At 39.9% G+C, this 288,358-nt stretch overlaps 1 protein-coding gene across 2 annotated transcripts; it reads right to left on the reverse strand.

Moving 5' to 3' along the window:
- Positions 1-733: 733 nt before the first annotated feature.
- Positions 734-239,687, reverse strand: LOC135704618 (uncharacterized). 2 transcript variants are annotated; one of them, XM_065226082.1, is made up of 8 exons: positions 237,963-239,687; positions 101,375-101,427; positions 88,360-89,536; positions 76,905-78,068; positions 27,150-27,312; positions 2,204-2,421; positions 1,934-2,140; positions 734-1,872 (listed from the first exon to the last, which is right to left on the reverse strand). In XM_065226082.1, the coding sequence occupies exons 3-8, from the start codon at positions 89,395-89,397 to the stop codon at positions 1,606-1,608; spliced, it is 3,057 nt and encodes a 1,018-aa protein (XP_065082154.1). In that variant the 5' UTR covers positions 89,398-89,536; positions 101,375-101,427; positions 237,963-239,687; the 3' UTR covers positions 734-1,605. The 2 variants fall into 2 exon arrangements, with proteins under 2 accessions (XP_065082154.1, XP_065082155.1); XM_065226083.1 differs by lacking the exon at positions 237,963-239,687 and adding an exon at positions 127,774-127,978.
- Between the last annotated feature and the right edge of the window lie 48,671 nt (positions 239,688-288,358).

Raw genomic sequence — 288,358 nt, forward strand, 5'->3', positions numbered from 1 at the left:
TAACTGACAGTTTCAGTGGTTTGCTGTCGGTACTGACACAAGTTATTCCGATCTTCATCTATTCGCAAGGTCTGGAGAAGGCTGGTCTGTTTTCAGGCTGTTTTGACAATGTTTTATGAATTTGAGGACCACGCTCACTTCTCTCTTCTCCACCAGATGCTCAGTCGTTGATTGTACCCGTTCCGCCGGACGTGCTAGTTCTGAAATCGACCTCCCTTCGGTCGTTAGCATCGCTTGAATTTTTCTTCCAACTTCGTTTATCCTTCGATATATCCTTGTCATAAATTTGGTTTTTATTCACTGTGAGGATCCATCCTTAAAATTCAATTTGTAAACAGAGGAGATTTTATGATACACTTATAAAAGCCTAAAAGGCAACAATATATGCCATTTGCTCTCATTTAAAACTTAATGGTTTTATGATTGCTTTTATAATGATGGAACAGGTTTATAGAGTATTTTATCAAGACATTAATAAAAAATTGCTAATAAAGTTTATGATTGATTTATAGAACAGTTTTATAGTGGGATTGAGAACAACTTTAAATTTAATTTTAAAACAAGACAGTTTTTGACTTCTCGACAGACTGTAAAAGGTTTTTAAAACAGCGAAAAGGTGAACTACTAAGCAGGAACGTGTTACACTGCGAAATGCTGTATTTAAACTAAATGGATTATTCATTGCCATTATAAAACCTCCATAAATCAGAGTGGATACCAAATGATTGCAGAATTGTTACTTGGGATTTAACGTCAATGAGAAAAATAACCGCAAGTCAGTCACAATTCCATGACGATGCATTAGTTTAGCACAGTATTGAACAGTAGAAAGATGCCATGGTCCCATAGAGCGTTATTGAATGTTTCTGAATTTGTTTCGCTGGTTCCAGAGCAATGACCGGAACATATTCCGGTGAGTATGGGTCTTCATCAGACCAGAGCTTTTCATAAACGTGCCAAACCCACCATGCGATAAATCAATTCACATGAGAATTCAAAAATAAGATCAATAAGAGTCATGATGAGTGACCAGCACCATGTTGGCCACACCCGGACATGTTCCAGATACCCTAGGGGAAGTGGACAAAATCTATCTTGAGACAAATCTCATGATGCGATGTGTCGTCTAACATTTCTAACATATTTTTTTTTAATGGGACTGACTTGCGGAACACAGAAAGATTAACTGAATAATGATGCTAACTCAAAATTTATAAAAATGCAGATGGGACTGACTTGCGATTACTCTCAGTATTTTTCAACCCAAAACATTTTTTTGTATGTAAAAACGGTTCGAACAAAAACGTGAATATGGGTGATTGATTTAAGTTTGATTTGAACCAAATGTTGATCAGTAATTGAAAAATTAAACAAAACACAATGGTGTCATCTCCTTGACGCAGCCTCATTTCAGTCGGACATTCATTTTTCGATTGAATAACTTACAAATACGTCATTTTTTTCAGTCCTATCAAACCAATTTTCCTCCTCCTAATTCTACATTTTCAGTACCTACAATCAAAGTCTCCAGAACAAGTTAAAACACACACAAAAATAAAACATCCTAATCCGGAAACCGTTAACCACCACTCAACGTGTCAGTGTTTATCGCTGACTCTGCAGTGCCACCGCCGCATCGTCGTAGTCCACCTCGGTTTCCTCGAGCTTGGCCGCACCGCTGCAGATTCGGCACTTGCAGCACACGATGCAGGGCGCCGCCAGGAGCAGCAGCGGAGAAGCCACCAACAGCAGTATTCCGAACCCGGCAAAGATGCCAATCACCTGCGCCCGGTGCCACACGACGGATGCCCGCGAGTGGCCCAGTTTGTTCTTGCAGGGACCCTTGTCGTAGTGCCGCAGCAGAAAGTCGTCCTGAAGATGAAACGTATGAAAATCAGTTATCTCAACATGACAATTGCACCGCGGCACTCACATCTAAACTAGCCAAACAGTACCAGCAGAAGACGTGCTTGCACCGCTTGCACATCATCTGCGCACAGCCTTCGTCCTTCTCGATGGGCACGGCGCACATCGGACAGCATTTGATGAGATCATTGTCGAAGGGAATGCCGAGGGCATCCGTTTGGCCGTCGGCCGCCAACCGACGGGTGTTCTCCTCGCAGGACATCGTTGGGTGCCACTGAAAAAAAAAAAAACGAAACGTTATGAAAACTTGCCCAATGGTTGGAACGGTTGAACTTACAGGCTTCTTGCAGCCGGAGCAGAAATCCTCCAGGCAGGTCGGACAGTGCACGGCACATGGCGACGGGAGACTCGATGAGGGCGCCGGCAGCTGAACTATTCTATCGGAAGACGAATTACTGTTCGGTTGGGACTGGGTCGGCTGGTTCTGGCCGACCAGGCAGATCGTTTCGCAGCCCGCCCTCGGGCACCAGGTGCGGAACTTGTCCAGTTCTACTTCTGCAAGGTGGGGGAAGAGACAGAAAAAGGGGTTTAGTGAATTTAGTGAAGTTTGCATGTTGGTATATCATGAATCTCTAGGGTTCGTTTTGCCCCTTGTAGCACCTAGCAAGGGAAACAAACTATTTTATTAAAGAGATTGTCAGCCGTAGGCTGGTTCATCTTTGTAGCAAATAGCAAGGTGAGCAAGGTATCATGACAAAAATAAATTTAATTCCATAAACCTACACAAACCAGTTGCTGAAATCCCATACCTTCCGATTCAACTCTTCAAGCTATGCCGTGCGGCTATTCTAAATTGCAAAGCTGTGTATCGTTTATAAAACCCATTTGGAAGAATAACAAAATAACCGGCGAGCATCTCATCCTCCTTTCAAACACCCAGATTTAATGATATTCCAACATCAGCTCGACAGCTTCCATGCCTTCCTTTTTCCTCTCATTCAGCAACCAACCACGGTATTCTCGCATATACCTACTCTCACATGAATATAAAATGAGTTTGGGACGTTTGCTTATGTTTACAAAAGTTTACACGCGAAACCGAAACACCGACGGCAGATTGAAATGCCGAAGGGTAAAATTTCACGAAATGAGTTCACGTCAACGTGCTGCTGCCTACCTTACAGGGGCACAAGGCCACGCTGCTGTGTTGGGTATTGTATGAATTATTATTAGAGGAATCGTGTCGTATGTCAAGGTCAGATTGCCACTAATGTAGTCATATCGTTTTTTTTACATGTGCTCAAACTAGGCCAATGACCTCTTTAAAAAGGGCACTATAGGGCATTTTCATACAACCAGGCGGTCAAAAATATTTCTACCATTTTTTCACAATTTCTGCTATTATTCTTGCTTTGTTTCATCAATATAAGGTGTGCGTTATCACTTTTCAACATTTTCACGATCAACTTTTGAAAAGGGCCCAACTTTTGATTAATTAAAATTTAATTTTTACGATTTTATAACGGTTACAGTTTCAAGCTTGTTTTCAGAGAATAAAATCAATTGAACAAAGACAACCTACCATGGTTTTATTGGGGGGAACACCGTAAAAAATAAAAATAAAAAACCTTTTTTTTGGAAATATGTTTATTTTTTTTCAACAAATCTTCTGTAAAAAAATACAAAAAGCCATGATACAATAATCAAAATCAAATATGTTTCAACGAATTTCTTTTTATTCCTCTGTTACAATATCATCATGAACAAATTCTTCTTCAATTTCATCGACTGCTTTCATAAGTTCCTCCAAGGCATTGAAGTTATTAGTATCGAATACTGAATCACTTACAGAATTTTCAAATATCATGAAACTTTTCACGATGTCGGGATAATCCAGGGATACTTTTTTCTGTCGTCTTTTTGCCATCCAAATGGAACTGATCAGTGGGTCCGATTCATTAATGGCACGAATAAAGACATCATGTAAATTTTCTACTCTTGATCGTTTTCTTGCATGATGGGTTCGATATTTTTTCAATTGTTTATGTTGACTTTCTGCTGCCTCTTCCGCTAATGAACCAAGTGGTGCTGGTGAATGTATGATTATTTCTCCGGCATGAGCGAGAACTTTATGCACGATTGCAGGAATTTTGTACCAATCATACAATTTAAGATAGAGCCTATATGTTTCCTTGCAATATGCATCAAATTTTTCCGGGTTTATTGGCTCTTGGCAGTTAATAGCAATTAATATATTCCGGAATCTGAAAATTAACTCTTCATCAATGTTCAGCACGGAGCTTAAAAGCTTGGGATTTCCAAATGCTCTTCGACAAACGTTTCCTGTAGTACTGGTACCTGCTCCACCCGATCGTGGTTGATCTACTCTTACTCCAAATGTTTCGTAAAGCTGTGTCGTCACATGTTTTTTTCTTTGTTCATATAGTTCTTTGAACGGTTTCGTTACCTTCCATATTTTGATATCCATTCTGTATGCAATGTGCAAAAGGCATTCGAAAAATCTTATCCAAGCATGAAGTGGAGATATGCCATAATGCAAGGCTTCTTCGTTTGATATAAATCCTTCCTCGAATTTCTCTGCATCATTCATTACATTTGGTGTTGCCCATATATTGGACAATTCTGCATCGACGAATTTCCACTGATATAAGTTAAGACTTTTCCGTCTATCATACTGAGGACAAAATCAAAATCAACAAGTATAAACTTGTCGTTTGAGAGCTCAATTTTCACTGGCGTTAGTTCACTCATTTCTTTTTCTACATCCTGTTTTGTAGCCAGAATAACTTCTTTACTCTCTTTAATGAATTCAAGGATGAATGGCCTACAAAATCGAATACTTTGAGGCATGGGATTAAATCACATAATTTCCCTTCCATTAATGTACATGAACAACTGAATTGGTGTTAAAGTGGACGAAAATACATCTAAATCGTCCTGACATCCTTCTGGTAGCACTTGATGATATTGCGAATATCCAGTTGATCCGTCCATACCCCAGCTACATAGAAGAACCAGTTCCGTAGAAACTAGATCATTGCTATCTATATACTCGTTGAGCTCTGCATCAATTATTTGGACGATTCGTTTCACTGTATTTTCCATCAGCGCCTGGAGTTTCACTCTTATTTTCAATGCACTTTCTTCGATGAATTCACTAGAAGGGGCGCATATTTTTTTCACTGCTCCGATCACATAGTAAGGTGGAAATCTTGTAGGTGATTCACTATGTATTACTTCGTATTGAAATCTACTCAATCCAGCCTCGATAAGTACACTAAAAGCCTCTTCTGGTGACATCATTCCTCGTTGATCAGTTAGTTGAGCCAGCATGGTTTTAGAGCTTTTTTGGTTTTTAAAATATGCCCAATAACTTTAACTAAATTAAAATCCTTTCGATTATAACAAATAACAAAGCTTTCTCGATGGTATCGAATTTTGGATCAACTGCTTCTTTATCGATGACGCGACGTTTTCCTCTTTCACTCAAATCCAAGAAAGGTTTTGAAGGTCGTCCACGTTTTGTTCCCGAGGCCGAGGTTGAGGCAACACATTGCTCCTGTTCGATGAATTCCTCGATGCCAAATTCTCCATCAAGCCAATTCCGAAAATACGACTCAAATCGCTCTTTCCGATTAGCTTCATGCCATTTGTTGATGTATTTAGTAACGATTTTATGGATCTTATCATCGAGACGTTTACGTTTTTCCACCGAGATGTTATAATTTTCACAAATTAATTCAATGGCTCTGTGAAAATTGTCACTATGGCTTAATTTTGCGTCTAATAGATTAATAATGGTTCTATTATCCATGCTCACACTTGGTCTCAACCAGGGATGGAAAATCATTTACATTCATTTCGTGCATTCATTTACATTCATTTGTCTCTAACTTTTTTCATCAACAGAATACTGTTAAATGATGTATGAAACTTTTGTAGCTTTTGATATTAACTACAACTTTTGTTCATAATTTAAATCTTAATCTCTTATGCATGATGAAATAGAGCTGACAGAACATGTTATTGTTTTTCAGTGAATGCAATTTACATTCACTGAAAAACAATGGTGAGATCATATCGCTCTGATTCATAATGCATAAGAGATACAGATTTGAGTTGTTTTCAAAATATGTAGCTTATATCAAAGCCTACAACATCTTCAAACACTATTTTACGGAATTTTGTTGATGAAAAAAGTTAGAGGCAAATGAATGTAAATGAATGAAGAAATGAATGTAAATGATTTTCCAGCCCTGGTCTCAACCGTAAATTTGAATTACACTGTAGTAGTTTAAATAAAAGCTACACAAAATACACTATGGCTTCAAATTGACACTACAGTAGGTTAAGTACAGACTTAGGTATAAATTAAACTCATCCACGCATATGCGTAGGTACATACTTACGCATATGCTTCTATAATCGTCATAACCCATAACTTACTTTAGAATAAAGCATAAACGAATGTAGTTTTACGTTCATCCAACAGTGAACTTTATGATAATGATGACTTCTTTTTGTACAAAAGCTTAAGCCCTTTTTAAAAGTTGGTCATGAAATATTAGAAAATGTTCTTTAACAATATATTTCGACTATACCAACCGAATATAACTCCAAAAGTTGCAAAATAATTGTTGAAAAAGTTTGTTTCCAAGCCGGCTCTTGTACAATTTGAAATCTCCCATAATAACCGAAAATTTTCAAATCGCTTATATTTCCAATGGGGCAGGCAAACTCTTCAGTACTTGTTATAGTACACTCAAAACTTCATCCAGAGCTGAGAATTAGCCTGGGAATGTGCGAGGCTCGAAAGTTTGTGATCAGAAAAGTTAAATTTTCATTAATTTTCAATTATTTTTTTTTCTATTTTTATTTTTATTTTATTTTTGTCTCCATCAAATTTCCTAATTGATTTTATTTTCGGAACGCTTATTAAATTACCTTTCCAACGATGTATAATGATGTGGTAGTTATATGATAAATAGTGGTTGAAATTTTATTTGAGTAGTAGTGTATTTTTGCGGCAAAATTTGTACTTTTCTTACTCTTTTTTGACTTCGACATCCGATATCTCAGAAACTAAAACAGCTAGAAGCTTGAAACTTTCAGATTCTCTTAGTTGGAATGTTTACTATCGACCAAAAATAACGAAATAAGGATTAGTGAAAGTCGATTTTTTGATTTTTGACCGCCTGATATCTGATAGTGTAGGGGAGCTGGCGGAAAATGCCTAAGGAAGCTCCCCGTTCAATTCACAAAATGGATCATTATTAAAGTGTAAAAGTTGCATCACGGTACTGACAGCCTTTAGATTGACAAAAAAAGATTCCCACGGTTAATAATCAAAACAACTGAGAACCCTCTCTCCGTAAAACTTCTCACCAGTATGATACAACAACCGTGAGATATCGTTTTTTGCTTTTCTCACTCATTCGCAATATCACTAACATCTATCATGTGGTACCATCATATCACCGAGGAAAAATAAAAAGACATATCAGGCATAACATTTGATAACGGCACAAAAGCATTTGTAAACAAACTTTCAAAGGCCCTTTACACGCGAACCAAAGTACGCCCACGCAAACTTTTTGCTTTTGTGCCGTTATCAAATGTTATGCCTGATATAAATTGACCGTTACCTCATTTCGAGCATAAATACGGTTATGACGGTCATTCCTCTTCCAAAATCACGAATAAGGCGATAGTTGGGATGCATCAAGGAAAAAGTCTTACCAGAAATTATTACTGTGAGAATTCATATCTGCATGAACACTTACTACCTGCAGCCAAGAATGCTTATGCATGGATAGAGATTTTGCAGCTATTTATTTTTCCGGATACCGTGACGCTTGAGCTCGAATAATAAAGATGCTGACCGCATATCGTATCCACATAACCGAAGCCCAAGTATCAAGGGATCCGTAAAAAAATCCTTACGTAAATAGGAATTCCCCTCTAAATATGAATTGTAGCTAGAGGTGTTATTGCTGAGTAATCAAACGTTGAACTGTTGAACAAGACATTGTATATCTTTAGGTTAATAACAATACAGCAGTTTTTCGGAATTTTTCAACTCGCCATCTCTCAATGTAAGACTTTGTAAAATCAAACGAATTGCTCCTCCACTCTTATTAATATCCTTCAGCATTCTGCATTTGATTTCTTCATCCTTACATAAGATATATCCCTCTCTAGTAAAGATATGGTTAGAAAAGTAAGAGGTTGTATCCAAGACTCGACCGTAGATTTGACGTAGGATTACGTTAATTTTGATAACTATTTCAACAGTTGGACATTTGTGTAATTTTCAATAGTGACCTATTGAAAATTGATGAAGTATTCAATTTAGCAGCTTTGAACAAAAATTACCAATCGATTGGCTTGTTTAGAATATGTTGCCGAGAGACGTAATCCTATGTCAAAATGTAAACTTTGCGGGAGACGATGTCATAACACTCGAAAGCAATTTTGTGAAATATGAAGTGAAACAAATCCTAGTTCTGCATGATGATTTTGTTTGATTGTATTTATTTGTAAAGTCGCCGGGAAACACCAGCTGGCAAATTGTTTTTTTTTTATGATAACTCCTTACGTGAAAACAGGCAAAAACTCACAAACAGGCTGCTTTTTCACGGTATATAGAGTGCTAATTCAATAATCAATTAATTACCTCAACATTATGCCCTTAATTTTGGATCATACATAAATTCAGCAATCGACTAAATTTTCGAAAGCAACCAAAAATATTTATTAGAACCGTCCCAATGACGCGTTTATGTGGATAAAATTGATAAATAGCAGATTTTTTGCGATGGGCCCAATATTAGATCCATAGGCCAACATAAGAGCCAATTCCCCTACAAAAAATTCTATAACCCATATTAAATTTCCTATGTAAGCGCCGATCGAAACAAACATGTTGACGTCACTACAAGGGTGATTGAGTAAAAAACGAATCATGTGAAGCGGAATGAAAGCCGAGGGAAAATCGGATTAATCATTTTGTCAAGCTTCTGCTTTCATGTTCCATCAGATGTCACTGCTGTTGTTGGCGGTGGCATCGATCGGAAACTACACATAATTTGTTTTCCAATAATTCTTCACAGAGGACAGTGCAGTGCAAAACATGTCTGGTACCTCTATATATGCATTTAGATTAACAACCGAAGTCCCTCCTTCTTTACACATTCTGCACTCAAAATAGCTCACCCCTCACAGGATTTCCTTCCGAATTGTATGAATGGGGCGGGGCAGAAAGTATCGTTTGAGCAGAATATGTAAAAAAGGAGGGACTTAGAATGTTAATCTAAATGCGGTACCAGACATGTTTTGTAGTGTCAGATAGGGTTAACTACCCCATTTCCGGCTTACCGTAAGATTTGATATAGAGAAACAAATTGTTTAGATATTGTTAAAAGTCTAACACTGCTTCTTGATGCCAAACTCGGCCTACGGATTCTAAACTCGGCCTTACGCATTGATACGCAATTGAAACGCCAATGAATTCACTTCGGCCTATCGGATAAAGAACAAAATTGATTCGGTCGGAGAAATTCTTTTGTATGTGGGATTTATGGGTGCAAACCTTCATATCACGCGTTCTCATTGACTTTATTCGGTAGCTATTAACTAAAACTGTACCAAACGCCTAATTGACTTGTTAACTCTGGAATCATGGATTTATTTGAAGTTTTCTGCTCGATAGGCCCAAAATCAGCGATTAGACCGAAGAAGTTCTCTACCCTACCCTACTCTATTTTGTAATCAATGAAAGGAAATCACAAATTGGGTGTCATAAAAAACATGGCAATTGAGAGATTGAGTCGTAAGAGCTAATTTTCTCACAAATTTGATTTTCTTTTGCTTTCTGGGGATTGGTAGTAAAGCAGGTAAAACTGTATGAAGAAAAATGTATTTCCGGTAAACAGTATTTTCTAATACTAATTAATTTACTAATTAACTTAACTTGACTAATTAATTTAACTTGTCGTTCACTTTTTTACCTGAATATGCACCTAAAGCAAATTATTCCAACTTCTTTCAAATTATATGCGTGGATTTTTATCACTTCCTACCAGCGGAACAGCGCCGTCTTTGGAAAATGGCCGGACGATATGATTAATCTCACCAATACAATCAGGCCTACAATTCCACACCTTCTATAGACAGGTTGATAGCTTGATAGCTAGCTGGTTGCGGGAACTGATGACCTTGACAAATGTCCAAATAATACTCTTTAACAAATTTGTGGAGGTCCGGACCGTTTAGTCGTGATGGTTCAGCAATGCTGAGCTATTAGGGTGTTCAACACGGATGAGGCTGGCGATCTGTTAATTGTTTGGAGCAAGGTTGACGCGCTAGGCATTGATGACCCACAGCTACTCACGAGGAAGCTGATTTCGATCGCGGTGCGGCTTCTTCTTCCTTCTATGGATGCTCGGTGCTTTCCGGACGCCTTTCGTGGTGTATTGGATAACGATGTTCAACGCCACACGCCGAAAGCACTGCTGCTACTGATGCTGCTGCTGCGGACACCGTCGACTGGACACCACCACACACGGTGATTAAATGAGCACCGTTTAGTGAGACAGGATCGAATTCGATTTTTAAATCTGTGTTAGGGAATGCGCTGTTTGCAGGTAATCGGTGATAATTTTCATCACCATTGCAACAGTTGGACATTGTGTATTTTGCAATAGTGACTTAATGAAAATAATTAAAGTGTTCATTTTAGCAATTTTCCAGATAAATTTCCAATCGTTTGTCTTGTTTTGAATTAAAATCCATCTGCTTTTGACAGAGTTATATGTATGTGATCAACACCTGACCTCTTTTCGTAACGCGGCCGAATTTGATTTTCTGATATTGCACCCCCAATATGTTGCCGAAAGACGTAATCCTACGTAAAAAAATACTCTTTCAACACGGATAAGGCTGGCGAGCTGTATGTTATATGGAACTCACAAACAGGCTGCTTTTTCATGGTATACACAGTGTGATATTCAATAATCTATTTACTATCTCAACATTTAGTGGCAGACCATTCATAAATTTTGGTCTAGTCTAGTCTACACATACACAGCCAGTAAAGGGTGATACGGTCAAAATTTGGTCAAGGGAAAACGCGTGTAAATCGGTGAAATCGTTTATTTAAAAAATCAAATTAAATTTCTTTTTCAAGTTCAATTAGTATAAAATTCAGGAAAAATATTCAGTTAGGCTTCCGCTTTTCCAAATCCGAATTGCCGGGCCTTACGCTTGACCCCTGCCATCAGATTTTGTACAGCCACCTTGTCCACCTTCTTCGCCGCAGAAAGCCAGTTTGCCTTGAACTGCTGCTCGCCCTTAGCAGTTTTTTTGGTCTTCTTTAGGTTCCGCTTGACAATAGCCCAGTATTTCTCAATTGGGCGGAGCTCTGGCGTGTTGGGAGGGTTGTTGTCCTTGGGAACCACCTGCACGTTGTTGGTGGCGTACCACTCCATGGCCTTTTTACCGTAATGGCAAGATGCCAAATCCGGCCAAAACAGTACGGAACAACCGTGTTTCTTCAGGAAAGGCAGCAGACGTTTATTCAAACACTCTTTCACGTAAATTTCTTGGTTGACAGTCCCGGAAGCTATGAAAATGCTGCTTTTCAAGCCACAGGTACAGATGGCTTGCCAAACCAGATATTTATTGGCGAACTTTGACAGTTTCATGTGCTTGAAAACATCTGCTACCTTTCCCCTTCCTTTTGCCGTATAAAACTCCTGTCCAGGAAGCTGCTTGTAGTCGGCTTTGACGTAGGTTTCGTCGTCCATTACCTTTGACTGCGTCAGCATCGTCGTGTACAGCCTCCGGGATCGCGCTTTGGCCGTCGTATTTTGTTTATCATCGCGATTTGGAGTCACTACCTTCTTGTAAGTCGATAGTCCGGCTCGTTTTTTGGCTCGATGCACGGTTGTAGACGATACACCCAGCTTATTTGCGGCATCTCGGAGAGAGAGGTTATGGTTTCGCTTGAAACTACCGGCAACTCTCTTTGTCGTCTCAGCGGCTTCCGGTTTTCGATTTCCCCCCGATCCAGACTTCCTGGCTGTCGACAAACGTTCCCCAAACACTTTAATTACATTTGTAACGGTTGATTTGGCAACTTTTAGCGATTTTGCCAACTTTGCGTGCGAGTAGCTCGGATTTTCGCGATGCGCGAGCAAAATTTTGATACGCTGCTCTTCTTGCTTGGACGGCATTTTGACAACTGAAGAGTGAATTCCAAAATCAAAATAAGAGCAACATTCTACACACACACACCTTCAAAATGAGGGGTGTTCAGGTTTTTTAAATGCAAAATTGAAAGAAATACGTCAAGTTGATATTGACCAAATTTTGACCGTATCACCCTTTACTTGAAAGAATCCTGGAAATGATAGGAATACATCTATCATTTTCTTGTCATTATTAATGCCTGCTGCACATCAAGGATGTGAAACAAACAATAAAGCGGCCAGGCCTACTGTATAGCGTTGCAGACCATTCATAAATTTTGGTAACATACACACATTCTATCATTTATATTAATTTCCTATGCCGATCGAAACAAACATTATGACGTCACTACAAGGGTGACTGAGTAAACGAATCGTGCGAATCGAAATGAAAACCGAGTGAAAAACGAATTGCACCAATACATTCAGGCCTACAATTCAACACCTTCTATAGACCAGGTTGAGCTTTGATATTTAGCTGCTTGCGGGAACTGACATCCGATTGATAACCTTTACAATATCCAAAACATACTCTTTAACAAATTTGTGGTGGTCCTGAAAAGGACCGTTTAGTCGTGATGGTTGAGTAATGCTGAGCTATTGGGGTGAGGCTGGCGAGCTGTTCATTGTTTGAAGCAAGGTTGACACGCTTGGCATAGATGACCCACAGCTACCACGAGGAAACTGATTTCGATCCAGCGGCTTCTTCCTCCTTCTATGGGTGCTCATGTGGGCTCTGCAGCTCACTGTTTGCAGGCTGCCTTTCGTGGGGTACTGGAGAACAATGTTAACCCCACACGCTAAGCACTGCTGCTGCTGATGCTGCTGCTGCTGCTGCTGATACTGCTGCTGATGCTGCTGCTGCTGACGTTGACGACCGGACACCACCACACACGGTGATTGAATGAGCACCGTTCAGTGAGACAGGATCGAATTTGATTTTTTAATCTGTGTTAGGGAATGCGCTGTTTGCAGGTAATCGGTGATAATTTTGATCACCATAGCAACAGTTGGACATTTGTGTATTTTTCAATAGTGACCTATTGAAAATTAATAAAGTGTTCAATTGAGCAGATTGGTAGATAAATATCCAATTCTTTGGCTTGTTTAGAATTAAAATTCATCTGCTATTGACAGAGGTATATGTGGTCAAAACCTGACCTACTTTCGTCCCGCGGTCGATTTTGGTTTTTTTGAAATTGCACCCCCAATATGTTGCCGAAAGACGTAATCCTACGTCAAAATTGCAAGCACCCCATCCCTCTTTAATGCTTACACAATTCAAGACCAACAGTTGAAAAAGCCTCAACTCCATTTTGTAAACAAACCTTGTAAGGCCATCTTCTCGCGAAACGAAACCTACATTCAGAAACCTAAATCACAATCGGGAAGAGGAGAATTTTCCCTACCTGTTAATTTAGTTCGTTTGCGTTGGCGGACTTCGGTTCGCGACAAAATGGCTTTGCAAGGTTTGTTTACAAAATGAGGTTGAGGCCTTTGCAATTGTTGGTCTTGAATTATTGCACGGTGCATTATAAATACACATTTTCTTCACTTGAGGTTTCAACAATCAAAGCAACCATTGGTATCCATCAACAATGAAATCTTCAAATCGTTACTTTGAATTCCGTAAGGAAACGCAGTGTATTTCAATAAATCATCGCTAAAATTAATAGTGAATTCGTTTATTATTCAGTTCCAACCTGGATCGGGTATCAAGATTGGATCTGATTATTTTCTGACAAACGTCAGTTTGTTCGTTTGCTTTTAAAACCCAGCTCAGGTTGAGGTTCGCACTCACAAAAAGTTCGGTTTCGCACTGATTTTGTCCAGTTGTTGGTTCCATGATGGTCCTTGCAATTTTTCGGAGCAATTAAAAAATCTAAGATTTTTTGCTTCACTTTTCGCACGAAACGTAACCATGTTGAAAAGTTTTTGTTTTGACATTATTTAATTCTCTTGAGCTTGTCAATTGTGAGTTGTGTCAGTTTTGAGATTTATTAAGCATCGTACGCAATGAGTGCTATCCCAGATCATCTTCCGTCGTCTATCACCTAAAATGACGGAGTTCGTGGGAAGTTATCAAGCCGGCTTCATTGACGGCCGATCGACAACGGACCAGATCTTCACCGTACGGCAAATCCTCCAGAAATGCCGTGAATACCAGGTCCCAACGCATCATTTGTTCATCGACTTTAAGACGACATACGACAGTATCGACCGCATAGAGCTATGGAAAATTATGGACGAGAACGGCTTTCCTGGGAAGCTGATCAGACTGATCAAAGCAACGATGGACGGTGTGCAAAACTGCGTAAAGGTTTCGGGTGAACTGACCAGTTCATTCGAATCTCGCCGGGGACTGCGACAAGGTAACGGACTCTCATGCCTACTCTTCAACATTTCTCTAGAATGCAACGAGCCGGGCTCAACAGCCGGGGTACGATTTTCACGAAATCCGGTCAATTTGTGTGCTTTGCGGACGTTATCGCAAGAACATTTGGAACGGTGGCAGAACTATAAACCCGCCTGAAACACGAAGCAGCAAAGGTCGGACTGGTGGTGAGTGCGTCAAAAACAAAGTACATGCTAGTAGGCGGAACCGAACATGACAGGATTCGTCTAGGAAGTAATGTCACGATAGACGGGGATACTTTCGAGGTAGTGGAGGAATTCGTTTACCTTGGATCCTTATTGACGGCTGACAACAATGTGAGTCGTGAAATACGAAGGCACATCATCAGTGGAGGTCGTGCCTACTACGGGCTCCAGAAGAAACTACGGTCAAAAAAGATTCACCCCCGCACCAAATGTACCATGTACAGAGTACAGAACGCTAATAAGACCGGTGGTCCTCTATGGGCACGAGACATGGACTATGCTCGAGGAGGACCTGCAAGCACTCGGAGTTTTCGAGCGACGTGTGCTAAGGACGATCTTCGGCGGTGTGCAGGAGAATGGTGAGTGGCGGCGAAGAATGAACCACGAGCTCGCTGCACTCTACGGCGAACCCAGCATCCAGAAGGTAGCCAAAGCCGGAAGGATGCGGTGGGCAGGGCATGTTGCAAGAATGCCGGACAACAACCCTGCAAAGTTGGTGTTCGCTACTGATCCGGTTGGCACAAGAAGGCGTGGAGCGCAGAGAGCACGATGGGCGGACCAGGTAGAGCGTGATCTAGCGAGCATTGGGCATGACCGATGATGGAGAGCGGCAGCCGCAAACCGAGTATTGTGGCGTACTATTGTTGATTATGTCTTATCTTAAATGTGATGTTGTACAAATAAATGTATGTATGTACGCAATGACGCGTACGTAAGAGATAATTGATATTGCCGATGGAACATAAAGTGATAGTGGCAAGTTAAGAAAAGGCTTTTTTTTGAAGATAAACGGATATTTTTCTACATTGTAACGTAACCCACATATTTAATTGTTACAAGGAAAATGAAAATCCAACGTTTTCTTCAACGAACTTAACAACTTTTAGCAAGAACAGGAAAATGAGGGAGCATAATTCTCACTTCCAACTTATAAATGTTCAACAGAGATGATCAGTGAGTGAATGATTTTGCTACTCTCTCCTTGTCATTTAATCTAACTGTCATGGATGGCTTCGATGAAGACGGTCTAGTGAGGTAAAGGTGTTTCCAAGTGATATGCTAGTTGACCGTCATTTTTGATATGTGATGGTTATATGAGGATGACACCGTCAAGGTACAATAACCGTTATGATAATGCACAGCACTGAGTGTAATACCATCGATTTGCTGGATTAGGGTATTGACAAAAATTCTATCAATTCTTAACCATTACGTTAAATTTACATACATTATCTCATGCGTAATATGGACGAAACATTGTAATACTTGAAAAAGTTAAGATAAAGTATAATAGTCAAAAATGCATGACATCAATTTTGCGTAGTTCTACGTCATACTGCGGTCGTGTCCTACCGTATGCGTGATAATGTTTGCACCATCGTACAAATAAGATTCCCGTTTCACCTGTGCATACAATGCCTTGGTTTTCTTTGCATGCACGTAACCTATAGCTCATACCGTAGTAGGCTGTGTATAAAAGAACATGATTTACTTAGTTTGACAGTTGCACCATGACGAAGTGGCAGCATATTCGTGATTTGTCCTACGCGCAAATGTCGCAAAAAGACATTTCAATCGCCGTGGGAGTGTCCCGGTGGACCGTCAAAAGGGGTTTAAACCGAGAAAAGAAAGGACAACTATCCGCGAAGGTGGCCACAGGTCATCCGAGGTCAGCTCGGGTTCCAACCCGAATAGAAATTTACATTAGCCCAACGTTTGATTTTGATGTCTACATCAGCATCGAAATCAAATGTATGCCTGATGTCAAACATTAGAAAACATTATGATTTAGTTGTATTTAAGCAACGTAACATGGTGTATACATCAGAAATTTTGGAACAAAATTTTGCCATTCTAATGTCGGTCTGACGTCAAAAATTTCAATCTATTGACATTAGAACCAAACGTTTTAAGGATGTTTTCAGATGTACAAAACGTTAGAACTAAGCGTTGTTCGGATGTTTTTAAATGTAAACGTTTTCTGATGTTTTCTAATGTAGATGTTTCCTGATGTTAAAACCAAACGTTTTTGGATGTTTTCAGATGTAAAAAACGTTAGAACTAAACGTTGTTCGGATGTTTTTATATGTAAATGTTTTCAGATGTTTTTTAATGTAGATGTTTCCTGATGTTAGAATCAAACGTTTTTCGGTTGTTTTCGGATGTAAAAAACGTTAGAACTAAACGTTGTTGGTATGTTTTTATATGTAAATGTATTCTGATGTTTTCTAACGTAGATGTTTCCTGATGCTAGAACCAAACGTTTTTTGGATGTTTTCGGATGTACACAACGTTAGAACTAAACGTGGTTCTGATGTTTTCAATTGTACTTCGTGTTTGTTGTTCTCTGATGTTTTCAGATGTACAAAACGTTTGAAGTAAACGTTGTTTGAATGTTTTCAAATGTATAAACATCTACATTTGAAAACATTCAAACAACGTTTCCTTTAAACGTTTTGTACATCTGAAAACATCAGAAAACATGTTTTTAGATATACAGAACACTAGAATCTTACTTTTCAAATGCTTTCAATTATATTTACAACACATTAGAATTAGAAACATGATCGTGTAAACACTACACACCATTATTGTTAGATAACATCATAAAAATGCGTACATAATAGTCAATGCTGAAGCTCCCGTTTCCCACCAGTCAGTTAACTGACCTTAGCTAACCTAATATCATTGCGGCAACTCTCTATGCGGCAGGGGAACTATGCCATTAGCGCGCTAAGAGTTATTAGACCACTGACATAGGCGCCAATTTGTAGGTGACGAGGCACTTGGTGACATTACAGCGAGCTTGACGATTGTTGCAGCATTTTTTTTTAGCAAACTAACAGTTAAGGTTTGTAGTGTTTACAAGATCTTGTTCCGTAACGTTTGAGGCTAATGTATTTTTATGTACTTGGACGTCACACTGAAGTCTGAATACATTAAGGGTACAGCAATACACGTTAAAATTTAATGTATTGAAGATGTCTGCTGATGTTTCCTACATTACAATTTCTATTCGGGAAGGGTTATCACTGCTATCAAAAGGAAGATTCGGGTGAATCCAGTGCGTTCAATAAGGAAAATGGCAAAGGAACACGGTATGACTTTAAGGCACGGAAAATCGTAAAGGAAAACTGCGGGGCGTTGTCGAGCGCACGGAAAAAACTCACATGATTACCAACCGCATCCGGGAGCTACGAGTCGAACGTTGCAAGAAAATCTTGAACTTCCTTAAGCGAAAAAATCCGGTAATCCTGTTCACCGACGAGAGCATGTTTACCGTAGATCCCGTATCAAATTCCAGAACCGACCGGTATATTAGTTCTCTTCCGGCAAAAGACGTGGCCGACGAGCACAAGAACGTGTATCTGACCAAGCATCCTGCTAGCGTTACGGTGTTTGGATTGGTGGCTTCCGATGGCAAAAAATGGACCCGGTGTTCATTCCAGAAGGCGACAAGGTCAACACGGAGTTCTAGATCGGGATTTTAAGTAAGTATGTTTTTCCGTTGTATTTCAACAAGATGGGGCTCCGTGCCACACCTCGAACCGCACTCAGAAGTGGTTGCAGGAACATCTTCCGTTCTGGGCGAAGGATATGTGGCCGCCATCCAGCCCCGATCTTAATCCGCTGGATTACACAATATGGCGCGTCATGAAGGCCAAGGCCTCTTCTAAACGCCACCCGAGTACAGCAAGCCTCAGAAAAACATTGACCCGTACCTGGAGAGAAATCGATCCAGACTACATTATAAGAACCTGCCGTGCATTCCGGAAGCGTGTGGAGGCCGTAATTGCAGCAAGTGGAAACTCGATCGATGATTAACATAGTTTAAGACTCTGAGAAACATCCCCCCTTTGAATAAATAAAAAAACTCAAAAACAAAATTTTTGAGAATTTTTTTAATTTTGATTTTTTCGCAAAACATTATCAAATGAAAAGAAATATTCATGAAAATCAATATAATTAGCGAATGTACTCCAAAGATTTTTTTGCGGAAATTTTATATAGTTTTGGATAAATTTTATGTTAAGCTTAGGGTGACCACCTTACCACGTCGTCCCCTACGCATCCATTATTCTCCCCATCATTCGCCAATTAAGAGCTTTTCCATCGATATACGAAGTGTTTGTTCTTTGTCTTTGATCTGGCATTTACCACACACACGCACAAAAACCACACAATATCACTACACACCCGTCATTACCATCATTATCGACGTCATTGTGAACGGGTTTTCTTCATTATTATTGCTCCTCGATCTCTGCAGAGCTTCCCCGGCTCAGAACCATTATGCTGTGCGCGAAAGGATGTGACAGTAATAATCACCGTCCTGCCAGGCAACCATTATCGTCGTCAGCATCACCATCGTCGTTGTGCGGGCCCGACAGACAATAGGTTGAAATGGAACTACGGAGGAGGCATCGCTTTAATTGAATTTTTATGCAACGGTTCCCTTTTTAAAAGTTAACCACCATCGTTGGGCGAGGAGTGGCATCACGTCGTTCTTGGAGGTTTTATAGAGGTGTCAAAAGCGGTTATAATTGAATTTGATCACGCTGGATGGCTGGTTGAGTAATGTGCTAGATCAATGAAGGCGTTGAGTTTGATTTATCCACGTAGTAGTGCGGTTCAAACTGGCATTGCTCTAAACAGATTTATTGGTGTGAAAATGGGTGTTGTAGGGACGTTGCGATACTACTGATATCAGTAAAGTATCGATACTTTTATTTCGATACCAAGTAATTAAGTATCGATACTTTACAATCGATACTTCTCCAATATCGATACTTTTATCGTGGTATCGCGGTATCGGTATCGAATCGGATGGGAAAACAAGTAACTTGATTTCGGTATATGCGTAAGTTGTGATAAGCGTGTAGACGCATATTTTTTACACTGGGGTTTGCGCAAATGCGATCGACAAAATCCGGGAAGCTTTATCAAATGGTATCCACGATGAAGCAGATGTTGGTGATTTTAACGTGATCGAGGAACAAACTGATAAGTACGACTTCTGGGGACACCACAGGACACTCGCTTACGTCAAACCAAACAAAAAAGTACATACTGATCCTGGCGATGAGTTGGCATTGTACCTGGCGAGACCGGTTTGCTCACTAAATGTGAACCCGTTGGAACAATGGGAGACCATGAAGTCAGTTTTTCCAGCGCTGTATCAGCAGGCTAGGATGCATATGGTCAGCATGGCAACTTCTGTTCCATGCGAGCGACTCTTTTCAAAGGCTGGATTTATAATTACTGAGACCAGAAACCGATTGTCAGCAAAATATTTTGTCATTTTGAATATAATTTCCCAGTCGATTAACTAAAGATTATCATTCTGCATCAAACCGTTGTGCAGTACAGTCGGTTGTTTGATTCGCTCGCTCAGTGCCAGTGATATTAGTAGTGCTACGCGTTTGTTCACGTTTTCGGTCGTTTCTGTGCATCACGTGTGATGTCAAAGCGGAAGAAGAAGACAGGTTCGAACCAGGGTTCGAACCCTGCAACCCAGTCTAACGCTGCCGAGTACAAGCTTGGCGTCGCTGCCGAGTACGAGCTGTGCGGGATTGGCACGAAAATTATCCTCCACACCAAAGCGGACTACAACAAAGGTTTGGCTTCGCTGAAGAATTCCAAAGTGAAATTTTTCACACATGACATCCCGGGCGACAAGCCATTTAAGATGGTCATCCGAGGCTTTCCGAATTTCGAAACAAAGGTGATCGAAGCTGAAATTAAAGACCGGTACACGCTGGCCCCCATCGCCGTCTTTCGGATCAAGAGGAGGAACGAAAGCCAGAGGAAGTGCCAGGATTGCCTTTTCCTGGTACACTTCAAGAAGGGGACGGTGACGCTTAATGCGTTGCAAGCAATCCGCTCGCTCTTCAACGTCATCATCCGTTGGGAGTCGTACCGTGGTAGCCGCCGCGATGTAACGTAGTGTCAGCGCTGCCTCAGCTTCGGGCACGGCACCCGAAATTGTAATATCAACCCACGCTGCAGCTTCTGCACCAAGGACCATGCCTCCTCCGACTGCCCAGATGACAGTCCTGAGGTTATCAAGTGTGTCAACTGTGGCGGTGCTCATCAGGGCTCTGATAGGCAGTGCCCCAAACGCGAGGAGTTCAAGCGTATCCAAAAGGATGCATCAACCTCCAACCAACCAGGACGTAAGAAAAATAAGTCTCCGACTTTCGGGCCAGGCGATTTTCCGCCTCTTCGAACCAACCAGCAACCGCGAGTGCAACCCGCTCCCCCCCAACCAACACTCGGTGAACAAATTCCACTCCCCCTGGATCCTGGAGAACACCGCCAACGCTAGAAGGTATGTACTCGGTGGACGAGTGTTGGAACATGTTCGTCCATGTTACAAGCGATTTCCGCAAGTGCACCAACAAGAACGAACAGTTCGAAACAATCGTGAAACTGGCGTCTAAACCACTATCACATGGAACGCTTGCTCCTTAAGAGCAAAAACCATCGAGCTTGCGGACTTCCTCCGCATTGACGTGGGCCTTCTCACCGAGACCCACCTCAAGTCCGGCGACAGTTGCTGGTTACCGGACCACAACATCATTCGGATTGATCGTACCAGCTCCAGGGGGGTGGTGTTGCGATCATCGTCAGAAAAGGGATAAAATACCGCAGTCTGTCCAATATCCGCACCTCTATCATCGAGGCCCTTGGTGTGGAGGTGGAGTCGGCGACGGAATACGTCCAGTTCATCGCCGTCTACTGCCCTCGACAGTGTGCCGCCAGCAGCGGACTAGCGGCTGAATTCAAGAAAGACCTGTCCACCATCACCCGTACCGGTTCCCGCTTCGTTGTTGGAGAAGATCTGAATGCTCGCCATGAGGCCTGGCGGAACTACCAGCAGAACCAGAATGGTCGTCTGCTGTTCGACCACTCACAGCATGGGCTGTACTCCGTTTGGTTTTCGGATGAGCCAACATTTATCTCACCGGTGGGCAACCTATCGACGCTAGACCTGTTGCTGACAAATATCGGCTTGTCCAAGCCGGTAGTCTTGAACGAACTCAGCTCCGACCATCAACCGGTGGTGGCTGAACTAGGATACAACGTAGCTCCTGTTCCAAGCCAGCGCAAGGACTACCATCGCGTAAACTTGGCCCAGTTTGGACGCGTGGTAGACAGGCACATCATCGACAACCCGCCGCTTGACATCGACCGAGTGTTGGAGGGACTCAACCAAGCCATAACTGTGGCTGACGAGGCGTGCGTCCGACGAGTTCCTGTGAGGGGTAAGTTTATTGCCATTGATTCCCACACCAAACTATTGATTCGACTGAGAAATGTTCGTAGACGCCAGTTCCAAAGAACCGGAGATCTAGCGTGGAAACGTGAAATGGCCGATCTGAACAAGGAGATTGCTTCCAGAATGGTCTCACTCCGGAACGAAAGTTTCGGGCGGCTCATCCAGAATCTGGACGACCAAACCCATTCCTCCAGTCAAACATGAAAATGATGACGATCGGCTCATAATCACCCCTCAGGAGAAAGCAAATGCGATTGGTGAGCATATTGCCAAATCGCACTTGCTTGGCTTCAACATCCAAAGTCCGCTCGAAGTTCAGGTTGAGCAATGCGTACTCAACCTTGATTCCTTCCCTTGTGCCATCCCTCCGGAGGATAGAATCACAGTGGAACAGATTTGCTCAGCGCTGAAATGCACCAAAAACATGAAGGCCCCCGGGTTTGACGGAATATTCAACCTAGTGTTGAAAAATCTCAGCATGAAGGTTCACTCTCTGCTGGCTGCTGTCTTCAACATATGCTTGGAACTGCACTACTTTCCAAGTATCTGGAAGACAGCGAAAACCATACCTATCCGCAAACCCGGGAAGGACCCAACGCTAGCTTCAAGCTACAGATCAATCAGCCTCCTTTCAGCGCTGAGCAAATTGTTCGAGAAACTTATTCTCAATCGTTTGCTCAAGTTTGTCAAGGAGCAAACATTCTCCTACCGGAACAGTTCGGGTTCAGGAAGGGGCACTCCACAAATCATCAGCTAGTACGGGTGATGAATAACATCCGAAGTAACAAGGCTGTATCCAAGTCTACAGCCATGTCATTGTAAGACGTTGAAAAAGCGTTTGACAATGTCTGGCACAATGGGCTTGTATATAAGCTTTGTAACTTCCGTGTTCCGCAAGGAAGTCTGTTGGGCCCTTTGCTATACAGCATCTACACTTCCGACATTCCTCCCTTGGGTAACGGTTGCGTGTTATTTCTGTTCGCAGATGATACTGCTATAACCGTCAAGGGAAGGATGCCTCGTGAAATAACAAACAAGCTTCAACGATGCCTTGACGCTTTTGCTGATTATGCCACCATGTGGAAAATGAAAATCAATGCTTACCAAACCCAAACAATAATGTTCCTCCATCGGAAATCTCCCAAACTAAAACCAGCTCCCTCTTGTACTGTAATCATGGATGGCACAAGGGTTGAGTGGTCCGCCGAAGTAACCTATCTCGGGATGTTGTTTGACGAAAAGCTCCTATTCCGCTCGCATGTGGAGAAAACCGTAATCAAGATCCCGCCTCTCAAGGGTGAAAAAACTGGCTGTCTACAAACAAACCATAGCACCTGCGATCCTCTACGCAGCTCCGGTGTGGGAATCATGTGCTTAGACTCACAGGAACAAAATCCAGGTTGCCCTTTGACACAAGAATTTCAGACCTCCACCAAGAGGCGAAAATTCCAAAATTAGATTTCAAAATTGATGAGATTTAGACTAGGTTTATGCAGAAATGCAATATATCAGAACATGCTTTGATAAGCAATTTGTATATAGTAGGTTAGGTGTATATAGTAGTTACAGGTTAATTGTAGTTATAAGTAGTCTCCTTTTTCAAATTCAAAACAAACCAATCCCACCAAGGTGGTCATACTCTTATAACAGGCCTGATAGGACTAGGAACTGTAAATAATAAGTAAAATCTCAAATGTACTAAAGTTGAAAAGACGCATCTGTGTCACTTGATAATCCATTCATGTAAACCAAACAAATACAAGAAACAAAGATCATTTAAATGTAAAAAAAAAAAAACTAAATATTAAAGGTCTTTTGGACAGTCCATTAATTTCAGGGTAATTCAAGGACCATAATCAGGAGGATTTCGAGACCTACGGGAAAGTTCCGTGAACTTTGTGAAAGCTAAGAGATCCTAAGTCCCGTTTTCTTCACAAAAATTGTACGAACTTTAAAAAAGTTCCGAGGAATGAAAGAAAATGCCGAGAACTTCACGGAAGTTGTATAAAGGGTGTACCGTTTAAAATACACACTCAAATTGCTCTAACTTTTGATCCGTTGGGTAAAATTAATTGAAATTTGGCGTAGGCATAGTTTAATATGTATTATTTACACTCTGTGAGTTGATTTCATTAGGTGCGCAAAAGTTTTCAAAATGGCGACGAAAATACAGTGCGTGTGCGAGAAAGTTTTGCACGAGTACTTTAAGAATAAGGATCTGTCGCATCGTGTCATTGGAAAAAGGTTGGGAATCGCGAATTCCACGGTGCGAAGATCCGAAAAAAAGCCGTCGGGTAAACGAGAACAATCACAAACTCGTGGTTGGAGCCTTTAAATAGAAACCGAACGCTTTAGATTTTGTGACATGCAATGCATTAGGTATAGGAAAACGTGACGCAAGGGGGGCGGGGTGTCAATTTTTCCTAAATTTAGCGTGACATAATTGATGCATCGCTCCCTTAAGGGAAATTCCGAAAACTTTTGTAATGTTTTGGGAACTTCAGAGAAGCATCAAGATGTTTAAGACGGTTCCATTAGTTTCGGGAAAACTGCAGGATCTTTTTACGAACTTCAAAAAACTTCAAAATGGTGTATTCGAGGTTTTTCAACAAATCATAACTCGAAAACGCTCCTTTTATTCACAATGACGTCTGAGACGAAGTTGTAGGAAAAATAATATTGGTTTCCGGAAAATATACACACGGTAAAACATTTCAAGTTCTTTTCGGTAAAAAATCGAAAAAAAAACTGTTTATTTCCTATATAATAAATAGGGGATATGGCTCTAATGTTGGCCTATGGATCTAAGACTGGACTCATCGCTAAAAATCTGCTATTTATCAATTTAATCTAGATGAACGCGTCAATCAATCAAACGCGCCAAATTAGGGGCATTTAGGCCGACATTACATCCATTTCCCCTATTTGTCAGAAAGTTGTTATTCAAGCTTTTTGTAAATTTTAAGGTGCCCAACTTGAAGTTTTTACAGAAGGTTACATTTTCTTCAAGCATTTTAATGAAGAAATATTTAAAAATATTGAAGGTATTTTTTTGTTTTTTAAGTTTTAAACACTTTTTTTTATTTTTACCCAAATTTATTTGAATTTTTTTTACCGTGTATTTTTTTCCCTACAACGTTGTCTCAGACGTCATCTTGATGTTTACAAGTTATGATTTGTTGAAAAATCTCGAATACACCATTTTGAAGTTTTTTTCAAGCAAATCGGAGAAGGTCACATCTGATCGATTCGTCATTTCGCACTGCTCATCTATAAAATCATCTAATCTTTCAAGAGCTTTGAACTTAAGGTGATACGGCACGTCATGCAACAATGGCTGTCCCTACAATCATTAAATAAACGTGTTTTGGTATGCGTACAAAAGACATCTTCCTACAAAACAGTAAATTACTAATTACATGCCTTAAAAATGGACCTGAATTGTATGAATAAGATCTGGATACATATTTTAATACTTTCCACGAAAATATTGCCAATTCATTCACGCATTGGTAATATTTGCATTAAAAAGTACGATTAGCCGATTTTGTTCTGCTCAGGGCATGAAATTTCAATAACTATTTTCACTAGCTTTAACTTCTCAGAACCACACTAAAAACAATTACGACACGTGCTTCTACAAGCACTTTCAAGTTAATTCACTTTTAAAGACGACATTTACTTAAATAATATCATTTGCATCGTTAAAAACGCGAACCGCGAATAATTTTGCAAGCTGAAACTGTTTTGTTTATCTTTTTTCTACACACCACATTACGAAGGTGTGTGTACGAATCATCTATCATCATATCCAGTGTTGTCGATTTAATTGGAACAAAGTGTGTAAACACTTTGTGTGCTTTTATTGCTTTTTAAGGTGCTTAAAGTGTGTTAAATTGAAACCATCACTAATAAATGTTTAAAACAATTTCTTATTTTGTTTCTCAAGACTAAAAATGAAAGTAAATGAACCTAGACATCTTCTATAGAAAACATATGTGGCGCTCTGGTTGCACTGCTCGAAGCCATCAGTTGATATGCAAAAGGCGGCAAAAGGATGATTCGAAAACAAAAACATACACCATAATAAAAAATATCCAGCGGCCAGTTCATTTTTGCCTACTTTTGACTTTGAGTATAATCATATTCACCTACTTTTGGGTACAACTAACTATTTTCTGGGTAGAAGCGAATTGTCAATTCCACACTAATTGAACGCAATCAAATGAAAGCTCTTCGACCCACATTACCTACTTTTGGTAATGCAATATAGTGCCGAGATTTGTGAAAATGAGTCACTTTGTGATATTTTTTCTTACCGTGTACCTGGAGGTTTGAGCTCTGGAATCACTTTTGGACAGGTCGTATGTAACCAAAGTGTACAAATTGTGATGTTGAATCAATTAACTACTATGATGACATGACATGTTGGTCTTGGTGGCTAGGCGCATAATTATTTTCTGTATAGGAAGGGGTATCCTGGGAGGTGGTAGGTCGATAATATTGGTAACTTGAATAGAAATGTAGTGATAGTCTCAATATTGGATGATAAAGAGATATCTTTATCATTTTAAAAAGGACGAAGGTTGAAATTTACAGTAAGATGGGCATAAGTTATTCTTTACCTTTCTATTTTTTTTTCATCAACTGTTACACATTCGACCTAATAATAACGAACTCTAGCGGCTATGTTTACGGTAGTTGCGGTAGTGCATGATGGACACTCACACCACTACAGCATCAATGATAATCAATTCACTGACACATAGAAAGGAGAGAAAAAAAAAGCAAAAAAAGCGTGACGTATCGTATCACCTTAATCCACAAAGCCTCCAGAATTGACCCTAAATATGTCTGAAACAAATCCTTAAGACCGCTGAAGTTGAATCGAAATGCATCTAGTTGACTGATGGGGTTTCTAAAGTTACCTCATCAGCCTTTTAACTTTCAAAGTTCGGAATTAAGAGACTGAATTTAACTCATAGCTCTGGAGGTAACCCTAAGACCGCTAGATATGGTTGACCTCTAAAGCCACTAAACAATAAATCAAAATTAATTAAGAAATACAAAGCATCTCAAACACCCTTATCACCGACCAGCTACTTAACCTGATTAAACCCAGAACTCACCTCTATTCAGTCGATAACGGTGGTGTTTCTCCACCAGTGAGGCCGATGCCAGCGTCGTTATCTCGCCGATCGTGATGATACCCTGGGCGGGACACATCGCATCCGGGCACGACACCTCGTAGGCACCTTCCGAGATCTCGAACTCGATGTACGCCGTCATGCACTATGGATGGAAGATGGAGACAAAGAAAAAAAACCCGTTAATCGATTATTGCCAATTCGGTATCAGCTACTCATTAGCTCAGCATTCAAGTATCTCATAGCAAAGAAACGCCATTTATTTCAGACGCTGATTTCATACCCCATTAACCTCTTCTTGGGTGCGGCCTAAATACGTCTCAATGACCCTTGCCACCTCGATCGGATTTGCCTCTTCTTAGCGATTGGATTGGATCCCAGCAAAGTCATGCTAAATCATTCCAATCACAGAATTGAGCACAAGATGCTAAATTAAAAGTGCGAAGAGAATGTACAATGCGAACTCGAGGTGAATCGATCCCTTATTGCGTACCGACTGCGGTGGACTATACTGAGTATTTTCCACCTAATCGATGCGATTGATGTGCGAGGTACGATTCGTATGCAAATTTTACCTCACTTCGAAACGAGACGTCGTAGTAGGCAACAATAATGATGACTCTCCAATAGTGCGTACTCCAGTCAGCACGGTGTGTCAGAAGTTGGATGTGTCGATTAAATAGTGTTTGCATTCATCCTCAAATCCATCGACAATTCAAACCAAACCAAACCAAAAGCATTAAAATAGGATTCTTCAATTGTACACCCTACATCTGTATAGTGGAAATAAATTAAAACTGCAACGGCACCCGCCCACCACCGACGCCGCAAAACAGTATGTACTGTCTGGGACGTACCCATCAGTGCAGCAAAACTAAAAACCTGCCTGACACCGCTACGATACGGCGACCGACGACTGACGACAACGTGCTATAGTAGACTTGGACTTGGAACTTGGGTCGGTCGGTGGCAGCGAGGAGGCCGCAAACCGGTTTCTGGTTACACTCACTCACAGTAATAGGTATAACTGCACTTCTCCAACCGTCGACCAACCGACTGCGGGCGGGGTGACATAGGTTCAACTCACAGGTCTGCTACAGCCAAATACACTCACCGGCGATCGGATTGAGAAGCTGAGCGAAAAACTTTCGCAACCGGTTGCAAGTGCAAGTGCACTGCCACCGCGATATTCAGTATAGCTAGACAAGATTGCATCTCTCGGGCAAAACTGCGCATTTTCGCGCGAACTTTGGCGGAACGGAAATGGGACGTTCTCGTGGTGCAGCAGTTTGGCAGGAGCTATCGAGTTCTGCCATCTCTATGGCTCAGTTTTGGAAAGAACGCACACGCAAGGCAATTAGTGCATGGCATGCAGGCAAGTATTTATGAGGCAGCTGCACCAATCTCAAACGGTAATATGCTGCAGGGCGTGAATGGGTGAACAGAACTTTGACCTAAATTTTATCGGTTTGAGTTGCAGATCTGCAGCTTGGTTGATGGTTGTGGTACAAGATTGCGATTAGTAATGGTCGCCCGGTTATGGCGGCAAGTAATCTGTCCATGTTCGTTCGGTAATCTAATTAGCCCCCAGTGATTAACAGCTGCACAGTTGAAAATCGAATGGATTAACTCGAGCAGGGATTACGTGAAAACTTCCGATGAATCAGTTGTCAGAAGTTGGAAATTGTTATGACACGGGATTTATTGCTGAATGCGATGAGACAAGGAGGGATTTATATTTGGATTATCCTATTTTATAATACAGTAATGACACGGTTTTGTCAGCACCTCCACACATCTCCAAATCTACTCATCTTCAAGAACATTAGAAATAATGATCAAAAAGGGGCTGACCAAATCGGGTCATTACTGTACTCTCACTTGCCCCCCGATTAAAAGTAAAAATGACATATTCACAGAAATACAAAAAAAATGAACTTTTCAAGATCGCAATCTTGAAGTTTTTTAAACTCAGGAAAATGAAATTCTATGTCCCAGAAATTGGATAAAAAAATAAATTAATTACTCAAATAAGGGTATTATTCAAGTAGCAGCTGTCATCCACAACTGAAATTGTATATACCTGCTAATCTAGCACAATGTGTGTATCCCGTAGGAACGTATTTTTCACTTTTAGGACCACAATTATATCATGGACAGAAGTAAATATATGAGCTAGTTACGATTTCATATAATGAGAATCCTGCCCAGAACATGTGAAAAATAACATAAAAATATTATTGTGCCATCGGCCTGAAGGAATTCAAGAAAAAATAAGATATTCACCCCTATTCTGTATTTCGTTTCGAACGAAATTCTCATACAAAAAAATATTTTTTTGTATGAGAATTTCGTTCGAAACGAAATACAGAATAGGGGTGATTGTAAATAGTATTGATTTTCCACCAGAAAAGCTCAAAACTACCCTTGGAAACACGTCAAGTAGAAGAGTTTTCCAAAGTGTGGTGCAAGTTTGAGCCCAAAATATTAAGAAATAAAAAATCCCGCCCATAGTGAAAATAGGACATTTTTTGACAATTTGGATACCTGCCAGTAATCAGCCTGTTTACTGTAGTTACTATAACAAAAACAAAATGTGGGTACAACTATAAGAATCTACATTAAAAACGTTCTAAGATCACGAATAGCATATTTGGTGGAGGAGTAATCTCTTCTGAAAGTTGAAATTTTCAAAAATCTCGAAAATCCAAGGTTGCAACCAAGAGGGATCTAGGCATTTTAGAGTAAAATAAAAATAAAGCGTTTGTTCAGAATGCCAAAATAAGCGTTTTTGCAAAATGATCAGGGTAAAAAAAAAAATTTAGAATTTTGAAAATTAAAAATTCTGAGAAGAATTCGATGACAATTTCAAATGAGCTCTAACAAGAATCCTAAATAAATTCTAGAATTAAGTCCTGACGAACTCTTAGAAAAATTACAAAGGAGGTGTGGGGAGAACTTCAAGGAGAATTCCTCGGTGATTCTGAAGAGAATTGTATGCAGGTGAATTTTAAGTAGAATTGTAAAAGGAATATAAACAGAATTGAAAGGGTTTTCTGATAATATTTTCAAAGCAAAATTCAAGAAAAATGCCGAAGGAATCGTGTTTGGAGGTAAATAAAGAAAAATGCTGAAAAATTTAAATTGAATTCTTAAGAAATTTTCACGAAAATCAAGCATCAGCATAATTCCAATGTATTCTGATTAGAATTCCAAAGGATTTCTGAGGAGAGTTTTGCAAATGGTCAAATAATTTCAAAGGTTTAAGATAATTAAAACCATTTTTGAGCTGAAGAATTACATGTTTTCTTGATTAACCTCAAGCTGTTATTCAACTTTTAATTTTTGTTGGAATATGTTAAGGTTTATAGAATTTCCCGGTTCTATCTTCAAATTCCTGGCTTTTCCCGGCTTCTTCTCAAATTCCCGGTTTTTATGATTTTCCCGGTTCGCTGGCAAGCCTGAAAATTTAGGGATGAATTTCATGCTTTTTTTTGGATTGTTCTATTATAGATACACTTTTTAGGGACTCCCAGAGAGCCTTAAACTTATTTTAGAAGATCTCTATGAAGAACTTATTTTAGAAGATCTCTAGAATCTAGAAATGATTCCAAAGTAAATTATTGAGAATATTCTAATAAAATCCTGCAAAGTAGTTTTGAGTACATTTTCGAGGTAGTTAAGATAGGGTTTTCTTCAGAACGCTAAAAAAGCACACACAAAAATGGGGTGCATAATTTTGCACCTATTTTATGCGAAATTACGAAATTGATCACGAATATTTCGCGATCAGAACATTTTAACTTCGAATCCCTCAAATTTTTTTTACGTAGGACTACGTCTGTGATTTACACTTTTGGGGGTACGCTTTGTGAAAACCGAAAATGGAACATGTAACAAAATTATGGAAGATTTTGAACGTTCATAACTCAGCTGCCCCTGGACCAATTTAAATAAATCCTTTAAATTTGTCGAACCTCTTAACGGAATCCCTTTATGAAGAGCTTTGAGTGGGTTGGTTTATTTCCTTTAAATTCCGTTATAATTGCTGATCTTTTGACAGATACGCGTATTTCGTCTACTACTTGCAGACTTCATCAGTGCCAAGTACTCAACACCACTGAAGAATCCATCTTTTATCTACGAGTTATATACTAATCAATAGGTACTAAAAATCAGCAGGTATCCACTGCCATGTCAAAATTTACCTAACCAGGTAAACAAATTAGTCTCCAACAGGTAGGTGCATGCTACGATGTGTGGTTTTAGGTAGCATGCTAAAGAGTCTCGAGTATCCGTTTCCTTGATCTCTATTAAGCAATGTCAAATTGTGCCCCTTTGTAACGATATGTTCTGCAACCTTGGATTTAAATTCATAATGAAGTCCTTTATCCATCTCTTTGTTAGCCTTTTTTTACCTCTGCGATGTGTTCCTTAAATCTTGTTTTCAAAGTCCTTTTCGTCTGACCAATGTAGATTTTATTGCAATCTTGACAACAGATTGTGTAGACTCCGGTTTTCCCTAAGACATTTATTGAATCTTTTGTTGATCCTAACAGTGACTTCAGCTGATTTGTCCTGCTGCTGAATACTAAATCTAGGCCAAAACTTCTAAACTTTGAAATCAATGGTTTGGTAATGTTTTTGAGGAAATTCACCGCTACCCGTTTTAAACCCTCAGTTACTGGTGTAAGAGTTGTCGAAATACGCCTAAAATGATCCCTTGTTCTTTTATCGATTACTACTTGAATGGTTTTTTTTCTTGATACCCATTAAGTCTAGCGATTTCAAAAATGTAAGCTATTTCCTTTGATTTGCCTGTATCGCTAAGAGGAAGAGTTTGCATCCTGTGAACCATGTGGTGAAAAGCGGCCATTTTGTGTTGATGGGAATGGTTTGAAGTGCTTGTTACTCTCTTTGTGTGTGTTGGTTTCCTATAGATTTCGAAATTGAACGATGACGTTTCCCTGATGATGAGAAGATCTAAGACGGGGAGTTTGTCGTCTCTCTCTTCTTCGTGAGTAAATTTGATGTCCTTGTGAACGTTGCTTATGGCCTCCAAAGTTTTTGATAAATCTTCCCTTTTGACAATGCTAAAGATGTCATCCACGTACCATGCATTCGAAACAAGAAGAGCTACGCCAGCAAATCTTGGGCGCGATGATCGATAATCCTGGTCAGTCGCACAGATGGATCGGCAAAAGGCTTGGAATCCACCATTCCACCGTGGCCCGCGTTGTGAAGATGTTCCAGGAGACGAAGACCATCGAGCGGCGCACTGGGAGTGGCCGAAAATCGAAAACGGAATACTCAGAGAAGGCGCGGAAGATAAGGCAGTACTTTAAGAATAACCCGAACCTTTCTACCCGAGACGTGGCCAAAAAGTGACCTTCGTCGAAGTGGTTGGTCCTGCAGACCATAAAGCGGGCTGGGCTACGTGTTTTTAAAGTCAGGAAGGCGCCAAACCGGACTGACAAGCAAAAGACGGTGGCCGAATTGCGTACGCGGAAGCTGTACCGTGAGTGGCTGGTCAAGCCAGGCTGTCTCGTTATGGACGACGAGACATACATCAAGGCGGACACCAAACAAATCCCCGGTATCGAGTTTTTTGTCGGTACGACCCGCATGGAGGTTCCGGAAAAGTTCCGGATGATAAAGATGGACAAATTCGCGAAGAAGTACCTGTTGTGGCAGGCGATCTGCGAGTGCGGACGGTACAGCAAGCCGTTAGTAAAAACCGGCACCATAAACGGGCAGATTTATCGAGAGAAATGCTTGCAGAAGCGCTTGCTGCCCTTCCTCCGCTCTCACCGTGGTCCCACGCTGTTCTGGCCGGATCACGCTTCGTGCCATTACGCCAAGCCTGTAATGGATTGGTACGAAGCGAAGGGGGTTAATGTGGTCCCGAAGGAGGCGAACCCGCCAAATACACCAGAACTTCGTCCGATTGAAATGTTTTGGGCGGTAATAAAGAAGAAGTTGAAGAAAAGCGGAAAAACATTCAAAACCGATGAAGCTTTGAAGAAAAACTGGGAGAAATTGTGTAAGGAAGATAGGCAAAGCCTCGTCCAAGATCTCATAAGCAGTGTTAAGAGAAATGTACGAGCATTCAGCTTGGGGGAGGAAATTCAATAAATAAATTATGCCAAAACATAGCTAACATATAGTTATTTAATCCCTGAAAATTTGAGAAGTATCCGATTTAAAATGAATTTTTGGTGATCATTTTTGTGTGTGTCATTTTTTCCGAGTCCAGTCTTATACCAACATTTGGGCAACAAATTCCTATCCTCCAGAGTATTTTCTAGGTTAGCCATGAACAATTCACATAAAAATGGAGAAAGCGGATTGCCCATAGGAGCGCCTTTAGTTTGCTCATAAAAATTTCCTCTGAAAATGAAATAATTTTCCTCCATACAAAGATGAGTAAGCTTGAGATATGACCGAACTTTGCTTTTCCAAGTAGAATCCTCACGTTGCTTCAGAAGCCAGTCCTCTAAAAGGCTGATGACTTCCTTTACTGGTACACTCGGAAAAAGTGCTGTGACATCAAATGAAACCATAACTTCATCTTCCCGAATCTCTCCTGATGCCTGAAGCTGACTTGCGAATTCCTGTGTGCTTTTAACTGAGCGAGTAGAAAAGGGTTTAGGCATATTTTGAAATTCCTTTACTAGGCATTTGGCAAGCTTATGAGTGGGGGATCCTTCAGCCGAGATAATCTCCCTCATTTCGTTTCCTGGTTTGTGAATCTTTGGTAAACCTTTGATCCTAGATAGAATAGGGTTTGAAACTTTCAATTGATTCGTAGTGTTGCCAATAAACGCCTTGCACTCTTTCAACGTTTTATCCACATGTTTAACTATAGGTGGGAGGGGGTCAATCCTCAACTGTCTGTATGGGCCATTAGTATTTTTCCCGTCATCCGATTGTCATCGTCCTCTTTGTCCAAAATCACTACTGCATTACCTTTGTCCGCTTTTGTATAGAATACCGGCTTTGTTTTTAGTTCTTTGAGAATTCGAATTTCCTCTTTTTCGGTTTTACTAAGTGAATGTCCCTTTCCGTTTTGTATTGTCTCTGAAATAATATTCCTGGCAGTCTCGTGTAATTGAATAGGAAGTGTGTGAGTGATTGCAGTCTCCATGTCAACGATGGTCTCTTCCACGTCAGGTTTTGAGGATATCGCATATCCTAATCCCTTGGTGAGAAGTGTCAATTGTTCTTCTGAGAACTGCTGCGTCGAACGATTTACCACAAAACCTTCGACGGATTGAACCACAGCTGTGTTAACTGAACTGTGTGATTTCTGGTCTCTCTGTTGTGTTGTGTAATTCAAATAGTATTGTGGTGACCTCAGTTTGTTGTTATGTAACTTTCTTTTCTTTTTTCCTCGCAGTCCTCCAATACTTTTACTTTAGTCAAAAACAGTGGAAATTCGATTGTGAATTCTTTGGCCAATTTCAAATGCAGGGAATAACATTCCATCGACTTTGTTTCCAACTTAGAATTTAAAGGAAATAAACCAACCCACTCAAAGCTAATTTAAAAAAAATTATCACTATTCGATCAGAAATATTTCTACGCATCTGTTAGATTAAAGACTCAATATAATGATTTTCTTGAAATTTTGATATTATTGTTCGTTATTTTTAGAAAAATTTAAATTTTTCCTTGGCGTTAAGAAGAAATTTACCATTTAAAAAATATATATATATATTTTGAATTTCAAAACATAGGAACAAGCATCGAAAATAAAAAAAAAACAGCATTTAAAGAAAATTTAAATTTAAACATTAAAAAAATACATTTTTTAATATTTAAAGGGTTAGGCCAGTGTAGAAGCCGAAAAAGGGTCAATTTCGCATTTTTTTTTGGCAAACAGAAACACTTTAAAAGAATGTGGTTTTCAGCATTTTATTGAAAATATTTTAAATAACATTTTCCCTAATTTTGGTTTTTGAAATGTGCAGCGAGGTGGCGCTGCAGTCGTCTAAGTGATGGAATCCCCGGCGTGAAGCGGTTTGCGGGCAGAAATGATTTGCTGCCGGTGGTAGTCCTAGAACAAAATGCATAAAAGTTTCTTACACTAGAATTTTTAAACTAGTGAAGCACCTGGCCGAGTGTAAAAATATTTATTTATTGTAAACAGTGGTCTGATATTCAGGCAAATATATCAAATATAATCGTTCATTACAACAACAAAAAAAAACCTTTAAAGGTAAAACATAAACTTAGGTAATTCACTTTTTTTTTGTTCATTAATTTATTTGATAAGGGTTAACCGAATTAACATTACAGAGCCGAGAATTCTAGCCCACTATACAAAATATCATATAACTATAGTCAAAAGGTATAAGTCTCCTGGATAAGTCTCCTTCACCAGAACGCGAGAACCAGTGGTTTCATTGTATGACAGATTCGCCAACGGGGGTCAGAGCGCTTCCATTGCAGCAATGGACGCAAAACGTGGTCAGCACTCACACATTCATCACGAAACGGTTGCTTTCCAAAGTCGACGACGCATCGACTGAAAGAACTGCTGATGAAGAACAATGAGGAGGACCACACAATGGTTGCTGCCGAGTAAACAGACGATCGCGTGACACACATTGAGAGTGCTCTGCTTCTGTCGACAGCCGAGTGAACACTGTGGTAATTCACTTGAAAAAGGTTCACTTGAAACGCGATTAAAAATAAATTTCATGCCGCGATCGCGTAGGTAATCCCCTAGTCTCAGCCCCAAAATAATGCGAAAGAAAGTGTTTCTGTTTATACCAATTGTCCCGTATTCTTTAGACTCTACTATCATTTAAGACATTTTTTTTTTGGAACACGGTACAGTGGCCTAGCCCCTCAAGTCATCATGACAAAAAGTTGTCCTCAAAAAACCGCAAAAATCGACCTTTCGGGTTTGTTTAGAGAACTTTTTTTTTAATGATGAGACAGATCAAATAATTTGGACATAAATTTTCTCAGAAATCTAAGAAAACTTATTGTCTTGTATTTTTTTGATATCTTTTTCAATGTTTTTAGAAAAATCCAAAAAATATTTTTGAGTGGAAATAAACTGGCTCTATCTTGGAATTTGTCGAACATGAAGAGTATTAAAAGCTCAAACTAGAATAAAATCATGTACTTTTCAAGTGATTCAGAGATCCTCGGCCAGAAAATAATTCAAAATCTCGGTAAATTTGTATGTTCCTCTGATCAAATTTGGACCAACCGCACCAATAATTGTTTGACATATGACAAGCTTTCGCGTAGCTATTTAATGGTGAAATGAATACCAATACACAAACCACCATCTCTCATCCACCATAGAAATGGCTAAACCGAGCGAATGGCGGGGAAAATCTATCATGCGGAAACTGATGATGCTAAAAAGGCAAAGCAGCAGCAAACGACTCATATCTCAAGTGGTACTTGACTTTCAAAATAGGTGTATAACGTTGGAGCCGGTTTTGATCGATTCAAACCTGCTACAGTAAACATCCTATATATTTGAACACAGCACAGCAGCAGCAGCAGCGAGGATGTAGGTATTCAAAGAAGTGAAAGAAACGGGAAAAAGTCAATAGAAGGGGGTGAGGAGGAGTTGCGGAAAATCAACTTTGGAAGCAAATCCTCAGGTTGTGCTCTTTTCCGACCATTGGATCGGATCGGGTCGTTCGAATATCGTAAAACGAATGAGATACCAAAATGGGAAGATAGCCGATCCGGAAAGTGCCTGGTTAAGAGGGTTCATCGTTCACTTAGTAACTGGCGATATTCAAAGGTTTTCTTCTTCCTCTTCAAAGAAGTGGAAGTTTTGCTTGCTATCCAACATTTTTTGGGAAATGGCCCTCTCACTTGTGTGCACAGACAGGTGGTGGGTGTAAATCAACGAAATTGAAAAACTTGTCACACGGAAAGGAATCGCTTCCGCAGTGAAATGTGGGTTTTATGGAGATCTACGTTGGCAATTTTGGGGACGTTTAGTTGAGTCGTTCATTTTTCCGTTGGGCGTTGTAGATCGTATTGGGCAAACGAGAAACCAAGTTTGTGGCAGCTGCATGCGACCCATATTGATAAGCACACGAAGTGCACCCATAAACGGACTCCAAGCTGAAACATGGAAAAACTGCCATCAGCACGCACTTCAACTATGAACAGTGACGACGTAACACATGTTCTTTACACAACGTGCATCGCCGTCGCCGTGGTCGTGGTCGTCTCGTTACGGACGGTTGTTTGATGATGCACATCCGCGCGCCACTTCGCCTGGATGGCTAGGAATATGGTTATTAGGATGGTTCAAAATATCGATTTTTCTCCATCATTCTCCCAAAGTATTAGGTCATTTGGTTGCGAACTCATACTGCACTGGCCCTTTGATGTATATATGGGAATTACTTACTAACTGACTAATAATCAGAACCTGATTTGAAATTGATTTAGCTCGGTGGAGCAAAATCGATAATTTGAACCACCCTAATGGTTATGCCTGCAACCCGCATACTATCTAATATTGCCATGTATGGTTTGTTAGCCGTAAACTACCGTAGAAGCCAGGGATGTTGTTCAACTGCTGTTTGGAAGCTTCGTCGTCGTCGTCGTCGTCAGCAATATGCGGAACTGATTTTGCCGCGTGTCAAAAAGCCGGTTTCATGTTATGAGCGATGTATGAGTACCTACTTTTTATCGGTCTGTCTCTGCGCTGCTACTGCGGTATTGGCAGTTGTTGCACTGATGCACTAATTCAACGTACTACATACATAGTAGTAGGTAAATGCATGCTTGCCGGGGGTTCAACGCTATTCATTAGCTGTGATTATAATTAGTAGTGAATATATGGGCACAGGTGCACCACGTAAGCTGCTGTTATATTTAATTAAGTGCGCTTTCTTTGAAGCTGAACGGTTGATACAATGGCGCAATATGTACCCGATAAAATTAATTTCCCGATTAAATTTGGGTCTGCTCCAAGGGCACTACCGGGTTCCGCAACTATACTCAAAGTTCAAACGTGCACATCATTCAGATCTTGAGAAAGATATTCCTAACCCCTAACCTAAGAGCTGATGTGCTATTTTCTGTTGTTGGTCGCTCAATTGGTACCCGAGATTCTGTCCGCCAGACTGTAAATTTAGCGACTATAGTGGTTTCGTCAGAAGAGTGGATCAAGTTTGCTCACCGGATCAATGCATTGAATTGGGCAAGTCAGATCTGTATATCAATAGCCACAAACTGCAGAAACAGAGCAGTCTGACCGAGATGGTCCGGATGCGGCTGACGGTGGTGGTGCTGGGACTGGAAGTGGAGTGTCCGACAGTCCGAATTATTCAGCCTCAGGATCAATCTTGTGATTTGATGATGTCCACCAGACAGTTTCAGCTCCAGCACAATTTCAATTAAGCTAGAGCATTGTAAACGTATTTCACGAAGAAAGCTTCAGAGGGATCTTTAGGTACACTGACCTCACAATTATAGATGCTCACCTAAAAACAGTCATGGATCAGTTAGTCTAGCGTGTTAATCAAATGGAGGTGATCCACAATTGTGGGGCTAGTGTACATAGATTCAACATCAATAAAATTTTGAGAGAAGTTCAGAGAGATATTTTGAGTGGACTTCTTAGCAGTTCTAGATGAACTTCAGGAATGTTCCACGGAAAATTTAGGAAAGCTCCGGGAGGACTAGATATAAGCACTTTCTCTGACAGCTTTTGGAAAATTATAAGGGAACTTCACAGACATCTGAGAGGAATTGAGAGGTGTTGCGAGGAAACTTCAGCGAAGTTTCGAGGGAACTGCTGAAAAATTCCAACGATTTTTGAGAAATCTGCTGAAAGCTTGATAGCATTTCACGAGGCACTTCAAAGAAGTTTCCTTGGAACTGCCCACAAATTCCGTTTCCAACTTCCCAGAAGTTCACCTGAAACTTTCCTAATAATGTCTTAGGGTTCTCTAGAATAAAATTCCTCCCTTAGCTCAGTCGGTCAACGCGTATCTACAAAGCAAGACCATGCTGGAGGTGGCTGGGTTCAATTCCCGGTCCGGTCTAGGAATTTTTCGGGTTGGAAAATTTTTCGACTTCCCTAGGCATAGAGTATGATTGTACTTACCACACAATTATACTAATGCAGAAATGGGACATACATCGAAAGCTCTCAATTATAAACTGTAGAAGTGCATCTAGAACACTTAGTTGAGAGCACACAATAAGCTAATATGCGATATGCGATAAGCTTGAAATACGAAGAAGAAACTTTCATGCCCTTTTCGGATGTTCGTGAACTTCTCGTCAGATCAGTCAGATTCTTGAAAGTTCCGTTAGCTTCTCGAAAGTTTCGTGAACTTCACTGAAGCCCCTTGCAATTCTCTAAGGTTCTGTGAACTTCACTGAAAATACCCGAGCATCTCTGAAGTTCCGTACACTTCTCTGAACATACCTGAGCTTCACTGAAATTTCGTTAACATCTCCGAAGAACCGTGAGCTTCTTTGAAGATCCTTGAGCGCATTTAAAGTTGCTTGAGCTTCTTTCAATGTTTGTGAATTTCCCTGCAATTCCATGAACTGCTCTGAATTTTCGTAAATTTCAAAGTTGCGTGTCGGAAGTTCCGTAAACTTATAATGAGAGAGTCGAGTATTAGTACAAGACACTGAAAAGTCTGCACATTGTAGACGAAATACGCGTATCTGTCAAGGATATGCAAATAAGGTAGTGGAATTAAATGGAAATTACTAATCCTTCTCTCTCTCTCATTATACAGGTATTCCACTAAGATGCCCACATTCATCAGGATCCGTAAACTTGTCGGAATTTCCGAGAATTTGTCGGAAAATCAGTGAACTCGTTGGAAGTTCCGTGAGAGACAACTTCCAAGACTATTCAGAGAACTTCCGTCGGGAAGCTCCAAGAAATTCCGAGGACAATTTCAAAGAACTTATATTGACAAATTCAGGGAACTTCTGAGGAAAATTTCCAAAAGAAGTTCTGAGAACTTTCAACGTGATGTTCAAAAAAGTTCCGATGATAAGTTCTGAGAATTTCCCACGAAAAGTGTTCAGAGACCTACTGAATAAAAGTTCAGAGAACTTACGACGAGATGTTCAGAGAATATTCGACAAGAAGTTCAGAGAACTTCCGAGCTGAATTTCAGAGAAATTTCGATGAGAAGTTCAGAGAAATTCCAAGGAGAAGTTCAGAGAGCTTCTGGCGAGAAATTCTGATAACTTCAGATAATTTCCGACGAAAAGTTCAAATAATTTCCAAGGAGAGGTTCAGAGAACTTCCGACGAGAAGTTCATGAATCTTCCTAGGATAAGTTCAGAAAACTTGCAAATGGAAGTCGCGAGAGGAAGTTTAGAGAAGGTTTCTGAACATCTATTTGAAAGTTCTCTGAACCTCTCCTTGGGAATTCTTAGAAACTTTGCGTCGGAAGTTCTCTGAACTTCTCGTTAATAGTTCTTTGAGAGCGAAACATGTCGGAAGTTCCGTGAACTTGTCACAGCTCCGTGAACTTCTCGGAAGATTCCTGAAGTTCTCAGTACTGCCGAGGAAAAGTTCAGAGAACATCCCACTATAAATACATAGATCTTCCGACTAGAAATTCAGTGAACATCTGACAAGAACATCGAAGACCGACCGACTGAGGTTCAGAGATTTTCCGACTAGAAGTTTGAAGAATTTCTGACGAAAAGTTCAGAGATCTTCCGATGAGAAGTTCAGAGATTTTAGACAAAAACTACAAGGCACAGCCATATGGAGTTGCACGCAATGGTGACGTAGGACTACGTGGTCTTATATAATAAATGTTATTTGTTAACTGCAGCAGGAGCTTGTGTTCAGTGTAGGAATAGGAATTTGAGCGGTGTTCTCTCTGTTGATACTTTTTAGTAGGACTATGATTGCCCTGAGAAGAACCTTTTGATATGAATTTTAGTTAGGACATGTTCAGAAATTTAACTCTTTTGGGAAATCTTGGTGGCCCTGGAAAGGGCCGATGGTAGTACAGGCACAAAGCATATGCGTGTACGTAATTGGTAGATTTGTTAGTTATTTCGACGCTTTTGGAAATGCTTTACATTTACCACTTTTTCAATAGTTTCTTGTTGAAAATCAACTATCGATACGTAGAAACATTTATGATCCATTGGTGGTAAAATTGTTGAAATTGGTCCAGGGGCAGCTGAGTTATTAACGTTCAAAATCTTTCATAATTTCGTTACATGTTCCATTTTCGGCTTTCACAAAGTGTACCCCCATATAGAAATCACAGACGTAGTCCTACGTCAAAAACTCCAAAGAAAAGTTCAAAGAATTTCCGAGGAAAAGCTTCCGGCGAGATGTTCAGAGAACTTCGGTCGGCTCAGAGTATTTCCGAAGAGAAGTTTAGAGAACTATCAAAGAGAGGTGTTTTATTTTCTTTGAACATTGTATAGCAGCCGTCAGAACTGTTTTTCCAGTGATACGATGCAGAGTCTACACATTGTACTACCATATTCTAGAGAACAAATTTCGAACATTATTGCTACTTTGCGCTTGAAATTTACCATATTTACTACACTGCAGCAAACGTTGAGATGCATATTTCGTCATTGCATGTTTTCTGGTGGCTCGGCAAGATTCGAAGTGATAATGATATCCTTCAGAAAAAAGGCTTCCAGACGTTTCACCTTCACCAAAATCGAAGCGACTCTTTTCTGGCCCAATAATTCAAAAAGGGCCTATCACCCTTTGTAAAAGAAACGACGCTTAGAGAATGCAAATTTTCATTAAAGTGTAAAATGGTATCATCTAAATGTTTATCAGCAATGAATAACACAGTATCGTCTGCCTAAAGATTAATGTCGCAAAATCGTAAAACACATCGCAAGTCATCAATATATATAATAAATGAAAGGGGCCCTAATACACTTCCCTGGGGCACTCCATTGTTATTCCCTACGGGACTTCAGAAAACAGAATCATTAAAAACAGTTCATCGAGTTCTGTCACACAAATATCTTTTAAAACATATGCAGTATTCGCAATTCCAAAGCGCTTGATTGATCGTAACAATAAGGGCCTAGAAATTATTTCAAAACCACCTTTTAGATCCCAAAAGTAAAAATCGTTTCTTTACGGTCCAAGTTATCTTTCCACTTCGATAATACCAAATTTAACACGGTTTAACTAGAATGGCCTTCCCGATATTCCGATTGTTCTGGTATCAACAAACTAATACTATTTAAAAACTATAACAGCTGGCATTTCACAACAAGTTCTAATTTGTTTCTAATGTGGGCATTGATGGGATGAAATTCTTCGGCTTTATTCGTTCCAACAACTTTTTGAATTTGAACCACCAAGGATTCCTTCCAAATTTGTGACCCGCGTCCAATCTGCAATGATTTATTAATAAGGTCCTACAAAACATGAAAGCGATCTTGAATAACTATAGCATTAACATTATCTATTACACCGTCTTAATGACTGAAAAAAAAATAAAAAACCTACCGCGGAGCCCCAGTGAACACTTTTTAATTTGAACCCCGCTAATCTGCACGCCGTGCAAATTATAAATGGCTCGAATGTCATTTAGCTCTTGGAATGGAGAAAACACAGCAAAAAAATAATTTTGATATCACATCAAAGTGGATGCACTACAATCATGTCGAAAATTTCATGTAATTTTTATGACCACATAAATAAACAAATGCAGTAAAAGCAGCGTAATGTCAGTTCATGCATTGTATTAATGATAATTTTGTCCTTTTTAGCAAGTAATATTACACCATATTTTCGACATGATTGTAGTGCATCCACTTTGACGTGATATCAAAATTATTTTTTTGCTGTGAAGCGAAATGCAACATTGTAAAACAGAACGCAGAATCAAACCAAAACAACAAGTAAGACTATCAGAAACACGTTTTTCAGATGCTCTTAGAATTACTAGAAGTTCAAATTAAAAATTAATCCTGTTTATATGAATGCTGGGGTCCACGGTATTCATATTTTTTTTAGGATGCCAAATAGAGATAAAATTTACTGTTATTGTTGTACGATGCTAAAATAGAGATTTTTCAAGGGGTAAGTCACTCAGCACATTGTGCCAACATTAGATTCGGCACAGCTTGGGCACATGTAGCGACACACCTTCGGCACAATCTCGTAGGCATTGGATTGTTGTAAATAAAATGGAAGCACTGCTGGACAGCTGTCATTTAAGTTGTTCACAACATTACGTGCTGTTTGACTGTATATTCAGAAACAGCCTCTAATTGAATATACCAGAGGACCAGCAGTTCATTTATCGGTTCACTTCTAGATCTAAATACGAAATGTAGGTTCTAGAGTGGGCTGAAGAGAAAGAAGCAGTTAATCAGATCCAATTAGTGTCCTTAATTCAAGTAATGGTGCAACTCACACAAAACACACTACAGAACTCATATGCATTACCTCTATAGTCGGTCTACAACAATATTCCCCACCAGTTCCAACGTGTGGGGCCTCATAGCCTAGTCAGTAAAGGCACGGGTTCGATTCCCGGTCCGGTCGGGGGAATCTTTCGGGTTGGAAATTTTCTCGACTTTCCTGGGCATAAAGTATCATTGTGCTTGCCACACAATATGAAAATTCATGCATTGGTAATTGGCATCGAAAGCTCTCAATTAATAACTGTGGAAGTGCATTTAGAACACTAAGTTGGGAGCACGCATTAAACTAATATGCGCTAAGCAATAAGCTTGAAATGCGAATAAGAAGAAGAAGAAAGTTCCAACTCTTTCTGGCCGCTGATAGACCGTTGTTTTTCAAATCACGAAAGGCCAGGTTTCTCGTCTGCCTTCGAGGGCATTATAAAACCCTAAAACACAGGACTTTTAGTGTCCTATGCAGACAAAACACCAAAATTTCGCATACCCGACACTTCCCGCGTCATCCTCAATCCGATGTATCCTTGCGATTTCAAACCAAAACATTCAAGGTGTCAGAAATACCGGGTTGCTGGGATGGGTATTTTACAAAAAATCGCAGCTTGCTCTATGACCTGCACAATCGGCACACCTGCGGCACACTGACAAAAAAGATGACCCAAGATTGGTGTGCGGAGTGACCTACCCCTTGAGATTTTCAAGCCTGGTCGTATTGGTGTGCTGTGTGAAACTGTGGTAGTGAAAATCCGAGGAAAATACATAACAAACCGCTGTTAAATTCATTTTGACCGATCGAATTACGTACGTTTTCACGGCATTATGCCAACCGACCATTATACTAAACGAATGTTATGCCAAACGGAGTAGACCTCTATCCATAAAATCAACTCTGAACTCACACAAATTACTTAGTCAAAAGTCTTAAGAGTTCTTCCTAAAACTCTCTTAGAATGTTTCGCTGAAATTGCCAAGAGGAGCGACTATATCTGCAGAGAAGATTCTGTTTGGATGTCGTTAGATGCACTCACGATGAGTAGATGCGAGGAAGATTGATGAAGATTCTATAGATTTCCTGCAAAAAGATGGAGCACGACGCGAGAAGTTGGTTATGGTTATATTTAATTTAATTAAACTAATATAGATGCCTGAAATGAAAAAAAAACTACTACCCTATTGGGTTGTACGCAATGGTTACGTAGGACTACGTGGTCTTACATAATAAATTTTACTTGTTAACTGCAGCAGGAGCATGTGTTTTGCGTAGCAATAGAAATTTGAGCGGGGTTCTCTCTGTTTATACTCTTTAGTATGACGCGCTTGACATAGATGGCCCACAGCGAATCACGAAAAGCTACTGATTCCGATCAATAGCGGTGCGGCTTCTTCCTCCTTCTATGGATGCTCATGTGGGCTGCCGCTCGCTGCTTGAAGACAGCCTTTCGTTGTGTACTGGAGAACAATGTTCAACGCCACGCGCCGAAAGCACTGCTGCTGCTGCTGATGCCGACGACCGGACACCAATACAAACGGTGATTGGACTGAATCCGATCAGCGGTTGAGGCCAGTCTTGGTAGCTAGCTGCTTGCGGGGAGCCTTTCGTTGTGTACTGGAGAACACCACGCTTGATGAGGGTGATTGAATAAACACCGTTTCGTGAGACCGAATGGAATTCAACTTTGAAATCTATGTTAGGGAAATCACTTTTCACAGGCAATCGGTGATAATTTTAACTGTCATAGCAACAGTTGATATGCGTAGATATATTTTTGATTGATTGGTGATAAAATTATTGAAATTGGTCCCGGCGCAGCTGAGTTATTAACGTTCAAAATCTTTCATAATTTTGTTACATGTTTCATTTTTGGTTTTCACAAAGTGTACCCCTATATAGAAATCACAGACTTAGTCCCACGTCAAAAGATTTTTCATAGATTGATTCGATTTTCTGGCATCCTAGGGTTGAATTTTTGATGTATCGTACCGCTAGGAAATATCCTGTTGTTATCCCTGGAATTCATTCTATAATTTCCTCAAAATATCTTCAACATTATCTTAATAGTTCTTTAAAGTGACTGTATTCTGTAATGCAAATTTTTTGAAGAAATTCTGACTAGACCATCAAGATTTTTCTTAGAAGAATTACAAAGGAATTATGAGGAAAACGCCTGATGGGGAATTCCGGTTAGAATTTCAAGCTAGTTTTAGTTAATGGAATTCCAAGTAATTTTGAGGATCGATGACGAGCATTCATGGTGAGTTGATAAAAGTAGTTCAGGGGATAATTTTAAAGGAATCCTGAAGAAAGATTCTAGGAAATTCTGAATAGAATTGTGAGGGAATCCAATTCTAAGGATTGTTCCATACTTGTTTGTATTGTTAGCCTCCATACCAAACTTCAGCTCCAGGAAATCTGAGGTTCGAAATTTCTGAACTTCCGAGAGTGACTTTTCCAACAGCAGTTTCGAGTTGTTACAATTTCCCGTCAGGTATCTAAATAAATATGGGCTGCAAATGCCTGGCTACGGCTTTGCACTGCAGTGTGCACTGAACTGATCAAATTCCTTCCTAGCATTATTTCAGTCGAATGACGCATTCACACCGCAGAAGACGATGAAGAATTCCAAACTCCTGTGGCCATATTTATTGTTGACGCTTTTCGAAACTCGCACGTGCCTTTCAATCCTTTGAGCAAACATAACGATGATGATGATGATGATGGGGATGATTTGGGGTTGGGAGATAATTCCAGAAGCAGCAGCAGCAGCAGCAAAACGAGCACCACACGCTTGCTTGAGGATTCTCCTGTTCAAGGCCATTTCCTCGCTGTGTCATAGCTGCATGTTTTTGCTTAAGGTTCTACAAAGGGTCATTATTTTGTTTACTTCTTCTTTTTGAAATATTCTTCGATCATCATTTTCTAAATGTATTGGTAAAATTCATTGGAAGTGCATGTCCCCACGCCAAAACTGCCCATTTTTCATAAATATCAACTGGTATGGTGAGGAAAACTACCATCTCTTTTCTTCCTTCATTTCAATACAACAGCAAATGTGATGTCACACTATCTAGTGGATATGAATGTAGCAGACAAAACATTCACTCTGCCAGACTGCGCTGTTTGCAAGTTTATTTACACCCCTGAGCGGGAAAGTGAATACCAGGCTACGTGCACTGCTGCCATCAACCCTGTTAGTGTTGAATTCAATCTTCTGTGACTTTTTTAATTGGACCCGTAAAATGTCTAAAATTGTCATTTAAGATTTATTTAATCAGTTTTTGATATTTATCCACCATTAAATACATCCACTCATCTATGTTAATGCGTCAGACTTCGCAATTAATTGTTTTAATAAACTTAAATTCATTGCTAGAGGCAATACATCTGGCACCGCTGTTTCAATGATACTTTCACGATTGCTAGCAAAGCAATAAAGTAGAAATGGTTTTCTTTGTGATAAATTTTGTTCACCAAGAGTTTTTTGAAGCAGTTGTTTTGAGTTTCGTGTATTCGATTGCGTTTAATTGTGCTATACTTCGAAGAACACAAGTAAGTAAATACAGTGAATGTGTTTTACCCAGGAAATTTTCCATCTAAGATCACGAAATACATGTTTTAAATTTTCTTATTCATAATATATGAATGTATGTGTAAACTAATGATGATGATTTTATGATATTTAAAAAAGAAGAAGAACACAAAATTACTTACCCTTTGTAGAACCTTAACACAAGACGACCCCTTCGCACGGGGGACGACGATGGCGGCGGCGACGGTGACGATGATATGACAGCGAAAGCAGCCAAATCTACCGTACGGGCGTGTGGAATTATTTTCATGCTGTCATACAAGTTTTCCGCTACATTTAATTTAATTTAAATCCCTCCCGCAACCGGAGACGCAAGGCAAGGCTGTGGGTCATGATGGGGTGGCAGAGTTGCAACAATGAAGAGCTGGAACGGCTAAAGGCTAAAGTAGAGAATAGAATCTCTATGGTGGCGTCCAACCGTAGCTAATTGACGTTGCGGGTGTGATATTTAAAAGTTTAGCAGGCATTATAGAAATTTACGTCCATTCTATTATTTTTAGCAAATGCTCAGCTCAATCTTCATTTTCGGCTATGTAGGTTATCGGTTACTTTCCACACTAAGAATGGTTAAACAATGTGTCGACTTATTTGCAAACGGCATTTTTAGTATAGAAAGACTTTGACAAAGAAGTTCATTTAATTGATGAGAATTCCATGAGAAAACAACATGTCGATACCATCTAAACGATGATAATTTTATACAAATGGAAACGCTGTTCAACAAACTTCGCAAATAATGTATCTTTAAGTCTCAATCAAAACATCCGCTTCTCTGTTGAGTCATTCTGTCTGGCGCGAGTCAAGAACCAATGTGTTTCTTAATGGTTACTGCTCAATTCACTAAATAATTGCAGTTTGCTTTATTTCTGCTTTGATGAAAAAACTGAACTGAATCCTCCTCAAGTCTTTAGTGGGGCGAAACGAACACAACGAGCTAAATGAATAATTCTTAGGCGTGCGTCTGTTCTATGTACGGAAGAAAATGATTGCTCCTTTGAACGGGCTAAACGGACCGTGGTGCAACAAAGAAGATCGATAATGGGTTGCTCTTCGAGCTGTTATTAATCATAAGGTACAAAAACATGCACATGCAAAACTTAACTTTTAGTTTGTAAATATATGGTGGAGGATAATTTTCTTTACAAAAAAAACTTGAATCTAAGCCTTGAACCCATTGAGATGCAACGTGTGGAATTCGTTAGTGAGCTAATCAACGCTAACCGACGAATCGATTTTATTTTAACCTCTCCGAAGTCCATGAAACGTCGCATAATTGTTCTCTGGGGGCTAATGACAGGGTGTCAACTCAATGACGTTAACCTAATTTCCTGATTTTCCAGTCGTTCTTAACAAAAAATTCCAGGTATCGAAAACTTTCCATATTTTTCTTAATTCACAAGTTCTGAACGTGGCAAGCGCCAGAAAATCAGTTCAAGCCATTAACTAAATAGGTTGAAAATAGGGTCGTCTAAGTTTGTGTGATGTAGGACTACGTCTGTGATTTCTATATGGGGATACAGTTTGTGAAAACCGAAAATGAAACATGTAACAAAATTATGAAAGATTTTGAACGTTAATAACTCAACTGCCCCTGGATCAATTTCAATAATTTTATCACCAATGGATCAGAAATATTTCTACGCATCTGTTAAATCAACGACTTTATTGTTATTATTTTTTTTTCAAAATGTCACTGTTGAAAACTGCACGAATTTCCCTAACACAGATTTCAAAGATGATTTCCATCCGGTCTCACCCAACGGTGTGAGTGGTGGTGTTCTCCAGTACACAACGAAAGGCTCCCCGCAAGCAGCTAGCTATCAAGGCTGCCCTCAGCCACTGATCGAATTCAGTCCAATCACATCCAAGCTTATAAAAATGCTAACTTTCTGATGTTGCACACCATGGACACAATAAATCAATATTTGAAGTAGTTCTATTAAAACGAAGAAAACGAGCAGTTCCACAACAATTAAATAATGAATTTGGAAAATTTGAACTTCTCCGATTTGCGCATGGCTGATTATTATGGGCAATCATTCACATTTTTGCTAAATTTCGACCATTTTGGATCTTGTATTTTGTTTCAAAATCGCGTCTTTGACATTTTTCAATATATTGCAGCACTTAAAAGGCACTTATGATCGAAATGACATCCGATACAAAGTTATAGACAAAAATAATGTCATTTTGAGAAAAATAAACACGGATATTTTTTTGTAATTTTTAGTAAACATTCTTTAAAACTATTAAGAACTCAAATATCTTAAAATATCCTTGTTAAATTTTTAGATTTCTGGTTTAAAAAGTTCTTAAAAATTTAAATTTCCGGAATGTGTAAAGATGTTGATTTTTTGACTTATTTTTTGACTTTTTGGCTTATTTTTTTACGTTTTGGCTTATTTTTTTACTTTTTGGCTTATCAAGGTGAGGGTCTGGCTAGCTCTAGTTTTCTAAAGTTTTTATAATAGCTCGCAAAGCAAATTGGTTGCTTTTTATGAATGGCAAGTTTAACCCACATACCAGTGACTGTACACATAAAAGTTAAATCGCTGAAAATTAGCAAAGTTTTACTGATTTTGGACTTTATGGACGATCAACTTCTGTCAAAATGACAACTTTTGACTGAAAACTAGCATTATTTTTTTACTCAAGGGGTACGTCAATCAGCACATTGTGTCGAAATTGGGCACATCCATCGGCACACCTTCGGCACACCTTCGGCGCACCTTCGGCACACCTTCGGCACACCTTCGGCACAATCTTGTAGGCATTGGATTGTTGTAAATAAAATGGGAGCACTGCTGGACAACTGTCATTGAAGTTGTTCAGAACATTACGTGCTGTTTGACTGTGTGTTCAGGAACATCCTCTATTTGAATATACCAGAGGAACTCAGACCAGCAGTTCACTTATAGATCTTAATACGAAATGTAGGTTCTAGAGTGGGCTTAAGAAAAAGAGGCAGCTAATCAGACCCCATTAGTACCCTTAATTCAAATAATGCTGCAAATCACATAAAACTAACCAAAGAAGTCTACCCAAGTAACATTGCAAGTTTTATCGAGGTTTTAAAGTCTGGAACGCGCAAAAATTGGTCAACTTCAAATTGGTGTATTTCTGTTGAAAATGCATAAAAAAAACCTGAAATGCTGCAATTGGAAGTTGCGTGTATATACAATGGTTGCTATGATGAGTTTTCACCGTTGGCTCTCCAGTTTTCAAAATGACCTCCAAGCAAGAGGAGCAGCGTGTCAAAATTTTGCTTGCGCAGCAAGAGAATCCGACGATCTCAAACGCCAGGTCGGCAAAATTGCAAAATTGCCAAATAGACCGTGACAAACGTTTTCAAAGTGTTCGGGGAGCGTCTGTTGACCGCCAGGAAGCCTGGATGCGGCGGCAATCGTAATCCGGACGTGGCAGCGACGACGAAGAAGGTGATCAGAATGCGTTTAGTATGCATTTTTGGGGTGCAACCAAAGTGCAATATATGCGATTTTTGGCGATGTTTGTACCGTAAAAATGGCACCCTTAACGGATTCAGAAGTATTTGTAACCATTCTAGCATGCTGCATTGTCTTGTCCCGTGGGTGTAGAGAATGACAATAACAGGATCAGAATGCGTTTAGTATGCATTTTGGGGGTGCAACCGAAGTGCAATATATGCGATTTTTGGCGATGTTTGTACCGTCAAAATGGCAAAAGGCGGTGAAATATAAGCGGAATCCTAACCTCTGCATCCGGGACGTCACTGGCAAGCTCAATGTCTCCCATACTACTGTGCAGTGGGTCAAGAAACGAGCCGGGTTGTCGAAGTTTAAGAAGGTGAAGGTGGCGAACCGAGATTATAAACAAAACACGTCGGCAAAGCAGCGGTCCCGAAAACTGTATGCGAATCTGCTCACAAAGTTCGACTGTGTCGGCATGGACGACGAAACTTATGTGAAGGTGGATTTCTAGCAGCTTCCGGGACAGGAGTTTTATACCGAATCAGGAAAAGGGAAGGTGGCTAAAATGTTCAAAATCATCAAACTATCGAAGTTCCCGAAAAAATATCTCGTCTGGCCGGACTTGGCGAGCTGCCACTATGGGAAAAGGCAATCGAGTGGTACGATGCGAACAACGTGGTTGTGGTACTCAAAGACCACAACCCTCCCAACAGCCCAGAGCTCCGCCCTATCGAATAATATTGGGCCTTGGTCAAACGGAATCTCAAAAAAACTAATAAATCCATGGAAAGCGAGCAGCAGTTTAAATCTAACTGGCGTTCGGCGGCGAATAAGGTCGATGGGACTACTGTGCAAAATTTAATGGAAGGGGTTAAGCGGAAGGCACGGCAGTTCAGATTTGGTAAACCAAAAGAATAAACGAACATTTTTTTCCTTTAAATATATGAATTGAACTATCAAAAAAAAATAAGAAGATTTTTGTGATATGAATTTTGACTGAAAGACACGATTTTTTTTTGTCGACCAATTTTTGCGCGTTCCAGTCTTTAAAGCATGCTACAAGTCTAAATGGGGGCCTACAGATGGGCACACCTGGGCACTTCCATTGGCACCCATGGTTAGAAATTTTCATGATATTTACAGTTACTGGCAACACTGCACTATATCTGTGCCTGCTCTGTGCATGTGTCAAAATGTTGACACAATCCAATTTTTGGTTTCATAACTGCAACGGTGAATTTCCATGGCGAAGTTCTGTCATGGATTCCTCACAGCGCACATATTTTCAAAACATTAACTAACAACCGGTCAAAAGTCAACGCGGTATGCTTGCGGGATGAGCGAGGTCAGCAAGGTGATCACCATTGCCAAGTACAACTGTAATCTGGGGGTGATACTGGAATTCTTGCGAATGGTGTTGGAGTCGCTACCGAAAGACTTCGAGATCGGAGAACCTCCAATTAAGACGATCGAACTGTTCAAGGATCTGGTGCGGAAGGCTTTGGTGTTTCAGAACAGTTTGATCAAAGTTGGGAAGGGGGTGGCATCGTTCCGGAAGCTGATTGAAAAATTGACCATGTAGGGACTGCTACTGGTCATAATGCCGATTCGGATTGTGATTAGTGAGTTGGTTAGTGGGGAGAGCGAGACCCTGAAGGAGCAAATAAGAGAACGTTGAAGACGTAGGTAGATCGATTTGGGGAGGGGAGATTCGCGACGGAGCTGAAATCACAGCCGAACGAGGTTAAGTGGAATTGTAAGATGTTGATTGGTCAATTGTAATCAATTGAAAGTGAGCTCCTGAAAGTTGATATCGGTGAGTTGGTTAAATGATAGCTTTAGCTCTCGGAAACGACCATGGTAACCCAGCGCTGGAAATAAAATATGTATAGGCTTGGCGGAGAAGAAGTTCGAACGCAGCTTTTAGAACTCTATGAGATACGAATTGATTATGAAATCCGAGACACAGAAGGTCGTAAGGGGATCGGTGTCCATCCAAAGGCTACCATCTGGTCGTAGTAGTTTTATCAGTATTCGTTTACCATGTTTGATTCCCTAACGCTTCACTACTTCGTTGATCAGCCAACCGACTTTCAGTTCCATGATTCGTTCCTCATCGTAATTGACATCGATGATCACTCGGACCATGTTCGGAGGTAGAATCTTCACCGGCGTTTGCTTTCCTATCATCGACATGGCCCCAGCTTTTACATGTGTTCTCTGCCGGCACTGTTTTTCTCTACATACACCATACTTTCCTCTATTTGTCCGATCGTTGGACTGCCTGACCATCTAAACATATTGAAACCCCATCTCCACCAGGGAAGTCTAATTCCGGTTGAAACTCCCACTAGAACGCTGGTGCCGCATCTGTGACTGAGTCGATGGCTTTCGGGAGTAACTCCTCCCGGAAGCGTTCACCAGCATCTGAAGAGAATCTGGACCAGTTTCCTCTGATGATGCAGGCACGAAGCGAGCGTCACCTGTGGTTCATCCGAGTCCACATCATACTCCAATCCAGTAGAAGTTATAGTCCTGTCGGAAATTGGAAGTGCCTCCCCCGGAGAACATTATCGCTCCAAGCTTCGATTCGGTGGCCGAGGCCGTTGCTTATTAGATTCAGTGTAGTCCTTTTCCGAGAGAATTTGTGAGCAACGAACCGAGAGTCACGACAGTTAGGATCTGGGATAGGATTCCACTGCTTGTTGTTTTGTTTCTTCAAAAGAAAACATGTGAACTGTCAAATTAACCGGGTTGCCAAACATACCATTATACAAACATTCAGTCTGATGACACCCTTGGCACTGCCGGTACACTGAGACAAAAGTTGGCGCAAAATAAGTGTGTAGAGTGACCACTTCTTCGTCCTCGAGGAAGAATTCAAGCTGAACTTTGCATTAGGTCCTAAATAACATTGACAGATTCTCTTCGTCGACTTTCTCTTTGTAAACTCACGGCCATGTAAAGACATTCCCAGGTATTTTCAGCACACAGATCGATAAAAGAAGTTTTTATCTAGCATCTAATACGACAAACACAACAAGAAACGGTTATGTGCTCAAGTTATTAACGAGAGAAAAAGTCGACGAAGAAAATCGATTCAATGTTCAGCTTGAATTCTTCTCATCAAATCTGGAGCATGTTTCATGAAAATTGTTGAGGTTGGCACATGAGTATTAATCTACAGGGCTATGATACATTACTTACTGGACAAGTTAACAAGTGGAACAATAAATCCCCGAATAATTTGGGATACAATTTCGTGGGAGCCTCGTTTTTACTTTTGTTCAAAGATACACGGCGAATGAGAACAACCCAAATTTGAGTTTAGTTCACTCATAATCGCCAAAAGTGCAGGAGCTCAGCGATGAGTAAATTTGTCTCATGGTTTCCCGTGGAAAACCTAAAATGTCTGCCGGAAAATGAGGAAATTGACGAAAATTTTATTCAGTCTCGGAGTAGTACCAATAGACTGAGTGAATCCAATCTTTACTTTTCTCAAATTCGGGAATTTTTCCCTGGAAAATCCTGGAAAAACCTGGGAAAACATGAGACAAATTTTACTCATCGCTGAGTTCCTGCACTTTTGGCGATTATGAGTGAACTAAACTCAAATTTGGGTCGTTCTAATTCGCCGTGTACGTGATTGCTTGTGACGCTAACACTTTGACAGCTCGTCACTGATTTCCAGCAAATTACTAATGTAAAAAAAATGGGAGCGAGCTGTCAGTTTGCTAGTTTAGTGACAAACATTGAAGTTATGATTTTGCTTTAAATCTTAATTTAAACATCGAGATGAAAGTATATAGGTTCGAAAAATCTATACATTTTTTCAAACCTCAATTTGTTAATGATAATTCTAGCATTATTCGAAACCGCATCTATGGAGAAACTACTGTATACATGAGGACCACGGTGTGCGCAACGATATGAAGACGCATGATCCAGCACCACCCTTCTTGCTTCGCGTACTTCCGACGAAAGTACCAAGCCAAGCTTATTGATTTGCATTGGAACGCTTACATAAGCTCCAGCCTAAGAAAAGTGGAGTTAGTAACAGTACACGCTGAGCATTATTAAGGTGGTTGTATGTTTGCACTTGAACGCACTTCATCGGCCAGTCGATTTATACCTCATAATATATGCTGAATGTGTGTGAATTGGCTTCCTTAGGTAGTAGGGGAGAACAGTCCATAATTAACTCCCGGGGTAAAATGACCACTTGCAGAAAAAAACAACGAAATGTGTACAACAGCAGCATACATCACAAAAGTATGGAACGAGTTCACTCGTCACATGAATTTTAGATATTTTTATTTTTCTTCATGAATTACAGTTTAACACTCTGTTAGGACCAATCCTGCTTCGACGCACTTTGCTATAACAAATGTTGATCGGAATTATTATATTGTTAGATGTTATGATGATATTTTGTGCATGTAAGTTAAAAGAAGAGGTTGTGAAGTATGAGTTTGACACATTAAACCTGTTAATTTCACTTTCAGGCTGTCACAATCAGTGATTTTATGATTCATGAGCGTTCACTCAGATTGACATGGTAAATCATTTTCATTACTTTCGTGCATTTATTTACTTTCATTTGCCTCTAACTTTTATCATCAACAGATTTCCGTAAAAACAAACGGCGCCGGTGGTGTAGTGGTAAGCGTGATTACCTCTCACCCCAGCAGGCCTGGGTTCAATCCCAGTCGACGCCGCCGGGATGTTCTGAGGCATAACATCTCTGATCACGCCTTCCTTTGGATGGGAAGTAAAGCCGTTGGTCCCCGGTTCATGAGGTGATGGGTCGATAGGTAGGGTCCAGGTGTGGGAGCTGCTTTCCTGGCACGTCGGTAGCATTGGTGCTCAGCACGGAAAACAAGATCGAGGGAAAAAACAAACCAAAGGAAAAAAAAAAGATTTCCGTAAAATGACGTATGAAGTTTTTGTAGGTTTTGATATTAACTACAACTTTTGTCGATAACTCAAATCTGTACCTCTCTGCGTGCTGAATTAGAGCGGGCAGAAGTTGTTATTGTTTCTCAGTGAATGTAATTTACATTCATTGAAAAACAATGGTCGGTTCTGCACACTCTGGTTCATCATTCATAAAAGATACAGATTTGAGATACTAACAAAAGTTGTAGCTAATATCAAAACCTACAAAAGCTTCATACATCATTTTTCGGTAATTCTGTTGACGAAAAAAGTCAGTCTAATTTAAACGAATGCACGAAATGAATGTAAATGATTTTCCATGCCTGCTCACGAATCATAAAATGACAGATTGTGACACCCTAAATGCAAAAACGACAGGCTTTATTTGTCAAACCCCTACTTTACTACCACTTCTTGTAATTCCGAAAAACATTTTTTATATCGAAGTGAGTTGAAGCAAGGCTGATTCGGACCTTATATTTAATATAAAATAAAGGAATAATCATTTATTTCTTTTATTGAACGTCGGTCTCTGTTCCGCAATCTAGTAAAAATCACCGACCGACACCGATTGGCAATTTGCATCGGCATCTGCATCGGCATCTGGAAGGCAGCTTCCACACCTGCGTAAGATATCGCACTCATTCATCAACACACATGGGCCGGGACCAACGGCTTTACTTCCCTTCTGAAGGAAGACGTGACTAGAGATTTATATGCGTCAGAAAAATCCCACCGGCCTTGGCTGGGATTGAACCTAAACCCATTGGGGTGAGAAATTAGTCACGCTTACCCCTACACCACCGGCGCCGGCTGGAATAATCAATTGAAATCCTTCATTCTTTTGTATTTCTACATGCAGATTATGGTGTACCTCTTTTAAGCGGTGCATTTTAACCTAAACAAACCATGAATCAGAGATTTTAACCCGTTATCATTTAGGAATGAAATTGAAAAATGATTTCAAAATCGTGAAATTTCATCGTTTTGGAGTTCTTAATTTTAGTTTCCAAACGCTAGCAATTCACGATTATTCTCAAACGGTGCGTTTTGCCCCACGGATTCCCCGATGGATGAGTGGACGGACGAACATGACGACGGCGTGCCAGTTGCTTTCTCCAGTCGAGCGGAAGAAATTGACGCTCTTCGGTTGGTTGGATTATGCAACACCGAACCGAAACCAAGGAAAGTAACCAGTCAGTGGTGGGTTTGTACGGCGAGAGAAATGGTCGACTGATGCAATGCAATGAGACGACGACGACGACGACGCGACCGACGACGGTGGCTTCGTTGTGTGCTGGTTGAGTAATTTTCTTTCCACTGCGGGTGATTTTATTAATACTTAAATAAAGCTAATCAAATGCCACTTGGTTATGTAACTGAATGGTAGGTTGATTATGGATGTTTAATTGATGGGAATGTTTAAATGTACATGCTCTATGGGTTACGCTTGAAAAAGAAGGATACATTTCTATTAGGGTTAGTCCAGACTATGTAGACACGTTTTAAGAAATGAGTGTTGTTAGATGGTTTAATAACTTTTATTATTAAAAAGACTAACTGCTGAAGTTCATAGAAACTTCCCAAAGTTCGTAGGACTTCCCGGAAGCGTTAAGGTCTTTCCTGAAGGGTTCATTGAAGTTTGTATTGCCTGAATTTCATGGGACGTCCCCGAAGTTCGAAGGACTTTTTTAAGATCTTAGAACTTCCCTGAAGTTCGGTGTTTTTTGAAAGTCATAGGAATTTCTTAAATATCATAGAAGTACCACGAAGTTCGTAGAAATTCTCAGAAGCTCGTAAGACTTCCTTCAAGTTCGAAGAACTTTCTCGAAGATCTGAGGACTTCCCTGGAGTTTGAAGGACTTAACTGAATATATGAGGACCCTAAATTTAGAAGAGCTTCTCTGAAGTTCATAAGGCTTTAAATATCGAAGGGTTTTCCAAAAGTTTGTGGGTCTTTTCTTAATTTCTTCCCAGAAGTTTGGAGAGCTCCCATGAATTTAGTAGGACTACCTGTAGTTCAATCGACTTCTCGGAAGCTCTAGGAACTTTTTTGAGCTTGGAGAACTATGTTAAGTTCAGAGGACTTCCCAAGAGTATTGAAGACTTCTCTGAAGTTCGGAAAAAAATCCATAAGTGTCACACGCTATGTCTGAAGGCACTTTTTTTGCAACATTCATGTACCTTATATTTTTCTTCACAAGTGTTAGCATTGATCCTAACAATCAAATCTGTGATGGTTTTAAAATACTTCATCTTGGGTTTTTAGAGAAAAAGTGTTTTGAAGTATACTTAGTTGTTTACAAAGGCGTATACGAACTATTGGTGATACAAAACTGTTACGGATCGAAACAAATTAAGCTGAAAATGATTAAAAATGGGACTAAAGTTATCAAACTACTGGTATAGTAAGTTTCCTTTTTCGGTACCGTAAGATATCGTAGCTTTGCCATGATCTCATAATGTTTAAATTTATAAAATAATTAAACAATTGTGTAGTCTCTAAATTTACTATTGTTTAGCCATTCCATTGCAAAACGATATAGTGGTTCTCAGAATTTGGTAAAAAATTGTAATTTTATTCCTTATCGCAAAATATTTTTATTTTATTTTGTATCATCAGGGTGACCATTTCAACGTTAGAGTAGTCAAAAAAATGGTTATTTTTTATTTTATTTTTTGAATGCCTATTTATTAAATTTATAACTTTTGAACTATTGGGCTGATTTCAAAGATCAAAATATTAAATGAAAGGTAATTAAAAAGTCGTGTAAATAATGTTATTAAAAAACTGGGATTTTATATTGAAAAACATTGATCCTGGTTCTTCCTTCCATATTTGTGAACCTCAATTTTCATAAAATGCTCCCTTTTCTATACCGGTAAACGGCAATTTAACAAGCGTGAGTCGTAATCACGATATTTTTTAGGTGGCGAACCTCGATAAAATTTCATAAGGGAAGCGTAAAAGAGAAAGAGATATCACAAGAATTTATTTCTACTATACCTGTTTTCTAAGACATAGAGAAGAAGTTGTTCAACCAACGACCCGATGAAACAGTTTATAGAAGTTACATTCAAATTCAAAGCCCTGTTTTTCCTTAATTTTCTTGATGTTCTTTGACCGTATCTGAGTTTGGCTTTTTTTTCTTGAAATTCTCAGATATTTCTTAAAGTTCACAGTACTTTCCTAATGTTATTAAATTTTCCCTGTGGTTCACATACCATCCTAAAGTTTGCCAAAATTTCTTCACGTTTAAAGAACTTTTTGCAGAGCATCATTGAAATTCATATCATGTTGCTATAGGTCACAGAACTCTCTTGAAGTTCGTAGAACTTACCAGAATGACATTGAACTCCACAAAAGCTCACAGAACGTCCCTGAAGTCGGCAGAATGTTCCTGAAGTTTATAGAGCTTCTCTGAAGATCGAAGCAAATCTTTAAAGTTTTAATAATTTTCCTGAAGTTTGTAGAATTTCCCTGAAATTCAATGAACTTATCTAAAAGTTGTTGAATTTCTCTGCTATATTGGAGGAAATTATTTAAAGTTTGCAGTACTTTCCTAAAATTCATTACAGTTTCCTATAGCTCGCAGAATTTCCAAGATGGTCGCTGAACCTTCCTGAAAATTTCCATGGACAAAATATGGGAACTGCAATGAAGCTCTAGCAACTCTGCAGTAATTAAAGGTGAGGGCTACCTAAACTCACTGGGCAAGAGTAACTAACCTCATGTGAGTTTCATTCCTGTATTATCGGCATTATCGGTTAAACGAATTTCAAAAAATATCGTCATGGTTGCCGAAAATTTATTTTCGATCTCGCCGTTGAGTCAAACATATCTATTTATTTTTAAAAATCTAAGCAAATTTTCCGCCCCTCAGGATTATTTAGTGGTAAATGCCACCTTCGCCAGCTGCAAGACACAAAACTTTCGGATACCTACTATCTCCTTTATTTAACTCCGGTAAAAATCTTTCAACGATCGTCGCTACTAAAGTGGCTTCATTTTTTTACAGAGCCACTTTTCGAAGCACGACAAGCGAGCTCTCTATTTCAGTTCAGCTTCGAACCTGTTCGGATACGGTTGTGTATAAGTTTATTTCTGTTTTGTGCGTGCGTTCGCTGATTTTGCCAGATTAGCGCTGGCACTCTGCCTCCCGGACGGTTATACGTGTGTGATTGGTGGTTTTCTCGCTTTCCGAGAAGTTTTGGAATCGAAAAAGAAAACGTGATGCATCATGTTTGCAGGCATCAGAAGAAGTGTCGCTATCTGCGTTGTTTGTTTTTTTTTCTTCGCTTGTGCTCCCGGTACAGAAATTTGTGGCGTCGCGTGTGATAGTTTTTGATTTCAGTTTGTTTACGCGTTGTATGATTTTGTGAGCGGTCGCTTCGTGTTCGCGTCATGGAGCAATCGACTACATTCGACCAGAGGATTGATCCCCGTAGGGCGGGTCTATGATCGGAGCTACTACACCAAGCGTGACATAGCTGCTTGCAAGGGATTCAGTTGGACTGATTTGGTGAGATTGTTCCATTTTTCTACTTTTGTCTATTTAAACTTAATTTCTATGAATGCGTATCGTTTGGAATCATTTGATTCGGATGAGACTCTTAACTTTTATTTGTTTACATTGTGTTTCAATTGGTATTCTTAAGAACTTCATAAAATAAGGTTTCAATATTTAAATTGAGCAGATCGACTAGCCTGGTGGCTGCCGCTTTTGCTTACTGAGTAGAAGACCGTCGGGGATCCACATTGTAAAGATTCCCTATTTTCAGCTTTTTTACAGGCTGGAGTTGTTGTTTGAACCATTTAGTTTATCAATTTAATTTATCTGTATAACAATTATTCACAAGCATTCTTCCAGGTCAATTCAAGAATAGTTTGATGATGATAAATCTTCCTAATATTCACATTACAGTTATGACCCGATCCTGTCAATCTCTCCGCGCATCAGACTGTTATTTTTCAATAATTCCACATAATTGTAATTTCATACCTTCCTCCTTCAAGATGAATGTTTAAGATACACATACTTTGCTAGCTGACAAAATGGGGTCATTGCTGTATAATTATTCTCTTTTTGCAGCCTTCATTCAGACTGGATCTATTGATTTAAATTATTTGAGTTTTCTTCCAGCTCTTTGATGACGGAACATCACTAGATTTATACTGTAATGATTCACTCTTACAGCTTTCACCCTGGTTTTGTCTGTTGATTTGATTTGTTTGAATTGGTTTTCAGCTCTTTGGTGTTGGCAGTCGCGGGCGATCAATTTTGCTCATGCTCATGCTCTAAGTTCATTTTCAGCATTTCGATGATGGAACGTCTTCAGATTTATATTATAAGGGGGCTTATTACGGATGTCACATCACGGTGAAAAGTTGTCACTTGTCGTCACGGTGAAGTGATTCCCATTTGATTTGTACGGTAATCACGGCTCTTATTCTGAGTATCACTTTCTTATCACCGTCTAGTGACACCCGTAATAAGGCCCAATGATACACCATTTGGTTTTGGCTTCGGGCAAATCCAAGTATAATGCATGATAACACTGATTCATTTAAAACCATGGTCGCATCACTTATCAAGGTGAATCCTGATCCAACGAACCCAACTTACTAACAAAATCTCCTTTTCTGTGTCTTTTGTTGGAAATTTCAGGGTTACATCTTCCTTATTGGGAGCTGAGGAGACATAAAGCTGCATCATATAGTATGTAAAATAATTATTATTTTCATTGCGGAATACCAGTTTTTTTTATCCATATAAATGTATTTTCATTATTACGTATTTTAATGTTCTGATATATTTCATTTCTCCATTACATATGTTTACTATATATATAAATAAATACTGGGTTGGGAGGGAGCATCAGGGTATCATTTGACCTGAAACTGGACGATTGGAGTGGTATGACAACCGGAGTCTAGGAGGGAATAAACACTATCATTTTCTTTATCCTACCGATTCGATTGTGATGGTGTGAATTCTACTCCAACAGTTTCAGTGAGATTGACGCGCCCTTCTTAACAAACCATCCTGTAGGAAGCTTAATAAGTATTGCGAATTGCGTTATTCGATTTGTTGGATCGTATCGTTGGAAGGAGATTCTTAAATTCCCGTGGATTTCGCGTAAGTGTCTCTGCTTACGGGTCCACCCCACCGTTTTTGGCCCTTCATACAGCGATATTGTGAATTCAGATCGGTAGCTCAAATTGATCTTGCTATTAAGTGGAGCTGCATACAAGACAAGATCTTCGAAAGGATGGTGGCTACCTTACATACATACACGACAAGCGAGCTCTCTATTTTTTTCATGAGATTTTTTTTTAATTTTTCCAGATTTTCTACACGCTACATCTATAAAAACACTCAAAATAGGACGAAAATCAATGCCTACTATGATTACGTGGCTGTCTCGGACTGCCCTGCTCGCTTCTTTCTTTTTTACTATCATGAGGGAAGAGAAATTAAACAAGATATTGTGCTACGAACAAATATCAATTGATTTATCACAAAGTTGACAAAATCAATATGGATCTTACTTGGGAGTCAAAGAAAACTTTTTTAACGCCATTTGGATTAATGCAATCAACTTTTGAACCTTATTTGACTGCATTAGTTCAATTCGTAACAGTTGTATGGTCAATAGTCCATATACGCCTTCATAATCGGCTTTGTAAACTTCAAAACACTTGTTCTCAGATTTGATTGTTAGAATCAATACTAACATCCTGTGAAGAAAAATCTGAGGTAAATGGATGTTGCAAAAAAAGTGCCTTCAGACATAGCGTGTGTCATAGGATTATCCTTAAGTTTGAAGCAATGCCTAAATGTCGTAGAAGTTACATTAAATCTGTAGAAAATTATGTAAAATTCGTAGTTATTCCCCAAACATTAATGGACTTCCCTGAAGTTCGTAAGACTTCTATGAAATTTGTAGAACTTCTCTGAAGGTTCGGAGAGATTTCCTGACCGTCGTAGGTCATCACAGTAGTTCACAGGATTTTCCTGAAACTTGTAAGTCTTTCCCGAATTTTGTAGAACTTGCATGAAGTTCGAAGGCCTTATCTGAAGTTTTTGGAAATAGAACTTTTTTTATTGAACATGTTAAACAGGTACTTCAAAGTAGTTACGCGTCGGCACTGCTTAAGTCTGCTATCAATTAAGCACAAATCATTGATTCGAGAAAAAAATTAAATTAAAAATAAATACAAAATATATTTACTAAATTCTCAGTGTAAATTTTGTTCATCAATGTTTAGTTGTGTGAAAGATTCAGCTTGAACAAAATGGTTAGTTTTGACCTGATAAAAAGAAACTTTGACGTACATAAAATTGAAAACGTATTTAAATTATACAAACAAGATTATTTTCCTGGTGGACTTATGAAATTCCTGGGTTTTTCCCGGTTCTTCCTGGTGAAAATAAATTCCCGACTTTTTCCAGGTTTTCCTGGTTTTCCTGGTTCACTTGCCACCCTGAATAGAAGATCCACCCTATCCCTGAAAAACAAGCTTGCTGTCTACAAGCAAATAATCCTTCCCGTCATAGAGTACGGGTTGCCAATCTGGGAGAGTTGCGCACATTCTCATCACCTCAAACTACAAAGGATCCAGAACAAGATCCTGAGGATGATCCTGAACAGTCCAACGCGTACTAGAAATTCTGAGGTCCACCACCTGGCTGGTCTTCCGACCTTGGCGTTACGGAGAACTGCTACCATCAAAAGGTTCAGAGATTGCTGCATGCGATCCGATCAACAGATCATTAGGGTTCTGGCACGTTAGGTTAGGCAACTAGGTTAAGTAGGTAGAATTTCAATTATTCTAATTAAAATCAACAAATATACTTTCCTTTAAATTAAAATATAAACTATTACAATGTAAAACTGAAATCAAACAGAAACTTGTTACAGACATAATCACTAAAGATGAAGAGCTTTAGGGCTAGATCAATTGAAATGTACAATGTAAAGCACAAACTATAAGAAAATAAAAATAAGTAGTAGTCTCAACTCATGTTCGCTTCGGGCGGTTTGGTGAGCAGACAGCAGCAGCAGCATTAGCAGCAGTAGGAAGGTGGTGGCAGATTAGGTAGTCCACTCTTCTACCCAACAAGCAACAATGACTGGTCGTGGCAAAGGATGAAAAGGTCGTCTTGGTAAAGGAGGCGCCAAGCGTCATCGCAAGGTTCTTCGTGATAACCGCCATCCGTCGTCTGGCTCGCCGTGGCGGTGTCCGGTCTGATCTACGAGAAAACACGAGGTGTGCTGAAGGTGTTCCTAGAAAATGTGATCCGTGATGCTGTCACCTACTCTGAACACGCCAAGCGTAAGCGGCCATGGATGTCGTCTACGCTTTGAAGCGACAGACGCACTCTGTACGGTTTCGGAGGTTAAATCATCACCAACTTTGGCAACAAAGTGGCCACACAAAATGCTCTCCAGAGTTGTAATCTTGTAGTCAAACTTGGAAGCAGGGGTGCAAGTGATTTTGATCGATTCTCTTAATCAACTTTCTCTTTGTAAAAAAAAATGACTACAAACTTGGTACGCCTACAATTCAAAGACGGAAAGAGTTAAGATTATAGATGATCGATCAATCAATAAAACTATATGCTCTTCACATTTGTTCCGTTCACCAGCGGTCCTACTTCAAGCTTCCGTGCGTGCCCCTAGGCACAGACGCTTCAATTTTTTTTTGCAAGTTCTCTCAATTCGACCAAGATCTCAGAACATCCATGTCCAACCATGTCCCAGAACCTTCTTCAAACTTTAGGAAAAACCTTGAACCGCTTCTTTTAATTTTCCTAAAGATCTGAGCGAAACAAAGTTTTCAAAACTTCCAGTATGTTCCCAAATCAAACCGTGGAGTTCTAAGAAGCATGAATAACTGTTAAGTACTCCCTGAGCTTCTTTGAAATTCCTTGAACTTAAAAAAATCTCAGAGCTTCAATGAAGTAATATGAAGTTCCTCGAATTGCTATGTGATTCGCTTGATTTTTACAAAGCTCTCTGAGTTTCTATGAAATTTGCTACACTTCTTCCAAGTTCTCTCAACTTCTAAGAACCTCGTTAATATTCTGCGAAGTTTCCTATGGAATTTTCTGATCTATATTAAGTCCATTAAACTTTAACGAAGTCCTCTGAAGCTACAAGAAGAACTTTTCTAAATTTAAACAAAATTACATTCCCAATTCTCCGATGTTTTCCTAAATTTGTCCAAAGCTCCCTGCCTTTCTTCAAAATTCGCTGAATCCCTACAAAGCTCCACGGCATGGGCAAAATCATGCCACCTTCAAGCAATAAATTTGTTTGATTTATGTCAGCTCACCGGCAATGAAAGTGCATCTTCGTACCCACCATTGCAAAACGCTCGAATCGCGTGCGGCAAATGAATATCCTCTCCCGGTTAAATATGATGCCCGCTCAGACAGTATCTCGCCGTCATGATTACAACACAAGACGTAGTGACAGCGGGCTAACCGCAGCCAGCCGGGCGTCACGTAAATGTCATCTACGTCAAAAGACCCTAATGAGACTGACGATCGTGTCTCGTGAGCCAGCACAATTGCCCACACGTCCAAAATGGAGCCATGACAAGACGTCCGTCATCTTAATCAGCGTCTCGTGGGACGCTGATTTAAAAGCCTCTTATTCATGTTGAGGATAATTTCGAAATAAATAATGGCATAATAACCACACAGAAGAGATTCTTCCCGCCCAGAATAATAGTTGGCCATCCGTGGACAAGATGGACAGGTCTGGCATTAAAAGTGCATTCCGAAGATCCTCCCTAGGGTAGACCCGACGCAAGGTTGACAATATTTTCCACACACACAAAAAAAAACGTAATTTAGTGATTCCGTTGAATGGCATGTAATTGCAGTGAAGACACGATTTAATTATCAATAAACTGAGGCTGGCAAATAATGAAACACGACAAATTGGCTCGTTAAAATGTAATTTACAACAGCGATCGACACGGGAGGAGGCTGGACTTAAGGAAGATCGCTTTGGGGTGTGGTTGTTATGGATTGTACTTAAGTAGGTATATTTATTTATTTTATGTTTTTCTTCTTCTTCTTGTTGAGATTGTCGGTTTGACGCTTGAGTCAGTTCACGATGAATACTTGCATCTCAAAACAATATTTTCGAGTTAAGACTCTGGAAAACGTGTTTCTTATGGACTACGGTAATCCAAAACAGCCCGAATAGGTATAGCAAGTTTTACTAATTGGGGAACAGAACATCAAACATTGCTATTAGTTTGACTGATATAAGAGGTAAATATCAAAAATAATATCATGGTATGTCGTTAAAATTAATCAATTTAATGGCATATCAATAGTCTATTCTGCTATCAGATCAGGATTAGCTCTTGAATTCATGATACCAAAATATCATAGCAATAGCAAATTATGCTTTGATAGCAGAATAAGCCATTAACTTGTTATAGCGCTCAACTTACCAATAACATAATAAGATATTGATAGTAAATTTTGACAGTATTTTGCTACCCGAGAGAAAGCCGGTGATTGAGTTCATCCAACATTTTTTTCGTTCGAAATGGCATAGTGCTGCAGCTTCAAGCGGAGATGGGCAATGTTCTGCTTTCCAGCAGTTGGCCAGGATTGTTAAAAAGAAAGAGGAAATGAAAATCAATCTTGTCTTCAACCTCGTTAGGTCTCCAACCCGAACCACTTTTCAAGAGCTCGAATACATCGTTCGCATACTTGAGAAAAACACTTACCATGATAGCTGAGGGTAGAGCTAAGTCAGGAAAGTGAAATCGATAAATCTAATCAGGTTTTCCTTATTACCCTTTTGTCTCTGCCAGAAACAGTTTTTGATCTGCTTGTTTCGATCTTGACGGTACATTTGCTGGAAGTATATAGTCGAAGGAAGTTTGCGGTGGAAGCTGAAATCTATGACCACTAAGTCGTAATCTGCTCCCAAGAAAACTGAAACTCATCCCTCAAGAGGTAATTTGCAGGCACTGCTAAGTGATTGTTGTTGCTGTTAAAAATTATCGATCGTATTGTACATGTATCCCCATTTCCTTTTAAAGTGCCAACCTTGCAATGTAGGGACAACTCGATGGCAAGCATTGGATGAATCGTTCAAAATTGCATTTAATACTCGCTCCCTTGTATACAATATCAGAAACGAACGGCAACACGTGCCGTCGTTTGAAATTGAAATTAAATCTACTATGATTCTCCTCATCAAAATCAAAAACTTCATCGAAAAATCTGAGACATCCTCGATCAAACATCCAGACGAAATAGATCATAAAATTCAGAAGATTTACGCCAACAATAGTTTTCTGGGACTGTTATTACAGTGTATTATTCCACGCACTGTATACGTTATGGAAAGTAATTGAACTGGGTGTGGCATTCCTTTGAATCTATTTTTAAAATGTTCGACGTGCAACTCAACAGCAAGATCAAATTTCGTCATCATTCTGAATTATACATATTGCTGTATGAAGGCTAAAAAGGATTGGGCGGGCCCTCAGGTACATACACTTACGCGCCACCCGCGGGAATTAGAGAATTTTTTTCCAACAATATGATCCAACAAAATGAACAACGAAATTCGCAATACATGATAAGCTTTCCACGGGATGGTTTGTTTGAGAAGAGCGCGTCAAATTCATTGCAACTGTTGGAGAAAAAGGCAACTATCTAAAATGACAGTACACATTTCCTCCTAGACTCCGGCTGGCACTCCACTCCATTGTCCAGTTACAACTTCAATGGGACTCTAATGCTGCTTCACGTCTCCGCATTTCATGAGTATAGAATATAATTTTAAATATATAACATGCATTATTTAATGTTTATAAAATATTTAGTGAAATGCAGAATATGAAAGTAAATAAGCATGACATTGTTCAAATAATTTTTATAGAATTTTTCGAATGTTCGACGTGTACCTTTAAAACCAGCCAATGGCTGAAAGTCTTGTGAAGCAATTCCCAACTAAACTTCAATACTGAACAGGTCACATCTATTTGAACAATTTTGCTGACGACAGGAAAATTCTATCTAGTCTCGATCCAGAGTTATCACAAGAAAAACTTTATTTGTAATCTAATGCCACCTAGTGAATCAATTCCCAATTAAACTGTTCACTACTGAACGGGCATCGTCCATTTGAACTACTTTGCTGAAGACAGAAAAATTATATCTGATCTCGATCCAGAGCTACAAATGGAATAACTTTATTTGTACGTTGGTGCCACCTAGCTAATCAATTCTGAAAAAAAAAACTACCCATTGTCATACGGGTATTGTCCAGCTGAACAACTTTGCTGAAGACTAAATCGTTCTATCGCAGTAAGCGAATGCTCGTGTAACTTTTTTGACGCGGCTGCCTGAGTTTGAATTCTCATGTGATACAGTGAACCCTTGCTAATCTGAATGACACTTCATACATATCAATGTGGTTGATTTTTAATTTGCACTCCTATCAGGATCAGCATGTTTTGATTCTGGGCTCCGTTTCGCAATGTAAAAGCTGGCGCACAATGTATAAGTTTCCGGGTTTTTTTTTTACAGATAATGCATGGGATAACTGTCAAAAAACCTGAAAACTTATCCATTGTGCGCAGGCCTTAACATTTCACTTTCCTCCATTCCTTATGCTGAATGACGTTTGAGCCATTTTTAGTTTTTAGTAGTGCAGATTAGCGGGGTTCAAATTAAAATGTGTTCAGATTACTGGGGGTCCATGATATACTATAGGCTTCGGATACATACCAAATGGAACATGTTCTGTATTTCCGGAACCAGTAAAACTACCATTCATTTGACCCTTTTAGTACAATTCTGTGTAGAGGTTGGCAAAAATACGTCTTCTAAAATTTAAAAGAACAAAAAACAAATTTTCATTGCCGGCGTATCAAAAATCATCACGGCGGTGCACCGACTCAAAAACGTCGGCGGCGACGGCGTGTGAAAAAGTGTCGGCAGCGCACAGGTCTAGTTCCCCGTCAACTGAAAATCGGTGATATTTTTCCCTCTACGAATTCCATGAAACTTCGCCTAGTTGTTCGCTAGAGGTAATGAACCAAGTTTGTGCCGGAATTTGGCCGAAGTTTTTTGGTAGTCTGAGTGGTAAAATCTAAAATTTGTTTATTTTTTTACTATTTGGCCTATAACTGCTCTGCTCTGAAGATTTGAACATTCCTGAAAATTATGAAACTGGATAAAAATAACCTTTAATCTTCTCTGAACTTTTCTGTACTTCGCTGAAGATCTTATTTTTGCTGAAATTATCGAAAAATCTTTAATTAAAGTTCCCACAAATTATCTGAAGTTTTTGGTACAGCCATGAAATTGATAAAACTGTCATTTTGAGTGACTACTGTTCTAAAATATATCTTTACTTTCCAGGAGTTTCAAGGAATTTCTTGAACTTCTTTAATTTTCTCAAAATTTGTCTGACGTTCATGGTGCCAAAACCAGTTTTGGAAATATTCAAAAACTCAAATATCATGCATGAGTTTATGCGCCTATGAGTGTTGCCTTCCAAAATGCAGCGTCGCCAAAATCACCGATACAGCCGGCGCCGGTGGTGTAGTGGTAAGCGTGACTGCTTTCTTACACCCGGATGGGTCTGGGTTCAATCCCAGCCGAGGTCGGTGGGATTTTTCTGAGGCATAAAAATCTCTGGTCACGTCTTCCTTCGGAAGGGAAGTAAAGCCGTTGGTCCCGGCCCATGTGTATGTGTGTTAAATGGATGCGATATCCTACGCAGGTGTGGAAGCTGCCTTCCTGCACATTCGATTGCCGTCAATGGATGGCAATCGATGTCCGTCGGTGATTGGCACTAGATTGCGGAACAGAGACCGACGTTAAATAAAGGAAAGAAAATCACCGATGAGTTTTCAGGTTCAAAAATTCATTTCTTTATATGTCGGTGCTATTAATTGTTATTACTATTGGGGTTGGAAAACTAACACAACATACATAAAGTCTGGAATGCGTAAAAATGGGTCAACTTCAAATTGGTGTATTTCTATTAAAAATGCATTAAAAAACCTGAAATGCTGCATTTGGCAGTTGAGTGTATATACAATGGTTGCTATGATGAGTTTTCACCGTTTGCTCTCCAGTTTTCAAAATGACGTCCAAGCAAGAGGAGCAGCGTGTCAAAATTTTGCTCGCGCAGCAAGAGAATCCGTCCTTCTCACACGCCAAGTTGGCAAAATGGCTGGATGTGGCCAAATCGACCGTGACAAACGTTTTAAAAGTGTTCGGGGAACGTCTGTCGACCACCAAGAAGGCTGGATGCGGCGGCAATCGTAATCCGGACGTGGCAGCGACGACGAAGAAGGTGGCGGTGAAATATAAGCGGAATCCTAACCTCTGCTTCGCTGGCAAGTTCAATGTCTGCCACACACTTAATTTTTTTCGCCGAGATTCCAACAGCCGAGTAGTTCTGCAATTTATTTTGCTGAGATTCAGTGAAACAGTTGCCGAGACTCAGCTAACAAATAACATTTTGCTGAGATATCAGCTAACAAACAGATATTTTGCAGAGATGTCAGCAAAAGTAAATGCCGGGGTAATCGGCTGTTGGAGGTTTTACCGAGCTAGATTAAGTGTGCATACTACTGTGCAGCGGGCCAAGAAACGAGCCGGGTTGTCGACGTTTAAGAAGGTGAAGGTGGCGAACCCGAAAGCTGTATACCAATCTGCACACAAAGTTCGACTGTGTCGTCATGGACGACGAAACTTATGTGAAGGCGGATTTCAAGCAACTTCCGGGACAGGAGTTTTATACCGCATCAGGAAAAGGGAAGGTGGCTGAAATTTTCAAAACCATCAAACTATCGAAGTTCCCGAAAAAATTCTCGTCTGGCAAGCCATATGCACGTGTGGTCTAAAAAGCGGCATTTTTATTACTACGGGAACCATCAATCAAGAGATCTACGTTCAGGAGTGCCTGGAAAAGCGCCTGCTAACATTCCTAAAGCAACATAATAGACCTGTACTGTTCTGGCCAGACTTGGCGAGCTGCCACTATGGGAAAAGGCAATCGAGTGGTACGATGCGAACAACGTGGTTGTGGTACCCAAAGACCACAACCATCCAAACAGCCCAGAACTCCACCCTATCGAACGGTATTTGACCTTGGCCAAACAGAATCTAAAAAAAAACTAATAAATCCACGGAAAACGAGCAGCAGTTTAAATCTAACTGGCGTTCGGCGGCGAATAAGGTCGATATGACCACTGTGCAAAATTTAATGGAAGGGGTTAAGCGAAAGGCACGGCAGTTTGGATTTGGTAAACCAAAAGAATAAACGCACATTTTTTCATTTAAATATATGAATTGAACTACCAAAAGAAAAATAAGAAGATTTTTGTGATATGAATTTTGACTGAAAGAAACGATTGTTTTGTCGACCAATTTTTGCGCGTTCCAGTCTTTAAAGCAAGCTATCAATTGACGTTTGAGTTGTTTTTATGAGTTTAAAACTGGAATGATTTTCGGGCGTTGTGAGTGTGAGTGCGTGAATATGCATGAGAATCTCAAGCGTGAATTTTGTTTGCCGCATTCGCACGCGAGTTTATTCTCACAAAGAAGCTCAATTGATAAGATTTGAGTATGATTTATCGACCACTTATCGTTACGGATCTTTAAACATCCCCTGAAGTCTGAAATTCCTGAAGTTGTTAGAACTGTCCTTAAGATCTCTGAGTGAGGATGGAAAATGTCATTTTCAATGAAAAATCTCCAGCGATATTTTCTTTACTTTAGTCCTAATTTATGAGATGTTTAGCGATTAAACTAGTTCATATTAAAATTTTTACAGAGATTTTCTTCAAATTCCCATCTATTTGTTTTGTCATGACATGACGTGACAGCGCAAAATGGTCTAGAAGGGGAAATTTCAGGTAAAAAAAGGAGCATGAAGATGAAGTTTAATCAATTTAGTGTCTTCAGAGAAGTTCTTAGTTGAAATAGGCGCATCTGATGAAGGAATGGTCCATAAATTATACTCATTAGGAAGCCGCTTAAAAATTCTAATTTTTTTGACTGACGTTTTTCGATATTAAAATGTTCTACAAATTTTATTTGTTTCCTGAAATTGAACCCGCGCAATTACTAGCTCCTTTATTGATATTATTGTTACTTGTACTGGGACAATCTTAAGAATATTTTCACTCCAGAGATTGAATACTGTTGCCTGCCTAAATTCATCTAAATCAGTTAGATGAGAACAATGCTCATGATAGGTAGTGTCGTCTCGTGATAGTGAGAGGACCTGTTTTCTCACTGTCATATGACGGCCGTGATATTTACCAGCTTTGCTTTGAGCTTCCCTGATGATGTCTTTGAAGATTTTAAAAAATTTCCTCAAGTTCTCTGGACTTCTCTGAAGTTTCTATGACCTTTTCAAGTTTTTTTTTGGAAATCCCTGAAGTTCATAGAACTTCTTAAAGTTCTTGAATCTTCCCTGAAATGCATGAAAAAAATCAGAAGTTCCCTTATTATCCCGCAGTCTACTCATGAAAGTTCTCCGAAATCCTCGGTATATCCATTCATTCTGTGGTACTTCTTAATTCATTTTATGTGGACCTCCCTGAAGTTCTCCAATCTTTCCTAAAAGGTCTTGCTACTCTTCTGACGAATTGCCTTGATCAATTAATCAAATTGCCCTAAAGATCTCTAAACTTCCCAAAAATGTCTGCACTTTCATAAAATTCTCGCAACTTCTGTGAAGTTTCCAGTTTATTTCTTAAGTTCTCTTAACTTCCCGGATGTTTTCTGGACAATTTTATTTTTTTGAGCTTCTTACTATTTTCCTCAATTTAAGGACAGTTCCCCTACAGTTCTCGAAATTTACCTGAGGTTATTCGGAGATTCCCTGTAGTTCCACCATTTTTCTTAATAAGAAGCTGCATAACTTCTTATGGCCCTTAAAATCAACTGAAGATTCTGCAACTTCTGTAAAGGACCTGAAATTTTGGAATGGAACTGACGCTCTTTGATCTTGACTGAATTTAGATATATTTTATTTTGTTTTTCCAGGCTCATTTGCCGTAGCTTTGCGGAGCCGATATTGATTGTTCAGATTACGAAATTACTCAAAACTAACGTTAGTAAAGCGGGGGCTGATTACTCGCGGTTATCTCGAGGGTAGGGGTAGCAAATTGTAATAAATGGATGGCAGGGTAGGGATTGGGAACAAAAAGTTTGGAGAGCAATGTGCTCTTGATCTCAAACTAAGCGATATACTGATGAAAAAGACGGACATGGGGGTACACCGATGGGAAGCTAACAACTTGGGAGAACACAAGATGACACTAACTACTAAATCCTCTGATCTATCCTTTTTAGAAACACATAGTTGAGATCTCGACTCGCCAACTTGTCTCTTCTAAGGGCCCTGATGGACGATATCAATTTTATCAATCAAGACATAAAAGGCTAATTTTCACGACAGACAAAAGCAACAGAAGGTGAAATAGAATGGATATAATCCACAAATGGCCACAAAGTTCCATAAACATCCGCATAGTTTAGCAGCCTCAGATGAATGGTAGTCTTGGATACCAGACAGGCTCTAAAACAAAGAACGCTGACCGTTGCTGCATTCTCATGAGTTAGATTATCACTTTATTAAGGAGACTTTCTAGAATATATTTTTACGTTTTTTTAGAGGATCTGTTAAGGAACATTGCTGCATTAAAATCCACGGAAATATCTTTAAAATGTATTCAATTCCATATTTACGATCGACAAATCGCCTACGATGAATTTTTCTTCATTTATCGTCAACAGTCGCTCGCCAGCTGGCAGAAAAAATGGAGTGAAGGGAGTTTGGGACGATGGCTATATTCGATCATTGGTTCAAAGGGTTGAATGTGGGTCGAGATTTCATTCGTGTGATGTCTCGCCTCATGTCCAATCACTATTCGTTAAACTCTCACTTGTTCCGTGTTGGGCTGGGGGACAGCAATCTCTGTGAATGTGGACAAGGTTACCAAGACGCAGATCACATCATTTGGTCTTGTGCTGAGCATCGTGGAGTCAGATCTGAGCTGTTCGATTCCCTTCGGGCTCGAGGTAGACAACCTAATGTTCCAGCTCGGGATGTTTTGGCTAGATGCGATCTGGAGTTTATGGAACTCATATATGTTTTCCTAAAGAATATTAACCTTAGATTGTAAGTTTGATTAACTTTGTGTTTAGTTTGTATTTTGTTTGTTTGTTTTTTTTTTAGTTTTTGTTTTTGTTATAATTGTAAAATTATAGAGCTGATAACATAATAGAAATAAGTTCATATTTAGAAATACTGAAATCTCCTCCTCCCTCTCCCCATCCATAAAATTGTAAATCTCCACTAACCTCGAGACGACCGCGAGTATTCGGTTCAATCCCTGTAACTCTAGATTTAAGATTAGGATTAAGTATGTATAACGAAAATGATAACTTGACTCTGTAAAGTTTATTCGATTGAGCCAGTACAAATAAATCAATTCATATAAAAAAGCCTGTTATTCCATGTTTTCGAAGCTGTTTCATGCATCATTCTTGCCACTACTCTCCAGTACGCGTTTTCTTTTCACAGCGAAGCATTGAGACCATTCACCACTCGCTCGCCTGCGTTACTGTATTGGAAGCAAATCGCAGGATTCACAGAAGAATGCGCAGACCCTAAAGTCTGTGGAGTACATCTGATCACCAACACCATCATAGAACTATTAGAAAACCCAACACCTCCGACGCAGGCATCGATCGCTTCACTATGCCAAAAATTTCTGGTCCGGGAGCACACGCGAAGAAAATAAAACAAGTACGCAGATAGCGACATTTCTGATGCTTGCAAACACGATGAATCATGTTTCCTACTCGATTCAAAAACTTTCCAGAAAGCGAGAAAACCACCACAATCACATAACGTATAACCGTCCGGGAGGCAGAGTGCCAGCGCTAATCAGCCAAAAGCAGCCGAAAACGATCCATACGAACGCACGCACAAAACAGAGAGCACACTTAAAACAGAACCGTATCCTATGGGTATTGAAACTCGAATCAGTAACCGAGGAAGCTAAGCAGTTCCACGCAAGATGACAAATCGGATAATATAATTATTTTTTACGGGAAATTGTTCACATTTTTGTTAAAATTCTTCTATTTTGGATTCTTGAAGAAATATAAAAAAATTTGTTGTTTTATTTTGTTCAAAGATCGGGCAGTTACATTTTGAGATATATGTAAATTTTTTTTTTAATTTTGCTACTCAAAATAAATAAATAAACCGGTTTTTGTTTATTTTTCCCAGAAAGATATTATTTTTCTCTACAACTTTGTATCACTCTTTCACTATTCACTTTCACCATTCATTTTATCTATTGACTATAACTATTCACTTTCACTATTCACATTCACTATTCACATTCACTATTCAATTTCACTATTCAATTTCACTATTCAATTTCACTATTTACATTCACTATTCAATTTCACTATTCACTTTCACTATTCACTTTTACTGTTCACTATTTACTTCCATTATCAATTGAAAAACAATCTACAACAGATACGTATTTCTGAAGAAGTTTCCGAAGAAATACGTATCTGTAAAGTTTTTTTTTAAGTGATGGTGAAGTAAAAAGTGAATTGTAAAAGTGAATAGTGAAAGCGAAAAGTTAATAGTGAAAATGAACAGTGAAAGTTAATAGTGAAAGTGAACAGTGAAAGTGAATAGTGAAAGTGAATAATGAAAGTGAATAGTGAATGTGAATAGTGAATAATGAATAATGAAATAGTGAATAGTGAAATAGTGAAAGTGATACAATAGTAGTAGAAACAAAAGGAAAAACAACGTAACAAGAGCATCTCATTTTATAGGGAGTATTTAATCATTTATGCGTAGATTTACTATCTTTCCCGTGTATTTTTTTAAACCACCCACATTAGATTCGGATCTGAAGCGTAACGGCAAAGTGACTGCTAATTCTATTGTCCATCTGTGAAATGTACGTTAACGCAGCGTAAACAGATCGGTGGCCTTTTAGAAGAGCGAAGCAGCGGTTAATCATCCAAAAAAATCTTCAAAAAAATGACCTGGAAAAAATAGTTTCCTATAAAATATGAAATGACCCAATAAACAATTTGAAATGTTCCATAGAAATCGCTGAAGTTTATGGAACACTTCCGCTGTTTTATTGGTACAATTCAAATTTTTAATGGTCTCATACTTTTTTTTGTGGAACATTTCAGAAATTTTCATTTTTAGTATTTATTGATCAGTTCCCATGTTTTATGGGAAATATTTTTAATTTTACTGGAGCAGTTTAACTTAAGCATGGTGCCTTCACATTTTTATCGAGCGTGTATATTTAAATATTGGCACATCTGCCTGTTTTTTATGGGTCAATTATTGATTTTTAGGGTGCATTCCATCGATACAATTGGTGCCAAATATGGGCTGCCCTTTACAGACTAAGCAATTGAGAGCCCGAGTACTGACAAAAACTCCCCAATCAAGCCACGTATCAGGTGGTCGGTATCATCGTCTTCACTGCACCATAACTGTATAACTACCAACATGCCATACATCGTGCTACAATTTACGGCGCATCGTTGAGCCCCGGAAAGTACTGAATATTTTATCACCGAGGCCATACGGCAGCGAAAAATAATCCTATTCTCGCATAACTTGCATCTTGGAATAAGATCGCCGCCGTGAAATCCCCACACATTCCACACAACTGATGATACCGTGCACTAACCAAGTGAGAATGGAGAAACGGGGAAATTCCACCGCCTTGAATTCATCTTTACGACACAAAGACGACTCGTTCCACTCGTTTAAATGAGCCACATCGGGAGGGAAAAAACTGCTCTCAACCCTCTGCCCAGCTCTTGGAGGCGGCGAATTAATCTTTCATGACCCGGGAAAGTATTTGGGTGGAAAATCACTTCGGAATTGATGGGAAGCGAAAGGCGGCACAGCAGAAGCAGGAATGAAATTATCACTTCCACTGTGCGCTGTTACCGTGGTCGTTTTCCACTCCATTTTCCCAGTTCGGATCGTTTTCTAGACTGGACCAAAACTACATACACACACACACATAGATAGGTACCGAGGTGTACCTACGAACGAAACTGCGAAGGAAATATTTATGGCTTTGTTATTCTTTGCTCTTCGGGGTAAAGCTTTCAGCGCCGAAGATTTATGGTTCCAGCGGGAGTGGTTGGCCTTCCGGAAAATGGAATATACATTTTTTTTGCGAAAGATTGGTTGGTTTCGTTCGGTTGAGCGACTAATGTGGTTTCTGAGAATTTCTGTAAACAATCATCCAAAATGGAACTCACCTCCGTACAGAACGAACAGCCACACTGCGATATCCGGGTGAGATTCTCGGCGTTGTGTTCCCCGAGGCACAGTTTGCAGGTTAATATTACGGTCGGATTCAGGGCACTGCTGCTGGGTGGAACCCCGGTCACAGCCGTAGGACTCTGAGGTTCCGCCAGCATGGCTGCCTTCGATGTTACCGATGCCCGGCTGCTGCTGTTGGACGAGGAGGATCCCGACGAGGAGGTGCGCGATGCCGATGGAGAACACGAGGAAGCACTCGGCGATGAGGAGGAGGAAGATGTTCCCGACGAGGTTTTCGTTAGCCGTAGTAAACTACCGACGTGTTTACCACTTCCGGTGCCGGGTGCTTGTTGGTTGGTACCACCAACTGACACAAAGCCTCCGTTGGATAGGTTGAGTGAATACCGCGAACCGGCCGCTGCGAGAGATAAGAGACTAGAACAACGGGAGCACGTGGCCACCGATGCACAATTGCGTAACCGATTCTGCGGTTTGATGGGTTCGACCGCATGGGCGGAATTGGTCAAAGCGAGGACTGTTTCGCACTTCCGGAGGCCACTCGGTGGTTGTGACCCTAGCAGAGGCACGGATTTCGGAGGTGCTAGGCTGTTGCAGCTGACATCCCTCTTCAGCAGAGGAACCACCGACCAAAGCTTCTGATGAACGGAGCTGAGCGAAGTGGTTGAAATGTTCAGTCGACTCCGCGTCATTTCGAGCAGATTGTGCTCGGAGGGGCTCTTGCTGATTTTAATCTCGGGCGAAGGTAGCAGCGGTACATTCGTTGCACTCGACAGCGGAGGTGCAGCTGGCACCGATGGAAGTGGCAGCACTGGCGTAGGTTCCTTTGAGGGCCTCCTTCCAACGAGACTTTTGAGAAATGCTTCCAGCCGACGTTTCCGTGGTACCGGTGCTCCCAGGGAAACCGGGTGGGTGCCATCGGTTGCCATCGATGGCACTACCGGTGAGGATGGATTGCAGCCAGCTGTGGATCGGCGATTGGCTTGGGTGCCACCTCCGCCGCCTCCGCTCGACACCACCAACGGTTTGGGACCGCTGAACTGAGGCGAGTGTGGCTCCAGTAGCGAAGCGGACTCGTGGGAACCGCCATTGGCGAGGGCGCTCCGTAGACCAGCCAGATTGTGCACGATCGATGCAAAGTCCTGCAATGGAAAAGAATTTGGAAAATAATGAATAAATCGTTATTTGATTTGATTGCCACAATCGAATAAAAGCTACAAATGGACGAAGCATGGGGAGAAGTGTCCCACTAGCATGGGCATTATATCATTATATCGTGCACATCACTTCAACTAATGCGACGGAAACAGAGGGAAATGAAAATAATCAATCCGATATCCTGTTTCAGCTGACGTCAAAGCAAAAGTCGTATTTGCGAGCAACTAGTGTAGAGGACAATATTTAGAACGAACAAGTATGTAGGGGGTTGTATCTATGAACACGGAGCCGTCACCGTAATTGCAGAGCGTCGTGACTCTATTTTTTTTATCTAGTTCGTTTATTTGGAAGGCTCAATCGCGTTAGCTTTACGGAGCCGATAATTCATTGTTCACTGTGTGCAACAAAATTCACTTAATTCTATGTCTAGTAGGAGTTGGGCCGATTACTCGCGGCTTACTCGAGGTTAGAAGGGTACATTTTCGAAGGATAGGATCAGGGGAGGAGCTTGGGGTAGGGTTTCGTTGTCTCATCAGAGCGTTGTCGCCAGTAAGAACGGTAGTGCTGTTCTAGCTTCGTCCGGAGTTCGACCGGCTATGGTGGGTGACCAGTGGGCGACGATGAGACTCATCGAGACGGGGGGACAAGACAGAGTCGTGACTCTAGAATTGATGGGTTCCAACTAAGCATTGCGTATATTAAGCCTTTTAGGTGTATGATAGAAATCCATAAAACTTGTACACTCAATTCTGTTTTTACACGATTTTTCCCACCTCTATTTTTTATCGTGTGATCTCAATTAGCAACCAAATTTAATGCAACGTGTTTCAAAAAATTACAAAAAAATCAAAAGAGAATCAGGTGGTCTGCTGGATTCTCGAGCAGGAGAAAATAACGTATTAATACCGAATTCATGCATGATATTAGCATAACTGGCAACCTAAATATTTATTTATTTATCGTTGCTGCATTCTCATGTGTAAGATTATCAAAGTAGGCAGTGTATATTTTAAGATGGTTCACTCAAAATAATTCACACGTTATTGTTACGTGAAAAATCACATAGAGTAACTCTATTTCCGCTTCTGTCAATTTTACGTGACACAAGTAGAGTCTACGTGATACCACATATGCATCAACGGAAATTCCCTTCGAAGTCGGTAGATTTTTTAATGAAACGTACGTGATTTGCACATACACAAATTCTATGTGCATTTCACGTAAACCCTTCGCGCTTCTTTAAAAGGATACTTTATCCACTAGAAGCGCATAAATTGTTTTGTTCGTAATAGTATCTCCTTTTTGTAGAATTGTAAATTAAAATATGCTCAGCCATTTTATATGTAGTGTTTTGTATTTATGATGTTGCCTCAAAATGGAGCTTTTTGGTGTGGGGGAGAGTAGAGGGTACTCAAAAAAAAAACAAAAAAAAAAAAAAAAGTGATTCTCACATATGAAAAAAATAAAAATAAATTACTCATTCATAATGGTACACATTGCTTGGCAATGTGAATGTTTACATACTAGTGAAAATATAGATAATTTTGATACCTATTTATTTGCGTGGAACAATTTCGTGTTGTAAGTATGATAACTAAACAAATTATGTATAGAATAACTTTTAAGTTTGTTTTATAGTTTCAGTATACCGGCAAAAAGTACCATGAGCATGAATGCAAGTTAAACTCCCTTACATCATATGGTTGTAACCAAGTTTTCGTTAGTTGTCCCGTTCGAATTTATGTTCGCCCTGTGTATATATTGACCGCAATAAACCTATTTTGGAATCAATGATAACTATAGAATCATTTGTAATGCGAAATCAATGATACATTTTATTTACAACGAAATTAAAATCATTGCAGACGATTATATATTCCATCGACAGAATAACGTAGCTTCTACGTGATAATTCAGTAACCATCTCGCTCACTGAAATGAGTGCTTCCATGTATGAATCACGTAACTCTTACGTGAAAAGTGCGATGGAAAAAATCTATGTGTGTTTTCACGTAGCATTGACGTGAAAATTATTTTGAGTGATAAGATAGTAAGATGCACCCTCGGGGCAAAATTACTTTTTGGCGACCGTGTAGACCTTTTTACAATAGTTGCTTTAAGTGCTATTTTATCAATTTTCCTACCTTTTAAAAAAATATATATACCAGCCATTCCGTAGCAGAATTTCGTAAAAATTGGTAGTTCCTTATCGTATAATATTAGATCTATCTTTTTTTTTGTTATAAGGGTAACCATTTCCATGTTAGGGTGCTGCAAAAAATCAATTTTTTTTTTCAAAAATGACTTATTCCCATAATTTATAATTTTTGAACCACTACACAGTGACCGAAGCCCGGACCAAAACTCTAAAAAGTTTGTTTTTATGTTTTGTTATTTTATATTTTTTCTAGGTTTTTCACACATTGAATAACGTTTTCTCAAAATTTCGAGTGTATTGGATAAGATTTCGATTTTGACCACACTTTGAACGTTGCTAAGTTAGCTGATTTTGATGATTTGTATGTTCAAAAACCAACAATTTAAAGCTCACTTAAAAAACTTGTTACGCATTCAATTTTGATCAAACTTGTGTGTCTAGGTGTCTAGGTTGCTCTAAACCAGTCTTCACGAAACATAGACGGCGTTGAGCTTGAGTTTCAATTTCTTCAGAGTTACCAGTGTTACCTTTCGAACTCAGGTGTACTCTGCACATCGAACGTGATACTTCGTACCTGCACGTAAGTGTGAACATTGAGGCTTGCTATGTTGCAACAGAAAGAGCAGACAAAATCGATGAACGCTTCTTATACGCCTTTAGCCTACACATCTTTCAGAGTAATAACAGACGAGAGGTGAACATGCCAGTCTGATACACTCAAAGTTCATGGTTCGAGCTTGAATAATTCCCTTTTATAATTCTTTTTAATATCATTCATTCTTTCCAACGCCAACGCCTGATTGCTGCACTTGAATACGAACGATGTTTTTTTTAAGCGCTGAAGCAAACGATCTGCGGACATAAACGTTGTTGAGGTGTGTGTATGAGAGAATGCTTATGTAATGCACATCAGTGAAGTTGGTGAAGTGGTTGAGACTAAGGTACTGATGCATGGTCAATATCGGTGTATTTTTGTTGATTTTGTTACTAAGGAATCCGATTTTGACTGACAAACGGTCGTGCCTTTAGATGGTACTCTAACTCTTCTAAGGGACATTTCAATTAAAATCGGTTCCTTGCTATAAGAACAAGAATGACCGTATTTAAACCGAATGCAACGGTACCTTGTGCGAGTACCCAGGACCCGATGGGCCTGACCTGACTAGGTTGTCCCCCTCGATGTTCCCTGGGATCCCGCAGTGTCTGGGAATCCATGTGTAGGTAGTGTTTGGTGGCGCAACCTTCAAGATGCCCTGGACCCAGGGGTTGACCGGGACCTCCGACAAAAGGGCCTGATTAACACTGTGGGAGTCAGACAGGATCAGGATTAGGCGATCCGCAGGAACCGTGACGGCATGAAGAATAGCCGCTGCTTCTGCCGAGAACACCGAACATTGTTTTGGCAGACTTCTACTCGTTGGGGAAATGTCACAAGCGATTCCCATTCTTATCTCCGTGCCAGTGAATCTTGGCCACTGGGGGGAGCTCTGCGTTGGCGATTGTACGGAAAACTCTGTCCCCCTCGCTGAGCAGCCAGATTCTGTCATTTCCAGCGGTGTTTGCTGAAAATGCAGCGGCTTTGTTGGCAATGGCTGCGTAGATGCGGTACCGGAAAGGGAGAGTGCCGGCTTCGATACAGCTGGCATCGGCTGGCGTCGAGGGTAGGAGACCGGAGATGATGCGCGTGTAGCTATTGTACACCGGAGTGAGTATTTGTATTGCCTTGTCGGTAGCGATGCAAGTCAGCTCGAGTCCATACATCAGCCGGCTGTCTACGATGGCCCGGGCAACACGGAAACGTACTTCTCTGGCAACTGGCCTTGACCTCTTGAAGGTGCTGGTCAAAACTCAGCGACCGGTCAATGACAACCCCCGCCAGTTTCACAGTTTTCTTCGATGGGATAGCTTGATTACCGATCTTTTTGGAAGGTCCGCAGACCCGATGTCGGTACTGGCAAACGTTAGACCTAGCGCTCTTTCCAACAGACATCTGAAAACCTTTCGAAGCGGCCCATCTGGCTACGGCGGAAACCCTTGCTTGGGCTCTAATCCTCGTTCGTCCCGGAGTTTGACCTGTGGCTACGATTAGCATGGTATGCGGACAATAAGGTCAATTTCGTGCCGAAAATGTTCAACCCTCCCAACACTCCGGAGCTCCACCCCATCGAGAAGTACTGGGCGATTATGAAGCAGCACCTTCTTAAACGACCTAAGGTAGTGAAGACAGTCGAGGAACTGAAGAAAGTATGGGTTTACATGCAAAAAACGGTTGACTCACAGGTTGTGCAGAATCTTATGGCCGGGGTTAAGGCCAAGGTGCGGGCATTTGCGTATGGACTGTAAATAAAATACGAGTAAAATGGTAAAATGAAGTTTAATAGTTATTTCTCAATTCCTGAAAATTTGATGGCAATCGGATGAAAACTCGAATTTTGCGAATCAATTTTGTGCGTGGCAATTTCATCGTGGACACCCTTTAAAGCATTTGCACTATTTTTTAAGTTGTGTGACCCAACATCAGTATTTTGATTTGGGGTTACTTTGATAATGCTCGATGAATATAGAAAAAAAAAATTGTGAAACTCAAACTTTTCAGTTCTTTAAATATGAAACTTTGAATGAGTATATAATCAGAAAACATCAAAAGCAATAAGAATACAACATTGAATTTGTGATGGCTATATCGGAAATTGATTTAATAAATGATGGTTTGAGTGCTTTTTCAAACAGGCGCAAAATACGAAAATGGTTTTTTTTAATATGTTTGTATAATATGTAACACATACTATATAAAAACTATATACGATATCAACGGAAATACCCTAAACTACAATATGGAACCAATATTTCTAATTAAGAAAAAGCGCAGCGAGTAAATTTAATCTTTATATTATACTATCAATTTACCCGCATTATCAAAGATACCCCGTTTTACGGTACTCGAAAAAATCCAACACTTTCTTTTGATTGTAAATTTTTATTGCATGGGTAAAAATTGATGAAATTTTGAGGAAAACTAGTTTAGAGTGTAATGTTTACATGTGCACAATTTCGTCACAATCTGTCAAGTGGTTATCGAGATGGTTTCCGAGCAAGACGTGTTTCGAAAAAAAATAATGGGAGCGGTCGTGGAAAACCCATGCCAGTCCCACAGGTGGATCGCGAAACAGTTCGGAATCGACAATTTGACCGTGTCCCGAGTGGTAAAATCGTTCAAGGAGACCCAGACGACCCAGCGACGAACTGGCAGCGGAAGAAAAGCGAAGACCACCGACCCCGTAAACGCAGGAAGGTGAGGGATTACTTCAAGCGCATTCCGAACCTTTCGATTCGGAACGTGGCCAAGAAGGTTAATTCTTCCGTCTGGTTCGTCTAGCAGACATTGAAGCGGGCCGGACTTCATGTCTTCAAGGTAGGGAAGGCGCCTAACCGAACCGATAAACAGAATACGGTGGCCAAATCCCGCACCAGGAAGCTTTACCACGAGTGCACAGTGGGCAACAATTGACAAAACCGCGGCTAAATTGAATATCTCGGCTGCCAAACGGTTCCAGTCGACATTTTATACATATTCTTAAAGAAAAAACTCTCGATCGGTGGTGGTCTCATTGGCCGGAGACTTTTGCGTACCGAGATAGAGGGCCGAGATCAACCCGAGTTCCCGGTAAAGTAGGAAATGCCACTATCCATCGACATAATTTTACACTTTACTTAACCTATATTACTGGAAATTGATAGTACTAACTATATATGGTGACACCATATACGCCCTCAGGGAAACTCTACTGGCCTTAGGGAGGATCCGGAACGACCGATAAAGTGGCCACATTATAAAAAAATGTCCTAGACTCTTGTGATTTTTTTCTATGTTGTTCAGAATCAAGAGATCAAAGCGTATTTAATATCGAAACTATATTTTGGGGTATAGTGACCATATTCTGGTTCTCCGGATAATCTGGACTGACCGATAAAGTGGCCACATTATAAAAATTGTCGTAGAACCTTTCGATTTTTTCTATGTTGTTCAGAATCAAGAGATCAAAGCGCAGCCGAGATATTCAATTTAGTCGCGGTTTTGTCAATTTTTGCCCATTGTGGAGTGGTTGGTGCAGCCAAAATGCATCGTAATGAACTACGAGACGTACATTAAAGCGGACGCCAAACAGATCCCCGGCCTGGAGTTTTTCTTCGGCAAGTCCCGCCTGGTTGTTCCGGGGAAAATCCGGAAGAAGAAGGTCGACAAATTTGCCAAGAATTACTTAGTGTGGCAGGTGATCTGTGGGTTCGACAAATTCAGCAAGCCGTACATAGACCGGCACCATCAACGGCCAAATATATCAAGAAAAATGCCTCCAGAAGCACCTCCTGTCCTTCCTCCGCTCCCACGAAGGTGTCACTCTGTTTTGGCCGGATCTCGCATCCTGCCATTACGCGAAACCGGTGATGTAGTGGTACGAAGCCAACGATGTTCTTTGTGTGCCGAAGGAGGCAAATCTGCCAAACTCGCCAGAACTTCCCTCAATAGAAAAATTCTGGGCGATCTTCAAAAGGGAAGGTCTTCAAAAACGACAAGGGTTTGAAGAAAGAGTGAATGAAAGTGTGTAAGAAAGATGTCGCACAGGATTTCATGGGTAGCGTTATGTCCAAGGTGCGGGAATTTAGCCTAGGAGACGAGGTTGAATAAATCAAATTTGCAAAAACATGGCTAGGGTAGATGTACCAGTTATGGCTATACGTTCCTATTATGGTGTGTTCCAATTGTGGCCTATGGGAATTCCATAGGCCTTAACTGGAACACACCATAATAGGAACGTATGGCCGTAACTGGTACACCTACCCTAATATGTGTTTATTTATTCTCTGAAAGTTTGCATTGAGAAAAAAATCCAAAACTTAATAACTTCAAAAAAATATAACTCAAACACGAAAAAAGACCACTCACTTCAAAAAATTGCTGTAAATTTAGGTACTCTGAGACTGACATATATGAGCGTCAATGTTGACATAAAATTGAGTCATAAAAGACGCGAAATTCATCTCAATCAAATGTACTTTCGAACTTTTCAGTCTCGGAGTACTTAATTTTACATGACATGTTTGTTAACGTCTGATCCTTTATGTCAAAGATGGATTCCGTCACGCGTAAGATTAAGTATTTCTAAGTGTGCACCTTACTGATTTTTTGATATGTTGTATAAAAGCCTAAATCCTAAATCCTAAAGCCTCTGTCTACTAACCATGAAAACCATAAAAAAACAAATACAATCAATGTTTTTCAAGACATAATCCCAATTTTTAAAATTATTATATTTTTCTTAACAGTATTTTTAATTACCTTTCATTTGGTATTTGAAAAAAGTAATATTTGAAGAAAAAAAAACGGTTTTTTGGACCACCCTAACGCGGAAAAATACGGGTCTAATATTTTACGATAAGAAACAAAACTATCAATTTTTACGAAATTCTGCTATGAAATGGCTTCATGTATGTTAGGAGAAAATAATTATATTGCCTGACTGACCTAGAAAATAAAACATGGTAAGGGAGCTTTTCCTCATTGCAGAGGCGTCGCGTTCCTCATTTGTTTAACTGTGCACCAAACTTTGTTCGTTATTGTTTACCACCACATATTAGTTTTTGTTTTATTTTTCAATGCTCCATGAATTTGAGGGACATATTCTCAATTACTATATTAATCACTACTTAACGTAACATTTAAAGGGCCTATCATCTTGTGTAAACAAAACTTGTATGGCCCTTTTTGCGCTAACCGAAGTAGCAGGAATTGCAAAACTTAAGGTTCAATTTACTTTGATGCTTTTTCGAAAAATTCAAGAGCAGTTTTTTTCGACGCATTAGTTCAGATTGCAAAATGCTCGCACTATTCGATTCCTTTTGCTATTCTACACAAAATGACGCGAGCTTTAAGCAATCTGAAATAATGCGTCGAAAAAAACTGCTTTTGATTTTTTCGAAAATGCATCAAAGTAAATTGAACCTTAACAACACTATCGGAATGAACCAGGGGAAGCTCATAAGTTTTGACAGGCGCACTAGCGCAACCATCGGTAATTGAGAGATTTACAACTGACAAGAGAGTGAGTGCGAGCTTTTGCGCTCTCTTTCTCCATTATTATCTTTTTCTGCAATCAGATATCGAAGTGCACAGCGAGAAATGCACGCTTTAGGTACCCATACATCAAAAATGTTCTTCTAATTTAAACTCACACATTCAAACCGAGCTGCAAGTATTATACACGTCCAAAGCGTACCAGACTGATGTTTCCGTGTTGCTTCCGTTTGACGCGTGACTGCTGAAAATTTCAATTACAACTAGTGGTGCAAACCGCCATGTATTGTGGAAAATTTGTGATATGTTTCAAGAGGTGATAGAAGGTCTGCTTGGCTTACATTAGAGTCGGTGTATAATGAGTCACGCCAAGAGAAAAACAGTTGAACTCGCATCACGGTTTTCGAAAGATTCCCTTTCTTTTAACTTGGCAAGAGAGGACTTCTACATCAACTTCAAATGACTTCTAGCGAGAAAAAATAATAGCGGCTGTAGTAAATCATTATAACAGTGATTTTTTCAAATTATCTTAACAAAAAATAGTAGAAATTCTCATTACTGATCATTACCAAACGTATCCCATGACAATTGAATGCTCACTGTGTGTATATGATTATTTCTTCGATCATATTTTATATTTTATTGCAATACCTTTCGTGGACCTTTCATAGCATCGTAATGTTTGTTTACTTTGCACGATAGGTAGCTGGTTTGACAGTTCGATAGTAAGACTTGGCTTCACTCTTGGCGTGACTCATTATACACCGACTCTAGCTTACATCAGGCATTTGAACATTCTTTTAGGTGCTTAGAAATCAATGCATTAAGCTGGGTTTAGACTAGGCAAGTCAAATGATCAACTCCTTATCTTTTGCGCAGAATTTGTAAAAAAGGAGGGATTTCCAATGTTAAAGTAAATCCATATATAGAGGTACCAGACATGTTTTGTAGTGACAGATACTCTATTTTATAATCTGTGAAAGGGAAATCACAAATCGAGTATCAACAAAATACATGGATGTTGAGAGATTCAGGTCGTGAGAGCAAATTCTCTCTCTCAAATTTGAATTTTTTGGCTCTCTGAGAACTGGTAGTAAAGCAGGTAAAAATCATTTTTAATTAATTGTAACTTGTTTAACAATAATTTCCGGGTGATCGCGCACGGGCGGGATCCTACGTTGTGTTTATGATCGTTGTGATAGGTACGGAGATGAAATTGATAAATCACACAGTTTGCTTGACCGTCCTGCCATGGCGAAGGTATTCAAGATACTGATATATTGTTTATTTGTATTCGTTTGTATAGTAGCTACAGTGGGTAGGGTAGTTGTACATGTAGATGACGTTGCACAAACACCGGGAAAAGACTGAACGAAAAAGTCCCTGATTAATTTCTTTAGGTTGTCGTTCACTTTTTTTCACCGGAATATGCACCGAAAGCGAATTATTCCCACTTCTCTCAATTTCTATATGGGGATTTTTATCACTTTCTACCAGCGGAACAGCGCCATCTCTGTGGAAAATGGACGAACAAAATGATTAATTGACTTGCCCTGTCTAAATCCAGCTTTAGGGATTAGACAGACCACCCGAACTGAATTTAATCCTTTTTGAAGTAAACCAAGGTCCTAAATTTCATCAATTTTAACTATTTTAAATAAGTTCGATTACATCAGCAAAAATCACCATCTTATCGCCCCTTGGTGGAACTTTGTATGGGAACGAGCTGTCAACGAATAGATTTAGTGGCAACAATCAAAAATTTAAATCTTCATCTAAAAATCGAGATGAATGTCTACGGGATCGATAAAAATATCGTTGTGCTCAGAAAACGAAGCTCTATCAGATGATGTATGAAAATCGGTATATTTTTCGAAGTTAAACAACCCAATTGTATGTTGTGTGGCAAGCACAATTATACTCTATGCCTAGGGAAGTGGAGAAAATTTCCAACGCGAAAGACTTTCTCCGGCTTGGTAAAACCGTGCCTTTCCTGACTAGGCTATCTGAGACCCCTAAGTGACAATCACCCGCCTCCGAAACTCACCTTCCTCGAATCCACACCCCGCTCGTCTTCCAGCAGCAAATCGTAGCCCGGAGCGTTCCACGAGTGTCGAAAGTGAGGTTTCCTCCTCCGTTCTTCGCCGACACCGTCCGCCGTCTCCTCGTCAATCGCCGATGATTCCTCCGCGGCTGTCACTCCCTCACCACCCCAACCACCCAATCCCAACGGCCACTGCAAGCTTCTTCTCTTGTAGTGCTCTTCCTCTACCGGCTCCAGGATGGATCCGACACCCCAACCCGATCTCGGCGGGTGCTGAATCCTTCGACGAACCTTAACCCCCAAACTATCACAATTTTCCACTACTTTCTCCTCTTCTGGTGCCCCTTCTTCTTCTTCCACGCGTTTTCTATTCACCAAAAGTGGCACGTTTTCACTTTCATGAGGTGTCAATTGGTCGAATTGATTCACTATAATGCTCTTCCGAGGGTTCACCAACTCGCCGGAGAGCTCCTGGACACTGATTTCAACGCGTTTGAACTTAGCCTGCGGAGGCGGATTTATGCTATGCTGATACGGCACATCACCGGAATGGATCTTCGTATAACCACTAATGCTACTGCTATCACTAGAAACACGCTTCAGCTTAATCAGCTTATTCACGGAACTGAACGTATCGCACAGCGAGTTACGATTTTGCCTGCTTCGGTTGATCAAATTCAAACTATCACTATTGCTATCACCGCCGATTTCACTCAATGCACCACAGCCGTTGTTGGCCAGGGACGAGGGGTCTTCCGCTGCACAACAGGTTTCACTATTACGCTTCAAGCTGAGATTCTTGACCAGCAGTTCACTCAGATCGTTGGATAAGGTCTTCAGCGTTGACGCGCTTGTTCGGGTGTCGGTGTCCTTATGCAACACCCGGACCACCGCCGGAGATCCCACCGCGGGATGTTCAACAACAACGGACGAGGGCACCTTCACAGAACGCAAAACTACGACCGGCGACGGCGACGGCGGCTGCGGTGGAGACGGTGGCCCCAACGGCGCTAAAGCTGCTGCTGCTGCTGCTGTAGTCATTGTTGATGGTAGCAGAACCGGTACTGCTTCGAATGATTCCACAGGATGGGAACGACGGGCGATTGGACGTTGGACGTTGAAGCGCCGGCAGAATCAGTGGCACGGAAAATGAGCAACCGTCGACGTCCCTTTGTCTAGCCTGCAAATGAAGGAAACAAATTGGACGGTCATTAATTAACGATCGAAATCCGAAGTGCGACGCAGTGCCGGGGTGTACGGGTTGAACCCCCTATCCCCTTCCCAAAGAATGGAAAATTCGAGCATTCAAATATGATTTATCATCCCAAGTGCGGTGTCATCTGGTGCGTGGTGATCATGTGGGGTAACATTTTGGATGAAAATCTACTTTTGAATATAGTATGGAAATCAATAATTGGGGGGAGAGAATGAATTGAATGAAAATTTCAAACAGGCTTTTGACGACCGTGTGTGGTGCGGTACGGAAATTTACCATGACATGGGTATGCTTGGTTTTACCTTTGTTTGCGTTCCGTATAACTATGGTTTTAAAATTGGATTCAACACGTATTTTTCTCTGCAACCAATATAGCCAGCTACATAGAACTTTATTCGCTCTAACTCGACAGTTTGATTATGACATTGTAGATGATTCTACGAGTATGAGAAATCAAGACCAAAAATTGAAATGGCCTTAACTCCATTTTGTAAACAAACCTTGTAAGGCCATTTTCTCGCGAACCGAAACCTTCATTTGCAAACCTAAACCACAATCGGGTAGAGGAGAATTTCCCCTACCTGTTCGTTATGTTAGTTTGTCTTTGTGGACTTCGATTCGCGAGAAAATGGCCTTACAAGGTTTGTTTACAAAAAGGAGTTAAGGCCATTTCAATTGTTGGTCTTGAAATAGGCTCAGCAAGCGAAATTAGGTGATGTCAGTATGTGTGTCTGTGGACGCGTACCATCTAGGCAAGCTTTCTCCTAGATGGCTTATCCGATCAATATGGTTGATATCTTATACGGCATATATATATACGGCATATACAAACATAATTTTATTCTTTTTTTTTCTTTTTGGGCGTTATCATTTGAAGAAGAAATCGTTCGCACTTGTGTCTACTTCAAGATTTTTCAAACTTTGCAATAAGACCAGTTGGATTTTGTCCCTTTGAATTTGCTTCAGCGAGTTTTTCCACCTTCCTGCACACGTTATTTCTAAATAACCAAAATTTGAGATCACACTGTACACAAATATCATCCTCTGATCGAATGAAACCTCAGACCATTCAAACCGAAACATCGAAATTGCTTTTCCGAATGATAGCTGTAACCGCATGACGGTTGTTTTGAAATCAGATCAGATTTTCCTCTCGAATACAGGATGTACATTGTTATGAGAAGGGAAATGCGTATTGCTCTCTGCAGAATGATTGCCGTCCTACATTTAAATGCATATGGTATTGATTAAACCCCATAACTAGGGTTACCAAATAAAAAAATAATAGGAGGACATTTCACTTGAAATTTGGATAAAACCCAAGACAACAAATCAAGAAGACTGGCAACTTTTCCAGAATCCAAGCGACAGATACAATGGCGCTGCGCTTGAGTGAAGGTGGAAGCAACGCATAGAAAAATAAGCAATTACGCAAACCCTTCTTCTGAGGATGTAATCTTTGCTATCAAATTCGTTCGAAGCATTTACCTTTGAGCGCCAGATGACGCGATTGTACATAGCATTCGTATGAGAAAATGGAAGAGTTGCCAGTCTTCTTGATTTGTTGTCTTCGATAAAACGGAGGGCAATGTCTATATTTTTAGCATTAAATACATTTCATGAGTAAGCGTAAAGGGTGTATCCGTGAAAAATGGCACACACATAAACAGCTGTAACTTTTTAACTATTATACTAAATTACTTGACATTTTTAGTGAGGTTTAGTCCATAACGTACATTTATGTGATTTTTATGAAGGTCTAAGTGGTGGTTTACCTCGTCCTCGAATAATAGCCATTGGCGTGGCTAGAAAATTTATCTGGAGAGGTCCTAGGGGAGTGTTCACTTGGCTGTCGACAAAAGCAGGCCACTCTCGATGTGTGCTACGCGATCGTCTGTTTACTCGGCAGTAACCATTGTGTGGTCCTCCTCATTGTTCTTCATCAGCAGTTCTTTCGGTCGATGCGTCGTCGACTTTGGAAAGCAACCGTTTCGTGATGAGTGTGTGAGTGCTGCTCTCGTTTTGCGTCCATTGCTGCAATGGACGCGCTCTGACCCTCGTTGGCGTACAACAATTTGCCATACAATGAAACCACTGGAAGCGGCTCCAGTTCTGATGGAGGAGGCTTTTTGGATAGCGGAAGATAAAGTGTTTATTGGGTTGTACCTTTTGACTATAGTTTTAAGATGTATTGTATAGTGACCAAGAATCCTCGGCTCTGTAAAGTTAATTCGGTTGAGCCTTATTAAATAAATCAATAAAAAAAAAAAAAAAAAAAGGTCCTAGGGGGGGGGGGGGGGAGGGGGCTGTTTATTTTTTTTTATTTTGCAGAACTACGGTTAAATAAAAACTCGCGAAGATGCTATTCAATCAAATTGCGTTAAGACAACTTGTTTTGGGTACATTTGTTTTGTGACGAATAATATGACACTGAGGCTTACTATCACTTTAATCGTGAACCAATAAATTTGATTACATTTATATCATAACAACGATTGGGACCTTGATTGGGGGAGCCTTAAAAGCTTACTGATTTTGAACAAGCAATGATCGTTTGTTCATGCTTTTTGTAGTGACATCACATAGCGTTTGGATCTCATAAATTTAAGCATCTCAAACTCAAGAAAATTCTCAGAGTCAGGTAATCCATGAATTTTGTACCTAGTTTATTTTTTTATTTTTAATATTTCATTATGAGTTAAATTTCTTACATAGGAACCAAAACTAAATGCTAGGAGTTTGAATTTTATATTTTTTCTAAAATTCTGGCTGAATTGAAACATGGTAAAGTGAAGACAGAATAAATTTCTTCGAAGTTCCCTCAATTAATTCCAAATTTCATATTTTTTCCACCTCTCTTAATCCTACGACGATCTCTGAACATCTTTACAATTCTGAAAAGATACTTAAGGCATCTACAAATAGTCTTGAACATTTAGAAAGTTCCTCGGAATTTAACGAAGTTCCCAAAACGTCCATGAAGTTCATGGAGCTTTTTTAAGTAAGATCTATGGCAAACTGCAACGAAGTTTCCTAAACTGAAGCGAGAATTCTTGTTCGTTTTTAGAAGTTTATTGAACTATTTTTAGATCTTCTACAAAATTCCCTGAGCTTTTTCAAAATGCCTTATACTTATATGAAGTTTAGCGCAGCTCCTCAAAATACTACAAAATTCACAAAACTTCTATAAAGTTTGCCGCACTTCTACACTTCATTTGTATGTAATTCCACAACTATTCCAAGTCTATAAGGCTTCAAAAACGCTCCCTGAAATTATATACAGGTTCCCGATCAATAGCTTAATGAGCTTTCCTGAAATAAAATAATGTTCCCTTAACTTCTACGAATTTTCCAGTTCGCAGTTTTCAGAACTTTTCAAACTACCTTTTTCTGCGATTTTTTTCTAAAGATCTATGAAGTTCTCAGAATCTCAACTAAGTTTCCTCATATTCTACGAGGTTGCCTAAACTTCTTAGAAGTCCTTGAAGTTTAACGAAGCTCCCAGAAGTTAAAGAAAAATCCCTGGGCTCATGGAGAATTAGTAGAGCCTGAAGACATCTTATTATGCAATCGATTAAATATCGATACACTGTAATTTCTCAATTTTTTTTTCTTCTAATCCAGAACATAAGAAAAGAAGTCAACATGAAGGACTTTAAAAAAAAACTTTGTTTGTGGTACAAATTTCTTAATCGCTGAAATACATGTTTTTTACAGATGGTGTAGTAAAAGTTTATTGAAACTAAATATTAAAAAACGTAATATTTTAACGTACAGTAGGAAACTAAACAAACAAAATCTTCGTATTACATTAGGTAATGAAAATGTTCAAAAATGTGAAAATGTAAGAGATTTAGGTATTATTCTAGATTCTAAATTGACATTTGTGGACAATTATAACACAATAATACAAAGAGCAAGCAATATGCTTAATTTTATAAAACGTCTCGGTCTCCACTTTAAAGATCCTCATACAATAAAATCACTTTACGTTGCTTATGTGAGATCAATATTAGAATGTTGTAGCGTTGTTTGGTCACCTTATATGAAAAAGCATGAAGAACGAATAGAGTCAATCCAAAAGCAATTTTTATTATATGCACTACGTAAGTTAGGTTGGACGGCTTTTCCTCTCCCGTCATATGAAACATGTTGCTTGTTGATCCTTTTTTAGTATTCTCTAAAAGCGGCGCCAGTGGTGCACAGTGGTTCCAAGGGTATCAAAACACGCGCTTTTTTATTTACGCTGAAATGGTTGATTAAAGGTACTAGGTGTCTTCTGAGAAGTTTCTTGGGTTACAACACTCCTTCTTATGGTAACAGAAAATTAAAGATTAATCCATCTAAAAGTGAGATGCAAAACTTATTTTTTCAATATAATAAGATACAAAATAATTTTGCTAGGCAAAGCTGTAGGGAACATTACTGTGAACAACTTTGCTGAAAACTATAACTTTCTAGCTCTTATAACTGCTGAGATATAAAGGTTTTTTGTGGAGGCATCGTTAAAATCAGTTTTGTATCTGTAACTTTTTCTACAATATTTCTACATGTCTGGCATGTCGTACAAATATGTTAGAAATATCAAATTACATATCTTTTTAGAAGACTGCAAATTGCTACCATCAATACTTGAAAAGTTATTTACATTTTTTGGTTCAAAATTACCCAACTTTCAATAACAATAGCTTCTAAACGGGCAAAAATGAGCAGGCTATTCATTGAGCAATTGAAAGTACAAGAAAATGCAATAAAATGGAGAAGAAACCAGACCGCCCTCACTTGACCCATAACCAAAATACTTGCATTAAAACTTGTCCCTTTTCAGAATTTGAAATGTCGATTTTGTGAAACCACGGGACTGCTATCGAGTGGGTGTGAAAAGAGACATACAAATGGATAACCAAGCAACCTGGGTTATTTCTAGTGACTAACAAAATGACTCGGGATCAAAACGTCAAACGAAATTAACTATGAAAGGTTGGAAAGCTACGGAATAGAAACGGCTCGTAAACTAGTCGATCTATATTCATGATTGTATTGTAAGTATGCTGTCAAAAATTGAGATTCTCATAAGAATCTCTTTGGAATTATCTTCAGATTCCCTTCTCTGCATTAAAAATGCAAGAATTCTTTTGGAGTTCAAGTCAGCATTTTCTTAAGGTTGAGGTCAGATTTCTCTTCGAATTTTCATTACCGTTGAAATTAATTTCAATACAGCTTAGAGATCCTCTAAAATACTCCGCAGCATTTTCGTTGGTAAACCTCTATAGGATTCTCCTCAGAATTACTATGAAAATTCACCTGAAGTTTTCTTCGCATTCTTTTCAGAATACCAATGAAGTTCTCAACGGAATTCCTAAAGAATGCTTTCTAATATTCCCTAGGAGTTTTCTACAGAATGCCTTTGGAATTATCCCAATTTTTCGGTATTGCTTTCGACTGATAAACAATTCGGATTGAGAATTCTCGGTTATATTGCTAAAAGACTGCAAAGCCGGAAAAATCTTTATCTATATCCAAGGATGGGAAAATTCGTTGCATTTTGTATTTACCACTCACTCACACACATACAACATCAGAAACGAACAGCGAGCCGCACTGATTTCGTTTCTATTCGCATTGCTTCTATTTTCTTCGATGAACGCCAGCGAATCCAGACATATAAAGCAATAGAGTGATGCAAAATTTGAAATTTTCGCTCCACAATACTTAAACGAGTCCAAATCGGATCCTGACTAACCTCTCAAAATTTGAACCCATTTGGTGGGAAACTGAGATGGCACAAACCATTTGAAGTTTGCATGGGAATTACTATGGTAAAACCAAGATTTTTGTTCATGTCTATCTAATAATTCACCATATCGGTCTGCTTCAAAAGTTTTCAACTCTACTTGTAGGAAATTTTTCCAGCTACAACTTTGCTGAAGACCACTTTTAAATGCAAGGATCGAAAGTTATGAATGGTTCAATGCGCTGATGTCTTATGATCATGCTCAATCAACTGCTCAGCAGGCAACATAGGTATTTCTGGAGCGTTGAATAGGACACACAAATCATGGCTACTATGTCACACTGCAAAATACAGTGTTGCCTACAGAGCAGCTGCTTTATCATGTCATAAGTTTACCAATCTCTTAAATAATTAATAACTTTTTCCTGTCAATCTTCAGCAAAGTTGTAGCTGAGAAAATTTTCTATAAGAATGTACATCGAACTGTTTCGCAGCTCTATATGGAAAAAGACTAGAAGGCAATGAACAAAAAGTTGAGATCTTCCATAGTAATTTACATGTAAACTTCAAATGGCTTGTGCGAAGTCTGTTTCTAACCAAATGAGTTGTAACTTTGAGAGGCTAATCAGGACCCGATTTGAAACCATTTAAGCACTGTGGAGCGAAAAAGTCAAATTTTGCATCAGTCTAATAAAGCAACCAACGATACAGACAAAACGGTTTCTACGACTACGATAACAAACTCGCTCTGTAACATAGCTCGATCGTAGTGGTAGAAGGATAATGATATATAGCTTGCCTGCTTTGTTGCAATTATGATTGGGCGATCTTCAGAGAAAGATCGATCTTGACGGATCGATCTTATATTTGGCTCTAGAATCGAACCACTGATTAAAGCGGTACCAAAGAATCGATCTTCGATAGATCGATCTTATAGTTTTTTTTTGTTTTAATCGACCTTTCTGACGTTTATAACTTGCACACTTACGTAATCCCATTTTCTTCTTCTTCTTCTTCTTCTTCTTCTTCTTTCCTTTATTTAACGTCGGTCTCTGTTCCGCAATCTAGTGACAATCGATTGGAAAAATCGGTAATCGGGATGAAAAAGATCGATCCAAGATCGCCCAATCCTAGTTGTAATATACATGGATGAGGACATAGCACCGACAAACCGACAAGAAACTTAAACTTAACTCTTGACCGAGAATCCATAACGGCCGATTCAAATGTACAGCGATTCTATCTGTCAAAACCATAGAAATGTTTTATCTATTATTTTTTTTCCTTTGGTTTGTTTTTTTCCGTCGATCTTGTTTTCCGTGCTGAGCACCAATGCTACCGACGTGCCAGGAAGGCAGCTCCCACACCTGGACCCTACCTATCGACCCATCAACTCATGAACCGGAGACCAACGGCTTTACTTCCCATCCGAAGGAAGGCGTGATCAGAGATGTTATGCCTCAGAACATCCCGGCGGCGCCGACTGGGATTGAATCCAGGCCTGCTGGGGTGAGAGGCAATCACGCCTACCACTACACCACCGGCGCCGTTAAATGTTTTATCTAGATAAAAATAATTTGTCCAAAATAGATTAGACACGAACCAACTCATAAATTTTGTACGCGTGTTCGTGGCTAGGATAAATGTTTTCCGCGAACACGGCGCAGATGTCAGTTTTGTACTTTAATCAGAAATTTCTTTGTTATTTGTATGATCATTCATGTCGGTTTGTCGATGGACATTGCTTGATCTGCATCGAGAAAAGACATAACAAAAAAGAATCCCACTAGAACACATGTATCATCTTCGGCTTTACTTCGTGAAGCAGGTTGCCAACAATTTGCTCGTTTCCTTTTACCGCCCCGAGTGAGCTGTGTCGCACGGGCTGCTTGTCATGAAAAAAGGAAGAAGATTATATCATTATTGTTTTCCACTTCTGACATAGCGTTATCATTCGGTTCGTTGATCGGTTGTCATTTTGTCATTTGGGGGTATTTTTGATTCATTGATGAACGCAGAATTGAGCTAAACAGACAGCTGAGCGTAACATGAATGATTCTGAGTGTAGCAGTGTGGAGGATTCCTCTTTTATTATTTTTTTCCCAAACTGAGCCTTTTACGATCCCATTCTGCTGAGTGAGCTGAATAAATATTTTGCAGAAATAATCACTTTTTGTTTTCTAGCTTTAAACATTCATCGACACATTTAATATGGACACATACATTGCTATTAATATGGAGAAAACAGTTATAGTGTAACACATTAACATAAGCGTCACGCAAATACCGTAAAACTGCTGTGGCCAATTCCACTGATTTAAGTCAGTGAGCCAAAAACTATCTAACTCGGCTATTTAAATCATTAGCATTCGGATTTAAAGCATTCAATCTGGTGCTCCCTCTGTAGAAAAAAATGTTCGGCTGCCTTTCAGCACATAACATATGTGGAACTTCATGTAAAAAGTTGACCTTGAGCTGACCCCTTTTTTGTTTTGCCTCAGTGGTATAACTGGCATAGTCGGACATCGATCTGTCAAAATAAAATTTTCGTGATATCGACACTGAGCGTTCATAAGGACCAATGTCGAAAACATAAATAATGACTTCTTTCGTAAATGTCTCGTAGGTCAAAGTCAATCCATGAAAGACACTTATTTCATCGGACAGGAGGACTCTTTCTCCACACCATCATGGTGTTGGTTTTCTTGAGTGAGTTTTCATTTTCGAGAAATTCACGCAAAAAGTAATTGTTTGCGTTTGTAGCATTGGCCCTTACGAAAGTAAGCATTCACGTTGACAGCGACTCTGTAACTCTTTACTCCTGGTCAGGGGTTGAAACAGTTGACGTTTTTTACAACACTCGCTTCTTTGTCGTGCGTGACAGTCTGTTTGTAATCGTACACTCATGCTCTACCGTCGTCTCTCTCACACAACTCAACCGGTAGAATAACATTCGAGCAAAAAGAAAATTATCAAATAACTATCATATGACATGAGTGATTTGGTTCTAATTCCTCAAAAATTAAACCATTTATGATCAGAAATGTTATTCCAAGGACATCATTGCTTGCTATTTTCAGAATTCACACAAGCACAACATCAGCAGCTCTTATTATGAGAAAAAACTAAAATACATACATTCGGGACGGTATTCGGCGACAGTGTCGTATGACAGAGCATGTTAAATGACATTTGAGTTTGGTACTGTACTATGATAGCTTGTTTTGTAAGTGTCGGAGGCAAAGACAGTCGATTATCACAGAAAATGTGTCGACTACCGTGACCGCTTACAAGACTGCTCCTGGTAAAATCCCATACGCATCTGACATTCTGTGCATGGAATCTAGCGGACTTTGTCTTATCTCTTCATTCCTGCAGCAAGCCGCTGTTTCTTCACTCAAAGATTGACAGAATCATATGGGATTTTCATAGGAGTGAAAGGCTAAGGAAATGTTCACCAAGTTTCACGTACAGACTGATGTTTGCTTATGGGATTTTACCATAGGAGTGAAGAGTTACAGAGTGACCCAAGAGGCAAATTACCAAACGTCACGGTAATGCGTAATGAGATGTAAACAAGTGATGCCCCGATAATTTGTCGTCTCTTTTGCTCGTCCGCTGTCTAAATGCTTGACGGAGTTTGACGTGTGGGCATTCTTTTTTCGACTAGCTTGACAGGGGGCTTTTCAAAGGATTTTTTAACTAGTATTTTCAAGTCGGTCAGAAGCCAATCAAGAGCGTTACTATTCAGTGATATTGCCTATATATAGCTGCAAAATTTCTTCGTCTCTTCGATCTTATTGGTTTGCATTGGATTCATTACAGAAATTGTGTTAATTGAATGTAATTTATTGTCACGAAATATCCAGTTGATGCATACTAACGATTATTTTCGTTAGTAAATAGTGATTAACTTTGATACAGCTAGCTGGGAGCCCTTTCCTGGGACCTTAGTCATAGTGGTCGAAAAAAAGTTTGTTATGATTGTGTGTAGCTCCTCCTTTGCCTTTTAGATCATCAAGGATCAACCTTATCACGTTTTTTGTTACAAAGTAATTGGAGTACTTCTTTGTGTTGGGATTTTTGAAGAAATTTTCAATTGACGGCAATTGAGAAACATAGAAAGTGCGCTCGACTTCATTATCATCTTGCTTACAAAATTCTTGCAAATGGAACGATGCAAAGTCAGCTCAAAACACTGCATATTTTCAAATGGTACTTCTGACTCTTGTTCCAAATTTTGCTGCTTTCTGGACTTAAAAATGTAAGCACTTACTTCCAAATCTACACGGTAAAACCTAATGAAATCAAACTTTGATGCAATTCTTTCCAAAAAATTAGAAAATGTCCAAAGAAGATAATGTTACATACATGTTTCTTCTAAGTTTACCACAGTTTTGCTGTGTGAATCAAGGTGATGCATTTGTTAAAGTTAGCTATATAATTATAAATAAAGCACAAATTGTTAATGAAATAGTAAGACATGAGTTCAGGAGTGCTAGGAACACATAGAATTATAAACCGCGGTAGAATTATTTAAAACAATTGACAAGCCCCTTGATCCCCTTTCTCATTTTACAACTGGTATAATGAATTTGACAGATCGATGTCCTTCTATACCACTTGAAATCACTGGAATGGGGTCGGTTTTTGATGATCGAGTTCCACATATGTTATGTGCTTTCAGTTTATCCTGCTTTCTTTCTATTGCTGTCAGTTCTGAGTCGACCTGCAGAGTCACTTGGTTGGAAGAATTTACACTCCAGAATACCAAAACTCGAGCTGGACTACGTACGTTTTTAGGTGCAGAAGTCCCCAAACCGTGACGAGAAACAGAATACGGTCGCAAAAAACCGTGCCCGGAAGTTGTATGACCAGAAGTAAACGAAACCACACTGCTGCGTAATGGATGACGAGACATATGTGAAGGTGGACTTCAACCAGATTCCAGGAAACCTGTATGTGACTGCCAAGGATAAGTGTGATGTTCCCGAGAACCTCCGGACACAGAAGATGTCGAAGTTCGCCAAGAAGTTCTTAATTTGGCAAACGTTTTGTACTTGCGGAAAGCGGAGTACACCCTTCGTTACCGCAAGCACCATGTCCATTCATGGTGTATTTGGAAGAGTGTCTCCAAAAGCGGTTTCTCCCTCTCCTGAAGGCTCACGACGATCCGACGATCTTCTGGCCGGATTTGGCTTCTTTTTGTTCGCATTTCAAGCTTAATGCTTATCACATTTTAGCTTATTGCGTGGTCTCAACTTAGTGTTCTAGATGCACTTCCACAGTTATTAATTGAGAGCTTTCGATGCCTGTACCATTTTTGCATTAGTATAATTGTGTGGCAAGTACAATCATACTCTATGCCCAGGGAAGTCTAAATTTTCCCCTACCTAATAGTGGTGTTAGTATGCCTGTGCAAGCTACACTGAACGAAAACATCTGCAATACTTCGAATGATTATTGCATTGCTCAAGCTTTTTGACAATATGCTTTCGAATTTCGGATGATATGGTTGAATTCATCATCCAATAATGAACATCCATATGACAGTCATCCAGTTCCATTTTCTGTCAGTTAAATAATTTTAAACTAATTTCATAATATCAAGACCAACAATTGAAATGGCCTTAACTCCATTTTGTAAACAAACCTTGTAAGGCCATTTTCTCGCGAACCGAAGTTCGCAAAGGCAAACCAACATAATGAACAGGTAGGGGAAATTCTCCTCTACCCGATTGTGGTTTAGGTTTGCGAATGAAGGTTTCGGTTCGCGAGAAAATTGCCTTACAAGGTTTGTTTACAAAATGGAGTTAAGGCCATTTCAATTGTTGGTCTTGATATAGAGTGGAAAATTAAGCTTGAAATTTGCATTCTATATGATTTGACTTAAACATAATGTGATGTATTTAATTTTTATATGCGATGGTGACTTAAACTATAGCAATTTACACGATACTGCCAGTACATTGTTATATGACTTCTGATTGTGTGAGATTTTATTGATTTTTTATGTTATTCTAAGTTCGATATTTTGACATTGGACCCTGCATACGTTGGTTACTTACCATTTTGACAACGAATCCCAAGCGAAGGAAACCGCGCCCGTACACAAATTGACCTGAAACAACAAGAGAAGAAGTTTTGATTAGTCTAATCCTCAGCTGGAATATATGCCATCAGAGCTTAACATTATCCGGTTATAGGTGACCAGACCTACCACACGAATATCAAATATTTACTAATCACTATGTTTGCTATATACCACCTCACGGCCAAACGCCTCAATCCAATTTAATGCGGGCAGCTCCGGTCGTTCCTTCCCAACGATCCACTGAAAGCTTAAAGCGGTATGAGAATATGTATCTTCGATAAACATCATTTTACGACTACCAACACCGGTCTATGTAAATTGTAGATACATTTTCGTCAACCTCGGTCTGACGCTCGGCATGACCGTTCCATCCATCACTCACTCTGATGATGCCAACAAGTTTGTTTAGGACCCAAGAATATCCTCGGCACAAAATGGGATGACTGCCGCTGCTGTGGATGAATAGTTGGGAAGGCAAATGAGATTACTACATCGCATCCCATCAGCAGCGCAGCACCGGTCGGTGGCAAAGAAACACCTCTTCCGGAAAAGTTTCAGCATTACCCGGAGCAGACTTAATTTCGTGAAAATTGAGTTTCCATCATCATCATCACCATGAACTGAGTGTAAGGACTCAATTTCAGCTCCCGCAGATTTTCCGGTTTTCATTCAGTGGGTGTTTGCACCTGATGGATGCTGTCGTTGTCGGGATCATTTTAAAGTTAAAATTTGATGCTTGCTGTGTGAGAAGAACACGACGGGGCTGTAAATCTTGCACGATGATAGACGGCTTGGTCTTATGGTGTTTAATATGAATGGTAATATGAAGGTCAAAACAGAGAATTACAGGAAACATTTATCACGAAAATGGCCGGAGATATCTCCAGAGTTGGATGGCAGATTGGTCATCTTCAACCATATAAATGTTCGAAGCAATTTTTCTTAACTTCAGAGATAGGAACTCCTTCATTCCACATGACTGTTAAATTACAGCAAATCGTTAAATAAACTTTTTCCTCGAACAAGAAGCCGTTCCTGATGGAACCCTTATCACATCACATTCAATTATCGGCTACAAATTGACCTTCACTACACCCTTGCAATTCTCGCTGACGTAATTGACTAACAAGTGCTGGTTTCTCTTCCAACGAGCGAAATTTACGCAACGATACTTAAAGCAAATCTTTCCCATTGTGTGCAAGGGCTTCCCCCATCAAATCTCGTCCTCCTCGAACGGTACTTCCCGAGTAGAGGTAAATAACAAAATCATAGCAAAATAATATCAAATTTTCATTAAGTTATTGGTATGTTGATCAATATTTTAACTCAATAACTTAGTAAAAGTTTATTTTGTTTTTTTATTATTTTTACATTTTGTTAACTCGAAATTGTACAAAGAAAAATAAAATCATAAAATCTAATTGAACAGCAGAGAAAGCATTCCGTCGCGGAAGTCAGAATTTAATTATCTACTATGTCATTTTTGACGTAGGATTACGTCTTTCGGTAACATATTGGAGGAGCAAATAAAAAAAAAAACAAAATCGTCCGTGTTACGAAAAGTGGTCAGGTTTTGACCACTTATAACTCAACCAATAGCGGATGGATTTTAAGTTTAAACAAACCAATCGAGTGGAAATTTGTCTACGAATCTGCTAAAATGAACAATTTATCAATTTTCAATAGGACACTATTGAAAATACACAAATGTCCAACCGTAGCAATAGTGATCAATCAAACACAGATTTCAAAATCGCATTCCATCCGGTTTCGCCGAACGGTGTTTATTCAATCACCGTGTGTGGTGGTGTGTGGTTGGTCGTCGTCGTCAGCAGCAGCAGTAGCAGTGCTTTCGATGCGTGGCGTTGAACATTGTTATCCAGTACACAACGAAAGGCTCCCCGCAAGCAGCGAGCTGCAGCCCACATGAGCGTCCATTCACTGATTCACCGATACTGATCGGATTCAGTAGCTCTTCGTGAGTTGCTGTGGGCTATCTATGCCAAGCGCGGTGCCCTCGTTCCAAACAACATACAGCTCGCCAGCCTCATCCGTGTTGAACATCCTAATAGCTCAGTACTACTCAACCATCACGACAAAAATGTTCTTTCACGACCACCATAGATGATTGTTGTTTAAGAGTTAATTTTCATTGAACGTTCGCTCGCCTTGCTGCCAGCCAAATCACCCCAAAGCTCTTTGATAATGTACCCAGCAACCAAACGTTTGTGGTCAAATGCGTAACAACCGTAACCACATGACCTTGTCAATTAACACTTCGAATTAAGGTAAGGTTTTCTCCAGTAGAAAATCTCAAATCTTCTCAATCGATCGTGAATATCTTGCGATTGGAAAATTTTAGCAAGAAATTATTTGCGCTATTTTTATTATGTATTGAATAAACCGAAAATTCCGTTCCTTTTGTGCACAAAAAGCTTAATTTCGAGGCGTTTCCGTGATGGTAAAAAGTAGTTTCCCTAACACAGTCGCCAAATATTGATACCGAGCATGTAACCCTACGTCAAATCGACGGTCGTGTCTTGTCATTATTTTCTGAAAAAGGGGCTGTCCATAAACTACGTAGATCGATCCCCCATCCCCCGCGTAGACAATCGTCCATAAAATTAATTGGAAATTTGTATGGACCGTAGACATTTGTCAGCTCCCCTCCCTCCCCTTAAGAGTCTACGTAATTTATGAACAGCCCCAAACTGTTTGTTTTTAATTAGGCTGATGCAACTAATATTTTCTTTTAATGTCCCACATCACTCAAATTGGTCGAAGATGGGCAAAAAAATAAATGACAAGGGACGAAAAAAAACTATGGATACATTAATAAATGAATTAAAAAAAATTGTAGTTTTAAGATAAAGCGTTGGGCGAAAGACGATTCAATATTTTGTAATTATTGAAAGGAAGGGGAGTGACATAAGTTAAAAATTAAATTTGCTTCGGCCTTATGGTCGAAACAAAGCTGACTTTGTGTTTTGCATATGCAACTGTAAATCATAAGCCCACTATATGCGATATTGCATATTTCGTGAAATCGCTGGATGAGAATCCAGATAATGATCTACCTACCGATGGTGCTGGAAAAATACGGGCAACTAAAGCGTGTCATCCGGGAGGAATTCCCTGTGAAATTGGGCTGGGCCTCGACATGTACACAGGTGTGCGAGGTGTATACAAGGATGTGAAAAATGAGATTCCCTCCTCACTGAATTCCCTCAATTGGAGGGGGAATATATGTTATGACAGGAATAAGGATAAATGCTTCCTTTGGAAGACGGAAGGGCAGCGCATGAATTCCTGCCCCAAGCGGAAGACCCGGAAGGAACCAGAAAAGCAATACCAGAACGAGAAAAAGCAACAGCACGTACGCTGGTGTTAGTTAGGAAGAGGTAGAGGTGATTGAGTAAAATCTAGTCGAAATGGACGCGACGACCACGATGGTAGAGGAGAGTAACGAAGAACAAATGAGTGAAAACAAAGTCCAGAAGCCAAAACTTCGGTTAAAGTACGCGAACAATGCAGTCTATCAGAAAGCTCTATGCAGAAAATTGCTATGCAATTCTTACGTCAAAATCCAGCAGCAAAGAAAAGGTGATTATTTGGATGGGAATGTCACTGATGAAGTCTGCACATTGCAGTCGTAACACGTATCTGTCATGGATTCAAATTACTTAGTGGAATGTAATGGAAAATAATCACATTTTCTTTGCTAAGTATTCCACTAAAATCCCAATGCACTGCGAAATCAAATAAATAAATAAATAAATGAGATAATACTTTTCTAAATTCAAAATGGTATACCACGAAATTTCTAGAAATATTTCAACCAAATTGTAAAGAATATAATGGAGGCTAATTAAAACATTTTCTGGCGAGAATGCTTAAGAATGGAAAGATAAAAGTAGAGCAATTTTCAAGAGTTTTCTTGGGGAAATTCTTTGTGTACTACACAACATTCCGACATTTATGGAAACAAATTGTAGGGATTACCGGAAAGAATTAAAATATTACTTAGGGAAATCCTGGACGTAATGGTAATTCTGAAGTCATTTTGGAATTATCCTAATAAAATCCTTGAGAAATGTGTAAATATAGCCTGAGATAAGTTCAAAAGAAATAGTTTAGATAAGTTATAGATTCCATGCACAGAAATTTATGATCCAGAATTAACAAAAATTGTCAAGATTCTGAGACTTCTTCTTCTTTCTTCTTCTTCGCATTTCAAGCTTATTGCATATTGCATATTAGCTTATTGCGTGCTCTCAACTTAGTGTTCTAGATGCACTTCTACAGTTAGTAATTGAGAGCTTTCGATGCCTGTACCATTTTTGCATTGGTATAATTGTGTGGCAAGTCCAATCATACTTCTATGCCCAGGGAAGTCGAGAAATTTTCCAACCCGAAAAATTCCTAGACCGAACCGGGAATCGAACCCAGCCACCTCCAGCATGGTCTTGCTTTGTAGCTGCGCTTTTACCGACTGAGCTAAGGGAGGCCCCTGAGACTTCAGTTGGGATCAAATTTCAAAATCCTGGTCTCTAAAAGCCTCTCAAGATTATGAGGGGCTCGATTTAAAAAGAAACTGGCATAACTAAAATGTCATATGACAGTCGTGATGGTCGTATTTATGCATTTTAGTTTTTCCTACAATAAGAGCTGCTACTGGTGTGCTTGTGTAAATTCTGAAAATAGCAAGCAACGATGTCTTAGTAATTTATTATCAGAAATGGTTTAATTTAAACAAAATTTCATATCAAAGTTATTTGATAGTTTTATTGTTGCTCGAATTTTGTTCTACCTTTCGTGTTGTGTGAGAGATACGACAGTAGAGCATGAGTGTTCAAATTCAAACAGACTGTCGTGCACGACAACGAATCGAAAGTAGTCTAAACCGTCAACCGTTTCAACCCCTGCTTTAAACATCAGATGATTTGATACTTCCTTCTACTCGGGATCCACTTTTTCCGTTGTTATAATTTAATTACTCCCCTTCCCCTTTGATGTTGGCCTTCGCTTCAATGTAAAGAATTCTTCCTATAGAGCCAGAATCAGCCGGAGAGGCCTTGGTAAAATAAATTTATTTATTTATTTGTTTATTTGCTCCATCTAACTTTAAGTCGCTGTTCCAGTCTGACTTAACGGAACTAAGTGCCATTGTATTGATTTCACGTGTACCATTGCTTCATTTTAATGTTTGACTATTGTCCAGCATTTACCAAATCTGACAAAAATGAAATGTCACTGAGGAAGTTCTTCAGCCAATGCTGTCATTATCTCAATGTTGCTTTAATTTTGCTACTTAGTCCCCTTTGACTTAACGTCGACCAAATGGAACTTGATGGGGGTAAAGCCCGTAAAAACGCCATATCCTTTTAAACCAATTACAAATCAAATGAAACACAAATACAGTGAACTCTTTGCAACTCAATATTGCTACCTTTGTATCCTACCTACCAATCGCAGGCAATGAGAAGGCGGACTCTCGCGCAAAGGTGAACGCGAAGGAAGGCGAATTTTATGACAGGCAAATTTCACACGATGAATTTTACCATTTAGTGCGTCAGAGTACCCTTTCGAGTTGGCAAACCGATTGGGACACTGGAAATCTTGGACGGTATTTACATTCAATTATTCCTTATTTTTCTTCGAGAGTGTGGTTTAAAGGCTTGCGTTTAAGTCGTGACTTCATTCACGTGAAAAGTAGACTATAGAATAACCCTCGTGGACAGCTAAATCTGTCGGTGTGGAAACGGTTACGATGAAATTGATCACGCAGTTTGGAAATGTACGGATAATGACGCCGCCAGAGAGCGACTTTTGAATACCCTCGAGGCCCAAGGAAGACAACTCTATATCTTTATCAGAGACGTGTTGGGACCCGTGATCTCTGCTATATGCTGTCTAGTATAAGAATTTAATTCCTTTGTCTTTTGTCTCTCTTTATTAGTTTTTGTTTGTCTTGTCCCCCCCGTCACGATGAGTCTCTTCGTCGCCCACTGGTCTCCATAGCCGATCGAACTCCAAAACCGCACTACCTGTCATACTGGTGACAACGCTCTGATGAAGCAACGAAACCCCATCCCCAAGCTCCTCCCCTGATTCTATCCTACGACAATGTACCCCTCTAAGCTTGGGTAAGCCGCAAGTATTCGGCCCGACTCCTACTAGACATAGAAATAAGTGAATTTTGTTACAAACAATGAACAATGAATTATCGGCTCCGTAAAGCTAACTCGATTGAGCCTTCCATATAAACGAACTAGATTTTAAAAAAAACTTGATATTGAACGGACCATCGAGTTATAGACTTATCGAGTTATAGAACAACAATCCCATAGAAAATCACTATCACAGTTGCCATGAAATTCATGTTTGCTATATTTCTATAACTCGACATCGAGTAGTGGAGAAGTGGGGCCTCCCTTAGCTCAGTCGGTAAAGGCGTAGCTACAAAGCAAGACCATGCTGGAGGTGGCTGGGTTTAATTCCCGGTCCAGTCTAAGAATTTTTCGGGTTGGACAATTTCTCGACTCCCTGGGCATAGAGTATGATTGTACTTGCCACACAATTATACTAATGCAGAAATGGTACAGGCATTGAAAGCTCTCAATTATTAACTGTAGAAGTGCATCTAGAACACTAAGTTGAGAGCACGCAATAAGCTACTATGCCATAAGCAATAAGCTTGAAATGCGAAGAAGAAGAAGAAGTAGACTAGAGATGACTGTACGTCATTAACTTTTAAAGCTTAATTGTCAGCGTCTTAAAAAATAATCACAAATACAATTGCTCTGTTGAATAACTTTGCATATGCACACTATGCATTGCACAGTTAGAAATTACTAATTTACGGACGGAATTAATCTGTGACGGAATTAATCTGTGACGTAGAGAAGCATATCATATTACGTTCTCCGAGACTGAAAAGTTCGTTATTTGACGAAAAGCTACGTTTGATTGAGCTGAACCTCACGTCTTTGAAGACGTGTGTGTCCTTCCACCCCGTTCGTTGTCAAGGTGATCACGCCGTCCACTGCGAGGGAAATTTTTCTCCACGACGGCATGGGGAAAAATTCCACTTTTTACCGCTGGCTACGTGCTGGTACCACGCCGTTCGACGTGAAAATGAGGGGAGGCATTAACTTTTCATGGAGTACGATCCGTAGATAGACGAATTTGTAGATAGGTGAAAACAGTCATTCCAAAAGTAATTTTTTTAATTGATGAGCAGGGGTGAACCATAATTTTTAGAATCCGTAGAATTTCTTCGGCACTTTAAAAAAAAAATCCATAAAAATCTAGAAAACCCATTCAATTTTACTGTCAGTCCGTAGATTTTTAGATTTACTATGATCCGTAGATCTACGGATAAACCCGTAGAAATAACCACACTGGGAAGGCCCACAGCAGTGCTCTTTAAATACGCCCGCTGCGAGAATGTTCAGCAGAGGCAGCGAGAGGAAAAAATCTACCTGAACCCGCTGATTTCCCCCTGCTTGCTGCTTGTCACGCCGGAGGGACGATAGCAGCGCTGTTTTATAACTTTTCAGGTTCAAGCAGAAAAATGTGCAACCAAGTGGTACTCGATTATGACGACTGGGTTTGGGAAAAACGTTTATTTTATGAAATCAGTGATACAATTATCACAAGTTTTTTTTTAGGAAAACTAGAAAAGTTTTTTTTTCAGCAAATTCGTAGAGTTATTTCCTATCGATTGGTGTAATTGGATTTTAGTTTCTTCTATAAATGTCAAAGTTACAAGCGTTCAAAACCTAACATCTTTTCCTGACCGTATCAATTTTAGATTTTCGGTTTACTCCCTAGTCATAGGCTGCGTCAAAAAAGTCAGAACAATGTCCAAAGGTAACGCACACTTCTTCAACAAGCTCATATATTAATGATACAAGTAACAAAAAACACTTTTAATGTTATAACTCAAGGAGGGAGTAACCGTTAAAAAACTATTTCACAGCCGCAATTCAAACACCCACTCTTTTGCCTGTGGATTTAAGGAAATACCTACAATTCCCTCATCCATCAATGTATGATCTAGGTAAAGGAGTGTGCGTTTGTTTAGTATTGTCGCATTAATGGCCTTCGCTCAATTTCAACTTCTGTTCAATTTTTACACTGCCGTACTCTACACTGCCGTACTCTAAATTATCGTACTAAAACTTCATGTTGATATAAGTAGGGGAAAAGTTGGCTTCGGCAATACCTTAACCTATTATCGTCAGGGGGGTAAACAAGGTCCTTGAGAGTTCAATTTTGGCATGTGGATACATTGTGTTTCAGAGCAACTATTGGCCAAATTTGAGTGCTCTAGGACTTTGTTTACGCCCCTGACGATAATAGGCTAAGGTATTGCCGAAGCCAACTTTTCCCCTATAGCATTTTCACCACAACTCATTCTGTAAGCCTAAATCATGGTCTACAAAATCCTCATCAAATTTAGAAATGTTACTTTAGATGTTTAAAAGAAGGAAGATTTTTTTTTTAAATTATTAAATTTTTATGCAATCAGCAGCATTTAAAAAAAAATAATAATCTCTTCCAACTTTTCAATTATTACGATCGGGAAAGCGTCCTTCGGCGAAATAATTGTCGACAAAATGATCCCCTCTCTGTTTAAAAACTGACCGTTTTGAAAGCAAATGTGTCAAATTGGTCTCTAGACCTGTTGACCATACATGACGAAGCCTAGTTAACATTTCCATCTAAATAGCAGAGGGTTGAGTTGAATCGTTTGTTCATTTTAACCTCCAACTTGATAACTTCCCCTCGTGCTGGAAGTCAGCTAAAGCCATACCCATCCGGAAACCTGGGAAGGATTCGTCCTCTCCTTCAAGTTATCGACCAATCAGCCTTCTCTCAGGGTTATCAAAACTTTTCGAAAGAGCAGTTCACCGCCGGCCTCTAACATGTGCCGAAGAAAACAACTTTTTGGTTTTCGGAAAGGTCGTTCGACCGTCCACCAGCTGACTCGAGTAACAAACATTCTCAGACGGAACAAGTCTGTTTCGAAAACATCTGCCATGGCATTGTTGGACGTTGAAGAAGCGTTCGCCAATGTCTGGCATCATGGCCTGGTGTTCAAATTACAGCACTACGGTCTTCCAATCTTCCTAGTGAAGATAATTAACAACTATCTATCGAACAGGACGTTCCGAGTATCTATGAATGGCATCACATCGGATGCTTTTAGCATCGGTGCTAGCGTTCCACAAGGCCCCATTATATTCAACCTGTTCACCTCCGATATGCCGGCTCTCCCTGATGGTGGATTGTTGTCTTTGTTCGCAGATAACACATCCATCGCCTACAAGGGTAGTGTCATCGGAGCCTTGACTGCCAATATTCAGAAGTGAAACTTCTAAACGTTTTTAGAGAGTTTTCATGTATGTAGGTTTTGTTTCTAATAGACTAAGTTATAGTTCTAGCAAGTTAAATTATCGCAAAAAAAGTTTTGTTTACACCCTAGTGTGGATAATAGGGTGAGTCAAAATTTCAACCCCTCTACTCCCCACAGCTCTTTCGATTTGTATTGAGGTCAACAACTGTGCCAAATGTGAACGAATTTGGTTACGATCTGAATTTGCGGGATAGCTTTATAATTTGTATGGGAAACAGTACGAAATTGTTCAATTTCGTGTCAAAAATTCGAAAATCTCTCAATTTTAGCAAACTTGAGACTTGAAATACAAAAAAATAAGATCGTTGAAGACCGCAAATCGATTCGACTTCTGTGTAAAAAGTTACTATTTTTATGACAGGGCTGGTAGCGATCAATGCTGTCAAAAATAGTGATTTTAGTGACCATGTTGAAAAAATAAGTGACCAAATAGTGACTTATAGTTGTAAAAAAGTGACTAAAAAGTGACCTAAGGGAAGAAAATTAGTCGTTCTGATGGCAAACAAAATAATTTTTTGATGTTTTAGACTTATTCAATTAGATTCTCATAAACACTTAAATATGTACGATAGGAACATTTAAAGCGAAAGATTCAATAGAAAGTTTATGACTAAAGCTCCATGCTTTTACTACCTGTAAAATCCTGAGAAACCGAGAATTCGCAGGGAATTTTATTTTTACTGAAAATACGTGGAAGTATCAGGGAATCTCATCATTATTCAGGAAATTTAATAATTTTCTTACTAAGAATGCATTTTAAAATTAAAAAAAAAAACATTTCATATGTCTAGTTATTTTCATTTACACATCGAACTTTATAGATTCAGAATGGATTAATCTTCAGTAACAAATACATTTTTTTAAATTCAGATGCTTCAAATTATATTTTTTGGTTCTAGAATGTACATATTTCCCACAAATTTTATAAATTCATAAATGAAAAGTTAAGAAATTTTCAAGAATCTGGAGTCGCATTCCTTGCACAGTTTTAAGGCTCATGGAATTTTATTATAATTTCTAAGGACCGCATTCCACGGAGGTTTTGGGGAAAAAATCTATGAGAAAAACATAAACTGCCATCTGCTTTCATGGTACTTTTGAGGAATTTTAGACTTGGACTATTCTGAGGTCTTCATAACTACTTGAAAGTTCCTAAAATATTCCTGAAGTTAATTAAACTGCCTTGAAGTTTTTGTAGTTTGAAAAACTACGCTGATGCTTGCAATAGTTCTCATCATTTTTTTCCAAAATTTTTTCGTGCTTCCTAAAGTTTCTACAATTTTCCTAACGATCGTGAATCTTCTCTAAAGTGTTAACAATTCATTGAATTTTTCGAAACTTTTTTTAAAATTTATGTAATTTTCCTGCTCTAAGAATATCCGTTCTTTCTTGAAGTTTTTTTTTGTTTAGAGCTTTATTAGCGAGATCAATATCTTTCTCGAAGTTCTCGAAACTTCTCTAAAGAGTTTGCAGTTCTTATGAAGCTTGTTGTACCGTGCTGTTCTAAAAATGTTTAAGCTTGCGTGAACTTCTGTACTTATGTGAAAAATACAATAATGTTAACATCTCTAAAGTTCTCTGAAATTCGAAAATCTGGCAACTTCTTGAATACTCCCGCCAATTTAGTGAAACTAATGGAACTGCACTCCCCTGAAATTCCCTTTGTTTTTGGACCTTTACTAAACTTATTTGAGATGCTCCCGAAATGTCCATTGAGTTCTCGGATCTCCCCTTAAGTTCCATAGAATTTTATGAAGTTCTCGAAATGTTTCTGAAGATCTCTGTACTTCTGTGAAGTTTTCGAAGTTATTCTGAAATTTCAGGAACTTCTTTAGTCTGAAGTTTAAATTATCGAAACTAATCCATAACTTCTTCAATAGTATAGTTTCCTGATGTTTTTTAAAACTGCCCAAAATATTTCTTAATTTCCTTAAAATTCTCTAGACTGCCCTGTCTTTGAATTTTTTTAAAAAGAACCCACCATTTTACTGGAATTGATTTAATTGCCTTTACGTTCTACAATTTTACTTGAGTTTTATAAAGTTTATAAACGCTCACGGAACTTTGCCGTAAATCATTAACTTTCCCTGCAAGATGTTTTCTATGCTTACCTTAATTTCTCTAAATTGATCAAATGTTCCGATAAATTTTCTGATATATATATATATATATATATATATATATATATATATATATATATATTTATAATTTCCTAAAGCTTCTGAAGTTTTCAGATCAATCATTGAATTCTCGGAATATCGCATAATTCTAAGGAACTCCTTGTAAGTCGCTGCAAATTTCCTTAAGTTTATGTGATTTTTCTGATGTTATCTGATCGTCCTCGAAGTACTCGGAAGTTCACTGAATATAATGAAACAATCTAAAAATATCTTAATTTCTTAGAAGTTCTCTGGAATTTCTTGTAAATATCGGTGCTTGCTAAAAGTTCTCGCCTTTTTTTTTAATTAATGGAATTTTGTTGATGTTCTCTAATCAACTTAGCTAAATTTTTGATTTTTTTTAGATCTTGAAATTTCCATGATATAACACTCTTGAAATACTCTCACTTTTTCCGGATGTTCAAACAATTTTTATTGCGTTCCAGAAATTTTCTCTGAGCAAACCGAAGTTTCCGGATATTCCCGGAAATTTTCTTGAAGCTTCTCTAAGGTTTCTGCATTTCCCTTGAATTTTTTTAACTGTCCTTTAATTCTATGATCTGTCTTGATGTTCACGGATCTTCCCTAAAGCTCTCAATTCTAATGAAGATCTCGGTTCTACTGTAAAATAAATGGAATTCTCGTAAACACCTTTAAACATCCCTGGAATTCTCTGGATTTCTGTGAAGTTCCTGAAATATTTATGAAGTTTTCATAAATTTTCTGAAGGTCTTTGTATTGAATCTTTCGGAACATCTTATGGGTTCTCGATCACCTCATGAATTTGATTAAACTCACGCTTATAGTTTTTTTTTAAACCAATTCAATAGTCTTTGCTAAAGTTTCGGGGACTTCCCCTTAAGATCTCTGGAATTCCCCAAAGATCAATAGAACTTCATTTAAGTTTCCACATTTTTGTTAGTACGAAATGTTAAAAATGTTGTGATCCTAGACTTACTAAAATAAAGTAAGCGTTCAACCTCAAAATTTAATGGATTCGATAGGAAAGCTGTTTCTTTTAAACTGATTGTCATGTCTTCAAAACGCATTTCATAAATAGCATTCTTATCATAAACCTGGAAATTATCCGCCAAAGTTATGGAAAAACCTGAAAAACTCAGAGAACTTTTTTTTATTTATTTATTGAGTCGACACCCTGTAGAAAGAGAAAAATGATTAAACGTAAAAAAAACTCTATACCAGGTCGTGAACTGCGAATTGTTTAAAAACAGAACAAAATGCAGGCCTATCCAGAAGAATGATCTATCTTGAAATAAGGAGGTTTAAAATAGTGACTTATTACAAAAAAAGGTGACTTTAGTGGCTTGGCCTTAAAAAAAGAGACATTTTAGTGACTGGCTTGAAAAAAAGTGACTCGCTACCAGCCCTGAATGGCCTTGTGTTCCGGGCATACCTACTGGGGTGCATATAAGCTTGTAGGTATGCACGGAGCACAAGGGCGACTTCAAAGAAATAATAACTTTTTGCCCAGAATTCGAATCAATTTACGGTCTTGGACGAAGTTGTTTTGTAAAATTTGTTCAATCTATGTTTCAGGTTAGGTGAAAATTGAGCAGGTCTGTTCCGTTTCCCACACAAATTCTCCCGCAAATCCAGATCGTAACCGAATTCATTCAAAGGCTCAGTTGCTGGGGATCCCAATACAAATCTAAAAAGCTGTGAGGAGCCTGGGGTTATGATCCGGCTTATAAAGTTGATCCATGCTAGTGGATATCCTCGCCTGGAAAAAAAAACAGGTAGCGAGTCAAATTTATAACAGATGGACAGCTACTGACCTTCTCTCATCAAATGCAATGGCCATTGTCATTTTGATCATCTTGCATAGCCTTGCCCGGTCCTATCTTGAAGTCTCCGTTTGAAGGCAGCAGCGATTTACCGATAAATATTTGCCCAAAAGCACCACTTTCAAGGAATAATTGGTTTGCCAGCGATAAAGCTCGCGGGTCGCACTCTACTGCATTGTTCGTTGTGTACGCACGCCAGCCTACGGACGTCATCAGTCGGCCATACTCATGTGTCAATGCATACACCTATAATAACCAAACCATGCAAAATGACACCATCGAGGGGCGCTATCTGACTTTGTGGTACATTACAAATCGGTACTGAAACGCCATTAGCAAAGTGCACCCGCGCGGCAGCTGAACAAATTAGTCAATGTCACATCATCGCGGAGAGTGTCGTTAGTTGTTAGCTACTGGCCACGGATGTCGTCATCGTCGTCCAGGCGAGGGAGCCCGGAGAGGGAAGTTCTTGAACAGCGGAAAATCTTCCTCGAGGGGTTGAAGGAACTGCAACTAATAACTAACAACCGCCCTCCGCCACACCGCAGGATGCACTGACCTAGACCGTGAAAATGGATGGTCAAGAAGCTTGAACTTGGCAGCGAACGGAGCACGCGTTCAGTGGACAAACTCATTAAATAGTGGGTAGTGCACGATTCGAGTGATACCGGTAGTATAGTTGGATATTCGTCGATTTCTGTCGGTGGATTCGGTCGTTGTTGGTTGGTTAATAGCGTCAGCGTCTAAAAATAGATCCGTTGCACATTGTGGCGTGACGAGAATCAAAAATTTAACTCACGATTTGTCGAATTAACGTGTGACTAGCGGCTATGTTTTTGCCTGGGTGTATCAACACGTGGGATGTTGATTAGAGTGGTTCAAAATATCGATTTTGCTCCACCAATTCCACCAATAAACGATTTAAAATTCTGGTCCTGGTAGTTCTCCCAACATTTGAGCTCATTTGGATGCGAACGCATACTGGCCCATCTGTACTTATGTGAAATTTTCTCAGCATCAGCTTTGATCAAGACTGCATTTGGATTGAGTGTCCGGATAATTAGTTGTTAATTATTTAAGAAGATGATGTTCTTCTGACATGTCCCATAAACTGTTCAGCAGACAACGTTGGTGTGCTTGTCACGAAGAATAGGGCAAGCAATCCAGGCTACTATGTCTTAAGTGGAAGATGCAGTGTTGTCCAAAAAGCAGCCGATTAATCATATCAGAAAGTTATCGCCTTCGAAATCAATTAACAACTAATCACCTTGAAGTCTAATAAAAAGTGGTTTTGAGCAAAGTTTGGGCGTTTCCTATGGCGAAGTTCTAAGACGTTGAGAACATCAAGTTTACTTGTCCCATATTAATCCCCATATGAACTTCAAAGGGCTATTACAGTATGAGGTCACATCCTAATAAAATTAAATTTTGGGAGAATTATCAGAATCTGATTTAGAATCAATTGAGTCTGGTGGAGCAAAATCGATATTTTGAACCACCCTAATGTTGATGCACAGCTTCGATAAACCATGAAGACTTCAATAACAAGTTAGATGAAAGATGTCAGCTTACCTGCCTTCGTAAGTTCAGAGAACCTTCAATACGAGTCAACAGAACTTCGTAGCTTGTTCGATTTCCGCACTCCTCCGAGGATCATTTTGGAATACATATATATTTTTTTAAGTTTTCTGGTTAGAGTCAGTTCTTCCAAGTTTAAAGAACAGATCAGGCAAAACGAGTACCACGTGAACACATTACCTTAATTAACTTGCATGTAGGCAGGACCGGTGTTAGTTTGCCTAAAGCAAAGTATGAGATTACCACACGCTATGTCTGAAGGCACTTTTTTGCAACATTAATGTACCTCAGTTTTTTCATCACAGGATCTTAACAATCAAATCAGTGATGGTTTTAAAATATTTCATCTTGAGTTTTTTGAGAAAAAGTATTTTGAAGTATACTTAGTCGTTTGTGAAGGCGTATATGGACCATTGACGATACAAAACTGTTACGGATCGAAACAAATACAACTGAATATGATTGTTGGAGATTAAGGTAGTCAAAATACTTCGTTTCAATGGTATAGTAAGATTTCTTTTTCGGTACCGTAAGATGTCGTAACTTTGTCGTGAACTCATAATGTTTAAAATGATGAAATAATTTACAATGGAGAGAATAAACTAAATTTACTAAAATTATCAGTTCCATCTGTTTCATCCATTCTTATCAATGCTTACATAAATATCTAAAGAGAATGATAAAATAAACTTGGAGCTGCCAAGATAAGGAGATTACTTCAAATGAGCACTAGTATACGATACCACCGCTTTCATCAAGTTTTTGTCGTTTCTGAAATTATTTTCCACTGCTTTATAGATACTCCATGTTTGGGAAAAATCATTATGAACAGCTTCGTTTTTTTCCGTGAACCAGGCTAAGACTTTTCCTGTACTCTTGCAAAAATCTATAATGTGATATTTTACAATATTGAATTTTGGGGCTACCGGAAGGTTTCGGTAGACCAACTTTCACAAAAAAGACCTATGCACTCATCTATGAGTTCATCACCAAAACAATGTCTCATCATAGCATCCATATTATCCAAAACCATTAGCTGATGATCAAAATTGCATCCTTCCAAAACTACACGTTTATCAAGCACCTACAATGGTGACCAGCGAATCCAAATTGCGCATGATGAGTCGCATTTGCAGCAGCCACAGAATTTGAAGCGTTATTGAGATCATTATTGGCCGCGTTGTCCTTCGTCATAGCTGATTTGAGACCGGGCTGGATAGTTTGACGGTCGGTATGTCTCATACGTTGAGCCATTTTTAGCGTATGTAACATAATACAAATATAGTGTAAAGTTATGTACATACTGACCTTATTAACACTCGGATTAAGATCTTTCTTAAAGCTGAGTAAATCTTCGTGAGAGATTTTTTACCATATTTACATCTCTTTGATGGACTTTCAGTAGGCCGATTTGACAGCACATCCCGCCCCTGCTGCCACCCTGCTCATGCCGTTGATCACATTTTATAAAGGAAGTGTAAAAGAGAAAGAGATATCGCAACAAATTCTCTCTACCATACCTGCTTTCTAAGACATGGAGTGGGAGTTGTTCCACCAACGACCCGATGAACTAGCTTATAAAAGTTAAATACATTCAAATTCATATCCCTGTCCATTTGGGTTTTCCTTGATTTCGTTGAACTTCGATTAAATTCTTCAATTTTTTCTGATTTTCTTAGAACTTTTTATAAGTTCTCAGAACGTCTCTGAGTCTTGTGAGTCGTAGAACTTATCAGAAGGACATTGAACTCCCCTGAAGCTAACAAAACGTCCCTCAAGTTGGCAGAATTTTCCTGAGGTTTATAGAGCTTCTCTGAAAATCGAAGCACATCTTTAAAGTTTGAAGAATTTTCCTGAACTGAGATCAATGAACTTCTCTGAAGGTTGTTAAGCTTCTCTGATTCTTTTGAGGAACGTCTTTAACTTTTCTAAAATTCACTACAGTTCCCTATAGTTCGCAGAATTTCCTAGAAAGTCGCTGGGCCTTCCTGAAAGTTTTTCTAGACAAAATATGAGAACTGCAATGAAACTCTAGCAATTCTGTAGTAGTTAAAGGTGAAAGCTACCTAAACTCACTGGGCAAGAGCAGCTAATATCATGTGAGTTTCATTCCTGTATTATCGGCATTATCTGTTAACCGATTTTCAAACAACTTCGTCATGGGTTCCAAAAATCCAAACTAATTTTCTATCCCCCAGGGTTGTAAATGCCACCTTCGTCACCAGCTGAGTACGGGACACAAACATTTCAGATACCTACTAACTCTTTTATTGAACTCTGATAAAAATCTTTCAGCGAACGTCACTACTAAAGTGGCGCGATTCTTTTTTTTTTTTTTGACAATTGCTTTTCGAAGCACAACAAGCGAACTCTCTATTTTCTTCGAGAGATTAAAAAAAAACACTCGAAACAGGCAGAAAATCAATGCCTACTATGATTACGTGGCTGTCTTGGACTATCCTGCTCGTTTATTTCTCTTTTACTCTTATGAGGGAAGAGACAGTAAACAAGAAGTTGTTCTAGCAACAAATATTAATTGATTTTGCGCAAAGTCGACGTAATCAATACGCATCTTGCTTGAGAGTCAAAGAGAACTGTTTAATGCCATTTGGATTAATTCAATCAACTTTTGAACCTGATTTAACTACATTTGTTCACTACATTTACAGTTTACAGTTTTACAAATTGAGGTTGAAGTAGGTGATCTGACATTAACGGTATAGCAACCACGAGCGATCAACCTAAGTCTAATGAACTCTTAGAACAAATCAACAACCTCCAGAAGAGTTCGTGTGTTAACACTCCGAATACAATGCCTTCAAAAAGCGTGTAATGGCAAGTTTGCAATGGTATAACATAGTCATTTCTTGATGAATTTCAAAAATGGTGGTATCTCTAGAATTCCTGGATTATTCTTAACGTAACAATATTAGAAATAGGATTGTCTACTTTTTTAAAAAAGCGTAAAGAGTCGTTACACGTTTTTTTAAAGGTGTGTTTATGGGTTTTGCAAGTGGTTTAAGAGCTATAATTTAGATTAACGGGCACAAATGTTCATAATTAGCCAGAATACAGTCATGGTTCCTACATATGGATCCAGGAGACAACGGAACGGTCCTCCGGAAGATCCGAAACATGCGTAAAAGTGGTCCATCCACGAAATTGATCCTAGATCTGCGCAGTTTTTTTTTCTTCTCTCAAACACGTGGAACGTGGTATAAGAAATAATTTGGGATCGTAACATAAACATGGACCGGATAGCTATTGAACCGTCATTTGGAAGATTCGGAGCATCCGTAAAAGTAGTAAATCTACGAAACTGATCTTAGAGCTCCACGGTTTTTTCGAAAACACTTGGAACTGTGATAGGGGAAATGACTCTAATGTTGGCCTATGGATCTTAGATTGTACCCATCGCTAAAAATCTGTTTTATCTAGATGAACGCGTCATTGGGACGGTACTAATTGATACTTGTGGTCGCTATTGAAAATTTAGTCGATTGCTGAATTTATGTACGGGCCCAAATAAGTGGCATTTAGACCGACATTACATCCATTTCCCCTATAAGATAGAATTTAGGATAGTGACATAAACATGAACCCGGATGACCAAGGGACCGTTCTCTAGAAGATCCGGAACATCCGTATGAGTGGTCAATCCATGAAACTGATCCTAGAGCTCTGCGGTTTTTTTTAAACCATTTGGATATGTGATATGAGAATGAATTGGGGTCGTGACAGAAACATGGACCCGGATGGCTGTGGGACCGTCCTCCGAGATATTCGGAACATATATAACAGTGCTAATTCTATGAAAATGATACTAGACCGTGTTTATTTAATTGTCTTCTGAATTTTTTATATTTTTCCCTCTACCAACATATAGGGGAATTTACGTATTCTCGTCAATCTAAGCAGCGTCCGCACTTCTATTAGCATTTTCACAGCGTCACGCACATATATGACGTGTCTGTTTATTTCAATTCATCTGCTGCTTGCTTCTCTATCCATTCCAATCGACAGAATTCTTCGAAACTGTTTGAAAGCGTTTTTACAACGCTCTAAACTTCTCATGTGAGTGTGACTATTGTCGGCAGCCTCTTTTTCTTCGGCAACCTTCCCATTAGAACTGCGTGTTAACCAGCTGTTCTATTATCGGCAACTCGAAATCAGCCCCATTTTGTAGTACGTATGCTTCATTTGAAGAAAAATCTGGCATAACAGGATTGCTCGGTCCTACAAATATAATCAGATTGAAGCTGAAAGACTAAATAATCATTTGGATACATTCAGGGAAGTGTGTTGATGGTAAAACATAGTGAAATTAACGTTTAAATTTTGGTTGCCGAAAACAGTCAATGGGTGCCGAAGCCGACATTTACCCTACGTGAGGGCTAGAATTTCACACCACCAGGTTGCACGAATACAACTGTTTTGCTAAATGTGCACGGACACACATACGTTAAAGTTAGCTGGTTCAATTCAAGATTTTTGGCTAATCTTCATGCATTTTGAAATCCTCAGCTGATGCTGAACACGTTGTACACAAAAATAAGATCGTTGATGCTCATAGCCATCTGGGTCATAATTATGTCACGACCCCAAATTCATTCATCCACATCGTAATTTTTGGGAAAAAAAAATAACTGTTGAGCTCTAGGATCAGTTTCATGGATTTACCACTTTTAAGGATGTTCAGGATCTTTCAGAGGATGGTCCCATGGCCATCTGGATCAATTTTTAAGTCACAACCCAAAATTATTTCTTATATCACAGTTCAAAAATTTAAAAATGAACTGCAGAGCTCTAGGATCAGTTTCACAGATTTACCAATTTATGGTTGTTCCGGATCTTTTGGAAGTCCCATGACCATCCGGGTTCATGTTTATGTCATGACCCCAAATTCATTCATATATCTCAGTTCGAAATGTTTACGAAAAAGTAGAAGGGTCAGTGCCTAGGGGCACGAACGGAAGCTTGACGTAGAACCGCTAGTGGACGGAAAAAATGTGAAGAGCATTTAGTTCTTTTAATTGATCAATTATCTATTATCTCAACTCTTTCCGTTTTTGAATTGTAGGTGTACCAAATTTGTAGAAATTATTTTCCAAGAAAAAGTTGATTAAGAGATTCAATCAAAATCACTTGCACCCCTGCTTCCAAGTTTGGTTACAAGATTACAACTCTGGAGAGCATTTTGTGTCGTCGTTGGGGGCTTGTGGTTCTGAATATGGACAAACAAGCACAGATAAATTCTATTCCAACTCTTTACTGATGTAAGCTTGATGGCCCTGAAAAGGGCCGTTTTATTGAAGAGGACATCCATGGCCACTTACGCTTGGTGTGTTTAGTGTAGGTGACAGCATCACGGACCTCATTTTCCAGGAACACCTTCAGCACACCTCGTAGATCAGACCGGAGATACGTTTGACACCACCACGGCGAGCCAGACAACGGATGGTGGTTATCTCGAAGAATTTGCGATGACGATTGGCACCTCCTTTGCCACGACCAGTCAATTGTTGCTTGTTGGGTTATAGAAGAGTGGACTAACGAGTGGACGTCCACAGTGAAATGAGCTGATACCAGACAGCAGCGCTGCTTTATATCTTTTCAGGTTAAAGCAGAATGATGTGCAACCAAGTGGTATAAAAGCTACAAAGACTCCTCCCATTATGAGTAGTTTGCTATCAAGTAGCGACACTGGCTCTTTTCCTTTTGCGTATACGGCGAATGAGAACGACCCAAATTTGAGTTTAGTTTATTCATAATCGCCAAAAGTGCAGGAATTTAGCGATGAGTAAATTTGTCTCATGGTTGGAAAACCTAAAAAATCTGCCAGAAAATAAGGAAATTGACGAAAATATTATTCAGTCTCGGAGTAGTACCAATAGATTGAGTGAATCCAATCTTTACTTTTCTCAAATTCGGGAATTTTTCCCTGGAAAATCCTCGAAAAACTTGGGAAAACATGAGGCAAATTTACTCATCGCTGAGTTCCTACACTTTATTTCTTATTTCTGAGATAACTAAACTCAAATTTGGGTCGATCTCATTCGCCGTGATATCACCTTGAAAGATATCGGCGCCGGTGGTTAGCGTGATTACCTCTCACCCCAGCAGGCCTGGGTCCAATCTTAGTTGGCGCCACCGGCATGTTCTAAGGCATAACATCTCTGATCACGCCTTCCTTTGGGAAGTAAAGCCGTTGAGTTGATGGGTCAATTGGTAGGGTCCATGTTTGGGAGCTGCCTCCCTGGCGTCGGTAGCATTTGTGCTCAGCACGGAAAACAAATCTCGCGTCACTTTTCAATAGGTCCTATCTACATTGATCGATTCTCTTCTTCGACACTCTTTTTCGTAAATAACTCGGCTTCACAAATGTTTCTTGCCGTCTTCGTCAAATTAGATGCTAGATTGTTGCTTCTTCCATCGAAAATATCCGGCCGTGGCGATTCAAAGTTGATTACATGAGCATTTTGTGTGGTTGTTGGTTCTGAATATGGACAAACAGGCAGATGAATTCTATTCCTACTCTTTACTGTAATAAGCTTGGTGGCCCTGAAAAGAGCCGTTTTGTTCCCAAAGTTGGTGATGATTTAACCTCCGAAACCAAACAGAGTGCGTCTCTGTCACTTCAAAACGTAGATGACATCCATGGCCGCTTACGCTTGGCGTGTTTAGTGTAGGTGACAGCGTCACGGATCTCATTTTTCAGGAACACCTTCAGCACACCTCGTAAATCAGACCGGAGATACGTCAGACACCGCCACGGCGAGCCAGACGACGGATGGTGGTTATCTCGAAGAATTTGCGTTTGGTTCTCAATATGGCGATGAGTGTGAAAAATATTACGCAATTCCATTCTCCCTATTCGCACGCGCCCGAGGATCGGAGGCGAATGCCACTTCGACTTGTTTCGTCTACTTACTACTCTCTGACGACTGTGCTGGGGAAGCAGCATATGCATGTATGTAATTGGTGGATTTGTTAGTTAATTCAACGCTTTTGTTATCGATGCGTAGCCATATTTCTGATCGATTGGTGTTAAAATTATTGACATTGGACCAGGGGGAGCTGAGTTATCAACGTTCAAAATCTTTCTTAATTTGTTACAATGTCCATTTTCGGTTTTCACAAAGTGTACCCCCATACAGAAATCAAAGACGTAGTCCTACGTCAAAAAACCGCGGAGCTCTACAATCAGTATCATGGCTGGACCACTTCTACAGATCTTCCGGAAAACGGTCCCATGGTTACGTCCCGAAATTATTTCTTATAACACAGTTCCACGTGTTTTTGAAAAAAAAACCGTTGAACTCTCGGATCAGTTTTATGGATTGTCCATTTTTTGGATGTTCCAGATCTTCCAGACGATGGTCCCCAAATTCTTTATGTCGGGTCAATGTCAGCTTAGCTTTTACGCTGGAATGTCGACCAGAGCTGCGTTTGTGTGTAGGTTACACTCAATTGAATGATATCAAATGTTTCTCAAATGATAATGATCCATGTCTTCGTCAAATGTGCTTAGTACTGATATCTCCGGAGAACTTTTAGATTAGGGCGTAATTTCTTTTGTAAACAAGTATGTAAATCGCCGATTTCTCGCAAATTACAGCCTGATCTAAAAAAAAATAACGGCACAAACAGGTAGATAAATGATTCCTCTATCATTTGGTATGGTTTGTTCGCGATATTGAGTTTCAAATCGGCGCTAGACGTGTTTGTTTACAAATACAATTACGCCCAAATCTCAAAGTTTTCCGGATCTCCCACTCGAAGGAGGTCGCTTTGATAGTGGATAAGTGCTTTTCTCATTTTCATCAAATATCTTCAATTGTAGCAAACTAGTAGTACAATAATGCACTCATTGATTTTTGGCTGTAAACGATTCTTACTTAGATTAAAACCGATAAAAGGGGCGTAGTTTTCAATGAAAATCGTTCATAACATTTCAACAAATTGTTAATGCCAAGCGTGATTGCCTATCACTTTAAAGGGCCTGGGTTCAATCCCAGTCGACGCCAGCGGGATTTTCTGAGGCATAAAATCTCTGATCACGCCTTCCTTCGGAAGGGAAGTAAAGCCGTTGGTCCATGGATCATGAGTTAATGGGTCGATAGGTAGGGTCCAGTTGTGGAAGCTGCCTCCCTGGCGTCGGTAGCATTGGTACTCAATACGGAAAACAAGATCGACGCAAAACAAATCAAGGAAAAAAATAACTAGGGGTCCATCGATCCAACATACTATAGAAAGATTTGTCTATGTTCATAACTAGAGCTATCAAATAAGTATGAGATATATGATTTTTAAGAACCTCGAACAAAATGTTGCCTGTATTAGCGCGAATTGCCCAATTGTATCTCCTCTAAATGCTCTCCGATGTTTTGTAGATGTTTCCTGAGCTTTTTTAGATGATTTTCTGAACCTATTATCAAGCTCCCTGAATTATTTTAGATAGGGGAAATGACGGCTTCGGCATGACAGACTATTTTCGGCAACCCAAATTGAAACACTTTTTTCACTGGATTTTCTTACGAAAACACTTCGCTGAATGCATACAAACGATTATTTATGCTTTCAGTTTCAATTTGACTATATTTTTACCACTGAGAAAAAGCAATCTAGCAGGATTTTCTTGAAATGAAACACACGCACTACAAATTGTAGCTGATTTCGAGTTGCCGATAATAGAACAGCAGATTTACATGCAGTTCAAATGGAACGGTTGCCGAAGAAAAACTGGTTGCCGACAATACTCGCTCTCAGTAGAGAAGATGGGAGCTTTGTAAAAGCGTTTCAAAACAGTTTTTGACAATTCTTTCGACTGAAATTGTTAGAGCAGCTGGCAGCAAAATATTGTAAACAAACCAATACTGCATATGTGTGCGTTCTTTAGAGAAAAAGGCTATAGAAAGAAGGTCGCTGCTTGGGTTGCCGAGAATACGTAAATTCCCCTATTTCCAGAACTTGGCTAGATATAACCTGAACTTTTCTGAATGTTTCATGAACTTTTTTGGAAATTCATCAATTTTTTTCTGAGACTCAACACCGATTGAAAAATTCAGGTAAATCTTTGCTACATTTGGCATAAATTTACACAATATTTAATCAAAATTAAAACGCAATATCGCATAAATTAGCAATGTTATATACCAGCTTGTGAACAATTTTGTTGTTGATGACAGCTATAGGTGGCAAAACAAAAAGAGAAGATATTTTGCGTGACAGATTTTTTTTTTTAAGATCTCGGTTGAGAAATTCAGTTTGATGGTCGTACACTCGCACATATTAAACGTATTCCCCTGCATGTGACATCCGTATTTCCACTGCCTTTCCATTCATATAATGGAAAATTCAATCTTCCCACGTCAATCCATACAGCCTCAATTCTTCTGACTTGAACTTAAAATAAAAGTGTTTTCACCTCCGAAATCCAGTAAGTTGCTTCCTATTCCACATCAAGCGCTGTCACAAAATTTGCAATTTCTCATATGCGCAATGAACAAAGCGCGGATTTGAGCAATGTTGTCGGAATTTCAATAAGACAGAAGGGTCATATCTCACCATAGGCGGATAAAATAAGTTTTTTTATCCATATCTGATCGTATTTCGGTTATACTCAAATCGTGAAAATCATTATTGGAAAGCCACTTTGGTAAGCATATAGCAAATCAGTGCATCTTAAGGCTTGTACTCGAAAAAAATGCACCATTTTATCCGTGTGTAACTTTTTTATCCGTGGGTAAAAATTGATGAAAATCTGGGTATAACTAGTTTGGAGTGAATTGTTTACATGTGCAAAATTTCATAACAATCGGTTCAGTGGTTATTGAGATGTCATCGAAACAAGAAGAAAATCGCCGGAGAATTTTGCGCGCCGTCATGGAAAACCCGACTGCGACCATGAGATGGATCGGACGACAACTGTGTCTCGGGTGGTAAAATCGTTTAAGGAGTCCCAGACGACGAGGCGGCGGGCTGGAAGTGGAAGAAAATCGAAGACAGCTGACCCTGTGAAGGCCCGGAAGGTGATGGATTATTTCAAGCGTAATCCGAACCTTTAGATTTGCGACGCGGCTCTGAAGGCAAAGTGTTCCGCCTGGTTCGTTCAGCAAACCATGAAACGAGCTGGGCTTCGTGTATTCAAGGTTCGGAAGGCACCGAACCGGCGTGATCCACAAAACACGGTGGCCAAATCCCGCGCAAGGAAGCTGTATCGAGAGTGGTTAACGAAACCGATGTGTGTGGTTATGGATGACGAAACCTACATCAAGGCAGACGCAAAGCAGATACCGGGGCTGGAGTTCTACGTTGCCAAATCACGGTTTGATGTTCCGGAAGACATAAGGAAGAAGAAAATGGACAAATTCGCCAAAAAATACTTGCTCTGGCAGGCCATATGCCAATGCGGTAAACTGAGTAAACCGTACATCACAATGGGTACCATCAACAGCGAAATTTACCGCACCGAGTGCCTCCAGAAGCGTCTGTTGCCCTTCCTGCGGTCCCACGGAGGCGAGAAATTATTTTGGCCGGACCTGGCATCATACCATTACGCGCGATCGACGTTGGATTGGTACAGAGACAATAACGTTGTTTTTGTACCAAAAACCACCAACCCCCCAAATTCACCAGAGATTCGTCCGGTGGAAAGATTTTGGGTCATAATGAAGGCCAAAGTTCGAAAATTGTCCAAGGTGTTTAAGAACGAGCTGGAGTTGAAGAAAGAATGGATGAAAGTGACCAAAAAGGTTGGCTCCACCATTGCACAAAATGTAATGAGGGGTCTTAAGGGAAAGCCGCGGGCTTTCAGCTATGGAAATGAAATTGAATAAAGTAATTATGCCAAAACATAATCCATATGTATTAGTTCATTCCCTGAAAGTTTGAAGAAAATCCGACTTAAAATAAATTTTTGGCGAACACTTAAGTCTGGTGCATTTTTTTCGAAAACAGGCCTTGTTTGGTTCGTACATGAGTGTGCATATCTGGACTTATACGGACCAAAATGTTTACTGGGGACTGTCTCAGGACAGAGTCCAATAGAAAATAAATCATCGATCGGCGTAGATTCAACGAACCGGATTCGCAACCCAACAGGTATCAAGTATCCAGTAAGAACAAACAATAGTAACTCGTTCACAGGCTCCTTATTACCCCATCTTTGGTTGACAACGATATGGTAATTTCCAGTACAAGTGTACACAGCTATAAATCACCAACGTTTGTCTTATGATAATGATAAGCAATATTCCAGCACTGAATAAACAACAACTTAAATATCTTGCATAGTTATACGGCTATGGTTTGCAATCTGCTATCTCACTGCAAACAAACAACATTCGCTTCTTTCCCACCGTCGTCGAACGAAACGTCCATAACGACCATAAACCGCAATACTTACATTTCCCATCATTTCAGCTTTCTTATCACTGTGCAGTGTGCATAATAATTCTTTGTCAAACAACGACCGAAACAGCACAAAATCGAAAAATGACGTGCGAAAATAATTTCCACGAGAACACTCACAACCCGCAGCCAAGTAAGAATTGTGTGACCATGAACTTCAAATACCGAACCGAGCGATGCAATGACTGATGCTGCTCTGACTGCCCCGGGGTGCCAGACTTGACTGATGTTTTGTCTCCGGAGCTCAATGTGCTAAGCAGACTCGAGGTCGGGACAGACACCAACACAGATAACAAGGAACGTTATCAGCACTGGGTCGACCAGCACCACCACCACCATTGGAATCTACACCTACCGGTTCACGTGTCGCGCTATCAGCGTCATTCAAAACAGCAAACACTTTCATTATCACCTACCCCCTCCCTCTCTGGCTGCTATCGGAGGAGGAGATTTGCTGTGAAATGGTGTTAAAAAAAATCTCACATTCTGTGGTCCTTTAACAACTAACTGCCGGCCGGTGTTTAGAATTGATTTGCCGATGCACAGGGGAAGCTGTGGCAATCTCACCGGTATAGGGCGTTATGGATTATAGGAACCTAACGCCTCTAACGTACCGCAACTAAAGGAGCGTTTGCCCTACTAACGAAAAGTTTCTCTTTGTTTCACAATTGATTGGGGGAAAAGGTCGACCTTTGCCTATCTACCTACTCCATCCGGACATAAAGATAATCCTATTTCGATGCGATTATTACACCACCCATCGCGCAGGAGAAACTATTCAAGGTTAGAACCCTTTTCGAAATGTGGTGGGACGGCTTTCAAAAGGAAAGCGATAACGTGGACCGAGTAGTTCTTTTGTTTTAACATCATTTGGACTACAATGCGCCTCCATAAATATTCCGATACCTAGATATAAGACAATATTAGGAGCGTTTCTAATTGAAAATATATGAAAACTTTTTTCAGTGTAGTCTTAAATAAAGTGAAGCGGCGTTGTCAGATTGTTTTCAAGTTTATCGGTATCAAATCAACAGTGAGCATGCATAAGGGTCTAACTGCGATGATCGATTCTGCTACAGCTAAGGGAAGACATTTTCTGAAATTTGTCCAATACAGTAGTGCTGTAACAGGTTGTATTGGTTATCAAGAGCCGACAAAACTTCCAAAGAAAGGATAAAGAATCTCTTCTGGAGAAAGTTTAATGAAAGTTCTAAAAATCCAGGGAACTTCCAAGATTAAAATTAAGAAAAAAACTGGCGAAAACTTAACTAAACTTTCGGAGAAAATCGTAAACAAATTCCAGAAGTAGCCATTTCTAGGGGAAGCCATATGATGCATATGGAAAAACAATCTACGGAGGATGGTTTATGGAGAAACTTCCAGAGGAAGACGAAAGAAACTTCTGAGAGAATTATATTGATACATTCGGTAATTGAAGTTTAATTGAACTTCCTGGGGAAGACGGAAGGAGCTTCCTGGAGACGCTGGAAGAAACTTCTTAAGGTAGATTGCAAGAAACTTCTGAAAATAGTTGGAAGTCAGATGGTTTTCGGAACAGTCGAAATAAACTTCAAGGAAAAGTTGGCTAAACATTCCGGAAGAAATAGATTTCTTGGAGAAGTTAGCACAGCATTCCCAAAAGTTCCTTACGGGTTCTAAAGGTCCAACGAATTTCATTTATTTATTTATTTCGTCAACCAACGCCGACTAATACAAAAACATATACAGTCTTGACGTAGGATTACGTCTTTCGGCAACTTATTGCGGGTGCAATTTCAAAAAACCAAAATCGACCGCGCTACGAAAAGTGGTCAGGTTTTGACCACTTATAGCTCTATCCATAGCGGATGGATATTAATTCTAAACGAGCCAAACTATTGGAATAACATATACGAATCTGCTAAAATCAACACTTTATCAATTTTCAAAAGGTCACTATTGAAAGTTGCACGAATGTGTAACTGTTGCTTGTTTGAAAATTATCACCGATTTACTGCGAAAGCGCTTCGAATTCCCTCCGGTCTAACTGTACGGTGTTTATTCAATCGCCGCGTGCGGTTTGCATAAGCTACTGCTCGTTTCTGATGTTGTATGCGTGCGAGTGAGTAGTAAATGTCAAATGAAACGATTTTTCCCATGAGGACATTTCTAATTGGATATTTCAATGTCGATGATTTTGTAAATTGCGTTCGAGATTTTGAGATTTTTTGTTTGCCTGGAATTAAAATGTGTTTTCCCAAATCTGCGATCTTGAACATTTGTCTAATACCAGTACCAGGCTTCGGAATTAATCATTTTGTCAAGCTTCTGCATTCATATTCCATCAGATATCACTGCTGTTGTTTGCGGTGACATCTATCGGAAACTACACACAATCTGTTTTCCACAGAGGACACTGCAGTGCAAAACATGTCTGGTACCTCTATATATGCATTTAGATTATTATTCGAAGTCCCTCCTTTTTTACACATTCTGCACACAAAATAGCTCGCCCCTCACAGAATTTACCGCCGAATTTTATGTATGGGGCGGGGCATAAAGTATCTTTTGCGCAGAATATGTAAAAAAGGAGGGATTTCAAATGTTAAAGTAAATGCATATATAGAGGTACCAGACATGTTTCGTAGTTTCAGGTACTCTATTTTGTAATCTGTGAAAGGGAAATCGCAAATCGAGTGTCAACAAAATACATGGCATGTTGAGAGATTGAGGTCGTGAGAGCAAATTTTCTCTCTCAAATTTGATTTTTTTGGCTCTCTGGGAACTGGTAGTAAAGCAGGTAAAACTGTATGGGGAAAAATCATTTTTATTTAATTGTAGCTTGTTTAACAAAAATTTCCGGGAAAAAACTGAAGGACAAAGTTTAGGTTGTCGTTCACTTTTTTTGACCTGAATATGCACCCAAAGCGAATTATTCCCACTTCCCTCAATTTATATATGGGGATTTTTATCACTTTCTACCAGCGGAACAGCGCCGTTTCTGTGGAAAATTGTAAAACAAAATGATTAATTGTCAACCTCATGACGATAAACTACTTAACAAAGACAAAAAAGTCAACGTTCATCTGACAAGCACGATGCAACAAACTTCTACTTGAAAGACTGATCTACTGGGCTGTCTCTCGACGAAACATTTTCTATTCTTGTCTTTCTCCCATTTGGTCATCGCGTGACGTTTTCACGTACGTCAGACGACAAGATTGACGGACACTGTTGACATGGTTATTGACGAAAAAAGTCTGTCATGTCATTTTTCCATTCTATCGCGACAAAACTGCCACTGGTCGAGACATAACTGGAATTGTGTTGTTTTGACGGGATTTCACCTCTGACTCGAAGTAGCTTGAATCAAGATGGCGGCCATTGTTTTCAGATGATCTGTCAAATACCCTACAATATGAGTATTTTCGGTAATATGGACCAACAGGTCTGTGCCATAAAAAGGGAGAGTATTTTCGGAACGGGGTTGACGGGTAGATGCCGAGAATCTATTTCTGATGCCATTTTGTAATTCAAAATGGCAGCTCTCAGATTCTGAAAAAAACTGTCAAATATCCTACAATGTGGGTATTTTCGGAACGTGTTCGACGTGTACATCCCGAAAATATACGTCTGACACCATTTTGGAATCCAATATGGTGGCTCTCAGATCCAGGAAAACAATGCCGGAATGGAGTCAGCCATCAATTTTGCGTCTATTGTAGGGTATTTGACAGTTTTATAAAAAGCAGAGGACTGCCATGTTAGATTCCAAAATTTCGCCGGACATCGATTTTGAGCCACTATATATCGTTCCCATTTCAAAAATACCCATATTGTGGGGGTATTTAACAGTACTATCCAGTTTATCTGTAACCAGAAGCTGCCATCTTGGAATTCAACATGTAATCGGACAGTGAATTCGAAAATACCCACATTGATGAGTATTTCACAGTATTTCCAACTTTTCCTGTATCCTGTAGCTGCCATCTTGGATTTCAAGACATTCTTTTTCTGTTTCTAGACGTCATTCCGATTTCGATATCCGGTCTCTAGACGTCATTTCATTCCCAAAAATACTCATATTGAAGGGTATTTGACAGTATTTCTCTCTTTTTCTGGAACTGAAAACCATCATCTTGGATTTCAAGATGGCGTCGGACATCGATTTATGGTCTCTAGACGTCACCTTGATTCCGAAAATATAAATATTGAAGGGTATTTGACAGTATTTCCCACTTTTTCTGAAACCGGCAGCCACCATCTTGGATTTCAAAATGGTGTCGGACAGCGATTTACAAGTTTTAGACGTCATTCCGATTCCAAGAATACCCTATTGAAGGGACAAAAGGACATTTTACATTTGGTTTGCTAACGAAAGAAGAGAGTTTGCTGTGGGGTATAAAGTTGTGTTGAGCTCAGAGCCGATAGTGTGACCTATAGTACTTTGTCACAGGGAACAGTATGAGTGACATACGACTAGAATAAATAGTCGCGAATGGATGAATTCTTGATTTTGTCGTGGTGATCTTGTCGTGCGACAAGAAATTGTTGTTTGGCGAGAATTTTCCAGGATGACCATCTTTAAATATATCTTATCAATGACAAACGCGACAATTCCCATGTCTGAGTATCAGCGTGATCAAATATTAATTGCTTCCAAACTGTTCTGGAGTTATGGTCATTGTACAGTAATGACCCGCTTCGGAAGGGAAGTAAAGCCGTTGGTCTCCGGTTCATGAGTAGTGATGGGTCGATAGGTAGGGTCCAGGTGTGGGAGCTGCCTCCCTGGCGTCGGTAGTACGGAAAACAAACCAAGGAAAAAAAAAGAATGACCCGATTTTGTCAGCCCAGCTTTTGAAAATCTTCTCTAATGTCCTGCAAAGCCCATGCAGTGCTCTTATTTCTTCATCTAAAACATCCATATTGGAGATGAATGAGAAAGATTTGGAATTACTGTTATGTGAAATTTTTGAAAGATAAAAATTAGATGCGAGGAGAGGCTGACAAAATCGGGTCATTACTGTATTTTGATTTGGTGTGTCCTGATAAATAAATCTTGTACAATCTATACAAATCTAAGAATCTTTCAAAATGCGTCAATCCCAAAAATCTGTAGTCTTCTATCCAGGATTTTGAATTGGTTTCTAAGTCCAATTTTTTTCATTTAAGTATAGAATTTATGGCATGTTTAAGAATCATGAATGCTTTTAAGTATGGAATTAGGAAAGCAGTCGAAAGACACTGAAGAAGGGTGCACATTCTTAGATGAAATACGCGTCAAGGATAGGCAATTAAGAGTTTATTTACGCGGTGATGATGTTGGTTCACTCGCAACTATTTTTGAAAAAAATAAGTGTTTTCGAACGAAAGTATACCATAAGTGCTTCTGAACGTGTTTCGCAGTTGGGTGTGGTGAAATTCGTGCATTCCCGTTTGATTTTGGAAATCCGTATCACAAAATTGCCCACCGATTCCTTTTTTTGCCGTTCGACGACGACGGGTGTGCTTTCGCAAGAGTGACGTTTATTGGATCCGTTTCTTTGCACGGGTGTGTTTTTTTTTTGTAACTAGCGTAAGTGTGCCTGTATACGCCCAAGACTGGACGGGCGGTAGCTGGTGGCCGTGAACGGTTCTTGGGGAAAGCACTAGATGCGACCCTCCTCCCAGATGACCATGGCACAGGAAGTATTACAACAAAGGTAATTGCTATTAGATATTTTGCAAACAGTGACAGATAGCGGACATGAAGAACCAGTGGAGGTGCCAGGCAAAGGTGTTTATCCTAGACAAATGGTAAGTTACAAATTCTCTGTTGTCGTTGTCGTAGGCACCGTCGTAGTCGCTGTCGTTATCGCCGTCGTAGTCGTAGGCAGTACCGTTAGTATATTTAAAATTAAACATCAACCGCTGAAAATATGAATTATCGCGTATTTGTTCATTACATTCCAAGTGAAATTCGAGAACGTAATTTCATTTGAATAGCTTGTTTAACCAGGTCTTAAACAATCGTCAAGTCGGTCATAGTTTGTTATGATTGTTTGAACCATGCGTAAAGAGAAAATCGAAACATTGAACGTTGCGTGAAAGTGGATCTTAATGAAGGCCTAAGTACTCTTTCGTAGCTTTTAGTTTTAGGATTTCAAAGATCATCGGTTGCATACTGAGGAGAAAAACGCGGTCCCAGATCCTTTCACATTAAAAATGCATGGTAAGATCGCTTGTTTATCGTGTATTTTGTAAAACTTTTCGCTGTCGTCGGTGCCGGGTTTGAATAGTTATAAAAACTTGAGTAACGTTATAATGTGATATGAGAGGCTCGGTGGCCTTAGAGCAACCGTTTTTGCTTACTGAGCAGAACATCATGAGTCTAATCTCAAGCCCATCCACATTCAAGATTCGCCAATGATTAAAAAGGAGCTCGTCTGCCTAGTGGCAAACGTTTTTGCTTACTGAGCAGAAGACCGTGGGTTCAATCCCAAGCTCCTTCGCGTTATACGATTGTTAGGACATCAATTCAGCTTATCGTTTACCAAAACGAACCCTGCTGCTAACCCAATCCTCTTACCCAACATCCCTGTGATTCCTCGTGGAAGTGCAGAGGACTCCTCGGCTTCCATCAAAGCGAGTGTCACGTCAACACATTCCTACCCATCCCTTTCTTGACCTGCGTTCAGGCGCGGCTGGCGCTGGTATTGCCTAATTCGAGATCACCAGTTTACACATTGAGGATGATTGCTAGTCCCAAGCATCGTCTATTGGTTCTCTGTGTAATTACTGCTGGTCTGGCAATAACAGAGTAGCAACTGTGGGCGGTCAATCATGCTCATGCTCATGCTCAGGATTTTGAATTGGTTTCTAAGTCCAATTTTTTTTTATTTAAGTATAACATTTATGACATGTTTAAGAATCATGAATGCTTTTAAGTATGGAATTAGGAAAGCAGTCGAAAGACACTGAAGAAGGCTGCACATTCTTAGATGAAATACGCGTCAAGGATAAGCAATTAAGGTAGCGGAATTAGATAGTCGGAAATTAATAGTCCTTTTCAGGGTTACTTCCACTCACTTGCTATAAAAAAATGTTTTTCTGAATTTTGAAATCATGATACAGTATAATACTAATTAGTACTTGTAAGTTACAAGATGAGGACTTGAAGTATGTGTTTGACACATAAAATCTGTCAATATTGCTTTCAGTGCGTCACAATAAGCGATTTTACGACTCGTGAGTGCTCAATCTGAGTGAACGCTCACGAATCATAAGATCGCTTATTGTGACGCTCTGAAAGCAAAATTGACAGGTTTTATGAGTCAAACACATTCTTTAAACCCTCTTCTCGTTACTTACAAGTACAACATATCATTTTATCATCTAATGATTGCATAATTCCGAAAAATATGTTTTTATAGCAAGTGAGTGGAAGCAACCCTGGCCTTTTTTCCTTCTTTATACAGGATCCTAGACACTCTCCGGTTATGACCAGTTTGGAAATGGACACTCAATATAACCGCTAATAATGCTGATCTAGACTCTAAACAGAGCAGTGGAGATGAGGCAGGTTGTAGGGCCAGACAAAATATGCATATCTTCCAAAACATAAGCAATTAAAGTGTAATTGAAACGATATTACTCAAACCCACCCCCCAGATGCTCTTTATAAAAGATTTCGTTGAAATGGTTCGATTGGGAACTAACAATTTAAAAATATAGGTACTAAGATTCCGGTCAGATTTCATCCGAACCATCATTACACGCAATGGTTCAAACCACACCACACCGGAAGACAGTTTTATAACCCAATAATCACTTGTTGACTCGGTAGAACGCTATTGGATGGGCACGGGTCATATACATAGTCATCACCAGTTTGCCACACAAACACGCGATTCCAGCCAATTAAGTTGGAATGTAAACACGACAAAGTATTTGGCTTTTCCATTCTCCACACGTGTATTTCTCGTCCATTCGGCACGGGAGCTTCCACGGGAGATTGTTTATCGACACACGCATGTCGTTTTTATTAATCCAATTTTCGTTGATTAAAATTCGACAAACGACTGTCTAGCTTCGACGTAGATGCGTTGGATAGTTAACCAGTTGACAAATAGGGGCTTCGAGTAATAGTATAGTAGGTAAATAGTTATCTTTAAGTTCACTCTACCGCGCAGATACACTCGTTAACACAGAGCAAGCAAACGTTGTTTGTTCGGGTGCATGGGTCGGATAAGACGATAAGGATATAGTAGTTACAGGTGGAGGTACTCATCGAAGACGCGTGCAAGCTTTACACGTGATGAATAACAGCTGTTTGCCCGTGAATCAACAGCGCCGCACTAAAATGTGAAGAAGTTGTGGAAAAATAACACCAGAGGCATGGTTGGCATATTTGCACATTCTAGCTGCCCGGTCAAGCGTATCCACCGCTACTGCCTAGACCAGTGGTTCTCAAACTTTTTTTTTATTGCAAACCACTTTGAGGGATTCTAGAAGCTCGCGACCCGCCAATATTGAATACAGATGGTTTTTTTTTAATCTATAGTAAGGAGTTACACATGTGTAAAATCGACGAAAAACTCAATTTTTCAAAAATTGTCGAAATCGATTCGTTATAGTAAACACGTGTTAGTATTAGCAGTGGTGTCCCGTAACCTCACTTTTTACCTGAGCACCAACTTTCAAAACTAGATTTAATGCCATATTCATACTTCTTCTAATTTACTCGATATCGATAGACTCTCAAAACATAAACAATTATCAATATTTTGATAATTGTTTATGTTTTGAGAGTTGGTGCACAGGTAGATTGAGCTTAAGGAAACGCCACTGAGTATTAGTATTAGTAAACACGTGTTGAGGTGAAATGTTGCTGTGTGTATAATACGTCAACCACTCAGGAGCGGCCTTCCCTGTTCTTCCAGGTAAGGCAAACAGTGGTATATGTCTCGCCGAAGCCGGGCAAGATGCTATCACGAAATTGAATATTGTTCCCACGTTCCAGCCCGCTGTCGACTCAGTACAAACCTCTGCTAACACAACGCCCTCTGATGACATTGAAGATATCAACATCACTGTAAACACCGCGCCTTTCGGCACTGGGGATTTTTGTGCATATCACTCGGTTGCACTTCCTGTTTCACCAGGTAAGCTAAACAGAGGTATATGTCCCACCGAAGCCGGAAAGGATACTGCACAATCTCTGAATAGTAACCACCTATTTCAGCCTGTCCGAGAAGAGTCCACCATCTCTTTGCTTCAGTCTACTACTACCACCTGCGACGTCGAAACCCACGAAACTGGTCGCCCACGCTGTGTTATTCGTACCGACAACATCGTAAGCTTCTACTACCAGAACGTTAGGGGCCTCAGAACCAAAATAGAAGACTTCTTTCTCGCTGTCTCGGAGATGGAGTACGACATCGTTGTTCTCACAGAAACCTGGTTAAACAACGAGATCTCATCGCCTCAAATCTTTGGGCCACAGTGTCAAGTGTACCGTAAGGATCGCGATCCCATACGATCTGGTAAGACAAGAGGTGGTGGGGTACCAGTAGCTGTGCATACTCGATTGAGCTCCAGCATTTGTTCTGTCGCAGTGGATGCAGATATAGAACAGATTTGGGTAGTTATAGATGCAGGAGCTAGACATATTTACGTAGGGTCCGCTTACATTCCTCCTGATCTGGCAGGCAACGTGAACATTATTAGTAAGTTCGTTGAATCAGCTGATAGAGTTCTAAACTCGGCTCAAGAGCTGGATTTGCAAATGGTATTTGGAGATTTTAATCAACCTTCACTTGTATGGTACCCAACGCCGGATAGATTTGCCCTTACGGATCCCCACGAATCTTCGTTTCCACAATCCAGTATTGCTCTACTTGACGGAATGACAGTCCCCCCTATTCTGCGAGTCACGTGACTCTCTCTCACCGGTGAGGTGACAATTGTCACCTCACCGGTGACAGAGAGTCACGTGACTCGCAGAATAAGGGGGAGTACTTTGTTTAAAGCAGTTGATTTCGATCAAAAATGTAGGAAACGAAACCTTAGACCTTTTGTTCGTTAACGCAGACACCAGACCATTATGTGACGTCTCTGAGCCCCCTGAACCACTAACAAGCGTGGATCAATTACATCCGCCATTCCAAGTTCTACTACAGTGTTCTCCGCCCACCAGGTTTGAAGAACTAAACGACGACAGAGAGTTCAACTTCAGTAAAACTGACTTTGTCGCTCTGAATCTGGCTCTCTCTTCCATCGACTGGTCTCGACTGTATGAGTCTGTTGACGTTAATGAAGCAGTTGATGTGTTCACCATCACCTTGCACCAGTTGTTCCGTGAACATGTCCCTCCACCACGTTCTCGCCCATCACCACTATGGTCAAATAGCCATCTCCGACAACTCAAACGTGAGAGAGCAGCAGCACTGAGGAAATACTCGAGGGACAAGAACCCCTTCTCCAAGAGAAATTTCTGTGTTGCTAGTAACAGATACAAAAAGTATAATCGCTTTTTGTATGCTAGACATGTTCGTCGGCTTCAATCAGATCTCAAAGAAAACCCGAAAAGATTCTGGACGTTTGTTAACAACAAAAGAAAGGAAAATGGCCTTCCAACGAACATGTTCCTGGGAGACGAATCCTCTGACTCTATTGATGGTATATGTAACCTGTTCGCTGAAAACTTTGCAAGCGTATTTGACGAACGTATGGTGGACGAAGATCAAATAAGAATTGCTCTTTCGGATGTTCCAGCGAATGCTCTCAACTTCCGCGTAGGTGACATCGCAGATACGGATGTGCTCACAGCTCTGAGGAAAATGAAGCCTTCGCTGTCAGCTGGACCAGATGGAATTCCTGCTACCGTTCTGAAAAAATGTGCTGAGAATGTCTGTGGGCCCTTGAGATTTATCTGCAATAAATCACTTTCAGACTCTGTATTTCCCGATGGAAGGATTCGATAATGTTCCCGACGTTCAAAAAAGGAGACAAAAGAGATATCGCAAATTACCGTGGAGTAACATCATTGTGTGCTGGGTCGAAGCTGTTGGAGATACTGGTGTACAACATGCTAATTCGTGCTGCTAAGATGTACATTAGACTGATGCAAAATTTGACTTTTTCACTCCACAGTGCTTAAATGGTTTCAAATCGGGTCCTGAATAGCCTCCCAAAGTTACAGCTTATTTGGTTAGAAACAGGCTTCGCACAAGCTATTTGAAGTTTACATGTAAATTACTATGGGAAATTCCAACTTTTTGTTCATTGCCTTCTAGTCTTTTTCCATATTAAGCTACAAAACAGTTCGATAGCCACTCTTATAGAAAATATTCTCAGCTACAACTTTGCTGAAGTTCATTTCTATATAAAACGAGACAGGAAAAAGTTATTCATTATTTAAGAGATTGGTAAACTTATGACATGATTAAGCAGCTGCTCTGTGGGCAACACTGTATTTTGTAGTGTGACATAGTAGCCATGATTTTTGTGTCCTATTCAAAGCCCCAGAAACACCAATGTTGCCTGCTGAGCAGTTGATTGAGCATGATCATAAGACATCAGTGCATTGAACCATTGATAACTTTCGATCCTTGCATTTAATCAAAAAGTGGTCTTCAGCAAAGTTGTAGCTGGGAAAATTTCCTACAAGTAAAGTTGAAAGCTTTTGAAGCAGACCGATATGGTGAATTATTAGATAGACATGAACAAAAATCTTGGTTTTACAATAGTAATTCCCATACAAACTTCAAATGGTTTGTGCCATCTCAGTTTCTCACCAAATGGGTTCAAATTTTGAGAGGGTAGTCAGGATACGATATGGAATCGTTTAAGTATTGTGGAGCGAAAATTTCAAATTTTGCATCACTCTAATGTACATATCCCCGGATCAACATGGTTTTTTTTCCAGGGAGAACCACTGCCACTAACTTGATTCAGTTCACATCTAGCTGCCTTCTAAGTATGCACGATGGTCATCATTTATACGGACTTAAAAGCCGCATTCGATCGTGTCAATAACCGAATCCTGCTCGCAAAACTCGAACGTTTAGGAGTTGAAACTCGGTTTGTCAAATGGATGGAATCTTACCTTGTCTTTGCGTGAAACTTGGCACTTTTGAGTCGCACACTTTCAGCAACAGCTCAGGAGTTCCACAAGAAAGCAATCTTGGACCACTGTTATTTTCCCTGTTTTTCAACGATGTCTGCTCTCTCCTACCAGACGGGTGTAAAATCTTGTATGCAGATGATCTAAAATTGTACTTGATAATACGATCTATAGAAGACTGCCAGAAGCTTCAACAGTATATTGATCTCTTCGAAGGCTGGTGTGACAGGAATCATCTCGTTATAAGTGTGAAAAAATGTGCCGTGATATCTTTCACCCGCAATAAATCTCCAATCTGCTGGCCATACACGATTCGTGGAGAAGCATTGGAAAGAGTCACAAGCATGAGGGATCTTGGAGTGGAGCTTGATTGCAAAATGACGTTTCGGGATCATTACTCCAACATCATCGCTAGGGCTAACAGAAATCTGGGATTCATCATCCGCATTTTGAAAGAGTTTCGCGACCCGTACTGCTTCCGATCACTGTACTACTCCCTTGTACGTTCCGGGCTAGAATCTGCTTCTGTCGTGTCCTCACCACGAGGTCTGGATAAAAATGATAGAAGCAGTTCAATCACGATTCGTAAGATACGCGCTCCGGTTCCTACCTTGGAATAACCCAAACGATTTACCACCGTACGAGAGTCGCTGTCGCCTGCTAGGAATGACAACTCTGGAAAGCAGGCGAAGCCAACAGAAAGCAGTATTTGTTGCGAAGCTGCTGTTAGGAGAAATTGACGCTCCCTACATTCTCTCTCGAATAAACCTTGGTATTACACCCAGACAACTCCGTCAACGACAGATCTTGAGGCTTAACTTTCAGAGGACCGATTATGCTCAGAATAAACCTATTAGGGCAATGTGTGTTGAATTCAACCAAGTTTTTTTTATCTATTTTTTTTTTGTTTATTAATTTATTTGATAAGGCTCAACCGAATTAACTTTACAGAGCCGAGGATTCTTGGTCACTATACAATACATCTTAAAACTACAGTCAAAAGGTACAACACAATAAACACTTTATCTTCCGCTATCCAAAAAGCCCCCTCCATCAGAACTGGAGCCGCTTCCAGTGGTTTCATTGTATGGCAAATTGTTGTACGCCAACGAGGGTCAGAGCGCGTCCATTGCAGCAATGGACGCAAAACGTGGTCAGCACTCACACACTCATCACGAAACAGTTGCTTTCCAAAGTCGACGACGCATCGACCGAAAGAACTGCTGATGAAGAACAATGAGGAGGACCACACAATGGTTGCTGCCGAGAAAACAGACGATCGCGTAGCATACATCGAGAGTGGCCTGCTTTTGTCGACAGCCGAGTGAACACTGGCTTTTTTTTTTTTTTTTTTTTTTATCTATTTGATTTCAATGTTTTCATGCAACGACTTCGATCAATGCTATAGTGTTAAGGGTGCCTAGTGTAAGTTAATTCATGTAGACCGTGGTTTGTCGGATGAATAATAATAATAATAATAATAATAATAATAATAATAGCGAATCATGTTGACTGAAACCGTTTGTCAGCCGAGATATTCAATTTAGTCGTGGTTTTGTCAATTTGTGAGTTACGACCCTTACATTGAGAAACGCTGGCGTAGAGTATGCAATGGAACTACGTAGCAATAGCTTAAAGGCATTTTTGTATCGGTGTAAAGTATCGATTTGTGCACTAAGAGAGAAATTGGTTCCTGGAAATTTTGCTAATCCGAAAGATTTAATTCTCAACATCGATATTGTCAAAGCAGATTTCTCAAAAAAATAAACTTTTAAAACCATGAACAAGTGTTCCCACGTAATCACAAATACAACCATTTCAAGCAGAACATAACAAGTAAATCCGATGTGATGCATCAAAATCGTAGACAGTCATTCACCCTCGGCGTTTAATTGCTCAATTGCGATTCCGTCGCATTTCTCGTGCATCTGAGGTACCTACTTGCTTCAGGAAGCCTCTGGTGGTTGTTTATAAAGATATTTTCACACTCTCTGCCATTTCATCGGAAATGTACCTCCCAAGTAAACACCATTTGAAAGAAACATACGGCCAATGTAAGTGTACTTTCTGTGTTTACCTTTGTATGTACATTTGTATGAATGCTTTGTTGTTGTGTGTATTAGCACGGCTACAGACAGACGGATCTCGTAGAAAAGATCGTGCCCAAGAGAGACGATGTGGAATTTCTTGCACGCTGCTAGAGCAAACAGAACAAGAAACCAACGATCGTTTGAGTAGGCTTACTGAGGGGATTCAACCATTAAGATTTATGCATTGACGACGGAGCTTTACAAAAGAGAAATAGACGTGATCGCAGTATGCGTGCGTGCAGAGTCGCACAAAAAGGTATTTCTTGTTTTGTTTGCGTTCCGACACCGGCCGAAGTGTGCTGAGAAAAAAATATTTATTGCGATGATTGCCATCGTAGTGTTGCTCTGACTCAGGTCGACGTGCTACTTCTCGATAAAACGGAGTGGAAGAATTTATTTGCCCGGAACTTTTGCACTGTTTGAACCAATGTTGTCCAAATATTGGGACCGCCGAGCTCTCATTGATCATGATATCGATGGAATGTGACCAGTAGTGCGTCTCCTCGGCAATGGAAAATTCCCAGCTCGTCGCTCACGGGCTAGGGTCTAGCATTTGCATGGGCATAATTTGATGAATTGCATCATTCACTCACTGACTGTTGGGTGGCGCTCTTTTTTTCGGAGGAAAGGCGGAGGGGGGGGGGACGATGATTGGGCAAACAGTGAACCAAAACGATTGGCACACACTACATCTATTGTATGCGATCTCTTCATAAATGTGTGCCATTTGCCTAATCTAGGTTTCGAAGGTGATGATGGATACTTCGCTGCGAGGAGAATCACTTTTATTCGCTTTCTGGGGCGTGTAAATTGAATTTTGCGTGTGTAAATTTGTACACCATTGTAACGAGGTATTGCTTTGCCGGGTTACAAACTTGCAAAAAAAAAACAAGAAAATAGTCGGACATGTGAAACATCATGTTTGAACAAATATCGTGAGAAGCTTGTTGACAATTATTATTTGAAATGATTCATGATTACATGGCAAAATTAGTGACGAATAGTCAGGATTTCTGGAACTCTGGTTGAAAATAAATCCCATTTTAGTGTAACCTAGCAGCATGCATCACCAATAACTTGAAAAAAAGTGTTTTTACCGTGGAATTGAGAAGAAAAGATTATTCAGCCTAGTGATTTCTTCATGTTGTTTCCATGTTGAACTGTCAAAAATGGTGATATGCCGTGGTTATCAGAGATGCCAGATTTGAAGACATGACATACTTTGTTTAAGTCAAAGATTAAAAAAGACATTCTATTTATTTTAAGCTAGAAATGTTTAAAAGTCTGGCATTTCAAATATTTCAGTTCCAGAGTCTAAATAAATGAAATATTACAATCTCTTCGTGGCAACACATTTGCTAAAGTCTTGAAATCATAAAAAAAATGATTTTTTTCTGCGTCTTGTGGATACTGAAAAGTTGACATGAGGTTTTTAATTTACACGGCTTTTTTTTACACTCTTGGCGCCACTTGCAATTCACTTGGAAAGTTTTTAACGATTTCTCGATAATGATCCGTTTCAAGCCATAAGTAATCGAATGGCACACTTAAATAAAAAAAATACAATTTTTGGAGTAAATACAGAAATGTTTTAAATATGTCTATATCGACGATAGCATACTATAATTACGAATGGCATCAAAATTCATCTATGCTGAGTTGCAAATCAAAAAATATGTATGGTGAAATAGTGTTAGGTTTTGAACGCTTGTAACTTTGTCATTTATAGATTAAATTAAAATCAAAATACGCCAAACGATAGGATATTACTTTACAAAACGGCTGAAATAAATACTTTTCAAATGTTTCATTAAAAAACTTTTGAATAATGTACAAATGATAATTTTATCACTGTTTTCATGAAATAAACGTTTTCCCCAAATCCAGTCATCATTTTCGAGTACCATTTGGTTGCAGATCATTCTGCTTGAACCTGAAAAGATATAGGTAAAACAGCGCTGCTGCCTATACCTCTGCTCATTACCGCTTCGGACGGCGTGATACTAGGTCCTGCAGCAAGCAGGATCAAATCAGCGGTTAATGTAGTGTTTACATCTATGCGGATTCGCTCTAACTTTTGATCCGTAGGGTAAAATTAATTGAAATTTTGCGTAGACATAGTTTGAAGTGTATTGTTTACACTCTGTGAGTTGATTTCATCAGACGCACAAAAGTTTTCAAAATGGCGACGAAGTAAGGATCTGTCGCATCGTGTCATCGGAAAAAAAAAGTTGGGAATCGCGAATTCCACGGTGTCTGGTATCATAAAATGGTTCGAAGAACGTCTGACTGTTGATCGGAAGTGAAGATCCGGAAAAAAAAGCCGTCAGGTCAACGAAAACGATCACAAACGAGTGGGTGGGGTTCTTTTAACGGAAATCAAACGCCTCAGTTCGAGATGTGGCTAAAAAGTTGCATGTGAGCAAAACTTTCGTGCAGAATACCAAAACTGGAGCTGGACTACGTTCGTCTTTAGGTTCACAAGTCCCCAAACCGTGACGGTCACAAAGAGCCGTGTCCGGAAGTTGTACGTCCAGAAGTTAACGAAACCACACTGCTGCGTAATGGATGACGAGACATATGTGAAGGCGGACTTCAACCAGACTCCAGGAAACCCGTAAGTGACTGCCAAGGATAAGTGTGATGTTCCCGAGAACCTCCGGACACAGAAGATGTCGAAGTTCGCCAAGAAGTTCTTAATTTGGCAAGCGATTTGTACTTGCGGAAAGTGGAGTACACCTTTCGTTGCCGCAAGCACCATGGATGGACACAGGTGTATTTGGAAAAGCGGCTTCTCCCTCTCCTGAAGGCTCACGACGATCCGACGATCTTCTGGCCGGATTTGGTATCATGCCACTACACGCCGGACGTGCTAGAGTGGTATAGGGCAAATGATGTCGAATTCGTGCCGAAAGATCTGAACCCTCCAAACACTCCGGAACTGCGCCCAATAGAAAAATACTGGGCTATTATGAAGAAGCACCTTCTAAAACGACCTAAAGTGGTGAAGAATGTAGAAGAAATGAAGAAAGTTTCTGAGGTCGTGGAGAACCTTATGGCTGGGGCTTTTTTTCTAGGTTTTGAACCACTGCGACCATTAAGCATCTATTGTGGTATACCCCTGTTTAATATCACATCTGTTCAGGACGACGAGTTACCATTTAGGGTAACTGCCGTTGTTGCCTGATAATGCGGAGTACCCCAATCTGGTATGATTCTTAGAATGAATTCAATCACCATTTTGGGATTTTTTAACCAAATCTCAGAAGGACTTAGTATGCTTTTGTTGAAATATTGTCTTCTGCGCACGAATAGTGCGCAACATTCGCAGATGTTGAGAGGTCTCTGTCTCACAGTCACAAAACCTACAGATATGTGTTTGACTTCGATTTATCTTTTTCAAATGATATCTAACGGGACAGTGTCCCGTAAGTAGCCCAATAAGTATGTTTGGTGATTTTTTTATTTAAATTTAGTATTTTTTCCGTAATTCCTTTGTTTGGATTGCCTTGAAGTATTCGTAACAGCCCAATTTGACTGTATCATATTATCTTCCCATTTTTTCATTTCCATTTGTATTACACATTTAGATACCCCACAGAAAGGTTCTGGTCCTATAAATTGGACACTTGAGCCTTGTCTAGCGAGTAAATCATTTTTTTTCGTTTCCTTCGATTCCCAGTACAGATAAACCTGGTTTTTGACTGCCAGTTGCTTCAGAAGTAGTATGCATTCCCACACCAGTTTTAATTGGCATGTGAAAGATTGTAGTACATTCAATGCTGCCTGGCTATCTGAAAATATGCAGATTCGCGTGTGTCGATAATTCCTTTTTCGACAAATATATGCACACTCTAAGATAGCGTAAATTTCTGCAAGAAAAACAGTTGTCCATCTTCCCATTGGTATTTAAACGTGATCCCAGCTCCAGTGCTACAATTCATTTTTGAACCATCTGTGTAGAAAATTATTGATCCTGGTGGAATTATTGGCCCTCCTAATTCCCATATTTCGCGGTTAGCATTAACTACTTTATACGGTATATCTAGGTTTAACCTTTTTTTTCATCCAGTCGAATTAGTACTAATGGATTAATGAGAAAATCTTTCAGTATACTAAGGTGCCCTGAAAGATTGCCTTCAAGATAGACGTGTGTTTTGCGAAGCCTTAGTGCACTCTTTCCAGCTTCCATTTGCAAGAATTGATGCAGTGGGAGCATATTGAGAGCTGCTTCCATGGTCTTTGATGGTGTGCTGTGCATTGCTCCTGTTATGGCCATGCAGGCAATCGTTGAAATTTTTCTAGCTTTTTCTGGGTCACGCTTTACTTTGTTTTAGGCCACCAAACCAATGAAGCGTATACTATTCTAGGTCTTACAATAACCGTGTAGATCCAATTATCATTTTAGGATTAAGTCCCCAATTTTTTCCAAATGTTTTTTTTACCAACCCAGAGAGCATTCGTGGCTTTTATTATTACCTGCTCTAAGTGTAAGTTCCAATTAAGTTTATTATCTAGACTGACTCCCAGATACTTTACGTTTGACGAGTATTTTATAATAGATCCATTAATTGACAAATTGCGAGTGAACGGGACAAAAACTGTTTTCGATGGGTTTATATTCAACCCTTCATTTTGGCACCACTGAAATGTGCAGTTCAATGCAGATTGCATTCTATCTGTGATGATGTGATCAAATTTTCCATGAACTACTATGACCAAACACGATAACTTCTAAGCCTTCTTCCACTAGTTTATTGAGAAGATCATCAACAACAAGTGACCATAACATAACATTCATTCGTCGAGCATTAAGACAACTTCCTTGGAGAGATCCACTAAACTTACCTCCGTATGCTGAGAGATGTCGCTTGCTAAGCATGGACACGTTACAACGACGGCGACAAATTCAACAGGCAACATTCGTCGCGAAGTTATTAAGTGGTGAAATTGACTCTACCCACTTACTCTCTTGCTTGAACTTTCGTGCGCCAAGCAGATTTCTACGCTCAACGTTCCTATTGCGTCAAGACTCACACCGCTCTTCTTTTGGACAACATGAACCTGTTACGAGTATGATTCGCACGTTTTCTACAGTTGAAGAGTTGTTCGAGTTTGGGGAACCTGCTGCTCAATTCCAGAGACGTATTATTAACTCCAGATACATTTAGTATTTGTTATGGCTTCTGGTTCATTAAGACTTATTGTCAGATGGATGTATTAAATAAAAATAAATAAATAAAAATAAAAATAAATAAATAATAAGGGTGACAATACACCTCCTTGAGCACACCCCGTAGTGGTATTTATTGTTATTGATGACTCTCCCAAGTCAGCCGATACTTCTCTATTATTCAGCATTTTTATAATCCAAATTATAATACAAGGATCAACGTTCCTTTTTTTCCATTGAGTTTTTTTTTATAGATTTTTTTTTATAATTACTTTATTTGTACAGGCTCAATCGAATAAACTTTACAGAGCCGAGTTATCCTTTGCGTTATACATTATTACTGTCTTAAATTTAAAGTTAAAGGAACTGGACCGAGTACCCTTTTTTTTTTTTTTTTTTGCTACGAAAGCAATTTCTTTTTTGTCAAGAGTATTTTCTACTTTTGTAACTAGTTTATGTAAAGCTGTGACTGTAGATTTGTTTGATTGATAAGGAAATTGAGACCTGTTAAGAGGGCTCGTTTGCAAATATTTTGATTTTATATACTCGTTATATAGGGGAAATGACGGCTTCGGCATGACAGACTATTTTCGGCAACCCAAATTGAAACACTATTTTCACTGGATTTTCTTACGAAAATACTTCGCTGAATGCCTGCAAACGATTCTTTAAGCTTTCAGCTTCAATTTGACTATATTTTTACCACTGAGAAAAAGCAATCTAGCAGGGTTTTCTTGAAATGAAACACACGCACTATAAATTGTAGCTGATTTCGAGTTGCCGATAATAGAACAGCAGATTTACATGCAGTTCAAATGGAACGGTTGCCGAAGAAAAACTGGTTGCCGACAATACTCGCTCTCACTAGAGAAGATTGGAGCTTTGTAAAAGCGTTTCAAAACAGTTTTTGACAATTCTTTCGACTGAAATTGTTAGAGCAACTGGCAGCAAAAGATTGTAAACAAACCAATACTGCATATGTGTGCGTTCCATAGAGAAAAAGGCTATAGAAAGAAGGTCGCTGCTTACGTTGCCGAGAATACGTAAATTCCCCTAGTACTTCTCCACCTTTCTGAAGAAATGCAGGAAATATAGTATCTTTTCCAGGAGATTTGAATGATTCGAAGGGTTCACTGCCCACTCAACCTTAGTTCGTGTGAAGATGGTATTAAGTTCGGCTGAATTAACAGTCTTAGTCCCGGATGGCCTACAATTCTCTTCTGTACCTACTACATTATCACTCGACACCAAGTTTGATCCTGGAAAAGGAGTTTTCATCATTATTTCAAGGGTTTCTTTTGTATTAATAGTAAAATTACCATTTGTTTTCTTTAAATTTCCAAGACCAATGGTCTTTAGAAAGTACTTTTTGTAGTTTTTCTACATCTGGAGTTTTCTCAATGTTTTCACAGTGAGACCTCCAGGTTCTTCTGCGTGATTTCCTTAATTCTTTATTGTATGCTGCACGGGCCTTTTTATATTGGTCCCACTGTCCAGAAACTTTTGCTCGATTGAAAAGTTTCCGAGTTGTTTTTTTCCTTAGCTTATTCAAAGTTCTATTCCACCAAGGAACATCTCTGTTTGAGAGTTCTTCCTTGACTGGACAGCACGCTTCATACGCATGTATGATTTTTCCAGTGATATTTTCTGCTGCTTTGTCTAGTTGTCTGATTGGTTCTATTTTATTTCTACAGATCGCATTTTCAACTCGTTGCTTTCCAAGTTGGTAATCCTAGGATTTCTGTAGACTATTTTGATTAATTCACCAGCATTGTACTCAAACACTATCACCCCTATTCTGTATTTCATTTCGAACGAAATTCTCATACAAAAAAATATTTTTTTGTATGAGAATTTCGTTCGAAACGAAATACAGAATAGAGGTGTATATGTTTGTGGTCAGATAAAGATTCTTCATCTGAGACATGCCATTTTCTAATATTTGTCGAAAGCATAGGACTACAAATTGTCAAGTCCAATACTTCTTGTCTTCTTTTTGTTGTAAATGTAGGTTGATCTCCTTTGTTACATATATCGATGTTATTCGAAGATATGTATTCAAAGAGGTCTTCACCTCTTTTCTTAGTATCGGTGCTTCCCCAAGTTATGTGATGGGAATTTTCATCACATCCAATGATGAAGTGTTTGTTGTTCATTTTGCAGGCTGTGATTGGGGTTAAGGCCAAGGTTCGCGCATTCAAATGATGCCAAAACTAACTTTAATTGCTTCTTTTTACTCCCTGAAAACTTGGTGATAATCGGATAGAAATTCGAATTTTGAGAATGAATATTGCGTATGCAGATTTTACACGGTACACCTTTTAGTGTACTAGCCCTGTGCAAAAAAAGTAGCCATCATAATGTAAGCAGGGCATCAGCGTTTACCAGCATGTGCTAGTTGGTTAGTACACTAACGCTAGTAAATCTGCACAGATGTAAACACCCCTAGAGGTGGATCACGGCGTGATTACCTTAAGAACCCGCGATAGGGTCCAAGGAGACTTGGGTTCAACTAGATCAAAACGCGGAAATTAACACCCCCCCCCCCCCCCCTATCCTCTGTAATGACAACTGACAAAGACATGAACTTTTAAGAACACTTTTTTTCCCATAAATAACAATTAACAAACTACAATTAATTAAAAACTAGCTACACTTAAGTAAAATTAATTCCATTAATTCCTGCTTCTGCCCAGAGAGCAAAAACATTCTAATTTGAGAAAAAATTCTGACTGTAAAACATATCTGGTACCTCTATATATGCTATTAGATTAACATCCGAAGTCCATCCTTTTTTACATATTCTACACAAAAGATACTTTCTGCCCGCCCCACACGCTATTTTAAACTACCCAAATTTGGGTAGAATCCACCCAGATCGATCAAAACTGAACCTACCCAAAAATGGGTAAACTATGTTGGGAGGGACAAGCTGACAAATTGACAACATCGTCGTGAATCCGATCGACTTTGTTCCTTTGTCAACTTGTCACTCCCAACATAGTTTACCCATTTTTGGGTAGGTTCAGTGTTGACAGTTCTGGGTGGATTCTACCTAAATTTGGGTAGTTTTTAAATAGCGGGCATTAATTTAAAAAAAACGGCGGGAAATCTTATCAGGGGGGGAGCTTAGAAAGTGTTTTCTGTGCAGAATATGTACTTCAGATGTTAATCTAATTGCATTTAAGAGATACCAGGTATGGTAAACGAAACGACCTAAGACCGCTGCAGAGAGAGTTCAGTGTTATCATTCCTTCGGTTTGTTTACAATTTCCTATGCGCGCATCAACATGATTTTCTATTTACTCTCCTAGTCACAACTTTCTTTAACAGATCATAGAGGAAGTAGATAAATTCTCATGTGATTTGAGGCATCGCATAATGGATTTTGATCCAAGTCTAAAATTGACTACTTCCCTAGTGGTTTCCGGAAATTGACTAGATGTGCCAGCGTGATCCTGGCTATTCCTAATAACTGCCATTCAACTGGTTGTTGAATTTTAATGAAACTGAAACTGGCCACTTCTCCCGGGGATCGAAACATGGTCAGGTGTGGCCAATGTGGAACTGGGCCCCCCAAATGACTACAATTGAACTAGTTTTTGAATTCTAATGTGATTTGATGTGTCACATAATAAGTTTTATTCGTTTGAGGTCGCAATTAGCCTCAAATAAACCACACCATGTTCCGGTCATATTTCCAGAACTGATTGACCAATTCCAAACAATATGTGCTCTATGTGACCATAATACCTATCATTTAGAGGCTGTTGGCACTCGACTCTGCGAGCTCTTAAGCATACAAATACTTTATATAATAGGTCTAACCATGATGCAGTTTTAGGTCGAACCATGATTCAAATTCATTACTGAATAAAAACGTTCAATAAAATCCTATGAGAACATTATTCATTCTTTAGTAATATTAGAAACTAGAAAGGTAGACTTTTTCTCCAAACAAACAGTTTTCATGTCCATATGCTAGAAAAAACACGGCATACATGACGCAGTGCAAAAATGACATCAATAGGTCCAACCAAAATCCATTACCCTACTCCCACCAAGGTGGTCATTCTTAAAACAGGCCTGATAAAGGGTGTCCACGATGAAATTGCCACACTATGAAATTGCTCTAACTTTTTAACCGTTGGGTAGAATTTAATGAAAATTTGGGTGGATTTAGTTCATAGTGCATTATTTACATCCTGCAAGTTTTAAAGTCCTGTGATCAAAACTCGCGGAAATGGAGTCGAAAGAACAGCTCGTGCGTGATAAAATCTTGCGCATTCATCACGAGAACAAGGATCTCTCGCATCGTTCCATCGCTAAAACGTTGGGAATCGCGAATTCCACGGTGTCGCGAGTGATTAAGCGGTTCGAGGAACGGTTGACCACCGATCGGAAGCTCAGAAGTGAAGGAAAAAGTATTCCGTACAACACCAAAAATCACAACCGCGTAGTTGGGGCCTTCAACCGAAATCCGAACGCCTCCGTTAGGGATGTGGCTAAGAAGCTAAGCCGAAGTTTTGTCCAGAAGGCCAAAACTAAGGCTGGGCTTCGAACGTTCAAGGTACAAAAGGCCCCTAATCGCGACGAGAAGCAGAACAAGTCCGCCAAAACCCGTGCCAGGAAGTTGTACCTCAACATGCTGACGAAAGTTGAATGCTGCATCATGGACGACGAAACATATGTGAAGGCCGACTTCAAACAGATCCCCGGGAACCTGTTTTTCACGGCCAAGGATAAGTTCAGCGTTCCGGAGCATGTCCGCACTCAGAAGATGTCCAAATTTGCGAAGAAATTCCTGGTTTGGCAAGCCATCTGCACGTGCGGGAAGCGGAGTGCACCTTTCGTGACCCAGGACACGATGAACGGACAGGTGTACATAAAAGAGTGCCTCCAGAAGCGGCTGCTTCCTCTCCTGAAGGCCCACAACGTCCCATCAATCTTCTGGCCGGATTCGGCCTCATGCCACTACTCCAAGGACGTGCTGAAGTGGTATGCGGACAATAAGGTCAATTTCGTGCCGAAAATGTTCAACCCTCCCAACACTCCGAGCTCCGCCCCATCGAGAAGTACTGGGCGATTATGAAGCAGCACCTTCTTAAACGACCTAAGGTAGTGAAGACAGTCGAGGAACTGAAGAAAGTATGGGTTTACATGCAAAAAACGGTTGATTCACAGGTTGTGCAGAATCTTATGGCCGGGGTTAAGGCCAAGGTGGTAAAATGAAGTTTAATAGTTATTTCTCAATCCCTGAAAATTTGATGGCAATCGGATGAAAACTCGAATTTTGCGAATCAATTTTGTGTGTGGCAATTTCATCGTGGACACCCTTTAGGACTAGGAACTGTAATTAATAATAATTGAAATTTCAAAGGAACTAAAGTTGAAAAGACGCGTCTGTGTTACTTGATAAGTAATACATGTAAACCACACAAATTCAAGAAATAAAGATCATTTAAAGTCAAAGTCCATTACCCTACACTGGAGCAAGTCTTAGCGGAAGTGAATAATCACTGAGAATATTTCTAATATACTAGTTTGCAATAGTACACAATGCTTCTCAAAAATAATAACAGTGAATATTTACTTCCACTGCCGTTTCAACTTACCCCGGAGTACCTTAACTATGATGCTTTCTATCAAAACATTGAACAGGTGGAGAACCTGTATACGACCTTTTGGTTAGACTTTGAAATTCTATAACTGAATCCCTCTAATTTTCAATTAATGTTGTACTAAGCGCCTAATTATTGGAAACCAAACGTTTGATTTGAGAAAAGTTACAGTGCATCATCCTACGAACACGCTGTGTGTAATTTTATGTAAGAGTTGTCCTCCCAATTGAAGAAAAAAGAGGTGTTTAAACCCCGTATGGTCGTCATACCGCTTCCTCCCCTACTTCGATGACATATGAACCAACATTTTGTTCAATATTGAAAGTACCGTCTTCTGATAAGGAAAACAACTGCCTGATGCGTTATAATAAAATTTAATCTTCACTCTCTGCTCTGCTTCAGAGACCTTATTTAAAACTAATGATGGATTAACTGAAAAAAATAACGTATAACGATATAATAGTAGTGACTTTAATGACTAAAAATACGAAAATAGTGACCAAATAGTGACTTCTAAATAATAAATAAGTAATCAATAGTGACATTTATATGGTGACTCAGAAATTCAAATACGGTTTGATATTGAAACAAAAATCTCTTATTATAAAGAATCTCTCAACAAAATCTCTGTCTGAGGAGCATTTGAAGAGATTTTATTTTTTTATTATTACGCTATACATGAAAATAGCAATTTAACATTTACCGGATTTTCTGGAGTTTTGTAAATTTTACTGGTTGGGCAATATACATTTAAACTAATTTATAAACCAGTGAAGCCATTAGGTTATATAGCGCTAAATAGATCATTACTACAACAGCAGAATTTGTCGTAGATTTTGAATTTGATTGTGCTTTCGAAATCTTAAACATTTGTATATATCTAGGTAAGTTAACCTTGATAATTTTCTATTCCCTTTCTTTTAAACTTGCCTGTGAAATAAGCTGAACAAAAATAATAATGCATTCTTGAAATTCACTGCAGAACAATGCACAAAATTCGAAGTTTTAATGTTTCATCCGGGAATTCCCTGAAGGTTCATTCCAAAATCCATTTTAAATTTACTTGAATTCTCCTTAGAACTCTCATGCAATTAACCTCAGAAATGTATTAAATTTTTTCTCTGAAAGCTCTTGGACCCTGCATTTCTTATTTTCTTTAGGAACATGGGAACCTAGTATTTCCTCAGAATTCTCAAAACAAAAATCCATCTCAGAAATCGCACCATAATTCCTTTACAACTAACCGCTGAGTTAGGAGACCTTTTTGAGTTCACGGGATTTCCTTGGAATTCTCATCAGAGGTCTCTTAAAAAAATATCAGAACTTATTTTAAATATTTATTAGATTTTGGACCAAGAATTCTCATCCAATCGTCATAGAATTCTTCTCAGAACTCTCTTTAAAATGCAGCTGGAATTCAACCAAAACATGTTTTGGAGCTGAATTTTGCGTTTTAATCATTAATATCAAAAGTGATGCTCGTATTTATCAGGCTCTGGGTCGATTTTTTCACCTCCACTTAAGTCTTAAACCAGTTTTAATTCATGGTTAAACCTGGTCAAATGTTTAAACGGAGATGAACAAATTGGCCTTCAGAGCACCTAAATTTACATGACTCTTTCGTAGTTTGTAGTTTGATATGCTTCTCTGAAATATTTTGGTGTTAACCCTAGAATTTTTTGAAATTGTCATTAAAATTTCTAGATAATTCTTTAAAGAATTCTGAAAATCTAGCACAGACCGGTATCCCTGAAACATTTCCATGGTTCAGAATTTATTTTCGGAAAAAGGGAGTTAATTTTTCCCGATTTGTCCTCGAAATTCAAGGTTTTTCGCAATTTTTTTTCCCGGTGTTTTAAAATTCCTTGAATTTTTCCGGTCACCCTGGTTATAATTGTTCATTTTTAGAACAGATATGCATATTTCGACAGTAGACTTCCTAAGTGCCAAGAACTCAATTTAAACATTTTGATGATATTTTCCACATGGGAAAAAAGTGACTTTTTGGTGTAAAAAGTAACTTTTTAGTGACTGACTTAAAAATAGTGACTCAGTCACTAAAAAGTGACCTGCTACCAGTCCTGCAGTTGTTTTATCCCACAACAGGCATGGCGTCTTGGTGGACTATACTGGGGTGCTACTCCAAAATATACCACGTTTGAATTTTCATAATTTATTACATTCCAGGAAAAATACTTGAACCTACATTGAACCATAACCGAAACATTGAAATATTTGAAAAATTTAAGATAAAGTATAATAGTCAAATATGTATAATATAGGGGAAACGGATGTAATGTCGGTCTGAACGCCCCTAATTTGGGCCCATACATAAATTCAGCAATCGACTAGATTTTCAATAGCGACCAAAAATATCCATTTGTACCGTCCCAATGACGCGTTCATCTAGATAAAATTGATAAATAGCAGATTTTTAGCGATGAGTCCAGTCTTAGGTCCATAGGCCATCATTAGACCCTTTTTTCGTAGTTCCACGTCATACTGCGGTCGTGTCTAAGACACAACCCTTTATTTTTTTTTACTTATTTTTGTTCGTTGTTTACACGTGAAATATCGAATGGAGTACAGAATTATTAAATTATTAAAAAAATTAAATTCGAAGTTTTGGTGCTAGGCGTCATAACAAGATGCAACATAGCGTTAAGATTGGAAATACGCCATGTAAAAGAAAACATTTTTGATGATTTGAAATGATATTTTTCTCTACCTTTCCGTGTTCATTAAGCAGTTTCTGACCTCTTCTCTCTATATGTAGCAGAATATGGTTTGTTTAAATTTTGGCTCTTCCGCCCTTTTCAAATCTTAGTCTAGAACTCATCCTCATCTGGAAGACCTCAAACCTCCCACACAAACGAGCGACCTGCTGCAACGTAAATTCAACTGCAGCTCCTGAATCTGTTAACAAGTTAATATTTAATAAAATCAAACTGCCTGGCCCGTTAAGGGCCATGCACTGCGCAAAGATCAAAGATAAAACAGCACCACTGAGCGAACAATTAAATTCTATTGATCTAGCGCCAAGACCTCTCGGTTGTCCCCCTTTGCAAACAGGGTCAAACATTATCATTTCCCATTCAAATTCCCGACCATTATAATTACACACGATTGTAAGTGTTTTACTTGGCACACAATTCCCCCTTCCATAAAAACCCACCGCGTTGACAAAAACGTGTTTAATTGTGCGCAAACGATATGATTACGTAATGCCCATATGGTTATGGCGGGTCCAACGGATGCGATGGGAAGTCATTGTTCCTAACCAGCAACGGAGTGGAGCCGGTTCGAAGCTTGCATCAGTCGTCGTCGTTTAACATTCTAATTGGCCTCCGCCCACCACCGGAGGGACCGACCTGTGATAGACGGGCAGGGCTAAACACCATTCATCATTTGATTTTAGATTCCGACCAGCACCAGTATGGTTTGTCGCAGTATGGCACCTCCGATAAGACGGGCCAGACCTTGACCACACGGCGCCAAAGTTGGAAAGGGGTAATTGACATTTCACAATCAATATGCAAAGTTCTGGACCAGTGCACTCTAGTTTAATTGGAAGGTTCTGCGGGTCGTCGTACACTATTGTCGGTTGATTGGTTGTGTAACAATTCCGAGATGGAATTTTTCCAGACGAAAACCCCAGTCGCGAAATCTCAATTTACTGAAGTGATAATAAAAGAACGGAATAGGGCACCCTTGTTGACGTCTCAAGAGAAAGAAAGGGAGTTATTTTTATCGAATCCCCCCACCACGTTGCAACCGGTTGGAAATCGGAACCAAGAATAGGAAAAATCCTTGACAAGCGGATGTACGACGGAATGTCGTGATTTTCAACTGTACCCTAGTTGTTCTGCTTGAACTACAGTGAAGCATTCACGGCCAATGGGATCAACCGAAATTTGAGTTCAGTTTACTCATAATTGCAAAAAGTGCAGGAGCTCAGCGATGAGTAAATTTGCTACATGTTTTCCTGTGGAAAACCTCAAAAATCTGCCATGAGGAACATAAGGAAAATTGCGGAAAATTTACGACAAATTTACTCAGTCTAGGAGTAGTACCAATAGACTAAGAGAATCCCATATTTACTTTTCACATATTCGGATTTTTTCCTGAAAAAACATGAGGCAAATTTACTCATCGCTTTTTGCGATTTATGAGTAAACTGAACTCAAATTTGGGTTGATCTCATCGGCCGTGTTGATAAAGGGGAAAGGGAACAGTCGAATGGAACGTGTAACCATGACAACGTCCTTCGGCTTCTTGTCGGATGTTTTATGAGAATTCTTCTCAGGATTGAAATTGTTCATCCGAATTGCGAACGCTGGTGGTGGGCTGAATTGAGGATCGAGAAATAATTTCGTTATGAATCTATTTCCAACGAAATTTCGATGAATATTTCAGTAGATGTGTGGGAAGTGGGAAGTATTCTAAGATTTAGGTGATATTTTTTAAAGAGCTAGTGAATTTCTAGAATAACTCCATGAAAGTTTCGGGAGAACACAAAGGTACAAAGGAGAACTCCAAGTGAAATTTTCGCATACTATGCAATATGCCCTATCAGCCTAACTGCTTTTCTGCTCAAATCAAGATTTATCTGCAGTCTGAGTTCCGAAAGCCAATTTCTGTTTTCTGGAGCATCAAATCGATTGGCAGCCTTCAACAAAGTTGTTTATTATAGATTTAAGTACAACATATTTTAATTTCATGCAAATAGGTTCATTAAGAAAAAAGTTGAATGATTTTAGTGGGTCATCATTTTCTACCTTACTAATTTGAAATCGTTGGCGCGACCTCTTAACGTTGACCAAATTATGCGGATTCTTTGCACAGATGTTTGTTTTTGTGTTATGAAGGGGGTAGCCTATCAAAAATATCAATCTTTTTCCAGAATGAAACACCCTACTGTACATAGACCGTTTGGAATTAAATGCCAAAAATCACTTTTCTTGCTAACACTGCCGGTGTACCAACGAAAGTCATATTCCAAACTGAAATAATTTCGAAATTTTCTATGGTCATTGAATTATTCAAAAACAATAGCTTTATCTCATATGCGTAGTTGGATAGATGGGGGCGTACAACAAGCTGCCCCCCCCCCCCCTCTATCCATCTACGCCTATTATATTGAGCAAATATTTTTGTATAGCACATCTGAATATACCAACTCGACAAGATGAGAACTACCGAAGTTATTTCAATTGGAAGCTTTGCTTTCATTGATTTGAGTGAGGGGGTGGGGGTATAGTAAACCTCCCTCCCTCCCTAAAAACACTTGAGATTGTGCAATTGTTTGTTAATAGTTCATCTGAACAAACCAAATCTCAGCAGCAAGTTCAGCATATTTTTGAGAAGTTCTGCAATTTTCAGGAACATTCTGAAAATTTCGAGAAAAATATGGGAACTTCAGGGAAGTCTTGGAATTTCAAGGTAGCCTGAAAACTTTATGAAACTTCTGAAACTGGTACTAAATTATAGAAAGTCAGCGAGCTTCTCGGTGGTATTCTGCCAATTTCAGTGAAGTCGGTGAGCTTTAGGAAAATCTTGCATACTTCGTCGTTCGTAAAAGTTCAGAAAAATTCCAGGAACTCCAGAAAAAATCTGCGAATTTCAGGAAAGCTCAGCAAATTTTTAGAAAGTTCCACAAACTTCACGAAAATACCGCAAATTTCAGAAAAAAATCTGAGAACTTCAGGGAAGTCTGTGATCTTCAAGTAAGTCTACGAAATTTTACTCAATTCAAGAAAATCTGCGTATTTCTGGAAAATTCTTCCAACTTCAATAAAGGCGGGGAATTTCATGAATTCTGAGAACTTCGGTAAAGTCTGCATCCGCCAGGAAAATTCTGCGAACTTCTAGAAAATTCTACAAGTAACAGGGAAGTTTGCGAACATTAAAAATACCTCATTAAAATAAGACCAGATCATCCTGAGGTCGCGAAAAAAAATCCTGAGGACTTCAGGGAGGCCAATGATCAACTGTTGGTTTTTGAAATAATTAATGATCATCAATTTAGTATCACGGGTGAAAATCAGAGAGACTTAATTAAAATTGTTGGACAGTTGAAGATGTTCAGATCAATACCTGATAAACCTGAAAACTTGTAAAAAATTTCAAAGGATTTCAGAGAAATCTGTGATCATCTGCAGGGTTTTCAAATAATTTCTGATCATACTAGTATCATGAGTGAATATCTTAGATGCGCTGTTTGAATTCCTGGTCAGTTGAAGATCTTCAGAATAAAACCTGAGCAACCTGAAGACTTGAAAAAATATCATGAAATAAACTTCAGAAAAGTCCTTCTTAAAAATACAGAAAATTTCTTCGCAGAACTCCAGGGATGTTTTATCCAGAACTGCAGAAATTTTATTTCCAGAATTTATGAAAAACCAGAACGCATGGGAAATTCTTCTCAGAACTTAAGGGATGTTCTTCCCAGAATATCCAGGAAGTTCTTCCCAAAACTGCAGGAAAGCTCTTCTCAAAACTTCAAAGAAGTTCTTCCCAGAACTTTAGGGATATGTTTCCCAAAACTTCAGAAAAGTCCTTCACAGATCTGCAGAAAAGTTCTTCGCAGAACTCCAGGGAAGTTTTATCCAGAAACTCAGAAATTTTCTTCCAAAAACTTGAGAGAAGTTCTTCGCAGAACTTCAAAAAATTCCTTTTCAGAACTTCAGAGTTCCAGGGAAGATCTTTTCAGAACTTTAGTAAAGTTCTTCAAAAAACTTCAGGGAAGTATTTCCATGATCTTTAGGGACGTTCTTTCCAAAGCTATAAGAAAGTTCTTCCAGGAGCTTTAGGGAAGTTCTACCAAGACCTATAGGGAAGTTATTTCTAGAACTTCAGAAAAGTTTTTCTCAGAACTCCAGTAAAATCTTCTCAGAGTTTGAGGAAAAACTCAAAACTTCATGGAACTTCTTCCCAGAACTTTAGGGAATTTCTTCCCTGAACATAAGGGATGTCCTTCCCAGTACTTTAGCAAAGTTTTTCCTAGAACCTCAGAAAAGTCCGTCTTACAAGTTCAGGGAACTACTTCTCACAATTTTAAGGAAGCTCTTCCATGAACTTGAGAACAAGTTCTTCCCAAGGTTTTAAATAAATTCTTCAGAGAACTTTAAGGAAGTACTTCCTAGAACTTTAGGAAAATTTTCACACGGCTTCAGGGATGTTCTTCCCAGAACTTTAGGGGAGTTCTTCCCAGAGCTTAATAGAAGCTCATCCCCAAATTTTATTAAAGATCATCCCAGAACTTAAGAGATGCTCATCCCAGAACTTGATTAAAGTTCATCCCAGAACTTGAGGGATTTTCTTCTTTCTTCTCACAACTTTAGGGAAGTTCTTTTCAGAACTTCAGACACCCAAGCAGCACAATGCTGTGGCAGGATCTTGCAGAACTCAAAACTTCATGGAACTTCTTCCCATAACTTTAGGGAATTTCATCACTAAACATAAGGGATGTTCTTTCTAAAACTTTAGGAAAGTTCTTCCCAGAATATCAGAAAACTCCTTCCTACAAGTTCAGGGAACTTCATATCACAATTTCAAAGAAGGTCTTCCACGAACTTGAGAAGAAGTTCTTTCGAGAGAAATTCTTCAGAGAACTTTTAGGAAGTACTTCCTAGAACTTTAGGAAAATTTTCCCACGGCTTCAGGGATGTTCTTCCCAGAACTTTAGGGGAGTTCTTCCCAGAGCTTAAGAGAAGCTCATCCCAGAACTTGAGGAAAGTTCAACCCAGAATATCAGAAAACTCCTTCCTACAAGTTCAGGGAACTTCATCTTACAATTTCAAGGAAGTTCTTCCACGAACTTGAGAAGAAGTTCTTTCTAGAGAAATTCTTCAGAGAACTTGTGGGAAGTATTTCCTAGAACTTTAGGAAAATGTTCCCACAACTTCAGGGATGTTCTTCCCAGAACTTTTGGGGAGTTCTTCCCAGAACTTAAGAGAAGCTCATCCCAGAACTTTAGGAAAGGTCTTCTCAGAACTTCAGAAACCCAAGCAGCACACTGCTGTGACAGGATCTTGCAGCAACTCGATTGTGACTTAAATAAGTCACATAAATGTTGGCTTACCCGTTTTGCAACAAGTGTGCTACTAGGGGTACTGCTTCGAAGAACATCAGAAAAATTTCTCACAAAACTTCAGAAAAATTCTTCCAAACATTTTAAGGATGCTCTTCCCAGAACTTGTGGGAAGTTCATCCCAGAACTTGAGGAAAGTTCTTCCCAGAACTTGAGGGAAGCTCTCCACAATTCTTAAGGGAGTAACTTTTCTGAAGTTCTCGTAGGTTCATTCACGAATTCTATAAAAGTTCTTCTAGGAGATTCCGAAAAGTTCTTCCAACAAACCGAGAGAAGTTCTTCCCAGAACTTTAAAAAAGTTCAAAATAATTTTAGGAAAAATTCTAAAACTTCTAAAATCCCCGTAGATTTAGAGTTTGGAGCATCAACAGAGTTCCCACATGTTCTTAAAACTCAGATGGAGATCCCAGAACCTCAACGGGCTCATCACAACTTCTTCGGCATACACATAACTTTTTAAAACTTGAATAAATTCTTCAAAGTTTACAGAACAAAAGCAGATATCCTGTGAAGAAATTTTTCAGCGAACTTCTGGAAAGTTTTGAAACGTACAACAATTTCTTAAGAACTCCAAAAAAATTCTGCAAGTTTCAGGAAAGCTCGGCAAATTTTTGGAAAGTGTTGCAAACTTTCTTTGACTACAAGTTCTGTTTGAAAAAGTGTATAGGCTTTTTTCAAATGTTACTTGCCCAAATACGCGACGAACAAGTGTCACTAACGCTATGCCGTACTCGTTAAATGAACAGTGTGAATCGGATGTAAACCGATAATGTGACCACGGAATTTGTCATGAACTGTTTTTGGAGAGGCTTAATTAATTTCCTTCTAATTTGTTAAAATAGCTGGAAATAGTTTGGCGTTCTCAAACCATTTCGGAAAAATAGGAATGCCATTTTTATAATTTAAGGCCTACCCAAGTAACCACCAAGCCCGCTAATAGCCCGATAATCGCCCTTTGTGCAATATAAGGTTGATATAGGGCTTCTATACTTTTTATCAGCCGTATATCAGCTTTATATTGCAAAAAGGGCGATTAACGGGCTTGCTGGTTACTTGGGTATTTTGGGATATTTTGGCAGTTTTTAAAGCCACTCTATTTCAAACTGAACATTGCATTAGGTCATAAGTAACATTGATCGATTCTCTTCGTCGACTTTCTCTTTCGTTAATAACTTGAGCCCATAATCATTCCTTGTCGTATTAGATGTTAGATAAAAGCTTCCTTTATCGCTTTGTGTTCTGAAAATACCTGGAAATGTCTTTACATGGCCGTGGGGATACAAAGAGAAAATCGAGGAAGAGAATCTGTCAATGTCACTTAAGACCTAATGCAAAGTTTAGCATGATTTCTTACAGGAGTTTTAGGCAAGTTTTAGCATTTTAAAACTACCGTGTCGTGTTCGGTAATTGTTTACCAAAATTCCAATAGCTTAGCGTTCGGTAGAACTTTGACTTTAATTTTAAAGTCTATTTTACTCAAAAATAGTTACAACACGCGTTCAGCTTTATACAAATGAGCAAATCTTGGCATTGTAGAAGAGGCTTCGTTTTTTTTTGTAGTTTTAAGGTGCAAGGGGACGCAAAAGAATAAACTATACCCTCTCCCCTTAAAACAATAAAACCGAAATGCCAACTGATCATGTCAGCTGTTGAGATTGCGGTGAAATTACCGAAGTTCTTCGATAATTACTAAGTGTGTAATTCTGGGTATTTATGGTAATTTTGGCGTCTTCAACGATATTTTTGCTATTTCAGAGATTTTTGGCATTTCTAAGACCATTTTCGTCGTTAAATGATTATTTTGGCGTTTTAAGCTAACGTTGGCGATTTAAGTTTAGTTTTGGGGGGTTTCAAGTCATCAAATGTCTTGAAATTTATTTTATTTAAAGCATTTTTAGAGGTATATTTTTGTTTTAAAAGTCATTATGACGACCATTAGGTTATTTTGGAGTTTCTAAGACCCCTTCTAGTGTTTCTAGGTATTTATTGAGTTTTTTAGGTTTTATTATGACCCATTTTGACATAGGTCTACGTATGTGTTTCCTATATCGGGGTACACCTTGCAAGTACGAAAAATGAACATGTAACGAAAAGTGGTCATGTTTTGAACGATTATAACTCTGCTATTTTATGATGCATTTTCAATGTTTTTGCATCAATTGATCGGAATTTTCTTTACGTATCGCTTCCAATAGGCAATTAACAATTAATTTTTGAAAAATTTGTGAACTTCGAAAACATTACGTAAATTAAAGAATCAATTAATAAAGAGTATGCATTCCTACCCCGAGACTTCAAGAGAGCGATGCCGGTGCACTCATTTTAGCATTGGATTGCGCAGCGAGAAGACCGCCTCAACTCTATCAAAGAAGAATGCTACACACCAAATTTTAGTTTTCTTTATCAGTAAAATGGTTTGCTGGATCATGATCAGCAACAAAAAAGCTTTGCTGAAAAATAGCAAACGATATTTTTACCGAAAAATTCAGCTACATAAACGGTTTGCTGGACACCCAGTAAAGAGCTGTCAATCTTTTTGCGTCACAGTCGCAAATATTTGCATTCGTACGATACGTACAAACCACCGAGGAGGAGGAGATAAACAAAACTACAAATATATAAAATTATGTTGGTACGAGCACTGGTAATAATAAATGTTAATAAATTATGCATGGAAAATAACCTGGTGATTTTGTCATTATTATTAGTGTATTTGTATCAAAAATCTTTAATAGAAGCTGCCAGCCCCAAGTGAAAATAAATTCGATTTACTGAGTTTATTCAGAAAAATCCTGTGAGCTGTCAGAATTTTTTATTGCTGAAAAATCAGTGATGAAATATTACTGAAAATTTTGTTGATTATCACTGAAATGTTGTCATGTTGACAGAAGTTGAAATTACTGGAAAATTCACCAGCATTATTTTGCTGGAAAGTTTCCTGATCTTTCATCAAGTCTAAAATCTGCAAATTTCTGCTGGGTTTCAGCGATTTAAATTTGGTGTGTAAGATGAAACAGTCGATAGAAAAATCTTTCTATTTTAGTGTCCTCTTTCACGGTCCATTTCATCCAATGAATATGAAGTTAGTTTACATTTAGTAGCGTGCTCCCACGGCAACAGTTCGTACACCCCATAGGACTGTCCCTTGTAGGTTTTTGGTCACGTAAGTTTGAGAACCACTGCGCTAAAATATTAAGCAAATAAAAATTGGTTTTGAATTTAAACTTCGTAATAATTTAAAATTTATGCCGTATTAAATGCAAAAAAATCAAAACATACAAATTTTCCAACTTGTGACCAAGTTAAATGTATTACTGCGACCCATCTAAGCACAACCCACGACCCATAGATGAGAAATGCTGGCTTATTTCATACCGTCGATTATGCCTAAACGTCCATATGCCCAACGTATTTATTCCTAATCTAATGGGGGGTATTTACCAAAATCCCCATATGGATATTCAAGTTTCCACATTCATCCAGGACAGAACGCATCAACAATCATTTCCAATTGATTTGACCTCCAAACCTGCTGATGATGAGAATCTTTCTTATTGTTGATCCTTCAGCGGAGAACCGAAAAGCCGTTATTTGTCAAACGTCAACATTTTCCCCCCAAAACTCTTCGATGATTCCACAACATGCCTGCCGAGCAATGCGTCGTACACACATACATAGTAGAAGCGGTCGCGTGAGCCCATAGCCTTGTGTATTTGCGAAAAACAACTCCCCTTCCACGTGAAGTGCTCTTCTTCTAACAAGACACAGACGCGCGTTCCACCAACCACCCGTCGCCCTTCGCCCAATGAAAATCAATTCCAAGACGCATTGACTGGAATAAACAATGCGAAATATTTACCAGCAAGGATTCAGTCGTTTTTGGTCGTTCGCTCGTTGGGTAAACAAACATCGCAGTGGTTATGAAAAGGCGAACCATTTCCAATCAATACAAAACTTACAAAGTTTGGCATTGGATCAATCGCGTCGCTTCGTGGAAGAGAACTAACTTGATTATGACACTCAATCAGCAGCAGCGGTAAATTACCTGTGGACGAAAAATTGAGAGAGAAAGAATAGGAAAATGTTATTAACCTTGGTTTAGGGCGGTGGATTTTCGTAGGGTTATAATTTCGATTAAATGATTGCATGGCATCCGTTTGCAGTGATTGAATCAATCGATGAAACGATCTTCACGGTTCGCCTATAATGACTGACTGTCACAGCACAGTCGATGTTTGCTCACTGAACTATAAACGATCCATCCGGTTGGTGATGGCCGGGGTGTCGGTGATGAACGGATTTCCTCTCAATTTGCTTGGTCGCCAAGGAAAGCGTCTGTCAACGCATTGACGCATGTGACAAGACGTTGATGACGGTCGTTCTCGGAAGAGCCGTGGGTGAAAAGGCTAAATGCCAACTGAAACTTTAGTAGTCACTTTTACAAGTGCGGAAAGGTCGAACATGAAAAACAGAAACTTTCAAATGTCATGCTTTTAATTTGAGAAGTTTGATTGGTTGGGTTAAGATCTAATTTTCGTCGTACTAAGCACAGCTCGCAATTTGCTTCTCTTTTTCAAAAGGGTTTGAGTTTAGAGCTGGTTACTCACTGATTTTTGACGTAGAACTACGTCCCTGTTTTATGTATTGGAGTACGAAAAATTAACATGTAACGAAACGTGGTAAGGTTTTTAACGATTATAACTCGGCTGATTCATGATAAATTATGAATATTTTTGCATCAATCGCTCGGAATTTTCTCTACGTATCGATTTCAATAGGTAATAATATTTCGACAATATTCATAAGAAAAACTGATCAACGTTAAGCATCAGTCACCTAGTAAATCAAATTATTAATGAATCACGCGGAATTGTTTGACATGACTGCAGTTTTAAAACTGAACTAAAAACCTAAACATCTCAAAATGTACTTCATCAGTGTCATTCCCACTAAAGACTTATCAAAAACCTAACCTCTTAAAGTACTCATACCCTAGGTAAAAATGTCAAGATCACGGGTATAAATTCCTGAGAAAATTGCAATGTAAAATTATTTTTTCGATGCGGTGAACTCCCCTTAAGAACTCTTGGAATTTTTTTAATTGGTAACACAAAACAAAGTGTTTTGATGTAATTGATACCCAAAAAAAGACAGAGACATTTTAAATTATTTTCTGTTCAAAAATACACAAAAAAGCGTTCCAACAAAAAGTTCAAAATTTTTACCAAAAGTTCTTGCTCTACGATTTTTGTCAGTTTCAAGGTATCCATAGTTTGCGAGAGAGAAGGATTAGCAATTTTCAATTAATTCCACTACCTTATTTGCTTATCCTTGACAGATAAGCGTATTTCGTCTACAATGTGCAGACTTCTTTAGTGTCTTGTACTAGTACTCGACTTAGTATAAGTACAAGATACTGAAGAAGTCTGCACATTGCAGACGAAATATGCTTATCTGTCAAGGATAAGCAAATAAGGTAGTGGAATTAAATTGAAATTACTAATCCTTCTCTCTTTCTTTAACCCTTATGTGATCGACAGGGTTCCCGGGTACCTTTATCAGATTTCAAGTTAATAAATTATGAAGTTATTTTCACGACAGGAAACCAGAATTCAGTGATATCTTAGAACTCATGGAGTGACAACTATTCGTGAAGAAAGATTTCAAATTGCAGCAAGGGGCTACCCTTTAAAAGCTCGACAAGGGTACCCGGGTACCCACAAAATTGAACTGCTTGCTACAGCGGCCAACTTTAACCGATTCTGAATCTTTTGGCACCAATGGATTCAGAAACTTATCTTCTTTCTGGACATTGCCAACAATGTCTATCCGGAATAATCTGGTTCCCGGAAATCCGGATTTTCTGTATGATGTTCCAGAACTAAGCATTGACTTGGCACTTTCGCTAGAATTTTGAAGGAATCGATATCAGCATTTCCTTCAAAAACAATTTCAGCTAACTTGAGGACCAGTTTAAGGTTACTCTCCAGAACGGCCATTCCGGCGCAGGTTCCCATAGGGCCTCTAGTGGCCATAGAAATGTTTGGCAAGAAACCTTTGAAATATGGGTATCAAAATTCATGAATTTACAGCAGGAGACTGTTCATCATAATTTTGTGGCCGTCCGACGGATTGTCCCCGGAACGGCCATTCCAGAGCAGGTTCCCGTAGGGTCTCTAGTGGCCATAGAAGTGTTTGGGAAGAAACCCCTACAATATGGGTATCAAAATTCATGAATTTCCAGCAGGAGACTGTTTATCATAATGTTGTGATCATCCGATGGATTGTCCCCAGGACGGCCAGTCCGGAGTAGGTTCCCGTAGGGCCTCTAGTGGCCATAGAAGTGTTTGGGAAGAAACCCCTGCAATATGGGTATCAACATTCAAGAATTTACAGCAGGAGACTGTTTATCATAATTTTGTGATCATCCGATGGATTGTCCCCGGGACGGCCATTCCGGAGAAGGTTCCCGTAGGGCCTCTAATGGCTATAGAAATGTTTGGGAAGAAAACCCTGCAATGTGGGTATCAAAATTCATGAATTTGCAGCAGGGGACTGTTTATCATAATTTTGTGGTCATCCGATGGATGGTCCCCGGGACGGCCACTTCGAAGCAGGTTTCCGTAGGGCCTTTAGTGGCCATATAAGTGTTTGGGAAGAGACCCCTGCAATATGGGTATCAAAATTCATGAATTTACATCAGAAGACTATTTATCATAATTTTGTGATCATCCGATGAATTGTCCTCGGAACGGCCATTCCGGAGTACGTTCTTGTTGGGCCTCTAGTGGCCATAGAAGTGTTTGGGAAGAAGCCCCTATAATATGGGTATCATAATTAATGAATTTACAGAAGGAAACTTTGCCCCATGCCATTATTTCGTCATCTGAATATCAGAGGAAGCTTCCTATAGATATTAGTGACTCTTAAAGCACGCACACTAACAGATATAATCACCGTGTGAAGTTGCTCAATGTTTTCGTATAACTAACCTCAACATGTATGGATTTTTCCTGCTAAAATGAGTCTGACAGCAGTTTGCTATTATTTTCCACGGGTTTTCACTAATACTTTCTCACAAAGCGCACTAAAATTGGTGTATACGTATACGCGTACGCACACTAGTGCAATAAGCGTCAGCAATCTCAATGGCATGTGAAGGTTTGTTTACGAAAAGCTTGTAGGCCCTTTTCTTGTGTTACTCTTCAAATGTGTTTTATTTTTCACCTTTAGCCCGCGTGACGGAATCCATCTTTGACATAATCCTTTAAGACGTAAACAAATATTTCATGTAAAATGGAGTGCTTCCAGACTGAAAAGTTCGTTACTCGACGAAAATTCGACTGAATTCTATGTCAAAATTGACACTCATATATGTCAGTCTCAGAGCACTTAAATTTATATGATTTTTTTCGAAGCGTGCAGGTAGATCTACTCCAGTTGAACGAGATCCGTCCGTTGGCATCTGTCATATCTGCAAAAGTGAAGACATCAAGTGTAGGAAGACCAGGAAGATGTGAGTCATGCTCAAGACCTGCGTGCAATCAGCAATGCCAAGAAATTTGCGATAACTGCTAATTTTTTTTTTAATCTATGTACTGCACCGAACTTCTGGAAAGTTCCTTGAATTTCAACGAAGTTTGCAGATCTTTTACGAAATTGTTTGATCTTCCAAGAAATTCCCTGAACTTTTTTAAAATATCCTGCACTTCTATGAAGTTTTACGCAGTTCCTCGAATTACTTCTACAAATAGTGCTGCACTTCTATCTTTCTCGCCTTTATTCCACGAACTAAATTTCCTGAACTTGTACGGAATTCCCTGAGTTATTCCAAGTCCCCGAGGCTTCAAAAATTGCCCAGAAATTATAAGAAGGCCCCCCGAACATTAATGAGGTTCCCTGAAATTAAATAATGTTCCCCTTAACTTCTACGTAGATGCCAAAAGGTGTAGAAAGTTTCAAAGTTTTCTGAGATTTCCCAGAATGTCTACTAAGTTTCCTGAATTGCTACGATGTTCTCTGAATTCCTTGGAAACTGCTGAAGTTTTACGGAGTTCTCTGAAGTTAAATAAAAATCACTGAAGCTGGAAGAATTTCACTAAATTTTTACAAGGTTTCATGACGTTCAATTAGGTTGTTTTCTGAACTTCTAAGAAGTTCAATTAAGTTCGGTGAGCTTCCACAAAGTTAGCTGAACTTCTGTCAAATTGGCATAATTTCTAGAAAGTTTTCTGAACTTCTACAAAGTTCCCTGAGGTTATGCAAAGTATCCTGGAGATCTACGATATTGCATGAAGTTCTACAACGTTCCTGAACTTATTGTTGCAGTCTTCCATCTTACCATAGGCCATTACTCGAACTTTTCTTCGTGCATGAGCTCTGTTCCCACTTCACTTGTTTGGCTGCCAAATTCCATTTCCGCTTAAAATCCTTCAGGTCATTTGCAATTACACCCTTTTTCTTCAGTAAGTGCTTCACAATTGATCAGTATTCTTCAATTGGCCTTTGTTCCGGAGTATTGGCCGGATTCATCTCTGTGACGCCATTTTCGCTGTACCACTGCACAGTGGTCCAGAATGGAGATTTAGGTGGAATGATATGTTTTGAGCCTGAAATTGAAACTTTAGAGCAAAACAACTGTTTTTTTTTTAGAGCCACCCTAACTTAATTCAAGAAAATAGCTCTAAATCGGCCAATTTAAGAGATACAAAAAAAAAATGTTTTCAACAAAGTTGCTTGAAATTAGCTCAGCTATAACTTTGCCGAAGAATGTATGCCTTAATTTATTCAATCAAAAAAGTTAGATTTTTTTATTTTAATGATAATAGGAACCACCCTAGAATTCATTGTCATAAAAATGAGGGCCTAACTATAAGGAACAACTTTGTAGAAGAGACTTTTAGTCTAAAGATTCAATTTCAGGCTCAAAACATATCATTCCACCTAAATCTGCATTCTGGACCACTGTGCACTGTTTGGTGGAATTCGAGTAGTCCGGCCATAATAGGCAATCCACCTCATGCTGCTCCAGAAAAGGCAGTAGTCTCTTCCAGAGGCACTCCTGGTGGTAAATTTACTGACTCATGGTCTCAGAATTAACGAAATATTCACTTTTTTCACCCCACAACTGCAGATTGCTTGCCAGACAAGGAACTTTTTGGGGAATTCGGACTTAATTTTTACCATACCTACCTTCCAGTTTTAGATCATCTATCCTGACAACCAGTGCCTACTGTAATTTTTTATACTTCAGTTAAACTTCAGTGAAATTTTGAAAAAAATACTCAAAAAATGCCTTAATGGCAGCGTTTTTAATGTGTTCGTATTTTTTTCTCGTGTCCAACCTTTAAGAAATTCTCAAAAAATAAAATTCATTTTATTCATTTCATTCACTGAATTTCACGGAACTTCTTCAAATAATCATTTTATTAATTTGAACACCTCGGAGTTCCTCGCAAATTTCAAAAATAGCAGTGAAGGCATTTCGTCCCTCTTGATGAAGACATTTTCTGAATACACCTGGCATCCCAGCTAAAATAATTTATTCAAATTGTTTCTGCTAGTCTAGAACATTAAAGAAAATAGTCAACATTGAAACATTAATAAAAAACGAGGTTTGTGGACAAATTTTAAGGATAGCTGTTAAAAAGCAACCTCGAACCAGCGCATAAAAAAACATCACCAACATTCTGGAGGGGCCTAGATAAACCTGGAGGAGGCCTCTTGGCACCCCCATTAGCTGAGCCAATGCAACTGAATCTCAAATGTTGAGCCCCATTGTCGATGTCATCAGAAACCGATAACAACAGAAACCCGTAAACGGCTTGGAACTCATCAATTTTCCCCCTCCTATTGGAATCCCAGTTCCATATTCGTCAACCGTTTCATTATCCAACGTGATTTCGGTCACGTTCATTCCAGGCAACGTTCACACGGCCCCGTTGTTGCATAGCTTTACTAGGTTTTTTTCACGAAGCTCGAAACCACCACCTCAACTGCAGCGTACCCACATAAAATCGCTGTAACACCCTTCAATCAGACGGCAAAAAAAACGCAAATTGAATAATGAGTGGGACTCTGCGGACAGCAAAACGTCTCGTTGTAATCATCTATTCAATCGCGAAATTTTCCCCCGTAATTCCATCAATGATCATTGGAACACTTGTGCCCGTACTCCTTCAATAAAGAAAATTCTAGAATAAAGGAATCACAGCTTGTGATACAGAATGATTTTTGTAAACGAAGCGACCTTAAACCACTAAAAAAAACTCTGCATCCATAAATTTCCCGCAAAAGTACTCTCATTGCAAAATGTCAACACAGTTTAGCACTTTTGTCGCTTCGAATGCTTTGCGCCGAAATTTACGGTATGTACCGAAAGTTTTCTGCTTTTCAATTGCTCTGTTGTTGTCAGACACACATACGCAAAATTATTGCATTGCTCACAAGCTGTTTGTTGTAGATGTGCCGTTTAAGGGGCATCAGGATAGAGAATGCGGCAGCTTGTACGAATATGCAAATCAGTCGGTGCACCGCACGAGTGTTTTGCACTTTCCGTGAACCAAGATTAGAGAGCTTGATGAAGCACCTGGACTGTGCTGCACTGTACCCTGGTTAGCTGTCGGTTGCTGTTGTTCTGGGAACGGTTTCCCCATATTAGCGTGTTTTGAGTGAGCTTCACTAAACGGCCAATGAGATCAACTCAAGTTTGAGTTCAGTTTACTCATAGTCGCCAAAAGTGCAGGAACTCAGCGATGCGTAAATTTGTAAACTTCAACAATCTGCCGGACAATGAGGAAAATTGACGAAAATTTTACTCAGTCTAGGAGTAGTAGTAACCAATAGACTGAGTAAATCCAATCTAGACAAACCTGGAAAAACCTGGAAAAACATGGGGCAAATTTACTCATCCCTGAGTTCCTGCATTTTTTGTGATTTATGAGAAAACTAAACTCAAATTTGGGTAGTTCTAATTGGTCGTATGCGAGCTACTGAACGGCTGTGAGTCATTCGAACCAGGAAAAAAACAACCAAGTGTGTTGGAAAGTTGCCGATGAAATTCTTCTGATAGCAAGCACTTGTACAGGTAATCGGTCACATGCTCCTGGGATGATATACAGTGACTACTATAATGTGAGCGGTTCAGTAGGATATTAGACTTGAGCAATTCTCGCTGAAACCTGCACACTAGGTTTTCGAGGTTCTAAATTTCTTGTATGATTTTCATCAATATACAGTAATGTCCCGATTTTGTCAGCTCCTTTTATCTTTCAACAATTTCATATAACCGTAATTCCAAATCTTTCTCTTTCATCTTCACGATGGATGTTCAAAGTATACTTTGGTGCAATAAGGCCACTGAAAAAGCAGATGGGTTCCGTATAATATCCTGACCAGATAGAAAGTTACTGTCTTGGGCAAAGGAAGTTAAGGCCTTTTGCCGAGTGGACAGTAGTTCAGAGTTTTCTTACTACGCGGCGCTAGTATACAAGTGAAAGAAGAGATGAACCACACACTTAGAAATTATCGCCGACTTCGATAATTTTTACCGAAATCTGAACTGCTGAACCGTTCGGTAAAATTTATGCTACTTTAGCTTGCTTTCCAGCTACTTTGAGCTACAGCTACTAAATCTCCACTGATATGTCAAGATTTGATCATTTAAGCAAGGTTGAACATGTTTTGAAATTATTTTTCAAATTAAATAGCCTTTAAAATGATTAATGTTCTGATTTCGGTCAAATTTACCGAACACGAAAACAAAATCTTAGTGTACAGCCTCTGGCTGAAAGTCTCGCTAATAAAGATAACCTAACCTACAAGTGAAATTATCGCATTTGAAATATCTCTAGATTCTGACCAGATAGAAAGTCAACGTGGGTAGATCACCTCTTCGTGGTACGTTACGGGATGTAAGATCTACCACCGATTCCTAGTCCTGACTTCAAACTAGGGAAACAGGATTTTTCAGTAATCAAAGGAACACATCTTAGTCCTTATTACTTTTTACGCCTTGTTGATAGTGACAATACTCGGCTTTGTCCACCGAGGATGATCTTGAAACAAGAAAAAAAATGAGTTGGTTAATTTCATCTATGTGATTCTTAATCTTTTATTCGATGTTCCCTAGTTTGAAGTGGTTAAGACTAGGGTTCTGATGCATGGTCACTATCGGTGTCATTCTTTAATTTTGTTGCTAAGGAATCCAATTTTGACTAACGAAGGGGCGCGCCTTAGGAGAGTGTTGCAACACTCCGAAGGGTATAAATAGCGGAACCTTTCAATTAGAATCGATTCCTTGCGATGAAGGCAAGAATGACAACTGTATCAAAACCGAATACTTCATCATTTCTCAATAGTTATGGAGTAATACGACATGCACTAAACTAAGGACACGGGATATATTACAAAAGATCAATTTACTGGTCGCAGTGGTGTAAGGTCCCGAACAGAGGAAAAAAAAAGTCAGGGCTGGTAGTGGATATGCAATATAATAGTAGTGACTTTAGTGACTAAAATAACGAAAATAGTGACTTTAAAGCAATAAAAAAGTTACTAATAGTGGCATTTATTAGTCGGAAAAATTGTTACAGTATTCCGTTGACTGCGATCCACTTCGAGAAAATTTATAAACTCACAATCACAACCCATCCTGAGCATTTTTTCATGCTCCTTTAAAATAAAACATATAATGGTTTACTTATCCCATAAATTTGTCTCGAAAAATTAATATTTATTTATTTTACAGTGAACTTGGAATTCAGGAAAACCGGGAAAAAAGGCGCGAATTCGAAATCGCCGGGAAAAAATAGGGAAAATCCCGTGAATTTCAAAAAATTAGATTTTTTGACCTTCAAACAATTGCAAGACCCCTGGACTGGCAAATGTTTTCAGGATACAGTCGTTTTAATGAACTAAATATTATGAGAATTTTGTAAATATTTTAGGATGAATTCTGCAGATAACAACAATGTTTTTAGAGAAAAATACCAAAAGATCTTTTTAAGAACTCTAAGAGAGATTTCACTAGTACTCCAAGTCATTTGTAGGACTTCAGACGTACCCGAGAACGACGAAGCCACGCAGCTCTAATGGCAGAGATCAGCATTGACGAGTTGAAAAACTCCATCCGAACATCGCAAAAACGTAAATCACCGAGGATCGTGAACATTAACGGCAAAGAACTCACCAACACTGGGAGACCGTGAGTTCCTTCCCACCTGTCATTTCCCATCTCGATCTCGTTCGATCTTGACTACGCGTTCGATCGGGTCTCTCATGAGTTCCTGCATCTGACCCTACTCTTTCTGGGCTTCGACCAGGGTTTCGTCCGAGATGGGAAATGACAGGTGGGAAGGAACTCACGGTCTCCCAGTGTTGGTGAGTTCTTTGCCGTTAATGTTCACGAAAAGTTCACTATTTTGCCATACAGAAATTCAAATCAAACACTTTTATCTGCGGATTTGGACAGTTTTTTACCTGTTTCATACGACCGGAAGGTGTATGCTGGTCACAAATGCCGTGCCAAACTGAGTTCCTACGCAATTAATCAATCTTTGATGTGAATTTCGCTAATAAACACGAGGAGCATTTGGGCATTGTTCATTATAGTAAACAAACTAACACTTCTTCCGACTGTGTCACCTCTCTTACTCGCCTAGGGTCCGTACGTCAGGGAGACCCGATGTCGATGCTGCTGTTCGTGCTCTATCTTCATCCCCTCCTCACACGGGTGGAGCGTGTATGCGCTGGTGACCTTTGCGTTGCGTATGCTGATGACATCACGGTGATTGCCACCTCAAAACACACGATCGACCGTATTTATCAGCTGTTTGGTAGCTTCGAGATCGTATCCGGGGCAAAGCTAAATCGGCTGAAAACAGTGGCGATCGATGTTGGTTTCATCAATGGAGATCCACTGACGATACCAGGGCTGAAGACAAAGGAGAATGTCAAGGTACTGGGCGTTATTTTCACCAACTTAAACTAAACTGGGACGCATTAGTATCCAGGATCTCGCAACTCATATGGTTGCATAACATGCGCTCCCTTTCCCTGCAGTAGAAAGTACTACTGCTGAACATCTTCATTACAGCGAAGGTGTGGTACCTCTCGTCTCTCGTGTTCACACGGCGAAGCTGACATCAACGATGGGGACTTCCTTTTTTCGTGGGCTACCCGCACGAGTCCCAATGCAGCAGTTGGCGCGCAGCAGAGAGCAGGGTGGATTGAAACTGCAACTGCCGGCGATCAAATGCAAAGCACTTCTAGTCAATCGTCACCTGCAGAAGATCGTTTCCCTTCCCTATTATCAGTCCCTTCTCGAGCAAAATATTCCTCCCCCCGCCGATCTTCCTTGCCTAAAACTTCTCTCACAGCACATCCAACAAAACCCCTCCAGCGATCAAATCCATCGTTTCTACTTGGAACAAACTGAGCTACCCAGAGTGGAACGAAACCATCCAGGCATCAATTGGAAAAAAAAAATCTGGATGAACATATCATCGAGGAGGAGCGTACTGATCTCTACCTGCTAGTGAACGAGAAGACGGAGCACCGTAGGCTGATGAACGTCATCGGCCGTGCAAACGACCCAAACTGCCAGCACTGTGCGGTAGGAATCGAGACTTTGCAACATAAGTTTTGCGAGTACCCTCGAGTTGCTGCAGCTTGGGCACACATCCAGCGAAAACTGACGACGACGCTCGGCGGCTGGCAGAAGCTGAGCTTCGACGATCTGGTACAGCCAATCTTGGGTAACATGACAACAGCGAGAAGAAATTAGATTTTAAAAACGTTCATTAAGTACATCAACTTTCTCAGTGCGAATATTAATAATAGAATCGATGTAGGCGAGCTAGATTTCATTTTGAGTCTAGAAGATTGATATATTTTTTTAAATAGACCTAAATAAACAATATTTTACAAAAATAAAAAAGTAGAATCTTTAAGTAGTTCTTTTGGAAAATTCATGACGATTGTGAAGCGGATTCCAGGTCCAATTCAAATGAATATTCAACATAAGTTCTAAGAAGAATTGTGATGACATTTCGAAGGAAATTCTTAGAAAATTTAAAGATAAGATGATGTGAATTCCAAACTTTGTTTGAATACCTCAGTTGATCTAATTTTGGTTGACTTAACGGTTAACACAGAAAAATGAGAGCAAAATTGTACACTGTTGAATCATACGGAAAACTAATCCTGCTTTCAATGAAATCAGTTTGATTACAGATTTTACATTCATAATGTTTAACTGAATACGGGCCTGGTGTAAATGGTAAGCATTCATGCCTCTCACGCTGAAAGAATTGAGCTCAAATCTCACCCCGTGCAAGTCACGAATGACCTTAAATGACAAACAAACAATAATCGTTAGTTCAACGACAAATGAACTTAAATTAAATTTTGAACAAGACGTTCACAGCAGAACTTCAAGTTAAGTTGCTTTCATTTAAAAAAAAAGTCTTGACTGCATACTGAAAGCACAAAATTTTATCAGACTTATGTCGCGACAATTGAAATCAAAATGAGTTTTCATTATGAAAGGAACTGCAAACTTCAATATGGATTTGCTTTTGTTAACCAACTTTGCTCGGGAAGGGAATCGCATTTTGAGGGAACAAAGGAATTCTGAGATGAGTTTTATGAGAATTCCGAGTTTAATTCCAAGAGCATCTCGAGAAGAATTTCAAGGGTATGTTGAGGAGAATTCCAAGCGAATTTTCAGAAGAATTTAGTGGAGAGCTCCAAAATAATTATGAGGAGAATTGCATGAAAATAATAAGGAATATTCAGACTAATTCTAAATAGAATGCAAGGAGTATGTAAGGAAGTTTTAGTAAGTTTGAATGGATTATTCCATCTCAAAACAACCGGGAAAGTCACCAAAATTCCAGGAAAACCCCGAGAAATTACAAATTGGGATTCGCTGGTCAACATGATAATGGCTAATGCAAATTTGATTTTTGTTTTATGTCACCCAAAATTTGAAAATATACACACTTAGAAATAACTAATTTTACACGTGACGTAATCCATCTTTGACATAAAGGATGAGACGTAAATAAACATGTCATGTAAAATTAAGAGCTTTGAGACTGAAAAGTTCGTTACTCGACGAAAAGTACGTTTGATTGAGCTGAATTTCTCGTCTATTATGACTCAATTTTATGTCAAAATTGACGCTCGTATATGTCAGTCTCAGTGCACCTAAATTTACATGATTTTTTCTAAGTGTGTAGATCTTTTTAAAATCGTTTTCCGCTCTACGCTTTATCCTAAAAGTACACAACATATTTTTTTTTATTATTAATTTATGAATTTATCATTAAATGAGTTGCTTATACGTAAATTTATTTCTTTTATGTTATTTAATATTTACCCCTTCTCGACCTATTTGAGTGATGTTGGACATAAAATGGAAACATTATTAGCATCATCTTTATGCCTTATTGGGTAATCAAATAATAAAAACAAGACAAATGTTGACAATTTTTAGACAGTCAATTTTAAAGACCTCGGATATAGAAACTTTTAAAACACATAAATTTTTTATAGCTCAAGGACCTACGCAATTTTTCTAGATAGCGGTCCAAGAAGAAATCTCACCGAGGAAAATTTGCAAGACGGAAAGATCTGTGTGAGTGCACACGGCAAATTAATCGAACCCATATTTGATTACGTTCACTTAAATTCACAAAAACATAGGTCACAAGAATGTGTAAATTTTTACTCAAAGATGCGTAAATATCACTTATATATGAATAAATTTCATTTTGATATTTGCTCATATTAGAGTTACTCACAAGCGAATTTTAGTGAACGGGACTCACATATGAGCCAGATCAATTTGCCGTGTAGAATATTTTGCATGCGTCTCGGAATTAACATCTAGAAATCTAAAAAAAATAAAGATTTCGAGATAAAATTTAGAGACTTTGAACCAATTTTTCGATGCTGGGATTTAAGCATTCGAAATCTCTAAGACAAACAAGATAAGAAACGGCCCGGAATAATGTTCATATGTTGAATATATGGAATGTACGTTCACAGTTCTTGAAAAATTTAAATACTTCTGAAACGTTAATAACATTTTATGATCATGGAAATAGATTTTTTCTAAAATTTGGTATCTCGGAAACTCTAAGAGCAAGAGTGTTGATGTATGGAACAATCAATTGGAAGATTAATCATAAAGGGTGATACGGTCAAAATTTGGTCAATATCAACTTGATGTATTTCTTTCAATTTTGCATTTAAAAAACCTGAACACCCCTCATTTTGAAGGTGTGTGTGTGTAGAATGTTGCTCCTATTTTGATTTTGGAATTCACTCTTCAGTTGTCAAAATGCCGTCCAAGCAAGAAGAGCAGCGTATCAAAATTTTGCTCGCGCATCGCGAAAATCCGAGCTACTCGCACGCAAGGTTGGCAAAATCGCTAAAAGTTGCCAAATCAACCGTTACAAATGTAATTAAAGTGTTTGGGGAACGTTTGTCGACAGCCAGGAAGTCTGGATCGGGGGGAAATCGAAAACCGGAAGCCGCTGAGACGACAAAGAGAGTTGCCAGTAGTTTCAAGCGAAACCCTAACCTCTCTCTCCGAGATGCCGCAAATAAGCTGGGTGTATCGTCTACAACCGTGCATCGAGCCAAAAAACGAGCCGGACTATCGACTTACAAGAAGGTAGTGACTCCAAATCGCGATGATAAACAAAATACGACGGCCAAAGCGCGATCCCGGAGGCTGTACACGACGATGCTGACGAAGTTTGACTGCGTGGTAATGGACGACGAAACCTACGTCAAAGCCGACTACAAGCAGCTTCGGGACAGGAGTTTTATACGGCAAAAGGAAGGGGAAAGGTAGCAGATGTTTTCAAGCACATGAAACTGTCAAAGTTCGCAAAGAAATATCTGGTTTGGCAAGCCATCTGTACCTGTGGCTTGAAAAGCAGCATTTTCATAGCTTCCGGGACTGTCAACCAAGAAATTTACGTGAAAGAGTGTTTGAATAAACGTCTGCTGCCTTTCCTGAAGAAACACGGTTGTTCCGTACTGTTTTGGCCGGATTTGGCATCTTGCCATTACGGTAAAAAGGCCATGGAGTGGTACGCCGCCAACAACGTGCAGGTGGTTCCCAAGGACAAGAACCCTCCCAACACGCCAGAGCTCCGCCCAATTGAGAAATACTGGGCTATTGTCAAGCGGAACCTAAAGAAGACCAAAAAAACTGCTAAGGGCGAGCAGCAGTTCAAGGCAAACTGGCTTTCTGCGGCGAAGAAGGTGGACAAGGTGGCTGTACAAAATCTGATGGCAGGGGTCAAGCGTAAGGCCCGGCAATTCGGATTTGGAAAAGCGGAAGCCTAACTGAATATTTTTCCTGAATTTTATACTAATTGAACTTGAAAAAGAAATTTAATTTGATTTTTTAAATAAACGATTTCACCGATTTACACGCGTTTTCCCTTGACCAAATTTTGACCGTATCACCCTTTAAAACAAAGTTAAGTGTGCTTGAATGATGTGATCCATTATGTTGTTAAGGTCTACCATTTTCGAGAAATCAGTACAACTTTTGGGAGAAATCATGCAATGTTACTGATTTTTGGCCTGATGTTTGGTAATTTATGGAATTCAACTTAAGATGGTTGCAGATGACGGCGTAGTGTCTATCACAGGGCCAAAAGAGGTTGACCTGCAAGGACGCTTACAGGATACCTTGGACAATTTGTCTACTTGGGCTATTCAGCTAGGTATCGAATTCTCCACGGAGAAAACTGAGTTGGTCGTTTTTTCTAGGAAGCATAGCCCAGCACAACCGAAGCTTCAACTTTTGAGTAGGCCGATCACTCATTCCATGTCTTTCAAATATCTTGGGGTCTGGTTCGATTCCAAATGCACCTGGAGATCCCACATTGAGTATCTGAGACGAAAATGCCAACTAAGGATCAATTTCCTTCGATCAATTACCGGAACGTGGTGGGGAGCCCATCCACAAGATCTTCTGACGTTGTACCGGACAACGATTTTATCGGTTCTAGAATATGGTAGTTTTTGTTTCCAGTCGGCAGCTAAAACGCACATCATTAAGCTGGAACGGATCCAGTATCGTTGTCTTCGTATCGCGATAAGATGCATGCACTCGACTCATACTATGAGTCTCGAAGTGCTGGCGGACATGTTGCCACTATCCGTCCGTTTTTCAGAGTTATCTCTGAGGCTCTTCACCCGTTGCGAAGTAATGAACCCACTGGTGATCGAAAACTTTGAGAAGCTTCTGGAGCTAAATCCTCAAACATGTTTTATGACTTTGTACTACCTATATTTAACACAGGATGTCAGCCCTTCAAGAAATATTCCTAATCGTGTAGTCTTCTCCGATTTCGGCAATTCAGTGAATTTTGATTTATCTATGACGCAGGAAATCCGCGGAATTCCAGAGCATCATCGTCCTATGATTGCTCCGTCATTATACGCTGCAAAGTTTGGCCATGTTGATTCTGCAAGAACGTTTTTCACAGATGGATCTCTAATAGAGGAGTCCGCTGGTTTTGGTGTATTTAATGAATTTCATAGCGCCTCTCGAAAACTTGAAGCTCCTTGTTCTGTGTATGTGGCTGAACTGACAGCAATTCACTGCACTTTGGAAACTATTGCTTCACTTCTTCCACACCACTACTTTATTTTTACGGATAGTCTTAGTTCTGTCGAGGCTATCCGTTCCATTAGGCCGGTAAAGCACTTCTCGTATTTTCTCTTGAAAATACGAGAACTGCTTAGTGCTTTATCCGTGCGCTCTTTCATCATCACCTTCGCGTGGGTCCCTTCGCATTGCTCAATTTTGGGCAATGAGAAGGCGGATTCACTTGCGAAGGTGAGCGCTATGGAAGGCGACATTTATGATCGACAAATCGCCTATAGTGAATTTTTCTCTATTTATCGTCAGCAGTCGCTCGTTAGCTGGCAACATCAATGGAGTGAAGGGAGCTTGGGACGATGGCTACATTCAATTATCCCTAAGGTGTCGAAGTTTGCATGGTTCAAAGGGTTGGACTTGGGTCGAGACTTCATACGCGTGATGTCTCGTCTCATGTCCAATCACTATTGTCTAAACGCTCACTTGTTCCGTGTGGGGTTGGGAGACAGCAATCTCTGTGAATGTGGACAATGTTACCAGGACGCTGATCACATCCTTTGGTCTTGTGCGGAGTATCGTGGAGTCAGATCACATTTTTATGATTCCCTTCGGGCTCGAGGTAGACAACCTAATGTTCCAGTTCGGGATATTTTGGCTAGACGCGATCTGGAGTTTATGAAACTCATATATGTTTACTTTAAGGATATTAACCTTAGATTGTAAGTTTGATTAACCTTGTGTTTAGTTTGTATTTTGTACGTGTGGGTTTTTTTTTCAATGTTTGTTTTCAAGATGAAAAGAAATAATTTCATGCTTTAGGATTAATTAAATAGTTGTATCATAAACCACATTTCAAACCTCCTTCTTCCCTTTTCCCATCCAACAAATTGTAAATCTCCACTAACCTCGAGTCCTCGAGACAACCGCGAGTACTCGGTCCAGTTCCTTTAACTTTAAATTTAAGACAGTAATAATGTATAACGCAAAGGATAACTCGGCTCTGTAAAGTTTATTCGATTGAGCCTGTACAAATAAAGTAATTATAAAAAAAAACTTAAGATGGTAAACTCGAATTCAATATGGCGAACTCCGGACAGTGACTACATATCTGAAACCATGCGTCATAGGTATCTACAGAATGGCTCGACGAGTAGGAGTTGAAAATCGATGTCCCTGGGTCCGCCATATTGGACTGAAATCCATCAACAAAATTAAAAATCGCCCATCTTAATGTCTCTGAATCCATAAACTACTATAGCTGTGATCCCATCAGGATTTCAATGCTTTGATGATGAAGTTCAACGTTCCCTTTTCCTCCTCAAAGTGCACAAAGAGAAAACAAATTAAAGAGAACACACTCTCCACTGTTTGAGCCGCACCTCTATGGTGGAAAGACACTCGGGTTTGGTGAAGCATTTCCTCTAGTAGCTGGTAGTCGTTTGTAATCATATGACTCGTGGAGGCGTGAGGTAGGAACTAGTGAGGACCGCACCTTCCAGGTCGTCAACTCACCATTTTGTAGCCCCAATACTGAAATGAGTTATCAAAATAATCAATGCGGAGTTGAACAATCCAATGTTTCGAAACCAGTTCGGCAATGCAAATTCCTGTCCCATAAAAAAAAAAAACAAATAAATGATAATATAATTCTCCCCATGTAATGAATGCAGCGCGCTTAGTTCCTGGACGTCTATCTGGTTTTTTTTTTAATATGTCTTGTCATAAGCATAAAACTCTTCCTTATAAGTATTTCAGATAGGGAACCAATTCTTGCTGGTTGCCTCAGCAAATTGCCACGGCGACGATGATGACGACGACGAGGAACAAAGACCAATATTTCCCGGCAGTTTATCTTGTTTATAATCGGTACATGTCGCGCTTTACGACCCGGCCCATCAAGTCGCAGCAAATTGTTTATCGGAGTCAATTAACAATTCATATAAGCGACCGGGGCCGCTTCCCACAAAGATATAACAAATTTGCTCCGTGGTTCATGCCGAGCTGCGTCTACGTTTCGTGCGTGTTGTCGTAAAAAGTAATCAAACCGACGGATTCTAGATAATTTCCGGTAGTTGACTTGATTGTTGTTTGCCGATTGCGTGAACCGGGGGTTCAAATCCGCCGACCGGTTCACCTGATTGACTTTCGTTTTCAGTCAAATAAGAAACACGGACATTGTGTTGGCGCCACGGAACGAAGCGCTGAAACATATGCGAGCTATCAATCATGATGTCCACTCATTCTCACTGGCCGCATATTGTGCACCTCATTGTAAGTTTAACGATTCATAAACCGTCTTGTTGTGGTCGCGAAACGATGCAAACTCAGCACAGCCAGCAGTTTGTTTACATGCAGTCTGTGCTGCGTTCAGAAGCGCCAACTTCGGGAAATTATTGGGGGGCAAGAAGTTTTTGCCCAATGTTCATTTTACTAAATGAAAGGAGCTTGATAGCCTGATCATGATGTTGTTTCTCAGAATGGTTGCAGGAAAGGTAAAACATCAATATATACAATATATAGGATTCTGGGGTTAAGTCAAATATTGAATCATAAATAAATTTTAAAATTGCAAAATTTAAAAAGTTGCAGATCTTGGACTTCGAAAAATGATCAAGATCCCAAGCATAGAGTTAATATTCCAAGATTCTAGGACTTCAAAAATTCATATTTTGAGTTCCTGGAAGTGTGATTTTTTTTAAATCTCAGACATGTAGCTGTAACGATGAGCAACGCAATGAGCGAGCAATCAGCGATCATAAAATCGCTAGTTGTGGCCTTCTGAAAGCAAATTTGATAAATTTTATATGTCATATACAAACTTTACCACCTCTTCTTGCATCTTACAAATAAAAATTATCATTATAGTATCCCATTGTTTCAAAATACCGAAAAATAGCATTTTACTGTAATGAGCAATTGCAAGCCTGCTACCTAAAGCTACAACAAATTTGAACAGCAGTGCTCAACCTGTAAAATTTCTACCTTGTTCAACTCTTATTCCTCTTCGATCCTTTTTTTACTCTGTTCGGGACCTAATACAACTGCGACCAGTAATTTGATCTATTGTAGTATATCCCGTGTCCTTAGTTTAGTGCATGTCGTATTACTCCATCACTATTGAGAAATGATGAAGTATTCGATTTATTACAGTTGTCATTCTTGCATTTATCGCAAAGATCCGACTCTAATTGAAAGGTCCCGCTATTTATACCCTTCGGAGTGTTGAAACACCCTCCAAAGGCGCGCCCGTTTCGCAATCAAAATTGGATTTCTTAGCAACAAAATGAAGGAATGACACCGATAATGACCATGCATCAGAACCCTAGTCTTAACCACTTCAAACCTAGGGAACAACAAATAGAAGATTAGGAATCACATAGATGTAGACTAACTAACTCATTTTTTCCTTGTTTCAAGATCATCCTCGGTGGACAAAGCCGTGTCTTGTTTGATAGTGACAAGACACGGCATAAAAGTAACAAGGACTAAGATGTGTTCCTTGGATTACTGAAAAAATCTTGTCCCTCTAGTTTGAAGAAGTCAGGACTAGGAATCGGTGTTAGATCTTACATCCCGTAACGTACCACGAAAAGGTGATCTACCCACGATCCTTCAGATTTTTATAGTAATCTGTTTGGAAGTCGATTTGGATAAAAATTTACTGCCGCCATGGCGCCTAAACGCAAAAGAAAGGGGCAAACTCTTGATCCCCCTTCTGATGAAATTAATTTGAGTAATCAATTTGATTTGCTCACGGATGATGAGAATGATCCATCTCCAAGAAAAATTCTAGTAAACTTTCCCGGCTTAATGCCAAGAAGGAAAAGATACCTCCTATTGTGATATACACTTTCGATTTCCATGCTCTTCGCATGGAACTTTTGAACTTCGTGAAACCTTGCTGAAACCTTGGACGGATTTAAATGTCTTTTTAAGTATCTTACTGAGAAGCAGAACAAATTTTTTACTTACGACACCAAAACTGAACGTGTGTTCAAGGTTGTCATGAAAGGACTGCCCAGTGGTGAATCCCTGAATCAGATCAAAGATGAACAGGCAAAATTACTTGGAGTTGTGCCACTCCAAGTAATCAAAATGAAAATGAAATCCCATCCTGGCGATTCACGCAACGGAATTTCTAATGATTTTTATTTAGTTCACTTCAAGTCTAGTGAACAAAACAACCTTAAGGCCTTAGAAAAAGCTAGCCTTATGCTCCATGTCCGAGTGCAGTGGGAACACATCAGGAAGACTGGATGAAATTTCCAAAACCTCACCCAGTGCCGTAAGTGCCAGGGATGGGGTCACGGAACTAAAAGTTGCTACATGCCGGCTAAATGCATGAATTGTGATGACTCCTCTCACGCAAAGGACGACTGTCCTGTGAAGGGAGATCCTAAAAAAATTAAATGTTCAAATTGTGTGAAAACCACAAATCCAATTTATCGTTCTAACCTAGGAAACTAGGAAACGCTCCACGTTTCCGACCAGGTACAAATTCCTCTGCTGTTAACAACGGTCAGCGAGGAACAAATTCAACATTCGTACCCGTAGGTACAAATAGCACCCCTGCTTCAAATTTTTCATCTATACCTACTCCACTCGCTGCTAACAATTTTCAGCGAGTTAATGGAACTACCTATGCTGCTATTACAACGGGTAGAAATCAAAATACTAACCAACGTAATTCTAACGGAAATTTTGACAATTTTGACTTAGGAAGCATTACTGCCCCTAAAATGGAATTTTTACAGAAATCATTAATTGACATGATTTCTGATATGCTTAAATCTAACTCTATGTTTGATGCTATTCAAACTGGAGTAAAATTTGCAAACAATATTGTCATGACTTTAAAATTCAGTAATGGATTATAAAGCATTAAATATTGTAAATTGGAATGTTTGATCTCTTAAAGATAATGAAGACGAGCTATTTAACTTTTTGAGAGTTCATAACGTGCATATTGCCGTTATAACTGAAACATTCCTTAAACCTGACCATAAGGTTAAGAAGGACGCAAATTATTTCATTTATATAAATAATCGTCTTGGCGTTACCATCATTGTTCATAGACGAATCAAACATAAAATTCTTTCTTCATTTGAAACTAAAGTTTTTGAAACGTTGGGAGTTTCTGTTGAAACAAAATTAGGACAATTTTTGCCATTCCAATGCGTAGGCCAACAAAAGAATTTTCTCAAGGGTGACCTTCAGAAACTTACCCGTCATAGGTCTAAATTCTTCATTATTGGTGATTTTAATGCAAAACACCGCTCATGGAATAATGCTCAAAGCAATTCCAATGGTAATATTCTGTTTGATGATTGTTCTGCAGGTTATTACACTATTCAATATCCCAAAAGCCCAACATGCTTTTCTTCTGCAAGAAATCCCTCAACTATTGATTTGGTCTTAACTGATTCATGTCAACTTTGTAGCCAATTGGTTACCCATGCTGACTTCGGTTCTGATTACCTTCCAGTAACTTTTGAAATATCCCAAGAAATAATTTGTAATCCCAACAACTCTACTTTCAATTACATAGAGCAGATTGGGAGCAATATCGAACATTTATGGAATATAACTTCGATCCAAACATTCCTTTGCAAACCAAAGATGAAATTAATTATGCTCTTGAATCTCTGACTACTTCTATAGTTGAAGCAAGAGCTGCCTCAGTACCAAAATGCGAGGTTAAATCGATTCAATTATAATAGACGACGATCTTCAGCTCTTGATCCGTCTTAAAAATGTCCGTAGGAGACAATATCAAAGAACACGCGATCCTGCCATGAAAGTTATCTGACGGGATTTGCAAAAACAAATTAAAAAGCGATTCTCTGCCCTGAGGAACAAAATGTTTGAAAATAATGTTTCTAAATTAGACCCGAGTTCCAAACCCTTTTGGGAACTTACAAAAAAATTGAAAAAAACCCCAAAAGCCAATTCCAGCGCTTAAAGAAGGTGGTAAAATTTTGATCACAAATTTGGAAAAAGCTCAGAAACTTGCTAAGCAATTCGAGAGTTCCCATAATTTCAGTTTGGGTCTTACTAGTCCTATTGAGAATCAGGTTGCTCGGGATTTTCGGAATATTTTCTCTCGGGAAAATATTTTTGATGATTCCTGGGGGACTGATTTGGACGAAGTAAGGTCTATAACTAAAAAATTTCAAAATATGAAAGCTCCAGGTGATGATGGAATTTTCTACATCCTCATCAAAAAACTCCCAGAGAGTACCTTGTCTTTCTTGGTAAAATTATTTAACAGATGTTTCCATTTGGCATACTTTCCTGATAAATGGAAAAATGCAAAAGTTGTTCCAATTTTGAAGCCGGATAAAAATCCAGCTGAAGCTTCTAGCTACCGTCCAATAAGTTTGCTTTCTTCAATAAGTAAACTTTTTGAAAAGATAATTTTGAATAGAATGATACTTCACATCAATACGAACTCAATTTTTGCAGATGAGCAGTTTGGATTTCGCCATGGGCATTCAACTACTCATCAACTCTTAAGAGTTAACAATTTAATTCGTTCAAACAAATCTGAAGGCCACTCAACTGGAGTTGCTCTTCTAGACATAGAAAAAGCATTCGACAGTGTTTGGCATGAAGGTTTGATTGCTAAATTGAAAAAGTTTAATTTTCCACTTTATATTATGAAATTAGTTCAAAGTTATTTAACTGACAGAACTCTTCAAGTAAATTATCAAAATTCCAAATCTAATCGACTACCTGTTAGAGCAGGAGTTCCTCAGGGTAGCATTCTTGGGCCTATATTGTATAACATTTTCACTTCGGACCTCCCTGATTTGCCTCAGGGTTGCCACAAATCTTTGTTCACTGATGACACAGGCATTTCCGCTAAAGGAAGAAGTTTTCGTGCTATTTGCAGTAGACTGCAGAAAAGTTTAGATATTTTCTCTTCTTATTTACAAAAATGGAAGATTTCTCCCAACGCTTCCAAAACTCAACTTATAATATTTCCACATAAGCCTAGAGCTTCCTTTTTGAAACCTAGTAGTTGTCACATAGTCACTATGAACGGAGTTCCAATTTCCTGGTCAAACCAAGTGAAATATCTTGGGTATTTCACTTGATCAAAAATTAACTTTTAAAGATCACATTGAGGGCATTCAAGCCAAATGTAACAAATATATAAAATGTTTGTATCCTCTTATACACAGGAAATCCAAACTTTGCCTGACGAATAAACTTCCAATATATTTGGTTTATTTTCCGTCGATCTTTTTTTCCGTGCTGAGCACCAATGATACCGACGCGCCAGGAAGGCAGCTCCCACACCTGGACCCTACCTATCGACCCATCAACTCATGAACCGGGGACCAACGGCTTTACTTCCCATCCGAAGGAAGGCGTGATCAGAGATGTTATGCCTCAGAACATCCCGGCGGCGCCGACTGGGATTGAACCCAGGCCTACTGGGGTGAGCTTCTAATATTTAAACAAGTTTTAGACCAGCCATGCTTTACGCTGTGCCAATATGGTCTAGTTGTTGCATTACCAGGAAAAAAGCACTTCAAATGATTCAGAACAAAGTTCTGAAGATGATTTTGAAGTTGCCTCCCTGGAACAGTACTACCGAAGTACATAGAATTTCGAATGTTGAGACTTTAGAACAAATGTCCATCAAAATAATTAATAATTTCAGGCAAAAATCGTTGCAATCCTCAATTGCAACGATTAATTCCCTCTATACTTAGATAATATTTAGTTTTATGATATCAATTGTTATACTGACATGCAGGTTTAAAAAACCTGTTTAAAATACTGAATTGCCAAGACAGGAACAATGTAAAAACACTTAGATATATATCATAACAATTAAGGTTGGTAAGTTACTGTAGTAACTGGAGCACCTAGGTTAAAATGAAATGTAATTTATTTTGAATTTGAAATAAACAAAGAGTTAAAATAAAAAAATAAACTTTTGACTCAAAAACCAGTATTTTTTAGCATGAAAACTAGCGATCTGCTTTGTATGATTAAAACCCTGCTTAATATGTTAAACAATGGTATCACTATGAGATTATACGTGTTTAATTGGAAATAGGAATAACTTTTCGGTCATCAAAACAACACTATATTTTTCTAGGATCGGTGCGAATGTTACTTTCGACATAATGAAAATTCGTTCTTTAATTTTTCCCTATTGAAAATTATTGGAGGAGGGGCCAAAAGTGTCATGCCCCTCCTAACTTGACGCCTATGGCTGCATTTCAAGACGACGCCACAACGCACCTCGATAACGACTTAGCACATGAATGCAAAAGTGAAAGTTTCCTTTCTCTTTCCCGTGTTTTGAATGGGGCGGACGGGAGGTTTGCCACCATTTTCATACGTTTTTCATTAGCTCTGGCTGGGTTTTCTGAAATATAGGACGGTTCGTAAGTAAGTACCCAACATTGGCTTTGAACTCTTTGTGGCGGCAGTTGCTGGTAGATATAATTGCATCCATACTGATGCAGTTATTCAGTTCGTCCGTACCTTGGCTAGTCAACTTGAATGTGATGCTGAGGCAGTTTGCGGACCGTTTCGCCGCTGATGATGGGTCAGCGAACCCGAGCGAGTTTGCTCGAAGCGGATGAAGATTTACGTTGGACAACCGTTGCGTAATGTCTGTTTTGATGAACATAACGAAGCATACTGTAACTGTTGTACGAACCTCAATGATAACCTCCGATGTTCATTCACATCGCACATCGGTTTCCCAAGCCTGAAGCTGAAACTGAGGTGTTAATTTCGCAGGCAACACATTGTCTGATTAAAGTACAATCAAATCCTGTGACTTGCAGTACAGTGTACTAAATAGATATCAAGAGTACTTTGAATTGACGTAAATATAAGGTGTGCTGCGCACGCGAACACTGGATTGTGAGCTGTTGAAAAGCAAACACTATTTACATTTACGCATTCTCGTTTTGTATTTAAATCGTAAATCGCAACTTACGATTAGCGCCAGGGAAGAATGTAAGCGAGGTCTTGACGTGGCTCGGAATATTTTAGATTGACCATTCCTTAGACAATTCTTACCTTGATGTATTTATGATTCAAATGGGAACCGTTTCCAAACCTTAAATTTGGAATGATGTTGTGCTAGGCAGTAAACGAAACATGAGATTTAGTATCTGAACGAGCAGATACAAGCCAACTGACTATTCGAAATTATTTTCGGTTTTCCTCGGTTGTTTTCGATTCCTGATTCAGTGGCCACCTTGAACTCATGATAAAATTGAATAATTCAAGCTTTTCCCTGATAGAATATTTTAAAATCATCCGATTTAGTAACTAACTTTTGGAGAGGTACAAAATCCGCCACTGAACACGGCGTGCAGCTACGAACAGCGCGCGACCCACCAGCAGTGGGTCGTGACCCATAGATTGAGAAGCGCTGATCTACGGAGACAAGTAGTATCATCCAGTATCAAATCGAATGGCTTTAAGGAAAACCATGTAGCAATTTTGCTCTCCTTCCGTATTGTGTACCACCCAGCTAACATCAGCTCCGTAGTCACGAACGATCGAGCAATGCGAACTCATTCCCGGAAAATTGATCCCCCCGTTGCCGTTCGTTAAAGCACGCCAGTCAGTGAGTGTACCTACTCGGTACTTCCAGTGATACGTGACTGACGTGGACACCATCAGCTGGGGCTCTGTGAAGGAATTACGGCGTTCGTTACTGCACACGTGCATCATGCCTCGAATTGATCCGGCAAACTTGCATGCAAAACGTGCCTGGGACGTCATTTTGCAACTTAAACTACAGTGCCTGTTGGACCCGAGGGCACACAATCGTCTGGAATGTGTAATGGCGATGGGGTGAAGTCACTTCCAGGGAAAAAGCCGAGTGCAGTTTTACAGTTTTCCTCATTACACACGCCACTCGCTCCAGAGATGGGTTGAAGCAGTCCTATATGACAGGCTCAAAGTCCATCGTAGCGGCGGCGATGGAGAATGGGGGTACAATATTATCGCAGCAGCAGCGATGACGCGTGAGAAATATTCGAAATGGCTAATTAAAATCCTACGAACAATTTGCATGCAGATATAGATGGGTACACAAATGCCTAGGTTTGAGTCAACGATATGGCAAGCACTATCAGCAACAATGGCAACGACGACGACGTTTCAGCATTTTTCACATCATTTGGTAGATGCGTTGATTGATGGAATGTCAGTACCTATGTTTTTTTAGGTCAGAGCTCATTTGAGCGGAAATTAGACATTAGGCGATGTAACTGTATACGCGCGGAAGGGTAGCGAAGTTCATGTTACATTCTGTTTAGGGTAGGATTTCCTACCTTGGATAGCTCAAGGTTGGAATACCTTTACATATTTCAAAGGCTTTTATTAATTAATCTTGATTTCAAAGTATTTACATATAGAAGCTCGTCAGTCGTTTGGAATGTTGATCGGATTTTGCGTTTATATGAGATATAGTGAGTGAGCGTCAGAATGGTTTCAATTATTTTATCAAATGAAAATCGACGACAAGCGTGTTCCCATTTACCAGTCGAGCTCGGTGACAATAGAGCGTGATGGTCGCTCCGGTAGAGTTGGTGGTTTCGGTTTGCTGTAACAACAACGCTAATTGAAATCCAACCACATTGTTGTTTCGCCACCACCAGCCACGACGACCATCGCTCTCGGTCGGTAGGTCGGGCTCTGAAATTAAACCTGTAATTAGTTTCGCCCGGATAGATCACTGCAGCTTGTGTCGTGTTTCCCTTCGCGTCCTTGTTTCCGCCTTGCTTGCCAGAGATTTACAACAACATCAACAACAACGAGCAAGACATGAGCTCCAAATCACTTTTTGTGGTCAGTTTGACCTTTTGATGGAAAATCAAGCAACTGTGACACACGCTCGCCAGTTGACGATACTGTTTCACGAGCGCTCCTTCCTCTAACCTCACAGAATCTAGTAGTGATTTATTTCCGAGCCGAGAATAACAAACACAATCCAAATGAGTCGATTGTTTCCTTCGGCTCAGGGTTTATGGCAGTTGTATCTGATGTGGAACTGCTGTGATTTCTAATCGGAAATACAAACCTCATAAATGGACATCACTCAGCGATCGTAGATCGTATGATTCTAACAAAGTTGCGCGCTCCGGATGGGCTTTTCAAAGAAGATGATCTATGGATTTCCCGACTTGCACGGTCAGATTCCTGCATTAATTAGTCGTTTTGTTGACGATGTTGTTTTTTTCACATTTGTCATATTTGCCTGCTACCATACACACATTCCTATTTCGAATACAATGAAAGCAACGAAGCTGTAGTCCTGGCACCCCCTTGCGGTACGCATTTATGGGATTGATTAAGATTATCTTGTAATTCATGTCAACACAATTAACCAAGTAGAATTCGATTGAGCGTTTCACTCATTCGGTATGATTGGATCCGTTTTCCTCTAATCGTTGAATCCGTTGCTCAGGTACACCTTGCACATTGAGTGAAACTCCCATTGATTAATATGTCATGCACGTAGAAGCAAAATTAAAAATATGAATTATCGCGTATTTCTGTTGTTCATTACATGCCAAGTAAAATTCGAGAACGTAATTTCATTTGAATAGCTTGTTCAACCAGGTCTTAAACAATCGTCACGTCGGTCATAGCTTGTTATGATTACCTGAACCATGCGTAAAGAGAAAATCGAAACATTTAACGTCGCGTGAAAATGGATCTTAATGAAGGCCTCTTTCATAGCTTTTAGTTTAAGGATTTCAAAGATCGTCGGTTGCAGTGGCTTGCTTACTGAGCAGAAAAACGCGGTCCCAGATCCTTTCATATTAAAAATGTATGGTTAGATCGCTTGTTTATCGTGTATTTCGTAAAACTTTTCGTTGTCGTCGGTGCCGGGTCTGAATAGTCATAAAAACTTGAGTAAAGGGTGTCCACGATTAAATTGCCACACTATGAAATTGCTCTAACTTTTTAACCGTTGGGTAGAATTTAATGAAAATTTGGGTGCATTTAGTTCATAGTGCATTATTTACATCCTGCAAGTTTTAAAGTCCTGTGATCAAAACTCGCGGAAATGGAGTCGAAAGAACAGCTCGTGCGTGATAAAATCTTGCGCATTCATGACGAGAACAAGGATCTCTCGCATCGTTCCATCGCTAAAACGTTGGGAATTGCGAATTCCACGGTGTCGCGAGTGATTAAGCGGTTCGAGGAACGGTTGACCACCGATCGGAAGCCCAGAAGTGAAGGAAAAAGTATTCCGTACAACACCAAAAATCACAACCGCGTAGTTGGGGCCTTCAACCGAAATCCGAACGCCTCCGTTAGGGATGTGGCTAAGAAGTTGCACCTAAGCCGAAGTTTTGTCCAGAAGGCCAAAACTAAGGCTGGGCTTCGAACGTTCAAGGTACAAAAGGCCCCTAATCGCGACGAGAAGCAGAACAAGTCCGCCAAAACCCGTGCCAGGAAGTTGTACCTCAACATGCTGACGAAAGTTGAATGCTGCATCATGGACGACGAAACATATGTGAAGGCCGACTTCAAACAGATCCCCGGCAACCTGTTTTTCACGGCCAAGGATAAGTTCAGCGTTCCGGAGCATGTCCGCACTCAGAAGATGTCCAAATTTGCGAAGAAATTCCTGGTTTGGCAAGCCATCTGCACGTGCGGGAAGCGGAGTGCACCTTTCGTGACCCAGGACACGATGAACGGACAGGTGTACATAAAAGAGTGCCTCCAGAAGCAGCTGCTTCCTATCCTGAAGGCCCACAACGTCCCAACAATCTTCTGGCCGGATTTGGCCTCATGCCACTACTCCAAGGACGTGCTGAAGTGGTATGCGGACAATAAGGTCAATTTCGTGCCGAAAATGTTCAACCCTCCCAACACTCCGGAGCTCCGCCCCATCGAGAAGTACTGGGCGATTATGAAGCAGCACCTTCTTAAACGACCTAAGGTAGTGAAGACAGTCGAGGAACTGAAGAAAGTATGGGTTTACATGCAAAAAACGGTTGATTCACAGGTTGTGCAGAATCTTATGGCCGGGGTTAAGGCCAAGGTGCGGGCATTTGCGTATGGACTGTAAATAAAATACGAGTAAAATGGTAAAATGAAGTTTAATAGTTATTTCTCAATCCCTGAAAATTCGATGGCAATCGGATGAAAACTCGAATTTTGCGAATCAATTTTGTGTGTGGCAATTTCATCGTGGACACCCTTTAACGCTATAATGTGATATGAGGGGATCGGTGGCCTTAGAGCAACCGGTTTTGCTTACTGAGCAGAACATCATGAGTCTAATCTCAAGCCCATCCACATTCAAGATTCGTCAATCGTTTTATTTGTTAACATGACTACATGGTAATAACAGCAACTCGATGATAAAAAAGGAGCTCATCTGCCTAGTGGCAAACGTTTTTGCTTACTGAGTAGAAGACCGTGGGTTCAATCCCAAGCTCCTTCGCGTTATATGATTGTTAGGACATCAATTCAGCTTATCGTTTACCAAAACGAACCCTGCTGCAAACCCAACCCTCTTATCCAACATCCCAGTGATTCCTCGTGGAAGTGCAGAGGTGTTCTCGGCTTCCATGAAAACGAGTGTCACGTCAACACATTCCTACCCCTTCCTTTCTTGACCTGTGTTCGGGCGCGGCCGGCGCTGGTATTGCCTAGTTTGAGATCACCAGTGTTTACACATTGAGGATGATTGCTAGTCCCAAGCATCGTCTATTGGTTCTCTGTGTAATTACAGCTGGTCTGGCAATAACAGAGTAGCAGCCGTGGGCGGTCAATCATGCTCATGCTAATGCTCATGCACGTAGAAGCAAAATTAACTACATTCAATTCGGCAATCTGCCAAATGTAATCCATAAGGATCGTACGAAATAAATTATGCATTTCTGATGTCACGTAATGCCTTGTTCAGACTACAGAGTTATAACGTGTTAGGCTGAGCTGTATACCGTAATGTACCGAAACCCGGACAATTCTAGGCTAACATTTGAAAAGGGCGTAACTCCAAAATGATCATATCGAGAAAATCGCTTCCGAATTTTGATGACCTAAAAATGAATCATATTTCACGACTTTCCATTTTCTTGATTTGTTTTTACACTTTACATATAGTTAATAGTGTAATCTATCATCATGCATCACTAAAAACTCAAAAAAAGTTTTCTTTGTCGTGAAATTGAGAATAAAAAATCATAAATCATATGTTGTTACCCCCCAGATCCATCCTTTGAACTGCCAACACTGGTGATACGCCGTGGAAGTACACCCTCGGGATTTTTTGTTTGTTGTTCCGCCTTGGTTCTTCGATCGCTAATTTTATGAGAGTGGTATTACGCCCGGAGATTTTTTTTTGGTCTTCTTTTTGCTCGTTCTTTACACGTGAAATATCCGGGTGGCCAGCAAACCGGGAAAACCGGGATTACCAGGAAAAACCCGGGAATTCGACGAGATAACCGGGAAAAATAAATTAACCATACCATAGGAACAAATTTTTACACCAGAATTTCAGAGTGATCCTTTACCAAATGCATGTCTTGCTCTATTTGCTGCATAATTTTCTTCAGTTTCCCGTCTTTTTGTTTTTAGTATTTAATCTCTCAGCAATATTGCAAATTTAATTTTGTCGTTTCAATTTCAGATGTAAAGTGCATGGTCCTTGGAAGAAAATATTGAAGATGCTGGACTTTGGAAACAAATATTTTTAAAGACCGCAACTGAATTATTCTTTTCCGGGGTTTTAATTTTTCCTTGTTCAAAATTCTCATTATATGAATTCCAGGATTAACTTGAAATTTCGCTCTCAATTATCATGGAATTCTTTGGGAATTAAACAGAAAACACTCGGCGTAATAATTACCGTTGAATTCTTTTTGGAATTTGCTTGAAACCCCTTCTAAGAATTTAATTGGAATCCTTCTTAGAATTCCCTTGAACCTATTCGGAGACTTTGATTCCTTTGAAAATCTTTTCAAAAATTTAATCGATTCAAAACAGCAGAAATCTTTCGAGATTTTATTTAGAAACCGAAAAAGATTTTTTTCTAATTTTCAGCAAACTATTGTCAGAACACTCTTAGAACTCTGTTTCTTGTTGAATTTTGATCATAATTCTCTTGGAATTCTTCTTGAAATTCATCGGTCATTTTCCTCAAGATCCCCATACAAATCTCCTCAGAATCACGTAGGAATTTTTCTTAAAGTTTTGTTTTTCACAACTCCTTTTGAAATCTTCTAAAATTACCTTCAATTTAATTTAGAACAACAAACGTATCAATGAATGTATTTGCCGAAACAGAAAGTCGATGAAGAGAATCAATTACTTGTACCCCTGCTTCCAAGTTATGAATATGAATCCTCAGTAGACGTGTTTTTTTTTATCAAAGGCAAGTGTCACTCGAGCCATCCAAAATGTTCGTTATTTTATAAATTGCTGTTATGGCTCGAGTGACACTTGCCTTTGATAAAAAAAAACACGTCTACTGAGGATTCAAATTTCTAAAAATATCATCTTTCAATGAAACAGTCATCGGTCATCAATGAAAAGCAATAAAACTATGTTCTGTCAATCTAATTGAAACTTTTATTGGCTCTGTTGTCTTGTGAATTTTAGCTATAACGGCCTCTTTTCTGATTTTTATCTCTCAATCTATGGAATCTACACGAAAACTTTATTTGAACGAAATTTTTAGAACAGTATGAGGAACATTATGCCGGAGACTACACATTTTTATATCATATGGGTGGAAAGTTCGTACAACAAATACTTTAAAATTCTACACATTTTAAGATATCTTCGAGCATGAAACTAAGTCAAACTTCAATAAAATCACTTTTAATAGTAAACCTTTGGCCACAAAGTCGGTAGATAACACAGTAAGCTTTGCTATGAAAGTTACTACAGCAGTTTTCGTTGTTTCAGTCTCGAGATACAAATATTATAAGCCGTAAATTACCTTTAAAACATAAAATTAATTTAAAGCACCTCTAAATCATCACCGATTTTGCTGAAAATTTGCACAGAAGTTCAAATTAACATGACAAACAGTAATCACAGTTGACCCGGTGCATCCCACACATTTCTGTTAAAATGAACAGGTCTACAGCATATGCATGTACGTGATTGATGTATTTGTTAGTTATTTCGACGCTTTTGGACAATGCTTGACATTTACCTTTTTTCAAAAGTTATTTGTTGAAAATCAACAGTCGGAAACATAATTATCGATGCGTAGAAATATTTCTGATCGGTTCTTGATAAAATTATCGATATTGGTCCAGGGGCAGCTGAGTTATTAACGTTCAAAATCTTTCATAATTCCGTTACATGTTCCATTTTCAGTTTTCACAAAGTGTCAAATCACAGATCTAGTTCTAAATTGAAGCAAGTAAAGGGCGATCTCACCACAGCTGTTGCTCTAAAATGAAAAACTATACAAATTCTTTCTTTAATTTAATGCAAAACGATTGCGGCTAGTCAGCTTGAAGCCAAGCGTGAAATTACCTATACAAAAATTGAAGTTGAACGCAGCTCTGCAAAATTTTAATAATCCGGAGTTTTTCGTTATCGAGAATTTGCATATATGCATATTTTATTCAAATTAGCTGAAATTTGCTGGAATGTCGAAAACAGTCTTAGACTACCAACATTCCTCGCAGTCAGAATTTACCCTAGTCCTCTTAAATTTATGGCGCATCGTAAACCAGTTACTGGACTGTGAAAACCACTAAATAAATACTACTCTCCCGGATCGCTTCCCTCGCAAGGCAGGGTTAAGATCTCATTTTGGTCATAGTAAATAAGCACAACCCTCAGTTTACCTCTCATTTTCGACTGGGTTTGAACTAGAAATGGAATGTTTCTTTCAACCATCTATTTCTAAATTAATTAACCCGTTAGATTTGATAGAGCATCATAACTTAGTGATATATTGTTAGAAGGCTAATACCCCGTACAGACTATGGGTTATATTATGTAATATAGGCTGTCTTGCAATGAGCACTCATACATCTAGTTTTCACTGGAAATCCTATATGTGAGTGCTTATTTCAAGACAGTCTATATTACATGATATAAGCCATAGTCTGTACGGGGTATAACACTGCTTCTTACGAATTTCAGTTCAATTGAAGCGTCATTGGAATCACTTCGGCATACGGATACAGGAAGAAAAAATGCAAAGAGGTCCTCTTTTATTTTTGATATAGGAAGAATGGATGAAAACATATGAGTATGCAGTTTTACAAACTTAGTTTTAGTTTTCGAACCAAACTATCGTACGATTGATTGATTGATACACTTTCACGTCGAAATCATTGATATAGGGGAAATGGATGTAATGTCGGCCTAAATGCCCCTAATTTGGGCCGATACATAAATTCAGCAATCGACTAAATTTTCAATAGCGACCTAATACTACGTACAGACTATAGCTGATATCATGTAATATAGGCTGTCTTGCAATAAGGATTCAATCACATATAGGATTTCCAGTGAAAACTAGATGTATGAGTGCTCACTGCAAGACAGCTAATATTACATAATATAACCCATAGTCTGTACGGGGTATAAAATATCCATTAGTACGGCCCCAATGAGGCGTTCATCTAGATACAATTGATAAATAGCAGATTTTTAGCGATGGGCGCAATCTTAGATCTATAGGCCAACATTAGAGCCATTTCCCGTATTTGATGTTTCTGCTTTGGGGCAAGACAGTTTTCGATCATGAGTATAATCGGAGTAAGGCGAACCAGCCCAAGGCTGAAAGCCTCAATAAAGATAAATTAATTAATCGGAGTTAATTTTGAGTAACTCTGAGTAACTCGCATTGTTCAACAACATTTACACATAGCAACCTGGTTGTTGTGTGGAAACCGATGCTGTCAAGCAAAGATAATTCAGTGGCAACATTTCAAAGGGGCGTAGTTGCATTTGTAAATTTGTAATACGTATTTCAACGGTGTCCTTTCAAACTAAAGCTTAACCGAGAAGATATTTCGGCAATTGCACTTTCGTATAGCACGCTGCGAAACATTAGCAACCACCTAATACGGATTCTGATGGACAGTCTCAGAGGGATTCTGGACAATCCCTAGAAGACTTCGGACAATCTCTGAAAGCTAGCGGTGCCAGTGGTGTAGTGGTAGGCGTGATTACCTCTCACCCCAGCAGGCCTGGGTTTAATCCCAGTCGGCGCCGCCGGGATGTTCTGAGGCGTAACATCTCTGATCACGCCTTCCTTCGGAAGGGAAGTAAAACCGTTGATCCCCGGTTCATGAGTTGATGGATCGATAGGTAGGGTCCAGGTGTGGGAGCTGCCTTCCTGGCGTCGGTAGTATTGGTACTCAGCATGGAAAACAAGATCGACGGAAAACAAATAAAGGAAAAAAAAATCTCTGGAAGGATTCCAGTCCATCTAAAAGGGGATTTATGACGGAGGGACTCTGAACTAGCCTAGGGGTGATTCCAGACAATTATCAGAAAAGATTACATACACTCTCAGTACGGCTTCCGGACAATATCAGAGGGGACTTCAAGTAAACCCAACAGGGATTCTGGACAGTCAAAAGGATGATTTCAGTAAACATAGAGAGACATTCATGACAGTCCAGAGAGGATCCCAAACAATATCAGAAAGGATTCCGTACAATTCCAGGAAGGACAATCTCAAGGAGGACTAAAGTCATCCCAAATGGAGGATTCTGAACAATTCTAAGTAGCAGGACAAAAAAGAGAAGAAGGAATTCCTGCATCCCTTCGACGATCGCTCATGTAAGTGTCGGAATAGAATCAACTATGAAGTTGGTCAAAACTAATGTCATCGGTCAAATGTGGATCATCACAACAATACCAATCGATGAAAATTTTAACCCAACGGCGCCGGTGGTGTAGTGGTAAGCGTGATTACCTCTCACCCCAGCAGGCCTGGGTTCAATCCCAGTCGGCGCCGCCGGGATGTTCTGAGGCATAACATCTCTGATCACGCCTTCCTTCGGATGGGAAGTAAAGCCGTTGGTCCCCGGTTCATGAGTTGATGGGTCGATAGGTAGGGTCCAGGTGTGGGAGCTGCCTTCCTGGCACGTCGGTAGCATTGGTGCTCAGCACGGAAAACAAGATCGACGGAAAAAACAAACCAAAGGAAAAAAAAAAATTTAACCCGTTTCTGATCACAATTTTCAACTGTCTTTTTCTAAGAGTATCAGGGGAAACAACTGAAGTTTCTTGTGACAGTTGACCATCACTCTGACTTTTCTAGCGATAAAAATTTCCGTAGGTTTATATCGATCTTCCATTATGAAAGCTGCTCACTAAATAATTAGCAATGTTGAGTTTCCTCATGCCCGAAACTAAAACCACAGAACAAGAAGCCTCTTAGATCTATTTTGAGAGGTTGAGTATTAATGTTCATGAGCTAAAATAATCTTCTCAAAATATTAGGTCAAATTCCAACTTCTTTGGTCTTGAAATCACACCACCACATTATAAACATCAATCCCTAGAAAACAAAAGAGGCCCCTGGCCTGGACAAAATCAATGTAGCTTGGATCTTTTAATAATGAAAACTCAATACTGCCGTTTCATGGACATCGTGCTATATTAAAGTTGATAATCTGACGCCAAATGCTAAATGTTCCCTTAATTGAAAATATTTAAACAAAACATTCTGTCAGACGGTGGTTGTTTCCAGAACTTCATATGATGAAAAATACGAGACTACTTTGTTCATTTTTGAGTAAATATGAGCAATTTAAATTCACTCGCAGCAAATATATTTACTCTGAGTACAGCTGTCTTGCCCCTTGGTTTCTGCTCGATATGACGGAAATAGACGCTTACGCCGAAGAAGTTCTCTACCCTAGCACCATTTTAGGGACCAGTTCCAAACTTGTTTCCTCGCTTATTTTCCAAAGTGTGTTCCCTGATCGTTCTACGGGTGTAGGAAAACAAAACAGAATCATCCTCGAGAAGCGCAAATCGTTTGCTTCAACGCTTTTGGACGTGCTCGCACTACGGAATCAGATAGAGTGAGAGATGTCACGTCACCCCTTGGATGGCAAGACGATTCAAGGCCAATGCCGGATAGAACATTTCCGAACAATTCAGAATGCAGTGCGCAGTTTTTAGTACTGGTAACGATTCAACACCTATTTTGTGCAGTTCACTGAACCAAACCAAAAATGTGACATTCATCGTGTCTTTTCTAGCAAAATTGAGTCAGGTCGACTCAATTTCGTCAAAAGTGAATTTACTCAAAAGTGTGGGCTTTTTACGCTTTTGCTGCCCCCTCGGTAGACTTGACGTTTTGCACTTTTTTTTTCATCTAAACAATCACACCATAAATCAGTGATGCCCCATTCTTTAATTACTCGATTAATAACTAATCGGTTATTTTTTGTTCGCTGCGCTGTCATTGTTCCACCCATGAGAGTGCAGAACATGATTGAAACAATGGATGATGATCCTGAGTGAATGCTTACTTGGCATATTACCGATTAAAAATAATTGATTTTTCAGTTCGTTAATTGATGAATCAGCTATTCGAATAAAAATCATCCACTTTCAATGTCAATTATAAAGGCCGTTCGTAAATAATGAGACAATTTGAAAGGGACCGGGGCTAATCACAAATGACGTCCCAACGGCAACTGAAAAAAAAAACACAAATGCTGACCGGCTGTTAGTACACTCCTAGTAAAATGAATATGGATTAACCTCATATTCGAGAAGTTTTTTTCCTAGAAAAATCCGGAAAATTCATCTCACTTTTGACGGTCGTGCACTCCAACGAATGAACAATCAATCGTTCCCATTCCTTCGCGCGTGGTCGTTGCTTGTTGAGAAATACCCCTGGTTCACCCTCATGACAATGTGAAACATTAAGATTAAGACTCGTTTGTTTACATCGTTCAGCGTTGCTTCATTGCTATATTATGCTCTCTATAAAACCCGCTCCTAACAAGGCAGCATTACATAAGATCGCTTCGAATAGCTAGTTAAACTCTCAAGTTTAAGGTTAAGTCGTAAAAAGCATAAGCTTTAACTTGAGTGTGTTTAAACCCTCTTGAATAAACTATATGCCACGGAATCCGGTTTCGGAGCTTCCGACCAAAGCGCGTGCGACTGCCAAATTTTGCCTTCTCACCGTTCGATCGAACAAAACTGCTTCATAAAATATGTACATAGGTACGTAGGAACACTGCAGCCAGTGCTGTATGTGCTTGTGTGTGTGTGTGTGTGTGTGTGGTGGAAATCCTTGAACTACACACAATCAGCACTATCATTGGCTCCAGCAATCCCCGTCACTGCGGCCGCCACTCGGGTTGGCTCCGTTTCGGTTCGATTTTCGAAAGAATGGAACGAAAAAGCACAAACAACTAAATTGGTGATTGTGCATACGTCAAGTACCCATTTGAGCACATTCTCCCTTTTTTGTCAAGCGAATTGTTTATGATTCTATACTTACCTAGATGCAGTGGCGACCACGTGATTGGAATAACAATATGAAGTACTAAAATCTACGCGACGACACAACTGGCAGCCCTAAATGGCACGACTCGTGTCGAGCTTTGTGATCGATGAAATCGAACCAGTTGCTGTTATGAAAAGAGGCTTGAGGGATTAGCCGGTTGACGTCAGTATGCAGTGCAGCTATATGCAATTATGTATTCACGGTGTCTCTGGTAGGATAACATTATTTAAAAAAAAAACGATCTCTTAGGTTTAGGTGCCCTTGAAGGTTAAAGGCTAGTTTCAAAATCTTCTATCGGGGGTCATTTTTCCATACATTTTTGGGCTTCAATGATTGATTTTTTGGACGTGAAAAATACGAAAAACAAAAAAATGCTCTAGACCCCCGATAGAACATTTCCATACTAGTCTCATATGAAAGGGGTGAGCAGTCGTTTGGTGGGTGTTTCAACGATACTGTTTTTTTTAAATAAGTTTCCGCCCAGAGACACCGTGCATTGCGTTTAAGAGTTTATGCGGGCAGAACAAGGAACGAACAATGAAAAATCCTGTTAGTGTGGAATACAAGCCGTTGCGATAGAATGCCCTTGAATTTGATAATTCCTCCGTTTTGCTGATGACAAGGAAATTTGAACTGAACCTTCAGTGATGCCAGATTTCATTGAGGTTGTTTGAACCTATACACAGGTGTATAATAATTTTGAAAATTGCCTCAAGTTCGCGATTTCGCAATCATTTCTACTCCTGGGAAATTGATGTTATTTGGAAGTCCATTGAAAATTCGTCTGAAACTAGAAAATTGATTTGTGCGTTCCTGATTATAAAACTTAAAAAATGAAAAGTCTGAGAATCTAAGAAAAATAGACTGTTTTATTATATCAGGCTTTAGGTTTTTTTTAACGTCCGAGTTATCGCAGTTGTAGTCGCAGTGTAGTGTAGTCGAATGTCAAAATCGAAACTTGATATTGTTCAATCCGAGGATTTCAACAAATTTTAAAATTATCCATATTATAGATAAATGTTTCATGTTCAGCCTATGATCGCTGTAAAATAGTGAGCATGAGCATGATCATGATTGACCGCCCGAAGATGCAACCATAGAGATAACTCTAAGACCACAAGGTCCCGACAAAACGTGCTCAACTTTTTGGCTCAGCTCTGGTACTCTCTTCGGTCCCAAGCTAATCGATTCACCCCTCGAAACATAGGAAAATCCACTAACCCCTCATTTTATCTGTCAAACTTTCATAGCGAATCAAAACAAACATTGCGTAGTACTAGAATTTCGACTAGAATGGGGTACGTTAATCGTTTGCTTGGGACCAATAGGCTAGTCAAGTAGTGAGCCAATTTAAAATCGTTAGTTTCGTATTGATTGTTGATGCAACTCCGTTATTGCCAGATTGGCTGTAATGACACAGAGAACCCACAGATGATGCTTGGGACTAGAAATCATCCTCAATGTGAAAATACTGGTGATCTAAAACTAGGCAATACCAGCGCCGGCCACGAATGCTGCTCAAGAAAGGAATGGGTAGGAATATGTTGACGTCTCGCTTTAATGAAAGCCGAAAACACCTCTGCACTTCCACGAGAAATCACTGGGATGTTGGATAAAAGGGTTAGGATTGCAGCAGGATTCGTTTTGGTAAACGATATGCTGAATTGATGTCGTCCTCCTTTAGCTTAGTCGGTAAAGGGTTCGATTCCCACTTCGGTCCAGGAATTTTTCGGGTTGAAAAATTTCTCGACTTCCCTGGGGATAGAGTATGATTGTACTTGCCATACAATTATACTAATGCAAAAATGGTAGCAGGCATCGAAAGCTCTCAATTGATAACTGTGGAAGTGCATCTAGAACACTAAGTTGAGAGCACGTAGTAAGCTAATATGCGATAAGCAATAAGCTTGAAAAGCGAAAAAGAAGAAGAATTGAACGATTCAATATCGCGAACGAGCTTAGGTTTAAACCCACGGTCTTCTACTCAGCAAGCAAAATCGGTTGCCACCTGGCCAATGCGCTCCTTATATCAGAAACAATTACGATCAAGTTGCTTTTCAACTTGTTGTTACTAGGATTCGATTCCTGCGGCGACCTCACCGACGGTGACGACAACAACAGCTCATGAGAAGGATTTGACATGGATTAGCGATGAACAAAAAAACTCATATATTACTGCTTTTATGTACCCATCCATTCAAACAAATTCAATTACGCTTTATATCATATTATTAAAGAAAGCCGATTTAAAGTATAACTCTATAATGTGAAGGAGCTTGGGATTAAACCCATGATGTTGTGCTTAGTAAGTAAAAATGATCCTTCCAGGGTTATCGAGAATCTCAAAACCACAACGCTCTACGGCAAAATACGATTAAGTTTTCGGTTGTTATGTAACGAACGACATATAGTTTCTATGACAACGAAAACAGCGAATTTCTACGGAAAGTGAACATTTCTTGCAAATTAACAGGAGATTCATAAAAAATAAAAACAAACGTTAAGTTGTGTTTTGAAGTGATGTGATGAAAAACCACCATGACTCGTCGTGACGCACGGTTAATCTTATTAGATCAATCTGTGATTTTGTCAATTCACTGCTTCATGAAGGGCCAAAAACGGGGGAGTACATAGTCTTCTCTATTATGTTTTTAAAGCCCCAGAATTTACTGCGTAAAAGAGTTATGGATTAAGGTCACTAGGTCAAATGCTATCTGGGTCATAAGACAAAATTGTGCGATGGGTCATAAGACAAAATTGTAAGGAATGAGAGATTGAATTGAAAAATTGTGTTAGAAAAAAATAGCTAGTAGGTACTGTCATAAATCTTTAATAAATTGCGATTTATGAAGCTTCCCATGATTCTGGGGCATTGACAGTTGTGTAGTATTAGAATAGAGCTATTCTTCAAAATGTGCGACTAATAACAATTTTCGTGATCCATGATGTAGAGAAAAAATAATTAATATGTGAAATTTGATAAATTTTCAAGATGACAGATTTGAAAAATAAAAACAATCATAATTATGAACCTTGAAGTCAAAATGGTCAAGGCTTGAATTGACAGTCAAGAAATTTAAGGGTTATAAAAAATTTACAGAACATTCCATAGAATCCTGAGGACAACCCTGGAATTTTGATAAATGCAATCAAAGTGTTGTTTTTTAGAAAAATACTGAGGGGATTCCTTCATAATTTTGGAAGCAGAATTTCCATGATCGCTGTAAAATTATCTTAGTTGAACAACTCGATATTTTAATCCTGGAACTCAACTGATATCAAAATCTATAATTCTCAGATTTTCCGCAATGTATCAAGAAGCGATTCAAATATTTCCACTCTTAAAAAAGGGGGGGGGGGTAAAATCAAAAAAAAATGTGAAGGTAATATTTGAATCGTTCCCAGCGTACAATCAAACATATTTTCATAAATATACAGTCCGGGAGTCGGAGTCGAAGTCCGCAGCCAAATTTCAAGAAGTCGTATTCGGAGTAGTATTTTTCACCAACTTCAGTAATTCCAGGAATTTAAATTTCGGTATATTTCTCAAACATCTGAATATAATAATAATAATAATTTAAGCCGAGAAAGGGCGTGATAACCTAGCTATTTAGCGCAGTAATGGAGGAAATGCCATTTACAAACCCGTAGCTTCCGGGAAAGAAGCAACACCAACATGGAGTTGAGAACAAGAAGACTAAGACCAATGCGATCGCCCGAGGAGGGATCCCTACTGGAGCTGGTCCTGGAACGGGGGACAGAGCGAGCGGCCTCTAATGGTCCTATCTGCTTTGATCGATTCTCTTCATCGACTTTCTCTTTTGATAACCACGCCTACGCAAATATTTTTCGTGCTATTTTTGCCACACAGTTTGATAGCCGAAATTTCTATCTTGTGCTTACAACGTTAAACACAGCAGGGAATGCTGTTGAAGTTGAGTTATTAACGGAAGAGAAAGTCGATGAAGAGAATCGATCAATGCACATAGGACCTTTTGAAATGTTTATTCTAGAATAGACAACACCAAGGCAATGCTGCACCTGCTAACGATGCTGTTGTTGACCGGCGTCTATCGCTCACTTTGGCAGGCCGCCAAAGGCAGCGGATCATATGGACGAGGGAGATGAACCAGTACGTGATGCGCTGCTACTACGTTTGCACGAGGTTGAAGACGGATATGTCCGGCAGATCAAGGATGCTGGATATGTTCCATGAGCGGTTCCCTCGATTTGCCGACCAGCTTGACCGGAACAAGTTGTATACTAGGCAGCGAGCAATCATGTCACACAACTTGCTCGCACCGGCCGAGGTAGAGTGCATCAAGCTGGAAGTGCGGTGGGAACTATGGAGGGAAGGGAATGGACCGAGCGATACGTTGAGAAGGAGTTCTGTTGGGCTGCATGAATCACTTGCGAGTGAGAGACGTGAGTCGATTACAACGATAAACACGTCAACAGAGAAACCAGCCGCTCCTGGACAAGCAGTAGACCAGCAACGACAGCAACTACGGTATGAGCTAACTTTTCGAATGCACGCAGCGGCTACACAGTTCCAAGGGATGGACCCTATGTCCCGGCACAGGATACCAAAACTGCAGTATTCCTACCGGCTAACGAGTGCCCTAAGCATTCTCAACGAGGATATATTGCCACAGCACTTGGAAGTCGTTGAGAATCTTGAGGACCTGCAGTTCATAGTGTACTGTGCAGCTATGGCCGTGGTACAAACGTTGGAATTGCGGACGTACCCGCAAAGAAACGGCGAAAGTCATACACGTCCCAACCCACAAAAACCCGCATGGATGCGACGCCTAGAGGGCCGAATGGTCACACTTCGGACTAAGATTGGTCGGTTGACACAGTACAAGAGGAGAAACCGATCATCGAGGCTAGTTCGTCACGTTGCTGAAATTGTCAAGCCCGCAGAGCTCCATGACCGATATTACTGAGGTCCTCGACACCGATGTACAGCGGTTGAGTGCTCTTGCTAAACGGATGCAACGTTAGGGAGCGGAAGAAGGAAAATCGAATGTTCAACACTAACGAAAGGGAGTTCTACAACCACATCCGAAGCAACGAAACCGACTATAGCGAAGGACTCACGGATATTGGCGATGTAACACAGTTTTGGGCCGATCTGTGGGAGAATCCTGTTCAACATAACAGTGATGGGATGTGGTTGGCAGAGGAAGAGGTTAGGAGTAATGGCCCCAGTATATTCGGGAGGCTACCCGGTTTACCAGGAATTTGGCTGCACCAGGACCAGATTGTGAGCATAACTTCGGCTATAAAAAGTTCACCTCAATCCATGGGCGGACGGCGGAATGCTTCGATATGGTACTAGAAGACCCCCAACAGCTACCAGAATTCATTACAAGAGGGGTAACCTATCATCTGCCCAAGGACCAAAACACGGCTAAGAACATGTCTCTCGATCCTGTACAAAGTGTTGTAATCAGTTATAAATCGGAAGATACAGAACTATTGCAATGTAAACAACGTTATGACCGAAGAACAGAAGGGCTGCCAGTGAAATACACAAGGCTACCAAGATCAGGTCATCATCGATGCAGTTATTATCGGTCAGGTGAGCCAGAAAAAGAGAAACCTGAGCATGGCGTCCATCGACTACAAGAAGGCGTACGACTCAGTACCGCATTCGTACCTTTTCAAGGTACTGCAGTTGTACAAGGTGGACGGTGGAGTCATCAGGCTTATGAAGCACGCAATGGGAATGTGGAGTACATCTCTTCACGTTACTGACGGTGCAGTGGTGTTACGGTCCAGAACTCTCATCATAAGAAGGGGGATTTTCCAAGGCGATACCTTTAGTCCGCTATGGTTCCGCCTTGCGATGAATCCCCTCAGCAGAGCACTCAACTATGGCTACGATTTGAAAAGTGGAGGAAGAAGCCCAAATGTTACCCGCACCGACTGGACGACTTGAAGCTGTTTGCGGAAACAGTTGAGAAGCCACACCGTCTTTTGCAGCTTGTAACGGTGTTTAGTAATGACATCTGGATGGAGTTTGGAGTCGATAAATGCCGAACAGTCAATATCCATCAGGGGTCAAGTTGTTGATACTGGAAGTTTCCACATCAACGAACAGGAGGAGATTCGGAATATGGTTGAAGGCGAAACCTACAAGTACCTGGGGTTCCCTGCAACTGAAAGGGATTCGCCATACAACGATCAAGAACTAGCTGCAGGAAAAGTTCTTGTATGGAATAAATTGTGTTCTGCGGTCGTTCCTGACGGCCGGCAACAAGATAAAGGCAATAAACATGTTTGCCGTGCCCCTGTTGACCTACAGCTTTGGGGTGATCAAGTGGACCAAAACAGACTTGGAGGCGATAGAACGAGCAGTACGAGTGGCGTTCACTAAGCATCGCATGCATCACCCAAAGTCGGCCGTCGAGGGAGTCAGCTTGCCACGTAATGAAGAGAAAAGAGGCATCACTGATATCCAAGCGCCCAGACTCAGCAGTTGCGGAGCTACTTCGTAGAAGGCCAAAACCGTCACGAAGTCTACCGTACTGTTTGTGAGGCAGACCACGGGTTCAGCGCCTTGCATCTGGCGCAGGAAGACTACCAGCTGAATTGCGTCCTAAAAACTGTCGAAGATAAAGTCGCATCGTGGAAGCTGAAGGAGCTGTTGGATTCAGTTGGAACAAACGCATGTCGACAAAGTGGCGTCGAATACGTGGCTGGTGCGAGGTGAACTATTCTCAGAGACTGAAGATTTCATGGTAGCCATCCAGGATCGGGTTATTGCGAGGAAGAACTACCGTAGGTACATATTGCACGAAGAAGTCGAAAACCCGGTGTAGAAAGTGCAATGCAGTGCGATATAATAGCAGTGACTTTAGTGACTAAAATTACGGAAATAGTGACCAAATAGTGACTTTTGAATTATAAATAAGTAACCAATAGTTACATTCATATGATGACTCAGAAACTCAAATAAGGTTTAATATTGAAATAAACTGTTTTTGTCATGGAACTTAAAATGACATTTCATGAATTCCTCTAATTATATCGAAACTCTCCACGAAATCTCCTATTAAGAGCATTTGAAGTGCAATTTCCGGATTTTCCCAAAGATTTTTTTAAATGTTACTGTTAAATTGGGTAAATAGATCATTGCAACGACAGCATTTTTTATCGAAGATCTTGAATTTGATTCTGCCATGGAAATCTTTAAAATGTTGATATAACTTTGATAATTCGCTAAGAATATTTCATAAAAAAAAAATCAGAATGATCTCAAGAACTTTTTTAGAATTATTCCACTCCTCTTAAACTTTGCTTCTTAAACACGCTTAACAAAATTAATATTGCATTCTGGAAATTCTTTGCAGAACAATGGACAACATTCTTGGAAATAGATTATTTTCGTAGTTGGTGATGCTGAACGTGGACATTTTAATAAAGTATAGAGTTGATAGTTCTGTTGTACTACGGCAGTGTGAAAATTGTATATAGAAAGTAAAAAAGCGAGCTTAAAACCATTTTGAGGAAGGTACGAATCGGGTAGAACATCCCTTTTATCAAACTCATCCGTTGATGAGGGATAGTGAGGGGTGTTTCACTCCGCCACACTGGCAAAAGAGAAGATCGCCGATTTGCTCATGTACCTCCGATGTACGGAAACAGTTCTATCAATTGTTTCACACTCAAATCGCCATCTAACGTAAGCATCTACCTGATTCGTAACTTCGTAAAAAATGTCCTTTGCTCGCTTTCTACTTCTACTTTCTATGTACAATTTTCTCACTACCGTACTCAATTCTATACTTTCAGCTACCCATCTATCATATAAAATGTCGTTGAGCATCTCCAACTATTTAAATCGCTAACTTCATGCATAAATTAATAAATCATAATTAGTTAAAGTAGATTATATTTGATTTTGTATTTATTCTTCCAGGATTTCCATGCAGGTTCTTCCCATAAATCCATATTAAATTTACTTGAATTCTCCCTAGAATTTCCATGAAATTAACATCAGAAATGTCATAAATTTCTGCTTAGAATAATCTTGAACTTCTCCCATGAATTATATTGGAAATTCAAGTCGTATTCTCCTCAGAATTCCCATGGTATTTTCTCAGAATTCTCAAAACAAAAATCCATCTCAGAATACCCTTAACACTCTTCGAAGAATTCCTTTGAGAATGAACCCTCAAAAGCCGATTCCATTGGAATTCTTCTCGGAATTTATTTCGAACTCTTTAGAGTTCTCTTGGAAGTATCCTCAGAAATCATCCCAGAATTCTTTTATAACTTCCTTAGTGCCAAGTACTCAATTTAAAAATGTTGTTGATCTTTTGCCATTTCACTTTGTTTTCGTTGTGAAAAAGTGACTTTAGTGACTTTTTGGTTTGAAAAAAGTGACCTGCTACCAGCCCTGAGCAGACATGTTGCTGCTGACATGCTGACAGCTGACATGTTGCTGCTGGTTGCCAAGCATTGGCCGAAGTAGCGTATCTCGGACGTCACAACGATGTCGTCAGTCAACGTTCTCGACCACTGAAGTACCACGATTTGGCGGAGGAGTTGAAGCAGATGTGGCACCTGGAGGATGTGCGTATAGTTCCGTTAGTAATCTCGGCGACCGGAAATGTTTCCCCGTACCCTTATACGTTCCCTTGAAGAGTTGGAACTACGAGGAGAACTGAACAGCATTCAGAAAGCAATGATTCTTGGAACCTGTAGTATTGTCCGGCGGTTCCTGAATCATCATAACTGATCCGACCGAAGCAAACATATTAGGTTGTAAGTCAACTGACAAATGAGACCCACAAAGCCTGGCCACTAGACTGATGCAAAATTTGACTTTTTCGCTCCACAGTGCTTAAATGGTTTCAAATTGGGTCCTGATTAGCCTCGCAAAGTTACAACTCATTTGGTTAGAAACAGACTTCGCACAAGTCATTTGAAGTTTGCATGTAAATTACTATGGGAAATCTCAACTTTTTGTTCATTGCCTTCTAGTCTTTTCCATAATGAGCTGCGAAACAGTTCGATAACCATTCTTATAGAAAATTTTCTGAAGATCGTTTCTATGTAAAACGAGACAGGAAAAAGTTATTAATTATTAAACAGATTGGTAAACTTATGACATCATTAAGCAGCTGCTCTGTAGGCAACACTGTATTTTGCAGTGTGACATAGTAGCCATGATTTTTGTGTCCTATTCAACGCCCCAGAAACACCAATGTTGCCTGCTGAGCAGTTGATTGAGCATGATCATAAGATATAAGCGCATTGAACCATTGATAACTTTCGATCCTTGAATTTAATCAAAAAGTGATATTCAGCAAAGTTGTAGCTGGGAAAATTTCCTACAAGTACAGTTGAAAGTTTTTGAAGCAGACCGATATGGTGAATTATTAGATAGACATGAACAAAAATCTTGGTTTAACCATAGTAATTCCCATACAAACTTCAAATGGTTTGTGCGATCTCAGTTTCTCACCAAATGGGTTCAAATTTTGAAAGGTTAGTCAGGATCCGATTTGGAATCGTTTAAGTATTGTGAAGCGAAAATTTCAAATTTTGCATCACTCTACTGGCCACCTTGGCATAAAGACAGCCCGGGGTAGGTGAAATTTTCCAACATTTTTGCTGAGAAGTGCCAAAACTCTATAATAATAATAATAATTTGGGCCATTGTCCTCGACCATTGTTTGAAAGTATTGCCACCTCCATCCGGTTACCATATCGACCGAGATTTTTGGGATTGATCTCGGCCTCTTAGATGGAAGTAGCACTGACTCCCTCCAACAATCGACCACTGTCCTAGCCACGTCCTTGCAACTGATGGGGATGGGAATGAATGTTAGTTGGACACTTACTTAAGAGAGATCCAGAGAACTTTACGACCTCTCATAAGTGTCACAAGAGTTTGGAAGTTTGTTAGTGGGGAGGGTAAACGTTGCTGGTAGATTTATAAGCAATAAGGCATAGTGAAAAATTGTAAGGAAGCAGACAAGCCTGGGATTGAACTTCCAACCTTCTGCTCAGTACAAAACCTTGCAGAAACGGTTACCATCGAGCTCGTTTTTACCAAAGATTGCAGAAACGGTTACCGCCGAGCTCGTTTTTTTTCCAAAGATTGGAATATTTAGAATCGACACGCTTCTTTTTGTCCGGTACAGTGTTCCTAGTGGTCGGTTCTGGAATCTTTTGACAGAAATTGGCTTACATTGGCTTTCTTTCTTTTGAAATCACGTGATGGAAGAAAAAAGAAGATAATTAATTCTGCACACAAGATATGAAAACCCGACAGGGTCGGGTACGAGGATCGCAAAGGAGTTGAAAATGGCCAAAACCACCGTCTGTGCAGTGCTGAAACGTTTCAAGGAACATTTGTCTGTTTCCCGGAAGGTGCAATCAAGGCGTCAAAGCGGTACAGTGGACTGGAAACTGCGGCATGAAGACTTTCAAAGCGAATCCAGGACTTTCGGACGTGGATGTGGCCAACAAACCCGGTTCTGTTCGCATTACAGTTCGGAATATACGCATTCGAGAAGGTTTCTTCAAGTATCGGGCTATTTGGTAACCGAACTGGACCGTAAAGCAAAACATTACGGCCAAAACGCGGACCCGAAAGCTGTATGACCAGGTGCTGACCAAATTCAACGGATACATCCATGTGGACGATAATACGTATGCCAAATTGGACTTCACGAAGTATACGTCATTGAGAAAAGGATGAACCCCCCAAACTACCCGTATTTCCGGCCAATCGAAATGTATTGGGATGTCATCAAAGCTAAACTGAAGAAGACTGGCTAAGAATGCTATTTCAATGGCCAGATACTGGAAAAAAGCAGCCGGTGAGGTTAACCAGCAGCTTGTGCAGAAGTTGATGGCACGTATCAAGCCAAAAGTTCAAATTTTCATTCGAGAGGAATAAAAATCCCAAAACCCATATTGTATCTTTAAACTACAATAACATTTCCATCTAATAACGTTCCATCCCATACAAAATAGATTCTGTGATACATCCGGTTGAAAGCGTACCGATTCTAAATTGGCAAGGTTTTAATTAAACACATATTCAGAATCCATCCTCGCACCCATTTCTCATCGAAAGCTTCGATGTGCGTGCAAACCTATCGCTTCCTAATCGCAACTCGATGACAACGCTGTCCGGGTCTTGCATTCAACGAACCCGACTACAAACCGGTCGTTACAGTTCGATCGTATAATTACAATACAAAGAATACTCGCACAGCGGCAAATATGAGATCGGTCATCCACCGACCGCCGTTTCACATGTAGGATAGAGAACTACTTCGGCAAAAGCGTCCATTCCCGTCATATCGAGCAGATACATCAACTATATCAATGATTTCGTCGTGTTAGAATCAATCCTAGGTTTGTTACAATAGCTTAGTTCAAAAGCTGCAAAGCAAAGTGTTTCATTGGATTTTAACGGAATTGAAACTCATATGACGAAATTGGAATCAAGAAGCAGTGTCAGATTTTTAACAATATCTCAACAATTTGAGATTCTATATCCAATCTAATGGTACGTATGGAAATGTAACTAAATTTAGAAGTCATCATTGATAGAAACATTCCATTCTTAGTTCACATCCGTTCGTAAAAGAGAGCTAAGGGGTTGTGCTCAGTATGGCGGAAATCAGATCTTAACCCTACGCAGGTTAATTGTTTTTGCATTAATCACCATGCGTCGTCGCCCCCTCGCATAGAAGGTACGAATTAGCACCTCATTTCCATTAGATAAACATTTCGCGTGTGTGTGTGTGTGCGTGTTTGTGGTTGTGCACATCTACCCATCGGAGAAAAAGAATCTCATTTAGCAAAAGGTTTCACCGGTGCCTCTGATGACGGCATTCGGCGATGTATCCTCCAGGTGTAACTCCCACGTGAGAGCACACCGTGGATCAATCACGCCATTACCGGCCACAAAGTTGGGGATATTTTTGTAAGCGATTGCGGCGGGGATTGCAATTTGGGACCGGCTTTCGGTATTTTTTTTTTTTTTTTTGCGCGGTGCTATTTTTCTCCCGCATCTATTTAATGCTTCGTGGGACGTAAGGTGAGAAAGGTGGGAGGGAAGAAGGCGGTAAAGTTCTTCCACTGAGAGCTAAAAAAGTACAAAGCAAAAAAAAAGTCAATCGATAATGGTTTTCGCCGGGGGCAGATTCCGCGAATCATCATGCGATTGCGTGACTCGGTACAAGTTTTGGTGGTTTTTATTTCGAAAGGAAGTGCTGTGCACCACAAAGGTGATTTAAAGGCGAGGAAATTTCGCAGAGACTCACCATGACTGGTTGCCATAGAAGAGTTTGAGTATTTGGAAAATTTGCGGCTTGAGGATTTGGTTGGAGCGATGTTTGAATGTACATTGGTGCTTTAATTAAAATATATATATATATATAAATCGGTAACTATACATAATCGGAAAGGGCTTCGTTTTCTGAGCACAATGATATTTTTTTAATTCCGTAGGCGGCCGCCTTTTTACAACAAGATTTAAAGCAAAATCATAACTTCACCGTTTGACAATTAACTAACATACGAACTCCCACCGCGGGGCGCTAAGGTGGTGATTTTTGATAATGTAATCACAGTCTTTTAGAATAGTTTCAGTGTATCAAAAATGATGAAATATTGGATATCGGATCTATTTTTAAAACTGAATTGATGTGCATTTATGTACCTCAATACCCCTAAATATATATATATATATGGGATCTCTTCTCTGTTTGTTTTGATTAAGCTTAATAACCTCTGACTCTCCTCAACATGGATTAAGGGCCAAAAGAGGACTGGGTGGATTATAGGCAAAGTCGCCTATACGCACCTACGGAACAGTAATGAATCTCCTTCCAGCAACATGATTGCACAATTGGTCAAAAAGACGAGCCCTTAAACAGGAAGATTCTGCAATGAGTGGGGAGAAGAGCCCGTACTTTATCCACGAAATGTTATCAACAGGGAGTTGGCATTCTCACTCTCCCCATCAAAATTGCTTCAATCGGGTGCCCTGATGGTCCCTCCCATTCCCAGCATTGTTAAATATATATGAGCAATAATAAAAATTTAAAATTTAATACGATCTCACCAAATTTCGCTGTTTTTTCACCCTTCTGTCAACATTACGTTTGTTGACTAACAATTAACACATCACCCAAGAAACCAAAATTTCCGCATTCAACGATTAAAATCACTTCCAAGTTCCATAAAGTTCGAAAAAAGTCCCGACAGAACTTTGAAGCTACATGAAGCAATCCGTAACAAAACTCAATAAACGTAAATATGAAATGATCAGTGGCCCGAATAAATCATAATTCTTATATTTATGCAGTACATCAACATTCTATCCAAACATACAAAATAATTAAAGTGTAATTTCCTGGATTTGAACCCGTGTATTCGGTATGCGATCTACGATTGCTATCCACTGCGCCACAAGTGTGTTGGAATACCAAGCGGGCAAACACCAATCTAATATTCATCAAGGTGTTGTGTATTCAAGTCAGTCAGCTGGCACTGAAAACTCCAACAGTAGGCGGGACAACAGCTCACCTTAATATATCTCATATGACGTAGCGGTTCGTGCTGGGGCTCTCACGCAGAATGACGGGGTTTAATTCATCATACAGCTCCAATTCTACTACTAATGCTGATAAATCAATACACACTAATACCTGCCTTTAGAAATAACTTTCATAAAGTGCGAACTAAATATAGAATTGATGTAGAGGACAAAAACCTTTTTTAATTTATTTTCTAAAAGTTCCGTTCATGTTCCACCAGAAGCTGCTTAGAATGCTCTTCATTTATGGTACCGGAACTTTCAAGTTCTTATAACGACTTAAAAATGAGGCTGCTTAGAATTCTATAGACCACCTTCAACCAAGCTGCTTAAGCCACAAATAGCCTTTTATCAGAACTTTTGGATACTTGGGCAGTATGTTATTTTATACAACTAGTATCAATGTTCCGTCATATCGTATCTTCAAGTGATCTTCGCAAGCGCCACATTCCATATAGGTTCCTTGGAAAAGTGAATTGCACATAACTATGTCCAGTGCCATCACTTACTTACACATGAAATCTGGCAGAACGTGCCCAAACCCTCACTGAACCAAAGGGCAGGGAAAGCCTGCATGAAAATGAAGTAGATACAAACTCAGTGACATGGCTAATGGTTAAGTTTTAGTTCGGTACAAGACTTGAAAGGGATTTAATAAACGCTGCTGCTTTTGTGTTTTTTTTTCACACCCCTGATGAACGGCAAGCATTAATAATGACAAGACAAATGATAGATGTGCCTACTTCAAGTAAAGGGCGAACACGAAATTATTGCGACACCGAAATGTCATGCCAATTTTCTTATAATGTTTAGAATCAAACCAAAATTTTAGGGTAGTTTTATACATATATTTACTTCAAAAATCAAAAGAAAAGTTAATCGATGGAGCCTTGAGTGTAAAATTGAACGCATTTTCGCTTGATGCCCTCCATCAAAGTCTTTACAGTGTCATCCGGTACCAGTTTCTCAGTTTTTTTTCCATTTTCTTAACATGTCCTTCTCGTCTTTGACTGTCTTCTTGCTCTTCCGAAGTTCCCGCTTCATTATTGCCCAGTACTGCTCCACCGGGCGCAGCTCCGGACAGTTTGGCGGATTCATGTCCTTTGGAACAAAATGGACAGAATTGGCCTCATACCACTCCAGGACACTTTTAGAATAGTGGCATGATGCCAAATCTGGCCAAAATAGCGGAGCTTCGTCGTGCTGCTGCAAGAACGGCAAATGGCGCTTCTCGAGGCACTCAGATTTGTAGATCTCGCCATTTACTGTGCCCTTTGTCACGAAAGGCTCACTCCTCAGTCCGCAAGAGCAGATGGCCTGCCAAATGAGATATTTGGAGGCGAACTTCGACATTTTCTTCTTCTTAAATTTGTCGTCCACATCGAACTTGCTCTTGCCGGTGAAAAACTCCAACCCCGGAATTTGCTTAAAATTGGCTTTTATATACGTTTCGTCGTCCATCACACAGCAGCCATATTTTGTCAGCATCTTCTCGTAGAGCTTCCGTGCCCGAGTTTTAGCCGTCGATTGTTGCCGCTCATCGCGGTTTGGGAAGTTCTGTACCTTGTATGTATGTAGTCCAGCTCTCTTCTTTGCATTCTGGACGTAGCTCTGCGACATGCCGATCTTTTTAGCCAAATCACGGCTTGAGACGTTGGGATTTGCTTTAATCATCCGCTTCACCTTTCCCTCCGTCTTCTTGTTCTCCGGTCCCGGTTTTCTTCCAGCTCCTTTGCCGTGGTCCAACGTCAACCGCTCCTGGAACCGCTTCAACACTCTGGAGACGGTTGAATGGTGAATGTTCAACATTTTTCCCAACTGCCGGTGCGACAGGTCAGGAAATTCCAGGTGTTTGGAAAGAATTTGTTCTCTCAACTCGCGTTGGTTCACCTCCATTTTCGTTGAATCGAAAAACACGACTTCGAGTTTGACAGCATGTACACAATATACATCAATGAGAAAGTGTGCAAAATTTGGTTGATTTTTACCCAATGGTAAAAAAGTTATGCCCTGTTGAATGTGTCGCAATAATTTCGTGTTCGCCCTTTACTGACTGTGTATACATGTATGTGTAGACTACACGCTATATCTAAACAACCCAAATTTGAGTATGATTTACTCATATCCATCAAAAGTAGGGCTACCCAAAATTGAGTGAACAAAGTTACGACTGGCAATATGACGAATAGACGAATGAGACTTATTCAATTAGAATCTCATAAACACTTAAATATATACTATAGGAACCTTTGAAGCGAAAGATTCAATAGAAAGTGTATGGCTAAACCTCCAAGTGTCTACTACCTGGAAAAACCTGAAAAAACGGGAATTCTCAGGGAATTTGATTTCTCCTGAAAATACCTGGAAGTCTCAGGGAATCTCATGAATTCTTAAAGGCTTACAATGTGAGTAGAATTCCAAGGGAAGGAATGAGATTAAAAAAGAAATCTGAGAAAATGAATTCAATGAAAAATCTGATAATCTTTCCATAAGATTTCTTACTAAGCAGAATTTCAAGGCAATTCCCAGGAAAATTAAAAGAAAATTGTATTAGGAGGATAGTTGCGAGAAGTATTCTAACTATATTCTTGTGATATTTTTAAGAGAATTCAGAGAAGCGTTCCAAGTGAATTTCTGAAATAATTCCATGAGAGTTTCGGTAAAATATGAGCGAATGATGAGGAGAACTCCAAGCGAATTTTCATGAGAAAACACCGTTGAATATGGAATGGACTACTCTGAGGTCTTCAGAACAACTTGAAAGTTCCCAAAGTATTCCTGAAGTTAATGAAACTGCCTTGAATTTCTTTCGTAGTTTGAGAAACGAGCCTGATGCTCGCAATACTTCTCAGCATTGTTTTTAAGTTCTCTAAACTTTTTCGGACTTCCTAAAATTTCCACAATTTTCCTAATGATCATGAAATTCCTCTAAAGTTTTAACAATTCATTGAATTTCTCGAAACTTTTTTAAAATTTATGTAATGTCGCTGCTCTGGAATATCTCTGCTCTGAGGATATCTGCTCTTTCTTGAAGTTTTTGTTGTTGAGATTTTTAGCGAGATCAATATCTTTCTTGAAGTTCTCGAAACTTCTCTAAAGTGTTTGCAGTTCTCATGTTCTCTTGTTGTACTACCCTGAATTTAATAGAGCTTTTCTAAAAATGTTTAAGCTTCCGTGAACTTCTGGACTTATGTGAAAACCTCAATAATTTTCTTAACATCTCCAAAGTTCTCTGAAAATCTAGGAACTTCTCGAAATTTCCCACTTATTTAGTGAAACTAATGGAACTGAACTCCCCTGAAATTCCCTTTGATTTTGGAGCTTTACTAAACTTATTCGAGATGCTCCCGAAATGTCCATAAACGTTCCTGAAGTTCTCGGATCTTCCCTTAAGTTCCATAGACTTTTATAAAGTTCTCGAAATGTTTCTGAAGACCTCTGTACTTCTGTGCAGTTTTCGACGTTGTTCTGAAATTTCAGGAACTTCTTTAAGCTCCCGCAACGAAATAATTAATAAAGTTCTATGATTTTCTCTGAAATTCTCAAGATTTGCCGATTTTCGAAACTAATTCATAGCTTCTTCAATAGTCTAGAGTTTCCTGATGTTTTTAAAACTGCCCAAAATATTTTTCAATCGCCGTAAAATTCTCTAGACTGCCCTGAATATTTATTTTTCAAAGAACTCACAATTTTACTGGAATTGATTGAATCGCCTTTAAGTTATACAATTTGTCTTAAGTTTTATAAAGTTTATAAACGTTCACGGAACTTTGCCTTAACTAACTAATTTTCCCTGGAAAGTCCAGCCCTGAAGTTTTCTATGCTTACGTTAATTTCTCGAAATTGATCAAATGTTCCGGTAAATTTTATGATATATTTATAATTTCCTGAATCTTCTACAGATCAACCATGGAATTCTCAGAATATCCCATAATTCCAAGGAACTCCTTGTAAGTCGCTGCAAATTTCCTTTAAATAATGGGTTTTTTGTGTTTTTTTCAGATCGACCTCGATGCACTCGGAACTTCACCGAAACAATCTAAAAATATCTTAATTCCTTAGAAGTTCTCTGGAGTTTCTTGAAAATATCGGTGCTTGCTAAAAGTTGTAGATTGTTTTTTAATTAATGGAAGTTCGTTGATGTTCTCTAATTAACTTAGCAAAATTTTCGAAATTTTTTAGATCTTGAAATTTTCATGATATAACACCCTTGAAATACTCTCACATTATCCGGATGTCCATATAATTTCTATTGCGTTGCAGAAATTTTCTCTGAGTAAACCGAAGTTTCCGGAAATTCCCTTAAATTTTCTTGAAACTTCTTTAAGTTTCTGCAATTTCCTTGAAATTTTTTAACCGCCCTTTAATTCTATGATATGTCTTGATGTTCTCGGAGCTTCCCTCAAGCTCTCAATTCTAATGAAGATCTCAGTTCTGCTTTAAAATAAATGGAATTCTCGTGAACACATTTAAACTTCACTGGAATTCTCTGGATTTCTGTGATGTTTCTGAAATATTTCTGAAGTTTTCATATATTTTCTGAAGGTCACTGTACTGAATTCAGCACATCATGGAATATGATCCTACATTTGTCTAAGCTCACGCTTATAGATTTGCTAACACTACCATCAGATAGGGAAAAATTTCCCTTACCTGCTAAAGGTGATAGTAAGCGTGTGCGAGCCTCCAGTAACGCCAAATCGACGATCAAATGCACTGTTTACAAAAGCTGATACGTTCCTTTGAAAAAGTAATCGAGAAATGCAATCTGCTTTCAAGTAGTTCTGAGGTAGAATTTCACGAAACTCTGAATTGAATTAAAGCGAATTTTAATGAAAACTCATAGGAATTTCTAAGGAGCACAACTCCTGTGAACTTCGGAGGTAAATTTCAAGGGCATTCTGAGGATAATTTCATAAAGTTTGTGGGAGAAAACGAATCCAGAGCATAATTCCTTGGAAATGTGTTGACAATACTAAAGGGAGGATTACAATTAAATCTGAGAATAACTCCAAAACATCTTCAAAGGAATTCGGAGACTAAATTCAGGAGAGGTAATTCCGAGGAAAAGTAAAAGAAAATTGAATTCGAAGGATAGATTCATCAAAATTTTGAGGGAATCTACGTTGAATATGGAATGAACTATTCTGAGGTCTTTAGAACTACTTGAAAGTTCCCCTATTTTTTGCTTAAGTTAATGAAACTGCCTTGAAGTTCTTATGTAGTTTAAGAAACTAGCCTGATGCTCAGAATACTTCTCATAAAATTCTTAAACTTCCCTGAACTTTATAGGACTTTCTAAAGTTTCCTTAATTTTTCTAACGATCATCGATCTCCTCTTACGGCTTAACAATTCGCTGAAGTTCTCTAAACTTCTTTAAAATTTATATGACTTCTATAATGCTAACGGAACTGCTCTGAGGTTCTCTGTGCTTTTCTGAAATTCTCAAAACTTCTCTAAAGTTTTTGCAGTTCTCATGAAGCTTGTTGTACTGCACTGAATTTAAATGAACCGTCCTAAAAATGTTTAAGCTTCAGTGAACTTCTGAACCTATGCGAAGACCTCAATTAACTTTTTAACGCCTTTGAAGTTATCTGAAAATCTAGGAACTCCTTTAAATTTCCCACTAATTTTCTGAAACTAATGGAACTGACCTCCCCATGAAATTCCTCCCAATTTTGGGGCTTACTAAACTTCTTTCAAATGCTCCTGCATTTTGCTAATGTTCATAAAAAATCCTGAAGTTCGCGAATCTCCCCTTAATCTCCATAGATTTCTATGAAGTTCTCGAAATGTTTCTGAAAACCATTTTTCTTCGGTGAAGTTTCCGAAGTTTTTCTAAATTTTTGGAATTTTTGTGCTCGCGTAATTTTTATGGAATTATAACAAAATAATTAATATATTTATAATTAATTAATTAATATGATTTTCACTGAGGTTCTCAAGATTTTTCTGAAGTTCATGAAACTTCTTATAACTTATCGACACTAATTTAAGATTTCTTCAATAGTCTAGAGCTTTCTGGTGTTATTGAAACTGCCTAAACGATTAATGAATTTCTTTTAACAACTCTAGACTGCCTTGAATTTATCAGTATTGTTTAAAAACCCGCAACTTTACTGAAATGAAGTGACTTACCTTGAAGTTTCAACAATTTTTTTTAAGTATTATAACCATTATAAACGCTCACTAATTTTCCCTGAACTTATCAATGCTTACTTGAAGTTCTCTAAATTTGTTAAAATAATCCGGAAAAATTTCTGACGCTTCTGACGTTTTCGGATCAATGATGAAATTCTTGGAATACCCCATGTGAATTTCCATTTTGAAATTCCTGGGGTTTTCCTGTTCAATGATGACAAATTTCCATGGTTTTAAAATGTATTTAAAAAACAATTTTTAATAAAAAAAAAAGTGAATCCTTGTATCATCATTCTTCGCGCAATGCGGAATTTGGCTAACCAAAATAGGTATTAAGGTTCTTGTGAATGCCCGTGAAATCTTTATCTGATTGTTTGCAGTAAAGAAGCTAGTAGGGAACCGCGTTACTCCGTCGTATCATGGCACCTTCTTTGTGCTAAAACTATAATAGCAAAGCGTTTTCACTAATGTTTTTGCAAAAACATCTTTGCTTACAAGATTAATTACGATTGACACTGAAACATTTGCGATTATCCGTAAAATGAGCGATTTTAGGGGTGTATGACGAAGAAAAGCTGAGATACGACAGACTAGCGCGGAGCCCTATCTAATGTTCGAAATTTAGAGATCTATAAGCCCCTAAATCTTGAGATTTCTGTTTTTGAAACTGCGATTTTTTTAACTTTATTATTGAGATTTTCTCAAGGTGAAATTGCGAAGTGTGATATGAATGAGGACTCTTTAAACAAACCTTTGCTTCTAACAATTTTACGGATTTTCAGATTGTTTAAATTTTTCGCAAATTGTCAACTATTATGGATCTTATTTAGCGGAATTTTGATTACAACATGATTTCAAAATCATATGATAAAAATATTTCATAAACAACGCTGGTTCAATAACTCTTATTATTAAAAAGACTGACTGCTGAAGTTCTAGAACTTCCCTGAAGCGTTAAGATCTTTCCTGAAGGGTCCATTGAAGTTTGTATTGCCTGAATTTCATGGGACTTCCCCGAAGCTCGAAGGACTTCCCTGAAGTTCGGAGTTTTTTGAAATTCATAGGAATTTCTTAAATATCGTAGAAGTACCACGAAGTTCGTAGAAATTCTCAGAAGTTCGTAAGACTTCCTTCAAGTTTGAAGAACTTTCTCGAAGATCTGAGGAATTCCCTGAAGTTTGAAGGACTTAACTGAATATATGAGGACCCTAAATTTAGAAGAGCTTCCCTGAAGTTCATAAGGCTTTAAATATCGAAGAGTTTTCCAAAAGTTTGTGGGTCTTTCCTTAATTTGTTGGAAATTTCCTGAAGTGTGGAGAGCTCCCATGAATTTCGTAGGACTACCTGTAGCTCAATCGACTTCTCGGAAGTTCTAGGAACTTTTTTGAGCTTGGAGAACTATGTTAAGTTCAGAGGACTTCCCAAAAGTATTGAAGACTTCTCTGAAAAAAATCCATAAGTGTCATAGGATTATCCTTTAGTTTTAAGCAATGCCTAAATGTCGTAGAAGTTACATTAAATCTGTAGAAAATTGTGTAAAATTTGCAGTTATTCCCCAAAGATTAAAGGACTTCCCTGAAGTTCGTAAGACTTCTCTGAAATTTGTAGAACTTCTCTGAAGGTTCGGAGAGATTTCTTGACAGTCGTAGGTCATGACAGTAGTTCACAAGATTTTCCTGAAACTTGTAATACTTTCCCGAATTTTGTAGAACTTGCATGAAGTTCGAAGGCCTTATCTGAAGTTTTTAGAAATAGAACTTTTTTATTGAACATGTTGAACAGGTACTTCAAAGTAGTTACGCGTCGGCACTGCTTAAGTCTGCTATCAATTAAGCACAATGCCCCGTAACGTGGGTAGATCACCTTTTCGTGGTACGTTACGGGATGTAAGATCTACCACCGATTCCTAGTCCTGACTATTTCAACAGGAACAGGATTTTTCAGTAATCCAAGGAACACATCTTAGTCCTTGTTACTTTTTATGCCTTGTTGATAGTGACAAGACTCGGCTTTGTCTACCGAGGATGATCTTGAAACAAGGCAAAACAAATGAGTTAGTTGTCTTCATCTATGTGATTCCTAATCTTCTCTTCGTTGTCCCTAGTTTGAAGTGGTTAAGACTAGGGCTCTGATGCATGGTCATTATCGGTGGCATACCTTAATGTTCTTGCTAAGGAATTCAATTTTGACTGACAAAGGGGCGCACCTTTGGAGGGTGTTTCAACACTCCGAAGGGTATAAATAGCGGGACCTTTCAATTAGAGTCGGATCCTTGCGATAAATGCAAGAGTGGCAACTGTAAAAAAAATCGAATACTTCATCATTTCTCAATAGTGATGGAGTAATACGACATGCACTAAACTAAGGACACGGGATATACTACAATAGATCAATTTACTGGTCGCAGTAGTGTTTGGTCCCGAACAGAGGAAAAAAAAAGCACAAATCATAAATGCAATTGATGCGAGACAAAAATTAAATTAAAAATAAATACAAAATATATTTACTAAATTCTCAGTGTAAATTTTGTTTATCGATGTTTAGTTGTGTGAAAGATTTAGCTTGAACAATATGGCTAGTTTTGACCTGATTATAAAAAGGAACTTTGACATACATAAAATTTAAAACCTATATAAATTATACAAACAAGATTATTTTCCTGGTGGACTTATGAAATTCCTGGTTTTTTCCCGGTTTTCCTGGTTCACTTGCCACCCTGCCCATAGTTCCACGGAACTCCTTGTAAGTCGCTACAAATTTGCTTAAGTTAATAGGATTATTCTGAAGCTATCTGATCGTCCTCGAAGTACTCGGAACGTCACTCAATATCATGAAACTATCCTAAAATATCTAAATTTACTAGAAGTTCTCTGAAATTTCTTGAAGATATCGCTGCTTGCTAAAAGTTCTCGCATTTTGCTTTAATTAATTTTGCTTAGTTGATGTTCTCTAATCAACTAAGAAAAATTTTCGCATTTTTTTAAGTTCTTGAAATCTCCACGATATATTTAACACCCTTAAAATACTCTCACATTTTCCGGATGTTCATATAATTTTTATCACGTTCCAGAAATTCTATCGGAACTTTACTGAAGTTTCCGGAAATTCCCTGAGTTTCTCGAAACATCTTTAAGGTTTCTAAAATGTCCTTGAAATTATTTGAACTGCCCTTTGATTCTCTGATATGTCTTGATGTGGCGGGGCCGACCCCGGCGTAGTGGTTAACATCCTTACCTCTCACGCCAAAGTCACGAGTTCAAATCTCACCCCCGGACAAGTCACGAATTACCCAAGAGTGTTAAAGCGACTATAATAAAAAAAAAAATGTCTTGATGTTCTCGAAGCTTCCCGAAAGCTCTCAATTCTATTTAAGATCTCGGTTCTGCTCGGAAATAAATGGAGTTCCCGTAGACACCTGTAAATTTCTCTGTAATTCCGTGGACTTCTGCGAACTTCCTGAAATATTTCTGAAGTTTTCATAAGTTCTCTGAAGGTCTCTGTACTTAACTGAAATTCTTGAAACATCGTAAGGTTTCTCGATTTTTTTTCAGTATCGTGGAACTATCCTGAATTTTTTCTAAATTTACGATTATAAATCTTTAAATTGCTCTACAAATCTGGACTAAAGTTACGGAAACTGCTTTTAAGATCTAAAGTTCCCTAAAGGTCTCTGAATCTGGCTTTTGTGAGGTGCTTAGAGCTTCTTAAAAAAAATCACAATACCCTTTTCTATATTTCTCAAGTTCGCTTGACAGCTGTGAAGTTTTCTGAAATTCTAGGAACTTCATAAAACCGCTCCAGTAAGTTCTATATGTTTTCAGCGTGTTAACTTCCCTTATGTTCCCACAGTTTGTTTATGTAGCTTCACTGAAATTCTCTGCATTTACTTTTATTCCTCAGAACATCTCCAAAGTCACTACAATCGTTGTGAAGTTAATGAGACTGCAATGAAGATCTCTAATCTTTCATAAAGTTAATTACGAACTTGAAATAAATCATTATTTTTTCCTTAATTCTGGCACCTGAAAATTTTCAATATCGTGTACATGGAATACGAAACTTCAAGACATTAAATATTTTTAGATCTTGGACTTACTTACTTAGAAAACTCAGGTAATTTTATTTAGAAAGATGAGTAGACACCCTGAACCTAGAGAAAGACGATTAAACGTCACAAAGCAAAGAATGCTCAGTCCGGAAATAAATTCACGCACAACAGTGACTGATTACAAGAAAAAGTGACTTTAGTGACTTGGCCTTAAAAAAGAGACTTTTTAGAGACTGGCTTGGAAAATGTGACCAAGTCACTAAAAAGTGACTCGCTACCAGCCCTGTTCTTGGAACTTCCATTAATTTTCCGGAACATTTGAAAGTTCCTTAAAGTAAACTGCCCAGAAGTTTTCTAATCTCTGCTGAAGTTCTCACAACTCTCCTGATAATGTTCCTGAAATTACCCTGAATTATTACGCGACTCTCCGACGGCAGCAGGCAGGATTTCGTGCCGGAAGATGTTGTGTGGACCATATTGTCACGCTCCGTATCATCCTGGAGCAGGTCAATGAATTCCAAGAGTCCCTCTATTTGGTATTCATTGACTACAATCACGAGAATCTGTGGGGCGCCCTGAGACTTAAGGGAGTCCCGGATAAGATCGTCAACCTCATCGAAGCGCAGTATGAGGCTTTTACGTGCAGAGTTCTGCATAACGGAGCCTTGTCCGACCCTATCCGGGTAGTCGCTGGTGTGAGGCAAGGATGTATACTATCACCGCTACTGTTTCGCATCGTAATCGACGAGATCATGGTAGGTTGCTGTTGTTGTAGAACAGGTAGGCGCTGCATAGATACCGATTGATGAATGAATAGAAGTAGGCAGCTGTGCACGTTCCAGATAGTATGAGGTATCCTATCATTCTGCCTAAGGAACATCATGGAACACAACTGTTGGTGGAAAGGTATCATCGTCAATACAAGCATGGTAGCAACGAGACTGCGGTCAACGAAATGCGGCAAAAATATCACGTAGCCAAATTGAGAGCTCTGTTCCGGAAAATCAAGAAAAACTGCATGTGGTGTAAGGTTTATCAAGCAACACCACATATTCCCATGATGGCCCCACTTCCTGAAGCAAGAGTGACACCGTTTAATCGAGCATTCAGTTACGTTGGCATCGACTATTTTGAACCTCTACTTGTTAAACAAGGTCGCAGTGAAGTCAAGAGGTGGGTGGCGCTGTTTGTTTGTCTGACGGTTAGAGCAGTTCATCTGGAGGTTGTCACAAGCTTGTCAACAGAATGCTGCAAAATGGCGATAAGGCGATTCATCGCACGGAGAGGTGCTCCGCTGGAAATCTACAGTGATCAGGGAACAAACTTCATCGGCGCTAACCGGGAACTGGACAGAGAAATCCATCAGTTAAATCAAAACCTGGCACCAACGTTCACAAATACTACAACACAATGGCGATTAAATCCTCCGGCTGCAGCGCACATGGGGGGGTCATGGGAACGCATGGTTCGATCGGTAAAGAGTGCGTTGGCGTCACTTTCAACAGCACGAAAGCCCAATGATGAAACGTTTGTCACATTTTTAAATGAGGCTGAGGCAATGGTGAATTCGAGGCCGCTTACTTACATTCCTTTGGGGTCAGCTGAACAGGAAGCACTCACGCCGAACTGCTTCCTCATGCTAAGCACCAGCGGGGTAAATCAACCAGCTAGATTACCAGTGGGTGAAATAGCAACACTTCGGTCAAGCTGGAATATTTGTCAACACTTGCTGGATCAATTTTGGACTCGGTGGATTAAGGAGTATCTTCCCACAATTACGAAACGAACTAAATGGTTTGAAGACACAGGCTCAATCAAGGTTGGTGATCTGGTAATCATTGTGGACGAGCGAACACGAAACAGTTGGACGAGAGGAAAGGTGGTAAAGGTGTTTCCGGGACGAGATCAACGAGTTCGTAGTGCAGAAGTGAAAACGGCTACTGGAATCTTGCACCGCCCTGTTGTAAAGCTGGCTGTTCTAGATGTAGATCGTATAGCTGAAGCAGGCTCCGAGCAATACATGTCGGGGAATGTTGTTGTAGAACAGGTAGGCGCTGCATAGATACCGATTGATGAATGAATAGAAGTAGGCATTGGAATATTAGGAGTAAGGAATCATTTACAAGTTAAACGTCCAAGAGACAAGAAGTGATTTGTTGCTCTAGATAGAAGAGAAAAACTATAAATCTTGAAGCAATAAAAACTGTATTCGCTTTCAAGAGTTTGTCTTCTTCGTCGCAACAGTTGCAATTGACCGTGTACCGAACCGTGGGCTGCTTTGGCAGCCTATCACCATGGAGCATCTCAACGACTTCGATTTGGCTGATGATTTTGCTCTACTAGCACAACGGCGCTCTGATATGCAGAGTAAGCTCAATGACCTAGCCGAACGCTCCTCTGCGGCGGGTCTCACCATCAACGTCAACAAGACCAAATCGTTGGATATCAACACGGGCAACCCTTCCAACTTTACGGTAGCAGGGCAAGCACTGGAGAAGGTCGAAAGTTTCCAATATCTTGGCAGCCAGATAGCGTCGGACGGCGGGATCAAGAGTGACATAGGTGCACGAATCAAGAAGGCTAGGGCTGCCTTTGCGATTTTTCAAATCGTATGGAGATCCAACCAGATAAGTCAACGCACCAAAATCCGAATTTTCAACTCGAACGTGAAATCTGTGTTGTTATACGCCAGCGAGACGTGGTGTGTATCAGCGGAGAACACTCAAAAGCTGCAAGTCTTCATCAACCGATGCCTGCGGTATATAATTCATGCCTGGTGGCCTCACAACTGGATCTCGAATGCCGAGCTCCATCGTCGATGTCATCAGAAGCCGATAGCAACAGAAATTCGAGAGCGAAAGTGGAGGTGACGGGGCGGAAACGAAATCTGCAAGCAAGCGCTGGATTGGAATCCAGCAGGACATCGCAGCAGAGGCAGACCCAGGGGCTCATGGCGGCGGAGCCTCAATAAGGAAATTAAGCAAGTCGATAGGAATCTGACCTGGGCCCAGGTCAAGGCAAAAGCGAGCAGCCGCCCAGGATGGAAGTCTTTCACGTTGGCCCTTTACACCGCTGGTGGTGCACAGGACCCTTAAATAAGTAATTACCCTGAAATTAAAGTAACTGTTATCGATAAACTTCCTTGATTTTTTTTAAGGTTCCCGATGTTTTCCGGATAATATAACTGTCCTAAAGTTCTTGAAGTTTTCCTGACGTTCTAATTCCCGCATTTTTCTCCAGCAAAATTGAAGCATTCTTTGACAAACCCTAATACAAATATAAAGCTAGATTCGCTCGAACGATCAATTTAATAATAAATCAACATTATATTCACATTACTCATCAAACACCTACGACATTGTAGATATGAAATCCATCGCTATCAGCACCTAACCACAATTCAATAATGTCAAATATGGACACTATCTAAACAATAACACCGAGTGGCCTCCGGAACCACCTGGTCGACCCCCACCGGGTATGGTGAGTTCAGCGAATTAATCAACCTCACCCCCCATATGCTTATAATAGAACCGTGTGGAACCTGTGCCGTTCGCTTGTCGATTATAGTTTGCCACACTGTTCGTGCTGCACAAATAATAATAAAATTGATAACATCAAAGCCAATGTATTTAAGCTACCTTTCCCGTCGTCACACATGCCCCCATCACACAGCAGGTTGAATGGTGCCATTGAAAGGAACTAAATGCCGAAGGGAGTTCGCTTCCGATTATTGATTGATGGCTGCCAGCACAATGAATCTATTTGTCCAACCATACACGGCGCTACCAACTATCTATCTATTCAAAAGGAGGTCGACAGGCCCTTTGAGATAAGCGTTCCCGCGAGCCACCACAGTACAAAAAATCAAGCAATCTAGGTCACACTTTTGTGGGCTAAAAATACCGAAGCCACTATCAGCAAAATGAAAGGGAATCGATTTATGTGACGCCAGTGGCCGAACTTTCTGCACAGCCTCGTCTGCAGGAACGGGGTTTTAGAGGTTTGTAATATTTTGGACTTTCTTGCACCACAACCACAACGGCGCCAAGATTCTATGAATTTTGTTAATCGTACTTCCAAAAATCATCTTGATTGAGAACAAACTTGATTGCCACAGTTTGTTGTATGAACCAGCGAAGCATTTCCCATACGCAGCCTGCAAAGGATCTAAGAAACCGATACATACATTTTCTGGCTTCGACAGCTCTCAACTACCGAAGTACAACAAAGATCACTCATTTTGAGAGCAGCTGTAAGTTCCAGCAAGATCATCATAAATCAGGAAGAGTAAAAACAAGATCTCCCAACAATGCAACGTTCATGCCCCTGGTTTATTAGAATCGTTAAACAACCGGCATGTACCGTACCATGTTTGTGAAAACTGGTTTTCTTCAAATCGGTAGTTCCATCAATGTGAGCACGTAACGTTTGCTGTATAACACATAATATTTATCGTTCCGAAAACTACCAGCACACTTGCGGAGTAAGGTCGCACAGTTTAGCACGGTGTAGCTACCGAATCACAAGGTTTCTCAAACCGAATCAAGTTCACGTCCGCGAGTCCGACTCCGTGTGTTTGCTAGCAGCGAACAATTTGGAAAAGTTAACGGTGACATTCGCCCATTCTTTGCAACGACGACGGATGCCACGCTGTATCACCATCTAGTATCGACCACGGCACACCGGGGACTCATTATCATACCTGAAAACCGCCAACAACCCGGACCAGACCTGCTAGCCGTTTGTATGGTTATCGTTTGAAAACGATGTTGACACTGGTTGAAGGAGACGGCACTGTTCGTGAGAAGGAAACCGACGTCGTCGCCACTATCATCATAATTGGTGGTGTGTGGAGGTGGTGTACTTGGTGGTTAGATAAATTTGCATACACGCATGAAAGAGTACTGCATATTTACACATCGTGGAGAACTGTTTAGACGGCTGATGATTATAATGACGTTGATGTCTTGTCTTATCGTGGGAGGAAATTTGAAGCTCTTTGATGCGCCTACGGGTGACGTTACGAGCCAATGAGATGTAAACAGAATGTGTCGTCTCTGTTGTTCCTCCGTTGTTTAAATGGATGATGGAGTTTGACGAGACGACGAATTCACATTGCCACACCTGTTTACATCACATTGGATACTAACTACCGGTGGATGATTTCTTGGATATTATCACTGATGATGACTATTTTGAGAACGTCTTAATTCTTTATAAGGCCGAGAAAACCAAACATGGAAACGACTCTTACACCCAACAGAAGGATGTAAGATTTGCTTACAATAATAAGGGATTCATCATCGCAGGCAGGGTTCTGCATTTTCGAAACAAAGAAAAGAAAATGAATTATCGGCAGAATCGCTTCATTTCGAGCAATATCATTTTCGTGTAAGTCATCGTGTTTCTTGTTCTGGAGTCACGATGATCATTCTTCTTTTCAAGCATGACTGGACTATCGCTTGTCTCCTTCGCCAAGTGCTTCAGTTCATTTCATTTGAAGCAAAGACTTGTTTCAATTGACGCAATGAATGACTCGAAAACTGCTTCCTTCGTTTTTCCACTTTCACTTCAATTCGGGGCTCATTTGACATGTCACGACCTGACGACGCAGGCATCAAAATATAGTATCCGGATAGTATCCGCACAATATCGGTTGCCGATGGCATCCGGATTATTTATAGTAATAATATATTATTTTATATAAAACGAAAATTTAACTAGCGAGGCCATTCTGGACTCCAAGTTGGCGACCATCGGAGTCAGAGAAAATCTCAAATACCCTACAATAGGGCATTTTCGGAACGGGGATGCTGCGTAGACGCTGAAAATCGATACTCGACGCCATTTTGGAATTCAAGATAGTGGTCATTGATGATATGTAGTGTTAAATACCGTAAGATATAGGTATTTTCGGAACGGCAACAACGCGTAGATGCCAAAAATCGAAATCCGACGCCGGCATTAGGATTCAGAAAGTGTCAAATATCCATTGTGGAATCCAAGATGGTGGCCATCAGGGTTCAGGAAGTGTCAAATACCCTACTATATGGGCACAGTAAAACATCGTCGTTAAAACATTACCATCTGTTGAGTACACTGTGGTGGGTACTACGCTGAACAGATGGCGGTAGTGTATGAACGTAAAACGCAAGGGAAGTGACTATGTACACCAAAGGTGGCGGTACTACCAACTACGATACTTATAAATTGTCCGTTAAATGCTTATTCGATAAACAACTTGTGAGTGTCTGTTTGTCTGTGATATGGGTATTTTCGGAACGGGGACGACGCGTAAATGCTGAAAATCGATATTCGATGCCATTGTAGGCTTTTGACACCTCTTCTGAAATCGGAAGCCACCATCTTGAATTTCAAGATGGCGTTGGACATCGATTTCTGGCTTCTAGATGTCAGTCCGATTCCAGAAAACCCACATTGATCGGTATTTGACAGTATTTCACAGTTTTTCTGAACCAAAGTCGCCATCTTGAATTTAAAGACGGCGTGACATCAATTTTCGGCATCTACGTCTCATCCCCATTCTGAAAATAAACATATTTTAGGGTATTTGACACTTTTCCACAAATCGGATGCCACCATCTTGGATCACAAAATGGCGTCGGATATGGATTACCGTCTTCTAAACGTTACTCTGATAAAAAAAAAAACGTTTGTATGAGTATTTGAGAGAATTTACAACTTTTTTACAAAATAGCGTTGGATATTGATTTCCAATCTTCAGACGTCACCCTGATTCCAAAAATACCCATAATGATGGGACGGCATCAGCATTTCCCATTTTTCTGAAATAGGAAGCCACCATATTGGACTTCAAAATCGTGTCGGATATCGATTTCCTGTCTCTAGACGCCAGCCCGATTCCAAAAATACCTTTATTGATAAGTATTTGACAATATTTCCCACTTGTTCTGAAATCGGAAGCCGCCATCTTGGATTTCGAAATGACGTCGTATATCAATTTTCGATCTGTAGACTTCATGCTGATTACAAAAATACCAATATTGATTTTTTTTTTGGCTGTTTTACCACTTTTTCATAAATCGGAAGCCGCCATCTTCGGTTTCAAAATGGCGTCGGATATCGATTTTTATCCTCATCCCAATTCCAAAAATGCCTTATTGATAAGTATTTGACAGCATTTCCCACGTTTTCTTAAACTGGAAGCCGCTATCTTGGATTTCAAAATGCCATCGCATATCAATTTTCGATCTCTAGACGTCAACCCGATTCACACAAAAATACCCATATTGATAGGCAAACAAACCACCGGACAATGATAAATTTGACATCCTCGTGCTCAGATCTATGCGTATACGCTTAAATGAACCGATTGAACAATCAACAAAAGTAATAAAAACTGCGCTAATTTGAATCGAACAGCTTCGCTTCAATGCAAAAGGGAGTTCATTTGACAATGAAAGAAGAAATGAACACGAGTCAAGCCAAAACAAACAGCATGAAAACTAATCGAAAGTGGTTATGTTGATGTTGACGGGGATCTGGTCGAAGAGAAGACAGAATGACTTTCAATTGATGGTTGGCAGCTTCATCGTCACTTGACGTTTTTCGATTGAAAGTGACTATGTGGGACTCTGATCGCAGGAGACCGCATGAACGGAGGATGCGATATACCGAGCTGCGGTCCAATGCAAGAAAATGCAGAACGGAAAATGTGGAGTGTGTTAGTGAGTGAAATGAATCATGTCGAAACAAATAGAAGAAAACGTTGCCGACTGGACTCGAATCACGAACGTTGAGATTTTCAGATCTCTGCTCCACTGCTTCGGAATATGGATAGTAGACTGATGCAAAATTTGAAATTTTTGCTCCACAGTGCTCAAACGGTTCCAAATTGGGCCCTGATTAGCCTCCCAAAATTTGAACTCATTCAGTGAGAAACTGACTTGGCACAAACCATTTGAAGTTTAGATGGAAATTACAATGGAGAAACCAAATTTCGGTTCATATCGATCGATTGTTGAAGACCACTTTTCGATCAAATGTAAGGAACAAAAATTATTAATGATTCATGTCACTGATGTCTTATGATTATGTTCAATCAACTGTTCAGCAGGCAACATGGGTGTTTATGGCGCGTAGAATAGAGGACAAAAATCATGACTACTATGTCACACTGCAGAATACAGTGTTGCACACAATAAAGTTGCTTAATCTTGCCATAAGATTGTCAATCTCTTAAACAATTAATAACTATTTAATTTGACGTTTGGCTGAAAAACGATTTTCTGCAAAGTTGTAGCTGATAAAAATTCCCATAAGAATAACTATAGAATTTGTTAACAGTACAATATGTAAAAAGGCTAGAAGACAATGAACAAAAAGTTTTGTTTTCCCATAGTAATTTCCATATAAACTTCAAACTGCCAAGTCAGTTTCTTATCAAATGAGTTTAAACTTTCGGAGGCTAATCAGGACCCGATTTGAAACCGTTTGAACACTGTGGAGCGAAAATTTCAAATTTTGCATCAGTCTAATGGATAGGCTAGAAGCGAACAAGAAGCGCTCATTTCCTCTCATACTCGATTTCGTATACTTTTGACGTACACACTTAGAAATACCTAATCTTACACGTGACGGAATCCATCTTTGACATAAAGAATGAGACGTAAACAAACATGTCATGTAAAATTAAGTGCTCCGAGAGTGAAAAGTTCGAAAGTACGTTTGAATTTCGTATGTATTATGACTCATTTTTATGTCAAAATGGACGCTTTTATATGTCAGTCTCAGAGCACCTAAATTTACATCAATTTTTCTAAGCGTGTAGGACTACGTCTGATTTCTTTGTGAAAACCAAAAATGGAACATGTAACAAAATTATGAAAGATTTTGAACGTTAATAGCTCAGCTGCCGCTGGACTAATTTCAATAATTTTATCACCAATGGATCAAAAATATTTCTATGCATCTGTTAAATCAAAGACTTTATCATTTACTTATTTTTTCAAAATGTCAATTGTTGCGATGATAATTAAAATTATCACCGATAGCCTGCGAAAATCGATTGCCCTAACACAGATTTCAAAGTTGAATTCCATCCGGTCTCAAACGGCGTTTATTCAATCACCGCGTGGTGTGTAAATGGTGGTGGTGTTCTCCAGTACACAACGAAAGGCTACCTGCGAGTAGGAAGCAGCAAGCACAGTGCTCAAAAGGTTTCAAATCAAGTCCTGATTACCCTCCCAAAATTTAAACTCATTTGGTAAGAAACTGACTTGGCACAATTTATTCGAAGTTTGTATGGAAATTAGCATGGGAAAATCAAACTTTTTGTTCAATGTCTTCTACCTATTTTCCATATTGCTTTTTCGAAAATTTCTAAAACTATTCTTTCGGGAAATTTTATAAGCTACAACTTTGCCGAATATTGTTTTTCAGTCAAATGTCAAATTAAATTGTTATTAATTGTTTAAGAGATTAATAATCTTATGGCATGATCAAGCAGCTGTTCTGTGAGCAACACTGTATTCTGCAGTGTGACATAGTAGCCATGATATTTGTGCTCTATTCTTCGCACCAGAAACACCAATGTTGCCTGCTGAACAGTTGAATGAGCATAATCATAAGACATCAATGGCTTCAATCATTAATAACTTTTGTTCCTTACATTTGTGGTGTGGTTAGTGGTTTTCAACAAAGTTGTAGCTGAGAAAATTTGCTACAATCACTGTTATCATTTTTAAAAGCATAGTGATGTGGTGAATTGTTAGATAGATATGAACAAAAATATAAGTTTCCCCACAGTAATTCCCATATAAACTTGAAATGGTTTGTGCCAAGTCAGTTTTTTACTAAAGTAGTTCAAATTTTGGGAGGCTAAGCAGGACCCAATTTGGAACCGTTTAAGCACTGTGGAGCGAAAATTTCAAATTTTTCATCAGTCTAATGAGCATCCATAGAAGGAGCAAAAGGCCGCAATGCTATTGATCGGAATCAGTAGCTTTTCGTGAGTCGCTGTGGGCCATCTATGTCAAGCGCGTTATAGTAAAGAGTATAAACAGAGAGAACCCCGCTCAAATTCCTATTCCTGGTGCAGTTAACAAATAAGATTTATTATATAAGACCACGTAGTCCTACGTCACCATTGCGTACAACCCCATAGGGCTGTCACTTGTAATTTTTCTACTGAACGGGAATTGGAGAGAATCGCGGCAAGTGCGTGCGTCGTTCTACAATTTTATAAATAAATTGATTGATAGTACAGTCGGAAGCGTAAGCAGCACACGAAATAAAAAAGATTAAAATTCATGACATCGTCTGCATGGTTAACTTATACCATTCGCTGTGGCGGATGATAGGAAATGCAACTAACATTCAAAGTCATGCATTTTTGGTTTGCGTGTACTACCATAATATATTAAGTTCATCAGAAACTTGCCAATTCATAATTTTATCTGTCAAAAGGCCACCGCAGATCGTAAGATCGAGAACCTTTTGTCGAATTACATTATTCTGGAAAGTACTTCTGATTTGCCCTGCAAGTTTTGTTTCACTTCCAACGGACGAATCCTGCAACTTCTCCTGGAAGTTTATTCTGGTTTCCCCCAGAAGTGCTTCTGGCTTCCTCATGTAGTTTCTACTGAACTCATTCGGGAGATTTTTTGACTTGTGGGAGACTTGCTCTGACAGTTTTATTTTGACTGACACCGGATTATTCTTATGATTTCGCCTGGAAACTCCTTCCGAATTCGCTCAGAAGTCCTGCTAACTTGCCTCGAAAGTGTCTGCCTGCGACTCTTAAAATAATTAATTTCAGTGACACACTTCACCCTTCAGCACCCCAAACCAAGATGTGGGAATGGCCTAATCAATCGGAAACTTAGCATGTACACAAATTTGAATTGTAAATCTGTGAAATTACAGCTGATCTTTGCAATAACGGATTGACAACTACAGGCGATCAATCATATTTGAAGTGTGAAGTCACAAAAGATTGTTCACTGTGTATAATGTTCCATCAACTCGGGCTCAACTGCAGCTTGATACGATTCTACATACTGTTGAAGTGCAAGCTTGTTTGCATTTTAATTTCGCTACAAATCACCATCATTCCAATCAAAAATAATCTCGCTAGTTATATGCAAAATTGTACAATATTTTCTACTAGGAAACGTGAACCATAAAAAAACATCGCCATTGCACTGAAGCAACTTCAACTTTTGTTTCGTGATTCCCGGTTGCATCTGGTTGGCTTCTTTACTTTAAAGAAAAAGAAAAGAAAAAAAACTCGAAGCGATAACAAAATGTTATGACGGTTCCATTGAACGGTTTATAGGTCTTGTTCTGATAGTGACTGCCGAACGTGATGTCCGAAGCGTAGCAAAAGAACATTGCAAATTGAAAACAAGTTATCACATTTTCCTACATCTCTATTCATCCGCGTATGTACGGATTATCATTTGTTGAATAATATATGAGGTGTCTCTTGGGAAAACATGCTACACCGCCAAATGCACCAATTACATCAGCTGTACAAGTTTCTTACGTGAACTGTAATGAAATCAATAATTTCGATCAAAACTTTCTCAATTTTAGGTCTGAAATTAACTAAATTTATTAGTTTTGCTAATAGGGGAATTTACGTATTCTCGTCAATCTAAGCAGCGTCTGCACTTCTACTAGCATTTTCTCAGCGTCACGCACATATATGATGTGTCTGTTTGTTTACATTCATCTGCTGCTTGCTTCTCTATCCATTCCAATCGACAGAATTTTTCAAAACGTTTTGAAAGCGTTTTTACAACGCTCCAAACTTCTCAGGTGAGTGTGACTATTGTCGGCAGTCTCTTTTTCTTCGGCAACCTTCCCATTAGAACTGCGTGTTAACCAGCTGTTCTATTATCGGCAACTCGAAATCAACCTCATTTTGTAGTGCGCATGCTTTATTTGAAGAAAAATGTAGCATTACTGGATTGCTCGATCGTTCAAATATAATCAGATTGAAGCTGAAAGGCTAAACAATCGTTTGGACACATTCAGGGAAGTGCGTTGATGGGAAAACATAGTGAAATTAACGTTTAAATTTTGGTTGCCGAAAACAGTCAATGGGTGCCGAAGCCAACATTTACCCTATTAGATTTATGAAATTCATTGAGTGTAATGTAAACTGTTCTCACAGTCTGATAACAAACGCAAATATTAATGTAAGCTCTAAGCTTCACCGGAATAATTTAATCACACTCGCATATTTACCTCTTTATTTATAGTTCACCTCTTGACCAGATTTCGACATTCATTCATTCCACAACAGTCCTCACTATGGATGGCAAATGTAATTGAACCCCTCCTTCTCGTTGTCGTCGTACGGCGCACTGCGATTGTTGCTCGATGACAATTCACTTGAGTAAGCTGTGTATTTCACTCACAAGCTGACATTCAACCTCATTTCAACGCAAACAATAATTTTCTCGTATTCTTCGAGTTCGCTTGTATTTATCTTTCTCAATGTTGACACCGACCTTAAAACCTTTTTTTTTCCTTCTTGGCTTATGCTCTTTGCTTCCTTCAACACACGCCCATTCACATGGTTTATGCTACTCTTCTTAACTTTTTTGTTTGGCCCCCACTGATTGTGTATATTTTTCAGCTTTTTTCTCCGCTTGCAATTCCTTTCACTCTTTTGCGATTCATGGGTTTTTTATCTCTTCGCACTTCAATTATTCCACTTTGCTTCTTTTCTGCTATTTTTCTTCACTCGTTCTTCAAGAAATCCATGATTTAAATAGACACAAATTTAAACACTTGCTTCCGCGATAAACTGCTTCACCACAACCCAAAACCAGCTAGGCCGGACCACCGGACTTCACCTCAATCAATAACATCATGAAAATCATCACCAACAACGGTAAGGAAAAACTTGGTCCCCAACAAACGCGACACACTGCAAGTACGTTACGATAGCGACCGCTACGCCGACTGTGAAACAATTCCAGCCAGCATCAGCTCGCAACTCGTGCAAGCTTATTAGAAATCAATACTCAAACATGTGCAGCCCATTGCTTTCGCAGTCACTCACTACTCACTCGAACCCAGGCACCCATCTCGTCATCGGAGCGCCTAATCTTTGTGAGAATAGTGCTGTTGCTGTATAGGTGTGTCACGCGCAGCAAGTTGTCTGAAAACATTCGCTTCCTCGTTCCGTGTAACATAAATTTTATAACAATTCGTACTATGCGAACAAAACCCCACCGTCAACAATGGATTCACTAGTTTTATTTTCACAATCCAAACACCTTTTCTCTCAACACTCACTATTGATGTCACATGTATTCATAAACACACCGTGCACCGTCATCCGTGCATTAACCTTTTTCTGTTTATTTTGCCTCTGTTGTTATTATTTTGCTTTTCACACCACTTTCATCAGAGTGCTGACATTTGCACCTTACCCGCCTCCATCGTTCTCACTCTCTCACCCCTTAAAAAAAACGGCGCTAACTTGTGTGGAGCTACCTGGTGCGCAATCTCAGCTCTCACTACCACTACCAATTTTGCAATCACCGTGACACATTGTGAAAACAAAATAGAGAAAACAAAAATGCACTCACATGAATACCAACGCACCAAACAATAGTATTGTTTGTGAATCTTTCAGTGCATGATATAATCAAAGTAAACACACTTTTTTCATTACACGTTGACACATTCCATTGCCTACTTTGGATGACTTCGTTTCCTAACAACAACCACAAAACAAGTGCCAGCCCTTTCTCAAGCCTTTGAAATCGTATAAATTCTACTTATTCGATTCAAGTGGGACAACGAATGAAAAAAAATAACTAGACAATATTGGTACGAGCGCCCTAATGGTGACCCAAAATGTCCGGTTTTTCAGTTTTAGTGTGACGCGAACGTAACGAAAATCGAACTGAATCTCCTGCCTAGCTTGCTGAACGATCGCACTCGACTGACTGAAGCCCTGGTGGTGAGCAATTTTGTGATGTTGAGGCTGTCTGTCTGTAGCTTGAAGCTCTGTGTAGCAGGCAGGGGCCTGACTCATCGCATCGCATAAAACGCAGTGGCAGAGCGAGTCGAGCGAGAGGGAGAGTAAACAACACCCAGTAAAAACAAAATCCAAGCCTGCTAAGCTGTAAATACCTATACCGCATTTCGTCACTCCTTTGCTACATACGACGGAGAAAATGAATGAAAATTGAACCGCAGAGAGAGAGAAAACGCGAGCACGGGAAGATCGATCGCGGGAGAGCCACATGAGCAGCAATGTTTACAATTTGCCGCAACCCCACACGTATTCGCGTATGTGTGTGTTTGTGTGCATGGTGCGAAGTGCTGCCAGTAGTCGACAGCGAATGATGCACGTGATGAGCTTTCCCGGAAGAGCTTTTGGAAGCTTTATCAACAGTATGGTTACTAGCAGTATAACCCGTTTATTGCCATGGTCGTTATTTAGTGGGCACACTCTTTTGGAATCTTTTAAATATGATTGAAGTTTTGAGCAGTTTTCAAATTGCAGCGGTGTCTAATTTTTTAATTACTCGATTAATAACTTACGATTATTTTAATTTGAAATATTCACTATGCTGTCTTTTTTTCACCAATGAGAGTGCAGAACATGATTGAAACGAGAGAGAGAAGGATAAGTAATTTCCATTAAATTCCACTACCTTATTTGCTTATCCTTGATCTTTAGTGTCTTGTACTAATACTCGACTAGTCGACAGTCGAGTATTAGTACAAGACACTGAAAAAGTCTGCACATTGTAGACGAAATACGCGTATCTGTCACAGGTACAGGTATTCCACTAAGACGCCCACATTCATCAGAATTCATGATTGAAAGAATGGGTGATGTTCCTCTGAAGATGTGAATGCTTAGAAGAGGTGACAATACGGGGGCTTAGAGAAGAGGTGACAATACGGGGGCGAAAATGAACCACTTTTCTGTCAAACGTGAACCAGCTCCTGATTGGACGATTTCATGTGCGTAAGATAGAGATAGAGATAGATAAAGATAGAGATATAAATAAAAGAGGATGAAGCCAATTGTCACCTCTTCCTCTTAGATCCTTACTTGGCATGATAAAGGGTGTATTCGATAAAAATGGCACACCGAAAATGTTCTGTAACTTTTGAAAAAGGAGGAGTAAAACACCTCAACAATTGAGTAGATCTTATTCATAGTGTATGTCGTGACTGGACCGAGGTTTCCAGCCTCGGTCACAGGTCCACGAATCTGCCGCTCAGCTGGTGGTACGATATAGTAACCGGACCGAGGTTTCCAGCCTCAGTCACGGTTCCACGAATTTGCTGCTCCCTCTGTTGGTCCGCTAGTGCCGCTATCCCTTCTGCTGGTGGTCCTTTGCTGGTCGTCCGCTCTCTCCACAGTCTGTCATAAGAATGTCGTCAACGAGCCTCATATTTATACCTCTAGCTGTATCAAAATTTCCGAACCAATCAGATTCCGTTAACATACGGTCTATCATGCTTCACACTCACTCGATTCTACTCATTTCTATTCCACACTAACTCTATCTACTACATTCTTCCCCTTTCTTACTCTCCTTAATTGAGGATCGGGGGCAATTTATCAACCCTCTCGGGGCATTTTATCAACCCTCTCGAAGGAATTTCTTCTACCCTGTCGGAAGAATGTCTTCTACCCTCTCGGAGAAATTTCTTCTACCTTTTTGGAGGAATTTCTTCTACCTTCTCGGAGGAATTCCTTCTACTTTCTCGGACGAAAGTCTATAACCCTCTCGGAAAAATTTCTTCTACCTTTTCGAAGGAATGTCTTCTAACTTCTCGGAGGAAAGTCTTCTAACTTCTTGGAGGAAAGTCTTCTACCTTCTTGGAGGAGTTTCTTCTAACTTCTCGGAGGAAAGTCTTCTACCTTCTCGGAGGAATTTCTTCTACCTGCTCGGAGGAATTTCTTGTACCTTCTCGGAGGAATTTCTTCTACCTTTTTGGAGGAATTTCTTCTACCTTCTCGGAGGAATTTCTTCTACCTTCTCGGAGGAATTTCTTCAACCTTTTTGGAGGAATTTCTTCTACCTTCTCGGAGGAATTTCTTCTACCTTCTAGCAGGAATTTCTTCTACCTTCTCGGAGGAATTTCTTTTACCTTCTCGGAGGAATATCTTCTAACTTCTCGGAGGAATTTCTTCTATCTTTTTGGAGGAATTTCTTCTACCTTCTCGGAGGAATTTCCTCTACCTTCTCGGAGGAATTTCTTCTACCTTTTAGCAGGAATGTTTTCTACCTTCTCGGAGGAATTTCTTCTACCTTTTGGGAGGAATTTCTTCTACCTTCTCGGAAGAATTTCTTCTACCTTCTAGCAGGAATTTCTTCTACCTTCTCGGAGGAATTTCTTTTACCTTCTCGGAGGAATATCTTCTAACTTCTCGGAGGAATTTCTTCTACCTTCTCGGAGGAATTTCTTCAACCTTTTTGGAGGAATTTCTTCTACCTTTTCGGAGGAATTTCTTCTACCTTCTCGGAGAAATTTCTTCTACCTTCTCGGAGGAATATCTTCTAACATCTCGGAGGAATTTCTTCTACCTTCTCGGAGGAATTTCTTCAACCTTTTTGGAGGAATTTCTTCTACCTTCTCGGAGGAATTTCTTCTACCTTCTCGGAGAAATTTTTTCTACCTTCTCGGAGGAATTTCTTCTACCTTCTAGCAGGAATTTCTTCTACCTTCTTGGAGGAATTTCTTTTACCTTCTCGGAGGAATATCTTCTAACTTCTCGGAGGAATTTCTTCTACCTTTTTGGAGGAATTTCTTCTACCTTCTCGGAGGAATTTCTTCTACCTTCTCGGAGGAATTTCTTCTACCTTTTTCGAGGAATTTCTTCTACCTTCTCGGAGGAATTTCTTCTACCTTCTCGGAGAAATTTCTTCTACTTTCTAGCAGGAATGTTTTCTACCTTCACGGAGGAATTTCTTTTACCTTCTCGGAGGAATATCTTCTAACATCTCGAAGGAATTTCTTGTACCTTCTCGGAGGAATTTCTTCTACCTTTTTGGAGGAATTTCTTCTACCTTCTCGGAGGAATTTCTTCTACCTTCTCGGAGGAATTTCGTTTACCTTTTTGGAGGAATTTCTTCTACCTTCTTGGAGGAATTTCTTTTACCTTCTCGGAGGAATATCTTCTAACTTCTCGGAGGAATTTCTTCTACCTTTTTGGAGGAATTTCTTCAACCTTTTTGGAGGAATTTCTTCTACCTTCTCGGAGGAATTTCTTCTACCTTCTCGGAGAAATTTCTTCTACCTTTTCGGAGGAATTTCTTCTACCTCCTCGGAGGAATTTTTCTACCTTGTCGGAGGAATATCTTCTAACTTCTCGGAGAAATTTCTTCTACCTTCTCAGAGGAATTTCTTCTACCTTTTTGGAAGAATTTCTTCTACCTTCTCAGAGGAATTTCTTCTACCTTTTTGGAGGAATTTCTTCTACCTTCTCGGAGGAATTTCTTCTACCTTATCGCAGGAATGTTTTCTACCTTCTCGGAGGAATTTCTTCTACCTTCTCGGAGAAATGTCTTCTACCTTCTCGGAGGAATTTATTCTACCTTCTCGGAGGAATTTCTTCTACCTTTTCGGAGGAATTTCTTCTACCTTCTCGGAGGAATTTCTTCTACCTTATCGCAGGAATGTTTTCTACCTTCTCGGAGGAATTTTTTCTACCTTCTCGGAGGAATATCTTCTAACTTCTCGGAGGAATTTCTTCTACCATTTTGGGGGGAATTTCTTCTACCTTCTCGGAGGAATTTCTTCTACCTTCTCGGAGGAAAGTCTTCTACCTTTTCGGAGGAATTTCTTCTACCTTCTCGGAGAAATGTCTTCTACCTTCTCGGAGGAATTTATTCTACCTTCTCGGAGGAATTTCTTCTACCTTTTCGGAGGAATTTCTTCTACCTTCTCGGAGGAATTTCTTCTACCTTATCGCAGGAATGTTTTCTACCTTCTCGGAGGAATTTTTTCTACCTTCTCGGAGGAATATCTTCTAACTTCTCGGAGGAATTTCTTCTACCATTTTGGGGGGAATTTCTTCTACCTTTTCGGAGAAATTTCTTTTACCTTCTCGGAGAAATATCTTCTACCTTCTCGCAGGAATGTTTTCTACCTTCTCGGAGGAATTTCTTCTACCTTCTCGGAGGAATGTTTTCTACCTTCTCGGAGGAATTTCTTCTACCTTCTCGGAGGAATTTCTTCTACCTTTTTGGAGGAATTTCTTCTACTCTCTCGGAAGAATTTCTTCTACCTTCTCGGAGGAATGTCTTCTTACTTCTCGGAGGAAAGTCTTCTACCTTCTCGGAGGAATTTCTTCACCCTTTTCGGAGGAATGTCTTCTACTTTCTCGGAGGAATGTCTTCTACCTTCTTGGAGTAATTTCTTCTGCTTTCTCGGAGAAATTTCTTCTACCCTCTCGGAGGAATTTCTTCTACCTTGTCGGAGGAATGTTTTCTACCCTCTAGGAAGAATTTTTTCTACCCTCTCGGGGGAATTTCTTCTACCTTCTCGGAGGAATGTCTTCTACTTTCTCGGAGGAATGTCTATTACCCTCTCGGAGGAATTTCTTCTACCTTTTTGGAGGAATTTCTTCTACTCTCTCGGAGGAATTTCTTCTACCTTCTCGGAGGAATGTCTTCTTACTTCTCGGAGGAAAGTCTTCTACCTTCTCGGAGGAATTTCTTCACCCTTTTCGGAGGAATGTCTTCTACTTTCTCGGAGGAATGTCTATTACCCTCTCGGAGGAAAGTCATCTACCTTCTCGGATGAATTACTCCTACCTTCTCGGAGGAATTTCTTCTACCTTCTCGGAGGAATTTCTTCTACCTTTCCGGAAGAATGTCTTCTAACTTCTCGGAGGAAAGTCTTCTACCTTTTCGGAAGAATTTCTTCTACCCTCTCGGAGGAATTGCGGCCCTAAATCTGTAAAGTTTTGGCAATTATTATGAAGTTAATCAAACGGACCTTAAATTCTCAAAATTTTCCTGAAGTTTCCACAATTTTTGGAATGTTTGTGGAACTGCCATGAAATTATCAGAACTATCCCGAAGCTCTCTGCCTTTTGAACTCACATGAAGTTGTTTGAAGGTTACAAAACAAATCAAAAAAAATAGAACTAAACTGAAGTTCTCGGAATCTACCCATAAAGATATTTGTTCTTCCCCAAAGTTCTGAACTTTTGTGTGGTTGTCGGAACTTTTTTAAAGTTTGTGGACGTTCTCTGAACGCATCGGATACTCCCTTAAGTTTTTGGAACATCACTGAAGTATTTAAAGATCTCGAAACTTTCCTGATTTTATCAGGAGTTCTCAGGATTTATCAAAACTTCAATAAAATCTCCTATAATTTCCCTGAAATTCATGGAACTGTCGTCCAACAAACATACTCGAAAACAAAACGTATGAAACTGACCTACGAATCCTTATTAATTCACATGCCAACATAGTTTTAAAGGTTGGAATTGTGTTTTCTAATGAAATTTAGCATACTAGAGTCAATATGCATTTTTTTTAAATCGGTAGAATTCGTTTCAAGCATTTGTTTTCATCACCAGGGGCGGAGCCATATTTCTCCACTCAAGAACGCCAAGTGAAAATTCATAACAAAGAGCAGAAGCTACTACAACCCATCAACCTCCCAAATTTACTAAAAACAACAATCAAGAACATCAGCGCACACGTCTGTCGTTCCACAGTTTGAGGAAAATAATGCCGAAACGTTTAGTAGGCAAACAACCCTTATTCATGAAATCAAACTGGATAAACAACAACAGAACCATGCATGCATGTACCGACCTATGGAGCAAGAAAAACAGACAACAAGTCCTTGAAGTCAATTATAACCAACAGCACAGCAAAAGCCGACAATCACTACTCTGTTGGCTGATGTTCGACAAACATGGGTGGGTGTAGGACTTGTTATGGCAACGAACACTGATTTGTTTGATAGTCAATGCGATCGATGGAACCGCCTGCTGGGCCGGGAGGAGCGGAAAAATGCAGCTCATCCTTTTAGAGGATCTATCCTCTGAGGCTCGGGCGGAAGCCGTTTGTGCATCATCTACAAATTTCTGCTACTCTGCCCATAAAAGCATAACTGTCCCAGCTCCGCTTGATTTCCTATTCATATGGGACAGTTATGCTTTTGTGGGCAGTACTGTGTGCATGTATATTTACCTACCGAACATCAAGTGGCTCGAATGTGAGCGGGGATAAAGTTGCTTCTCCTTGATTGGCGTCATTGAAGCGAATGGTAATCGAATATGAGTGAGGGAAGAAGGCTAAATTTTATCCACTTGAGATGGTACTTTAAGCACCTAAGGCTCTGTTCGAGGGAGGATTCGATAGTGACCGTGAGATGAAGTACCATGCGTTTCCACTGAAATTTGTTTTTCAGAGGAAGCTTAACGATGTTTTAAAAATGTACCTACAGTCTAAATCACGGTGAATTGAAATCCCGAACTGAACCGAAAAGTAATCACACATGATGGTGCATAGCTGCACCGCAACCATCATCACCAGTAGGGATAAATGGGAAAACCGTAATGACAATGGCTTCTGCAATAATAGCATCGCAAATGACACAAATAGGAAGACGACAAACACGCCGAAGAAGAATCATAATTATGGCAACGCCAGCAACGAACGACGATGCTGATGACAGTGTGTTGATATGACGGGATGTGGAAATGTGATGGGATCTTTTATCACTACCTTAGAGAGGGAATGGGAGGTTCAGGTACATGTAAGCTGGAAACTGGGACTCACTTTCCCTCGCAGTCTCCCGCCAATGTAAGTCCCAGTTGGTACCACACTCCCGTCTTTCTACGAAAGTTAAGGACATGTAGCACTCACTGGATCATGGGAACCAACAACCATTACCACATCCTGGATCCAGACCGAGGCCGGAGAGTAGATTACAATTGGATTCTTTGTCTTTGTCTTCGTCGTCGTCGCGTGCACAATGAGGTGGGGATATGACTTTCGCCTTCTTCCTTCTTGACGCGCGGTTACTTTAATTCATCAGAAGAACGAGCGCCCCGGCAAAGCGTGAAACAATGGAGAGAAGTAATTATGGTATATAATAGAATGGAAGCGATGTTCTGGATTATGTGCAATTGTTGGCGATAGCATCAGCTGCAAAGTGCCTCCTATTATGCTGGCCAAAACTATGCTGGGCCAGATGCTACCCCACTGCGATGTGGAGATAGGAAAACTGAGATTAGTATTTTCGGTAACGTAAAGATTATTGATCGCAATATTACCTGCAATTTTCCACCTTGTTCGACTCTTATTCCTCCTCGATCTTTGTTTGGACCCTACCCGAGGTAATCCTGCTTGGATATCGATTTGGAAAAATCCCCTTCGATCCTTCGGATTCTTATAGTAATCTACTTGGAGGTCGAGTTGGAGAAACGTTTTGCTACCACCATGGCGCCAAAAGAAAAGGACAATTTCTTGATCCCCCTTCTGATGAAATTTATTTGAGACATCAATTTGATATGCTCACGGATTACAAGAAAGATACATCGTAGTGAAATCGTATCGACTTAAGCAAGCCATTAGAATCAAATGGTAGTGTTGGTTAGTGATTTTTTTTCGAATGAGGTACGCTAGATCTTGTCATTCAAAGAAACTTTACTGAAGACAGCAAACTTGTATCTAGTCGTACTGTCAAGTTAAAGCAAGCCATAAGATGTCAAATTCCAATAGGTCTTATTCATCAGAACAACTTTGTCCAAGACCACTACCACTACCTTCTATCTAGTCGAGGTCACAAGTTAAAGCAATAAGAAGTTAACAAGTATACTAGTATGATGCACACCACTCAATAAGTCTCTTTCACTTGAACAACTTTTCCAAAGTCAGAAACCTTCTATCTAGTCAATATGTCAAGTTAAGCAAATATTTTGATAATAAATGGCATATTAGTGCCACCTGGAGGACAAATTCTGAACTCAACTGTTCACCTTCCAATAGGCCTTATCCGTCTGAACAGCTTCGATGAAGGCCGCAACCCAGTGATAATGTCATGGTAAATTTGGAACTAGGTTACTCATTTAGATTTACCCTTTGCGCCCTCGTAGGTAATAAATATAAATAATGTTTATTTTCAATAACTGGTTACCCTGGATGGTCACCAGTTCGAACCACCACGGTATCACTGAATATTTTACTTAAAATCGTAGAAAATGAGGTTACCCACTGAGTGAGTAAGATTTTCCTCAAAAATCATCTCGAATCGAGTCGGCCGATAAAAGTAAGACAGTACCTGAATCGAATTTAACTCTAAATTTCAAGTGAGCTAAACGGCGCTGCAATTTTAGCTATTCAATCAAAACGGTATTCAAGAAGTTTTTCAGGAAAATCGAGGGATCCATTACTCAATCACTGAGTAACACATTTTTTTTTGCAATTTTGAGACAAATTTTACTCAATTTTGAGATACTCTGATTGACCGTGTATACTCAAAAACTTAAGAGAAATACTTTTTTTCAATTTATACAAGCAGATTTTTGAGGAAATTCGAGGAAAATTTTGCTCACTCATTCAGTGAGTTAACCAACTTTCTATTATTTTGAGAGAAATCCTACTCAATTTTGAGTTAGTTTCATCGGTCGTGTACGTGTACGTGTCAAAACTTTTTGACTGAAACAAAATATACAGGGAAGGTCTCTTATAACCTCGCAATCAGCTCGTCTCTCTCTGTTCTCTCGATAGTCATAGCAAGCAAGCACGTGATTGGTTGATTGCGGCCAATAAGTTTGATCAATTTTCAATAGTTTCCTAACGAAGAATTACTATAATCTTTATACCAAACAAATAGTTTGTGCATCGTCGATTATTTGTGCCACTACCCTACCCACTGTGCGAATATAGAAAACAATATACAATACAATAAAACAGTGTCTTGTAAGCCTCCGCCATGGCAGGACGGCGAAGCAATCGGCGCGTTTTACTTCTATCCGTCTCAGTAATTATCACAACACTCAACACAACGTAGGGATCGCATCCGTACGCGATCACAAATATCACATGAAATATGAATCAAATGGTGTAAAAATAACTGAAATCCATCAATAAATGGCCAAGTTATAAGCGTGTAAAACCTGACTCTATTTCGTTACACAATTTTTTGATTTGCATCCCAAATTTTCAGTAAACCTTGGGACAGTTCCATGAAAATCAGAAAAATTGCGGGAACTCCAGAAAAGTTCCAAGAAATTTAGGACAGTTCCATTAATTTCAGTCCAAAGAACTCCAGGGAAGTAAACTTTAAAAAAATCTCAGAAACTTCATGAAAAATCCATGAAATTCACGGAAGTCCAGAGAACTTCACGGAAGTTTCGAGATCTTTATAGCAGGTCCATTAATTTCAGAGCAATTTCAGGAACATGATCAGGAGAATAGCGAGGGAAGTTCCATTAATATCTTTAGGGTAGTCCCATTAACTTCACGGAAATTGTAGGAACTTTGAAGAGGTTCTAAGGAATGAACAGAAGTGCCGAGAATTTTAGGTAAGTTCCAAAAACTTTTGGTACATTCTGGGAAGTTCAGAGAAGCTTCACGAACTTCAAGGCGGTTTCATTAGCTTTAGGAAAACTGCAAAAACTTTTCAGCAATCCTTGGGGCAGTTCCAAGAATACCATAAAAAAATTCCGACAACTTTAGGACAGTTCCATTAATTTCAGGAAAATAGTGGAAATCTTCAAAATATTCCAAAAATTTAAGGATAGTCCAAAGAACTCCAGGGAATTTTAGTAAACTTAAACAAAAATTCGGATACTTCATAGAAGATCCATGAAATTCACGGAAGTTCAGAGAACTTCAGGGTAGTTTGGAGATCTTTGCGGCAGGTCCATTATTATCAGGGTAATTCCAGGAACATGATCTGCAGAATAGCGAGAACTTCAGTGCGATTCCAGGAACATCAGAAAAGATTAGAGATCTTTACGGTAGTCCCGTTGACTTCACTTCAACTATAGGACTTTGGAGAAGTTCTAAGGAATGAAAGAAAATACCGAGAACTTTCGGGAAGTTTCAAAAACAAACTGCGGGAATATAAGGGAAGTTCCGAACACTTTTGGAACATTCTGGAAAGTTAAGAGAAGCTTCATGAACTTCAAGGCGGTTCCATTAGTTTCAAAAAAACTGCATAAACTTTTCATTAAACCTTGGGGAAGTTCCATGGGTATTAGGAAAATTGCGGGAACTTCAGGGAAATTCCGAGAACTTTAGGACAGTTCCATTGATGTCAATAAAATAGCGAAAACCTTCAATAAATTCCAAAAATTGATGGATAGTCCCAAGTAAACTTAAGAAAAATCTCGGAAACTATATAGAAGATCCAAAAAATTCACGGTAGTCCAGAGAACTTCAGGGAAGTTTAGAGATCTTTTGAGGAATTCCCGGAACATGATAAAAAGAATAACGAGAACTTAAGGGCGATTCCAGGAACATCATAAAGATTAGAGATCTTTACGGTAGTCCCATTAACTTCACTTAAATTGTAGGAACTTTGAAGAAGTTCTGAGGAATGAAAGGAAATGTCGAGAATTTTAGGAAAATTTCACAGACAATCTGCGGGAACATAAGGGAAGTTCCGAAAACTTTTGGAACATTCTGGGATGTTCAGAGAAGCTTCATAAACTTCAAGGTGGTTCCAACAGTTTCAGAAAAACTGGAGGTTTTAAGAACATCAGGGATATCCAAAAAATAATTAGGGAGGTCAAGACAACTTTGCTGAATCTTTAAATAATTTCCAAGTCATTCAGAGAACCTAGGACTAGAGATCTTTTGGGATTTTCAGAGACCTTAAGGGTGATTTCATGGAAGTTTCAAAAACATTATGAAAGTCCACATCAGTAAGGGTAGATCCCAATAAATTCATGACATCAAATTTAATTAAATTCTGGGAAATTTGGAGAACCCCTAAGAAGTTCCGAGAATTCCAGGAATGTTCAGAGAACTCCAGAAAAAATATAAAATTTCTAGTGATATTTCTCAAACTTCAAAGAAGTCCAGAGAACTTCAGGGAAGTTTAAAGGTTTTCAGGCCAGTTCCAATCATTTCAGGATCGTACGAAGAACTTCAGGTAAGCTCTGAGAACATCCGGACATATTAGAGCACGTAACGTCAGTTCGATTAATTGCAAGAAAATTGTGGAACTTTTGATTGTTTCGGAATGTTCGAAAACTTCCGGAAAGCTCCGAGGGCTTCAGGAAAATGTCGGAAACGTTTGGGAAGGTACATGACCATCAGGATAATAATGCAAGAACATTTTAAAATAAGGTATGTGATTTTCATGGCAGCTTGCGAGAACTTTTAAGAAGTTCCTAAATGTTCAAGAAGGTTTAGCAATATTAGAGATTCTAAGGTAGTTTCGTGTTATTCCGGGAAATTTCGAGTACTTCGTGGATGCACAGAAAACTTCACAGCAGTCCCATTGCAGGAGCTTTCAAGGAGTTCCGAGGAAATATGTGATATTCCGAAAATTTCGGGAATTTTCTAAAAAATTCAGGAACATTGTAGGGTCTTCTGAGGAGTTTAATGAATATCAGGAAAATTTCCGGAACATAAAAAATAAAGGTAACTTAGGGTACTTCAATGAAACTTCAATGAAGTTCAGAAAAGTTTAGAGATGTAAACTTTTAAAAAATACCGGTAGATTCTAGGAAATCCAGAGAATTTAACCAAGTTCGAAGATCTTTTGACATTGGAAAATCACGTTAAACATCAGGAAAGTCTAGAATTTTGGGGAGTTCGATTATTTAAGGGCAGTTCCATTAAGTTCAGACAAATTTCGTGAACTTCATTGAAAATCTAAGAACTACATTAATGATTTCCTTCTTATTTCAGAAAAATAGTGGTAACCTTCGGAAAGCTCCGGAAATTTAGGAAGCAACAATTATTTTAGGAACGCTATGTATTTTCAGGAAAACTTAAGAACTTTAAGAAAACTCCGGAGTTTCATAGAAGTTCAAAAAACAAAATCCGACAATGTCAGGGAAACTCCGAGAACTTCTGGAAGATCATCATACTAAAATAATGGACGTCGACATATCGTGAAGCACATCAGAAATAAATTGGGAAAGTTTCGGAAGACTAGCAGGAACTAGAAGTGATGCAGAGAAGGACAACGAGCTCACAAATAGACACGACAATTGGAGAGAAGAGTGAAGAAACTAGCGAAAGTTGGAGAGATCGTTTTAAATTATTCTTGGGCGGTAACTTCCCCTTAAAGTTGTCTTCATTCACTCTCATTAAAGTTCTTTGATATTTCTTGAAGTACTCGGAACTTTTCTGTAGATAACCACAATGCTTTAAAGCTCTAAATTTTTTGAACTTTCCTTAAGATCTTAGGTATCTGACCTACGCTAAAGTTCCCGAAATTTTTCTAAATTTATTTGATCTTCCCTAAAATGGTACCGCATTTTCCCGAAGTTCATGGAACATTCTGGAAGATTTCACAATCTTCCTGAAACTCTTGGATATTTGCTGAAGTTTTCGAATTTTTTTAAAAAGTCGGTCTGTAATTTATTTGAAGTTAATTGAACTGGCCTGAGATTTTCTGATCTTCTGTAATGTTCTCGGAGCTTTCTTTAAGTTCAATCAATTCTCCTGAAGTGCTTCTCTGAAGATCAGATATAAATGGAAATGCCCGAAAATCTTTGATCATCCCTGAAGCTCTCCGGACTTCTTTGAACTTCCTGAACAATATTGCAAGTTTTCTAAACTTTCGATATTTTTCAAAAATTCCCTAAGACTCCCGGAACTTCTTACATGATATCTATATATTCCTGAAATTCTTGGAACTATCCTGAATTTTCCGGAGCTTGTCGTTGAACATCCTCAAAAGTCTAGAATTTCTTAAACTCTCGAAATATGCCAGTTTTTTTTCGAACTGCACTTGCTCCAACTTCTCTAAACCTAGCTTCCCTGAGTTTCTTGGATTTTTCAAAAGGTTTTACAATTTTCTTCAAGTTCTCTGCACATCTTTGAAGTTTTCTTTGCTTGCTGGATGTTCTCAGAACTTTATAAAAGTTGCTGATGCTAATGGAACCGTTTTGAAATGCTTGAAGCTGCCTAGTAGAGCCTGAAACTTTTCCAGAAGTCTGTTATAGTCCCGCAGTCTATTCAAAAAAACATCCCAAACATTCTTGGAACTTCCATAAATTTTTCGGATTTTTGTTTTGTGAAGTAGGGGAATTTACGTATTCTCGTCAATTTAACCAGCGTTCGAACTTCTATTAGCGAATTCTCAGCGTCACACACATACATGACAGGTTTTTTTGTTGAAATTTATCTGCTGCTTGCTGTTCTACCAATTCCAATCGACAGAATTGATCAAAAGGGGTTGAACATGTTTTTACAACGCTCCAAACTTCTCAGGTGGGTGTAACTATTGTCGGCAGTCTCTTTTCCTTCGGCACCCTTTCCATTTGAACTGCGTGTTAACCAGCTGTTCTATTATCGGCAACTCGAAATCACCCGTATTTTGTAGTGTGTATATTTCATTTAAAGAAAAATATGGCAGAACAGGATTGCACAGTCGTAAAAATGTAATCAGATTGAAGCTGAAAAGGTAAGGAATCGGCTTAATTCATTCAGCTAAGAGTTTTGATGGGAAAATACAGTGAAATTAACGTTTCAATTTCGGTTGCCGAAAACAGTCAATGGGTGCCGAAGCCATAATTTACCCTAAATAACTGCCCTGAAGTTCTTTAATCTTTCATGTGAATGTTCCTGGAATTACCCTGTTACTTTTCTAAATACCGCTGAACTTCCCTAAAATTTTAGGAACTTCTTGAAGGTTTCCGCTTTTTTCCTGAAATTGATAAAACTGTCTTAAAGTTCTTGAAGTTTGCCTGACGTTCTCGTTATTTCTCTAGTTCCTGCATTTTTTCTGATATTCGTGGAACTATACTGAAGTTTTCAGAATTGCCCTGAAGTTCACGTAAATTCCGTAAAAAATTTAATACTTCCCAGAAATTTGGCAATTTCCGTAAAGTTCTGGCAATTTTCCTAAAGTAAACGGAGCTGCCCTGAAGGTATCTCATCTTTTTTTCAGTCGATCTTATTTTTCGTAACTGAGTACCAATGCTCCCACACCAGGGCCCAACCTATCGACCCAGCAAACTCATGGACCGGGAACCAATGGCTTTACTTCCCATCCAAAGGAAGGCATGATCACTCAGAAAATCCTGACTATTTTTTTTATATTATTTATATATTTATTTTTTTTTTTAGAAAATTAACCGAAAATTGAATAATAGGTTAATAATCCCAAAAACGCCTTTAATTCCGACATTAATCGGCTGATTTTTTTTCGGGACACGTCAGTAAACCATCTTTAGTCAAAACATAGCCCAAATAAGGCAATTTACTTACAACAAACTTGCATTTCTTTAGGTTAACTTAAATATTAGCTCTAGCTAACCTTTCTAGAAACAAGTAAAGCTTCCTTTGGCAGTCTTGCAAATATTTCCCAGCAATAAGAACATCGTCCTGATAGCAAAAAAACATTTTCCAACCTTCGTAACACTTGGTTGATGACCCTTTGAAAAATTCAGCGCTAGATGCTGCTCCCTGCGGAAGCCTATTGTACATATATAATCCCTTGATGGTGTTTATTGTCATGAACTTTCTAGTCCTTTTTGATAATAAAAACGTTTCTGGTAATAGTACACAGCAAAAAATAAATGTTAATATTACATCCAAGAGGATGCACTTCAATCATGTCGAAAATCTCATGTAATTTTTATGGCAACACAAATAAACAAATGCAGTAAAAGCAGCGTAATTTCAGTTCATGCACTGTATTAATGATAATTTTGTCCTTTTTGGCAAGTAATATTACAGCATATTTTCGACACGATTGAAGTGCATCCACTTTGATGTGATATTAAAATAATTTTTTGCTAAGACGGCTATACTAAACGGATAGAAGTCGAACTAATGTGGTTTGGTACAGACCATAAGAAAGTTATTAAAGTCTCCTTCGGTATTTTTGCGAGATATGGTTTACCAGATGTTTTGGTCACGGATGGTGGCCCACCGTTCAACTCGGATTACACTGGAGTCGCTTTTTACGCGGTTTTTTTTTACACGGTTTTTTTTTACGCGGTTTTTTTTTACGCGGATTTCGGAATTTACGCGGTTTTTTTTTACGCGGATTCCGGAATTTACGCGGTTTTTTTTTACGCGGATTTTGGTTTTTTTTTACGCGGATTTCAGAATTTACGCAGTATATCGCGTTTTACGCGTTTTTTTCTTACACGGTCTTTTTTTACTCGGTTTTTTTTTACGCGGATTTCGGAATTTACGCGGTTTTTTTTTACGCGGATTCCGGAATTTACGCGGTTTTTTTTTACGCGGTTTTTTTTTACGCGGGACATATCACCCGCGTAAAAAGCGACTCCAGTGTATTCAGTTTTTGGAGAAACAAGGAGTCATCGGGATGAAAATCTCTCTCCATACCATCTTGAAAGTAACGATCAGGCGGAAAGGATGGTTCGTCTGGTGAAAGAGGTCTTTACGAAGATCCTGTTGGATCCTGAAATCCACAAGTTAGATACGGAGGAGCAAATCTACTACTCTCTGATGATCTATAGTTCATAACATATGTTGAGAAAACGATGGATGTTTGTAGCCAACACTGGCCGATCTAGGTTAAGCCTGCGGCTTAAGCGCCACTCCGGTAAAGGAGACCGCAGTTTGCCCGGATAAGACTGCCTCAGGGCGAGTCCAAGTGAAAATCTTCATAGAAAGAAGAGATCGAGCCAGCTTGACTACTACCCCTATTGTGAAACAGTATAATCTCTCACAACATCGAAATAATTCTGAAAAGCTCCCGTTAAGAGAATACACAAACCCTAAACGACGTTCCACGTCAAGTTCTCCTCATCGGTAGCTTCACTTAAATTCCGCCAGAGGCGCAGCCGCAGCAAAAGAGGTACGCAACATAACAGTCAAATTCCAACCACGCGGAAGACAACAACATAATTACACGGACCCGTAACAACGTAAAAATACTTTCTTCCTCTCAGTCTAATATTTGATAGGACTGATCAACAACATTACATCGATTTCAAATCAAAACATTTATTTACGAACGGAAAACGGTAAGTTGATTTTTATTGTATTTAAACTAAAACATGCTTTTACGAATTTGTTCTGATTGTTTGTATTTCTACTCATCTTTATTCTACTTCTCTATACTTCTAGCCCTATACTTGTGTGCGTTCGGTACAACTACCTCCTATCTGTGCTATGCTCTTTTCTGTCTACTCGGTTAATCCCACGACGATGCAGCAAGCGGGAAACGACGAAGCTTGGCACCCGGGTGTCTATTATTAATGGGTTGGGTGGGCGTCCATATCTGACGATACGTGCGCACGATTTATATGCCTACACCCAACCATTAAATCATTGGACTTGTCCACATATTAGCAAAATATGCTCTTCGACCTTATGGTCGGCAAAAAAGGTCCTCCGTGGGGCCCTCGCCCGACGCCACACTCAACAAAGAAATTGGAACGGACTCACCAGTTGGTTTTCGCTGCTGTTGTTTGCTGCGCTGCTGTTATCGGCAGCGACGGTGATGTTCGACCGTTGGAAGGCCAACGATTTTCACGTGGGTGGACGGTGATCTCTCCAACAATGGCAATTGGTATCCACCAAGCCCCGATACGCGATGAGAAATTTAATCGCTTTCCACAGGACAAGGTGATGATTGCCGGGATCTTTCGCCCCGGGAAAGCAGGTGATGTCGTCGGAAGTTGGATGTAGTCGTCGGCTGTTGAAATTAATATTAAGCACAAAGCACAGATGTTGTTGGACGAGCACATTACCTGGCCTAGATTGTTTTTCTATGCACACAAAATCTAACCTATGCCGCATACTACATTTAGCTATAACTAAACAATCAACGATAAATTAGAATTTAAGTACAAGTAAAACCACGTTGTTTTCACTCACTATACAAAACTATACATTAATGCGAACATAACGACACACTTCCACTGTAAACTGCGGTTCGGACGAAAGTGAAGCGAAACCGTGACCCTCAGATTAGGGAAGGTGACCTCGGCCGAACTTAACGGAAGTTCGATTTTCCCGCGAACTTCTTCGAATGAGATCGGTAATGCGAGAGATTATTCTGATCGTTGGCCCTTCGTTCAAAGTCGGGTGTAGCCACACTCTCTCTTTCCCCAACTTTCCCGAAGGTTTCCCTGGACTCAGCCTTGGGATGAACTACGCAAGGTCGAGTGGCGTTACTCGCGAGGCATTCCAATTTTAACGTAAATCAGCTAGTGTCGTTTCGCTACTGGCATAGATTTTGGCGTATGGATTTGATCTATTTCGTGCTAATTTTATTTATGTCTAATTTAATATTTACAGCATGGAGCGAAGGCTACATGTTTTCCATTGGAACGCCTTCTATCGTACATACCAAAAACATCACTTGATTTAATTAATCCAAAACACAACTTTAAACAAAATTTGACACAGAACACAATTGATGATAACCGTAATGCGCCTTTTACAGAGAATGACAACTCATCTAATCTGTTATACATCTGTAATACAAATCCAAGTACAACAGGTCTTAGACAATGACTACCTACGACTTTTCTAATGCACGTTTTCCAAATATTTAGCAGCTATCGCTTGGCGGCAGAGTGATATCTGCCCATAGGCGACAAATCAAGGTCCGAGTTGTTTTGATGAAGAGATTTTGGGTTCAGACTCAACACGACCTTCCACCAGCAACAACAATGACCATAGCAACGCAAAAGTTTAAATTGAAGGGGGAGAAGCAGCCTGTTCAGGTTTGGCTGGATGCGGGAACAATTCGTCTCGTCTCCGATGATTTTGTTCCGCAGCAATCAAACACGTAACATGCGACGGAGAGATGAAGATTCCGATCCGGATTCGGATTTGTATGGATTTGCAGCGGATGCATTCGTTTTTCAAGAGTTTCTTGCTTTTGGGATAGGTTCCCATTCACAGGCAGTTAAACCGGTCAGAAAATCAAATCGACGAATGAAGAAGAGAAGAAAGCAAGGCTATGTGTATCATTAGTAAGCTATTGGCTTTTTCGAAGCTAACTTGTTTTGTCGTTCTTTGATGAATTTAATTACGATACTGAATTGTAAAGTTAGTTAACTTACTTAAGGAAGGAGGAGTTCTGGTGGCAAAATAGAAGACACCACTTTCGGTAAGAGCAGATTGGAAACGATAAATCCTCTCATTCGAAGAACAGTTAGAATCTCGATTGATCCACTATTGGGTGGATCAGTTCAGAATGGTTAACATCCATTCCTCTTACCTCTGTTTAGTGAAATTCAACCAGTATTTTCAAATGGGTAGTAACATTTTGGGCACTCCCGATAGCCTGACCAGTAAAGGCATTGCGTGTAAAAAACGAAATAATATAAATGAAATAATAATCGGCTCCAATCTAAAGGGTGATACGGTCAAAATTTGGTCAAGGGAAAACGCGTGTAAATCGGTGAAATCGTTTATTTAAAAAATCAAATTAAATTTCTTTTTCAAGTTCAATTAGTATAAAATTCAGGAAAAATATTCAGTTAGGCTTCCGCTTTTCCAAATCCGAATTGCCGGGCCTTACGCTTGACCCCTGCCATCAGATTTTGTACAGCCACCTTGTCCACCTTCTTCGCCGCAGAAAGCCAGTTTGCCTTGAACTGCTGCTCGCCCTTAGCAGTTTTTTTGGTCTTCTTTAGGTTCCGCTTGACAATAGCCCAGTATTTCTCAATTGGGCGGAGCTCTGGCGTGTTGGGAGGGTTCTTGTCCTTGGGAACCACCTGCACGTTGTTGGCGGCGTACCACTCCATGGCCTTTTTACCGTAATGGCAAGATGCCAAATCCGGCCAAAACAGTACGGAACAACCGTGTTTCTTCAGGAAAGGCAGCAGACGTTTATTCAAACACTCTTTCACGTAAATTTCTTGGTTGACAGTCCCGGAAGCTATGAAAATGCTGCTTTTCAAGCCACAGGTACAGATGGCTTGCCAAACCAGATATTTCTTTGCGAACTTTGACAGTTTCATGTGCTTGAAAACATCTGCTACCTTTCCCCTTCCTTTTGCCGTATAAAACTCCTGTCCCGGAAGCTGCTTGTTGTCGGCTTTGACGTAGGTTTCGTCGTCCATTACCACGCAGTCAAACTTCGTCAGCATCGTCGTGTACAGCCTCCGGGATCGCGCTTTGGCCGTCGTATTTTGTTTATCATCGCGATTTGGAGTCACTACCTTCTTGTAAGTCGATAGTCCGGCTCGTTTTTTGGCTCGATGCACGGTTGTAGACGATACACCCAGCTTATTTGCGGCATCTCGGAGAGAGAGGTTAGGGTTTCGCTTGAAACTACCGGCAACTCTATTTGTCGTCTCAGCGGCTTCCGGTTTTCGATTTCCCCCCGATCCAGACTTCCTGGCTGTCGACAAACATTCCCCAAACACTTTAATTACATTTGTAACGGTTGATTTGGCAACTTTTAGCGATTTTGCCAACTTTGCGTGCGAGTAGCTCAGATTTTCGCGATGCGCGAGCAAAATTTTGATACGCTGCTCTTTTTGCTTGGACGGCATTTTGACAACTGAAGAGTGAATTCCAAAATTTAAATAGGAGCAACATTCTACACACACACACCTTCAAAATGAGGGGTGTTCAGGTTTTTTAAATGCAAAATTGAAAGAAATACGTCAAGTTGATATTGACCAAATTTTGACCGTATCACCCTTTATATGAAAAATTGAAATGAATTTCTATCTGTCTGTCTGACCCTTGTAGACTCGGAAATTACTGAAACGATCGACGTGAAAATTTGTATGCAGGGGTTTTTTGGCCCGGGAAAGGTTCTAATGATGGTTCAAGACCCCTGCCCCCCTCTGTAAGGGGGGCTCCCATACAAATGAAACAGAAATTTCTGCATAAATATTCTATAAAATTTTCGTTCGCTCGCACGGGGTTCAGCTAGTGTTCAATAAAAAAAAAACATTACATGGTTTGGATGTCGGCTGCCACCATTCCACTCAGATGAGCCAATAACGACGAAAATCCTTACATCTTTGCTCACTTTGCAATTCGATCCCCCTTTGGGAATGCAAAAGCTTACCATTACATGCGAAGGGTATGGAGGAAAAACAGAACCATATCAGAAATATAACGAACACTTTATCCTTCGTCATAAAGGCTGACTAAAAGTAAATTGGTACGCACTAGAAGACCTGTAATTCGTGATTCAAAAAGTTTAAAAAGTCCATTAATGGTTACTTTACAGTACTTTTATGAAAACTTAAAAGTTACACCATTAGATGGCTACGTTTCTCCAGTTCGAACGAAATATCGAATCTTTCTCTTGATGGAGCCCATCAGCGTCCGCGCAGTGGAAACGGACACGGAATCTTCTGGATGTCCTTGACCGCTAAAACTCGGGGACAAGATCGATCTTGTTGGCCGCATACCACTCCAGAACCACCTTGGAGTAGTGGCAGCTGGCCAAATCGGGCCAAAAGATGACTTTGCCCCTATGCTTGCGGATGAACGGCAATACACGCTTTTTCAAGCATTCTTCGATGTAAACTTGGGATGTCATCGTCGAGGATGTGACGAATGGTTCCGTTTTCAGGCCACAACTGCAAATCGCTTGCCAAATCATGGCCTTCTTCGCGAACTTGAATCTTCCCGGCACATCCCCACGTCCAGTCGCGATGTAAAACTTTTGACTGGGAAGCTGCTTAAAATCGAGTTTAACGTATGTTTCGTCATCGAACAAAGTGCAGCCCTTGTGTTTCGTCAAAACACGGTCGTACAAGAACCGACCAACCGAATTGAATGATCATTCAAATTACAAAGAAATTTCATAGGGGCAAGACAGCTCCTAATCATGAACAATTTCTGAGTTGCTTTTGATGCACCTCGAGTAACTCACATTGCTCAGTGAGAAAGAAGCTGCTGTCAATCAAAACAACAATAAAAAAAAAACATGTTTACAGAACTCAATAACTCAGCGAAACACGGAGACTCTTAAAATGATTGATTTGATTATCCTGCATCATCTCTGATTAATAACCTTCGTTGAACCCTTACCAACTGTGAACGTGAACGGAACCTATTGCTGCCTAGCTGCCTTACACTTACCAAGGGCAAATGCTTGTCCAACTTGATATGGAGGAAAAACTCGATGTGCCTGACCAAATACTCATAATCTGCCAAATTACGTACCCCGCACGTACTACAATACTCGTCGAAGCAATCCCGCTCCCATGGCTTGGCAAACTGCAGCTGGATGAAACTACGAACGAGCTCTGAATTACCACTGTGCCGTTCTACTGACGGTAGACATCCATCCTTCCTCTTTTGGTGCTTCTGCTGTGCTTTCCGGATGATATCAAGTGATTAGTAGCGATCTTGTGAACTTGATCACGTCTCACGACGATCCTGTACTTGGTCTTAACATCACCGTGGGAAAGCAAAGAGAAAGCCGACGAAGATAATCTGTCAGCATGATTTGTTCTTCGTCTTCCTGACCGGGTTTCACTTCGATTTCATCCGGTTGATCGTTGATAAGTTTGAAGTCCAGACGAGGATCGCACTCACCGGAACATTGGTACCGGTTACTTCAACGTCCTCCTTCTCTTCGGCTTCGGAAATGACGGCGGCTGCTCTGGCTGAACTCTCAGCGGGGGTAATGGTTGATAGCGTTGCCTTCGGAGCTGGAATTGGGTGTTAATCGGTTATTGTCCCACCGGGGAGATGTTTTCTAAATCGGAAAATGTTGCGGCGGTTTTTTACAGGGGTCACGGATGGAATATTGCTTACCACGCTATGTTTGATGTGCAGTGATGGAATCTTCACGCTGTAGCTAACTTGCATGGTGCTCGGAATTAGTAATTACCATTTTCAATGGGGCTGCTGTTACGACTACTGGATCAATCGATGCTGATGGGATCGTTGCATTACAGGTGAAATTCCAGAAGTTTAGAAGAATAGCTGTTTGGAGAGCTTGTTTGATCAGCGCTGATCCTTTTGAAGTGACAACTGGGATTTGCTGCTGAGGAAGAAGAACAACTGGCAGTTGTCAACTGCTGAAAGCTGGCTGGAACTGTAAGTTCTTGCTGGTAGTAAGCAGGCACCGGTACAGGTTCTTCCTACGGTTCTTCCATAATATTCGAGCTATTCGAAAGACTTAGGATACACTTGGGCTTACTTTGGTTACAAACAAAACTGACGTCTAACATGAGAAGCTTATTCTTAAAGTGAGTAAACGGAGTAAGAGAAACAAATTGATGAACGTCGGTTAAATATTGAGGTACATTGAGCTACTCGCGAGTTACTCGCTGCAAAGAAGCAACTCAGAGCAAACCTGTCTCACCCCTTGGAAATTTCTGATCAAAGCGCAAAACTGACATCTACGGCGGCGGTTCACGGAAAATATTTATCCTAGCCACGAACACGCGTACAAAATTTATTAGTTGGTTAGTGTCTAATCTATTTCGGACAAATTAGTTTTATCTAGATAAAACTATCTAAATAAAACATTTCTATGGTTTTGACATATTGGAACGCTTTACATTTGAATCGGCCGTTATGGATTCTTGATCAAGAGTTAAGCTTAAGTTCCATGTCGGTTTGTCGGTGGTAAAAGAGCCTTGCACGCTTTTTGGCCACATAATTCTGCTTCATGTGCCGGCTCGAATGTTTACTGGCTTTGTACGACTTGTATCCTTCCCTGGAAAGGATGTTCCGCAGCGTTTGAAAGTGGGCGTTGTACCTTCTGTCCACATATCACATCGATGCGCAGCTGACGATCCCTGGTTCCAGTAGGTCCACTGATTCCTTTCCACACTCAGGATTTCCTTGTAGGTTTTGAGCACTTGACAAATTGTTGTTTTCGGCATATTCAGCACTTCAGCCAGCTTGGGACCGGACCACCGCGGATTTTCTAGGTGTTTGTGCACAATATTTATTTCTTCATTCGAGTTCCATTTGACGTTATTTCTGAACGCGCTCGACTACTTTGATCAAACATGCACCAGTTGTTCTCTATTGAAGTGTAAACAAACCACTGTCAAAAATTTTCTATTCCCGACACTAGAGGCGTACTAGCGGCGCGCGAGGGGCGTACCAATTCACTTTTAGTCAGCCTTTAGTTGATATGACTTATTACTCAATTCATCGTCATAAAGCGCCCACACATCGGCATTGGTTAAAATAATAGATGCTCATCATTAGTCAAGCGAGCTAACCTCGATTCCGTCAGCTTCTGAAACATGGTCCGATGCAGCGACGATGGTGAGAAGTGAGCCATCATCTATTGTAACACCCCTGCCACCCACTTATATCGAACAAACTATGCTAGGTATAAAGACTAACGAGCTTCCCCGTGACCACCGCCGCTACCCATGGCCATCGATTCCAGCGTCAGTGAGCTGCTCTGCCTCGTCCACCCACCGATCGGTAGCCTTTTAATTAGCTAAATGGACTGACTCCTGTCTGCCAAACCCTTTTTTCCGGTTTCTGCAACCATCAGGCACGCGCGTTCCCATATCCTCTGCCGCTATCATCGGTTAGCGAAGGTAAGGATTAGGTTCTTTACCCTGCTGCGAGTGTGCTATTCCTGTAAGGGTTGCTACGTGCTCTCTCAGACTGCTGTGTTTTAGCAAACTAGGGGTATATATTCGTTTTACCCATTAGGATGTTCTATTGTAGTCTTTCCATCCGTTTTGTTTTCCACGTCGTCGGTTTCTTGAGCCTGGTAGGAAGACAGCTTAACGATTTTCGACGTAATCGATGACCTACTTCCTGTATACAGTATGGATTAGACCACCGTCAGCTGTTGGCAAAGGCGAAGGCTTACGGGTTAACAATAAAGTGTTCTACTCGGAAAATATGACACCCTTATGAAATTTACCCAACGAATGGGGCTGTTGGCTGACGCTCGTGTTTTCGAGAAGTGAAGAGTGTCTATTAGACGGATGCAAATTTGACATTTTCGCTCCACAGTGCACAAACCGTTCGTAATTTGAATGGAAATTATTATGGGAAAACCAGTCTGTTTTTTCACTGCGTTCTCGCTGTGTTTCATATTGCTCTGAGAAAAAAGTTCGATAATTTTTATTTTAGGAAGTTTTCTCAGCTACAACTTCGCTGAAGATCATCTTTTGCCAAACGACATATGAAATAGTTATTAATTATTTAAGAGGTTGGTAGTCTTATGACATGATCAAGCAGCTGCTTTGTTTGACAACACTGTATTGTGCAGTGTGACATAGTAGCCATGATTTTTCTCCTATATTCCACACCTCTCGAACACCAATCTTGCCTGCTGAGTATAGTTGATTGAGCATGATCATAAGACATCAGCGTCTAGAACCATTAATAGTTTTTGTTCCTTGCATTTAATCGAAATGAACAAAACATTGCTTTTCACACAGTAAATCAAATAAAAACTTCAAATAGTCTGTGCACAGTCAGTTTTTAACTAAAAGAGTTCAAATGATGGGAGGATGATCAGGACCTGATTTGGAACCGTACTGCGTACTGTAGAGCGAAAATTTCCAATTTTACATCACTGTAGTGTCTATAGTCACGTAGTGCCAATTTTAATATGTTCCTATCCGTCAGTTGTCACCAGTATGTGGTCACTTATAGCAAATTTGTTTATTATCGGGGTTGGAACCAGTTCCAATCGGTTTTTCCCAGTGTGAAACCGTCCTTTTTGTCAGTGCGAACCTGAACCTGAGGTAGGTTTTAAAAACAAACGATCAAACTGACGTTTGTCAGAAAACAACCAGACCCAATCTTGATACCCGATCCAGGTTGGGACTGAATAATAAAAAAAAACGCTATTAAAGTGACAATGTTAGTCCAATGACAAGAAAGCAGGCTAGAAACTGTATTCATGTTTCGTGGTCCCAGTAGTCAATTTAAACAAAATGTACTCGAACATTGTATGCTTGGTGGTTGGAGGTGCGGAATTAAGTTTAATTTTACAACATTATGCCTGACCACATTGTCAACGTTTGGCTGTATACACATTGAACCAGTTGCTTGTGACTTGTAGTTGACGGTGATTGACAAGATTCGTCCTTGCCCTTGCAGTCGCATATTGTTCGTTGATCAGCTCTACACAAGAGCGGTGGATGCAATTTACGCGATAATAAGTAAGCTAATGAAACGTAATTGATGGAACTGCTGTCCAATAAACTTTCAATTATGATCCAACCTTTAGCTTCCCAGCCGGTCAGAAACGACTGCAACACCATACCATACCTATGCTGACAGAAGAAGGTGCCGCTGAAAGGTAGTGCAGCGTTCATAAATTGGATGTCATGCTTCCCTTTCTTTCTTTCTTGCCATCATTGCTTGGTAATGTCGCGTCGCTAGGGGGCTGAAAACAGCGATTATGCGGTGCCGAGTTGCTCCAAATTACATAAATTAGTGCGAGAAAAGACACGCGATCATCAGCTATGCGCTCAATGGTTCATATTTTCTTCGTGCCGTTTTGGTCTTTGCAAAGGAGTCTTCCGAGGGTGAGGGTGGTTTCGTAATGATTGATAAAACTCATGAACGAAGTTTATTATTTATATACTAGGAAAACAACATTGTACAGTCGAAATATTGTACTTTTCAGATCTGTTGTGAACTTTCGCCAACCATTATGGGAGAAGTCTGTTACTGACATTGTACACGAAAGTCTTTACACGGCATGTTGGCAGTCAATTTTGGTCTATCTATGTGAAAAGTTCAGTTTCAAAACCTATACAGGGTAGATGTTTGTTATGGGCAATGATCCACATTTTTGCTAAAATTCGATAAAATTTTGGATTATGTAAAATTTTCAATATAACGTACTTTAACTTTTTCATAAAATTGTAGCACGGAAACGGAGACGGATTTCGAGAGAAAAATAATGTCTTTCAAGGAAAAAAAAAAAAACAAACATAAATGTTTTATTTATTTAAAGTCAAAATTAAAAAAAAAAAAAAAGAAACCCAAATACCTCACCATGTCTTTGCCCAATTTTGAAATTAGTTTTTCAAATCAAAGGTTTTAACAAAGATCACTATTAAAGTGTTCAAAATCATCGACACTTGAAAACTGACAAAAATCGCTGCTATGTTATTTTTCCGTTCTCATTTATTACTCTGCTACATCCTTTTTCTCTGTAACCCCTTACTGGGAATAATATACAAAAAATGCTTTTAGTAATTTAATTGCAAAATTTAAAAAATGTGGGTAAATATTTTAAAATGACCTTGACCGATCATTGAACTTAAAAAAAAAGAAAAATGCATACTTCGGAAAAGTTTAAAATAATGGAAACTTGAGAACTGGAACTGATCCAATATGGCCTGGAGTCCTTACATCAGCACATGCATCGATTGCTCGCAATGATGTGGACCAAAAATGAAATTCCGCGTGGTATAATTGAAACCCTTCAAGTACCGATTCCGAAGACACCTAACCACTAAGGCCCAGAAGAATATCGTCGCATAACACTTTGCCAGGCAGTAAATGGAGAAAAGGTAAAGTGACATATGTTCTATCGCTGGATCTTTGTCAAGCCTTCAACCGCATAGACCTGAACCGAATGCCAGAAGTACTTCGTGCGCTAGGAGTACCGGTGTACCTAATAAATCGGATCGTGTTTTGTTTAACGGAACGCACCTCACTTCAATAGTTTGGTCAAAGAACGGAGGAATATCCCAAGGTGCGCGGAATCAAGCAAGGATGTCCACTATCGCTAAAGTTGTTTGTATACCTTTTGGATCAAGCTCTCATCCAACTACAACGCGAAATGCCGGAGTTATTGTTGGAGCAATCCAGCAGCATTCGACTTCCCTGTCTGCGGGTATAACTCTTCCTTCGCAGATCGAAAGACTTATTGTAAGCCTCCAAAACCGAAGTTCTAATACGTGATCCATCAATAACAGTTGCTCGGGACCCCCCGGCTTGGGACCTTTTCTCGTTACAACATACGGGTGGTAACGAAGATGCGATACCTTTCAGAGTATATAGCAGTGTGTTGAACTTTGTTTAGAAGTTCAGGGTATGGTGGAAAACATCTATCCGCATATATCACTCGGTAATCGCCCCCCTGTATGGTTTAAAAGTGATAACATTGAAAAAAAAACATAATCGAGATCGTCTTCGTGACATGGAGGCCACGATAGTATCAGACCTGTTAAAATGCTCACATGATATCGCACAAAGACGCTCAAATAATCAATCAGAGAATCGATCCCAAGAGCTTGTGTCGGAATCAATGGATGTAGAAAGTATGCTGGAAGGAAACACCATAGTGCGAAAGATCCGAATTGCTCGCATATTTTATTGGGCCCACCTGCAACGAATCGCTGACGATGAGGTGCAAAAGCTAGCAGCGGAGTACATGATTGCAGGGCCCTTAAAACTAGGACGCCCATTTCACAACTGGAAATTCTGCGTGGAACAGGACATATTATGCGCCAAATTGTCAGCCGAATACATCCACTACATAGCCGAAGATCGGGAGAGAATAAAAGCGTTCCTAAACAACATAATGAAAAGCTTATCGAAGAAGTACCCGAGAACGCTGAGGACGAATTTTATGGATTTTCTGATTCAGAAGGAGAAGAAACATTTTCAGGGTTACTACTCAACACATCTAACTCCGATTCGATGGTAAGTGATACGATACCGTTGGACAGTAACAATGAATAAAGGGTAAGTAAGCACTTGGCACAAATCGCATCAACCGTATTGTTGCGGTCAACTGTGGCAGTCCCCATTGGGAGCGTTTGTAAAATGATCGATGGGGCCGCAGCATAACTGTAATATTTAGGTAGAAACGGAAACTTTTGACGTAGGACTACGTCTTTGATTTCTATATGGGGGTACACTTTGTGAAAACCGAAAATGGAACATGTAACAAATTAAGAAAGATTTTGAACGTTAATAACTCAGGTGCCCCTGGTCCAATTTCAATAATTTTATCACCAATCGATCAGAAATATGGCTACGCATTGATAAAAATGCTTCCAAATGTTGATTTTTAACAAGAAACTATTGAAAAACTGGTAAATGTTCAGCATTGTCCAAAAGCGTCGAATTAACTAACAAATCCACCAATTACCTACATGCATATGCTGCTTCCCCAGCACAGTCGTCAGAGAGTAGTAAGTAGACGAAACAAGTCGAAGTGGCATTCGCCTCCGATCCTCGGGCGCGTGCGAATAGGGAGGATGGAATTGCGTAATACTTTACACACTCATCGCCATGTTCAGAACCAAACGCAAATTCTTCGAGATAACTACCATCCGTCGTCTGGCTCGCCGTAGCGGTGTCTGACGTATCTCCGGTCTAATTTACGAGGTGTGCTGAAGGTGTTCCTGAAAAATGAGATCCGTGATGCTGTCACCTACACTAAACACGCCAAGCGTAAGCGGCCATGAATGTCATCTACGTTTTGAAGTGACAGAGACGCACTCTGTTTGGTTTCGGAGGTTAAATCATCACCAACATTGGAAACAAAACGGCTCTTTTCAGGGCCACCAAGCTTATTACAGAAAAGAGTAGGAATAGAATTCATCTGCCTGTTTGTCCATATTCAGAACCACCGACCACACAAAATGCTCATGTAATCAAACTGGAAGCAGGGATACAAATTATTTTGATCAACCTTGATCAACTTTGAATCGCCACGGCCGGATATTTTCGATGGAAGAAGCAACAATCTAGCATCTAATTCGACGAAGACGTCAGGAAACATTTCTGGATCAACAATAGAATAGGGCCCATCAGCATTTGTAAACAAACCGTTCCAAAGCCTCACAAATCGAAGGCCGCTCACACAAACCAACACCAACATCTTGTAGGTAGAAGTTTTCCCTATCCGATGATGGTGTTGGTTTGTGTGGGTGGCCTTCGCTTTGTGAGTAAAGGGTTTTGGAACGGTTTGTTTACAAATGCTGATGGGCTCTTTTCTATTGTTGATCCAGATTTGTGAAGCCGAGTTATTTACGAAAGAGAGTGTCGATGAAGATAATCGATCAATGTAGATAGGACCTATTGAAAAGTGACGCGAGATTTGTTTTCCGTACTGAGCTCCAATGCTACCGACGCCAGGGAGGCAGCTCCCAGAGATGTTATGCCTTAGAACATGCCGATGGCACCGACTGAGATTGGACCCAGGCCTGCTGGGGTGAGAGCTAATCACGCTAACCACAGACGCCGATATCTATGACGGCGAATGAGAACGACCCAAATTTGAGTTTAGTTATCTCAGAAATAAGAAATAAAGTGCAGGAACTCAGCGATGAGTAAATTTGCCTCATGTTTCCCAGGTTTTTCCAGGATTTTCCAGGGAAAAATTCCCGAATTTGAGAAAAGTAAAGATTGGATTCACTCAGTCTATTGGCACTACTCCGAGACTGAATAAAATTTTCGTCAATCTCCTCATTTTCTGGCAGATTTTTTAGGTTTTCCACACGAAATCATGAGACAAATTTACTCATCGCTGAGTTCCTACACTTTTGGCGATTATGAGTGAACTAAACTCAAATTTGGGTCGTTCTCATTCGTCGTGTACGCAAAAAGAAAATAGCCAGTGTCGCTACTTGATAGCAAACTACTCATAATGGGAGGAGTCTTTGTAGCTTTTATACCACTTGGTTGCACATCATTCTGCTTTAACCTAAAAAATATAAAGCAGCGCTGCTGTCTGGTATCAGCAGCTTTTGCTCGACTGTTGAGCTGTTCAGTTCGTTTTCTTTTTCGCTCGAGTTCTCGCTTCGATTCGGTTTGTGCTGTCGCGTTGCGCCGTGGAAGCGTCGCCACCTTCGCGCGTTCTGGCAAGTTTACTGCAACTTGCCAACACGAAACAAATGGTGCGTAAACGTACCAATGATTCAGCAGCGGGCCCTTCAAAGAAGGTGGTAATCCAGCACATCGCGTCGCAGGATGACGCCGGAAAACGGGTACTGCAAGCCAACCAGTTTGCGGTGCTCCCCGAAGAAAATGGCGATGGTGACGTCGTTCCCATCGCTGCAAGAGAGCGGATTCCCCCGCTTTTCACGCCGGAGAAGGATGTTGCCAAGCTGCGTGCCGAACTGGCAAAACACAAGCTGCTGCCTCGCTTCAAGCTTTGCAGCATCGGCACCAAAATCATGTGCTCCAGCCTGGAGGAGTACAATCAAACAGGATGTTTCCTAAAGGAAAACAACGTTGACTTCTTCACGCACGATCTGCCATCGAGCAAGCCACTGAAGCTGGTATTGCGTGGATTACCGTCGTTCGAGGCGGCTGTGGTTAAATCCGAACTGGAGCGGCTTGGGCTCAAACCTGAGGCGGTGTTCCCAATAAACCGGCGTTCCAACCACAACACCAGCTTCCGTGACCAGTTGTTCCTGGTGCACTTCACGAAGGGATCCACCAGTCTAGCGGCTCTGAGATCCAAAATCCGAGACCTGTTTCAGGTCATCATCAGTTGGGAGCATTACAAATCCCAACATCGTGATGTTACGCAGTGTATGAACTGCCTCTCCTACGGCCATGGCACCAAAAACTGCCATATGAAGACTATCTGCGGCAAGTGTGCTGGAACTCACTCGACTGCGTCCTGTGTGCAAGATGATGACATCGAGCCAACGTGTGTCAACTGCGGTGGTAACCACCAAGCCTCCAATCGCGGATGTCCCAAGCGAGTGGAGTTCATCAATATCCGTCGGAAGGCTACGATCAATAATCAGCCCGGTCGCCTCCGTAATCATCGTTCGCCTCCTGCACGCACGGATGTCCAGTACCCAGCTCTCCAGCCCCGTTGACATGTTCCGAACTTAGAACCACTTCCGCTCAACAACCAACAAGTCAAGCATGTGAGTATTCCTAACAATCGAACAGTCCAACATCGTCTCGCTGCTGCTGCTGCCCAGCCAATGCCAGGTCCCTCCACCACCCCTGGTTTATCATACGCTGGTGTTGTCTCAGGTGAGCCTGTCGACGATTCTCCGTTCTCCTCGGAGGAACTTGTGACGCTCGTGGCCGAGGTCATCATCATCTTGCGCACCTGCAAGACTCGATCTGAACAGCTTCATGCTGCCCTGTCCCTTGTCACTAAGTATGGACCGTGAAGCCATAAGATCGTAAATTGGACCGCTTGCTCCTTGAAGAGCAAAAACATCGAGTTTGTTGAGTTTCTCAATGAACGAAACATCGACATTGCCATCATAACTGAAACCCACCTGAAGCCTGAAACAAACGTCTACCTTCCCGATTTCCGGCTCGTGAGGCTAGATCGAACCAACTCTGGAGGAGGAGGAGTGGCTATTGCAATAAGGAGAAACATCTGCTGTCGACTGATGCCCAGCTTTCAGCTGAAGATCATCGAAGCCGTAGGGGTGGAAGTTTCTACCCCTATCGGCCCCATCACCATCGTCGCGGCTTACTGCCCCAAACAAGTCAACATCAGGGACGGATCGGCAGCAGATCTGTGACGAGATATTATCAAGCTAACACGACGACGGGAAAACTTTATCATCGCTGGCGACCTGAACGCCAAACATCAAGCTTGGGGCAACAATCGGCACAATCAAAACGGCACCATCCTGAACAACGACCTGCAGGAAGCGCAGTACAACATCTTGAGTCCGGAAACTCCCACCCGGTTGAGTCGGTCCGGTGTTCACGCTACCATCGATATATTCATCAGCAACATGGGCAACAACATCGCTCAACCTATCACCTATCAGGAACTCAGCTCGGACCACTACCCGGTGGTGACTGAGGTGGGATCCTCCGTAAATCGATTTGAAGCTTTCCGGCGCAACTATCATCGTGTTGACTGGGGTCAATTCCAACATTGCGTCGACACCGCTGTAGACTACGATGTCCAACCGGAATCGTCCGAAGATGTTGACCGGTGTCTGCGCTCCATCGATCAAGCAATTTCCCGGGCCAGGGAGCTACATGTGCCAGTATCCAGACAGGTGAGTAACACTCTGAACCTTGACAGGCCTACTAAAGACCTCATTAGACTCCGCAACACGATCCGTAGGCAGTACCAGCGTACTGGGCTGCCTAATCTGAAGACCAATTGCAACCGTTTGAGCAAAATCATCCAAGCCAGGATGGTGGATCTCAGAAATATCGATTTTGCAAACAAGATTCGCTCTCTCCCAGATTGTGCTAAGCCATTCTGGAAAATGGCAAAGATTTTGAAAAATAAGCCGAGGCCCATTCCTCCCCTTTCCTCTCCTAACCAAAATTCGGACCCATCTTTACTAATAACCCCATTTGAAAAGGCCAATGCTCTTGGACAACACTTTGAAAATTCACATAACCTTGGCCACGCCATGGTGAGTCCCCACGAGCCTGCAGTATCACAGGCAATGGCTAGTGTCGCTGCCACCCCCGTAGTTGTCCCTGACGAAAGTAGAATATCGGCTGATGAGGTGATAGCAGCGATTAAATCAACAAAGAACATGAAGGCCGCTGGTGTCGATGGAGTGGTCAACCTCGAGCTGAAAAACTTGAGTGTTGACTTCTTCAAGCACCTTGCAGTGGTCTTCAACAAGTGTTTAATGCTTGGCTACTTCCCTGCATGCTGGAAGTTATCCAAAGTTATTCCAATTCACAAACCTGGCAAAGACCCTACCAGTGCCAAAAGCTATCGCCCCATCAGCCTCTTGTCCTCCATCTCGAAGCTATTCGAAAAATTGATACTCAGCCGTCTGCTGGTGTTTTCAAATGATAATAACATCTTTCTCAAAGAGCAATTCGGGTTTAGGAAAGGCCACTCTACCATCCACCAACTCGCACGGGTTACTAACATCATCAAGCGGAACAAGTCCGTTTCCAATACATCTGCCATGGCATTGTTGGACGTCGAGAAGGCGTTCGACAATGTCTGGCATGATGGTCTAGTGTACAAGCTGCATCGATACAACTTTCCGAACTACCTCGTGAAGATCATCAAAAACTACTTGTCGGGCAGATCATTCCAGGTCTACTTGAACAATGTCTCCTCTGATACGTTCAACGTTGATGACACCTCCATCATCTATAAGGGTCGAGTGATCCGTGCTCTGGCGAGTAAACTACAATCAGGCCTGGATGTTTTGTCCGACTATTTTAAGAGCTGGAAGATTTGTATCAATGCAGCTAAAACACAAACCATTCTGTTCCCACACTCGAATTCACCTCGGCTTGTTCCACCTGCTAACAACAAGGTCCATCTTGATAGCACTCCCATTGAATGGTCGAGTGAAGTAGTCTACCTTGGTCTCACCCTCGATAGCAAATTGCTATTCCGATCCCATGTGGACAAGACATCCACCAAGTGTAACATCTTGATCAGGTCGCTCTGATAAACAGGAAGTCCACCCTGTCCCTCAAAAACAAGCTTGCTGTCCACAAGCAAATCATTCTGCCGGCTATTGAGTATGGTATGCCAATCTGGGAGAGTTGTGCTAAGTGCCACCACTTAAAGCTTCAGAGGATCCAAAACAAGATCCTCAGAATGATCCTTAACAGTCCACCGCGAACTCGTAATTCTGAGATTCACCACCTGGCCGGTCTTCAAACACTCGAGGAGCGAAAGACTTCCACGCTGGAAAGGTTCAGAGTCGCCTGTCTGCGATCAAACCACCAGATCATTCGTGATTTGGCAACCTAGTATAAGTAGTTAGGTGCTCAAGTAGGTAGGTTATCAAATTTTTAAATTCAAACCAAAACAATCCCACAAAGGGTATCCTGTAAATTAGCGCTAAACGCAATCATCACATTAGAATAACCAATTAACTAGAACAAAGATGAAGAGCCAAAGGCTAACCAATTGAAATGTTAAATCAAATGTTGAAACATAAAACCCAGAAAATAAACGTAAATTTTACTACTAAAAAAAATTTTACTGGTATCAGCTCATTTTCGCTTCGGACGGCGTGGTCGCAACAGCAGCAGCAGATCGTGGCTGGTCTTGGCAAAGGAGGTGCCAATCGTCATCGCAAATTCTTCGAGATAGCCACTATCCGTCGTCTGGCTCGCCGTGGCAGTGTCTGACGTATCTCCGGTCTGATCTACCGTGCGGGACCGAAATCCGTACAGCACCGAAATCCGTACACCTTGTTGAATTTGTTTATTTATATGCATCATATCAATGTAAATATTATACATGAATACATATTCATGTTCATTCATGCATTAGCTTAATGTTTACGTCAACAATTAAGCAGAATGTCATGCATTTAAAATAAGAAAAATAAAAACCTTAACACGTGTCGGGCATTTCTGTCAATTGGTTGCGTTCTTAACGATTTTCTAAGAAAATCTCTCGGATTTACTTCAGTTTGTTAAGCGTATTTCAGTAATGTTTGCAAGTAGTTTCCTGAAGGTCGAGCGAAAAGGTTAGTGTTTATCGTTTTATATCTCAATTCTAAGCAATGGATCGTTCATATGGTATTTATTTATCAAAATTAGTACTGTACGGATTTCGATCCATATATAACAGCTGATTCTAAATCCGTACACTTGTGCATCACTAATGACGATTCTACTTTATCCAATGTTTTTCAGCAGATCATGGAAACTAAATACACGCCGGAGGATTTGGAGAAGACTGTGGCAATGATGCGTGCGGAGAAATCTTACCGAGAAGCATCCAGGGATTTTGCCGTTCAATTCACCACCATAAGAGATGCCGTATTGAATCGCTACTCTCTTATTTTATTCGTATTGTAAACGTTATATTATTAATATCTTTTAATGAAGAGCGTCAAGAACCAGCCGAAAAGTAAAACAACGCAGCTCCCCTACAGGATATCACCAACACGCATATACAAATTAGGGACCATGCATTTGAGGGGGGAGGTGAAGGTTTCAGAATTTGTGACCGGCCATGTATTGGATATAGCCAAATACGCTACGAGGGGGGGAGGAGTATAAAATTGATCAAAAATATGCTACGTCATTTTTGGATGCTCCCTTACAGAGAGCAGACAGAAATGGGCCAGAGAGCATTCCCAGCAGTAGCTACCAGCGAGGAATGACGGGAAATACACATGGAAGTAGTGCGAGCGAAAATTGATAAAGAGAACGCAAAGAAACAAAGGATTGAGGAACGACAAAAGAAAAAGGTTGAGCGAGAGGAAGAGGAGGAAGAAAAGGAAGAAGGGCAAAGAAAGTTCCCTAATAAACAAATACCATGAACGAACTTTATCCCGGATGGGTAAACTTTCCCACAAATGGTTTGGATGATACCCCGAACACGTCGTTAAGCTCTCTATTATGGTTATTTTTATTAGGGTTGGAAGCAAGAAAGCATTATAACTTGAAAAGGCAATGGTAACAATGAAGCAGCAGAAGCAGAAGAAAGCTGTGGAAAAGAAGCAATGATCTGTATTTTTATGCTTATTACTCTCTTGACGTATTAAATTAAATTAAGTTATAGTCGTTATTTTACCAATTTTAATTTTCATGCACAAAACGAAAAACTAATCCTTGATGTCAGTTCATTGTCTTTTTTGTTGGTTTCTAAGATGGTTGTATTTTTCTTTTACTTATCCGCCATTATAGGGCTACCATCTTAGGAACCGGTTAATTTATCGCTTGATGCCAGTGGGTTGGTGGAGTTCCAAAGTATGGCGCATCTTGCACGTTATCACATGTCAAATTTCAAAAACCTCGAAGTTGTGATCGGAGGAAAACTCCAGTAAGAATATTTAACCCAAAGCACTGGTATAGAATAAAATTTGGAAGAAATTAATCCTTAAACATGATATTAGTTAGCATAAAAATCCAGAACAGTTACCTTCTTAAATAAAAAGAATTCAGTTACCTCTCCTTTGAATCGATTGGAGCATCAATTAATCTAACGCTGATATCATTAGTTAAAAAGTAAAAGTAAAAAAAAATGAACTTGAACCTTTGACGAATGATTCTTATGTAAAATCGTGCACTGAATTCAACAATGTAGTCGAAAAAAATGTCAGTAGGATAGTTTTTGGGATACAGCTAAAAATGAAAATTCACTTTAAACAAGTTTGATTACTATAATACAAATATCTCCTGTTGTAATGAGATTATATCAATTATTTTAACGCTAAATTAGAGGTAAGAATTTTTTTCGTTCGATCAATTGAACATCAATTGTCAGTGAGATTGATGGTATTGTTGTTAGTTAATAGTTTGTTTTTTTTTTAAGTTTTCCTAAGAAAAATTGAATTTCTGCTAAGTTTTTAAGCAATGTAAATTAAAATGTTTATGGTGGTTCTCCCATTACTCTACGGAAAAATAGTGTTATAACGATCGAAATAAAATTTTATCACCTTTAATTTGGCGTTAAAATAATTAATATCACTTAATTGCAGCCAGAGATATTTGTGTTTTAGTTTTTTTTAACGTGAGATTTCATTTTTTAGCTAGGGGAAGGAGGGGCATAGTGAACAGGCGGGGCATAGTGAGCATCCCGTACTTTGGCTCTGGATCTCCAACTGCATGAAACAAATCAACTGGTAGTAAGATCAATATCATTAAGATATTGATCCTACAGCCAACAAATTTATTCTGAACGGCCGGAAGTCCAAGCTGGAGCACGCGCGATGCTCACTATGCCCACCTGTTCACTATGCCTCTCTTACCCCTATATCTCCAAAACTATCCTACCGAGATTTTTTTGGACTACATTTTTGGATTCAGCGCACGATTTTACATGGGAAATGACCATCAGCGTACAAAGTTCAAATATGCTGTAAACTAGTGTATTTAAACGAATATATGTAGCTGTTTTGGACTCTTAGCCAAGCAACTACAAAAAAAAATCTTTATTCAAGATAGCAACACGTTTTTTTTTTCATTGATTTGGATCGATTAACATTCATGTACGGATTTTGATTCATGACTGTACGGATTTTGATTCATCCTCAACACAGTGTACGGATTTCGATTCAAAACTGTACGGATTTTGATTCAATCGCAAAACGCTGTACGGATTTTGATTCAAGATATGTGCAATTTAAATCCTTTTTTCTAATAATTAAAGGTAATTTTAAGACCTGGTGTTTGCAAATATTGGAAAAATAAAGATAAATGTAAAAGAAAAAGATGTAATACAGAGCATAATGTGATAGCATTATTTAGTATTGGCCGTTAATGATTCTCTCGTGCTTAGGTGTACGGATTTCGGTCCCGCACGGTACGAGGTGTGCTGAAGGTGTTAGTGGAAAATTAGGTCCGTGATGCTGTCACCTACTCTAAACACGCCAAACGTAAGTGGCCATGGATGTCCTCTTCAATAAAACGGCCCTTTTCAGGGCCATCAAGCTTACATCAGTAAAGAGTTGGAATAGAATTTATCTGTGCTTGTTTATCCATATTCAGAACCACAAGCCCCCAACGACCACACAAACTTGGAAGCAGGGGTGCAAGTGATTTTGATTGATTCTCGTAATCAACTTTCTTTTTGAAAAAGATTACTACAAATTTGGATCGTCTACAATTCAAAAACGGAAATAGTTGAGATAGTAGATATTTTGATCAATTAAAAGAACTTAATGCTCTTCACATTTATTCCGTCCACTAGCGGTCCTACGTCAAGCTTCCGTTCATTCCACATCGAACGCTCGACTGTTTCGGTCAAGTATTGCTTGCACTCCGTAATCGGTACTAGTTTTTTCCCCTATTGAGGTTTTTTTTCAATCCGCTTTCATACTGAGTGGTGTTGTAGTATACAACAGTGCAGTGAGCATCGCGGAATTGTAATTGCCGCTCAATCGTTCGAGAAAGGAAGCAGTCATTTCCGGCCGAGTCCGGCAGATGAGCTGTACATCTCTAACCAACAAGTTTCATCGCATCACGAAACGGCAAACTCAAGGTCATCGAGTTCACCAGCCGGCGAGCCAGCCGGTGCTTTGTTGCAAACACTCGAGGGCAACAATAGAACGATCATCACCATCATTCTCACATCAGGATAGATCATCGTCATCAGCCACACTCCGTGCGCTTGTGTGGAGAGTTAAGTAACAAACGGTTATCTTCCGTTCTCCGCAACCTGATTAATCTCCATACAGTGTTGATTAACTTTTCTGACACTGTTTTTTCCTGAAAAAATTTTCATTTTTTTTTTTTCTCTTTTTTTTTCATTTACTGTTTTTTTTTTGCAAGTTGATTAATCTCCCTATAGTGTTGATTAACTTTCCTGGCATTATTTTTTTCCATTTTAAAGTTTTTTTTTTTTTTGCTTTGTTGGATTAAGTATTATTTTTACCGTTATATTTTTTGGATAAGTTTATTTTTTTCTTATTTTTTTTTTTTATTTATTTTTTTTTCTCAACGCATATATATATATATATATATATATAAATATATATATATATTTCCTTTTTTATGTCGAAATCTGTTGCGGAGGTACTTAAGACCCCGCAATGGATGAAACCAATGATGGCGGGGGTATTTCGCTAGCAGATATCTCCGATGATGAGTCTGTTAAATCTCCATCATTCGAAAATCTGCTTCTCACTGAAGAGGAAATGGATACCTCAGGGGATTCTACTTCGGACCCCAAAACGAGCACTGGAGCTTACCCAAAGGTGATGTCTAAACAACAACCTCCTTCACCCCCTGCCCCCCCTTCTCCACCATCGCCCCCTCGTCCACCTGTTCCCCCTACTCCAACCGTTCCCTTAAAAATTTCTGCGACCCCCCGCCATAAAGCTTACCCAAGCGACTCAAAAGGTCCGTGGGTTGTTTTTTTCCGGCCCAAACAAAAACCTTTGAATATTTCTCGGATTTCGAAGGATCTGACAAAACATTTTTCGGCCGTAACCGATATCTTTAAGGTAACGTCAAACAAACTGCGCGTTACCGTTGATGACCTGAAACAGGCAAACCGGATTGTTGCCTGTGAGCTTTTTTCGATCGAATATCGAGTCTACGTCCCCAGTTTTGACGTAGAAATTGAAGGAGTGGTCACCGAATCGAGTCTGACTTGTGAGGATTTCCTGCAAGTCGAATCTTTCGGCATTTTCAAAAACCGTGCCCTCCCGAAAGTCAAGATACTGGACTGCATTCAACTGCAGTCAGTGTCGCACATAGGCACAAAAAAAAAAGTATACCCTCTCAGATTCGTTTCGTGTGACCTTTTCAGGATCGGCATTACCTGACTACGTCACAATTGGGAAGGTTCGACTACCTGTACGCTTGTTTGTACCGAGGGTAATGAATTGCTTGAAATGCAAACAACTAGGTCACACCGCGGACTTTTGTTCCAACAAACCGCGGTGCGATCAATGTGGGGAGGAGCATACGGAGGGTCCTTGTCATGCTACCCCAAAATGCGTTTACTGTAAGGATGCTCCGCATGCTCTGAGTGATTGCCCGAAGTACAAACAGCAGGGAGAAAAACTAAAGCGGTCTTTGCAAGCTCGCTCTAAGCGCTCGTTAGCAGAAATTTTAAAAACGACCGCTTCATCTTCCCAAACCACCCCAAAAAGCAACAACACATTCCACCTCCTGCCAGATGATGATCAGGGCTCTGACTCAGAGGTGGGTGAGAGTAGTCCTTTTGTCTTTAATGGCAACACGAGGAAGCGGTCCAAAATAAACGTCACCCAAAAACCTCGTAAGGCCTCTCGTATGGACTACCAACCTACCTTGACAAATTTAAGAGGTAGCGGAAATGTACCGAAACCCCCACCACCGGGATTTAAATCTTGTAATTTTAACAAGGACTTTCCGCCACTTCCGGGATCATCTAAAACCCCAGATATCCCAGTTTTTCAGCCAGAAAAACAGCTGAATAATCAGCAAGAACATGATGCCATGTTCACGTTTTCTGAAATTGTGGAGAGCATCTTCAATATATTCAACGTCTCTGACTCAACTCGGAACATTATTAATTTAGTGCTTCCATTCGTGAAAACTCTTTTGAAGCAACTAGCTTCTAGGTGGTCCTTCCTTGCATCGATCATATCCTTTGATGGATAATTTTCCGAATGAGGTCGGGGATATGATCTCTGTTCTTCAGTGGAACTGTAGAAGTCTTATACCGAAACTTGACACATTCAAATTTTTAGTTCACAACTCACTTTGTGATGCATTTGCTCTTTGTGAAACATGGCTTTCTTCAGACACCGATCTCCCTTTCCACGATTTTAACATTATTCGCCTTGATCGAGCAGATTCGTATGGAGGGGTGCTTCTCGGGATTCATAAGCTCCATTCCTTTCATAGAATCGATCTGCCTTCCGTGACAGGCATTGAAGTTGTCGCATGTCAGGTAAATATTCGAGGTAAAAGCCTCAGTATTGCCTCAGTATATCTTCCTCCAAGAACTGCGATTTCTCGCCAAGGTCTCTCAGATATCTGCTCAGCTTTATCTGAGCCTCGGTTGATATTAGGAGATTTTAACTCCCACGGTACAGGCTGGGGGGAACTGTACGATGACAACCGCTCAACCCTGATATACGACCTTTGCGATAACTTCAATATGACAATTCTAAACACTGGGGAAGTAACACGAGTGGCCAAACCTCCAGCAAGAGAAAGTAGATTAGACCTCTCCCTCAGTTCGAGCTCACTATCGTTGGATTGCTCGTGGAAAGTAATTCAAGATCCCTACGGTAGTGACCACTTGCCAATCAAAATTTCTATTACCAATGGTTCATCTTCCACTCGCTCGGTTGACATCGCGTACGACCTCACGAAAAACATCGACTGGCAAAAATTTGCGTCCGCGGTTCTCGGTGGTACTGATTCGGTTGAGATACTCCCTCCGCTGGATGAGTACTCCTTTTTATCGCGACTTATCGTTGACTGCGCTCTTCAAGCACAGACGAAACGCGTTCCGGGTGTTTTCGTTCGCAAACGACCTCTCACTCCTTGGTGGGATAAGGATTGCACCGACGCGAACAGCGAGAAGTCCGCCGCGTTTAAACGCTTCCGCAAACACGGTAAGGTCGAGGATTTCGAGCGGTACACCGACCTCGAGAAAACTTTTAAGAGCTTGATTAAAGCCAAAAAACGCGGTTACTGGCGTCGGTTCGTCGATGGTTTGTCGAGAGAGACTTCGATGAGAACACTCTGGAATGTCGGCAGGAGAATGCGCAACGCGTCATCACCGGTCAACGAAGACAAGGAGTACTCAGACAGTTGGATATTCAGCTTCGCGCAGAAAGTTTGCCCGGATTCGGTGTCGGTTCAAACCAACGTTCGTGATAGTCCGTCGGGTAGTAACGAAATAGATTCTCCGTTTTCGATGGTGGAATTCTCACTTGCTCTCCTCTCATGTAACAACTCAGCTCCAGGAATGGATAGAATCAAGTTCAACTTGCTCAAAAATCTCCCAGACGTCGCGAAGAGACGCTTGTTGAACTTATTCAATCAATTTCTGGAGCACAACATTGTTCCGGATGATTGGAGGCAAGTAAGAGTTATCGCCATTCGAAAACCCGGTAAACCCGCGTCGGATTATAACTCGTACCGTCCCATCGCGATGCTGTCCTGTATACGGAAATTGTTGGAGAAAATGATTCTTTTTCGTCTAGACAAATGGGTCGAGTCGAATGGTTTACTTTCAGATACGCAATTTGGATTTCGGAGAGGCAAAGGAACGAGCGACTGTCTTGCGTTGCTTTCAACTGAAATTCAACTGGCCTATGCGCAAAAACAGCAAATGGGTTCAGTTTTCTTGGATATTAAGGGGGCTTTTGATTCTGTTTGTATCGATGTCCTTTCGGATAAACTCCACGATAGTGGGCTTTCACCAATTATGAACAACTATTTGAGCAACTTGTTGTCTGAGAAATATATGAGCTTTTCTCATGGAAACTCGACAACTTCACGAATTAGTTACATGGGTCTCCCCCAGGGCTCATGTTTAAGCCCCCTTCTTTATAATTTTTACGTTAAAGACATTGATGGTTGTCTTGATGAAAATTGCTCGCTAAGGCAGCTTGCAGATGACGGCGTTGTGTCCGTTATAGGGCCAAGTGCACCGGACCTGCAAGGACCATTGCAAGATACCTTAGACAATTTGTCTACTTGGGCTATGAAGCTGGGTATCGAATTCTCTCCGGAGAAAACTGAGTTGGTTGTTTTTTCTAGGAAGCATCATCCTGCACAGTTACAGCTTCAACTAAAGGGTAGAACAATCACTCAAAGTATATCTTTCAAGTATTTAGGTGTCTGGTTCGATTCCAAATGCACATGGGGAAAACATATTGCGTATCTAAAACAAAAATGCCAACAAAGAATCAATTTTCTTCGTACAATTACCGGAACTTGGTGGGGAGCACACCCGGAAGATCTTATCAGGTTGTATCGAACAACCATCTTGTCGGTTCTAGAGTACGGTAGCTTCTGCTTTCAATCCGCGGCGAAAACACATATCTTGAAGCTGCAACGAGTTCAATACCGTTGCCTCCGAATCGCGCTTGGCTGTATGCACTCGACGCATACGATGAGCCTCGAAGTACTCGCGGGTGTTCTCCCACTGACAGATCGTTTCGCTGAGCTGTCTTTCCGGTTCCTCATCCGTTGTGAAGTATTGAATCCTTTGGTAATAGAACAGTTTGAGAAGCTGCTCGACCAAAATCCTCAAACAAGATTCATGAGTTTGTACTATGAGTACATGACGCTGGAGGTTGGTCCTTCTTCATTAATCTCCAATCGTGATTGCTTCCAAGCCTTCTATAGTTCCTCTGTAAATTTTGATCTGACCATGATGCAAGAAATCCATGGAATACCAGATCACCATCGGTCGATGGTTGTTCCCTCAATTTTTGCAATCAAGTACCACCATGTAAGTAACGATAAAAGATTTTTCACAGATGGGTCAACCATAAATGCTTCCACTGGATTTGGTGTATTTAATCAATTTCATAGCGCCTCCTATAAACTGCAGAAACCATGCTCCGTATACGTTGCGGAACTCGCAGCTATATTTTACGCAGTAGAGCGAATTGCCTCACTACCTTCTGACCATTATTTCATTTTTACGGATAGTCTTAGCTCATTGGAGGCTATTCGTTCAATGAGGCCGATGAAGCACTCCTCGTATTTCCTGCCTGAAATACGATCTAAACTGAGTGCTTTATCTAACTGCTCCTATACTATCACCTTAGCTTGGGTCCCATCTCATTGCTCAATTCCGGGTAATGAGAAAGCGGACTCATTGGCTAAGGTGGGCGCTATGGAAGGCGATATTTTTGAGCGACAAATCGCCTTCAACGAATTTTTCTCCATTGCTCGCCAGCAAGTCCTCATCAGTTGGCAACAAAAATGGAATGATGGTGAATTGGGAAGATGGTTACATTCTATTCTCCCACAGGTGTCGAACAAACCATGGTTCAAAGGGTTGGACATGAGCCGCGACTTTATACGCGTTATTTCAAGGCTTATGTCCAATCACTGCTCGTTAGACTCGCACTTCTATCGAATTGGGCTCTCAGGCAGCAATTTATGTGCGTGTGGCAGTGGTTATCACGATATCGAGCATGTTGTTTGGTCGTGTACCTTACACCGTGTTGCCAGATCTGAGTTATCCACATCCCTCAGGGCCCGAGGAAAACAACCCGCGATACCCGTTAGAGATGTCTTGGCGAGCCGAGACCTTGACTATTTGAATTTAATTTATGTGTTTTTAAAACGGATAGATTTGAGGATTTAGAAGTTAGTGTCATCTTGTGTTCTCCCAAGTTGTTAGCTACCCATCGGTGTACCCCCATGTTTGTCTTTTTCATCAGAGTGTCGCCTAGTTCGAGATCAAGAGCACATTGCTCTCCAAACCTTGTGTTCACAATCCCTACCCTGCCATCCATTTGTTACAATTTGTTACCCCTAACCTCGAGATAGCCGCGAGTAATCGGCCCCCGCTTTACTAACGTTAGTTTTAAGTAATTTTGTTATCTAAACAATGAATATCGGCTCCGCAAAGCTACAGCAAATGAGCCTGGAAAAATAAACGAATTATTAAAAAAAAAAAAAAAAAAAAAAAAAAAAAAAAAAAAGCTTCCGTTCGTGCCCCTAGGCACAGACCCTTCTACTTTTTGCTTGGACTGTCATCGACAAAAATAAGTGCGTGAAAAGCAAGGGGGGGAGGTGGCTGACAAACACGAACAATCGTCGCCTACCTCGCATAACTGGTTCCAAACGTAAACAAGCCATAAGAAACCTACAGCGTTTGTTTACGTTTGGAACCAGTTTCATACAAGAATGCTCAGTAGGCTGATTTGACAGCACGTCCCCCCTAGGTGAAAAGACCGTCGCATGGTTAATGGACTTGTTGAAAATTAAAGTGATTAATTTGTTGGTAATCTAAATTAAATCTACATTATCAACTAAAATATCAGGTACAAACTAAATTGAAATACTTAGTCAAATTTAAATACCCACTTACTAATTGTCTACTTATATTAATCTACAAAGGACTTCACAACATTGAGCCACAGTAATAACTACGATTCGTGCACTAGGAAAGGACCTAATTGACCTAGTTTTCCGAATCGGGCAGTCGTAAGCCTACATATTTGAGGTAAAATTAGAGACCGGAAAATCCAGAAGGAAAGACGAAACTAAAATTTTTGATCTGTTAAGTGCAAAGCAGATTTCCAAGAAGAGTTTCTCAACCCGCAGTCCGAACAAAATCAAAAATTTTACACCGCATCGGATAACAGTTCCAAGGATGTCTGTCTTCTCTAATCAGGATAACCTCGAAGACCACGAGAAATGCCTCGTTTGTGGACCAGCTGGATCTGATGACGTCGACTGGGTTCAGTGCGAGCAGTGTAAGCGATGGGCACATTTTTCGTGTGTTGGAGTGGATGAAAAGGTAACCAGAGTAAATTGGTTTTGCTCGAATTGTGTCCCGCCAGTTCAGGAGCTGACCATTCCGAAGCAACAAGAGGTACGTTCAAAGAAGACTTCAAAAAGCAATGCAAGGTCTGATAGTGGGACTAATGCCGTCCTGGAACCAACCGACAAGTCGTTGGAGGAGGAACAGCTCGCGAGAGAGAGAACCTTTGCAAAGCAGATGGAGATCCGAAAAAAAAACCAATTGCGCAGTAGGTAGCTTGGAACGAAAAGCGTTTAGAACAAGAGTGGAAGATGCAAGAGATGGAACTCGAGGCTCGGCGTGAGATACGAAAGCGTCAACTGAATCAAGAAAGGTAGCTGCTGCAGGCCGAGGAGCGTAAATTTCTTAAGCAATTCGATACCATTCGAAATCCAAATGAAACAGAAAGCTAGGCTTTCGAAGCATGATGTCGTAGGTGCTGTCGGTGGTCATGTGGAAAAGGTGAAGGACAGGTTGGAGCAACAAGGCAAGCTGCAAACTGGAGATCCTCGTGGAGCCTACGAGAAAGGTGGAAAACCAGTTACGGTAATGAGCACCACCAAGGACCGGAAGGGATTGAATCCAGCCAAGCCGCAGTCCTATTCGGTCAGTGACGGAAAGGATTGGGAATCAAATTAAACCAACGAACAAGACTCCGACGATGGAAATACCGCCGGTTCGGGACATCGAATTGCCAGGCTCACACCAGATCAATTGGCTACTCGGAAGGCGATCTGTAATAGTCTGCCAAAGTTTAATGGACACGCACAAACCTGTTCGCTGTTCATTAGCAGCTATGAGCATACTACGGCTGCGTGCGGATACAGCAACCTTGAAAACCTCAAGCTCTTGCAGGACAGCTTGGAGGGTGAGGCATTTAATGCAGTTCGTAGCATGCTTGTGCTTCCGGAGTCGGTGCTGCGAAGACTTTTTGGCCAACCGGAAAAGTTGATGAGTACGCTGTTGGTCAAGGTGAGGAATGCACCAGCACCGAAAGCTGTCCGGCTTCTAACCTTCATCAGTTTCGGCATTACGGTCAAACAACTCTGTGACCATCTGGAAGCAGCGCGATTAAACGATCACCTCAACAACCCGATGCTGGTTCAGGAGCTAGTGGAGAAGCTTCCGCCAAATTATAAATTGGAATGGGTTAGATACAAAAGAGGAAAAGAAGGCACTCCTTTGAGGAAGTTTACCAACTTTATCACAAATATCGTTGCCGATGTATCAGAGGTGGCAGATTTTTCGACAGTGGAAAAGGAGATGGGACATCCTGCGAGGGGAAATCCTAATAGGAAGGAACACGTGTATATACAGGAGTCAGAACTCAAGCGCAGCGAATTGTCACAGAGCGAAGCGTTCAGCAAAGCGTGCTGGATTTGCCAGCGAATGGATCACAGGATCAGGTTTTGCAATGATTTCCGGAAAATGAACGTCGCAGAACGACTCAAGGCGGTAGAAAGGAAAAAACTGTACGAAATCTGCCTAAATAAGCATGGCGATAAACGTTGTGAATCCAAGCAACGTTGCCACATTAAACACTGCCAGAGAAAGCATCAATCCACACGGTACGGATCGTGCGGTCATTTTTCGCATGGTTCCGATAACGTTGCACGCAGGTAACAAACGGTACGATACGCTGGCGTTCCTAGATGAGGGCTCGTCCGCTACATTGGTCGATGAAAGTGTCGCGAAGCGACTGAACATGAAAGGAGAACCTGAACCGCTCATCGTTACATGGACCGGAAACATCAACCGGTTCGAGAATAGTTCTAGAAAGATTGACTTGATGCTGTCAACGAGGGGATCTGCGGAGAAGTGTCCATTGGATAACGTACGAACAGTGTCCAAGTTGGTTCTGCCGCAGCAGGACGTGCATTTCGCGCAAGTAATGGAGAAGTATCCGCATCTGGCTGGAGAACCAGTAGTCGATTACGCGGGAGAGCAGCCAGCGATTCTGATTGGATTGGACAATTTGCATTTGTTTGCGCCGAGTCGGAGAGAAGAATTAACCTATCGCCGTTCGTACAAGAATCGGCTGGACAGTCTATGGGCCAGAGAAACGGAGAGGCAGTGCTAACGTTTATTTGAATCTGCATTCTGTCGAACTGGTGAGCAACGAACAGCTGCATTATATGATGAGAAAGCAGTACATCCTCGACGAAACAGGAGTGTCATCCTTTGCAGTATCAAAACCGCTAGAAGATCATAGGGCACGCGCTACAAGCGACAACGAAGCGGATTGGAACGCATTTTGAAACCGGACTTTTATGGCGTGAAGACGAGCGTTGTTTCCCTGACAGCTTCCCGACGGCCGAGCGCAGGATGAAGGCTCTTGACCGGAAGCTAGAAAAGAATCCAGCGCTGAAGCTGAATGTATGTCAGCAGATTGCTGATTACCAGACCAAGGGCTACGCGCATAAGGCAACCGAAGCAGAGCTTGCAGAAACACCCTGTACGGACGTCTGGTATTTGCCGTTGAATGTAGTGCCCGGGAAGGTGCGCCTCGTATGGGATGTTTCCCTAAATTCCCAGCTATTAAAGGGGCGCGACATAATGGTACCTCTTCCTCGAGTAATCTGTCATTTCCGAGAAGGACCAGTCGCGTTTGGAGGTGATATTCAGGAGATGTATCATCAATTAGGAATTCGACGGGAGGATAAGCAGGCACAACGGTTTCTCTTCAGGTGTATGTCATGGACGTGGCTACCTTCGGCTCAACATGTTCGCCTTGCTCGGCACAGTTCGTGAAGAACTTGTGTGCGCAGTAGTTTGCAGAGAAATATCCGGAGGCAGCAGAAGCGATCATCAAGCGCCACTATGTGGACGATTACTACGATAGTGCAGACACCGTTGGAGATGTTGTCAAGCTAGCAAACGAGATGAAGTATGTTCACTCGCAGGGCGGATTTCGAATAAGAAACTGGGTGTCGAGCTCTGATGCGATTTTGGGGGAAATCGGAGAGCAGAGTACTAATTTGGCACTGCACTTCAACCGGGATAAAGGCACAGAGTATGAACGCGTGTTGGGCATTGTGTGGGAGCCAAATGAAGATGTCTTCTGTTTCGCTACCGCCCCGAATGTCGAATTCCATAATTTTTTACAAGGGAAGGAGTGTCCCACAAAACGGATTGTACTAAGCTACGTGATGGCACAATTCGACACGATAGGTTTTCTCGCACCAATCATCGTACTTGGAAAGATGCTCGTCCAAGATTTGTGAAAGACTGGGTGCAAATGGGACGACAAAATTGACGACGTTTCGTTCAAGAAATGGCTGCATTGGACTCAACTGTTGCGTGACATAGAATCGTTCAAGATCGGCCGGAGTTATTTTGGCAAAGCGAAGTCGAACGAGGTCCAAGATGTAGAGCTACACATCTTCGCTGACGCAAGCGAAACGGAAGTTGTCGATTCCTCGTAGGGAACTTCTGGCCGCCGTTCTTGGAGCCAGGCTAAAGCAAACAGTGGTCGATAATCATCATTTTGCGATTATTAGAGTGGTACACAGGATCGATGTGGACGTTGACGTGATCAACGCCGATACAAAGAATTTGTATGATTTCGCATTGGTGAAATTCTTAGTTTGACAAAAATATCCGACTGGCGCTGGGTACCTACAAGGCTCAACGTGACAGATCCGCTAACAAAGTGGGGCAAGGACCCAGTGCTACATTCTGATGGCTCATGGGTGCGAGGACCTTCCTTTCTGTACTCTCCGGAAACAGATTGACCAAAGAAACGGGTGCCACCAGGAAACCAGGAAGGCACAGCCTATGCACTGAAC

Source organism: Ochlerotatus camptorhynchus, unplaced genomic scaffold (genome assembly GCF_037179485.1).
Source record: "Ochlerotatus camptorhynchus isolate MF236.1 unplaced genomic scaffold, CSIRO-AGI_Acam_v1.1 ptg000244l, whole genome shotgun sequence".
NCBI classification, from domain to species: domain Eukaryota; kingdom Metazoa; phylum Arthropoda; class Insecta; order Diptera; family Culicidae; genus Ochlerotatus; species Ochlerotatus camptorhynchus.

Coding starts and splice junctions, on each gene's coding strand:
- LOC135704618 (XM_065226082.1), bottom strand. CDS start 89,397: ATGACTACAGCAGCAGCAGCAGCAGCTTTAGCGCCGTTGGGGCCACCG. Junction 2,422..27,149: donor CCGTTATCGACTGAATAGAG/GTGAGTTCTGGG, acceptor CCCACCTTGCAG/AAGTAGAACTGGACAAGTTC. Junction 2,141..2,203: donor GCTCCGGCTGCAAGAAGCCT/GTAAGTTCAACC, acceptor TTTTTTTTTCAG/TGGCACCCAACGATGTCCTG.